General features: G+C 59.6%; 10 protein-coding genes across 21 annotated transcripts; 3 read left to right on the top strand and 7 right to left on the bottom strand.

The window, feature by feature from the left end:
* Positions 1 to 568: 568 nt before the first annotated feature.
* ESPL1 (extra spindle pole bodies like 1, separase) lies at positions 569 to 28,060 on the bottom strand. The gene is made up of 31 exons (XM_044994707.1): positions 27,929 to 28,060; positions 26,423 to 26,515; positions 24,867 to 25,982; positions 23,884 to 23,988; positions 22,676 to 22,796; positions 20,867 to 21,003; positions 20,321 to 20,514; positions 18,671 to 18,913; positions 17,755 to 17,899; positions 17,035 to 17,179; positions 16,414 to 16,553; positions 15,264 to 15,398; positions 14,502 to 14,621; positions 13,229 to 13,400; positions 12,300 to 12,428; positions 11,491 to 11,647; positions 11,039 to 11,148; positions 9,163 to 10,313; positions 7,631 to 8,057; positions 6,990 to 7,160; positions 6,247 to 6,460; positions 5,372 to 5,559; positions 4,735 to 4,862; positions 4,343 to 4,465; positions 3,950 to 4,105; positions 3,459 to 3,629; positions 3,267 to 3,371; positions 2,707 to 2,822; positions 2,420 to 2,503; positions 1,722 to 1,886; positions 569 to 1,207 (listed from the first exon to the last, which is right to left on the bottom strand). Exons 2-31 carry the CDS (start codon positions 26,501 to 26,503, stop codon positions 1,006 to 1,008), a joined length of 6,651 nt encoding a protein of 2,216 aa, XP_044850642.1. The 5' UTR covers positions 26,504 to 26,515; positions 27,929 to 28,060; the 3' UTR covers positions 569 to 1,005.
* A 3,027-nt stretch (positions 28,061 to 31,087) lies between these two features.
* On the bottom strand, positions 31,088 to 36,362 carry MFSD5 (major facilitator superfamily domain containing 5). Its single transcript, XM_044994860.1, has 2 exons — positions 36,185 to 36,362; positions 31,088 to 33,018 (listed from the first exon to the last, which is right to left on the bottom strand). The coding sequence occupies exon 2, from the start codon at positions 32,974 to 32,976 to the stop codon at positions 31,618 to 31,620; it is 1,359 nt and encodes a 452-aa protein (XP_044850795.1). The 5' UTR covers positions 32,977 to 33,018; positions 36,185 to 36,362; the 3' UTR covers positions 31,088 to 31,617.
* Positions 36,363 to 40,613: 4,251 nt separating this feature from the next.
* On the bottom strand, positions 40,614 to 68,820 carry LOC123353612 (nuclear receptor subfamily 1 group D member 1-like). The gene is made up of 8 exons (XM_044994859.1): positions 68,313 to 68,820; positions 50,842 to 51,132; positions 50,248 to 50,336; positions 49,870 to 50,014; positions 46,118 to 46,626; positions 44,203 to 44,388; positions 43,060 to 43,270; positions 40,614 to 42,391 (listed from the first exon to the last, which is right to left on the bottom strand). The coding sequence occupies exons 1-8, from the start codon at positions 68,326 to 68,328 to the stop codon at positions 42,195 to 42,197; spliced, it is 1,644 nt and encodes a 547-aa protein (XP_044850794.1). The 5' UTR covers positions 68,329 to 68,820; the 3' UTR covers positions 40,614 to 42,194.
* Positions 68,821 to 116,855: 48,035 nt separating this feature from the next.
* RARG (retinoic acid receptor gamma) lies at positions 116,856 to 181,562 on the top strand. 2 transcript variants are annotated; one of them, XM_044995655.1, is made up of 9 exons: positions 116,856 to 116,959; positions 133,434 to 133,883; positions 170,739 to 170,887; positions 172,660 to 172,801; positions 176,951 to 177,111; positions 177,699 to 177,875; positions 178,035 to 178,239; positions 178,510 to 178,668; positions 178,905 to 181,562. In XM_044995655.1, exons 2-9 carry the CDS (start codon positions 133,694 to 133,696, stop codon positions 179,084 to 179,086), a joined length of 1,365 nt encoding a protein of 454 aa, XP_044851590.1. In that variant the 5' UTR covers positions 116,856 to 116,959; positions 133,434 to 133,693; the 3' UTR covers positions 179,087 to 181,562. The 2 variants fall into 2 exon arrangements, with proteins under 2 accessions (XP_044851590.1, XP_044851591.1); XM_044995656.1 differs by lacking the exons at positions 116,856 to 116,959; positions 133,434 to 133,883 and adding an exon at positions 152,383 to 152,838.
* Positions 181,563 to 185,073: 3,511 nt separating this feature from the next.
* ITGB7 (integrin subunit beta 7) lies at positions 185,074 to 205,850 on the top strand. Its single transcript, XM_044995390.1, has 16 exons — positions 185,074 to 185,436; positions 190,910 to 190,988; positions 191,552 to 191,625; positions 194,518 to 194,719; positions 196,611 to 196,781; positions 197,443 to 197,684; positions 198,343 to 198,501; positions 199,619 to 199,714; positions 199,799 to 199,888; positions 200,337 to 200,480; positions 201,198 to 201,391; positions 203,004 to 203,221; positions 203,466 to 203,682; positions 203,985 to 204,193; positions 204,525 to 204,685; positions 205,156 to 205,850. The coding sequence occupies exons 2-16, from the start codon at positions 190,913 to 190,915 to the stop codon at positions 205,219 to 205,221; spliced, it is 2,319 nt and encodes a 772-aa protein (XP_044851325.1). The 5' UTR covers positions 185,074 to 185,436; positions 190,910 to 190,912; the 3' UTR covers positions 205,222 to 205,850.
* A 2,216-nt stretch (positions 205,851 to 208,066) lies between these two features.
* On the bottom strand, positions 208,067 to 222,041 carry ZNF740 (zinc finger protein 740). 5 transcript variants are annotated; one of them, XM_044995398.1, is made up of 7 exons: positions 221,827 to 222,041; positions 220,291 to 220,522; positions 219,541 to 219,672; positions 219,280 to 219,366; positions 218,292 to 218,415; positions 217,083 to 217,221; positions 208,067 to 214,718 (listed from the first exon to the last, which is right to left on the bottom strand). In XM_044995398.1, exons 2-7 carry the CDS (start codon positions 220,306 to 220,308, stop codon positions 214,520 to 214,522), a joined length of 699 nt encoding a protein of 232 aa, XP_044851333.1. In that variant the 5' UTR covers positions 220,309 to 220,522; positions 221,827 to 222,041; the 3' UTR covers positions 208,067 to 214,519. The 5 variants fall into 5 exon arrangements, with proteins under 5 accessions (XP_044851333.1, XP_044851335.1, XP_044851336.1 ...); XM_044995400.1 differs by having other exon boundaries at positions 220,151 to 220,522; positions 221,827 to 222,034; XM_044995401.1 differs by having other exon boundaries at positions 217,083 to 217,201; positions 221,827 to 222,027.
* A 746-nt stretch (positions 222,042 to 222,787) lies between these two features.
* CSAD (cysteine sulfinic acid decarboxylase) lies at positions 222,788 to 238,939 on the top strand. Of its 6 annotated transcripts, none has more exons than XM_044995395.1 (15): positions 222,788 to 222,860; positions 228,138 to 228,287; positions 229,831 to 229,957; positions 230,408 to 230,498; positions 230,987 to 231,093; positions 232,173 to 232,288; positions 233,301 to 233,380; positions 233,872 to 233,926; positions 234,039 to 234,155; positions 234,976 to 235,040; positions 235,463 to 235,544; positions 235,881 to 236,080; positions 236,206 to 236,257; positions 236,581 to 236,670; positions 237,930 to 238,939. In XM_044995395.1, exons 2-15 carry the CDS (start codon positions 228,165 to 228,167, stop codon positions 238,101 to 238,103), a joined length of 1,479 nt encoding a protein of 492 aa, XP_044851330.1. In that variant the 5' UTR covers positions 222,788 to 222,860; positions 228,138 to 228,164; the 3' UTR covers positions 238,104 to 238,939. The 6 variants fall into 6 exon arrangements, with proteins under 6 accessions (XP_044851330.1, XP_044851326.1, XP_044851331.1 ...); XM_044995391.1 differs by lacking the exon at positions 222,788 to 222,860 and adding an exon at positions 223,021 to 223,172; XM_044995396.1 differs by lacking the exon at positions 222,788 to 222,860 and adding an exon at positions 226,095 to 226,117.
* Positions 238,940 to 240,783: 1,844 nt separating this feature from the next.
* On the bottom strand, positions 240,784 to 245,207 carry LOC123353916. Of its 2 annotated transcripts, XM_044995404.1 has the most exons (3): positions 245,127 to 245,207; positions 243,523 to 243,879; positions 240,784 to 242,845 (listed from the first exon to the last, which is right to left on the bottom strand). In XM_044995404.1, the coding sequence occupies exons 2-3, from the start codon at positions 243,839 to 243,841 to the stop codon at positions 242,553 to 242,555; spliced, it is 612 nt and encodes a 203-aa protein (XP_044851339.1). In that variant the 5' UTR covers positions 243,842 to 243,879; positions 245,127 to 245,207; the 3' UTR covers positions 240,784 to 242,552. The 2 variants fall into 2 exon arrangements, with proteins under 2 accessions (XP_044851339.1, XP_044851338.1); XM_044995403.1 differs by lacking the exon at positions 245,127 to 245,207 and having other exon boundaries at positions 243,523 to 244,557.
* A 2,796-nt stretch (positions 245,208 to 248,003) lies between these two features.
* Positions 248,004 to 260,060, bottom strand: SOAT2 (sterol O-acyltransferase 2). Its single transcript, XM_044995127.1, has 15 exons — positions 259,899 to 260,060; positions 258,876 to 258,934; positions 258,366 to 258,493; positions 257,337 to 257,396; positions 256,469 to 256,576; positions 254,776 to 255,058; positions 254,214 to 254,289; positions 253,978 to 254,059; positions 253,737 to 253,782; positions 252,340 to 252,469; positions 251,774 to 251,871; positions 251,242 to 251,340; positions 250,608 to 250,743; positions 249,277 to 249,422; positions 248,004 to 248,887 (listed from the first exon to the last, which is right to left on the bottom strand). Exons 1-15 carry the CDS (start codon positions 259,990 to 259,992, stop codon positions 248,837 to 248,839), a joined length of 1,596 nt encoding a protein of 531 aa, XP_044851062.1. The 5' UTR covers positions 259,993 to 260,060; the 3' UTR covers positions 248,004 to 248,836.
* Positions 260,061 to 263,566: 3,506 nt separating this feature from the next.
* IGFBP6 (insulin like growth factor binding protein 6) lies at positions 263,567 to 269,545 on the bottom strand. Its single transcript, XM_044995145.1, has 4 exons — positions 269,116 to 269,545; positions 266,226 to 266,377; positions 265,489 to 265,608; positions 263,567 to 264,626 (listed from the first exon to the last, which is right to left on the bottom strand). Exons 1-4 carry the CDS (start codon positions 269,495 to 269,497, stop codon positions 264,504 to 264,506), a joined length of 777 nt encoding a protein of 258 aa, XP_044851080.1. The 5' UTR covers positions 269,498 to 269,545; the 3' UTR covers positions 263,567 to 264,503.
* Between the last annotated feature and the right edge of the window lie 4,929 nt (positions 269,546 to 274,474).

The raw sequence follows: 274,474 nt of genomic DNA, 5'->3' as shown, positions 1-274,474 counted from the left end.
AGGCAGCGCAGCCGCAGAGCCGCAGCCTGATCCAGTGCGGCGCGGTGGCGTGGCTGGTTCCAGCCGGGCAGCACGGCTGCCTCTCCTAGTGCTCCGGGTGGCGCGGCTGTAGTGCCGCCAGCCACCGGTGCTCCAGGCAGTGCGGTAAAGGAGCAGGGGGGTTGGATAAAGGGCGGGGGAGTTCAGGATGGTGGTCGGGGGCAGGGGTTCTGGTGCCATCAGGGGACGGCGGGGCTGGATGGGGCAGGGGTCCCAGGGGGTGAGAAGCGGGGGTTGGATGGGGGCCAGGCCACACTTGGCTGTTTGGGGAGGCGCAGCCTCCTCTAACTGGCCCTCCACACAATTTCAGAAACCCGATGTGGCCCTGAGGCCAAAAAAAAGTTTGCCCGCCCCTAGTCTAGAGAGTGGTTCAAGTTACACCCTCCAGCCTAGGCAACAGTCGGAGTGGCACTGCCCAAAAAGGAAAGCCTAGCAGAGCAGGTAACAGGGTTAGGAGTGGGGGAGTGGATTGTCCTCACCTCCAGGACCCAGGAAATCCATATGGTCCAAGTCTATGGCTCCACCAGCTTTATTGTAGTTGTACAAGCGTTACATATCCAGCAAGCATTTGCAATATAAAAAACTCAGATTTATTTTAATTAAAATAAGTTATATTCATAGAGATTTGACAATTTACATGTATACGATTCTTCCCCCGGACCAGCCACTCTGCAAGTCACTGCAGCTGTTTAAACATGCCACAGTGAAGCTTAAAAAAATAAATCCATCCCTGAGTCCTTATGGAGAAGCCACCCAGGGGCCTTCTGCTGAGAGTCAGACAGACAAGGCTGAAAGCAGCACCTGAGTGCAAGGCACTTTCAGAGAAGCTGTGATCCAGAGGAAAAAGTTTGGCTAGGAGGCAGTTTTCAGGTCAAGTGTTTCATACAAGAGCCTGGAGGGATGAGGTGCTGGATCCCTTTCATGATCCAAGTCCCATGACCCCTGGGAGTCCAGTGGGCAGGGGCCTCACTGCAGAAACACAGGTAGGCCATAGGCTATGGGGGCTGCGCCGATGAGGTATTTGAGTTTGGGGGCTTGCCGGGACTGGGCGACATGCTGGAGGAGAGGAGCGCCTGACCCTGCCTTCAGCCAGCTCTGGAGGAGCGCCTCCATATAGCGGTCGATGTCTCGGTCCGTCACGTCCCAGAGGTTTCCCAACACCAGGGGGCTGCAAAGGGAACAGACAGACACTTGTCTCCCCTCCAGCAGGGACAGGGCTCTAGCCAGTACCTTAACCCAGCACAGCCATGTCTGGATCAAGCCGAGCCTGAGCACAAGTGGTGGGGAGGTTCAGTCCCCCAACCCCCTCCCACTATTAAATTAGATCTGGTTGAGAAAGCGTGTATAGCTTGGACTGGCATCAGGCAAGAACCGGAGCCCTAGAGCTCTGCCTGGGTGGGCATCGGGCTTCCCCGCAGCAGAGCTGAATGCCGTGGCTGGGATTTGAGATGACGTGATTTATGGCCATTAGTGTTTGAAGCTCTATGGGCTAAGCCAGGGGTGACTAGACCTCATGCTTAAGGGCACAGAGCCTCTAAATGGGTCAGGAAGGAAACCTACAACCCTGGCATCTCCCTTCCTCTAAAGCAGAAGGGGTGGGGGGGAACGGCATGGGCCAGTGGGCTGATAGTAGCCAGAGCACAGATTTCCCATGGTCGAGATCTCGTCCCCGGCAGACTCACCATCCTGCCATGATGTACTTGAGGAGGATACCAGTTCCCTCCAGGTTGCCGCGGACAGCCAGGGCGGCGCTGCTGCAGCCAAAGAGCAGGGCCACAGCACGGCAGTCCAACTTCAGGATCGATGGTCCATCCAGGAAGCGGGCACCAGCTCCATGCCCGGCGTAGCTACGGCAGAGTTTGTGGGTGAGCTCACAGCACTGCAGGGGACTCGGTGGCTGCAGCTATCTTGGGGTCATTGCTCCCCCACTCAGCTCCCTGGCCTCCAATGAGACTGACTTACAGGGCAAATGCTCTGCGCTTCCATGGACTGATCCGATGCCCTGCCATTGTTCCCCCCAGCTCCCCAATGCTTGAATCTAGCTGCACTCCCATCCCTGAGCAGCGGAAACGTCTCTCCCCAGGATTGTTACGCGTTGGTCTTTAGCCACAGGAAAGAGCCACCTGCTATGGACCTGATGATTACTGAACTGTGCACTTAGCATCCCGTAGAGAGGGATCTCCTAGCAAGGCAGGTATCCTCACTGTACAGGAACAAGAAGGGGAGGTAGCTTGTCCAAGGTCACACCCCAAATTAGGCAGAGCGCTGGGAATAGAACCCAGGAGTCCGAGGTGCCCATCTTCTAGGGAGACATAGTCAGTCCTGCTCGCCAATGCCACCCACCCTCAGTCACTAGCTGGCTCATGCCGGCACCACTTACATATAGAGATCCCGCTGCGTGAGAGCCGACTGCATCTGCTCCTGGCTTGGGACTTCTCCCGTCACCCCCGTCCAGCCGTGTTCCCTGTGAGACGACACTGGGTGAGAACAGAGCGGAACACCCGCCACTCCCACAGTGAAGGGCAAACCCCCAACGGCATTGCTCAGCAACGCCCCCATGGCTCCAGGCAGGAGGCTGATTACAGCCAAGCCACGTAGGGTGACGGGCAACCATGCCCTGCAGACCCCCTCCTCATCGGGCATGAGGGGGCAGGGAGATGCACCCACCTCTCAAACCAGGCTCGGAAGCGCTCCTCCGTCCCAGGCAGATTGTCGTGTGGGTTGAGGACGTAGAAGGCGCTGCTGGGATTCACCCCGCAGGTGAGGATGGCCCCTCGCCGATACTGAAACGAGGACACAAGACATGTTGCTCCCACCCTTAAGTGCAGTATCCTGCAGAGCCACAATCACCCCCCCCCAGTCCAGCCATGTGAACTGAGAGTCCATGCTACAGCTAGGGAAGCCCCTGGCTGGTCTGTGGGATCATCCCACCTGCCCCATCGCACCCATTTGCCAGGCTAGGGGTGCTCAGAGCCCCTCCAGCTAGCAGGGAGAGGGGACAGCACTTGGTGGCTGACCCTTTCAAGCTCAGTGTCACTTGAGCGGGTCATGCAGGGGGAAGTGGGTTCTTCCCCCACCGAAGGAAGGGCCCAGCTGATCTGAGAGCATGGGAGCTACCTACCGGCCTAGCTCTCACACGGGCAGGGGAATCCTTCCCCAAGGCCCAGCAGAGCCATCCCAGGACAGTCGCCTCCTCCCGCCCTCCCCTTCCCCCCCCCCCAACTTACCCTCTGAGCGAGGGAGTAGCTGAGCAGGAAGCGCAGGGAGGGTAACCGGGTCACTGGCAGGGTTCTCAGGCAGGGGATGTTCTCCCAGGGGAGCTTCTGCAGGTGCTAGAGAGGAGAGGAGAGGAGGAGGAGTTATCTGGAGAGGCAGAGGCTAGGCTGGCAGGGGCACATTTCGAGGAGAGGACCACTAACCTTGTCCAGCACGAGAACCAGGTGACCGCTCGTCTGCCCCCCGCGGGATCTCTGCTTGTCCACCGCCTCCTGCAGGAAGGCCTGGGCGGCATCTGGCTGCGCTGGGCACAGCCCGGACGCCAGGCACTGCACATCTTGAGGGGTGAGGAGATGAGAGCTGTTCAACACGAGCTGAGGGAAGAGAGGAAGACTGAGGCACGCGTGACTGCACCAGTGTCCCCACGCAGGGGCCAGCAAGGTGATGGGCACAGCAAATCCCCATCCACGCCCCAGGAGAATGGCTTCACCTGAAACACCTCCCCCATGCGTGTACAAGGGACTTCCTAACCCCTTGAGAGCACGAGGGACCTGGCTCCCTTCCTACCACAGTCACAGCAACAGCTCAGCAGCTTAAAGCTAGACCAATCCACGTCTATCCCGCCCAGGCTCCGCAAAAAGCCCAGTCATGCTAGGGGCTTCTCAGCTGGTTCTCCCAGGACCACCCCTCTCACCTTCAGCAGTGCCGGATCTGAATTTTCCCAGCCGCACTCCCTGAGCTGTTCCTGCAGGCTGGAGGCCTCCTTGGCCACACCAGAGTCCTGGCTGGCCGGCAGCAAGGCCCCCTTCCAGCAGCTCAGCACCTCCTTCTCCAGGGTCTCGGTCAGGACCTGCAGAAAGGAAGAGGGAGTCTAAAGCCCCTGGGCACTGAAGAACTAGCCACCATGGGCAACCACTGGCCCCCTCGGTGGAAAGGCCAAGGGCTGGCCTGTGAGGATGGAGCTCCCCCTCTTGCACCTTAGGGCCAGGGGAGGCATGTCGGCAGAGTGGGGTGAAGGTGGGGGAAGCCAGAAAGCCCAAGTCTCCAGCTTGGCCGAGTCAGCAGCTGTTCCCGCGTCCCCACCCACCTTCATCCTCCTGTCCAGCTCCGTCCGGCCCAGCCACCAGTCCCTCTTGTCCGTGCAGCTGCTGAATTCCTTCTGCTCCTTCTGGATGGCGTCGAACTCGCCAAGCACTGAGCTCAGGGGCGCCTGCGAGAGAGACAGCGCCATGACCCCTGCCCTGAGCTCACATACTCTGCTACCTCGATAGAACGCCACTCGAGATAACACAAATTTGGATACAACGCGGTAAAGCAGTGCTGGGGGAGGATGCGCACTCCAGTTGATCAAAGCAAGTTCAATATAACACCGTTTCACCTATAACGTGGTAAGATTTTTTGGGCTCCCAAGGCCAGCGTTCTATCGAGGTAGAGGTGTAGTTGCCGCTGTCCAGGTGCCCCATCGACCCTGCCCCTCACCTTGCTCTGCGCAGTTGGGATGTGGATGGTCACCGGGGTGCTGGCCTTCTCCAGCCGCGTTAGCAGCAAGGTGTCCCCAAGGGTGCCAGGCTGAAGGCTCACCAGGGTCAGCAGGCATACGGTTACACCTGGGATGAGCACAGCAACGGAGCAGTTAGGGGATCAATCAATGAGCCGAACCCAGCTAAGAGCCCTTCTCTGGTGTCAGAGGATGCATTCTGAATCCACCCCAGTGGAAGAGAGCAGGCAGCCTGCAGGAGAGCCCCGCCTGTGCTGTGGCATGGACCGAGAACAGTGCAAGCCTCCTACATGCCAAAAGCCCCGCCCCTCCACGGGGGAGGAGGAGATTTTGGTTCCACAGGCCCATTCACTCCTTGTTTGGGCCTCAGGTTGCAAACAAGGTCCCCCAGCTGGGATGGCTGTTTGCCACAGGGACGCCTGCCCACTAGGAACTGGACCAAGGACAACTCATTTAGCAAAGGCTCTTTCTATGGCCATGTGGTGTAACATTCAGCCACCACAGACCCAGCTGGGTCCAGACCGGGCACCTAGCTGTGAGATGCCCTTTCCCAGAGGGAAAGCCAAAAGCCGCCCGCTACCACCAGCTGAAGGGGACCCTCCCCCTCCCAGCACATACCACTGGGGATTTTTTGCAGCTGCTCCCTGAAGCTCTCGGTCTCCCCCTGGCCCAGCCCTGCCGAGCTGAATTCAAACAAGCTCTGGAGCTGCAAGAGGTGCTGGAGCTGCAAATCGGCATCCCCTCCCTGCAGGGTGAGCTCCTGCAGCTGGTCAGCCACGTCGGCCGCTGACTTTTTCTTCATTTTGCTGGAGATGGAAGCAGCGTGCAGGGAGGGTCAGTACAGCAGAGACCCACAGGACCCAGAAAGGAGAGGGGCAGAGACGGGGGCCGGGTTCAGAAAGGCTGTTCTGAACCGAGGGTGATGGAACAGGCAAGTCCCCAGAGCAGCGAGCTGAGCGCCAGGCTGTGGAGGAGCGAGGCAGGAGGCTACAGGGCAGCAACAAAGGGAGCTAGAGCTCTGAGTGAGGAGCGTTTAAACTAGGACGAGTGTCCTGATAGTGCTTCTTCTAGTTCGATGTTACCACCCTCACAGTAGCTTCCATCTCAGGAGCTCCTGAGGATTATTAACCCCCACCCCCGCCCCCGAGCTAGGCATTATCCCCACGTTATAGATGGGGTGAGCAGCCTAAGGTCACACACTGGTCTTCTGGCAGCACCAGGAGTGGTGGGGCAGAGCTGGCTCCCAGCTCGGTCAATCAGCCACCAGCCCATCTTCCCTTCCCACCTCCAATTCAAGTTAATTTGCCTGGTCTCACTTTCGGAGGCTTTGTACAGCTCACGGACAGTTTTAACGCTGTCTCACCTTGTGGCAGTGGGTTCCACAGGCTTGTTATGCCCCATATAAGCAGAGGCTATAGAGGCAGCCTTTGCAGGATCTACAAGGGTTTCCCTTTACTGTATGAACCCGCCAGTCGAGGGCGGGCAGCTCTTACTAGAGTCTCCTGTGAACGTTGCTCATCAGTTGATGGCGGACAGTGATAGAGACAGACTCTGAAACCAGGTAGGCAGTAGTGATGGGGTCCCGACTGCCGATGCACAGTGCCAAGAGCCGGCAGAGCTGGCAGTAGAGGGTGCCGGGAGGGCAGTGGCTGATGGCCTGGAAGGCAGCTTTCAGGGAGTTGCTGACAGAGTCCAGAGAGGAGACACCTGGAATAGTCAGAGCAGATAACCCTGTGGTCAGACAGGGCGTGACAAGAGCGTCTTCATTCGGCCTTCCCTCCCGCCCCACGCGAAGGTGGAGATCAGAGCAGAGGGGAGCAGGTGGGGTGTGAAGGGCAGAGTGGATTGGAAGGGGGCTGGAGTGGCAGCGAGCATGTTTGCAGAGGAGTTGGCAGGTTTGGGGAGCTGGCAGGCGGGGTGGAGTGGGAGTGCCTCGGCTGTCCCAGGGAAGAGTGGAGGCAACCTCCAGCAGGCTTAGCTGCTGAAGTATCATAGCAGAGACAGGAGGACTGCCAGTGTCCGATCCAGGCCCACCACGCTGCTATTGTGGCTTGTTGGAACGACGGGGTTAAGGACAGACCAGGCAGAGTGCAACTATACCTTCGTTATACAACGGTCCCTGGATTCCCACAGGAGCTCAGCTCTCTGTCCCCTGCCACAAGGCCCTGATGTTTCAATGAGGAGGGGAAGCAACAAAGGGAGACCTAGATATTGTGGGGTTCCCCAGGGCACTTACTGACAGCGGCGGCCAGGGAGGAGGAGAGTGCCTGCAGGTTGAATGGGTCATGGCTGCCTTTCCTCTCTGCCACCAGGAAGTTCTCCTCCAGATCAGCACTGGCATCTCGCCGGAGAACCTCGTGCTCCCCTTCGACACCGCTCTGCCTGTAGGCCAAGAGCCTCTTCCTCCCTGCAGACAAAAGCAGACACTTCCCTCAGACCTCGCCAGGACACCAGGGCTCTGGCTTCCATCAGGGTCTGCTCAAGCCCAGGCTCTGCAGACAGGACTTGGAAAGGTACACTTCTGCGGGAGAAGTTGGATCCAGAACGTGGCAGGATTCAGTTGTCACAATGCTGAACAAGGGAGGAAAGCAGCAGCCTCAGATCCACACCCCCCCCCCCGCCCACTTCCTCAGCTCAGTTCTCCCCCTTGCCTCTGCCGTCTAACCCCCAGAGGCTTCCCTATCCATTTCAGGACCCAGCTCCACAGGCCTCCCCTTGTCTGCAAGGCCCTATATGTTTGAGACCTGCCTGGTTTCTACGCCCCTTGATCTAACATGATCCAGAATACAGCTTGCCCAAGACACGTTACACAGGACAAAGCTGTCTGGTAGTCAAGCCCTCCTTGCTGACTCCCCCACCCCAGAAAGCTAGGCCTACCTGTCGCTGGCTCTTCCTCATCAGATCCTCGCAAGACCTCAAAGCTGATCTCAAATCCCTCTTCCATCGCCTTCTCTTCCTTGATGGTTCTTAGGAGCTCCTCTTCCTCCTCCTGCCCCTGCCCAGAGGGGCCTCTCTGGGCTGCTTCCTCCTTTTCTCCTTGCCCAGCAGCTTTCCTGTTGCCTGCTCGTGTTCTCCGGGGCTTGGCTTTGCCGCTCTGGGGGCAGTTATCTGAAGAGCTGGCTTGGGCCCCCTCTGCGTCAGCAACCAAGGCCTTTGGCCGTGAAGCCTTCCTGCCATAGGCCGATGCCCGTGTTGTCTTGCGGCTGGCAGGCCCTGGCTCTTTGTGAGCAGCCAGCCCCTTGTTCTCTGGCCCCTGGGCTGCTGCAGCGGGATCCTCCACATCACTGTCATCGCTGAAAACCACCTGGGAACAGGGAGACACAATCAGTTTTCTCCAGGGTGGATTCCAGCTCCTTGCTCTCCAGTCTAGTCTAGTGCCCCCTCTGGACAGTGCCCAGAATGCATGTGGAGAGAGATTTATCAAGCTCTTCTTGGCACCAGGATGGGACTGCAGGGAACGGCCTTTTTTTAAGCAGGGGATCAGTAGCCCTGAAATCTTATGGCCCGAGTTTCTCTCCAACACCAGCAGCACCAACTTCAGCTTCTCCTCCACTCTAACCCAAGCTCTGGGCCTTGGCCAAGGGGAGTAGGAGCGAGAGGACAATTCCTGTGTGCAGTTGATGACATTCTCGGCTGAGAGGTCTAGGAGGACTGACATCCCCATTAAAACTGGCTTGTGTCGCTCAACTCTGCTCACAAGCCTGGCTCTTAGACACTAGTGATTTCCAGTCCTTACAGAACTGAGCCAACTAACCTAAAAGTGAAAGGCTCCGTGGATCTTGTGAGCCAACAGGAGTTTCAGGGGCATCTTACGCACCAGACGCGGAAGAGAACTAGCAATGGAAGGGTTAACAGCCTGCAAATCTGGATGAGTCTCCACCTGGCCTTGGGACAATTTCAGCTTTGGGGTACAATTAACCCTCTCAGTCCCTGCAAAGAGGTGGTAAGACCAGAGTTCTCATGAAGGGATCAGGTTCCTGGAGCAGAGGATGGCCAGTTACTTGTATTTAACTCATGTCACTAGCAGCAGAGGGGTGTAATAGAGCAAAGGGAGACCCAAGTTACGTTGGATTACTGAAGAATTCTGCAACAGTGAGCTGGGACAGGCTGCAGCCTGGTCTTCCCCAGGGAAGGAGTACAAGCCCCATCGCCAGGGACACGGCAGAACTAGCCAGGACAATGCCCTAGAGAGCAATCTGCACTGATCAGAGGAGTGCGAGAGGGGACAGATGGAGTGGACACCACCCAGTAGGCCATCTCCCTATCCCAAGGGATCAGAAGCTGTTCGGGTCTGACCAGCAGATGGTGCTCTGGAAGGTGCCCAGGCACAATGTCGTCCCGGGACCCCCAATATACCTTCCACCCCAAAGATACCATCCATCAATGAGCGCTGCACCCCCCGCACTTACCTTCAGGCGAGATCTGACTCTCTTGGAGGCTTTGGGAGCCTTCAGCAGCTGGGACTTCGACCCTGGAGGAGAGATCTCATTGAACACCATAAACGGAGCCTTGGGGCCAGGGGTTGGCTTAGTGTGTGAACGACCCTTGGTGGGAGGGAAGGATTTCTGCACTGGGGTGCAGGGATCCATCACAGGTCTAACAACGAACGGGGGCACCTCCCCATCTGAGTCACCCAGGGCAAAGACATCGCTGGACTTTATCAAAGGCAGAGGTTTGACTCCCTGGCCTCTCTTGGCTTTGGGTTTTGGGCCAGAGGCTGCCACTGGAATCTTCTTGCTTCTACTCTTCAAGGGCAGATTCTCCTCTCTCTTGATTGCCTTGGTCACTGCTGATCCTTTGGTCTCAGAGGAGGGAGTTGGGGGTTTCCAGGCCCAGGCGCTGGAGAAGATGTGGGCCATGCAGCTGTTGTGCTTGGACACCAGGCTATAGATGGTAGCCACGGCTTTGGTGAGCAGCAAGCTGGCTTTGTGGTACTCCAGACCTGGCAGGCAGGGCACTCTGGAAGACAGGAATGTCAGGCCAGCCTCCAGGAGCTCCCATAGCCTCTTCTCTGGCCGGTGCTCACCCATGCTTTGAGCCGCCACGGTGGCATAGATGTTGGCGACCAGATCGTCCAGCAGCCCAAGCACGGATCGGTCCCGAACAGCAGCCTTCTTGCCATTGTGCTGGGATGCCTCCTGCACCATGGTGGAGAAGCGTGAGGTCATGACCATACAGCGCTCCAGACTAGCCCGGAGGAGACCTAACCCTTCTGCTCTGTTCCCTGATGCCAGCTCCCACTGGGCATAGGAGACCGCCCAGTGGAGGCAGACAGCTGAAAGGGTCACGTCAGAGCAGAGGGAGCAGGAGCACAGGGCAGAGTGGCTCAGGAAGTTCAAACATCTCTTTTTCTTGGGTTTCAGCACTGGGGAGGTGGTAAGGACACTCTCCTTCTCCTGTCTGCTTACTGTGTCCACAAACTCAAGCAACGGGCCCTTCAGGAAGCCGTCCTCTTCCCCGGCAGGCTCGGCACTGGGGCCTTGGCACTTGCTACCCTTGGACCTGCCCTTCTTGGGTTTGATCTTCACTTCGCTTTTCTGCTTCTCCTTCGTTTCAAAGTCTGGAGGTGGAAGAGAGGGAGTGTGGTTACTTGACCGCAAGTGTCGCCACTTGCGGTCAACCATTGCTGTGCTATACTGAACACACAGTAGACTCAAGACAATCTATTATGACTGTTCTTTGTAGGAGGCCTTTTCCCCCGCAACAGGACAGAATGCTTCCCACCACCACCACCCCACCCTAGGAAGGAGAAAGTAGTTATGCAGCCTCAAGACAATACTGATCTTGGGTTGTAGAGCCAGACTTGTAACCATGGGACACCCCCCCCCACCCCCAAAAAAAATAAATCTAGTTTTATTCCTATATTAACATTTCCTCTTTCCAGGAAGCAGCTAAAAAAATAAGCTACTAGACACACTCCTTTCTTTACTGGCCAGTGGGAGTCGCTCTCAGCGAGCTCAACTGGATTTGGTTTGCAATTATGAGTGCCAAGTCTCAAGACCTCCCCCTTCCTCCAGCCCCTCTGGTTCATGGATTTCAGGGTGTCCTCAGTTGTGTCATTAAAACTACTGTAAGAGACACCCTGCAGAGAAGGAAAAGCAGAACCCTGGTGTCTGTAGAGCCTTCTCTATCCCTCACCATCTGCCTCTGAAGCGCGAGCTGTACGGCCACTGCCACCAATGGACAATGTCACGGGAAGAACTGGTCACATTTCCTTCTCAGGGGGCATAAAGTCCTCTTCCCCTCCCCGCTGCTCTCCTTTAAATCAGAAGGAAAAAACCTCACCAGTGCCAGATTCTAGCAGGAACAGGGCTTGTTGGAGGTCTGAGTGACACAGCTCCAGCTCACTTCGCTGCAGCTCCAGCTTGGCCTTCAAGACCAGAAACCCAGCACACCTAGAAAGAGAAACCCATCAACAACCTGGATCCCATGAGGTAAGATGGCAGCTTGATTAGCAGTCCATGAAGACCGAATTTTCTCTAGGGAAGGATCAGCAAACCCCACCGCCAATGCTGCTTCCTGCACTGGCAGCAGCTTGGACAAGACCCAACACCTGGCCTCCCCATCTGTGATGAGGAAGTTGTCCCCTAGGGCTGGCCTGAAAGCAGAGCTGAACAGCTCCCAGAAACATGGAGTTCCTTCACAGGCACTGAGACATGACACTGCCGGAGTTGCTTCACATTGAAATGGACATGTTGTGCCCCGTGACGGAGTCTTTCCCACCGAAAGCCCCTTACCCCCGAATGGCCTGCAGTTTCATGGTGAGTTTGAGGGCTTCCAAGCAGAAAGCTTTAGCTTCACACACCATCTCCACTTGGCTGAAGAGAGCAATGAGCTTCTCGGAGCAGACCAGCATGTCCGCTAGCACCTGCCATTTCTGCAGGAGATTCTCCCCTGCATGAGAAGAGAACAGGTGAATAGGGATCCTCTTTTGCACTGTACCTACAAAGTTAAGGGGAAGCCACTTGGTAATTAACGTCTACAAGACACTGCACTACTCCAGACCATTAACATCATCCAGCTCTTTACTGGAGAGGCTGGTCAGGGTAGGTCACACGGGAGTTTATGCTCCAATGGAAAGTCATTCTAGTTGATATTGAAGGACTGGATCAGCAGGCAGGCAGCCAGATACCATGGTGGCAGGCTCTGTATCCCTAGCACAACAGTTAGAATTCTCTCAACTCAGAGTTCACTGGTATTTTGCTCCCAGCCCCTTTAGTGCTCTCTGTGGACACCTGATCATGGAAGCTAGACTGTTGTATATGGAGGCTTAAGACTTTTCTAGTTCTATGAGGAGACACTAGGCCTGCTGACATCAAGGATGAAGTTAGATTAAAATAGGAAGATGCGTTTCCATCCACCCAAAAAAATCAGATCAGCCTGAAGTTTTCCATGTGGCAGCTAATCCCTGCGCAGACTTCAAAGAGCACAATTTGGAGAATCAGCCTCATTTCCTTCTGTGCACAAAAGCAAGATCCAGTTAAGACAACCAAGTCCTCTTAGTCAGGACTGTTAACGATACCGTCTATGCACAAATGCAGCTTACCGTGATCCACAAACTGAGTTTCTGTGACAGTTTTAGGAGAGGACAGAAAGTCACCGCCCATCAGGAGAAGGAGGATGCTGCGGAAGAGTTTGTGAGCATCAGCAAGAGCAGTCTCAGGGGTCTTCCATCCTGTAAAAGGGAGCGTATGAACATTAGCACCATCTGCCTACCCATGCAGACAGCAGTTAATTCCCCCAGTGCCATTAATAGCAGCGTGCTTGGCATGACTCCAGTTATTTGCAGAAACTCCAGCAGAACTTATAAAGCATGCAGATTCCAGCATTCACACTCTGCCCATCTCAATTGGAAGGGTGGTGTCACAAGACGGGGAGATCAAAGCAGGCAGCCCTCAGCCAACTGAGAGACATTTTTAGGAAGAGGAGCATCTGCAATGAAACTCAGAAGTTACTTGGACCACTGCCCTCCTATTCCAGGTCACATGCTGATCCCCAGCCTGGGTCAGGAAACAATCCCTCTCCCTGTCTAGCCTTATACAACAAAGTATGCTATGGGAGCTCTATACCACTAATAGATTTGGCACCAGTTGCCATTGCAGATGGACACAGAACTAGATCCACCACTGGTACATTAGAGTCCATGCTCTCAGAGCTCTAGAGGACAGCCCCAGATGGGTAAGCTGCTCTGCTTCTGCCCACACAGGAGGGGTGGAGAAAGGCATTTGCCACATTTGTGGTAAGAAAGGTAGAAGGTACCCAAGTTTAGCATGTCACTAACGTTGTGGGCCAGGTGGTCATCACTGGCAGGCCAAGAGAAAGCCAGATCTGTGAACTCCCAAGCCACCCCACAGTCTGCCAAGGTAGCATATGCCACCCAGTATATGCCCACAACCCCACTGCCATCAGAATATCTCCCATGCTGCTGAGACACTCTGGACTGCAGTCAGGGTTTTGCCATGTCGCCATGCTCACCTTGAGCCCAGAGCTGTTGCCTGAGCTCAGGCGAAAGGCTGGTTGAAGGAAGGTTGAGATAAACTGCCATCAACTGGAGGACATGGGCTCGGAGCAGGTACCAAACCTTTGAGATCTTCTGTAGGGCTGGGTGTTGGAGGACCTCTAGCAACAGAGTGAGGCCTTCTTCAAACTGTATGAGATAGAGATGAGGACTGAGGGTACAGTGACCTGGAAAACAGTTCTCCATATGAACCAAGACCTATCAATTCAGCGTTACAGCTTGATTCAAGTAGCTGTAGTCCATGGAACAGACTGGAGGGAAAGATTAGAAATACAAGGCAGACGTTTCAAGAACAACAAGGTCATTGAAACAATCACTTCTTTCACTCCTTTTGAGGAGGGGATTTCCTCCATGCAAGATCTGTTGACTGAGACACTGCAGAATGGGTTTAAGATCCTGCTAGTCAGGAACACTATGGAAAAACCTTAGATTGGCAGGGGGCAGTGTGCAAGGCATTTACACTGCCTCTGCTCACCCTTGCCTGGAGAGGGCAAATCCAGAAATCTCCACCTAGCACCTTCCCCCAGGAGAATGTAAGCTAACAGTCTGGCTTGAAGAGGACTCATTGCTTAAGTCCTCTCACAGCTGAGCAGAAAGGTTTCCATGCTGACATCCAATCTTCAAAGTTTCCTTTCCCACTGGTGCCAGGGTGGGCTTTGACTCAAATCCTAAACAAGGTGGATATTGGGCAAATCAAAAGTTTTCTATTAAACATGTAAGGGTTTCAACTAAATGGAGCTTTTCATAAAAGGAGTATCTGCATTCCATGGGGAGTTTTGCTTTTTTGTCAAAGACATTTTCTGCCTGAAAAAATGTCAATTCTGAAATGTCACTGAGGCACTTCATGCTTCTACTTTCTTCTATTGACCAGACTCCATCTTCTATGATGCTCCAGGGCCACGTGACTACCATGCACAGGAGGGATGGAGAGGGGAGGTGCATCGTGATGGTGCACTATGGGAGATGAGTCCAACCAAGGAGCCCAGTCTATAGGACAATGGGAACTCAAGGTACCCAGACTACATGTCCCATGAGGCACAGCAGCGTATTTCAGAATCAAACAATTACAGCCAAAAAAATGCAGAGTTTTCTGTGGGTGGGGAAAGCCCCATTTTCCAACTAGCTCTAGTAGATCCATATTTAAAGGTCACAATGATTTCTGCAGAGCTGAAGCTTGATAAACAAAGGGACTGGAAAGTCACAGGAGCTACATCTCAAAGGGCTGGTTACCTTATGGTTTGCACAGCACTGCTGGCTATGGAGTATAAGGCACGTTTGCTTCAGCAGCAGATAGGAGTCACTGCTGCAGTCAGCTTTTTGCAAGCAGGACTCTGCTTCTTCCAGAAAGATCTGAAAGGAGATAAGCCAAATGAAGCATGTGCAGTCCAGGGATTGCCACAGAGCGATAGCTGAATGCAGCTCAACCACGGTCATGGTAAAAGCTTAAGAGGCACAAAGCACCACAAAAGCTGGAAGATTAGGATCACATTAGAAACCAGCTCCTCCACTGAACTCCCACGTACTGGGCAGATTCTTCACCTCCCCATCACAATTCTAGAAGACAGCAACACTACACAGAAAATCTGAAAGACCTACCCAGGGTACGACGCTCCAGACTTGACAGTTCAGACCATGGAACTTAGGTCAAGCGTCCCCACCCTAGCAGAGAATGGCACCATCGGCCTGTGCGTCAGTGGCTCCCAGACTTCTTTCCGTCAACAACCCTTCTGGAATCTGCCCAATTGTCCCAAACCCCTTTTGTTTCCAGTAGTACTGGAAAAAACCCCACCAGCGTGACCCCTCACGCATGGTGTGTGAAGGACGCCATTGAGAACAAAATGCTGTCCTCCGTGCAGCAAGAGTGCTAGAATGCTCTTCTGGCCTGGCTCTGGCTCAAAGGACTGACCCTCACGTAAGCCCAGACAGACCCCACCTTGGGAACCACTGCTATAAAAGTCACCTTTTTACCATCACCCTACCCCTGATACTCACCTTGGCCTCACTGGGACTCTCCAGCAGGAACAGTAGTTTAGTCACTTGACACAAGGCACTGGCTGTCCCAAGCCAGTCACCAAGGGCACTGGAGAGGGTTCTGATCAGGAGATAGCTTTCCATGGACTGCAGCGGCTGTGGGACAAGGAAAACAAATACACCCCATCCTAGACAAGCCACACATACTTTAAAGCCATCACTTCACCCACCTCAGGATGAGGTATTGCAGCCATTTAATAGTTACATGACTCTTCAGGGCAGCAAGTGGAGGGGGGAGGGACGGGGACAGGACAAACACTCCTACAGCAATGAGGGCTGTGCAAGTACCCAAATAGAGAGGGGACCACAGGAAGCCACAGTGGAAGAGATTAGGACTGTTTAAAGAGGAGACACAAGAACTAGATACAAACAGGGATTGTTACAGAGGTCAACCAGGAGGCTCCTCTTGACCCTCACAATGAGATCAGAAAAGGCAACACAGGAAACTAACATATGATTAGCCTGGGAACTCCCTGCCTCAAGGTACCAAAGACAAGATTTTAATCTGCTTCACGAGGTGAATGTTTACATGAACACTGCCCACACACACACCCCTCTGTTACAGTAGATAAAAGTGTAAGGATATAAATCCTCATGCTTCAGGGCATAAACCAACTGCCAATGGCAAAGGGTCAGGAATGAAACCCCCATGGCCAAGTAGTGAAGAGATTTCCATAATGGTGTGACACCTTCCTCAGAAACATATGGAGCAGGCTACTGTTGAGACAGGATACCCAACTATACAGCCCAATAGGAAGTGCTGCTGTAGGTCAGGCTATGGTCCTAATCTAGGGAGGAAGAAGGATCAACAGAAGCTGATCACTGATCATGTCAGGGAGCACCAAGTGCTGGGGCTGCAGTGCCCACAAGCCACCCCTTAGCTAGAGCAGCACAGGCGCTTGACTAAAACGTGAAGGGTCACGTAAGACAACACACTGGCTCACTTTTAGCCACTGGGTCAGACACAGGTAACTTTAACATAGGTAGCTACAGAGATGACCTATGGTTAGTACTAGCCTGAAGCCCTCATGCACTTAGACAACCCTCTCAACGCCACAAGGCTATGACGAAGCCACCTCCCCAGCCCATCAGAGCCCAAGGCTCCCAATACCTTTGCCATCATTCTGTAGAGCGCTGCTATGATGTGCAGGGAGACCATGGTCTGCTCGACACTGCGCACTGCTGGGACGCCCTTCTTGGCCAGGAGCTTCTTCCACAAGGCACGGGCATCATCCAGGCACTTGGCCTGTGCTAAAAACCAAGGCATGTAGCTGTCACTGAGCCACCAGGGGTCTGATCCCTCTCCTCCAGGGCCAGAGCATCAGACATGGATAAAAGCCACCTCTAGAGCAGTGGTGACTGAACAGCTCTTGAGAGAAGGCAGAGGGAATGAGTCAATGACCCCCACCACATGCAAGCAGGGGTGTTGTAGGTTTGCAGGTGACAGTATCCAGACAGGACCAATGTGCTCAACGAAACGATGGAGAGACCACCAATCCCACCCCCACTGCAGCGGCAGAGTTCTGGGATACATTCCCCTTGCTCCCAATGGGAGCATTCCCCACCCCCTCGCACCCCTGGAAAACTGAATGGGAGACCATGTGCCTCACCCCCACCTCAGGGATTCTCTTTCCTGGGCCCAATGGGTCGGTTTAACCCAGACGAGAGGAGTTAGGCATTGCTCCAAGATACTGTTGGCATTTAATTGTCCCACCTCGAAGAGGGTCCTCACCAGAATCTGCCACCAGGTTGAAGGAAATGCCGTGGTACAGGAACTTGTCATCTTGGAGCTTGTCTTCATAGTTGAGGTCATTGGGTTCAAAATCCTCCAGGTTCTTCTGCCCCTCGTCTCCAGCTCTCTGGTCCCTCTCAATGCTCTGCAGCAGGTTGAGAGAAGCCAAGGCAGTTACAGCACATTGTTGATGGGACATCCCATGGGAGGAGAGTTTGTCTCTGCTCCATCACCATTGGGTTTTCACCCTTGGGGGAAGGCAGCCAGTCTGATGGGCCAGGCACAAGGAAGGCTCCCAAAGACAGCATCCCAGGCAACTGCATGGGCACTTCCCTGTCCTTCCTGCACAGCCATTTCACTGCTTCAGGTGATGGTGCTTTGCAGCCACTCTCTACAGGTGGGCCATTGACGTTCTACTAGAAAGACACCTGGTATATCCAGTTTAAACCAGGCATAGCTGGGCACACATGGTGCCCATCACCTCTCCTTGTGGCCATCAGGCAGCTGGAGAGCTTTTCATTGGCCCCATTGATACGGGGGGTGCCCCGGGAACAACTCCCCAAAGACAGCACCATGACTGTTGTGCCACAGCCTCTCACCTACCCCTGTCCTCACCCCACTACAATGCCGAGGTGGCTCCAGAGCTTAGACCTCCCATGGGGCAGGGAGGTATGATCGGAATCACCAGCACTGCATCACACTGCTGCTGCCACCACCTACCTCCTGCATTTTGGATTCGAGGGTGCAGATGTAGAGCCAGAGCAAGGCCTGTGCTTTGTCATCCAGGAGCTGCTCCTGGTTCTCAGCACTAACAGGTACAGAGTCCAACAGTCGCAGGGCCTCCCGCACGGAGTCCAAGGCGGAGCTGCAGGAGAGGAGACTGGTTATAAGCCAGACTAACAGCATCTCACTCCCAAGGATCTCACAGCACTTCTCTAAAATGGGGATGATATTTTCCCACCTTTTGTGAAGGGAAATGGGCAAAGGTCAGCAATTCAGTGACAGAGCTGGGTACAGAACCCAGGTGTCCCATATTCCAGTCCCTTTTCTCACCACTACCATCTCCATAAGGCATGTACTGTACTGTACAGAGGCCTTCAGTCCCCAGGGCTATCGTCTGGCACCATGAGATTCAAACCAGGGAAAAGGAGTCATGTGAGGCCAAACCCCCACGATAGTTCACACCAGGGGCAGCCCGACAGTCCTGGAGCCTTAGCACCTCTAGTCTTCTAGAGGAACTCCATGGAACGCCCCTGCAGGGCAGCGGAACATGAATCTCCCAGGTGGTAGGCACAATAGAAAAAGACATGGCCCCTTTTATTCAGTAGCTCTCCTATAGGGATCATTAGTGTAACAGACATCTCCTGCCCTGCACATGCCTGGAGCAATCCCCAGTGCTTACAGGGTGCCAGGTTGCAAGGGGCTGCTGAGCTGGAAACAACATTTGTAAGACACAAGCTGGGTCACTAAGGGGCCCCACGTTTTCAGTACTGCTGGGGAACCCCCACAACTGGCTGCTTTCCCCATGTGGCTGCCTCCTGGGGGAAGGGCGGCCAATCAGAACCACTGCAGCAAGCAGGTAGTAGAGGAACAGGCAGATGGGAGGGTGATGAGGCCCACCCCACCCGCCACTCACCAGGCCGTCTGCTCCGTGTAGTCGTGATAACACAGCACCTGGGCCAGCTCCACCAGGTTCACCGCCCGCTCGTGATCTCGGCCGCTCTCCTCTGAGCAGATCTCGAGCAGGTCGCAGATCACGTTGAAGCGCTCCTGCCCCGTGTCGGCCCGTGTAGCCTTGTAGGCTTTCAGTTCTTCAGAGAGCACAGACACCAGGGTCCCTACATCCAGGCCATGCCCCTCCAAGCCATCCTTCAGAGTCCTGCAGCAGACACGCCGGTCAGACAGGAGCAGCGCTTGGAGGTGGGCCACTCAAAATGGCTGCTAGGGCTCCTGATAGCCCCACCATAGCTGTGCACTACAGCACAGACCCAGCTTTCTAGCCAGGGTAGCATTTCTTCAGGCAAGCATCAGGTTAGTCTTTAGGTATTTCAGTAGCTGTGATCATTAGTAGAGCCCTACCAAATTCACGGCCATGAAAAGTGCGTCACAGACCATGAAATCTGGTCTTGTGCGTGCTTTTACCCTATACTATAGGGATTTCATTGGCAAGACCAGCGCTTCTCATATAGGGGGCCTGACCCAAAAGGGAATTGTAGGGGGCACAAGGTTATTTTGGGGGCTGGGGGGGGTCACAGTATTGCCACCCTTAGTTCTGCGCTGCCTTCGGAGCTGAGCGGCCAGAGAGCAGCAGATGTCGGCTGGGCACCCAGCTCTGAGGGCAGTACCACCAGCAGCGCAGAAGTAGGGTGGCATGGTGTGGTATTGCCACCCTTACTTCTGCGCTGCTGGTGGCGGCAGCTGAGTCTTCAGAGCTGGGCTCCTGGCCAGCAGCCACCGCTTTCCAGCTGCCCAGCTCTGAAGGCAGCGCTGCTGCCAGCAGCAGTGCAGAAGTAAGGGTAGCAGTACCACAATCCCCCTGCCCCCCCAATAACCTTGTGACCCCCACATCCGCCAACTCCTTTTTGGGTCAGGACCCCTAGTATTACAACTCCATGAAGTTTCAGATTTAAATAGCTGAAATCATGAAATTTGCAATTTTAAAAATCCTATGACCATGAAATTGACCAAAATGGACTGTGAATTTGGTAGGGCCCTAATAATTAGTTACACAGCTTTGTCTATGCCAGGGGTAGGCAACCTATGACACATGTGCCAAAGTCGGCGCGCGAGCTGATTTTCAGTGGCACTCACACACTGCCCAGGTCCTGGCCACTGTCCGGGGGGCTCTGCATTTTAATTTAATTTTAAATGAAGCTTCTTAAACATTTTAAAAACCTTATTTACTTTATATATTACAATAGTTTAGTTATATATTATAGACTTATAGAAAAAGACCTTCTAAAAACGTTAAAATGTATTACTGGCACACAAAACCTTAAATTAGAGTGAATAAATGAAGACTCGGCACACCACTTCTGAAAGGTTGCCAACCCCTGGTCTATACTATGATAGTGACCAGGTTGTGTGTGACAACAGATCTGTCTTGGGGTACTAGGAGAAATATCCATCCATTTTACAGATAGGGAAACTGAGGCAGAGAGCAGTCTGGCCACAGATGAGTGGCCAAACCAGGATAGACCCCAGGAATCTGACTCCCAGTCCCATGCTCCATGAAATGACAGGCCAAAAAAAATGCTCCCACCCCCGATTTCAGCCCCTTCCTTACTTTAGTCTCAAGTCTTCATCTCCATTTTTTGTTGCATCCATTTTGACTCTGACCCAGAGCAAGACTGGCTCTGCCATCTGCTCCGTGATCTTGCTATGCAGTGCGGCCAGCCAGAGTGACACAGACTCAAGGCCCTTCTCAAACCAGCACAGCTTCCTGTAGCTTTCCACCTGCAGCTTAAAGCATTTGTGCAACTGCAGAGAGACAGAGAGCGTGACTTGAAGGAGCGGTTTGGAATAGGATGAACGAGATTCACTTCCACCTAATCCCTGCAAAGAGGCACCATCGGCAAAAGCTTCCCTGTTTCCTGGGCCCTGAGGCCCCAGCCCCACGTTGCAGCCTCCATCCTGGTGGAGGGCCTGTCAGGACTCCACATCAGCTAGAGGCTGGAGAGGAAGTGCCTTACATCTCCTGACGCTCAGGGCCTGAGTATGCGGCCTGCATGGAAGTCTGGTTCCTACAGCCCAGGGACTCAAGCTCACGGCTCCCTTATACCAGACCCCTGAGTCCCCAGTGAGCTACCCGGAATCTTAGGCAGCTACTCACCCTTTCTGTGGACATCTCTGGATATTGACAGGACTCTGCCATCCCCAGCTTCCGGCAGAACACCTCAGTCACGGAGCTGGCCTCCACATACAGCTTCTGGCTGTAGAAGCCGTAGGCCAGCTTGAATGCACACGAGGCTGCCACAGCAAACAAAAGCATGACTATTAAAGGCTGCCTCGCTATGAGATTACAGTACTCTCACTCTCCGCTCCCCTATGGGGGATAGGGGCTACCGCCCTCATTCTGAAAGCCTTGTTACCAATACCCTTGCAAGAGAATCCGTTTCCATGAGCTGTGGGAGCAACGGCAAAGAGAGATGGATTTTCCAGTAGAGCATCAAGAATCTCACTGGCCTAGTGCCAGCCATGTGTAACCACTTAGACACTGTCCCCGATACTCCAGCAAGGAGAGCATGTCATGGAGGCACCATATTTGGTCTCAAAAGGAAGGGTTTGCCTTGAGCACTTTCTGTTCGAGAGCTACGGTTGCAAACTCCCCACAGCCATCCCATTGGACGAAAGCATCAGTCTACAGAGGAAGTGTAAACACGGACGGGAGGAGACCCACCAGTCAGTACCAAACTGGTGCATCCAAGTCTCGTCACTTACCCAGGTGCCACTCCACTGACTTCAGCTGAATTGCTGGAGATTTGCACAAGTGACAGGATCAGGCCCCAGGGGTTGAGTTAAGGTAGGAGACCATCCCCTCTAGACTGGAAGGGCTGTATAAAAGCCTCCAGCCTCACGTCACCACTCTGGGGCCCCTCTCCCCTCATTCCCGTTTGACCATCCCCCTAATCCTAGGACTTGTGATGTGCAAGGCTTGGCTATCGATTCCTCCAATGGATACTTGATACCAGCAACACCCCTGCCCCTTCAATCCCAGGCTGGGCTTTGTGAGGTCTCAAGCCCACACTCTCTGATCCTTCACCGCTCTTTGGGCCACAGGATGCTCGGTCATTTCCCTGCAGTGCAGATTTAAGGAAGAGGAAAGTGGGAAGAGTCAGATGCAGAAGCAAGACAAGCATTGCCTGGGACTGAGTCAGGGGGAAGATATAGTGACAGGTGATTTGACCAGAACAGTTGATCGTGATACTGAGGTGGGAGGAAACGAATGGCTCACGGGGTCTAGGAAGAACATTTTCTTTAGGGTCTCATCAGGAAAGACTGCAGTGGAGCCACTGCTCTCTAGTAGCAGTGATTACCAGGACAAACTGGAGCCAAGAAGCAGAACTTTGGAGGGGCTTAGGGCAAGAGACAGGAGTAGCAGCATCAATCATGATGCTCTTGTTCCGTTCACATGGGAGTCTTAGCACCATCAAGTGGCAAGACTTTGCAATACCACATTCCGTAGTTAGCTCCAGTCCATCAGCAGCAGCAGGTTACTTTGGGAAGGACTTTGTAATCCAAAGACCCAGGGCCATCTGGTCACAAGCCACGCCTGTTCCAGCTACTACAGGTTAGAGCTTTTGCAGGGTAGGGAGACAGAGGAGGAGCACCACAGCGACAGCAATGCTTCCCTGCCTGGAAGGGAAAGGTCTCAGTCAGACCTGGCAGAGGGATCTCAGTGGAGAAATCGGTCAGTTTCTCTCCCTGGCAGCCCAGTGGTGCTTAGCATATTTGTGGGGCATTAGTGAATGTTGCCACTTTTTTCACACCAAATTTGTTCTGCATTCAGGGTAACGGACCAGATCTTCTCGCAGAGCAGCACAGAGCAGTTAAATATTGGGGAGGCCATTCCCTGCCCACCGACAGCAGGCCTTGTAACCCACAATGGAGCGGGACCCTGCTCTGAGGCTCAGGGACTGACCTGTGACATCAAGGTATTCCAACTGGTCTTGTTCGGAGAGCCCCTCTAGTGCATCAAGCATCCAGGTAATGACACTTTGGCAAGAGCCCACCAGCTGCTCCAGTCCAGCCGCCCCTGCCACCTGTGGAAAGACAGAGGTTTGGGGAGCAAGGGAGATGCAGCAGGAGTGCTAGGACATTTGAGCAGTTGCACGGGAAAGAAATAATCAGGGATTAAGAGCATGAAGCAGCATTCTTCCACTGTTACACAGCCTTTATCTGCCAGCTATGCTCAGAACTAAGAGGGTCACCACCACACCTGGAGTGGCTATTGCTGGTTAGCGCTATCCAGTGGCGATTGTGGTAATTGACTTGCCTTTGCAAAGCAGCCTGACTTCCAGATGAAATACACCAAGTACTAGTCTCTCAAAATATTGGTTAAAAGTCTCACACCACATAGAAGATCACCACCACCTAGCTCTTGCAGAACACTTCTCGCTTATAGATCTCACAGCACTTTACAAAGGTAAATATCTCCATTTTGTAGCTTGAAAAACTAAAGCACGGGGAGGCAGAGTGACTTGCACAAGGTCACCCAGGAAAGCAGTGACAGTCAGGAATTGCACCCCGGTCTCCTGAGTCCCAGTCCACTGCCCTAGCCACTAGGCCACTCTGATGGTGCAGCCCAGAGTCACTGGCTGAGGGTTTACAGGGAGTCAAGGGAAGATTCAGGAACAGAATCCAGATTTCCCAACACTAACCACGTGACCACACTTCCTTCATTTGGGTGGGAGCAGAAAGCAACTGGCAAGAGGGAACCCTGGAGTAATAAATGTAGATTATGCTAATAGCAACCTGCAAGTACCATGGCTCCTAGAGGACATCTCCCGCTGACCTGCTGGCCATTCAGTGATGCTCTGTGGCACGTTCAGCCCAGTCTAATCGGAGACCTTCTAACAAAGGAAGGCTGCATAAGGCATCCATCATATTGTTCTGGGGTAGGCTGGATGAGACTGAGCAATTTCAGGGAGGGGGAGTGTTGTTGCCATTACAGCACTCGGAGCCCTGCTGAGCCAGGACCTCAGTGAACCATGGGAGCCCAGTGGCCTCAAACTGGGACCAGTCCAGCAATAAGAAGCTTAACTTTTTTTTGCACCTGTGCTTCTTGGAGATCTCCCTTGCCCACTCCCAGCTCCTAGGGGCATATGCTATTCCCTCCACTGCCAGTACCTGGGAACTCAGGAAGGCATCATATGCCACTGTGGTGTAGAGCTGCAGGCTGTGATAGTGTAGCTGTTTCACTGCTTGCTGCTGTTTCATGTTGTCAGGGGGAATCTGAAGAGGGAAAACAAAAATGCAATAGCCAGATCAGCAAGGAGAACTCACACTGGCATCCCCAAGGAGCATCCGTACCAGCTCAGCACACGTGGATCAGGCCCCATTGAAACAATACAAAAGGTTGCACTGTCATTTAATTGGCAGACAGATGAGGTACCAAATAGCAGCAGCAACTGGCTAGTATGTGGATGCAGGCTCACCCCACTCACCTGTGATGCATCCTTATTAGTCCTCAGCTAGCTCACGGAGAAGGGACGCTTGCATTTATCAGCAGAACCCCTTTATCAGGTGGAGACACACCTGTGCACCCTAGCACGTTAGATTTTGGAGGGCCACATGATTCCCAGACAGAGGAGACATCTACACTGCAACTGGAGGTGTAATTTCCATCTTGGGGAGACCGACACGCTAGCTTGGATCAAGCTAGCGCATTAAAAACAGCGTTGCTGCAGCATGGGCAGCAGCAGACATTAGCAGCTCACATACGTACTTCTTAGGGTCTCAGGTGGCTCGGCTGTGGCTACACAGCTATTTTTAGTGCACTAGTTCGATCAAAGCTAGTGCAGGTACGTCTACCTGAGCTCAAACTTAAACCTCCGGCTGCAGCGTAGACTTACCCAGAGAGCACGCTTCCCTTCTGCGGTGCAAAGCTGGTGTACTGCAGAAGTGGCACCTCAGCCACATGCAATCCCCAGCCTAATGCCAGCCTGGGCATTAGAGCCCTGGAGCTCGAAAGAGCCCAGCTGCCAATGGGCCTAATCCTTTGCTGCACCCCCAGGCTGTGTACAAAGCCCAGATGAAACCCTGGCACAACCCTGTGTGTCTCAGGCCCCACCCCACCTAGGGGAAGCCCCGAAATCACCAGCTTTACTCACGCTGTCCAGCAGCCTACGGAGAAGCCAGGAATAACCCTCCATGAAAGTGGAAAGGCCAAGGATGTCCTCCAGGCTGAACAGCCTCCGCTTGCTCTTCTTCATGTACCCATTTAGGGAGGAGACAATGAACTGGCAGCTTTCACCCAGCACCCTGGGCAGGGGCTCAGGGACTCCCGCCGCACCGCTCAGAGCTGCAGCAGCTTGGGAGAGGGGCAGCCCAGCCCGACTCTCACCCAGTGCTAACACCTGGTTCAGCTGGACTCCGGCACGAAGGAGACCCAGAGCAGCACCAAAGCCCCTCCTGATGCCACCAGCTCCTTCTAGGTAGCCCTGGGCTTGGTCTATCACGTCTTTGCCTTCCCCAAAGCAGCTGCTCTTGCAGAGCCACCGGCATCGCTCCAAGGTGAGCTCGAACAGGCATAGGGAGCGCTGCAGGGGCAAGGGCTCCACTGCACTCCTCCCATCCAGCAGGGCTGCGATCAGGTGGCTGGCAAGCTGCTTGCTGAAGAAGCAGGCATCTTCCTTGCTCAGGGGGGTCCTTTGGGCCTCAAACATCACAGCAGCAGCTGCAGCTTGACGAGCTACTTGGGAGGTAAAGAACGGGGGCTCCAGGGGCAGCTGGGCTGAGCAGTCTTCCTCCAGGAAGACCAGAAAGCGCACGGCCTGCAGCCGGCCTGAAAGCACCTCCCTGCTCTCCCTTGGTGCCTGGCCCGATTTAGCAAGGGCATCTGCACCCTTCCACAGCACGCTAAAGCTGCTCTTGGCAATGGCCTCAAAGTCTTCAGCAGGCACCTCTGGGGGCCGGCACCTTGCCAGGTTGGCATAGAGCAGACCAGCAAACCTTAAGCAGGCATCATAGGCTCCCTGGGTGGCAATGTTCCTCAGCAGGTGGTAGAGGATTTTCTCCAGGTAAAGGGGAACATGCTGGGGGCCGGCTGCTATATAACCCTGGCATGCCAGCTCAGCCAGGTCCAAGAGGCTTTCAAAGTGTGCCAGGCAATTCCTGCTTAGTCCCAGCCAGTGGATGCAAGCCCGCAGGATTTTATCACACGCCGTGCTCTGCCAGGAGAGCTTGCTTGTGCTGGCTGGGTCTTCTGGGGCACAGGCAAGGCTTTCCTGAAAGGAAACAAGATGGTTAGTGCAACTGATACGCACCTTTTATCGGAGGATCTCGGAGCATTTTCGTATTAGGCCTCCCAACCCCCGTCCCAGGACAATATTGGTCCTGTTCTTCAGATGGAGAGTCTGGGGCACAGAAAGAAAGCAGCCTCCATTGAGAAGTTACACTGAGTCAGCAGTGGAGCTGGGGATAGCACCCATGAATCCTGATCCCCAGTCCACTGCTGTGACCCCTAAGCACTCCTACAACAAGGGAGTATGGAACACGCCCCGTTCCTCTACTGTGCATCCATGTACAATGCCTCCTCTGTTTCTGGTAGTTAATGCCAAACTTTTTCCCTGCCCACACTTCTCACTAAGGGTCTGACCCAGAGAACAGCTAGATGTCCACTTCTCCCACAGAGAGAGGTTTCAGAGGTCTTCTCTTGCAGTCTCACCTTCAGTTCCAACAGCAGCATCCGCGTCTCCTCCCAATTGCTGATTCGTGCCATAAAATCGGTTCCTTTTAGGCGCTTCATCCTACTTCTGGCCTGCAGCAAGGAAGAATGAACCATAATACTGGAGTAATTGAATGACATTCTCTAAAGGATCTAGTCATGCTTTTTGGCCTTGAACTCTGTGAGCCACTTAATTCTGTAAATGCAAGTGTGTGTAAAGACCCATTGCACAGAGAGCCTCTCCAGGTCTCCTATGCTGGCCTAATGTGGGTGAAAACAACACATCCAACCCAGTTCTCTATACTCAGAGATTCTTTATCCCTCACTGCCCTCCCATCTTCCCACACCACAGTACACAGCAAGCTAGATCAGAACTTCTGTAGTGTTGAATGACGATGCTCGTCTCACCAGGGCGTTTCACTGACCCTGCCAAGTACCATCCTGCTCCCACCTCCCCATCATCACCCTAGTTCCCCTGAGACCCACTTACGAGTGGGCCCAGGGAGATCCTTCTCAACTAGCCCTCGTGACTGACCCTTGTTAACCCGCTAACAGCCTAGCTCAGGGGTTCTCAAACTTCATTGCACGGAGACCTCCTTCTGACAACAAAAATTACTGCACAAACCCCAGGAGGGAGGACCAAAGCCTAAGCCTGCCTGAGCCCTGCCGCCCGGGGGAGGGGGCAAAGCCTGGGCCTCACCACAAAAGCCAAAAGCCCCAGACAGGGAGCCTGAACCGGAGTCCTGACACCCAGGGCTGAAGCCCTCAGGCTTCAGCTTTGGCCCCAGGACGTCTAAGCCAGCCCTGGCGACTGCATTAAAATGGGATCCCGGCCCACTTTGAGAACTGCCAGAGCAAAATCCTGCCTGGGGGCTCTGTATTGCCTGCTGAGAGCCAGTGGGGTCTTCCTCACCCCACACCTTCTCCCAATACCCCCATACACTCAGACCCTCCCTCCCCCAGCCCCTTGAGATCCCCTCCTACACAGCTCCCTCCCAAAGCCCCCCCACATCCTTCCCCCCTCACCCAGACTCCAGCCCTGCCACCTACCTACCCCCAATCCCCCCTCACCTGACTCCAGCCCTGCCACCTACCTACCCAATACCCCACTACCCCCAGTCTCCAGCCCCCCTCCTACCCCCACTCCCACCCTTCCCCCAGTCTCCAGCCCCCCGCCTATCCCCACTCCCCCCAGTCTCCAACCCCCCGCCTATCCCCACTCCCCCCAGTCTCCAGCCCCCCTCCTACTCCCACTCCCCCCAGTCTCCAGCCCCCCTCCTACCCCCACTACCCCCCTTCCCCCAGTCTCCAGCCCCCCTCCTACCCCCACTCCCCCCAGTCTCCAGCCCCCTGCCCCCCTCCTACCCCCACTCCCCCCAGTCTCCAGCCCCCCGCCTACCCCCAGTCTCCAGCCAGCCCCCTGGTCCTTCCTTCCCTGCCACGGGGCTCCTCCCAGCGCCCGCTGCCCCCCCCCCTCGAGGGTCCCCGCCCACAGGCCCCACTCACAGCGAGCCGGGAGGGGTTGAGGATAAGAGCAACCGAAGCCGCAGCCTCTCTACCCCCCGCGCCCCGGGCCGGTTCAAATCTCCGCCCCAGCCAATCAGCAGCCCGCGGCGTCCCGTGCCCCGCCCCTTCCTGCCTCGCTGCATGCTGGGGATTGTAGTTCAGGGTCGCTCTGGCTGAGGGGCGGGGGGAACGTGTTGCGTTTTGCAATTAAACTCCTTCCAGTGCGTGCCCCGTGCAAAGCGCGGATCCTGCCAGCCCGAGTGCGCAAACTCATCGTGTGCACCAGCACCATCAGCCGGGCCCACCAGTGTGCGAACCTGAGTGTGCAATGTATCCCCTTCCCGCCAAATCTCCGCTATGCTTGGGATAGCGGAGCTGTAGGGAATGGTCCGTATTTAATACAGAGCACTAGAGGGGACACAGTTTGTCGCTCCTGCAAGCCGAGTTGATTGCACACACGGGGCGCCTTGCATCCCTCCCTCCGACCCCCATAAACTCCCTGCCCGCCAATCTCCCAACCCCTTCTACTTCAGGGAATCTCTCCACATTGTGCCCCGGGCTCTGCATGTCCCGCATTTCCCCTTTCCCCCATGCCAGGGGCTCTGTACAACTCCAAACCCTCCTCCCTGTGCCAGGGGCACTGTGATCCTTCCATTACCCCCATGCCAGAGGATCTGTGCACACACCCCGATTCCCTCCTCCACCAAATTCCCCCCTGTCCCTATCCCATTCTCCCCACTGTGACCGGGATGCCTGGGGCAGTCCTCACTGGAAATGCCAAGGTCAGGGCATACCCCATCATATGCCTTGAGTCATAAGGCGTAGCCTTTGCTTTCTCTCAATGGGTCAATTGTATAGCTCATGTCCTTAATGGGCCATCCAGCAGGCTAGGCAGTGCTGATGCCAAACTATCTGGGTGTGTCGCCCAGAAGAACAGCACAAGTTTTGTAATACAGACAGTTGACGGTTTGCTCCCCCTTTAGATGCCGCCTGATGTGCTGAGATACCACCGAGCCTGCCTGTTATGCCAATCTGGGCATCCTTTCCATGTGTCTTTAATGAGATTGAGGGGTCCCCTCACTTTTCTTCCATATAGAAGGTCAAAGGGAGAAAATTCCATGGACTCTTGGGGTACCTCCCTGTAAGCCTACAGCAGGAATGGCAACCACTCGTCACAACTTCGGCCTCTTTTCTTGGCATACATTCCCAGCATGGCTTTTAGGGTCCCATTGAACCTTTCCACCAACCCATTGGCCTGGAGGCGATAGGGGGCAGTGTTAAGTTGTTTCACGCCTCATACCTTCCATAACTGTGACATGTTTACACCCTGATCAGACAAAATCTCTTTAGGGAAGCCAACTCTGCTGACTATAGTGAGCGGGGTTCTTGCCACTGTCTCAGCTTCTATATCAGACAGAGCAGCTGCCTCAGAGTATCTAGTGGAAAAATCCACCACCGCTAAGATATACTTACACAGAGGTCAGCAAAGAGTCCTGTGGCACCTTATAGACTAACAGACGTTTTGCAGGGCCACAAAGACTTGCATCCGACGAAGTGGGCATTCATCCACGAAAGCTCATGCTGCAAAACGTCTGTTAGTCTATAAGGTGCCACAGGACTCTTTGCTGCTTTTACAGAACCAGACTAACACGGCTACCCCTCTGATACTTTACACAGAGGTGTTGAGGCCACATGGCCAATCCTTAAGGAAGAATGGGACTCCTTGGGGGTCTGGCCAACTGAAGGGGCTCCTCCAAGGGACTGTTTAAACACTGGGGCGTAGCACAGCTCCTGGGGAGCCAGGACACGTCCCAATCCCGGTGAGGCAGGGCAGGGCTCTTATCCCCATTTTACAGGCTGGCAACTGTGGAACAGAGAGACTAAGAGTTGCCCAAGGTCTCACAGGGAGTCTGTGGCATAGCAGGGAACTGAACTCAGGTCTCAAGTCCCAGGCTAGTGTCCTAACCACCCTTCCCCTTCATCCTACAGGGGTCGCCTTCAGAGGCAGGGGGGCACTGAAGAAGAGCGCGCGCTGAGGCATCCCGGTAGGGGGAGCTGCAATGGGAGTTTTAAATTAGCAAGAGTCGTTCTGTGCACAGCACTTCAGGGAGAAACAGAGCATTAACTTGTCATTCACCATGAAACAGGAAGGGGGCGCTCTCTGTAGGGGAAAGCAAGCTGCTGGAGCAAGGCTTCACTTTTTACTCTTGATAGACCCAAGACTACAGTGCCCCTTTAACTAAGATGGACCAGCACGCTGCACCCTTAAGGCTCTGAGTACAGTCATGTTTCTGTAATCAGTTCCTGACACTCCTCCAGTCCACTTACAAACATGGTTTAACTGGGGGTCCTGGCATCTTTCTCTCCCCACAACCCATGTCCCCAACACAACTTCAACCTTGTTTAAGTGGCCACACCTACCACCCTGCCAAAGCCTATTTGCATTAGCGCATCCTGGGAATACCTGGGGATCTATCCCAAACTAACGCAGAAGGGGGTAGAATTCCCAGAGGACGGGCAAAGAGCAGCACCAGCAACCCGTAGGGCAACGCACTCGGCCATGGAGGACTGGCCAAACTAGTTTAACCTGAAACTACTGAACTGGATACAGGAAGACAAGTATACGCCTGCATGACTGGCGAGGGCAACTTTGTCATCAGCTGCCTTGGCTCCTGACCAAGCATTAACCACATTTCGTGGGAACCCAGCCATGTTTAGAGACAACCATGCCACCACATATGTCATACTCTCTGTTCTAAGATGTAGCGTGCTCAGGACTCCAGATTGGGCTTGAGGTTGCAGTTGCTGAGAGTAACTGTCTCTTCAATATTCATGCTGTGGCAGAGAGCCAGATGCTTCCTGAACCAGGTACTCCGTGACAGCCAGCTGCATGCAGAGCTTAGGCATTGGCAAACTCAGTTCTCAATTCCTATCTAACAGGGTGTTGGGAAAGGGGGGTTAATATCTGCCTGAAGTAAAATCCTAATCAATAGCAGCCCCCCAGAGTCATCACCTGGCCCCAACAAATCCAAGTGAAGCGAAGGTGGATCTGCAGCCCTTGAACCAACAACCTTAAGAATAATTAAATTTCCATTCCATTCAGGACACAAAGGAATAAAATCACAGGAGAGTTTTTCTCCAAGGAAAGAGTTTTATTTCTTTTTTATTTAAAAAAAAATAGAATGAAGGAGTTTGGCTCATGCAGTAACTGGGGTCAATACCTCCAACACGTGAAGAGAGTCTCTTTCCTTGTTCTCCCACCAGCAAAAGCTAGGAGCCAAGCAGCTGTGACATGTGCTCCCACCTGGCCTCTCCCCGCCACCTCCAAACATGGCAGCTACAGAACAGAGGATGCAGGGGGCTCCCAGGGTTTGCAGGCCTGGGTTAGGAAGTTTTGGATGCAGGCACTCCAGGGTGGGAAGGAACAAACGATACTTGCTGGGGGCTCACCAGGCTGCTTGTGATTTATACAACTTTTGTTTGAAACAATAAGTTTTTCCCAAGTGAAAGTTAAAACAGAGGACCTCCCCCAATATCCAAAGACCAGTCCTGAGAGCAGCTGTCTTTTCCACAGTCTCTCTCTCACTTACAGAGTCCTCCCCTCTAGCCCAGAGTCATGATATTTGAAGTGTTAAGCTTTTGGAGACTGTACCGGGGGGGATAGGGGGGCAGTCGTGCCGGGCACGTGATCAGAGCTCTGGAGAGGACAGCTCATTCTGCCCCTGTGGGCTAGGCACCCTGAGCTCTGCGTTGTTCCGGACTACGGTGAAGAGGCTAACAACGGCCAGCAACGCCATCACCATCATCACGGAGCATATGGTGAACATGTTCCTGGTACCCGTCTTGTAGTCGCTGTCATGGAGGATGAGCATGCCAAGGCAAGCCAGCAGGTTCAGGGGGATGCGGAACCAGTTCATCACGCCCACCTGGTCCTTCTCTGGGATCACCTTCCGCCGGAGGAAGCCCATGGCAGGGAAATACAGCCCACAGGAGAGTTCAATCAGCAAAAAGGCCAGGAAGGACTCAGAAGGGTTTTCCTGCCCAGGGTTGGTGGAGAAAGTCAGCATGAAGAGGGAGAAGAATACCATCAAGACAGAGAGCGAGAGGATGTGCATGGGCTGGAGGTGGTACCTCTTGGAGGTGGCAATACGGTACAGCGATGACCCCACCATGCTGGCAGCCATGAAGCTGGAGAAGACAATGCCCAGAGGTGGGTTGTAGGGATCAAGGACGGGCGTCCAGAGGAAGATGAAGATGTAGATGACGCTTTCAAACAAGGCCTGGATAGTGCCCAAGAGCAGGACACGCCGGTCAGACAGGAGACACTTCAAACCATCGACGCAAGTCCTGGACAGTGCCCGCTTCTTGCCATAGTTCTCATCCCAGTTCTTCATGGCGAAGATGCCTGTCAGCATGAGGAAGGGGATGGAGACCATGAATGGGGCCACGGGGCCCAAGCCCAACCACTCAGCGAAGAAGTTGGCCGTCACCCCAGCACCGATCGCAATGACGTTGTTCCAGAAGGCAGCCCTCGAGAAGGTGGCCGGGATCCACTCTGCCGGGAAGTCATGCCGTTCCACATGCTCGTGCACGTACCACGCCTCGAAGGCGGAGAACAGCAGGGCTGTGGACAACCCCCCTAATATCCTCCCCACTACCAGCACAAAGTAATCCCAAGAGAGCTTGGTGAGGCAGCAGACCGAGTAGGTCAGGGAGAAGAGGATGCAGGATTTCTTGCGGCCCAGCCAGTCAACCAAGGAAGTGGAGACCAGTCCAAAGAGCACACTGGAGGCAAAGCCGCAGACATATATTATGGCGATCTGGCCTTCCAGGAAGTGATAGTGCTGGTAGAGTTTATAGAGGTAGGGGCCCTGTAGCCAGTCAGCCACCAGGGCCAGGAAATACACTTGGTAATAGTCCAGCTGGAACTGCAGGAAGGCAGGGTTGGTACAGGCGCTGCCAGTGAGCTTGGCACGGCAGGCAGAGAACTCCAAACCCATGCATATTGCCAGCAGGACAGCAAAGGCGACATATGCAGTGAATAGCATGGTGCCTCAAAACATCATGGGCATCCCCTGGGGTCTAAGCACCTGAAAGAAGAGAACAACATGTAGTGAGATAGATGGGAGAGCCACCTTTACTGGATTCATGACCGTCAGCAGGGGCAGGAGCCCTGAGCGTATAGCAGTTTGCGCTGCTGTCGAACAGGCTTTTCGCTTGGAGATTAACCTCAGGCTCCCATGCACATGGGAGGTGGTGTGGGGAAAGCATGCCCCATGGGATGCTCCCTCCTTCCTAGAGCGCTATGGCCCTTCTGTTCTCAGCTGGGCATGCGGCCTCCCTCTGAAACTTCCCACTTGACCCCCAAGTCCCACAGGGTAGATGAGGCATATGGTTGGAAGTGCAGCCAGGGAATGTTCATTCAGGGTGGCCCAAGGCGAGGGGAAGAGGTATATAATTAGGAGTCATGGGATGATGCTAAGCAAAGGGAAACTTGGGCTGAGAATTAGGGAAACCTTTCTGGGACTGCGATCTCTCAGGCTGTGGAAGAATCTCCCCAAGGGAAGTACTGGAAGCCTCATTGCTTAGGATGTTTAGAACTGGACAGGCTAAAACACCGGTGAATATATTGCAGGGAGCTATCCTGCATGAGCCAAGGACTGAGAGATATTGACTAGGTGATTTAGGCATTTAGACCATCCTACAGGGGTAATTCCTAGGATTCCCTCTGGCTGGTTCATCAGCCTCCCTTCATCCGCATATTTGCAAATATTCAAAATGTGAACCATCATCTGAACTTGCTGTATTCTGCCATCCCTCTCTCGATAAGGGCCCTCAAATCCCAACAGCAGTTCAGATCTCTTTGATGTAAGTTAAGTGACTTGCCCAAGGTCACACGAGAAGTCTGTGCCTGAGCTGGAATTGAAGACAGGTCTCCTGAATCCCAGGCCAGTGGCCTCATCACACATGACTAGATCCTCCTTCTTACCCTGTATGATAAAGACCTTCCCTCCATTGTACCCCGGGGATTTAATCTCATCTAGTAACAACACTGACTCCAACTTGTCCTTATCTATACTGATCACAAAATCATGGGACTTATGCTGTCAGCTAACTTGACTCTATGCAATTATGTAGTAACACAATAACATACGGTAGTGAAGACAAGGCCACAGATGGTACAATTGGTTTAATGATCTTTGATACTTCTTCACTGTGAATGGATGTAACGGTTTTGGTTCCAACAGACTGTTGGACAGAGTAGCTAATGCCACAAATCAATGCCAGGAAAAATCACATCCTGTTTCCTAGCCTCAAGTCATATGGGAGGATAACAGTTACAGTGAGGAAAAAAACAACAACATGTAATCTGCTGTGTGATATTTGTAGCTCTACGGCTGTGTTCCTGAAAGAAAGATCCACTGGAGACACTTAAATCAGAGATTTTAACCCTCAACTTGGCACATTTTTAAAGAAAAACTACAAAAACTGGCACCCTCACAGAGATTACCATAGAGTGGCTTCCTTTAGGTCTCCTGTATGTTACAAGATAGCCAGAAAGTGCCTGGAACCATCCACTCTTTAATCTGAGTATGGCATGATAAAGCCTCCCCTTGCATCTGCATTCCTTCACATTATTCTAAACCGTGCTTCAAATGCTCTCGTTGAGTTTCTTTGTAGCTCTTTAAAGAGACTTTGGGGGGGGGGGGGGAAGCAATGGTGAAAGGTGCCAGACTGAAAACTCTGGAGGCAAAAGTCCGGTTTAGTCATAGAGGAAGAACAGCGTAGGCTGGGGCAGAGTTTGCATCACCCACGTTCCCCTGCCCACATGCCTCCAACCTGACCTGAAGGGATTCTTCTGTTCAAGGAGTGAAAGAGCAGGTTAGCCTGCATACTTTGTTCAATTTTAAGCCTATGGGCTGAGACCTGCAACTTGTGATGATGACGTCTGTGCTCTGGTCTCAGAACCTCCTGCAGATTCATACAGGACATCAAAGCTTTCCTCTGACCAACGCTCTCCCACCTGAGCTCAAAGATAAGCCAGAGGACAGATCAAATGTGAAAGAGCTTGAGACTGCCCTTAGTACAGTTGCTAAGGGGCCAGTGTGTTCAGTTCATCACCACATTGACTCCTGTGCTCTGGAGGAACCCAGTAAAATGGAAACACAGTCTGCTGAAAACATGGTCAAAGTGGGAAGAGCAGCCCTGTTAGCATCAGGAAACGTCTGAACAGAGGAGAGCACTTTACAGCCGGGCTTGGGAAGGGGGAGGAGTTACCTCAGCATCTCCCCAAGCCACCCTGGAAAAAGGACAAAGCTGAGCCAGGGAACCATGTGGAGTTATGGCCTCAACCCCATCAAGAGCACTTGGGGGCCACAGCTCCGACTGGCAGGCAGCTCCGCCCAGCTCAGAGGGATCCCCAGAACTCCTCATAGCATATCCCTCCCTTTCCAACCCCTCCACTCACAGCCTCCCAGGCTCCCCCACAAGGACTCATCTCAGAACCCCCAACTAACTCTCCATTCCCACACAAAAAGTACACCCCAGCTCCGCTCCCTCTGAGTCCCCCTCTCCCCCCAAAGCCTCAGCCTCCCTCTTCCCTGAGAGCACCCACTCGAGCTTCCCCCTCCTCCACAGAGCTCCCTCCAGCCCGCCTCTCACTCCCCACAGATCCCACTCCAGCTCCCCACGCCTCCCAGTCTTCCCCTCCCCCGCCACTCCTCAGACCCTCTCCCTCCCCCAGAGCCCCCCCGCCAGGGCCTCACTCCTCCAGAGCCTCCCCCTCCTCACAGATCCTCCCCCCTGAGCCTCCCCCCCAAAACCTATTCCAGCCCCCCACTCCTCGTAGAGCCTCCCCCCAGAACCCCCTCCAGCCCCCCACTCCTCGCAGAGCCTCCCCCCAGAGCCCCCTCCAGCTCCCCACTCCTCGCAGAGCCCCCTCCAGCCCCCCACTCCTCGTAGAGCCCCTCCCAGAGCCCCCTCCAGCCCCCCACTCCTCGCAGAGCCTCCCCCCAGAACCCCCCCAAGTCCCCCACTCCTCGCAGAGCCTCCCCCCAGAGTCCCTCACTCCTTGCAGCCCCCCCAGAACCTCCTCCAGCCCCCCACTCCTCGCAGAGCCTCCCCCTAGAGCCCCCTCCAGCCCCCCACTCCTCAGAGCCTCCCCCCAGAGGCCCCACTCCCCCTCCTCTCCTCCCAGGGGCTCCGAGCCCCTCCCCACAGTCTCTCCTGCGTTCAGCTCCCCGCTCAGCCCCTCACCTGCCCCGGTCGCTCGGAGGGGGGGGAGGGGGCTCCTCGCCAGCGCCCGCCCGCCTCATTCACACGCGCCCCGCCCCGACCGACCCGCTTCCGCGACACCCCGCCGGCCTCCGTCCGAGGCAGCCCAGGGCGCCGCCATACTGGAGGGCGGTCACGTGATGGGGGAGAGGCTTTGGCTCCGCCCACAGGGCGAGCATTGCTGCTTCCGCCCGTGACCTTGCACCTCCTCCGTGACCCCTTCCCCAAGGAGCCCCGCCCCGCAGGGCCTGAGTGGCGGGTTGGGCCCATGAGGCTGGCCTAGCGTTGCCATGGTGCTGGTGCATGACGTTCTACCGTTGCCATGGTGATGGCTCATGACATCCTCGCGTCGCCGTGGTGACGGCGCACGACATCCTAGTGTCACCCTGGTGCTGCTGGCGCGGGACATCACCGCATGGCCCGGTCCAAACATGGCCACGGGACCCTGGGGGCGGGGGCAAAGCGGGGTGCAGATCTGGCACCACAGCTGTGGTCATGTGACACCGAAATGGGGTGTCCTGGCCTAGCGAGGACCCCGTCAAAATGTGGCCACGTGATGCAGCCCGGTGACGTGGCAGGGCCGGGAGGCCTTAAAATGCCCGTGTGTTGCATATAAGCGGCTGGGGGGCAAAGCACCACCTCCCATCGCAGCACGCAGCCTCCTGGAGTCATGGCGTCACCCCACTCATGCGTAGCAACAGGGCCAGCATTTTGTCAGCGGGAAGATCCTCCAGGGAGTGCGCCCCTTTTATCTGGCTGAGGTACTTCCATGGCTCCCATTCCGGCAGCCTTTGAGCACATCGCAATCATGAATGGATTTATCTTCACAACCACCTCGCCCCCTCCAAGAGGTTGAGACGTATTATTACCCCCATGTTAAAGATGGGACACTGAGGCACAGAGAGGCTAAAGACTAGAGATCTGTAGAGTTATACCTCAGCTTGCCGCGCAGTACGTGGTCATAGAGACAAGCTCTGTGTGAGTTGCCCAAGGTCACACAGGAAGCCAGCGAGCGACACATCCAGAACTTGAACCTGAATCACCAGGGCTAGTCCCATAATAACCACTGGACCTCGTCAATCATCCTTTTCCTTCCCTAGCCTACCACCAGGCCTGCCCCTTGCTCTTCCTGGGGCTGAAGGTATTTCCACAGTGCTCCCAGCCCCTGCTAGCCCAGTGCTGCAGAGATCAGGATCCCTGTATGACTCCAGGGCCTCACCCAGCACGTTTGTAAAGAAATAGATTTTAAAAATGTAGCTAAAATCGTGTCCCATCGATTCCTTTGCCCTGGGAGTAGCACAGACTCCTCAGATCCAAACAGCTCGGCCGTGATACAGACAGTGAACATCGAACCCAGTGGCCCACCATCCCTGCTCTGCTGTGCTGCTGGGCCATACAGTGTCTTTCCTCTTTGTTCTTCAGAAGCACCCAGCACAGCCCCATTTGGCTGCTGGGTGCTAGGGCGCTTGTCTCCAGCTCCATTGGGGCTGCCTGTCTCTTTGCCCTGGGGTCAAATGCTGCAACTCAAAGGGCGGGTGTGGCATCACGCTCCAGCCTTTGGAGCTAGGAAATGAGATGTCAATTAAGAATCACAAGAAATGGGAGAGAGCCACCCGTTTTAGTACGTGGGCAGCAGTGGCATGCAAAACTGGGCTATAACCTGCTAAAGAGATTAAGGGGCATGTTTTCAGGAAGCAGAGGCTCCTTGCATGCCTCATTGTGAGCCTGGGATTTGCCTAGTTAACCTAGATTTACACCAGTGTGAGAGCAGAATTTGGCTGTGTGTGTCAGTGGCTCCATTGCTGCTGTGTTTGTCTGCAAGGTGGGCTCCACCAGGGCTTACGAACTCTGACCAGATAATCACTTCCTGGGCAACATTCACAGCTGAGCAGATGTTCCCAAACCAGCTGGTTTTCCTCCTCAGCAGAATGATCCCTGACGCTACAGTAGGACAGTGAAGGTTTCAGGCTTTTGGAACGGAGGGTCCCAGACTGGGTGTTGGACAAAGAGACATTGCAGAGTGGGAGGGTTGGATCCTCTGCTGTGTGGCATGGGAGGTGCGGGCCTCGCAGTGGAGGGGTAACAAGGTGAATTTCACCACCCTTGTGCCTCCGGGATTTTAGCTTGCAAAGGAAAGCAGCCAACCCCAGTCCTAGATTGCGCCTGCACTGGGAGTATTCCCATCCTGGAACCAAAGCCACGAAGGTGAGGTCAGATGAAAGGATTGGAATTGGTACCTGCTCCCACAAAATTCAGAGAGATCCAGCTTTGAGGCTCTGGTTTTGACCCATCTCCGCTCCTGATTCTGTTCACACCAACACTGGTTTGACACTAGTGTAACTCCATTGACTTCATGGCAGTGTTACCAACTCTTGTGTTTTCTTAAAGTCCCAGCTCCTGAAGTCACGCGAATCTGAGAGAATCTCAGCCTTCATTAAAAAAAAAAAGTAAGTTTCTATCATCATAAATTCTGCATATATGTTAAAGGGTGTGAGGGACAAGATACACCCTTGTCTCACCCGCACCCGGTGGAAAACCTGCTGGTTGCACTTTGGCCTGTTGGTGGTAGAGACTTGCGATGAGTTCAATGAGAGGCTTTGGAATCCCCATGTCTGCCAGTGGCCTCCAAAGAGGGAGGTGTTGGACAATATCTCACACTTTTGGGGAGTCAATGAAACACATGATTAATGGATGACTGCACTCTGCATTTTTCAATGATGTGACAGATATTTGCGATTTGGTCACATGTGTCTCGGCCTTCTCTGGAACCAACTTGTTGGGGTGGTAGTTTTGCTCCTATCCTTCATTTCATGCGATGCTGGATTACACAGAGCTTTGCTCACATGCGATGCGAGGACGGTACGATAGTTACTACACTCGGTTATTTCTCCCTATGTTGGTAAAGGCAGAAAAAGTCCCTTCAGCCAGTCCTCTGGCCAATCGCTAGTCACCCCTACATCATTACAAATTTACCATGTAAGATCAATAACTGAGGATGGCTCGCTCAGCTGTGGCCTCCCTTAAGAAAGTATGGAAAAGCTGTTACATCTCGAAATGTGGGAAGGTGCAACTGACGAAAAGCCTAATTTTTTCAGAGCAATTTCTGGCTGTGAATCATGGGAAGTTAATTCTGCTGGCCAGATATGGTGACCAGATGTCTCTATTTTATAGGGCCAGTCCCGATATTTGGGTCTTTTTCTTATATAGGTGCCTATTACCCCCCAACCCCATCCCGATTTTTCACACTTGCTGTCTGATCACCCTATGGCCAGAAGACAATTGAAGCTTTTGAAATGTGGTGCTGGCAAAGACTTTTGCGTATGTCCTCGATGAAAAAAAAAAAGGAGGGCAAATGCCTACGTTGGAAATATTATTGGAGAGACGCAGACCCAGATGTCAGAAATCAACAGATGTAAACTTAGGTACTGTGGTCACCTGAGGCATAGAGATGGGAATAACCTTGAGAAAATTATTATGGAAAGAATGGTGGAAGGTCATTGTAGTAGAGGACGACCAGGAGGTGATGGATGGATGGCATGCAGAAGATCAGTGGAAGGTCAGCTACTGAGCACTCAAAGCTAGTGACGGATCGGGAAGGCTTTTAAAAATTCAATAAATGGATGTACTATCTTAGGTGTCTTTCCCTTGTGGCTGAGGAGAAAAGCTGGAAAACATGATCCCTGAAGGCTACAAAACCTGAAAGTAACTAAAGGATCCCCAAATTATTGTATTTTTAAAACCTCAGGAATTTCAAGCCAATTGCATGATTTTGGCAGGGCTGGACTCTTGATGCTTGAATGGTTGGGGTTGGCCACACTGACAGATTCACACACTGCTGCACAATCGATTGCCTTTTCTTAAAATGGGGTTCCCTCACTGCACTCTGTCCCCCTGGAACAGAGAGAGACTGAGCCCAAAAGTGAATAATTGATGTGCTTAGATATCATACCAGGGGCTAGATAGATAGGAGGGGGTGCATGAGGAGAGATCGATGGCCAGCCATCCAGCAGGTGGCTCTGTGGGCCAATCAGTAAGGGAATGAACAGAAGGGTGAAAAGAGAAATCACCCCTACAGGGTAAAATTGCACTCTAAGACACATGCTAATCTGAACGACCTCAGTGAATCTCTGGAGTGAGTCCAGATTTACACCTGTGTACGTGGGAACATAAATAATCAGGCCCTCGCCAGTAAGGCATTCAAACCCTTAGGAGGTCATATTTTCCCCAACCACGAGAGCTAGAAACTCTGAAAAATTGAAATGGTCATAGATTCCCATGACTCCAGGAGCTGGGGACTTGGGGCTACGGATGGACAGCACCTAGTGCAAGGGGGATCTGGTCTCGGCGAGGGGTGCACCTGGAATAGCAACAATACCAAACTGTAGACACTCAGCTCAACGTTAAGCAAGTCTTTATTTTATTTATTGCACTTCAATATTAGACCAAAAATAAACCATTTCTTTTCTTCCACTGCCAGGCACTAGGGCTTTTAGCAGCCGTGCCCCAGGGGGCATCCCTTTGCTGATATGCTCCGAGCTGGGATAGGGGATAGTTTATTTTTTTCTGTACATTTATATTTTTCAGAAAAGTGCAAAGTTTTGTTGCTCTTTTTAAAAAAAACAAAGACCAGAGCGGCGGGGCCAGGAGCCGAGGCGCGGCCCGGCTCCCCCTCGTCCTGCAGATGGTGTGAGCTCGGCAAAGAACCAAACACAAGCTATAAAGTGCTCCCTTCTGATGTGCTGGTTCCCTCTCCCCGTGGACCTTCAGGATCTGATCTGTATCGAAATGCAAAGCCGGGGAGCTTTGGCCCCACTTTTGGTCCCCGGACTTGTCCCCATCTTGTAACAGTCTAAAGTGCCACCTCTCCCACAAAACCAGAGCCATTCTCTTCTGCAGTGGGGGAGTTGTCTAGTGGCTGGGATGGGGGGAATGGGATTTAGGACATTTGGGTTGTAACTGTGGCTCTGGGAGGGGAGTGGGGTCTACTGGTTAGACCATGTGGGGTGAGGAATGGGAGCCAGTATTCCTGGCTTGGGGATGGGGTCTAGTGGTTAGAGCAGGGCAGGGCTGAATGGGAGCAGAACAAAACGGAGCCATTTGTTTCTTTAATGGAAGTGTGCTTGCACTCAAGATCTGCCTCCTTCAACCTCTCCCCTCTGAGAGACAGCGCCCCTCGCCCCCTCCAGGTAGCACATCCCACCCCTGCCCGGCCGAGCCTCTTCCAAAAACTCCCTGGAAGCCCTGATGGCGTGAGACATTTTTAAAAAAATACCAGCCAGGAAAAAGCACAGCATTGACTTTAGTGAGTCTCTCCTGATTTACACCATCCTCCGTCTGGCCTCAGGTCAGGATTTGGGGACCGGACGAGTGCTCCTACCATCCCTGACAAAAAGGCTCCTTGCATATCACTTCCTGATCCAGTCTATCTTATGCCATCCACAGAGCGCAGCTCCACAAGCCATCGGTGCTGTTTTCTCCATAGGAGAGGGCTGGTACGGCTGGAGGGTGGAGGCGGAGAGGAACGGGATAAAGCAGCATGCACCCTAAGAAGGAACCAGGTCGTCAAATGAAACATGAGTGGGGTGAGCCGTGCCCCCGAGATCTACCGACGCGCTGTATGTACAACATATCCAGGTTCTTATATACAGACTAGAAGCTCAGCACAATACAGAGAGAGAGTTCTATACACATATATACAATGTCTTTGTTGGTGTGGTCAGTTCAGATGCATGTTCGCTTCGCTCTCCAGGCCTTGCTGTGCTGCACAGAGCGCCGTGCGGGAGGTGTGAACTCTCCTCCTGAACCCGCTCGCCCCGGGTCGGGGGACGTGCGCTGGCAGAGCCCGGCTCCGACAGGCCACGTGCTGCCCGGCAGCGCCAGAGCCCTCCTTCCTCGTCTTCGAAAGAGCTAAATGCCGCCCAAGGCGCTGGGTCCGGTGACTGTTCTTGATCCTTCTCCCCCTAGGCTCGGAGGGCGGGCGTCTCCGGTGGGCTTAAGGATCGATCCGGAAGGCCAGGAGCTTCTCCGAGTGCTGGTTGTTGAGGGTCCGCAGGTCAGGAAGGCGCAGGAGGAGTTTGGGGAAGAGGGTGGAGTCGTCGGGGTGCTTCTTTGTCACCAGAGTCCGCAGGGCCCGGATGAGGGTCTCCTGAAGGATTTCCACGGCATCCACGTCTGAGATGCCAGAGCGATCTATGAACCAGATGAGCCACGACATTAATACCCAATCTGCTCCCAAAAAAAGAAACCGGTCCCCCCTGCAGGGGAATCTCCCTCCATGATAGCGGTATAGGGCATATGACACACACACACAACTGCTCACAAACTGCGAGGGGAAGCTTCCTAATGCCCAGATCTCAGCCTGGGGAAGAGTCTCCAGAGGGAAGGGATGGGGCATTTAAAACCAGGCTGGACAAAGTGGTGCCCAGTTTGGTCTTTCCCCACCTCTAACACCCACAGGCGGTGAAACACTAGGAGAAGGCTCCCCGGTAAAGCTCTAGCCCAGGGAGCTGCCACGGTCAGTTCTGTTCACTGGGGGGGGTCTGGAAGGTCCCAGGCAGGCTGAGCTCCATGTGCATCAGCATGCTGCATGCGCTGGGGCGTGGGATCCCCGAGGCGCATGGGGGACTCCCGCTCTGTCACTGTCCTTGAGAACAGGCAGCAGAGCATTTAGCAGCAGCGGCCCAGCCTGCCTAGTGCAGAACACCTGGCCCGAAACACCGGGGATGGGCTTTGCAGGGGGATTGTAGCTGATGTGGCTCCCGGCTGTGGCTGGGCCGGCCTTCTCCCCACCGTGGTCTGCAGAGAGAGAGAGAGACGGCCTCAGAGACCCCCCCGCTGGCCCCGGAGCACGCACCCACCTGCCGAGACAAGGACGACGGCCATGAAGAGCGCCATCTCCTGGGCATCCAGCCCGAGGGAGCTGAGCTTCTCGCTGAACTCGAACATGGCGTCCAGCAGGCAGCCCATGCCCATGGAGCGCAGGCTGCAGAGCGAGTAGGTCTCGCCGCTCAGGAACGTCACCACCTTCTCCTTGGGGTTGAAGAGGGAGGAGAACCGCACCATCAGCACCTGCGGGAGGGGAGGAGGTCAGAGCTGAGCCTGAGTGCTCAGCATGTCATGGCCACTTAGACAGCAGGGGCAGAACCTGGCTGAATCCTCCTGCTGCAAAAGCCCTGAGCTAGAGGAGACTCCCCCATGACTGTTAGCAGTATGGGGACTATGACACACAGGTCAATAGTTCTGATTCTAGACAGTAGAGGGCGCACACACACAAAATGAGGGCTTTCTCCCTCCAGCAGAGAGCAGCAGGGACACACACATAGATTCCAAGGCCAGAAGGGACCATTGTGATCATCTAGTCTGACCTCCTGGATAATCCAGGCCAGAGAACTTCCCCCAAATAATTCCTAGGGGGCAGATCTTTTAGAGAAACATCCAGTCTTGATTTTAAAATTGCCAGTGATGGAGAATCCACCACGATCCTTGGGAGATTGTTCCAATGGTTAATTACTCTCACTGTTAAAAATTTACACCTGATTTCCAGCTTAAATTTGTCTAGCTTCAACTTCCAGCCATTGGCCGGTGTCAGACCTTTCTCTGCTAGACTGAAGCGCCCACTACAAAATATTTGCTCCCCATGTCGGGACTTATTGACTGTAAAAGTGGTGCCGATGGTTAACTACACTCACATAATCTGGGCTTTATTTCAAGTCTTAAATTGTCTAGTTTAGGTCACAGTTTCTGGGTAACTGAGCCTGTGTTTCTCCTCTGGGGTCCCTCCCCACTTTCTGGCTCCCAGACACCACCAGTCTTGGGTGGACCTGCGTTCCTCTCCCGGTGGGTTTTGTGGCCGCCCAGCTCCCTCTGATATCCCCAGCAAGTCAGCGTGTGTCAGCTCAGGGTGAAGGGAACAGACCAGACCCGACACCACAGGGTGCAAGCCGAGGCCACGCGCCAGGCAGGAGGGGCCCAGATTCAGGCTGGCAGGACATCTGACTGACCTGGAAGGTGCCCGCCTTGAGGAGCATGACTTGGTCCTGCTGGCAGAGCGACTGGAAGCCCGGGATGCTCTTGGCGAACTCCACCACCTCCTTGACGGCGGGCGTGAAGCACTGGGAGAACTCCTCCCACACCTGCTGGCTGCTCTTCCCGTTGCTGCAGTAGGGGCTGGCGTTCAGCGGGCACGCCTGGGGGGGGGGGGGAGGAGAGCGAGGCGGGTCACCAACGCAGGGAGGGGCGAGAGGAGCACCAGCCTCCTAACCTGGGCAGGGTGGGCCTGGATTGGGACCCCGGAATGGAAACACCCTGAAAACGTTGGGGATGGGGCAATCAGATCCAGATTCGGGGGGGGGGGGGGGGCTCAGAGCCAGATCGGGGGGGGCAGGAGAATCAGACCGAAATTTGGGGGAGCGGGAGGAATGAGATCCAGATTTGGAAGGGGGTCCACATTTGGGGGGGCTCAGTGACTCTGGATTGCCGCTGGCTGGATCTGGCCTCTCAGATTGTTGGGGGGCGGGGAGTCTCCCCAAAGGAGATTGTAAGGGAGCCACAGACCCGCCCTGGAATGCAGCCCTGAGGGTGCTGCAGCGTCGCTGCTGCCCAGCAGGGGGAGCCAACCCTTAAGAACCAAGTTGCTTCTTGGTGTCAATCCAGCCGCAGGTCTGGGGCTCTGGGGCCCAATCCAGAGGGGTGCAGAGCACCCGTCACTCCCACTGGGAACCCGAATGCACTCCGGGGCAGGGAGAGGTGGAGGGATTGGAATACAATCAGATGGCAACAGCTTAGGAATTAGAGAGAGCCAGGACTCCTGGGTTCTGCTCCTGGCTAGGGGAGGGGAGAGGGGTCTAATGGTTAGAGTGTGTGTGTGGGGGGGTGTCTGGGAGTCAGGACTCCTGGGTTCTATTCCTGGCTCTGGGAGGGGAGAGCAGGGGAGGGGGGTCTAATGGTTAGAGTGTTTGTTTGTTTGTGTGTGGGGGGGGGGGGTCTGGGAGTCAGGACTCCTGGGTTCTGCTCCTGGCTAGGGGAGGGGAGAGGGGTCTAATGGTTAGAGTGTGTGGGGGGGTGTCGGGGAGTCAGGACTCCTGTGTTCTATTCCTGGCGGGGGAGGGGTCTGGGAGTCAGGACTCCTGGGTTCTATTCCTGGCTAGGGGAGGGGGGGGTCTAATGGTTAGAGTGTGTGTGTGTGAGGGGGGGTCTGGGAATCAAGACTCCTGGGTTCTATTCCTGGCTCTGGGAGGGGAGGGGGCTCTGGGAGGCAGAACTCCTGGGTTCTATTCCTGGCTCTGGGAGGGGAGGGGGGTCTGGGAGGTAGGACTCCTGGGTTCTATTCCTGGTCCTTTGTGGGGGCTAGTGTCACGTAGGCACAAACAGGACCCCACAGCCAGGTCCTTCTGGGGGGCAGGGAGATTAAACCTCAAACTTGGGGGCTCCCTCCTCTTTTCCAGCCCACTCCAAAGTGAAACCCCCTCCAGCCGTCTCCCCCAGCCTCCCCCCAGCTCCTCCCCCAACCTTGTCAGGTACATCCCCTGCTCTCCCATCCCCCATGCAGATAGTCCCAGTAAAACTAGAGCCATTCCCAGGTCAGTCCGCCCTGCTCCCTACTGTGTCACAGTAGGGTCTAGTGGTTAGTGCAGGGGCAGGGGGATGCGGGTGTCAGGACTCGTTGGTTCCATTCCCAGCTCTGGGAAGGGAGTGGGGTCTAGTAGTTAGGGCGGGGTGAGACGACTGGGATCCAGGACTCCTGGGTTCCCATCCCGACTCTGACTCGGCTGAGTGAGCCTGGGCCAGTCACTCCCCGTCTCTAGGCCTCAATTTCCCCTCTGGACACCCAGCTGAGCCAGTCCTGCTTCCCCCCAGGTGAGGGCCCGTGCCCTTCCCCCTAACCCCTGCCATCGGGGGTCCTGCCTGGCTACTTACAATGCCTCTGCTGGTGGTGGAGCGCCAGGGGCACGCCCTCTGGGGGCTGCCCTCCGAGTAGCCGTACTCGAAGGCGGGGTAGTGCCCGCCGTTGGCCAGGTACCCGGCCTGCTGGGCCTGGTAAATGTCGTTGCCGAAGCGGCGGGGCCCGTTGTCCACGTAGCCGGGGGCCTCCTGGGGGCAGGCGCCGTAGCCGGGGAGGGGCAGGCCGGCCGAGTCGTACTGCCCGTAGGCGTAGCCGTTGTTGAGCTGCTGGTCGGCGTAGCTGAGCGAGGGGTAGGGCTCGGCCCGCTTGCCCAGCCGGTCCTGCCCGCTGACAAAGATGTCGTGATAGGCCCGCGAGATGGCGCCGATGGCCTCCTCCTCCTGGGCGTCGGGGCTGGGGGGCGCCTCCCCCTCGGGCCCCAGCCCCACGTCCATGGGGGCCTCGTTGAGGCTGTTCATGTAACTCTGCATCTCGTCCAGCAGGCGCTGCTTCTCCCGCTTGGGGATGCGCCCGAAGCGCACCGCTGCGGGGGCAGGAGAGAGAGCATGAGCTGGGCAGGCACTAGGGGTGCACTCGTGAGCACCCCCGAACCGAGCCCCCCAGAGCCAGGCGGGAGGAGGTGGCACGAGGGCTTGGCACCACCCACAGTTCCTGTTGTGGCACATGCAGCAGGGCCCCACTCGCGGCAGGTAGCAACAGTAATGGCCTGTTCTACATGGCCGCGCTGGCTGCTGCGCTCCACCCCAGAGCACGCTGCATTGCAGCGCTGCCTCCCACGATGCAGCTGTTTCCCTGTGTGTCTGTGTCTAGACTGGCACGGCTCTGCTAGCTCCCTTTGCACGCCACACCCCCTACATAACCCCCCATGCGCCCCTCCCACACCACTGGCTGATGTCTCCCTCTCCCCCCCAGTGGCCCCACCTTTGCCTACCCCCCTTCCCCCGCCCAGATCACCCCCTGCCTGGCACGTCTCTGCTCCACTTCTCTCCGTAACTAGGTCAGTGGGTCAGCAGCACCAAGGCCCATGGGAGACGCACAGAGGGGCTGGGGCGGGGCCAATCTACTGCTGCCTTGCCGAGGCTGAGACGGGGGGCGGCGGCAGGGCAGTATGAGATTTTATCAAGGCCGCTTGAGACAGACAGACCCCGTGGCTCCCTCTGCTCCTGCCCACAGGTCTCACCACCCAGGGGTTCCCCCGAGTCCCGACCGGAGGCCAGACGTAGGCTGGTGTAAATCAGGAGAGACTCACTAAAGTCAATGTGGCTGCGCTGGTGTCAGATCAGATCTCTGGCCCTGGGTTCTATTCCTGGGTGGAGGAGGGTAGCGGGGTGGTGGTTAGAGCAGTGGGGGCTGGGAGGCAGGACTCCTGGGTTCTAGCCTCAGCTCTGAGAGCGGAGCAGGACTAGAGGGTTAGAGCAGGGGGAAGGGAAGTCAGGACTCCTGGGTTCTATTCCCAACCCTAAGAAGTGAGGATCTAGTGGTTGGGGGCAGGGAAGGGAACCAGGACTCCTGGGTTCTCATACCAACTCCGATTTGCTATGCAAGACACTTGCTTGCTCTGTGCCTCAGTTTCCCCATCCGTTACGTTGGGGAGGGGGAGAGTGATACTGCTCCACCTTTGCCAAGTGCTTGGAGACCTCGGCGCTGATGATAACAAGTATCTTCCTTCTCCTCAGCCTCCGGTTCCTCCTCCGCCCGTCCCACTGAGGCCCGACAGCAGAATAACTCTGACCCAACCAGAGCCTTTCCCGGGAGTGGATTTCCAGCCCTGGCTGTGCTGGGTGGGGAAGGGGTGTATCACAGGGGAGGGGGAGGAGCATCCCCAGGGATGCCCCGCTCCCCACACTGCGCCCCCGGCGGGTGTAGCACGGAGGGGCCCGATCCTGCACGGTAACATGGCAACAGAAGCAGGCTCGCGACCCAGTGCTGCAGCCTCATGCGAGGGGACACGTGTGGGAGGCGAATGAGCCCCGTGCTGGGCAGGACGGAGCCTGGTTCTCACGCCCACCCGGGGCTGTGTGGGGAGCGGCGTGCGGGCTGGGGGAGGGGGCAAGAGTCTGGAGGCTGACGCCTGCTCTGGGAGCTGCTGCCATAACCTGAGCTGGAGCGGGGGCTGCACATGGCAGCCGTGACCTAGAAACCTCCTTTCCCGCACACAGGAGCCCGCTGCCCCCGCAAAACCCCAGACAGGCCTGGAACTGGCAGGGCTTGTGGGGGGCGAGGGCGCCCTGGGATTCCTCCCTCCCCCCCATCCTTCTCCTGTACCCCCAACTCCCCATCCCTGTCCCTTTCCTCCCCCACTCTATACCACATCTCTCCCTATTCCCCCCCCGCCCCGTCCCGCTCTGCACCCCACCCCACCCCTGTTAACACAGCAGCTGTGGGCCTGGATAATGCCCGTGGGCCTTTCCTGCCCTACAGCCCCGGGCAGCTGGGGCTTTGGGGAGCCCTTGCTCAGTCCTGGGGTTTAGTTCCCTTCCTGATTCCCCCCACCTGCCCGTGAGGATCCGGCCCGAGGGAGGCGAGATCCCCGGGCTGTTTGCTCACCCTTAGGATCTACTTTGCCTTTGGGTGTCCCTCCGCCCTGCACTCTGGGCCAGTGAGCGAGCTTTACCCGGCACGACGCGACAGGCGGGACCCAGGAGCCTGGCCCCTGCTGCCCCCACCCCCTGGCTCGTGGTTGGATGGGTGTGCGGGACCCATGGGCGTCAATGGTGCTGAGATCCAAGGAGCTGGTTCTCACACGTCCCTGGCCCAAACCAGCAAAGAGCCAGAACCATCGGGGCAGGGAGGAGGGAAGCCAGGGGAGCCAAGAGTCCCAGGGAAGAGGTCCAGGTGGGGCACCTCTGGTCCCAGCCCCAGTCCACCCCCCTGGTTCTGATTCTGGTCCCAGTCCCGACCCATCTCCATGGCTCAAGTTCCAGCCCTAATCACGGTCCGGCCCATCTCTGCCGTTCTGGTGCCGATCCAAGCCCACCTCCACGGATCTGGGTGTGGTCCCAGCCCCAATCCTGATCCTTCTCCATGGTTCTGGTGCTGATCCAAGCCCACCTCCACGGATCTGGGTCCGGTCTCAGCCCATCTCCAGATCTCTCTGCCACCCCCTCACACCGCACCCCTCCCCCCTCCCGGCCATTCTTAGCACGTTAATGCTGACGAGCCATTTCAAAGTCTAACAAATCCATCATGAGCGGATGGGAGAAGCTCCAGCAGTTCATCACAGCCTGGCCCTGGCATCCCCCCACACCATTGCCCCTCCCATCCATGCTCAGAGCCATAAATCAGCCCCCAGCACCGAGCTCCCATTTATCAGCTGGGGCAGCTGCTGACTGGGCAGAGCAGGAGGGCCTCAGGGGATGTGGGGTCGCGTCGCAGGGAGGCAGGGCACCGGCCTTTCGCCCCAAGCCGCCTCCCTCATCCCCAGCTAAATTCCTATGTGGGTCTCCTGGTGGCAGATCAGAAACAGTCAGCACAGTTCAGACAGTCTGCACAAGAGAGAACCAGGGCTGGGATAGAAGGGCGGGGGGCTGTGGGTCAGGATTGAGGGGCACTGGCAGAGGGGGTGTGTGGGGGGAGCCCAGGGCTGGGACAGCAGCTGGGGCTGTGGGTCGGGATTGAGGGGCACCGGCAGAGCTGTAGGGGAGCCTAGGGCTGGAACAGCAGGTGGAGCTGCGGGTCGGGATTGAGGCTGGTGGCAGACCCAGGGGCAGACCAGGCCAGGGGAGGAGTGGGGGTGGGGCCGGGGGGCCGGGATCCCTGCGCTCACCGTCGCGGGACATGCCGACGGCCAGGCACTTCTTGAAGCGGCAGTGCTGGCAGCGGTTGCGGTTCATGCGCATGATCATGCAGTTCTCGTTCTTCACGCACATCTTGTAGTTGATGTTCTGCTGGATGCTGCGCCGGAAGAAGCCCTGGAGGGGGCCAACGGGGCGAGGAGTCAGCGCCAGGCAAACCCTGCCCCATCTGTGCCCCCCGGCCTGCCCCGCCCTGCCCGCCAGCCCCCTGCTGTTTGTGCTGGCAATGAGCTCCCATCGGAGCTGGGTCGCCCCGGGAAACGGCGCCATGGTGACGCCGCGGCTTGCGAGGAGGCTCCACACCTCAGTTCGGTCCCCCCAAAGCCCCACCCTTGGCCCCACCTCCTCACCTTGCAGCCCTCGCAGGCGTGGACGCCGTAGTGGAAGCCGGAGGCGATGTCCCCGCACACCTTGCACAGCAGCACCATCCCGCCCGTCTCTGCAAGGAGGGGGTGGGGGGGTGAGCATCACACTCGTTCGGTCCCCTCCTGCCCACCCCACTACAGCCTCCCCAATGCAGAGGGAGGGGCCGACCGATGGGAGTGCCACCCCCTCCCTCCAACCGTCTGTCCAGCCCCAGGGTCCCACCTGGCCCCCTAAGACGCATCCCCCTCCCCACTGCTGCCCAGACTCACTAACTAGCCTCTCGGAGACGCCCCTGTTTCCAGCCAGACTAGGTTGCCAGCCCCACAGGACTGGGGACCCCCCAAAGAGGGGGTGCATGGTCCCAGCTGTGAGTCAGGTTGGCCCCTTGTGGCTTCATGTGAGAGTACCCTACCCCTCAATATTCCTGTTGCTTTGGGTGGTCTAGCGGTTAGAGCAAGGGGGCTGGGAGTCAGGACTCCTGGGTTCTATTGCTGAGTTGCTGTCCTTTCCTCTCTCCGTGCCTCAGTTTCCCCAGCTGGAGCAGGAGGAGGATGACAGGGGGAGGATGATTCACTTACTAGTGAAGGTGCCGGTCACGCCATTCTGCTTGGCCGTGGCAACTCTGCTCTGGGTGGGGGGCGACTGGCCCTTGCTGGGGTACCTGACCCCTTCAGGGAACTGGAAGGCCACCTTAGGCGAGGATGGCGAGCTGGAGCCCTGCGGCTTGATGGCCCCGATCTCGGTCAGCGTCAGCTCCTCCAGCGACGAGGGCAGGGAGTGCTGTGGGGAGGGCACCAGGTAGCCGCCAGGTGGGCTGCCCGGGGTGGGGCTGGAGCCGGCCGTGGAGCCCACGTAGAGGATCACGCCGCCTGCGGGAGAGAGCAGTGGGAGAGGAGGTCAGATGGGGATCTTGGCTTGAATCCTGCTGCAGGAAACAGCTGGAAGCAACAGCTGGGATAGAGGGTGCTCAGGGTCTGCAGCCTCCTGTAGGGGGCAGGGGAGCTGCGTATGGGGGACCCAGGCTGGCATCCATCCCCCACGGCTCTGGCCTGCCAGGCTTTAATTCGATCTGGGCAGGGTTGGATGTTTGGGATGGAGATGGGGGAGTGATCTTGGGGGGCACACGGGTGCAGGGCAAAGGAAAGGGGAGGCTGAACATTGAAAGACATGGAGACACAGGGCAGGGCAAAATCTGTGCAACCGACGAACCCCATCACCCGTGGCAGGGCAGATGCAGCCTCCGAACCCAGGGTCTGCCCTTCCCCTGGCCACAGACAGCTGGAGGGGACGGGACCAGGGAGCGGCTACAGCCCACCTGGCTGGGAGCCGGGGCGATCGGAGTCCCTGGAGCTATCCCAGTGTCTCACGTGGAGCTGCAGCGTGGGGGAGGAACACAGTGTCAGCCTGCGTAGGCGCGTGCACACACACACACGCACGCTCGCACACACACACACACTCACATGTACACACACAGCCGCCGGGCAGCCCTGAGACGAGGCTGCGGGGAATGTGGGGCAGTGAGGCACGTGCTGCGGAAAGTAGGGCAAACAAACAGAGGACAAAATGCCCAACCCGGGTCATCCCGCTGGAAGCCGGCCCAGGGGTCCGAGGGTGCGGCAGGGGTCGTGCCAGGATTCCCAGGGACACCTGGCGTGCGGAGCTGCCCTGGCTGGGGGGGAAGGGGGGGCGCCAGCTGCCTAGATCCCATGTCCCCGCAGGCCCCGTTCTGAGCGAGAGCTTTGAGCCAAATCCAGGTCGTACACTCAGCCTCTGCCCATGCCCCTCAGTCCCGCCCCCGCAAGCCCCCTCCTGCCATCCCAGTTCTGCCTTTTCCCTTAGCAGAGGCCCCTCTGCGAACTGCGTGAAGATTTGGTGGCGGGAGCCCACAGAGGCGGGGAGGAGACTCGCCCCCTTGTGCACGTGGGCCCCCACACGCGCGCACGTTCCTGGTGACCTATATCAGGAAGGGAGCTGCTCTTCTGACTCAGAGATCTTAGCTCATTATTATTACCTGCAAACGGCAGGAACCGGTTCTTCCGCCGTCGGAACTGGCCTACGTTCCCCTCCGCGATAGCCCAGGGCGTTTAAACCCAGCAGCACCCCAAATAAGCACTTCCCTCCCTTGGGATTTTCTGGAGTTGCGCCTGTGATTTTAAGGAGGCCCGATCCGGCCTTTTAACCCGGCAGGCGCTGCCCGGACTCAACCCCCGCCGCCCAAATTCCAGCTCAGAGCAAATACTTGTAGCCGAGCCCCGCTCCTGCTGTCTGCACCCTGAAAATGATGGGGTGAAATCAGATGTGGGATGGGAGGAGGCGCTAGGCTAAGCCATCTAGGGATTTGCCCCTTTCCTGCCATCAGCTCCACTCGGCCTGGGGGGCAGAGAGAGATCGGGCTGCAGTCGGGGTCTGCTCCCACCATGCCCCCTAGCGCCCCAGGGAACACAGCCCTGGGGCCTATGTGCATAACAGCCACACGCCAGCCTCTTTCTCTCCCCCAGCTCAGCCCGCCAATGCCCACCACTGCAAAACAAGACTCCAGCCCAGTGCTTTTGGTAGCCACTGCTGGGTGCTGTCTGGGTACCAGACCCGGGGGTAGATCCTGCCCCCCAGGGCCGCCCAGAGGAGTCAGGGGGCCTGGGGCAAAGCGGGGGAGCTGCGGCGCTTGTACCCCCCCGGTGGCGGTCCGGGTCTTTGGCGGCGGGGGGCCCCCAATTTGCCCCACTTGCCCCCTCCTCTGGGCGGCCCAGCTGCCCCAGGAGCGGTGCCAGGGTTTTTGGCATCCTAGGCGGGGGTCCTTCCACGCTGCCGGTCGCTGGCGGCAATTCTGCGGTGGGGGGGGGTCCTTCCGCGCTGCCGGTCGCTGGCGGCAATTCTGCGGTGGGGGGGGGGTCCTTCCGCGCTCCCGGTCGTTGGTGGCAATTCTGCGGTAGGGGGGGCGGGTCCATCGGACATAGGCAGCGGATCCCGGAGCAAGTGAAGGACCCGCCGCAGAATTGCCACCGAAGACCCGGAGCGCGGAAGGACCCCCCGCTGCCGAATTGCCGCCCCCCCAAATCCTGGTGCCCCAGGCGACCGCCTAGGTTGCCTAAATGGAAGCGCCGGCCCTGTGCTGCCCCCTAAATGAGCCCCCTGCCCTTGGCGAGGAATCCTGCCCCATGCCCTCTCCGTGCAAGAGCCCCCCTGCATCCCATTGTGGCCTGCCCCCACCTAAGCACAGGTGCCCGCCCAGCCGCCTCTCCACCCAGCCCTGTTCCTAGCCAGTTCCCCAGAGCAAAGGCTCCTCTCCACCCTCCTGCCCCACCCCTGGGTTCCCCAGCTCCCAGGGCAGGAGAGTCCCAACAAATTCTCTGCCCGCAGGGCTCAGTGTGGGAATAGTTATCTCCTAGCCTGACACCCACAGCGCCCCCTGCTGGGAGGGGCTGGGACCGGAGTACCTGGGAGCTCCCCCCAGCCAGCGCTCCTGCCCCACTGCCCACAGCGCCCCCTGCTGGGAGGGGCTGGGACCGGAGTAGCTGGGAGCTCCCCCCCACCCAGCCTGCGCTCCTGCCCCTGCTCCCCACAGCGCCCCCTGCTGGGAGGGGCTGGGACTGGAGTAGCTGGGAGCTCCCCCCCCAGCCAGTGCTCCTGCCCCTGCTCCCCACAGCGCCCCCTGCTGGGAGGGGCTGGGACTGGAGTAGCCAGGAGCTCCCCCCCAGCCAGCGCTCCTGCCCCTGCTCCCCACAGTGCTCCCCGCTGGGAGGGGCTGGGACTGGAGTAGCTGGGAGCACCCCCCCAGCCAGCGCTCCTGCCCTGCTCCCTACAGCGCTGGGGGTAGGAAAGGGCACAACGGGGGTCGGGGGCACAAGGGGGGCAGAGGGGGCACAGGGGAGGGGTGGGGCAGGAGAGGGCACATCGGGGGGGAGGGGGCACAAGGGAGGGTTGGGGCAGGAGAGGGCACGCCGGGGGGGGGGGGCACAAGGGCGGGTAGGGGCAGGAGAGGGCACGCCGGGGGGAGGGGGCACAAGGGAGGGATGGGGCAGGAGAGGGCAACACGGGGGGAGGGTGCCCACGGGAGGGTTGGGGCAGGAGAGGGCACACTGGGGGATGGGAGGGGCACAAGAGAGGGCACAATGGGAGGCAGGGGACACAAGGGGGGCAGGGGCAGGAGAGGCCACACCGGGGGCGAGGGGGCAGGGGGACAGAAGGGAGAGGCAGGAGAGGGCACGCCGGGGGGCGGGGGGGCACAAGGGAGGGGTGGGGCAGGAGAGGGCATGCCGGGGGGCGGGGGGGCACAAGGGAGGGGTGGGGCAGGAGAGGGCACGCCGGGGGGGGAGGGGGCATGGGGCAGGGGGACACAAGGGAGGGGGAGGGGCAGGGGCAGGAGACGGCACGCCGGGGGGGAGGGTGCAGGGGGACACAAGGGAGGGGAGGGGCAGGAGAGGGCACGCCGGGGGGGGAGGGGGAATGGGGCAGAGCGCCCCAAGGGAGGCCGAGGCGCAGGGGCAGGAGAGGGCACGCCGGGGGGGAGGGTGCAGGGGGACACAAGGGAGGGGAGGGGCAGGAGAGGGCACGCCGGGGTACGCCGGGGCACGAGAGGGCACAGTGGGAGGTAGGGGGCACATGGGGGGGCAGGGGCAGGAGAGGGCACGCCGGGGGGACACAAGGGAGGGGGGGGGCAGGAGAGGGCACGCCGGGGGGGAGGGGGCATGGGGCAGGGGGACACAAGGGAGGGGGAGGGGCAGGAGAGGGCACGCCGGGGGGACACAAGGGAGGGGAGGGGCAGGAGAGGGCACGCCGGGGGGGAGGGTGCAGGGGGACACAAGGGAGGGGAGGGGCAGGAGAGGGCACGCCGGGGGGGAGGGTGCAGGGGGACACAAGGGAGGGGAGGGGCAGGAGAGGGTACGCCGAGGGACGGGGGGGCACGAGAGGGCACAGTGGGAGGGGGCACATGGGGGGGCAGGGGCACATGGGGGGGCAGGGACAGGAGAGGGCACGCCGGGGGGGAGGGGGCAGCAGACGATGCGGCCATAGGGGCAGGAGAGGACACGGCTGCGCCCCCCCCCGCCGCGCCACCCACAATCAGGTCACGGCGCGCACGTGTCCGCCCGGGGCGCGGAGCCGGGAACAGCAGCGGGCGCCGCGCCAGCCCCGGGGACACCTGACCGGCTGCTCACGTGGCTGCGGCGGGCGGCCCGGGGCGATCGCTTCGGCGCGGTGCAGCGCGATGGGGGGGGGCACCCAAAGCTGCTTCCTTCAGACGCCCGCGTGCGAAGGGGATGGACGGACCCACCCACCCATGGGGGCTGCATCTCAAAGCTACCCGCCCTCGCCCTCCCCTTGTGCCCAGAAGGGGAAGGGACTAGAACCCAGGAGTCCCAGCTGCCAGCCCCTCCCCCAACCACTAGACCCAACTCTGGAGCTCTGAACTGAACCCTGGAGTCCTGGCTGCCCTTTGTCTGCCCTAACCACTACCCCTACTCCCAGAACCGTGAACAGAACCCAGGAGTCCTGGCTCCCAGACCCTCCCCCCACCCCCCGCTAACCACTAGTCCCCACTCCCCTCCCAGTTCTGGGACCAGAACCCAGATGTCCATTCCCAGACAGGAGGGAGAAATTAACAGCGCTTAAAATAAATAAATAAAACCCTTTAGGCTTTCTAGTGGCACTAATGCAAACAGTTGGGGGTGGGGGGCAGGTCTGCCCCCGCACCGCAGTGCCAGGGGTTAACCATTACCATGCTGGGGGTTTGCAGCCAGGCAGATGCGCCTGCCCATGCCTGGCCCTGACATTCATCCAAAATCTTGAAAACGCTTTAAACATTTATTTTTGCGCAAGGTGTAAATTCCCCTGCTCCCCTTCGGCTCGGGTCTGTCGGCCGCTTGGTGCCAAGGCCGGGCAGTGGGTCCAGTTTATGTCTGGGCGAGGGACAGGAGCTGGGACCGTCAGCCTGCTGGAGTTAACTCCTTCTGCAAAGCTGGGCGGTGGGTTTCTTACATCTTAAGGCCAATGCTGGGTTTGGCTCCAGATCCACCTGCTGGGGTTCAGCGTCGGATCTGGAACCAGAACCAGCTGTCGGGTTCTGAGTTTGGCTCTGGATCCAGGTTGGGATGCAGATGTTGGGTTCTGGGATTAGATCTGGACCCAGCGGTTCTGTTCAGGGTTCCATGCTGCCCCGAGGACTCTCCCCAGGGCTTTTTCTAAGGCCCTGCTCTCCCAACAGTGGAGCTGCTGGTGGGTGCCAGGGTTTGGAAGTGTTAATGGACTGCTGGGGGGAGAGGGGGGACTGCTGGGGCCCTCGGTCCCATGGCCCATTGGCTGCTGGGTACCCTGGACTCGTCTGATGGCCTTTAACAGGACGGGGCCATCCCACTGCGGGGGCACCCCCCCCCCCATACAGGGCCTTGGTGTTGCAGCCGGCAGATCAGCAAATAGCCCCAGGCCGGGTGCTTCCCGCTTCCCTATCATGGCCCCTTCCAAAGAGAGTTAGAGCCCCACAATGCAGAAGCAGCCTAGAATTCAGCTCTCTCCTCTCGGGGCCAAAACTTGCCCCCTGGCTCTGGATCCCCTCAAAGGTTAGGTCTGGATTCGACAACCCTGGATCTGAACTAGCCCCAGTGGTTTGGGTTCGAGGTCCGATACAGACAGGGGCCTGCTTTCCTGTTCCGATGCTGCTGGCATCTTACAGGAACGGTGGCTGGGCAGGGGATGTTGGGGGATCGGGATCCCCGAAGGGCAGATAGCCCACAGCCCTGGCCCCATCCAACTGCAGGACCTTACACTGCGGGATCCCAAACCAGACACTGACCCAGTCCTGCAACCCACAACTCCTGTGGATTTCAAGCGCTGGGAATGCAAGGGGAGCCCCTAATGGCACATTCCCCCTTCAGATTTAGGGCCATTTCCCCTTAGACTCCTCAGTCAATTTCTCCTTGATAAATGAGCCACTGTTCACAGTAGCATAGCAGTGGAGATCAGGGCCCTATTGTGCTGGGCGCTGCACAGACAGAGTGAGGGGCTCCCTGCCCCCCAAAGTGCCCCATCTAAATAGACAAAGGGTGGCAGAGGAAACAGATGCCAAGAGAGAGGAAGTGACTTGGCCAAGGTCACCCAGGTGGGCAGTGGCAGAGCTGAAGAAGAGCCCAGCTATCCTGAGCCCTAGTTCAGTTCTCTAGCCATGGACACCAGGGCCTCTGAGTTTCCCCGGCTCTGTTTTGCTGCAGCCATTTGCAGCCCGGTTGGCACCTGCCGCCCCAGAGCGGCGATTAACACAATGGCGCCGTCCCAGCCCTGCTGACTTGACAATCTGACATGGGGACCCGCTGCTTTCGGAAAAGGGGTGTCGGGGAAAATACATTTAAAAAACCCCCATCACTACCAGGGGACTGATTTCAGTGGCGCTACCGGAGCTGGGAAGGCAGCAGAGGTTAAGACGCCGCAGTGTGTGTTTCACCGGCACTGGGGAGGCGGGGGAGAGCGGGGAAATCAATCATAAAGACACCTTCTCCTCAGCGCTAGGCTGGAGGCAGCTGCTGCCTCCTGTACCTGGTGACCTGAATTCTCCTGACAAAGGCAGATCCCACTGCGCACTCAAACATATTTATAAGGCATGTCACACTCCGCAGCCCGGCAGCTGGGGGAGTCCTTGTAACATTTCACAGCCTGGGCCGGCTCGCCGCCATCCGTTTGCAGCATTTAAAGCCCATTATCCTCTCTCGCCAGACGCGGGAAGCACATTCGTGTGTGTGTGTGTGTGTGTGTGTGTGTGTGCGTGTGTGTGTGTGTGCCTGGCTTTCGGAGTTATTTAGAGGCTGATTCCAAGCTGGCCTTTGCAGTCCCACACGTGTCTCTTAAACTCTCCCCGCCTCCCCCTGCAATCTGTCCAGAACTGCAGCCAAATACCCAAAAAAACCAACCAAACAAACAAAACAAAAAAAAAACCCTCAGAAACAAATTTAGGTTCATGGGTAAACAAAGGTCGGGGGGAAGGTCATGCTGACCCCTTTCTGATCCTGGCTTCGCTGACTCCGGGTACCCCAATGTTGCAGACTGCCTAAGATTTTAGAGGTGCTGAAGACCCCACAATTCCAGCCGAAGTCAAGGGGGTGGGCAGCCCTGAAAATCAGACCCCCCCTAGCCCCCTGCAGCGTCCCTTCTGCCTGTGTGTTTTCCACGCTGGGGAAGCCTTGGACTGCTGGCCTATTCTTCATGCCAGCGTGTGGGGGTTTCACGCACATACCCGCGACTCTGCGAGATCTTGAAATCTGTCACTGATTTGGAGCAAGAAAGTGGGTCAGTTTCACCCACAGTAAAATACCTTGTCGCATCGGGCGACTGGAGGTCAGATCTCAGGTTCCCGGCTCGGGACTCCTCGCTGGAGCAAGATGGGACATTTGGAGCTGTATCTCCAGTGCCCTGGAGTTCGTTGGGGGCGTGGGTTGGATCTGGGGTTCCTGACCCCCAGCAGAAGCCAAGATACAACCTGGTTCTTCAGTCCAATCTGTCCCTCCCCCCACTCCTTCCCATGTCACATAGGTGATGCAGGGGGTTGGGATGAAGGTGATTTCCCTCCGCCCCTCCAGACAGGCTGCTGCAGCCTGGGTTACACAAAGGGTGTTAACTTCCTTGGCTTGTAGAGCTCCTCACTAATGTTGTTTAACCTTTCCACTGGGACAGTGCCCAGAAGCCTTTGCCAATTCAGGCCCCATCGTACTGGGCCCAGACCCTGAATTTCAGTATCAGAGGGGTAGCCACGGATTTTGCCACCTTAGGCAACAGCGCTCCTCCTCCTCGGAGCATTCGGCGGCGGGGGTCCTTCCGCTCCGCGTCTTCGGGGCACTTCGGCGGCGGGTCCTTCACTCGCTTCGGGACCCGCCGCCGAATTTCCGCCGAAGACCCGGAGCGGAAGGCCTCCCCGCTGCCGAATTTCCGCCAAGGGCGGCAAAATGCCGCCCCCCAAATCCTGCCACCCTAGGTCCTGTGGCACCTCATAGACTAACAGACGTATTGGAGCATGAGCTTTCGTGGGTGAATACCCACTTCGTCAGACGCATTTCAGGGCATTGAAAATCCAGCTCCAAATTTCTTGCCCGGCACAAATCTCCATTTGCAACCAGCTCAGGTACCTGAGCTCTAAGCAACTTCCTGCAAAAAGAGGACAAGCTGGGCCCCCCCGGGGGGCGGGGAACAGCCCCCCCACCCCCGCAAGATGGGATGCTGTGTCCCTGCATATGGCAAAGTGTAAATAAATGAGATTACCCAGAAAGGGAACACGCGTCTAGCTACGCTGCCAGGAGACACTAGCTACTCGTGCAGGGTTTAATCTTCCAGCACGTTCCTTCACCAGTGGAGCGAGGGGCGGGGGGAGGAAGCTGCCTCGCGCTTTTTTTGGCTTAAGTAGGTTAAGCAAATCAGAGTGCATCTGCAGGCTGGCTGGAGCTTCCGAACAGGCGCGAGTCTGGGAACAGAGACAGCAGGGCAAGCGAGCCCCGCAGAGCTCGAGTGTCCGGCGTCAGGGGACAAGGGCAGGCAGCCAGGATCGCCAGCTCTCAGGGGCTGGGGCTGGCTTAGATCTGGGCGAGAGAATCAGCGGCCATGCCCCAGCCCAGAGGTGGCTGCATCTTAGCAGTGGGGGAGCGATGTTCGCTTGATACGGGGTCCTGCTCTGTGCCTGGGACTCTTGGGCACATCTGCACTACAATAACGAATAATAATAATCAGGAGCATGGTATTTCAATGACTCCCCCCGCCCCCTCCCCAGTCTAACTACTTCCACAGTCCCATCACCAAAATCTCCAACCATCTAGGGCTGGAGTTTCTAAGACAGCCCAAGGCCAGGGTTCCCATGGTCTCAGTTCGCACAGGGGCACTGATTTTTTTTCCAGAGAGCCCCGCACCCAGCAGCTCACACTGGGACAAAATCAGGGCCAGATTCTCCAGCATCCAATGCACCTGAGTTGCAGCTACTTGCATCAGTGCCTACATCGGAGCTGAAATTATGGCCTCCTGGCCTCTGGTTTGCTTGATGCGGGGGGGGGGGGGCTTCCCCTCCCCACAGCGTACAGATCCAGGAGTCTTGGGCAAAGCCCCAAAGCAGCCTGCATCCTCTCGCTCCCGGCTGAGCCGCAGGTGGATTTTAACCAGTCAATTTCTTGCTTTTGGGGAGACTTTCCTTCCAAGACAGATGAGTGGAAAACCAAGGGGGGAAGCAGCAAAACCCAGCAGCTGAGCTGATCGCCCTGCCTTGGCTTCGAGGACCCCCTCCCATGTTCGGCAGCCCCCTGCCACAAAAGGAAAGGCCCCTTTCCTTTGAGCAACTGGGGAGCCCACGCTGTAGGGGTGCCTGACTGTGATGGATTTACAAGGGGGCAGGAGAGGTTGGCGTGTGGGAGAGGTGGGGCAGGGACAGGATGCGGGGGTGTCTGGAGAGTTGAGTGGGGAGTCACCATACAGAGCGACCCCCTTGCACATGAGCAGAGGGGGGTAATGAGAAATGGGGGAGCAGAGTTCCCCATTTTGGACCCAGATCTGCGGTCTGGTTCTGCCTGTCATGAAAGTCAGGATGGGGGATCCCTTCCAAGCAGAGACGGGTCTGGTCCCCTTCCCTCCACCACTACTCCCACCCCACACTTTGGGGAAGGGGCTGCAAACACAGTCCGATCCGGGGCCCTCAAAGGTCCCCAGGTGAGTAGCCTTATCCCTGCTTTTATGGAGAGGGAAACTGAGGCACAGATAGAGCCACTAGCAAAGCTGGCAAGAGGAGCCAGCATCCCAGTCCAGTGCTCTGTGCAATGGGCCCTGATGCTCCCAATTTTGGCTCTAGATTTTTGTGGTTCGCGGCCATAGCAACGAAAGAAAAAGCTGTTCGGAGGGGCTGTTTTACAGCCTGCTGGGCCCACAGGGGAAGGCACAGAAGTAACAGAGAACCAGGCAGCTCCCCCTGGAGAGACAGAGTCCCTCAGTCTCTGGTATCTGTTCTCCAGCAAAAGCTCTTTTCAGAGGTGCAGATTTTGAGGCCAGAAGGCGCCACTTCGATAAGCTAATCTGATCCCCTGTGTAGTCCAACCCAGAGACTGTCCAGCCACCCCTGCATGGCCCGGGCAAGAGACCCCCTCCCAAGGCTCCCTGCATGGCCCAGGCCAGAGACCCTCCCTTGGTGATCCCTGTGTCCAGTCCATATCTTGCGGCTGAGCTTGGTCATATGTTCTGATGCCCAGGCCAGAGCCAGGTGCGTCTCCTTGGCCAGCAGGAACCAGGCAAGAGGCAACCCCTCCCCTTCGCCTTGGAGACAAGAGGGCTGTTCCAGTTGCCATGCAAACGAGACAGCCTAACCAACTGCGACCCCCCCCCTCCCTTTTCTCGCAGGCCAGCTTCCCTGCCCACCGCAATTCATTTTCAAGCCGCTTTCAGCCTCCCCGGCACCTGGGTGTCCCGCTGACGCCTGCAGACAAGCAGCAGAGAGAGCAACTTAGGTCAATGTCACCGTGATGGTGGAAGAGATATATGAGGTGACGCAGCCTCTGGATCAGGGACTGGGGGGTGTGGGGCAGCCCAGAATTAACCCCCCAGCCTTGTGCATACACCCCCGCACGTCCCCACTAGCTGGATAGCTCCAGGAGGGGAGACAAGCCCCGCACACTCCGGCGGCACAATGAAAAAGCCCTGAAACAAAGAGTGTGCAGAAATCCCGGCCGCGATAACAATCAAGCCATCTGCTTTCCTCCGGCCCCAGCTCACCCCGCCGCCCAGGCAACATTCAGTGCCCCCCTGGAGATATTTGTTTCGAGCACTGGCTCCCACTCCTCCCACCCCCCCTTTTCCCCTAATTAACGTGCTGGTTAGTGAACGAGGAGAACGTTCTGGGTGCTTCAAGGGAGAACTGCCAAGCTACCCCGGTTCTTTTTCGGTGCCTGGGAGGATAAGGCCTCCTCCATTCAGCTATGAGCAGGGACAGCCCTGTGTGTCTACAACCCCGGGTGATTGGTATGCAGGAGGCAAAGGGATTGGGCTGGTGGCCGCCGGTGTTCAATGCATCAGCGCCAAGGGGAGCACGTGGATCTAGGGCCTCGCTGGGACCTAGGAGACCTGGCTTCTAGTCCCAGCTTTGCCACGGCCTTTCTCCGTGCCTCAGTTTCCCCGCCGTCTCTTTGTCTATGTAGATCTGGGGCAGGGGCTTTTCGTCTTGCTTAGAGTGCGTCAGGTACGGACAGGCCTGCCAGTAGATTTCAGATCCCGTCCTCCGTGAGCTTCCACCGCCAGCGAGAGAATGGGCATCTCCCACCTTCTCTAGGTGCTGGACAAAGACCAAAGCCACTAACCTGGGGAGCTGCCTGTAATAATGCAGAGCTGAGCAGAGAGCACACCCTGGGGACATAAACGCCTGGCTATTGGGGAACAGAAATGGGTCTTTTTGGATCACACCCGAGGATGCATCTGGCACCGATAAAGGCCCTGATCCTGCAAGCTGGCCCTATTCAGCCCATGTGCCTCACGTGTGCTTAAGTCCCACTGGATGTAGGAGCCTAACTCCCTTAGGCACTTCTAAGAATCCCAGCCCAGGCCTCCCAGCAGCATCAGAAGACTGTATTGGATGGATAACCCAGAAGCTGTCGCTCCCCCAACCCCCAGAAATACCCCCCTCACTGTCATGTGATGTCCCATGACAGGCTGCAGCAGCCTCATCCCAGGGAGAGGAGCACTGTCAAGCCAAATAATCAAAGCCCCGGGATTAACCCTCAGCTGTGCCCTGTAAGAATCCCAAATCCAGATTCTGGGCGAGGAATAGGCTGTGTGGGCACCCCTGCCTGCAGGGAGATGGACAATGTCTGGGAACTGGGCATGTCCACTCCCCTCTGAATTGTCAGAGGCCCGGTGCGATCCTTCCTTAAAACCCCAGGGGCTGCTCGCCTGCGAGGCACCGTGCGTGTAGGTCCCGGAAGGGAGATGCAGAGCGGAGACAGAGAGCAAGAGGTGCTGCAGCACACGGAGATTTGGACCGAGAGGCAGCAGACGGCGAGGTTTGCAGCTAACCTCCAGCCTGCCATTTTTCATGCAGGACACAGGGAGGGCAGTGCTGTCCAATGAGCTCACCTTGCACTAAGCGGTGCTATAATGAGGACTGCCACTAGGGGGCACTCAGAACACTGGGCGGGGTACCTGCTGCTCCCAGTTTGCACCTGTGAGGGATGCAGTCACCCCGGTAATGAGCACGGCCCTGGGACTTTACTTAGCGGCGTAGAGCAGTGCCCATCACCAAGGCATCTGGTGCCACTATAAACCAGCTGTCTTGACCCACCACAAACCAGCTGCCTTGGTAAACAATCCCTATTAGGAAGGGCCAATCACAAGTCTGGTCTTACTGTAACACAGAGCAGGTCCTGCCCTGGGTAAGTCACTGCCTTTCTCTGTGCCTCAGTTTCCCCTCCCACTCTTTGTCTATTTAGATTTGAGGCAGGGTCTCTCTGTCTTGTTTAGAGTGCGCCAGGTACGGACAGGTACGGACAGTAGCTTTCAGCCAGCGGGTGAATGGGCATCTCCCACCTTCTCTAGGTCCCCATCACTGAACTGTCCCCACTGTACTGTCTGAGCACTTTACAATCCTTAATGGATTTAAGGCCCCCCACAAAGAAGGGCTGGGCCATCCCCGTTCTACAGATGGGGGGAAACTGAGGCACGGGGGAGCATTAAGTGCCACGCCCAAGGTCATGCGGAAAATCGGTGGCAGAGCTGTGCATAGCGCCCCGACCAACTCTCCCAAGTGCCACTCCAAGAGCCCTGACCATCCTATCTCTTGCCCACCCCTGGCAAGCGGAGCCTCCTGGGACAACAGTGAGTGTGACCTCGGCGGGCGCAGCAGCTGTGACCGGTTGGATAAGCACTTCCCTGGCTGCTGTGGAATGTGTCCAACACCTTGAACTTCACGTGACCCCAAGGAGAAGATTGAGGCCCTGAGCCTCCTAAATGAGATCCGCCTAAGACAGGCTGGCGAGTTCAACACTCACGTTCCAGCTCGCCAAGGTCTAATGACCTGGCTGGGGGCTGGGTGCGCACACACTCACACCCGCCCTCCTGCATGAGTCACCGGCAATCTTCCCCTCCGCGTGATTTACCGGGGAAGCCTCGGGCACGTACAGCTCGGCTGGAGTGAATGACAGTCAGAAGACACAGCCCTGACCGCCGGGGGGAAGGGGGCAGGAGGCAAGAATAGGGCACGGGCATGTTTGGGAGCTGCCCCGTGGCCCAGGGGGCCACTGGAGAGCAGGGGCGCTGAGAGCCATTGAACCAAACTGTAAACCCTGGACAGGAGGGAAACCACTTCAAGCCATTGCCCTGGGATGGGCTGGACAGACAGACAGAGCCACGCGTGGACAGCAAAAGGAGACAGCTAGGATCCTATGGGACACAGAGGGTGCCTCAGAGATAGATAGATAGATAGATAGATGGGAGAGAGGGGGATGGATAAGGGGATGGATATGGGCAGGGAGGGGGGATGGATGGACAGGTAGATATGGGCAGGGAGGGGGATAGATAAGGGGATGGATATGGGCAGGGAGGGGGGAATGGATCGGCAGGTAGATATGGGCAGGGAGGGGGATGGATAAGGGGATGGATATGGGCAGGGAGGGGGGATGGATCGGCAGGTAGATATGGGCAGGGAGGGGGATGGATAAGGGGATGGATATGGGCAGGGAGGGGGGATGGATGGACAGGTAGATATGGGCAGGGAGGGGGATAGATAAGGGGATGGATATGGGCAGGGAGGGGGGATGGATAAGGGGATGGATATGGGCAGGGAGGGGGATGGATAAGGGGATGGATATGGGCAGGGAGGGGGATGGATGGACAGGTAGATATGGGCAGGGAGGGGGATGGATAAGGGGATGGATATGGGCAGGGAGGGGGATGGATGGACAGGTAGATATGGGCAGGGAGGGGGATGGATATGGGGATGGATATGGGCAGGGAGGGGGATGGATAAGGGGATGGATATGGGCAGGGAGGGGGATGGATAAGGGGATGGATATGGGCAGGGAGGGGGATGGATGGACAGGTAGATATGGGCAGGGAGGGGGATGGATGGACAGGTAGATATGGGCAGGGAGGGGGATGGATAAGGGGATGGATATGGGCAGGGAGGGGGGATGGATGGACAGGTAGATATGGGCAGGGAGGGGGATGGATAAGGGGATGGATATGGGCAGGGAGGGGGGATGGATCGGCAGGTAGATATGGGCAGGGAGGGGGATGGATAAGGGGATGGATATGGGCAGGGAGGGGGATGGATGGACAGGTAGATATGGGCAGGGAGGGGGATGGATGGACAGGTAGATATGGGCAGGGAGGGGGATGGATAAGGGGATGGATATGGGCAGGGAGGGGGATGGATGGACAGGTAGATATGGGCAGGGAGGGGGATGGATAAGGGGATGGATATGGGCAGGGAGGGGGGATGGATCGGCAGGTAGATATGGGCAGGGAGGGGGATGGATAAGGGGATGGATATGGGCAGGGAGGGGGGATGGATGGACAGATAGATATGGGCAGGGAGGGGGATAGATAAGGGGATGGATATGGGCAGGGAGGGGGGATGGATGGACAGGTAGATATGGGCAGGGAGGGGGATAGATAAGGGGATGGATATGGGCAGGGAGGGGGATGGATGGACAGGTAGATATGGGCAGGGAGGGGGATGGATAAGGGGATGGATATGGGCAGGGAGGGGGGATGGATCGGCAGGTAGATATGGGCAGGGAGGGGGATGGATAAGGGGATGGATATGGGCAGGGAGGGGGGATGGATGGACAGGTAGATATGGGCAGGGAGGGGGATGGATAAGGGGATGGATATGGGCAGGGAGGGGGGATGGATTGGCAGGTAGATATGGGCAGGGAGGGGGGATGGATCGGCAGGTAGATATGGGCAGGGAGGGGGATGGATAAGGGGATGGATATGGGCAGGGAGGGGGGATGGATCGGCAGGTAGATATGGGCAGGGAGGGGGACAGATAAGGGGATGGATATGGGCAGGGAGGGGGGATGGATGGACAGATAGATATGGGGAGGGGCCGGAGAAAATTGTGATTTTTGGGGGGAAAATTCACGGCCGCATTCCTTCACATGCATCTGCTGCCGCATCCCCCTGCGCTGCTTCGATTTACTCCGGTGGCTGCAGACTTTCCCCTCCCTTTCTCCCACTTGGTGCCCAACTGCCACCGACTCAGTCGCTGGATGTGTGCAGGTCCCTGCAGACCCCTATTTGACAGCCACAAGGGGCCTTCGGTACGACAGGATGTTACTAAGGTGACGTCAAAACGCAAACCAACCCAGCGTGATGTCACCACATGGCACAGTGACCTCAAAGGACCAACGTGACCCAAATGTGACATCATGACAAGCACTGGCGTGACATCATCAAGATGCCAACGTGAGCTGGTGTGTTGTCACCCGTGGCACAGTGGTCTCAAAGCACTGCCTCGAAACACCGACACGGCCCGAGTGTGACATCACTGGGCAGCACGGTGACATCCTCAAGATGCCAACACACCCTGGCGTGACATCAAGACACCAGTGTGACCCACCGTGATATCGCCACACCGCACGGTGACGTCGCAAGAGGCCACAATGGCATAATGTCCAAATGCCATCGTGTGGATCCCCCTCAGCCCACTGAAGCAATGCCAAGACCCGCAAAGGCTGCGGCTCTAGGCACCAACAAACCAAGCACGCGCTTGGGGCGGCACAATTTCAGGGGTGGCATTCCGGACACTTCGGCAGTTGCGCACTCGGAGGTTTTTGTTTTTTTTTGCTTGGGGCAGCAAAAAACCTAGAGCCAGCCCTGGGCGATCCCAGAATAAGCATGAGGTGCCCGCGACTGGTACCATGGCATCTGGCGTGGGGGCCTTTATGGGAGAGATTTTGATATTTCAGAGGGGCCCATTATACCTTAATGACCTCAATCGCTTCCCTCGTCTCCCCCACCCCCACCCCTAGTGCTGCAAGCTGCTTAGAAGCGATTTACGCCGGAGGATCAAACACAGGAAGAGGGGTTCCCTGTCCCAGAGGGGAGGGGGTTCCTGTGCCCCTGGCACACAGGGAGAGGAGCCCCCATGTGAACTCTGGTTACAAGCCACAGGGCAGCAGCTTTTGCCAAGGGGCTAGTGGTGGGGCGGGGGTAGAACTGCATTGTATTATCCCCACTTCCCATGGGCATATCCTGCCCTCGATCAGTGCCAGTGCCAATCCGGAGTCGCGCCACCCACATCAGTCGTGGAAATGAGAGTGGTGACAGCCCCTCCCCCCACTATCTCAAGCACCCGCTTGAAATCCCAACCGGAACCTCAGTCGACCCCAAACTCCCCATTAGTAGGTCAGTGCCATTCCTCCCACGTCACTCACCCAATCCCCAGCTAGCCAGCTCCTCTTGCCACCCTCCCGAGAGCCGGGCCATGTCTGGAGGGACCTGGTGTCACACACCTTGGCTTGTGCCGATCCCATGGTGGGAAATCACTGGAGGAGGATTGCAGGCGCTCTCCCATCAAACAGAATGCACCGCCGATCCGCATCCTCCCTCTGCCTCCATCCATCTACGGAACCATTCACCCCCCCCACATCCCCAGGCTCAGCACCTCCCCTGGAACCCACCCCCAGGACCCCCCCAAACGAAGCCTCCCCTCCCAGGTTTAACCTTTTGTGCTTTTCAGCCGTGCAAAAGAAAAAAAAAATATTGCGAGTTTACAAATTCCAGCCTCTGAAAACTCCACCTGCCTCTCCCCCCCCCCGCAAGTGGGTTTTGTGGAGAGAAGGGAAATAAAGCAAAGGGGGGGGGGATTCTGATTTATTTGTCTGTCCTGTTCCTCACCCCTGGGCTGCAGCCGAGATAAAGTAGCTTATTTGTCAGCTAGCCCATTCTGGAAGCTGCAAGAGAATCCTTGAAATAAATACAGCACCGATGAGCTCCCCAGGTGCGTCAGCTATTTGTCTCCAACACCCCCCCACTCCCCCCCCAACGCCAAACAAATCCCGGCTCCCTGCCCGTAATGCTTAAGAGTTTGCAGATCAGAAAGCTGTTCTCTTACCAGGACTGTTATCCATGGTGATCTCTGTCTTGCTTGTCCTTAATTTCACCCGGGCCCCTTTCGGAGAGGCAGGCAGGAGTGTCAGGGGGCCGTGTGTGTGTGTGGGGGGGGGGTTGTCTTTGGCCACCCAGCTTTCTCCTCCGCTGCTCCTTCGGGTGTATTCACTCCTGAGCCGCCAGCTGCCCGAATGCCTTTAGATTCCAGAAGGCAGCCTCGGCTGACGATTGCCGCTTCCACGTGCTTCTAACTGGGGCGGCTAAGGTTGGCGATTTCTCTGTATCTATGTGGGTGAGGGTTGCTGGTTCACTCCGGGATTAGCAAGCGCTGGTTTCCTAGCCAGGAGGGGAGCGGAGGAGTCGGGCGCTGGCATGCCTTCGCAGACGGCTCATGTGTTGACGGCATGTGACACAGCCCGAGCCATGCCCCACTGACACACATTTCAGACAAGGAGAAAGGGGTGAGCTCAGCTCTGCGGAGCACATGGGTAAGGGGAGGAGCTGGGGGCGAGTAAACATGTCTCTCCGGAGCGCGGAGTGAGCTCACACTGCAGCACACCCCGCGCCAGGCTCGCGGGCCGGCCTTGTTGGCACAGGCCCAGCTGGGGCGCGGAGAGGCGGCCTTTCCCCAGCCTGGGTCGCCTCCCATGTCCCCGGCTTCCCCCTCCCGGGGCAGGTCTGGCAGGGGAAGCCAGGGGTGGCCAGATTTCGAAGGGAAGGATCGGCTGAGCCTGGCACAGGCTGGGGAGGGGTCCCCGGCCAGCCCTGCCTCCGGCCCAGAACTTCTGGGTGAGCCGGAGGGAAAACTTGACTGAAGGACACCACGGGAGGGCGAATCTTCGCCACCCCCGGGTGAACCGAATCCCGCCCCGCCGGCCAGGCCGCTCCTGGCCCGTGGCTAATTACCCGCCCCGGGAAAAGCCGGCCGATCGGAAGCGATGATGGCTGGGGGAGGGGATTACCCCCACCCCGCTCCCCCATCTCTGCCAGGCTCCCATTTGTGTGTCTACAGGCTACACCCCCTCACCATCCTCCCACCGGCCCAGCCCCAAAGCTGGCAACTAGCCAGCGAGGGGACCCCCCACCGATTCGCCCCTCCCCCCAATTCATCCCCCTCCCCCTGTTCTTCCCCTCCCCCACCCATTCACTCTGCCCCCCAGTTCATCTCCCTCCCCTGCCAATTCACCCCAGTTCATCCCCCTCCCCTGCTGATTCACCCCTCCCCTTCTTCCCTCTCCCCCACCTATTCACACTGCTCCCCAGTTCATCCCCTCCCCTGCTGATTCACCCCTACCCGTTCTTCCCTCTCCCCCCACCTATTCACCCCTTCCCCTGCTCTCCCCCTCCCCCCAGTTCATCCCCCTCCCCTGCTGATTCACCCCTCCCCCTTCTTCCCTCTCCCCCACCTATTCACCCCTTCCCCTGCTCTCCCCCTCCCCCCAGTTCATCCCCTCCCCTGCTGATTCACCCCTCCCCTTTCTTCCCTCTCCCCCACCTATTCACCCCTCCCCTCAATTCATTCCCCCTCCCCCATCAATTCACCACTCCCCTGCCAAGTCACCCCCTCCCTAGCAGATTGACTCCCTCCCCCGAACTATTCACCCCTCCCCCCAATTATCACCCTCGCCCACTGATTCACCCCCTTCCTCCATGATCCCCTCTCCCCAGCTATTCACTGATCCCCAATTCATTTCCCCTCCCCCACCGATTCACCCCTCCCCCCCATGCTCCCCGCTCCCTCCTCGTATTTACCTCTCCCCTCTCCTCCCTTGGCATCTCACCCAGGCGTTTCCCAAAGGGGGCAGGAGTGTCCTGTGCCAAGCACCCCCCGAGGGTGGGGTGGGGAGAGGGGAAGAAAGAGGGGATGGAGAGAAGGAAGGAGAAATGGAGGGAGGCAGAAATGGAGCCCGTGTGTTGGGGGAATGGAAGAGGAGGACCCGAGGGTGGGGAGGGTTAGAAATGGGGGGGAGGGGAGGGATGGGGGGGTGGGGAAGGGGCTACTGAATGTGAGAAGGGGGCAATCAGAAAAGAGACAGGCTGCGGGGAAGGGGGGACATTTCTGAAGTGTGGGGAATTGGGAACCTGATGGAACGAGAAGCGGGAGCGGAACCCGGAATGAATCGGGGGGGTGGGTGCCAGGGGCAAGGATGTGGGGGGGGGAGCGTCTCTTCTCTGTCGCCCCCTGGCCTCGGCGAGGGGATAAACACCTGAGCAAAGACAGGGGCGGGGCTTAGAGACCCCCAATGAAGATGGGTCATGAGGGGCGGGGCCTACAGACCCCAACAAAGGGACATGAGGGGCGGGGCTTAGAGACCCCCAATGAAGTTGGATCACAGGGGGTGGGGCTTAGAGACCCCGACAAAGACTGGACACAAGGGGCGGGGCTTAGAGACCCCGACAAAGATGGGCCACGGAGGCGGGGCTTAGAGACCCCAACAGATAGGACAGGAGAGGGAGGCTCAGGGACTCCAATGAGCCCCATGCCCTGGCCAGAGCACTGCCCCTCACTGGGCCAACACCACGATTGTAAAGTAGCCTCAGGTTGCGGGTGCCCAAATGGACCCAACCAGAGCCTGACTTGAACCCAGGACCTTATGCAGCACCGAAGCCTTTGAGCTGAAGGAGCAGCCGCCCCCACGCCGGCTAGCAAAGGGAGCTCTGTGGCTGGAGGGGGGGCTGCATAGGAGCAGAGGATTACCCCAGAGTTCAGAGTGGGGAGGGAACCCTGACACCATCTGTTTAAAAAAAAAAAAAAGCTGGGATGGTAGAAATTCCCTCACGTGCAACTGCGAGGGGTCCCCAAGATTTGGGGCCCACGTCTTCGGCTCCCCAGCACAGACCCCCTGGGCAAGACACACACCTTGCCAGCGGGTTACCCAGCTCTGCACTAGGCAGCACTAGAATGTGAGGTCTCATCTCTGCCTCTAGGAGGGGAGTGTGGGCTAGTGGCTACAGACAGGCCCGCTGCAGAAATCTGGCCCGTCTCTCCGCAAAGGCAGCGTGGCTGCTGTCTTGTATTAGAGACCGGGGCTTTATTTAAGCGATCTCGGTTACCAGATCTGTAGCAAGGAGCGGGTAGAATTGAATTATACTTGCTTGGGCCCGATGTTGGGGGGTCTGAGATCTTGCTTTGTGGGAAGCGCTTTGGGGCACACAGATATAGCCAGCACTGAGTGGAAGCCGAGAGCTTAGACCTCATCAGCACCGGGTTCCCAGCTCAGTGCACATTCCCCACGCTACAGGGTAACTCAGGAGGTGGGGCTGGGCTCTGCCCGGTGAAAGTCCCCCCTGGCATTGCAATGCTGTGGCACAGTTTGGGGAGGGGGGGGTCTGCTGAGTGGCTTCCTCCCCTCTCCCCGTTCAACCTGCTTTAACCCCTGCCTGTCCAGCGTTGCAGCAATAAGACAGTGATGCTGAGGGCTGTGAGCTCCTCGGGAAGGGGGGCAGGGTGTGGGGCTGAGTCAATTAGGGTTACGTCCTGCAGGGCTCTCAATGCTCGGGGGTGGGGAATTCCTCCCCCTAACGCTGCATGGAACCAGCAGAGACACTGCGGCTACTGCCCTCCAAGCCACAGTAGCCCTGGGGGCTCCCCTTCTGGGCAAAGAACAGCTGGCGATCTTGCAACTGATCCTCTCGCACTGTGCCGCCCTGAACCCAGCCAGTGGGACAGCGAGCCCCCCATAGAGATGTGATCCTTGGCACATGAGGTCAAAGTGGGGGTATCCCCACAATCCAGATCCCTCCCCCTACACAGTGGAACCCCCTGAATCCCACCAGGGCAAAGTGACCCCCACAAAGATGTGATTTTTGGCACACAGGGGCTAAGGGGGGGTCCCCACAATCCAGATCCCTGTCCCCCTACACAGTGGAACCCCCCAAACCCTGCCCAGAGCACAGGAGGGAGGCAACTGGGGGATTCCCCAGCTCCATAGCTCTCCCAGGCCAGTCGAGAAAAATTTGGGGCGCTGGTACGTCTCGTTCACTGGGGCCCCACCTATTTCGCCTCAGTCACAGACATTATGGGAGACCCCATGCGCTCGGGACCCCAGAGCCCCCTTCTCATCAGCCCTGTCCCTTCCCCCCCTCACACACGCAGCAGAACCCCTCAGCCGCCCGAGCCACAGATCCATCGAGTATTGTTAAAGATCAGTATCAAATATATGTGACCCGGGCAACAGATGGGTGCCTGGTGCCCCCCCCCTTCCCAGTGGGGTGAGGGGGTCACCCAGCAGGTGCTGATCCGATCCATCCTGGAAGATCCATCTCTAATCGCCCTTGGCAGTCTGGGTGCTCCGCTCCCGCCGGCCCACGCTGACCCAGATTCCAGCCCCGATCTGTTACACCGCAGGCTGCCTGCCAACCCTGTCCCTGCAGGTGAGTGGGAGACGTGGGGGTTGCACACAGGGCCCTTCTCCCCAAGGTCAGGTCCATGCCCGCCCCATGGAGGCCCCAACACAGGACTGAACTGCACTTTGGGGGCTCAGCGTCGCACAGGGGGGCCCGATTCACCCTCCGTCGCTGCCCGAATCGACCTCCCGCGCCCTTAGGAGCGTCACGTGAAGCGCGCCGGAGCCCCAGCTGCCCGGCCTCCTCGTGGGATCGCCCGGCCCAGCGACAGGAGCCGGGTGCCAGCTGTTCCGGCCCCTCGGGACAACCCCGGCCCCCGCTAATTCCTGGAGGCCCTGGCACGGTTCTGTGAGGCGAAGATTAATGCGATTAAGGCATGTGCGGAGGGGGAGGGACACAGCGTGACTTCCTGGTAGCACATGGGCCGGGACAATGTGAGTATGGCTCACCCCAGATAAAGGGGGGGCAGCGGGGGTGTGGCTAGGGGGTAAGTGGGGAAACACACGGCCCAGCTGTAAAGCACCCCCAAGACATCCCACAGTGCGGGGGTGGGGAGTATGAGCTAATCTGGGGACCTCCCCCCCGCAGTTCAGCCATCCATGTTCCCACACTCCCCTGAGCCGTATCGCTACTTCAGTGCAAGCGTAACGCTGACAGATGCTGGTCGTCAGGATCGAACCGGGGACCCATGAGACTTAGTGCAAGAGCCTCTGCTGCATGAGCTAAAAGCCACGCGGCTCTTAGCCAAAGCTGCAGCAGACGCCTCAACCGCTGGATGGTCGAAGTGCCACTGTAGCCAGACAGCGCCACACCAGGCAGGCGTGGGTTACGTGAGCCCCTGTGCAAGCTGCCCCTCTGCTTGTGCAACTACCCCAGCCCCCGTGTAACTACCCCGTGCTCATGCAATTGACTTTGCCTTTGTGCAACTACCTGTATGCTTGTGCAAATGCCCCAGCCCACGTGCAGCTACCCCTGTGGTCATGAAAATACCCCCCCACACTTGTGCAAATACCCATGTGCGTGTGCAGATACCCCTGTGCTCAAGAATGTGCCTATTCCTCCAGGCAAATACCCCTCCACGTGCGCAAATATCCCACCCTGTGCAACCACCCTGGTGCTCAAGAATATGCCTCTGTCCCTGTGCAACTACTCCAACACCCATGCAACTACCCCTGTGCTTGTGCAAATACCCAGCACCCGTGCAAATACCCCTGTGCTCGTGCAAATACCTCTGCCACTATGCTGGTCCGCCGCCTCAGGTAAGGGCCACGGCCCATTGGGATTCTCTCTGTCTCTGCACAAACGGCTCGCTCCCTTACCTCCTGCAGGACTCTGTCTCAGGGGCTCCCCCACCGTCCTCTGAGTGTCCCTGGAGTGGTTGGGTTATCACCTGCCCTCAGAGAGCCGGGGGAGCCAATGCCCAGAGTCTCGCCTCGTCGCTGCTTCCTGGGAGCCAGCCCCAGCACGTACACACTGCGCCCCCGGCCCTGATTCAGCTCCCTGCTCCCCGTCCTGCCTCCTTCGCTGCCTTGCTGCCATCGTTGGGGCAGCCCCCAGCCCAGGCTCCTGTTTGGGAGGCTTGAGCAGCAGCAAGCCGGGGCCCCAGGTCCTTACTCCAGCACTTAGCGGCTCTGGGTGTCTGCGTGACGGGGGCTGGGACCCCGGGGCTCAGTTCCCACGATGGCCCCTGTAGAATCGGAATCCTGGTGCTGGGCCAGCGTACAAGGGCTGGGTGATGGGGCCAAGCTGGGGAAAGAGCCCAGAACTGGACCCCCAGGTCTGTGCTCTAACCATTAGACGTTACCACTCTCCTCATTCAAGAGGCAGCTAGGGGATATAGCGCCTACTGAAGCCTTGGGGACCAGCTGGAACTCCACGGGTTGTGTCAGGCTGACAGCAATGCCCCAGTGCGGCACTGCTGCGGGGAAGCTCACAGCGTCGGCATCCCAGCTGGGCACTGCTGCGGGGAAGCTCACAGCGCTGGTGTCCCGGCTGGGCACTGCTGCGAGGAAGCACACAGCGCTGGAGTCCCGGCTGGGCACTGCTGCGGGGAAGCTCACAGCGCTGGAGTCCCGGCTGGGCACTGCTGCGGGGAAGCTCACAGCGCTGGTGTCCTGGCTGGGCACTGCTGCGAGGAAGCTCACAGCGCTGATGTCCTGGCTGGGCACTGCTGCGGGGAAGCTCACAGCGCTGGTGTCCTGGCTGGGCACTGCTGCGGGGAAGCTCACAGCGCTGGTGTCCCGGCTGGGCACTGCTGCGGGGAAGCTCACAGCGCTGGTGTCCTGGCTGGGCACTGCTGCGGGGAAGCTCACAGCGCTGGTGTCCTGGCTGGGCACTGCTGCGGGGAAGCTCACAGCGCTGGTGTCCTGGCTGGGCACTGCTGCGGGGAAGCTCACAGCATTGGCTACTAGTCCGGCAAACGGGCCCCACTGCAGAGCTTCGGGGATTTCTGGGGACACAGCTCCCTCACTTTCCCTTGTCCCAGGCCTTGGTGTGAGCCCCTGTGGTCTCCGACCCTCCCGGGGAACGTTCCCCAGCTCCGTGGGCGCATCAGCTGCTGGGAGCAGGGCGAGAGGCCAGCCAGGCTGCAGGGACGTGTCCAAGGTGCCGGTGGCCTGGCCTGCACGGTCTCGTCGGCCCTGCCCGTGGCAGGTAAGTCACGGTGCGGGGGGGACCCCGGTAACTTACCGCAGCAGAGCCGCGGTTGCAGCAGAGATGGGGCGGTCCCCCCGGGCCTGCGGAGCCGGCAGCATCTGGAGAGACCCGAGCGCTGGTCACTTGGTGGTGAGCCGGGTTCCAGGCCTCCGGCAAGTGGAGCAGGAAGGGGGGTGGCACCCGTGGCAGGGAGGGGGGCAACAGGCCAGGCACCCGCAGGGGGGGCGAGGGTGGCAGCAGGGGGGGTGGGGAGGGTGGCAACAGCCCACACAACAGGGGGCGCGGCAGCAGGCGGGGCAGGGAGAAGGGCAGCAGGGGCGGCAGCAAGGGGGCGGGTAACAGGTGGGGCAGCGGTAACAGGCGGGGCAATACATAGGGCAAGGAGGGGGGCAGCAGGCAGAGCTGCACATGGGGGAAGAGGGGGCACAGAGCACCTGGGGTAATTGCAGGGGAGGGAGACAGCCGAGATCCTGGGGACGATGCTCCCGGGCTGCCCAGCCACGCTCTGCAGCCGGAGAGCTGCACCCGGCAAGAAAGCCCCGTGGTTCACGGGCCCTGCCCCCTCTCACCATATTCCAGGTCACGGGTCCTGCCGCAAAGTGGCCTTGGCTGTATTTATAGCTCCATAAGGCCAAGCAGGCTTGGCTCCTAAAGCCAGCTGAGCCCTGCACGGGGCCCGGGCTCACCAGGCTGCTCTGTGCCCACACTCAGCCTCCCAGGAACCCAGCGGCGGGGCAGGGGAAAGCCCCCCACCCCCTGCAAGGCAGACCCCGGCCCGAGGGAGCGGCACGTAGCCCCCCGCCCCCCATGGGAGCTTGGAAATTGATTTCCAGGAGCAGGATGGCAGCCTGGGAGCTGGAGACTTTGAAAGGCCATAGGTCAGCCTGGTGCTGGAAAGGGAGTTTGGACCGGTGGTTAGAGCGGGGGGGTGGTGGAGAAGACAGTATTCTTCTATTGCCAGCTCTGGGAAGAGGGTGGGGTAGTGGGTTACATTACAGGGACAAGGAGCTAGCTAGGACTCCTGGGTTCGATGGAGTTCGGTTACAGATTTGCTGGGTGACCCTGAGCAAGTCAGGGCCCTGCTCCGTGCCTCAGTTTCCCCTTCCGTAAGATGAGGACGGTGGTACCCACTTCCATTTACAGTGGGCTTTGAGGTCCCTGGAGGCGGAGTGCTAGATCTGTGCTCGGAGCCCGCTCGCGCCAGGCCATTTTCCAGTCACGGCTCTGAGCAGGGCGGGTGGAGACCTCCGGGATCCACAGAGCCCCCACAGCATGGGACAGGTCCCAGCACTCACTGCTCCATCGGCTCAGAATGCAGAGCTGTGAGGGCCCCAGGGGACTGGGAATTAAATGGGGGGCCATTAAAAAGGCTGGGTCTACACTAGGAGGGGTTCTCCAGCACAGCTATCCCAGCAAGCCCTCCTAGTGTGGACACGGCTTATACCGGCTTCCCAAGTGGAATAAGTTACCCCAGCAAGAGCACTGCTTTGCCGGCGTAGCCGCGTCTACATTAGAGCTTTGGCCAGTATAGAGATGCCCCAGAAATAATCATCCCCTAACTGCCCCACGGGCAAACATGACCGGGGGGGACCCGGCCTGAGATTCCTGCTGGCACCCTCCGTAGGTGAGCTGCAAAGGTTGGCACGCCAGAGAGCTCCGCACAGAGTCCACCGGGCCAATCTGCCCCCACAATGCCCCGCTCAAGACAGCCACAGCGAGCAGACCCCACAACCCTAGAATCAAACGTCACACACACACACACACACACACACACACACACACACACACAAAACCTTGGCCACAGCTCTGAAGCATCGTAAAATCAATGCTGACGGGGATTTATTACGGCTCCAGTTCCCGGGGTGTCAGCATTTTCCAGCGTGTTAACATAGAATCAAGACGATTAGGATTGGAAGAGACCTCAGGAGGCATCTAGTGACCCAACCCCCTGCTCAAAGCAGGACCAACCCCCACTAAATATGGCCAGGCTGGAGATTGTGCCGAGATTGTGGGGACATCAAGAACTCTGGCCATGACTGCGGATTTGTTTTTTTAAAAGTCACCGTTTAGTTCCACATGTCCCATCTCACCTTTGGGCTGTTTTTTGGGCCGGCTCCTTTTCCTTCCTCAGCAGCTCATAAATCACATGAGCTGTCTCATATGGGCCCGGGGATGGGGGGGGGATATTTAAAGACATATGATAATATTCACTCCCATCACACACTAGCCCCATCTACACACCACCACTATCCCCAAGCGCTTTAGCAGCACGACTGGCTTAAGCCTCAAACTCCCTTCTCCTGCCAGATGTGAGTTAGGGAAGTGTTGGAATGGGCGCGCGCGCGCGTGCGTGCGTGTGTGCGTGCGTGCGTGTGTGTGTGTGTGTCCTGCTGGAGGAGACAACATACTCAGAGTATGTGCATGTGTGTATCCCAGGACTGCCCTCTTGGGTGTGTGTCCCTGCTACCCTCAGATGGAGGGGATGAGCCCTGCTCTGTGTGTGCGTCCCAGCCCCACCCGCTGTGAATGGCAGCTCAGCTGTGTGTCATGGCCCCTCTACTGCCCAAAGCTGTTGGAGGTTTAGCTCAAGTGGACGGCGGGGCTGGGCTTTTGGAGCCGAAAGCTCTGAAGTCCAGCCCCGCGGCTGCCCGCACTGTTAACTGCGGGTGGCTGACCCAGCACCTAGGGGAACTCCTGGCAGTGACTTTGCCCATCTCTAGAACCTGCCATCCAAGGATCTCAAGCACTTTACAAACCTGAATGAATTAAACCTTCACCCCTCCCAAGGAAACTGAGGCAAGGAGAAACCAATGTGCCGAAGGTCACAGGGCGAGTGTGCAACAGGGCAAGGAATAGGGCGAGGTCACAGGGCGAGGTCACAGGGCGAGTGTGCAACAGGGCAAGGAATAGAACCCAAGGATAGAATAGAATTCTATCTCCCCAGCCTCCTGCTCTAACCACTAGACCCCACTCCCTTCGCAGAGATGAGAATAGAACCCAGGAGTCCGCAGCCCCCTGCTCTAGCCCATTCTCTGTCCCTCTCGAGCAGGAACTGCAGCACGTGGGGTAAAAGCTGCTGAGAGCAGCCCTAGGACAAGCCTGACCTATAAGACAGTCTTCAAATGTAGCTCTCTGCTCTGGGTGAGATGCTAAGGGCCATGTGTGTGTGGGGGGGGGACCAACAACAGGTGATTCGCACCCACCAATCAAGGCTTCAGGACAGACCAGCTCTCAGGCTCCTGTGATGGGGAGGTTGGGGGAGGGTTCTCTGGGCTGGCGTGCAAACACATTGCACTAGTGCAAAATGGTGCTTGCACCATTGTGACTCACCCAGGCGGGCTACCCCCGCCCATATTACACCATCGCACGCCCTGCATTGCACCAGCCGGGTGCATCTCCACTAGGGACTTTATGCCAGCATGGCTCCATCTGCCCCCCGGGACACAGCACAGAGCTGGTGGCGTGTGGGGGACCCCTGCCGAGGGCACCACGGGAGCCTGGGCTTTGGCACGTGCATCACGTCGCCGCACTCCGCTGGAGGAGTCTAAATATATCTGGGGCAGAGCATGAATCTGGGTCAGGCAGGAGCAGCAGAGGCGGCGGCAAAGCAGGCTGTGGTGGGAACCTAACCCCTTCCTGCCTTGTCTGACATGAGCTGCGCCTCGAGGGACCCAGCCAGCCGCCATCCAGCTCTGGAAGCAGTGCCGCCCGGGCCCACCTGCCCCCTGCCAGCGGGTCCACTCCTGCTCTGGCGGGGGCAGAGAGGCGTGCACAGCCTGTCTGCCGAGTGCTGACACGGGGTGGAAGCTTTGTAAACAACCCCAACCCCTAGGACATAGGTTGAGACACCCCCCAACTCATCTCACCCAACAGGCTGCAGAGACCGGCCTGCCTGCTCCCCTTGGCCGGTTCTGGGCAAAGGCAGGAGCTGCTCCCCCCCTAACGTTGTGTGGCACAGGATTCCTCACGGGGGCAGAAAGCTCCTGGATCCCTCCCCCACCACTCAGCCAGCCCCATCTTCATCAGTATCTGTGTCACAGCAGCATCCCACAGGGCTCCAGCACGCCGGGCGCTGCCCAGACACACAGGGACAGCCAGCCTCTGCCCTGAAAAAAGCACATAAAGGGTAGGAGGGGAAACTGAGGCACAGAGGCCAAGGTCGCACAGCTGGGCCAGGGCCAGAACCCAGGCGTCCTGATGCCCAGGCCAGCGCTCTATCCACTAGACCACACAGCCCTAGCTCCTGCTTTCCAGCGGCTCTCCCTGCAGGGTGGGGCAGCATTCAGGGCCAGGCGCTGGGAGTGGAGGAGGTGGAATCCCCGGCGTCCGGAGAACGCGCCTTCCCCCAAACCCCGGCAGAGCCGCTGCTGGGCGAGGGGTTCCCGTCCAGGAGCAGAGAGCGCTGCTGGGGGGGCTGGGCACCGCAGGGGAGCGGGTGGGAGCCCATTGTGCATGGATGGGGTTTAAGCTAATCCCACCTTCTAGGGCACCCGTGGGCCCAGGGCTGGGTTAAGGAGATGCACCGGAGGGGCTGAGCCGGTGGCTTCCTGCTGCCACCTAGTGCTGAGCAATGAGATGGCATCTTCAGACCCATTCGGCTGCCAGCGAGCTGAGGCCCAGCCAGCTCATTGCTCACCAGCGAGATGCCAACAGCGTCTGTCGCCCAGGATCAAGTGCCTTGTCCCGCCGTGTCGTCTTACCAGCTCCGCTGTGAACAGCTCATCCTTCCCCAGGGCTGGGAGGGAAAGCAGCTGCCTTCCCCCCCGGCAACGGGCTGGGACTGAGACCCCCAGCGCCCCTTGCCGCAGCCCCTCGGTCCCTTTGCAAAGCCAGCGGGCGTGTCTGAGGGGTGCTCTGCTGGGGGGTTAAAACGAGGCGCCCGGGTACAAAGTCCGCGCAGTATTTGTATTGCTGTCACAGTCAGGAACCCCAGGCGTGGCCCCGGCCCCCACTGTGCCGGGAGCTGTACAGACACACACCAAACCGGCAGCCCCGGCCCCCAGGAACGCACAGAAACGTTCGGCGTTTGCTCTCCCGGCAGGACAAATACAGACGTTCACCGGGGGGCTGGAGGCGAGCGACGGATGCCGCGATGGGCACAGGGCCAGCGCACCCAACGCTCGGAGGCAGCCACCGATTCTGGCTACCCCACCTGCCCGGCTGAGCAAGCTCTGAGGCCCTGCAGTTCCTGCTGACTCCAGCTGGGGGCACTCAGCGCCTCTGAAACTGGAAGCCTTGGGGTGTTTTGCAAATACCAGGCCCTGGGGTGACACACTGAGCACCTTAAATCCAGGGCTACTCTCACCTGTATCGACGGCCCGTTCCCTTGGGATGTGGCCTGGTGGGGAGCTGTGTATTCATGCCCTATGGTTTAAATAGAAGGAACCGGGTGGGAACCCTCAGCACCAGGTGGGGTGGACTGAAGGACAGATATGGCCCCCCCCTTTACTCGCCGTAACGTTATGAGATCAGCAATCCATGCCTGCTCCAGCCTGGGATTGCCAGCAGGGGGCACTCCTCCCCTTTCCAACCGGCTCTGGGCCGCTATGGGGCTAGATATGGCATGATTTGCTCATTGTAGGAGCTGGTAGCCCATGAGCTGCCCGCTGTGGGGCAGGAGATCTGACCTGACCCACGGCATCAACCCCTCGGCAGTTGAGTCTAGAATGGCTTGTATCTCTGGCCCCCAGAGAGATGTGGTGGCTGGGCACTCGAGGTAGGGTGGACCCCAGCATCGCTCACCCCCTCTGCTGTCACCCCCTCCTCCATCAAAGAGAGCCCATGCAGTGGGGGTGACCATTCGCCCTCTGGGGTCGAAGGTGGGCCCCCATCAAGCCAAGAAGAGCCATCTGGATGTTGGACAATGAGCCATATTGCCATCAAAGGAAAGGGCCCTGGCTAGAACCCAGAACCACCTGGTCTGGAGCCCCCAGAGCCAAAAGAGAATCCCCAGTAGCATTGTAGGTGAGAGGCGCTGAGGTCTAGTCTAGCAGAGCCGTTTGCTTGGCTAATAACCTGTGGCAGTGAGTTCCACAGGTTAACGCTGCATTTGAGCCGCATCGCCATTTGGCGCGCCCCAGACCTGGATCGGATTCACGCTGAGGCCCCTGTGCACCGCTCTAGCAGCGCAAAGGGGCCTCGAGGTGATATTCGCCCCCACGTCGATGGCCCTAGGTACAGCCAGGGTGATGCAAACGGGCCATATTGCCCTGAGAATCAGGCACCCCTGCCTTTTTGTGTCACGGGGTGCCCTTTGCCATTATACTATAGCATGGCAGGGATTCGACCTAACGTCCTAACCCTTCATATGCTCATTGAAAGCACTTGCCAGTGCCTGGCTGAGAAACTGAGTGATACAGGAGTACAGCGGGTACAGCGCTGGAGGGTGGGGAACACGGGGATAGGGCCAGGGCTGGAGCAGCGGGTGGGGTGGGTATCTTGGGCAGTATGGGAGATGGCTGTGAGAAATGGGCCATGATTTCTGGGAAATGTTTATCTTGAGAGAGTGGGATCTAGTGGTTAGTGCAGAGAAAGCCTGGGAGTTGGGACTCCTGGGTTGTATTCCTGGCTCTGGGAGGGGAGTGAGTCCTAGTGGTTAGCGCAAGGAAGGGCTGGAGGCCAGGAATCCTGGGCTGTATTATGGACTCTGTGTCTATGCCCCTCTTCGTGCCTCAGTTTCCCTGCCTGTAAAACGGGGATCATGTCCGGGTGTATGTGGCAGCCAGGGGAGGAAAGCTGCACTGGGATCTGGGCCCACGTGTCTCAGGCCCCTCTCGCCTTTAGAGCCAGCAGCCCCATCAGTGCCTCCCCGAGCCGCACAGGCCCAGGTCAGGGGCTCCGCTCCCGGTGCCAGCCCCCAGCTGTCTCTGCCAGCAGAGTGGCAGGGGGAGGAGATGGAGCAGGCCCCCTCCCCCACTCTGGCGATGGCTGCCCTGGCGTGGGCCACCCTCTCTGGGGGGCAGCAGGGGAGGGACAGCGTTGCAGGGCTCATGTAGCTCTTCGGCGCCGCGGCCGCTGGCTGCATCATCCCTGGTGAATTACATCAGTGCAGGGCTCGTCACACGCCAGGGGGTTGCTGTGGCAACTAGGGGCACATTGAAAATATAGACACACACAGAGAGAGACATGCAGAGACAGGCAGACATAGACACAAACACACAGACACAGAGACATGCAGAGACAGGCAGACATAGACACACAGAGACATGCCGATGTAGACACAGAGACAGGCGGACATGGACATACAGACACACACAGAGACATGCAGAGACAGGCAGACAGAGATACAAACACACAGACACGCAGAGACAGGCAGACATAGACACACAAAGACATGCAGAGACAGGCAGATGTGGACACAAGGACAGGCAGACATGGACACAGAGACACACACAGAGACAGGCAGACATGGACACACACATGTAGACATGCACAGATGCAGTGACACACACAGACACAGATAGAGACAGGCGGTCATAGACACATGTAGACATGCACAGATGCAGTGACACACACAGACACAGATAGAGACAGGCAGTCATAGACACATGTAGACATGCAGACACACATAGACATGCAGAGACAATCAGACACAGAGACAGGCAGACATACCTGCACACACACAGAGATATGCATATGCGTGCACGCGCGCACACACCCCGACACCTGCCCAGTAACAGAGTGAGGAACAGCCACACGGGGGGACGAAGTCACACGGCAACAGACATATAGACACTCCCCTGGTCACAGGGACCCAGACGGACTCGCAGAGACTGACACGTGGACAGGCCATGGTGGGGAGATGGGCAGGGCTGGTTCTCACTCTAATGGGTGCCAGCTCCCTAGGTGTCTCCCTGAGGTGGTGCCCAGAGCCCATGGGTCTCTGCCCCCCGTGGGGAGGGCGATGCGAACATGGGGTCACCTTCAGGTTGGTGCTTAGAGAGACCCCTCCTGGTGACAGCAGGCCGTGCAGGCTGGGAGCTGGCAAACCCCATGGTCCTGTCTGTGCCCTGCACCCTCAGTAGAGTCCCTTGGCCACCCAGCATGACCTGATTCTCCTCTGCCCCCCAGGGGGCGCTGTGGGCAGGAGGGGCGCCATGGCTCACTCCAAACCCAGCCGCCCCTGAGTTCAGCTTCAAGCACAGAAGGGACACATGGAAACCCCTTCGGTGCTGCCACCATCCCCCGCCCCCCACCCCGTTAAGGCCATTCTCCTCCCCCGCGTGCTGGCATCAGGCCTGGAGACACCCCCGGCGGGTTACCCCGGGGGCTGAAAAGCACCACAAGGGAGGGACCCAGCTCAGCTAAACGTACTCCCGACCCGAGAGCTGGGGGGTCACCCGAGAGCCCTGGGGACTCACCAACCACGGGATGGGGGGGACATGAGATGCCATCGCCGCCCCCAGTGTGGCCAGGGCTGAAACTTGGGGGGAGGTCAAGGGGAGACAGACTGAGCGAGGGTTCATGGGTGTGTGCCCTGTCCATCCGTCCACCCATCCCTCTGTCCATCCATCCATCCGTCCACCCATCCGTCCATCCACCCATCCATCCCTCTGTCCATCCATCCGTCCATCCCTCTGTCCATCCATCCATCCATCCATCCGTCCATCCATCCATTCATCCATCCATCCGTCCACCCATCCCTCTGTCCATCCATCCATCCATCCATCCATCCCTCTGTCCATCCATCCATCCATCCCTCTGTCCATCCATCCACCCATCCATCCATCCATCCATCCCTCTGTCCATCCATCCATCCATCCATCCATCCACCCATCCATCCATCCATCCACCCATCCATCCCTCTGTCCGTCCATCCATCCGTCCATCCATCCCTCTGTCCATCCATCCATCCGTCCATCCCTCTGTCCATCCATCCATTCACCCATCCATCCATCCATCCATCCCTCTGTCCATCCATCCATTCGCCCATCCATCCCTCTGTCCATCCGTCCATCCATCCCTCTGTCCATCCATCCATCCCTCTGTCCACCCGTCCATCCATCCATCCATCCGTCCATCCATCCATCCCTCTGTCCATCCATCCATCCGTCCATCCATCCCTCTGTCCATCCATTCACCCGTCCATCCCTCTGTCCATCCGTCCACCCATCCCTCTGTCCATCCAGCCCTCTGTCCATCCATCCATCCGTCCACCCATCCGTCCATCCATCCATCCATCCACCCATCCATCCCTCTGTCCATCCATCCGTCCATCCCTCTGTCCATCCATCCATCCATCCGTCCATCCATCCATTCATCCATCCATCCGTCCACCCATCCCTCTGTCCATCCATCCATCCATCCATCCCTCTGTCCATCCATCAGCCCATCCATCCATCCATCCATCCATCCGTCCACCCATCCATCCATCCATCCGTCCACCCATCCATCCATCCGTCCATCCATCCATCCCTCTGTCCGTCCATCCATCCCTCTGTCCATCCATCCATCCGTCCATCCCTCTGTCCATCCATCCATTCACCCATCCATCCATCCATCCATCCCTCTGTCCATCCATCCATTCACCCATCCATCCCTCTGTCCATCCATCCATTCACCCATCCATCCCTCTGTCCATCCGTCCATCCATCCCTCTGTCCATCCATCCATCCCTCTGTCCATCCGTCCATCCATCCATCCATCCCTGTCCATCCATCCGTCCATCCATCCATCCATTCCTCCCTCTGTCCATCCGTCCATCCATCCCTCTGTCCATCCATCCATCCCTCTGTCCACCCGTCCATCCATCCCTCTGTCCATCCATCCATCCATCTCTCTGTCCATCCATCCATCCATCCACCCATCCCTCTGTCCATCCATCCATCCATCCATCCATCCCTCTGTCCATCCATCCACCCATCCGTCCATCCATCCATCTGTCCACCCATCCATCCATCCATCCCTCTGTCCATCCATCCATCCATCCATCCATCCCTCTGTCCATCCATCCATCCCTCTGTCCATCCGTCCATCCATCCATCCCTCTGTCCATCCATCCGTCCATCCATCCATCCATCCCTCTGTCCATCCATCCCTCTGTCCATCCGTCCATCCATCCATCCCTCTGTCCATCCATCCGTCCATCCATCCATTCATCCCTCTGTCCATCCATCCCTCTGTCCATCCATCCATCCCTCTGTCCATCCATCCATCCACCCATCCATCCCTCTGTCCATCCGTCCATCCATCTCCCCTTTGCATCTAATCTTATCTCTCTATCCCCAGACATATCCCATCTATCTATCTATCCTCCTATGCCCTCCCACCCCCATATATCTCCCCCCTTCTATCTGCTACACTGGCTTTCTCCCTTCGCCCCCCCCCCATCTCTCTTTCCTCCACCCGTACCCCGCACCCATCCAGCGCTTGGCAGGAAGGCCAGGGGGCTTTGCCCTGGAGCGGGGCTGACGGGCCTTTGTCCCCCAGAGGCTGAATGAAACAGAGGGTGTTGAGGCTGGCTCTGCCATGGCCTCTGCCCTGCTGGGGGGGGGTCTCTTGGTTCTGGAGGGGGGAGTTATCTACAGTCCCCAGCCGCCATGCTTGGGGGTTCCTCTGCATCCCAGAAGGATCTAGAACAACCCCCCCACCCTGCCCTGTTGGCTGGGAGGCACCATCTTGTTGTCCTTCCCTGACGGCCTAGCTGGGACCCATTTCAGTGCCTTGGCTGGAGGGGCTGCTGCTGAGCAAGGTGGGGGGGCTTCCTTCTGTCCCCAGTGGGGGCGCTGCTTGATCCTCTTCCCCCGCCTCGGCCCAGCGCCCGGCCCCCGCTGCCGCGAGAGGGCGAGAGGCAGCTGCTGGCAGGAAACGCTGTTGCTGGGGCGAGGGTATTTTAAGCCGTCGGAAGCTTGCTGGTCTGCGGCTGCCATCCCCGAGGCCTAGAGACAGGAAATCTCTGCTCCCCACACGTAAGGTGCTCGCAGCATCCCCGTGCGCCGAGCTTGCAGAAACACTGGCCTCCCTCCTACCACACAGAGGTGGCTGGACATGGGCTCTCGGCTCTGCCCACAAGAAACGCGGAGCTCAAGGGGCTTTACAGGGCGCAGGTTTCCTCCTCTCGCTGGCACGCCTGGGCCATCCATGCGTCTCTGAGCATTTGCCAAATTTGGCCCTTGTCCTCTTTTCGCAAATGGGGAAACTGAGGCAGAGGCACAGGCTGTGACTTGCTGAACATCAAACAGGGTGTCAACAGAACCCAGGAGCCCTGATCCCCAGTCCCTGGGCTAACCACCAAGCCGCACTCCTGACTAGATCAGGGAGTAGCACCCAGGAGTCCTGACTCCCAGACACTTGCTTAAGGCTAAAAGTCAGATCCCAATTGCTCCAAAAGCCCCAGGCTGCTGTATCTCTCATAGAGAAATTGAGCTGGCTTCACCCAGCAATGCAGAGCAGCCACCTCTGGTGCAGAACACAGCCGTGCTTTAACAGCTGCACAGCCGGGAGACGACTTGAAGCATAAAGTCCCTCGGTTGGCAGAATGCAGGCCCCGAAATGACTAGTTATGCTGCAACTGTGCCGAGAGGCACCGTCGGAGGTCAGGGCCCCATTGGGCCAGGCACTGCACAGACCCAGAGCGAGAAAGCCCAATTGGAATAGACCAGGGGCAGGAGGGGAAACTGAGGCCCGGAGATGGGAAGTGACATGCCCAAGGTCACCCAGCCAGGGTGGCAGTAGAACCCTGGTGTCCTGAGTACCGGCCATACCCACTAGAGGACACTACCTCTCCAAGACAGCCCTGATCCAGTTAGACCTGCATCTGGGGCCTGACCACACAGCTGAGAGCTCCGAGCGATGGTAGCGCTGCTGTTTACCCTACGCTCCATTAGAAGCTGCCCCATGTCTCCATAAGAAACTGGGGTTTCACGCCAGTCCCTGGAGCTCTTCGTCGGGGAAGGTGGGGCTGCATCCCGCGGCCTCCTGCTTCTCTGGGGCTGGGGAGTTGCCGGGAGCAGCGCTGGCCACTCAGGCCCTCTCTGCTTGCCTGTGCGGGGGATGCGCTGCCTTGCAGTGAGGTGCAGTCACTGGGGCTTGGGACTCCAGGGGAACCTTGGGCCCTTCTCTAGCTCCGTCCTCCAGGGACCTCGAAGGGCTGTCAGGATGGAGCCTCCCCCCCTGCAGGCCCCGCTTTGGGCAAGGCGAATGTCATCCCTGTGGTACAGACGGGGGAAACTGAGGCACAAAGAGGGGCAGTGACTTGCCCAACATCCTGGGGTGCAGAGTTCCTGAACCCAGGCGTCCTGATTCTCTGCTCCAACTGCTGGCCAGCTTCCCCCTCTCAGAGTTAGGAACAGAACCCAAGAGTCCTGATCCCCAGCCCATCTGCTTTAACCCACCAGACCCCACTCCCGCCCCGAGCCAGGGACAGAACCCAGGTGTTCTGTCTCCCACATCCTGCTCAAACCACTAGTAGTGCTGAATTACACTAGGCTACACGCAGGTGGCAAGAGAACCCCGGGGGTCCCGACTACTAATCTTCCTGCTCTAATGCCCGGATCACCGTCTTGGGGCTAGGCAGAGAACCCAGGAGTCCTGATCCCCAATCTTCTCTCCCTTTTCAATGCTTCAGCCCAGATCCAAGCCACTGGCCTGGGGACTCCCCCTCCCCACCACCCGGTTGGTAACACTTGGCTGGGACCCTGGAGTCTGCTGCAGAGATGTGAGTGGGGGAACAACAGAGCTGGGGCGGGAGTGGGAGAAGGGAGGCAGGAGCTGGTGATAAACAACCCCATGCTGGAGCCGAACAGTGAAGGGGGCTGTTGGGACCCCTCAGGCAGGAGAAGCCTTTCGCATCCTCATGGGCCAGGGCGGGAGGGAGAGACACTCCCCAGACTCACTCGCTTTATGCCGCACAAGAATGGAGGCACCGGTTTGCACTGGCAGACCAGCTGTCCCAGGGCGCCTGGCTCCAGTCAACCCCTGAGTAGCCCAGGTAAACCAGGGAGGGGGACTGATGGCCCATCTGGGCTTCTCGGGCTTACTTGCTAAAGGAGCCCGTGCTGAACGGGAGGCTAGTGAACGTCCGCGGGGGCTGGCCCGGGGATGAGCCGCGGGGAAGGAAGATTTGCAGGCCTGGGCTACCCGGGAGGTCAGACGAGATGATCACAACGGTCCCTTGGCCTTGGAATCGACACAAGAAGATTCTGTGTTAACTCAGGGCCGGGAGCGGCCCAGAGGCCGGAGAGAAAGGACCCGCTGGTGAACACAGGGGGCGCTCTCCAGCTACAGCGCCACAACTCACCACAAGGGGCCAGTAGTGAGCGGGGGTGGGGGTGGGGGGGCAAACTCCATTACGCCATCCCTTAGGCTGGAAGGTCGTGGGGAGGGGGAAACGCAGGGCTGCCCCCTCTGCACAGCGCCCTGGGTGGGGGGTGGGGAACAAGCCGGCCTGAGGTCAGGGCACCCCTCGCAAATTTCCCAAGAGGGGGCGTCCCGGTGGGCACGGCAGACCAGCTCCGGTTCATTCCAGCCCCGGCCTCCTCCACCAGCCGCCATCGCTCCCTGCAGGGCTCTGCGTCAGACCCCCCCCGTTCCCCTCCAAATCTCTATATTGGGAGAGCTTGCTGGGAAACAGCCTGGGGGAACCACCTCTCCCCTCAATGCCCCCCTTGTTCCCGCACCGCCCGGAGTGGCGGCCGCGGCCCCTCAGACCTGTGCGCGCCTTTCCAGCCCCTGCCACTGACGGCAACAAATCAACCCTGGTGTTTGACTTGAGCCGTGGCCAAGAGAGCAGCACAAGGCCCGGATTGTAGTCGGCTCCGGAGTAGGTAGCCAGGCGCTGCTGCTTGAGGAGCAGTGGTCTCCGGAGGGAGGGGCGCGGGGTGGAGGCAGGAGGTGCCTTTCCCCTGGATGCTGGACTTAGGGGGGCCCCCAGCCAGCTGACCTCATTCCCCAGCAACCCCCTTGCTACTTGAAAGAGGGAGCTTGTGCTTAGAGAGGGCGGGGGCTGGACATGAGTCAGGGCTCCTGAGAGGGGTGTGGGGTCTAGTGGTTAGAGCAAGGGGGGGGCTGGGAATCAGGGCTCCTGGGTTCTATTCCCAGCTCGGGGAGGGGTGTGGGGGTCTAGTGGTTAGAGCGTGGGGGGGCTGGGAATCAGGGCTCCTGGGTTCTATTCCCAGCTCGGGGAGGGGTGTGGGGGTCTAGTGGTTAGAGCGTGGGGGGGCTGGGAATCAGGGCTCCTGGGTTCTATTCCCAGCTCGGGGAAGGGTGTGGGGGTCTAGTGGTTAGAGCGTGGGGGGGGGCTGGGAATCAGGGCTCCTGGGTTCTATTCCCAGCTCAGGGAGGGTTGTGGGGTCTAGTGGTTAGAGCAAGGGGGGGCTGGGAATCAGGGCTCCTGGGTTCTATTCCCGGCTCGGGGAGGGGTGTGGGGGTCTAGTGGTTAGAGCGGGGAGGTAGGGTTGGGAGTCAGGACTCCTGGGTTCTGTGCCCAGCTCTGTGGGTTAGAGTGTGTGTGTGTCTGTTGTGTGTTGCAACACATTGCAAAGCAGCGCTGCCCACAAACTCCCTTGGCATCAAACCACTGGGCCCAATGGGGAGGATTGGTGGCTCCGGAGCTCCCCCCACGAACCAGCCCAGCGGGAGCCAGGCTCTCCCCCGGTTCCTCTCTGAACCTGCCCTAAACAGAGAGACCCAGAGCCACGCACCGTGCGACATGCCGGCTTTCGGTGGGAGTGAAGCTGCTGCAATGGCTGGGCCCATGGGGCAGTGTCAGCAGACCCAGGCGGGGGCAGGTGTCTCCGGAGCTAGAGGATGCGGGTTCTAGTCCTGCTTCTCCACATTGGCACGTGCCTGCGGGATCTGGCACACACAGCTGGGCCGGCAGAATCATGGGGGGCAGTTTCACCCTGGCACATGTCCCTGGCAGGGTGACCAGACAGCAAGTGTGAAAAATCGGGACGGGGGTTGGGGGTAGTAGGAGCCTATATAAGAAAAAGCCCCAAATATCGGGACTGTCCCTATAAAATCGGGACATCTGGTCACCCTAGTCCCTGGGCATCTGGAACTGGGGGTTCCCTGCATCAGGCCTATTCCCATGGGATGGGGGATCGCAATCAGCAATCAGCTAGGCCCTATGTCCATCACAGCTTCTCTAGAGGGTATGTGCTGCCAGGGAATGAAGGAGAGACCCCTGGAGAGCGGGGGGAATCTGGGGGAGATCCCCCCCAAAATTGGTTTGTAAATGTTCCCCTTATCCAAAACTCCCCTCTGGGGGGCAGTGAGGCAGGGGGGTGGCCCTGAGTCTCAGAGCTTTGGCCCCACGCCTGGACCTACTGGATGTTTGCCCAGGTCGTGAAACCTGAATAGTTGGTGGGGAGGGGGAGCCCAGGGCTAGGATAGCAGGGGGCTGCGGGTTGGGATTGAGGGGCACCCCTGGCAGAGCTGCGCTGGGGAACTTGGCCAGAGTGCACAGACTCATGAGCCCCTGGGGCTGCCAGCCCAGCCGGCACTCGGGGTGCATGGGCCAAGCTGGGTTTGCCCTGGGCACGTACAAGCTCTTGCTCTAAAAAGAGCCCAGACAAATTTCTTGCAGGGTGCAGACTGGGCCCCCCCGACTCCATCGCACCCCCCCAGGGCCTTCTGCTGGCATGGTCCTGTGTCCTGTGTCAACACAGCAACAGCTCTGGGCTGGGGCTGCTTCAAGGCACCTCGCCCAGCAGGGAGCTGCGGAAAGTCGAGTTGGTTCCTGTGTGTGTGTGTGTGTATCTGCAGGCAGGTATTTGTGTGTACGTACGTGTGGATATGTGTGAGGTTTGTGTGTGTGGATGCGTGTGCATTTGTGCGCATTCATGTGCATTCACGCGTGCGTGCGCAGGCCCTCCTGGGCTTCCATGTGGGCACGTCACCACTGCCCTCTCCAGGCCTGAATGAGAAGTGCTCCTCTGTGTGTCCTAGTCTCCACATGGCTAACAGCTCATGGAGATTCCCCGGCTAATGCCGGTTCAATTCACAGGTCTGATTCCTCAGCCATCAGCTGCCCCGGGCTCAGGACTCTGTGCCAGACGCCCCCCCCCCTCCTTGTGGGGGCACCAATCTGACTTTACTCCCCCCCCATCCTCCCAGAGCTGGGCTGGCAGTGGGGGAGGGGGTCCCTATGCTAGCACAGGAGGAGCCGCTCATGCTTCCGCGAAAAGAGAAGTTAATTAAAATGGAAAGTCCCAGGGAGGGTGCCAGGGCCGGGAATGCTGAGTGTTAACCCCTGCCTGCCCAGGGCCTGCTCTGCCCCAGGCCAGGGGTGGGCTGGAGGTGCCATTGGCCCGGCCCCCTAGGGGAGACTGCGATAGGGGAGCTGGGCTGGTGGGTGGGGCGTCATCTGTCCTGCCCTGACACGTACACCCCTTTAACACACCTAGTCTTGCACGGCCATTCGTGCACACACATCTCGCACCGTCATGTGCACCTCCCCCCCCCTCTCCTTGCACTTTCCTGCACCTTGTCTGCACACACAGCCAATCCCATCCCCCTCGCTCACAGCAGTGTCTGGGCACCCCCAACCGCCTCACAGCCATGCTGCCTCCAACACAGACACACACACACACACACACAGATACAGAAACACACACGCACAGACACACAAACACACACACACATGCACAGACACACATACATGTGCACAGACGCAGACAGATACAGACACGTACACAGACGTGCATGGACACACACACATGCACAAGCACAAGCGTGCACAGACACACACACTCTCACACACACACATTGGGCAGGGGCTGGACTCTGATCTCCCTGGTGTAAATGAGGACACTGCTCAGTGGAGTGACTCCAGATTGACACCACTGTGAGTGCGGAATCCACTCCCCAGGCTCTCAGTCCCCCCCCCCCCCCCCGTGCTGTCCTGCTGGCTGTCACAGGTCAGCCCCTCTGCACGCTCACCCCCCCCCACACACTAGTGCTCACTCTCTCCTCCCCTCCCCCACCCCCCACATGTGGCCCAAACATGCCGCAGCCCCCTCCCCCGCGTGGTTTGCTGTCATTAGCCCCCAGCCGTGGCTGGGCACGCCAGGCCCAGCCCTCCGAAAGGGCAGCACAAAGCCTGGGTTTCATTCCATGGACCCCCCCCGCCCCCCCGCCCCCCGCCACGGCTCTGAAGTGGTTATTTCAGCCCAGAGGCAGCTGGGCTGGGCTCCAGGGCTGGGGGCGGGGGGGGGGAGGCAGAAAAATATTGACTCACTCCTAGCAAAGGGGAGACATTAATGGGGCCGTTTGTTTCCTCCCCCCTCATCCCAGAGAGACCCCAGCCCCCCCACCCCGGGCTAACAGGGGCTGGGCCAGCAGTACCCCTCCTTCTGCCCCTCCATCGGCTCTGCTTGCACCATCCCTCTCTTGTCCCCTCCATCAGCTTCCCCCTCCTTCTGCCCCTCCATCGGCTCTGCTTGCACCATCCCTCTCTTGTCCCCTCCATCGGCTCTGCTTTCACCATCCCTCTCTCCAGCCCCTCCATCGGCTCCGCTTTCACCATCCCTCTCTCCAGCCCCTCCATCGGCTCCGCTTTCACCATCCCTCTCTTGTCCCCTCCGTCGGCTCTGCTTTCACCATCCCTCTCTCCAGCCCCTCCGTCGGCTCCCCCCTCCTTCTGCCCCTCCGTCGGCTCCGCTTTCACCGTCCCTCTCTCCTGCCGGGCACCCAGTTGGGGGCGCTGTGCCAGGGTAGGGATGAGCTGGGCTTTGGAGTCTGCAGGTCCCTAGGCCTCCTCCCAGCCCCTTGGTTCACTGGCCTTTGGGACATGGTGGGGCGACCAGGAGCAGAGCAGGGAGTCCCTGAGCTCTAGGGTGCCCCCCAGTGGAGTGGCCCCAAGTTCCCTTCTCAGGGGCGTGGGGAGAGTTGGCAGGTCTCAGCCTGCTCCCTAGCAAGAAGGGAGTTCCCCCTCCCCTGCAACTGAATGCCCCTCTCTGCCTCAGACGGCGGCTGCCCAGGGCAGGGCTGGGGCATGGGGAGCTTGGGGGGGGGCTTGCCTCCCTGCCCTTGGGTGTGAGCTCCCCGAGAACCCCACTTCTGCACCCCACAAACCACCTCCCCTGGGAAGAATGGGGCATGTCTCCCCATCCGGCCCCAAAGGGCATCTGGGACCTAGATGTACAGGTGGGGAGTGGGGGAAGGGACTCATCCATGGTCAGCATCAGAGCTGGGGAAAGAACCCAGGAGTCCTGACACCCTGGCTGCCCGCTCTAACCACCAGAGCCCACTCCCCTCCTCATGCTGGACATGGAACCCAGGCGCCCGGGCTGTGGCACACAGAGAGGATGGAAATCGAGACCTTGCTCTCTGCAGCCAGCAATCCCCAGACTTTCCTTCGCTCCCGAAACACAGGCCTCCCGAAGGACGCTGGGTGGCGTAGTTACCCAGGGCTACCACCAGGGGGCGCCCAATGCCCCACGTCAGCGCCTGAGCCCATTGCGCCAACCTGGCGCTCTACCCCTGCTGCTCTCCGTCCCCCTCTAGTGGCTGCACCGCGTCTGAGCCTGCTATAGCCTCTGAGCTAAGCAGTCAGGGGTTCAATTCCAGCCACCCCCAGGGCTCCCCCCCACCCTGCCGACAGGAAACAGAAACCACCTGGAAGCGGAGCCGGGAGAGGGGACCTGGCCGGGCCGGAGGGAGGTGGGGATCTACTGCAAAGCTCTGAGCGGGGTCCTCTCCCGGGCTGCTTCGCCCCTCGCGTGGCTGGGCAGAACCCGGGGGTCTCCGCCCGGGTTCGGCTGAGGACATCGACCAAAGGACCCCGGCATCCGGGCGCCCAGGGGAGAGACTCCGGCTGCCCTGGCGAAGGGAGGAGCCGAGGTGCGAGAATCCTGGCGCCCTGGGGTGGGGATCCCGGTGAGCACGGGAGGGCTGGGGCCTGTAGCTGGGGCCAGCGTCCCAGTTTTCCCAGGCTGGGGGTCTGGCCGAGGCCGGTGGTTATTTTCCAGCGGGGGGCGTGACATCACTGCGCTGCCTGGCGCCCGGGCAGGGTGTCTGTGCCACCCGGGTGCCAGGCCTGTGCCACAGGGGGCCTGGCTAGGCCTGCCGTGAATCAAAGCGCCGGGCGCTCGGCCAGCCGGGAGGAAGTCCCCGTGCGGGGAACGTGCCCGGGTCGCTCCCTCCCCCGCCCGGGCGCTGACAGGGAGAATCAGGCCGCGGGACACGGACCCAGCTCCCCCCGGAGAGCTCTGTTTGCTTAACATCTTGGAAGCCCGTGGCTGTGGATGGGAAGGGGGGGCCCGGAGGGGAAGGGGGGAGCCTGCCTGCCAGGGCCGCACAGATCCTCTTTTCACTCTAAACCGATTGCAGATGTGCCGGGGAGCTCAGCGTCTGCTGCGGCTGGATGGCGACGGGGCAGGGAGCCCGACTGGAGCGGGGGCCCCCTCGTGTTGAGCAGGAAACCGCCCCCCCTTCTCCTCCCTCGCTGGCCTGCAGCCCCCTCCCACTATCGCAGCCTTGGGCTTCCTCCCCATCGTACAGACACAGCTCTGCCGGTGCCCCTCACTCCCGACCCGCAGCCCCCTGCGCTCCCAGCCCTGGGCTCCCCCCCAAGCTCTGCTGGTGCCCCTCACTCCCGACCTGCAGCCCCCTGCTCTTGCAACCCTGGGCTCCCCCCACCGAGTTCTGCCGGTGCCCCTCACTCTCGACCACAGCCCCCTGCTCTCCCAGCCCCTGGCTCCCCACAGCCCCTCTGGCAGTGCCCCTCACTCCCAACCCGCAGCCCCCTGCTCTCCCAGCCCCCGGCTCTGCCGGTGCCCCTCAATCCCAACCACAGCCCCCTGCTCTCCCAGCCCCTGGCTCCCCACAGCCCCTCTGGCAGTGCCCCTCACTCCCAACCCGCAGCCCCCTGCTCTCCCAGCCCCGTGCTCTGCCGGTGCCCCTCAATCCCAACCACAGCCCCCTGCTCTCCCAGCCCCTGGCTCCCCACAGCCCCTCTGGCAGTGCCCCTCACTCCCAACCCGCAGCCCCCTGCTCTCCCAGCCCCCGGCTCCCCACACCAGCCCTGCCGGTGCCCCTCAATCCCAACCACAGCCCCCTGCTATCCCAGCTCTGAGCTTCCCCAACCCCAGCTCTGCCGGTGCCCCTCACTCCCAACCCACAGCCCTCTGCTCTCGCAGCTCCCAGTTCCCCATAGCCCCTCTCCCAGTGCCCCTCAATCCCAACCACAGCCCCCTGCTATCCCAGTAGTTCTCTCTTAGGGGTCTGAGTGGGGTCCGTGCAGCACCTGGCACAACACGGCTCCGATCTCGGTGCTACCACACTATAAAGAGCGAAGTGTGTACTCGACCGTTCCCGTTCCTCTTTGCGGGGGACCCCCTCCTCGGGGTGACAGCCAGGGAGATCGGGGGCAGACCCCTAGTGCACACAGCAGCAGTCCCTGGTGCAGAGAGCTTCTCCTGGCGCTTCGCCCGCTTCCAGGGTTCTGGTCTCCTGCCCAGCCTGGGTCCTGGCCAGCTAAAATCCACTGAAAAGCGTCACCCTGCATCTACACCGGGGAAAGGGAGCGGGGCAAGAGGCAGGACTCCTGGGTTCTATCCCCAGCTCTGGGAGGGGAGTGGGGTCTAGTGCATTAAGGGGGCAGGGGTTGCTGGGAGCCAGGACTCTGGGGTTCTAGCCCTGCTCCTTCGCTGACAAGGGAGCTGACGCTTTCCTGCTCCCTGCCTCGGTTTCCCCAGAGGCCAATCAGGGATAAGGCTCCGGAGAGCTCCCTGGGGGCGGAGGGGGGGTGTCAATGGGCTCATGCCAGCAAAGCGTGGAGAGGGGGAGCCTCCTCCTTGAGGGTGGGGCTGAGGAGGCCACGTTCCTGGCGCTGGCTCCAGCTTGCTGGGGCTCATCTCATCTCCCCATCCCATGACAGGGCAGCTGACTGCTCCAGACAGAGCCCTGGCCCAGCTTGCAGGGCTGGCGCTGGGCAGCCAAGGCCAGGGAGAGATGGGCCCCCCAGGGGCGTGCGAGGTGACAGGGGACGGGGCTTCCCAGGGGCATGTCGCCTCGCCATAGGAGGACGGGACAGACCGACAGACCTGGATAGATCTAAGCCAGGGGATCCAGAGAGTTGTAAGGAGAAAACTGGACCCGGCGTCTTCCCTTTCTTCGGGTGAGTCGACCCTGCGCCCCCAGGGCCTCCTTGATCATGGCACCGCTGAGCTGGGGATGGGAGCCAGGAGTCCTGGCAGCCTGACCTCACTTTAGCGATAAGACTACACGACCCAGCAGACCCAGACATAGAACACAGGCGTCCTAGTGCCCTGGCCAGGAGTCCTGACTCCCCGTCGTAACCACTACACCCCACCGCACCCCAGGGCTGCAAATGGAACCCAGGAGTCCTGACTGCAAGTCCCTCCTTGACCACTAGACCACCCGCCCCCTGCCCGGTTTTTCCCACCTCCCAGCCCCTCTCTGCCCCGCCTGTGCGTGCCTAGCCCGGCTGGCTGCTTATTGGGGTGGGGAGTTTTTCCTTAGGATCAGATCTTTCCCCTTCGTGCCAGCCCTCACCCGCAGGGATGCCACCTCCTTGGGGCTGATGCCGAGCGCAGCAATGCAGCAGCCTGAGGGACTTTAGGGCACCGACAAGACATGGGCCATACCCAGCTAAACGGCAACTAGGCAGAGGCAGCATTGTCTCATGGGTACAACATTGGGCTGGGCAGCAGGACACCTGGGTTCTATTCCTGCCTTGGCTGCTGGGTGACCTCAGGCGAGTTCCCTTGCCTCTTCCTGCCTCAGTTTCCCCTCCTACTTGCTGGCTAACTTGGGGGACACAGTGGATGCAGCCAGCATGGTGGGAGCAGGGGGTTGCTCCTACACCCTTGAAGTGGGCCTGGTGGCACTGCCACACTGGGGGCAGGATCAGGCCTTGGGTGACAAGTTTCCAGCCACCCTGCTCTGTGGCCAGGCCTGGGCACTGCAGACAAAGATGCTCCGAGCCTCCTTCCCCACCCCAGAGCACCCCCCCCGCCCCCCCGACACACACATTCAGCCGCCTGTCGGAGGATTTATACGCTAATCCGTCAGGTGCGCCGAGGCCGCGAGGCGATTGTCCCGGCCGTAATGTGTCTGCCGGGAACCGGCCTGGCTAGTTCTCGCGCCCGATATTGGCCTATAGATCTCCATCCAGCCGACAGCCCCAGCCGCCCCGCGGGCCATGGGGCCGGCTAATGAAATCAGGAGGCGGCCCAATGACTTCACACGCGCCTGAAATAAATTCAATTGGGAGAAATGAAGAAAGTCGGAAGGGAGCTCTGCCTGGCGGTGGAGAGGCTGGCTGGCTTCTGGGAAAGGGGGGGCAGCCGGTTACCGATGGGGCGGGGTGTTAGCCTGAGCAGTGTCTCCAATTCCTCTCGCGCACCCTGGGGTAAATCCACAGTAAGGCCCTCAGAGCCATGGGGGCCAAACCCCTCTCCAGACTTCAGCCAGGCGAGGAGCTAGGCCAGCCCAGGGGAACCCCAGGCTCCTCTCACCCAACGCCCCAGATAAATACCTCCCCTCTAGCTGCACCATGCCCGGGCGCTGCTCCGACTCCGCCTGGGGGGCGCTGTGCCAGGAATCCCTTTGGCAAAGGGACCCTGCTGGTTATAGAAGGCTAAACTCTGGGTCCAAGCCCCAGGCCATCTCCCATGATGCTGATGCTCGTGTCCAGCTCAGGGGCATCAGCAGGGGGCGCTCAGGACCCTGGCAGGGATTCAGACTCATGCAGCCACCGCACCAAAAGCCCAGCTGCTCCTGCCTCCACAGCTAGAGGAGAATCCCCCTTAGTGCTCAGCAGTAGGGGGGATAGGACACATAGCCACTCTGATTCTCAGACAGCAGCAGGCCTGTTGCCCCCCCAATCCTCCCCACCTTGCCAGCACAGCTCACCCCTCATCCCCTTTGCCCTTCCATGACCCACCCCACTTCTGTCAGCTTGGTGGGAGGGTCAGTCATTGTGGGGGGACCAGGCCAAGAATTATAAAGCCCTAGACACAATTCCCTCCACCTGAATCAGGCAGGGACTGTGATTCCCCTTTCGCCTACAGAGGGCAGCTGACTCCCCCCAGCCCGCTCCCTGCCGGAGACCCCTTCCCCTGTGAAGCGCTGCATTGATTGGGTGAGGCTTGGGCCCGTGACCCCAGGGTGACCTGAACGCTGGAGCTAATGGAGATCAATAGGCAGGTGCCTCCCCCAGGAACGGCCAGGTAATGCTATTACCCATTACCTGGGAGGGCTCGGGGCCTCACGCAGCACAGGCAGCAGCCGGGCGATCAATCCCTCCCTGCCACAGGCACCGTACAGCAGCAGGGGGCAGGCAGCTCCCCAGCACAGGGCTGGCTGGGGGGGCTTCACCCATCATTAACCCAGTCGTGCTTTAAGGAGACATCACCAGGCATCAGGGTGCCCTCACGGCACCCCAGGAAACCTCCCAGCAGCCCAGCCGCTAATACAGCACTTCAGTGGCAGCTCAGCCAGAGGGTCTGGGCCTATGATGGGGGTATGGGGGGCATGGAGGCTTGGTGGCCTGCCCATGCAGAACATCAGACTGGATGATTGTGATGGTCCCAACCAGCCTTCAAGTCTCTGAGCAGGTGCCCAGGTGCCAACCTGAGTGCCAGCCTGGCTGCAATAACTGCCAGGAACTCAACAAGTAGGGGTGGGGAGCATGTGTGACCCATGCAAAGCATCCCCCCCTTTTTCTAATCACCCATCCCTGCCCCCCTCCTCAATTCCTTGCCCTGCTTGGTCTCCTGAAAAACCCCTCACTGAACCAGGCTCAAAATCAACCCTCTCCCCCGCTTTTCACTAAACCTACCCAACACAATTTGTCTCCTGAAAGCAGCTTCAGAAAAAGCTTCCCACCACCCCAGGAACACACCCTGCATCCCCAGCCACAGCAGCAGCCGCAGCCGCAGCCGCAGCTGCAGCAGCACCTCCTCCCACCCTACCTGCAGGCAAAGAGGTGAGCCAATGTGGAGTGGGTCTTTTTATACCGTCTCTCCAGGAGTGGGCGGGATCTGAGCGGTGCCCAAGCTCCGCCTCCCTCTATATAAACCAGCGGCCCCCTTGCTCCTAAGGGGAAAAGGGTTGTGCAGAATTTGGAAGCTGTAGTGTTGCACCCTAGCAAGTGTCTCTGCTGAGGTAAGCATGGGGATTTGGGTGGGTCCTATTGTAATAATATCAGCAACGCTGGCTGGTCAGAAGTTATGGGTTCCTCCAAAAATCTGTGAGGTTTAAACAAACAAACCAACCAACCACTGTTGGGTTCTGTTTTCTTTCTCTTCTGGTTTGGGAGCTGGTAGGGTGCATCTGGGTCATGGTTTTTTCCAGTTCTCTGCAGACATAATGGATGCTTAGGTTCTCGGAGAGTCCCAGGGCAAACACTGAGCATCCCCTGACTGACACTGCTGCTTGATGCAATGGTTAGTGTGTTTGTGTCCTAGTTCTCCGTGATTGCCTAGTGTGGGTAAGAGTGACACTGGGTTGGCCCTAGAGCAGTGAGGGGGTGATGTGGGGGGACAGGGAGGTGGATTGATACAGGCTGGATTTTCCATATTGCTCAGCATATGGGGTCTGTGACTACTTTAGCCTCATATCTGGGGCCTTTCCCCGCCCCCCATAAACCAGCCTTGCTTTCCACACACATCCTGGTCTTGCTGATGCAATGACCCCCAGGCCCCTCTGCAGCAGGATTGGGACTTGGGGCATTCAGCCCTGCAGCACACATCTCTACCCCTTCCAGCTAAAGGAGCAGCTCCACCAGCTGGTAGCTATAGTAGGATGTTTGCCACTAGTGAGCTGGTTGCTAGACGGTGGGGGGGAGCGGCACGTGTTTTATGGTTGGAGGGCTCCATGATAGTAGCTAGACCTGGTGCAGCACTGGCACAGACCCCAGCAGGGGGCTAATTCTGAATGCCAGAGTAGTGGGAGAGGGTTGGTTAGATCGAAGCCTCCTGCTTAACCCCTTCTCCCCCTCGGGTGACTGGGTCTCTCCCCCCTGTGTCAAGGGTTAAGTATCCCATGAGGCCAGCTATTGTGGTAGGCCATGCGGCTGAAGGGGAAGCTCTGGGCTGCGTGTGAGGAGCATTAACGCACGTGCCAAGGTCCCAGCACAGAGCTCTTGTGCAATGTGTGGGGTGGGGGGTCCTGTCTCGCTGTGCAGACTCTGCCCTGGCCCTGGCTGTAGCGTCCCCTAGCAGCAGGGAGCAGCTGCAGTGAATACCAAGGGGGTTCTGCGCTGGTGGACACCGGGGACCCCAGGGTGGTTCCCTCTGGCTCCCCAGCTCCCCCTGCTGGGCTGCCTCATGTCATTGCGTAGCGTCCGCACACATGGAAGGGGGGTGCACTGCAGGGGTTGGAGGCCTGCCTCTGGGGTGGGGGCTCGGGGTCCCGTTGTACTATTAAGACCCTCCTGCGTGGCCCAGGTGCCAGGGACCAGCATCAGGGTTCACGTGCCTGGCCCACCAGGAGCCACGCACCAGGCACTAGCACCAGGATTCGCACTCAGGATCCTCCAGCCCCTTGGCGTGGGGGTGGGGTCTCAAAGCTTTCCTAGGAGGCAGCTGCCTACCACTGTACAGACCCTGGGGGAAACTGAGGCACACAGCAAGGCACGGAGTCAGCGGCAGAGCCCAGAGCTGCCAGCTCCGAGTCCCATGCTCTCACCACCGGAGCCTCTGCCCTTCCTGGCATGGCTGCAGACCAGCATGCTCGGGTCAGCTGCTGGGCCGTGGCGAATCAGGAATCACGCCTGAGGCCAGGGAGCACTGGCTTCCATGTCTGAGGCAGCGTGGGCTAGTGGGGCAAGCAGGGGGAGCCCTCCAATCCCAGCCGGCTGCCTGGCCTTAGCAGATCACTCAGGGCTGGGGGTTAGCAGGGGCCCAGCAGCTCCATTGCTCTCAGCCACTGCAGCAGGCAGGATACCGGGCTAGATGGGCCCACGGGGCCGATCCAGACTGGCCTTTGCCTGTGTGTCACCCCCCCCCTCAGCCCATCCAAGGCCCCCAGCGCATCCAGCATCCCCCTTCCCACAGGCTCTGGGCTCACCGGGGCTTTCCTGGTCGCCGGCCCCACGCAGGGCGGGACAGCGGCCCTGCCGGTGAGATGGAGTGTCAAGGGTTAAAGGTGGCGGCCGTGTTTGTCTTTCCGTGGGGGGCGGCCGTGTGCCTGTGACAGCCCCGCGATTTATGACGCCCCATTAAAGGCAGGGAGATCCCAGCCCTGATGGAGATGGATGGCTGGTTAAAAGGCCTGGCCTTTGGGCAAGGGTCTCGCTCCCGGCCCTTCTCGGGAGTGCTCTGTTCCCCCCGCCCCTCTCCACGCCACCTGCAGTGGCAATTTGTGTTTCCATAGCAACCCCACTTCACAGCAGAAGAGTCATCTCCCCCGGGGCTGAGATGCAGCCACCTCTGGGGTGGGGTGGGGTGGGGGGGATGGTTGTACAGGGATCCCTCAGTTGGTGCTGAGATGCAACCACCTCTGGGGTGGGGTGCAGCAGGGATTTATACAGAGCTCCTTCACGTAGCAGTGAGATGCGGCTGCCTCTGGGGTGGGGGCTGTTTATGCAGGGATTCTTCACCCGGCACAGCTGCCTTCTCAAATACGTGTATCAGACCTGCAGCCAGCTGGGAGCTTCGTCGCTATCGCAGCAGCAGCTGGTCTAGAACAGTGACCCTCCTACCCTCCCAAGTGAGCCAACAGAGACTCCTCCTTTGCTCTGAGCAGCGCAGGGTCTAGTGCACGCAGCTGAGCCATTCTGAGTGCCTCCAGCAGAGGGCAGTGACATCCCCCTCCTCACCCCAACAGCCCCACGTGCTGCCTGCTGGCACCTTTCCTCCCAGCGTCCTTAATATTCAGGCTCGCCCCCTGCTCCCCCCCCCCACCCCGCTCAGTGCTTTTATCTCCCATGGTACAGAGGTGGCTGGGGGAGGAAGTGGTTGCCCGGAGGCCACACAGCGAGTCAGGGGCAGAACCCAGGGCTCCGAGGGGCCGCGCCCGTCCCTTGTAACATCCGGGAGGGGGCGGGGGGGGGGTGGTTTGCGTGTTGCACAATCTCACCCTGCTGTCTTCCCATCGGCTTTTATTTGTTGCAGCTGGGCCTCCCCCCTCCATCTTGACTACAAAGCCCAGCCTGGGTGGGTGGGGTGGGGGGAACCCATTCCCCACTCCCCGCCCCCCCAGGTGTGCAGCGAGCAGCCACCCAGCTGTTTCCTGTTGCCGTGGGGGAGAGCCTGGCAGGCAGGGCCCCTGCTTAGCATGGAGCACCCCAGTGCGCTGCCTATTCCGGGGGGGAGGGGCAGAGCTGGGGCTAGAACCCAGGCGTCCTGGTGCCCAGGCCCCATCGGCGAGGCCATGCTGCCCCTCAAGGGGGCTGCTGACAGCCCCACACGCTCCCCATTCCTCTGCGGGGCCAGCTCCAAGGTTCCATTGAGGAAGCACGGGGGCTCGGTCTCCCGTCCCTGCAAAGCAGATCGAGAGCCGTCTCCCCTGCAGCTCCTGCCGCCCGGAGCAGCCTCCGCGCGTCTCTCGTGAGCGGTTGGCCAAACCTGGGTCTCTCCATGTCCCCGTTCGAGTCGCGCGCTCTGTGATCTAGCTCTGAGGATTGGGGGAGATTGAAACAGCGGGGACCAGAACCCAGGAGTCCTGCCTTCATCCCTGAGCCTGCTCCAGCTACCAGCCAAGCCGAGCCAAAGGTCACACTGGGAAGCTAGGGCTAAAATCCAGGAGTCCTGACTCCCAGCCCGCCCTGGAAATCCTCTAGGCTTTGGAGGGTTGCTCTGATGTGGGCCTGTCCCGTCTGCCACTGGTGGAGGGGCTGGGAAAAGGGGCGGTGTGCTGGTGTCAGAGAAGAGATCACACCTTTGCCCAAGTGTCGGCGGGGAGGGCTGTGGTGAGGTGTGAACCCGGGACCTGAGCAACCTGGGTGCCATTTCCAGCGCAGCCTCCGCCTGTGACCTCAAGCCAGTCAGGGGCCCGCCCCGTGCCTCAGTTTCTCCACGTCCCAGCCGAGGGGCAGCGGTTTGGGGCAGGAGCTGCGTGTTTGCGCAGGGGCTGAGCGAAGGCTGCGGTGACGGGCAGGGAGCCGCAGCGCTGATGCGACGGGGACGCTCTGGGCGGCGTTGGGCTGCAGAAAGGGGAACTTCTCTGGGCCGGGAGGGGAGAGATAGCGGAGGGGGTGGGAGAGACCCGCCTTGCCGTGGGCGAGGGGCTCCTCAGCTGTGCACCGGAGGAGAACCCTGCTAGACTGTGGTTTTGGTGGGCTGGGCGAGTGGTTGGAGAGATGCACAGAGACGCTCTGCAGGCACATTTGAGCTTTTTCTAGTGAGAAAAGCCCCCCTCCCCCATGCCACCCTTTGCTCACTGCATGGGGTGGGTGTAGCTTTGCCCGGCTCCCCCTGCAGCCCCCCCCATGCTGTGCAGCACTAGCTAGCTGGGATCTTCAGCTGGGTCCAGGTACCATCGCATTGGGGAGCATCCAGCTTCACCCAGTGGCTCATTCCCTGTTTCAATAGGATTCATCACTCCCAGACTGGAACCTGGATCCTGGGGCGAGGTGGGGTCAAAATTGGACTGAGAACTTTGCAGCTCAGCTCATCTGTAACTGGAGCTGGTCAGTGGAGCAGGTCCCATCCCACTAGGCTCAGATCCCAGTAGATCAGAGGGTCTCCCTTTCCCTCCTGTGGTTCCCATGGATTCCCTGTTGGCACAGGGTCCTTCCCAGGCAGAGATACCGGGGTACTGGGGTGTCTCCTCTGGGCGCCACGTGGAGGGACAGCTGCTCCGCTCTCCTCCCACGTGGCACCAGGGAGATCTTGGCACGTGCCAGGGGATTGGCGCTGTCCAGCCGGACGCTCCACCTGTCCCACGGCTGGGCTGCGGCTCGCGTCCAAGTCCTGATGGGGGATGCCCAGCACCCGCTGAGCAGCGGAGGCACCAGCTTCTGCCCCTTTCCATCCCCCTTCACTGGCCCAGCCCAGGCCATCTGCACAGCTGCGAAGCTTCAGAACCGAACCGGGAGGCTGGCACCGGTTTCCCAAGAGCTCTCGTCACCCTCCTTTCCAGCCGACCCCAGAAGGGTAGGAAGCCTGGGGGGGGGAAGGGGCTGAATGGGGCAGCCCTGATTTCTCTTCTCTCCCCTCCTCCATGGGCCCGCGCTGGGATGATGCAGAGACCCACACGTGCCACTTCCACCGAGACGGTGCAATGTTTGTCCATGGGGCTGCCGTGGGGCATAGGGACCATCACGTGGAAGAGCGCCAGGGAAGGGGGTTGGGGAGGAGAGGGGGACGCTGCGGAAGCCGACCCCAGGGGGCGAGCACATCCACCGTGGCACCGAGCAGGGAGGGGCAGCCGATGCCCAGAATAGAGCACCGAGGCGGGGAGGGGACTCTCTCACGCAGCATTTCGCTTTCAGGGCAAACCACAACTGTGGCTTGTCTGAGTCACCAGGTCACGTGGCTGCCTGGTCCGCTGGGTATGTTTTTTCTTTTAGCCTGACCTGGATGGAGCAATCAGTTCGGGGGGGGCCCACGGGTCTGAACTGAGCTGGATCGAAGAGCAGCAAGGCGTGAAAGCCCGTTCCCTCGCCTTCCCGCCGTGTGCCCTGCTCACGAGTGAAACGTTGCAGGGGGGTTGTGGTTTGTGACACCTAAACCTCCTGGATGTTTTTCAAGTGTAGTTTCATTCTGATGCCCTTGATCTTGTAACGCCCCTGTGTCCATGCTCCCTGGTAATGGTTGGAATCAGAACCTCTTGTCCGTGTGTCATGAGCCCTATATTGCTCTCAGCTCATGGGGATTCCCCTCTTTCGCTCAGGCTTCCTGCACAGGGCAGGGGCCCCATCCTGATCCCGTTCGGGTGGGCCTGATTCTGCACCGCTTTCAGCAGCGGTGCAAAAGCGGCGTAGGGTGCGGCGCAATGGGGAATCGGGTCAGAGGGAGCAGGAGCAGGAGCAGGCCCTGAGGAGGGGAAGTGCTGCTAGAGGCTGGCAGTGGGGCAAGTCTGCCCCTGTGTGGGGGGGGATTCACAACCACTTTGACAGTCCTGTGGTTCCTCCTCCCTGGGACCCCATGACTGCCCTGAGTGGGGGACAGGGCTCCGTGATCCCCTGGATCCTCGCTGCCCTGCAGAGACAGCCTGCAAAAAGGGGTGCAATGGGTAAGGCCCCCTCCAACCCCCATCCTCCCCTACCCTCCCAACAGGGCTGGATTCAGCCTGGCAGGGGGGGCCCCCTGAGTGGCCCCTTCCATAAACGGGGGCCCGAGCCACCCTGCAACATAAACAAGCCTTGGTGAGATCCCGCCTCCGGAACGAATTGCCTCCCCGCTGTGTCATTTCTTGCTCGCGGGCGTAACAGACTCCGTTCCCAGGCCCTTGGCCTCACCACTTCCTCCCGCCTCATGCCAACCTGCCACCCGCCCAGAGCCTGGCGCGCTCCAGTAATGACGGGGCCCGGCCTGCTGAGACAGATCAGCCAGGGGCTTGGTAATAGTGAGACTGGGGCTCTGGTTTTCTCTGTATGACGCATTCCCCCCCCCCCGGCCTCCCCCCCAAAACCACTTGGCAGAGATGGGGTGGGAGGATGCACAAGAAGAGAGAGCGATGGAGGGGATGGGAAAGGGTCAAGCTGGAAAGAGATCCAGCAGCTGCAGCACCCAGAGAAGAGAGGGAGAAAGGGACAGAGCCGGCAGGAGGGAAACTGAGTCAAGGAGCCGTTGGCCGGGAGGGGGCTGTCCCCCTCGCTCGTGTGATGAGCTGTGATGGTCATGAGCAGGCAGGGGCAAGACTGGAAAAAGGGGGGTGTCTCCCACTCCCCTGCCCCACGTCTGGCTGGCCCCACAATCCCCAGCCCAGCAGGGCTCTAGGGGAGGCTGTGAGAAGCTGTGGGTGGGGAGAGGCCCTCCGCCATGGGGTTGCCATGCAAGTGAGGTGGGGTGGGGCTTGGAGGAGGGGGGTTGGCACCTGGTACCAGACCAGGGGGGTGAGGTGGGGCAGCCTGACGCAGTGGGCAGCAGAGCCTTGGCTCGCTCACCGTGGCGGATGGAGGCCGGTTACGTGCTGCGATGTGACCCGCTGGACCCTCCCCCGGCATGGGCCATGCCAGCGACCCTCCGCCAGGGAGAGAGAGCGAGATGGGTATTGCCCGGCTCTCCCTGGTCAGTGCCCCACCCCAGCCCCACGACACCCCTGCAGCTCCCCCCACAGGCAGCACCCAGCCCCACACAGAGCAGATGACCCCCCATGTACCCTCCTGCGACACACAGCACAGGTCTCTCCCCCCTCCACACACACACAGAGCACCCCATGCCTTAATCTGACAGTGACACACCCCCAACTCCACCCAGGGACACTCTCTCTCTCTCCCTCTCTCTCTCCTGTGCCCGTAGAGGCCTTGACAAATCACGCTGTCTCTTTAAACTAACACGGTCCATCACCATTACGTCCCGCGCCATCCCCCTGCGCAGCCTAAGGGTGATTTCTCTGGTTGCTCCCGGCTTTGCTGACCCCGGATCTCGCTGTCCTGTCGCCGACCCACCCACCTCACTACCAGGGGCTCAGCTGCATTAACCCCATTGCACGTGGTGGTGGTGGTGGGGAACTGAGGCACAGAATGTGTGTGTGCGGGGACCATGGGGGACTTGCCTGGGATGACACAGCAAAGCACTGGCAGAGCTGGGTAGAGAACCCAGGTGTCCTGACTCCCAGCAAGCCCCCTGCCCCCTTGGCAGCTCAGCGGCTGGGTGCCTAACGACATTGGGAGTGTTAGGACCTTCCCTAAGGTGTGCTGGGGGCTGGCCTTGCCCCATGGGGCGGGGGAGAGGCCATCTCTAGGACGACGGTTCCAGCTGCAATGGCTGCTCTGCCCACGGGGGCCGCTCACCCCGGACTGCCCTTACGCGCTGACCCTTGCCGGGGGGCACAGAGCCAAACTCCCGCATGGGATAGGGGCCCCCGTGCTGCAGCCTGGCTGGCTCCAGGGAGTCTTCAGGCAGCAGGGGCAGGTCCCAGCCTGCACTGGGGTGTGGCCCGCTATCCTGGCATGGTGCCCCCTGGCCCAGCCCGGCACCACCAGGGGGCAGGCTCCTACCGCGGGCCAGGTTGCCTGAAATGCCCCACAGCAGGAGCCCGTGGCCAGCACATCAGCCCCTGCTATAAGAAGCCACTGACTGTGACTGACGTCCCCCTATCACCTGTGGGCAGGCTGGGATCAGTGGCCGAAGGACCCTGGGCAGGTGAACGCTGCCGTTTCCGTCATGGGGGGAGCAGCCAGGGGAAGACACCCCCCCCCTCATTGTTAATCATGGATGCAGCGTTCAGGGTCTGACAGCTGCTTGCTGGGAGGTCTGAGCCCGGCCTTTGAAATTGCATCTGGCCGTGACTGCGCCAGCAGCTGCACGGGGCGTGGCTGGGAGGGGGCCCGTTTGTTCTCTGCACTGGGGGGAGTTTGGGCTTGTTTAAAACATTTTTTTAACCCCCGCCGCCCCCATCTCCCCTTCCACGATGCCTCCAGGCAGGTGAGGCTGCAAACTCCCCTGCAACTACAGGGAGCGAACCCAGGTCTTGTCCCTGGGCCAGTGGGGGGCTCCCCAGAGAGGGGCTGGGCCGGCACAAGGATGCTGAGGTCACCGTGAGTTGATAACCTGAAGGATCCTACTGGTCTCTTGGGGCTGCAAGTGGATGTGTGTGGGGGGGGTCACGTCCCGGACGGATCCAGGGGAACGCGAGGGGGTCGCCGTTACTGGCAGCCCTGGGTTGTCCCAGGGGCTGAGCCCCCCAGGGGCTGACCCACTGGGCGATCTGACCATTTTGACCCCCCCCCAACTGATCAAAATCTTTATTGTTTTGGGTGTTCATTTGTGCCTCGGCCCCTCCCGGCATCGCCAGGTCTGACCGGCTGCCTTGATCACGTGGGTTGGAGCTTCCCGCAGTGAGGAGGGAAGAATGTATTTCTATGTGTCGTTTAAATTCACCATCCTGTATAGAAAGGAGGACAAGCTTGGGGGGTTTTGTGGGGGTGGGGGGCGGGAGAGAGTGAAAACCCCTGTGATTCCCACCAGTGCAGGGTCGGGTTTTATTTGTTACCAGCTGTGCCGCTCTCAGCACAGCGCATCGGCCATGCTGGCCCAGGGGGGATGGAGGGTTCGTGGTGAGTAGAGATCAGCTTGTGCTGTGAGTCCTGATTCCCCCTCAACACAGATCTCTGCTGGTGCCCCTCAGTCCTGACCCGCAGCCCCCTGCTCTCCCAGCCCTGGGCTTCCCCCACAGCTCTGCCGGTGCCCCTCCATCCCGACCCGCAGCCCCTGCTCTCCCAGCCCTGGGCTCCCCACAGCTCTGCCGGTGCCCCTCCATCCCGACCCGCAGCCCCCTGCTCTCCCAGCCCTGGGCTCCCCCCAGCTCTCCTGATGCCCCTCGATCCTGACCCATAGCCCCGTCTTGCCACTCAGGCTCCCCAGGGCACTCGGCTCTGCCAGTCCCAGGCTGCCGCCGTCCGCCCTGTCCCACTTGCTCTTCCCCTCCCAGACTCCCACGCAGCTGGGGTTGCCAGTCACCCAGGGAGGAGGTGGTTTCACAATGAATGGGGATGCAGCGGGCTCATGCAGTTATGATTCAGACGAGCTGGGGAGCCAGCAACCTCCCAGCCAGGCCTCAGCTTGCTCCTGCTGCAAGGCCCGTCCTTCCGACGGGGCACCCAGCTCCGGGTTTTACCGTGGCCATGAGCAATCCAGCCTCGGGTTTTACACCCCTCCCGGTCCTTTTACATGTGCAAATCTCCCCCCCCACACACACACACACTTGGGAAATGCATCACCAGGTTTTTGCACCAGAAGGTGGATTGGTGCCAACACCCCTGGAGCAAGTATCCTGAGGACCCTCGACTCCCCCCTACTCCAGGAGTGGCACCCCCGGCTCCGGCTCCTCTGCTCCCTCACCCCATGGTGTGTTTTTCTCAGCAGAGTTGTTCCTCGCGGCCACTCCCTGGGCTGGGCCCAGTTATTTGGTGCCAGTTAAACCTGTTTGCAATTATGGCCTCTCCCAGCGCTTACCAGTCCCCGTGCAAACGCCAGGGAGCGGAGAGAGGGAGAAACGGACCCTCTCGCCCGTGGGGCGGGCCCGATTCTGGTCTGACTCCCGCAGCGTCCGACGGGAAGTCAAGGGAGCGTTCCAACTGGGTCCAACCCCTCTGATCTCCCTGCCAGCGGCCCTGGAGTTATTCCTGCCTTACACCGGAGTGAGTGGGAGCATAATCCGGCCCCTTGGCTCTGCCCTCCTTCCTGATTCCATGGGCTGCCCTGGAGTTACCCCTGATTTACACCACTGGGGGGGGGGTGCATCCGTGCAGGGAGGGGCATATTGCTAGTCGCTGTGGGTCTCCCCAGTTGATTATTTTTCTAAATGACTTTTGACACCATCCTTTTGTGGAGAAGGCCGAGAACCCCCTGCGTGTCACCTCCCCACTGCCCCCTGGCTCTGCTCCCCCAGGCTGCCTCCCTGTGGCCCTGGGTGCTGCCCCGACCTGGCGTTTAGCAGCAAACAGCTGGCGAGGGAGGGGGAAATGGAGGGGGTGAGTGGGCACTCGGGAGGATCCAGTCCTGGTTTTCATTGAGTGCTCTCTTGTTATCCAGCTGGGTGCCCACGGGCACAGTCAGGGGTGTGGCATCAGAGCCTAGCGAGGATGGGATCAGACCCACCGAGGAGGGGTAGCAGTGGGGCAGGCCCATACACACACGCCCTGTCCTGGGTGGGGCTCTGGAAACAGGGTCTCTCCTCACCCTCCTGTTCTGAACCCCCTGGATTTTGGAAGCGGGGTGGGGGTGGGTTTCTGAACACAGAGCCCCAACGTGGAGGCTGGGGCCTGATCTCTTTAACAGCCCCCCCTTCCCCTCCAGCCTTTGGCTGCGTCTCTCCCGGTGCCCGCCCGCCAGCCCTGGGAGCTCCGGGAAATTTCGCCTCATTGGGAAACTATGTCGTTTAAGAGAGCCCTCCCCCCCCCCCCCGTAGCCCACCATGTCGGGGGGGGGTGGTAAATTAGGGAGCGCGTTTCCCATCCCAGAATCCCATCGCTTGGGTTAAATATCTTGGCTAAGTCCCGGCCCGCAGCTTTGCCTTGCTGATTTTAACTGAAAACATGTGTCTCTGCCGAGGATTTCCTCTGCCTCCTTGCGCAGCGCCTGCAACAGAACCAGCCCCACGTGGGCCCCGCGCTGAGTAGGGCCCGGCCCGGCCAGAAGCCCCAGGAGGGGAAGATGCAAAGCGATGGAAGGCGACAGGAGGAGGCGCTCTCCCCTCTGAGGCTGCGCAGAAGCTAGTGCGGTCCTAGGAGCCGCTGAGCTGCAGGGAGCGGGATGGGGGGGCTCGGTAGGGAGCATTCTCCCCTGCAGTCAGAGCTTGCCCCACCACTAGGGGGCGCTGTGCTGCACAGGGTGGGATGGGGGGGGGTCTGGAAGGGTCGCTTCCCCCTCCCAGTCAGTGCTTGACCCGGCACTAGGGGGTGCTGTGCTGCTGCTGCCACCCACAGGAAAGCCAGGCGGGCGGGTGGAGCGGTGCAAGCCTCCGTGCTCTGAGCCTGCTCCCTGACAGGCGCACCGGGGGAGAGCGGGGGGGACTGCAGGCAGAAAGGGTGGGGAAGGGCCCCCACTTGCTCTGGTCCAGGGCCCCACAAAGCCCTAATCTGCCCCTGGTACTAGGGGTCACTCGGCTGCAGAGAATGGGGTGGGGGCTGCTTCCCCCATGTTGTGTTAGGGGGGCTGCCATTCAGATGAGACATAAACCCTGGGGTGTTTCTCCACGTCAAGCCGCGATCCTGGCCCAGCCCTCTCAGGGGACGCTGCCGATGGCCTCCCTGAACGGCCGCATCTCCGCCGCCCCTCGCAGTAACGCCACGGCCACCCTCCACCCCAGAGCTGGCTGCAGCGCGGGGCCGGGTGGAGCTGAGCATCGTCCTGAAAATGGGTCCAGAACCAATGATTCCGGCCGGGACCTTTTCGGGCCCCGGCTTCTGGCATTTCTGCTGCCCGCGGGAAGTGAGAAACGTGGCGGAAGCAGAAATGAGATGGGCCCAAGCTGCTCCCAGGCCAGGCAGGAATAGAAGCCTGGTGTCCTGGCTCCCCACCCCCTGCTCTCACCCACTGCCCAGGAGTCCTGGCTTCCAGCCCCCATTGCCCTCCAAGGTGGGGGGTAGAACCCAGGAGTCCTGGCTCTCTGCTCCTGCTCTAGCCATTAACCCACAGCTAGGCCTAGGGAGATGTTATGGGGCTGACCCCCCGGCTCAGGCTCCCAGCTCACCTTCCCTGTGTCAGGAGGGCCCGGAGCGGCGTGGCTTTTGGGGAGGGTGCTTGGCCGGGTACCAGGCTGGGCGCCCGGCTGCCAGGCGGCTGATTTACTGCGTCAATGCCCCTTTTGTTGCCGTGGAGCTTGGCCTGGGGGGCCCGGCCGATCTCAGCCTGGGCTCATGTGGGGTCCCATTGTCAGGCCCTTCTCTGACGCACAGGGGCTCCCGGGAGGCAGGATCAGCATTAACCCTTTGCTGGGTTGGGGGGGGACAACACTGCCTCCCCCTCCCTCGCCCCCGTGGAGCTGTCCCCTCCATGCCAGTGCACCAAGGGCCCTGGCTCTTTCCATGGCCACCAGCCCTGGATACAAAGCCAGCCAGGGTCGAATAAACACGGGGCCAGCCTGGCTGAGCCGGCCGGGCCATCTAGCCCAGGGTCCCAGCCCCAGCTGCTGCAGCGGAAGGTGTGACAGCCCTAGGGGGGCAGTGATGGGCCCCCTCTACCCCCCAAGTGTGAGGTTGGCTCATGCTGAAGCTGGAGGGTTCGATCCCTACACAGATTCTGCAGTATCTGGCCGAAATCCCCCCATCTGCCCAGTGCTGGCTCTCTCCTCCCTTCTTCCCCTCCGCGGTCCCTCAGAGCCTCACTTCTCCAGCGTGGCAAATAAATCTGCTAGTCGCTGGGGTCCTGCCAGCACCAGGCAGGGTGTGGCACCAGTCGAGCTCAGGCAGTAGGAAGGGGCTCCCGGAAACTGATGGGGGGGGCCACCAAGCAGATTCCAGCTCCCTCCCCCCTGGCACCCTGCGAGCCGTTTTCTCAGCGGTAGATGGTCCCGTGACCCAACCTGACAGTTTCACGTGGGTCCAAGTTTTTCAGTGTCCTTCTGTCCAGTGCTCAAGGAGAAAGGCTAACGCCAGTGAGACGGGTCCCAGCCAAGCCCGGGTTCCATATCTTCTCTCTGCCGGGGCGGCCCCCGGTGAGCCCTTGAGCTGCCGAGGGACCTCCATTCTGGAGTAGCCAAGTCCGTGGTTTGGGGAGCATCAACCCCCCTCCCTGAGGCCGCTGGAGCCGTCAGCTCTGGGGGTGTTGTCTCGTAGCTCAAGGTGCCTTGGCTCCAGGTTCGATCCCCGCTGCGGGTAGTTAGAGCAGCGTGTTCGGACTAGGGAGGAGAATGGATGGGGATGAGGTGGCTGGGTGTGAGGGACTGATTGGGGGCCAGGCACCCCCCTGTGCCTGCTCAGTGCTCCCAAGGCGGGGGGGGGGCGGGAGCTCCCCAGCCCCAGAGGGGATGTGTCCAGTAGAAGCCGGGTGAAGAGCAGTGCCCCCTGTGGAGGAGGAGCGGGTTAGTCCCAGCAGCGGTGGGGCTGCCCAGGCAGTGAGGCCATGTGGGTGAGTGACCCACCGAGGAGGGGCAGGGTTGCCTGAGCTGGTCTGCTTGGAGCTGTGGGGGAGCAGGACTCCTGGGTTCTATTCCCACCTCTCAGGCTGACTCGCCCTGTGAGCATAGGGATGTCGCTGGAGAAGGGGGCCCGGAGCAAACTCGGTGTCTGGTTGTCCCGTGGGAATGTGATCAGCTAGAGAAACAGCAACCCCAGCAGGCAGTGCCGGCTCCTCTCCCAAGGAGCTGCTGCGGGCCCAGGGAGCTCCAAACGGCAGGGCACCGGCGCCAGTGGCGTGGGCACCTCCCTTGCCTCTTTCTTTCTCCCCTTGTGTTACGTTCTTTCTTCTTTGCCCTGCCCCGTCTCGCTCCTTCATTCGTTCCTTCTCCGCGTTCTGTCTCTCCCTCCCCACTTGTGGTTCAGTTAGGCTTTTCCTTTCCTTCTCTTGTTCCTTCCTTCTTTCTCGGGAAAGAAAAGGGGGCCAAGGAAACACACTCCCCCCCCCCACACACACACCCCGCCGCCGCCCCCGATCCAAACGCCAAACAAACCATTTCCAAATGGCTCCCTAGGAGAGACTGGCGCCCACAAAGCCAGCGAGTTCAAAGTGAAGCCGGCACGTTCCGGCACAGCTGGAGGTACAGCTGCAGGTCATTAGGCTGCCGCCGCGGGGACAGGCGCTCTCCCCAGGCACCCGCGCCCTGGAAGGGCTCAGCAGGGCCAGGGGCACCTCCCTTGTGGCCTCCAGCACCCACGGGGCACGCAAGGAGGGGCTGCCTGCCCACCACGGTGCTCGAGTCGGCGCCTTGTGCCCACCGTTCCCAACGGGGCCTTGCGGGAAGGGAGAGGATGGGCCTGCACTGTCACCCATGGGCACCCTTGGTTACCAGTAGGAGGTGCTCTCCCCTCTAACGTCAATGCAGCACCCAGGGGCCCTGTACTGCAGGGAGTGGGGCAGGGGGGGCGCTCTCCCCTCACAGTCAGTGCTGGCCCCAGTGCCCCGCTTGGGTGCTGTGGGAGAGAGTGTTGTCTGGGTGACAGGATGGTCCATGGAGGAAGCATGACCTGGGGGGGTGAAGGAGAGGTGGGGACCAGGACTCCTGGGTTCTATGCCAGGATCTGGGAGGGGACGAGGCTGCTACAATCCCGAAAAGCCCTCTGGAGGGGCAGTCATGGTTGTATTGGGTGAGTGAAAGTCAGACTCACTCCGCGCCTACGCCAGACGCCTCTGAGGCCAGGGGCAGCAGGATCGGGCCCGGCGACTGGCTGTGTGCAGGTTAACCCGCCGGAAGTAGAGGCGGGCGTTTGAACTGCTTTCGTTAATCCAGAGCCAGGGGCCATGTGTGGACGCACCTGCTCCAGTTCACATCAGGCTGGCGTGGGTTTCGTTCCAGTCAATCAGGAGCAGGGGGAAGCGAAAGTGAAACGTGTCAGATTTGAACTGGAATCAGGGGGTCCTGGCGGGGGTTTAAACTAATCCGGTTTAGTCACTCTGGTGCAGGCTTGTGTGTACATGGGATCTAGGCTCAGCCAAACCCCCTGAATAACCAGTAACAGGGACCAAGCAGGACTCAGCCCAGAGGCCTGTGGGGGCTGAGTTTTGAAAATGTCAGTTCAGTTCCAGAGCAAGGGACAGCCTGGAGGTGGATGCGGGCACTGCCAGATATGGGGTGGCCTAGATTTGACCAGGGAAATGTGAAATTCACAGCCTGCACCGTGTACCCTGCTTCCTGGTGGAAAGGCTCCCACAGGGCTTGGGACGAAGGAGTTCTACTGGCCTCCAGGGGTCTGTGGGTCCGGACCCAGAGGAGACAGCTCCCGGTGAGGGCTTGATTGGCCAGCTCAGTGCTTTGGCGTCATTATCAGCTCTGGCTGGCGGTGTCTTGGGTTGTCCTTCTCAAAGCCTGGCATGCTGCCCCGTGGCTGGGCATGCTCTGTATTGGCACGAATGGTGGTTGCATAAGCCATAGCTGGCAGTTCTGTGGTCGGTATATTCAGGGGCTCCATAGTTTTCAGGACTTGGCGTGCTCTGCAGCTGGCATGACCGGTAGTTGCATAAGCAATAGCTGGCAGCCGCAGGGTTGGCACAGTCTGTGGTTGGCACAACCCTCATTTTCATGTTCAGGGGCTGGCATGTTCTGGAGCCATTTTGCTCTGCGCTGGGCATGAATTTTAGCATGGTACTTGGTACGACCCAGTGCTTGGCAGGATCACTGGCTCTGGAGTTACCCCGGTCAGTGGCTGGCATGTTCCACGGTTGGCATACCTGCGATTTTTTCAGTGGCCAGCAGGAGTCACGGCTCTGGGGTGTGTCAGGGTCTCACATGCTCCTGCAACTGACACAATCAGTGCTTGGCCTGAACAGCGGCTGTCGCTGGCCTGGGGGAGGCCAGGGCTTAGCACAAGCGATGGCTCTGCAGTCCCCACGATCCGCGGTTAGCGTGCCCACCGTTTGCACGATCGACGCTGGGCACAAGTGGCAGCGGTGCGGTTTGCACGAGCCATGACTGTCAGCCCCCCGCTGCTTGCTGTTCTTCTGCAGCCGGCGTGTCTCGCGGCGCACTCACGGACAGCGGCTGGGGCTGAGAAGCCAGATGTCCCAGCCAGTAACTCACAGGCAGGGAGGATGGTGGCGCCTCCCTTTGAGAGAGAGAGAGGGGGGGGGCTGTGGCTGACCCCACTCAGGGACCCAGCGCCAGGAGGAGTGGGAATAACTCCCCGGTTTCCAATCTGGATCCTCCCGGGGCCCTGAACAGCGACAGTAAAACCTCAGTGCATGTGTGATATTAGCTCTGGGGTGCGTGTGTGTCAGTCATATTAGACGTGTGTCCGTGTGCAATATTAGATTGGGGGTGTCAGTCATTAGATTGGGGGTGTGATATTAGATTTGGGGGGTGTCTGTGTCAGTCATATTAGATCTGTGTGTGTGTGCGATATTAGATCAGGGAGGTGTCAGTCACATTAGTTTGTGTGTGTGTGTGTACATGATATCAGATCTGGTGTGTGTCTGTGTGATATTAGATCTGTGGGGTGCAATGTTAGATCTGGGGTGTGTCTGAGTCAGTCATATTAGATCAGTGTGTGTGTGCGATATTAGATTGGGGAGGTGTCAGTTATATCAGATTGGTGTGTGTGTGTGCACGATATTAGATTTGGGGTGTGTGGGTGTTTGTGTGATATTAGATCTTGGGGGTATGTGTCAGTCAGATTGGGGTGTGCGTGTGATATTAGATTGAGGTGTGGCGGGTGTCAATATTAGGAGTGTGTGTGTTAGAGTCATGCAATCATGTGTGTGTCAGTCAGAATAGCTCTGGGCTATGAGCGTGTGCAAATATTAGATTGGGGGGATGTCGGATCTGGGGCATGTGTGAAAGAGAGAGATTAGGTGTGGGGAGTGTGTGTGTGTGTTCATTGGAACTGGGGTGTGAATGTGCATGTGTGTGAGAGATTGGATTGGGGGTATGATATTGGATTGTGGGAGGTGCATGCATCCATCAGTCATTAGATCTGCTGGGTGTGAGAGACTAGATCTGGTGTGTGTGTGTGTGTGTGTGTGTGTGTGTGTGTGAGTCATTAGATCCAGGGTGTGTGTGCTGTTGGACTGGGGGGGGTGTGATTGTGTGTGGATCAGTCATTAGATCCAGGGGGTGTGTGCTATTGGATCGTGTGTGTGTATGTGTCACACTGAACACGGTGTATGCATGTCCGAGTGTGAGCACGTGTGCACAGCCCGGGGAGCGGTGCCACTGGCAGGGCAGCGCAGCGGCAGCAGGAGAAGGAGGGGGAACGCAGTGAAAATATTTTCCGTGTCTTTGCCTGAAGTCATTCTGTGGTTTCTGAAAAAATGTGCTGTATATTTTCAGGGCTGCGTCACATGACCGGCCGGGGTTATGAATAGCCGAGGATAATGATTTCTTAGTGAATGTTAGAAAAAACACACACATACACACACGCACAACCGAGGCGAAGGGAGAGACGGAGCCACACGCGCCCGGGGACGGACGGACGCAGCCAGTTTGGAAACTTTCCTCCGCTCCAGGTGTGACCCCCCGACCCGCGGCTCCCAGGTGCGACCGGCTCAGGCGTTGGGGCTCGCGGCCGGGCGGGGGGAAGGCTGGGCGCTGTGATTTGTGGCTGGTGGTGGCGTCCCCGTCCCTGCCGGAGCGCGCGGGCTCTTTGGGGCGTCTGTGCCCGGCTCGGGGAAGGACTTAGGTGGGGTGGGCGGGAGGGGGAGGCAGAGTGGGGCCAAGTGACGGGGCGTCCGCAGGCATGTTTGGAGTGTGGGGCTGGGGCTGGGAGTTGGGGAAGGGGGGCTGGGGTGGGGGTGGGGGGGCGTGGATGTGTGTGCGGACGGGACACACGTGTCTCACCCCAGACAGGCTCAGGCGAAATCTCACAGCTGCTCTCTGCCATCACACCCCGTCCCCCCACCCAGACCCCATTGCGACTCCAGGTCCCCACCCATCTTCCTTTCCCCGTCTATGGTCATTTTTGTGGGGGGGTGCTGGCTCCTCGCCTCGAAAGCTGCGGCCCCCCGGCTCTGGGGAGGTGCCAGCCCTGCCCCCCCATCTCCCCCACCTACTGCTCAGGGGGCTACTTGCAGAGCTGATGGGGAGAGCCGGGTTTGTGCCCCCTGAATGGGGGTGGGTCGTTCAGGAAAGGTCTGTGCTACTGGATGGGGCAGGGGGGCTGCCGGACAAGTGTGTGTGGTGGTGGTGGGGGGAGTTGTTCCTTGACCCCGGTCTGCTAGATCAGAGCTGGGGGGGGGCCAGGCTGGAGGGGTTGGGAGGTGCTGTGGGTGGGGAAGAAGGGGGATTTCCCATCCTCCCTCCCAACATAGAAAGGGGGAGATTTGGTGGGTGCTTTTGAGGAGGGTCCCTCCTTACGGACCCGCCCCCTGGCCTATTTCCGCAGGGCCCTCACAGGGGCACATGGGGCGGCGGGGCTGCGCCATGGGGCTCGGTAGCAGCGCCTCAGAGCCGAGGTGTTTCGGTCGGGCGCAGGGGTGGCACATGGCTCCCGCGGGGGAGGGGGAACAGGGCCCCGGGGGTAGGGCCGGTTCGGGGAAGGCCTCCGTTCTGCCTCAGTCCCATTCCGACCCCCGGGGGTCTAGGTGACTCTGCCTGGTGCAGGGGGCTGGGAGCGTTGGGCCTCCTAGAAGCAGCGGGGAGGGGGCGCTGTGGAGCGGGGCCTGCCCCTCTTACTGTGCCCTTGGCGCTGCTCACCCCACCCTTAGCCCCTCCAGGGAATGGGGGGGCTGAGGGCGGGCCATGCCCCATTAACCCCCAATATCCAGGGTGAGAAGGGGGTCTGTCTATCTGTCCATCCATCCCCCTACACATCTCTCTCTCGGTGCATTTCTTTCTATCTACTATCCTGTGTATTACGGTAGCAGGCTGAGGCCCTGGTCCTGACGGGCTCCCCGCTGTGCAAGGTGCTGTACGTGCGTCTCTGCTCTCCGCCTCTCCTGTCCCTCCGCTCTCCCATGCACGCCTGGCCTTCGGGCCCTAGGAACCTCTCGCAATCTCGGGCCAATTTCCAGCGGGTACCAATGGGCGTCGCCCCACTGAACCCAGCCAGGGGGCAAGGCTGAGTTACAGCGGCTGGGGGTCTGGCCCAGGGAGGGGGCCCGGCGGAGGTGCGGTGCACGTAAAGGCACAGACAGGAGCTCATCTGCCTCGGCTCACCCTCCGGTGATGCTGTGCCAGAGATAGAGGCCAAGACCCTGCAGGTGGGTCCCGCTCGGCAAGCTGCATTAGGGACGTAGCTGTGGGAACAGAGCCGGCCGCCTTGGGAGCTGGCTGAGCTTGCCAGGCTGACTAGGGGATTTAGACACTCTGCTCTAGTTAGCTTTCGGTCCCTCCTGTTGCCCTGGAAACTCAGCCCCAGATTTGGTGGCTCGGAGGAGCAGGCAGAGTCCGGAGCCCCTGGGTCTCTGCTGGTCGGTCCATCGTTCAAGGGTCTGGCATTGTCCAGCAGAACCCGGCGTGGTCCTGGAGGATAGAGCAGGTCGGGCCTGGCATCAGGGCGCCTGGAGTCTCTCCCCAGCTATGGCAGCGTGTGTGGTCAGAACACAGATATGGGCATCAGGACTCCTGGGTTCCATTCTCAGCGAGGGGAGGGTGCGTGGGCAGAGCAGAGGGGTATCAGGACGCCTGGGTTCTATCCCCAGCTCTGGGAGGGAGTGGAATCCTAGAGGCTGGACTGGGAGGCAGGACATCTGGGTTCTCTTTGTGGCTCTGCCCCTGACTCAGTGCATGACTGTGGCCCAAGGCCCTACATGCCTCAGTTTCCCCATTTGTACTATAGCTCCTGAGAGAGGGCATGAGGCTCAATCCAGCCATTTGCAAAGTCGCTTTGGTGTCTGTGAATGATGTTTGGGGTGAGGGGAGGGCTGTGGGGGAGAGAAGAAATTGCTAGTTCCAGGCTGTCCCCGTAATGGCCCCAACAGTGGCTCTTGCCAAGTCCAGGCGGCAGCTCCCCACTTTCCATCCACTCCCCTGAACTCTGGCCTCTAACCTTGGCTCCCAGTGGAAGGGGCTGTGTCTCCCTGGGCTCTGTGTTGCTCCGGGACCCTATCCCCAGCATACCTGCTTCCTTGCTGGCCAGGGTCCATTTGGAAAAATCTTCCCGCCTGCTAGCTCTGGCCCAGTGATAGCGAGTGAGCTGGAGTCCAGCCTGGCTCCTGCATTGGCAGCAGATCCCGGAGCCAGGTCCCCGCTGCAGCATCTTTCTTACTGGGGCTGGGGCACAAGCAGGAAATACCCAGCTTGACTCTCAGATCCCAAGGCAGAGTCTGAGGCGCTGGTAGTCACAGGCTGAGCTGAGCAGCGTCCCAGAGAACACTGAACACCATGGGGCTGTTTCTGCAGAGTCCTCTTCTGCGAAAGGATCTGTACCCCACCCTCACTCCCCCCGAAACAAACGGCAGGTGTTTTCTCATCGGTTTGCTTGGATCAGGGCAACATTTGGTATCACTGGGACATTCCGCAGAGGGGCTGGAACGTAGATGATAGCTCAATCCCCGCTGCATTTCTCAGGTTGGGGGTATTTATTAAAGGCAAAGTATTCTAGGAAGTGGAATTGTGGTTAGAACAAGGGGAAACTGGACTCCTGGGTTCTATCCCCGGCTCTGGGAGGGAGTTTTGCCTAGTGGTTAGAGCAGGGGCGCCTAGAACCAGGACTCCTGGGTTCCGTCCCCAGCTATGGGAGGAGAGGGGAGTGGGGTCTGGTAGATTGGAACTGGGAGGCAGGAGTCACTGGTTTTGTTCCCAGCTCTGGGAGTGGTTAGAGCTGGAGGATCAGGACTCAGGACACCTGGCTTCTGTCCCCAGCTCCACCAATGACCTGCTGGATGACCTTATCCCTCTGTGCCTCAGTTTTACCCCTCTGTAAAATGGGGTGATAGCATGTACCCAGCTGGGAGGCCAAAGAGGCTGCTTGGGAAGCTCCCTGCCAGGCTGTAGAAGCAACACGCTGTTATTACTGGGGACGGCATGGGATCCAGCATCAATTATCTAAACCACCCTCCCTCCCCCGGCTCACAGCATAAGATCCCTGCAGTCAGGGTGAGCCCCATCCCCAGGCTGGATGCTGGAGCGGCTGTTCAGCTGATACCATGCTTGATCTGACCCAAGCCTGCTAGACTCTGCGTGGGCCCCACACCTTCTGCACCCCGCTGTCCTCCCCGTTTTTTTCACCACGCAGTGAGCCTCGCTCATTGATGTGGAATGCCCCAGGGGATCCCAACAGGTTTGGGGGAGCCGGAATCGCACCAGCCATGGAGATGCAGCCACCTCTGGGGTGGGGCATGGCAGCGGTTTAACGCTGCAGGAGGATTTAGGAGAGGGAGTGAAGGAGACTCCTGAATCTGACTGAAATGACAAGGGAAATTTAGGGAGGCAGAACAGACTCACCCAAGGGGAATTTGGCCAGGGGGCTGGAGTGGGCCTAAGGACCAGCTCTATTTCTTAGCCGAGAGACCCAGTGAAAGTACACAGAAAGGAGGGTGTGGCCGTGAGTTGTATGTGTGAGCACGAGCACCCGTGCACACTCCCCATTGCCCTCTACTGGCTGAAATCACAGTGGGCCGACTATGTGTCATAGCCCCTATACTGTTAAGAGCTGAGGGAGATTCCCCCTTAACTCCGGTGGCCGTGGGAGCAGAAGGCTGTGCGTTCGAGCCCAGCTGTCGCTAGCAGGGTCAGAGCAGCCCCTGGGAAGGGAGGTCCCTATGGACAGATCGCAGCACGGTTAGGCACACGTGCTAGCGTCCAGCACTGTGGGTCTTATCAGTTCCGTGGTGCCCAAATCAAGATGCCGCTGGGGTGCAAGGGGTTTGGAAGCAGGACGCTGGGGAAAGGCAGCTCGTGGGCCGGGGGACCGTGGCCTGAGGTCCCATCTCTCCCAACAGCCAACTGTTCTGGGCTCTGGATAACGCACCGTTCCAGCTGCAGGGCCTCTCCTGCTGGGGATGGCGTTTGAGCAGGCAGACTCGGCCCAGCTCTCAGCCCCCAGGGCAGAGTCTGAGGTGCTGGCACTAAACATCGTGCCAGGGCTACATGGGCATCGTTCGGTTTACCAATGGGTGAACTCCTGACTCACATCCTGAATACACACGTTGTCCTCTCACTAGACTCCCCCCGAAGGGCCCGAGTAGCATTCAGAGGCAGTGTGGTCTAGTGGGTAGAACATCGCCCAAGCACTCAGGAGACACCGTCCCAGCTCTGCTCCTGGGGGACTTCCCCTTCCCCCCGTCTGTCTGGATTGTGAGGGATGGGGGCTGTCTCTGACCCTGTCGAGGCAGCACCCGGCATAATGGGACCCTGCTCTCGAAGCGCTCGGCACTGCAGCGGGTTTCAAGCTGCGCCCGAGGACTCAGAGCATCGTCTGAGCTGAGGGGGAACAAGTCACCTCTTTGGAGGCCTTCACTGCTCCTTTCTGCTCTATCCCAGGTATCACCAGGGCACCTGCATGCCCCACAATCCCCCCGGCAGGCAGGACTATCCCCATTCTATAGTGAGGCACAGAGAGGCTAAGTGACATGACCAAGGGCATGCAGGAGTCCATGGGAAAGCAGGAATTGAACCTGACTCTCTCAAGAGCCAGGCTAGGGGTGTCAGCACTGGGCCATCTCTGCCAGCTGGGGCTTGGGGCCTGGGCTGTGGTAGGCCTGGTCGACAGAGGAAACGTTTTATTCAGTGCACGCCAAGGTGTGAATGCAAACTGACCTAGATCTCCTGCTCCCACTTCCCCCCCGTGGGGACATTCTCCTCCCAGCATAACTCCGCCTGCATAGTCCCCCCCGGGGGCACCAAGGCCAACGGCCCTGCGCTGTCTCCCGCGCTGCTATGACCCACCCCAGGGCAGATCCGCTGCCCTTGCTCCCCATCCTTTATCCTCCAGCCCCGTTCACATCTCCCAGAGACGCCAGGCGCTGCACGGACACCCGGCGAGAGCCGCTTCCTGCCCCAGGGAACCCCCAGGGATGGGACGCAGCAGCAAAGTGAGGGGTCACAGGTCTGAGTCTGCTGCTCAACCCACTCACCGGGTGCTCTAACAGGGAAGGGCGCCGGCCTAGCAGCCGGGAGACCTGGGTTCTATTCCTGACTCTGCCGCTGACTCACTGACCTTGGGCGAGCTGCCCACTTCCCCTTCTTTGTGCCTCAGTTTCCCTGTCTGTAACCCTGGGATAATGACACCTTGAGGGAAGAGCCCATTCCTCCCAATGCCAGGTGTTCTTGTTGCACAAGGCAGTTGCGGCCTCACCTCTCTCTGGCTGCCCACGCCCAGGGAGCTGCTGCCCCATTCCCACGCCAACTCACAGTTCCCGCCCCGCCCGGCGTTCTGGCTCCGGCTAATCTCTCGCCATACTGGGCCCTCTGGCTGGCTACAGGAGAGAGAGGTGGGCGTGCCCAGTGGGGGTGTTAAACCCCACCCCAGTGGTGGCTCTGCAGGGGCATGGAGGCCAAGATCAGAGAGGCTGTGACCCAGCAGGGGGCAGAGCGAGCCCCCCTCCCGCTTACGTTCTATTTCTAGCTCAGAAAGGGGAGTGGTGGGGGTGGGAGCCAGGACTCCTGGGTTCTTTTCCCAGCTCTGCTCCGATTTGCTGTGGGAATTGCTTCCTTTCTGTGTGCCTCAGTTTCCCACTGACCCCTTCCCAAGGAGGGCTGTGAAGCTCTATAAGTGTCGGGCAGGTGCTTTGAGATCTCAGGGCCGGCACTGCCACTGTCCCAGTGAGCCCAGGGCAGGGAGGTGCCGGCAGCTCTGGGGTTCCCTGGTGCTTGGAGGCCTGTGGCTGGGACCTTCCCTGGGCCGTGGTGTTGCCGTGCCCTGCTCGCAGCACCTTGGGAAGTGCCCTGGGCACCAGCACTGCTGGGGGAGGCCATGGGCTGGGCCGGGAGGCGAGGGATGCGTCTCTCCCGTCTGCCGCTGCAGCGCCCTCCTGACTCAGCCACCTCTGGTCTTGGCCAAGCTCCCTGGGCAGTGGCTGAGTCACACCCGAAACTGCGGCACTGCGGGCAACAGGCTGGGAGCTGCCAAGGCCGGGCAGTAGCCTCCCCCCAGAGCCTGGTATCAGCCCAGGATCCATTCCCCAGCCAGAACCGCCAGCACCAGGGTTCACGCGTCCAGCCCCTGACAGCAGCTGGGTCTGCCCGCTGGGCCACCAGCGCCAGCCCCTCACCTGGCCCCGCATGCCAGGAACAAGCCCGTTCCAGCCCCCCATCGCCCGCCCACCGGGGCTGCCGAAGCCAGATGTCGGTGCTAAAATTACTCCCGGCTCGGGCGGGGAGCTGGGGGTGGGGAGCTGCGCTCAGCCGTCCCTGCCCGGCTGGCTGGGAGACAGGCCCCGGCTTGCTGGCTGGGGTTTTTTTTTTATTTTTTTATTTTTTTTAAAGGAGCTAATTCGGTCATGGAAAAAGGTTTGGGTGGAAATACCTTCCCCAGACGTGTGAGCGGAGGCAGTAAATGGGAGCTTTGTTCGGCGGCTGGGCTGGGAGGCGCGGCAGGGAGAGGAGCTCGGAGGCCAATCCCAGTCCCCCCCCCCCGTTCTTAAAGCCCCTCCACGGTCAGAACCCCCAACATGGAGCCAGAGTCCTTGGGGGAGCTGAATCTCCTCCCCCCCTCCCCCCCCGGCGCGGGGAAGTCCGGCTGGCTCCACAGAACCAGGCGGCAGTGGGTACTTGTGTGGCGTCAGGCTCCCGGCTGTTTGGCACTCAGGCCTAGCTTGAGGCAGTGAGGTCTAGTGGCTAGAGCACTGGGTTGGGACTCAGCGGACCCGGGCTTGGCTCTGCTCTTGGCCTTCGGCCCGTTCCTTTCTCCTCTCTCTCTAGTTAGGCGCTGAGCTGCCCGGGGCCGGGGCCGGGTCTCACTCTGTGGCCGTGCAGCATCCGGCCCTGAGTTCGGGTGGGGTCTCTGCTACCTGATAATCATCTGGGTTTTGGGGCAGCCCCCCTCCCTCCTTGGCTGGGGTCAGTTACCCTGGGCTGATTCTGCTGGTCCTGGATCACCTAGTGAGTTTGGGGAGGGGGTGCTCAGCGTGGGCCGGGGGGGCTCTGTGCAAATGCGAACAGCATGTTTAGCCGAGTCGAGCACCTCCTGTCTGAGGGGCTCCCGGGCATCTCTGACCCTCTCTCATTTCCCCAAATGTCTCTCCGGGGTGAGAATCATCCTCGTTTTCCAGACAGGGACAAAGAGGCAACAGGAGTGATGTCTCGTGGTGAGAGCAGAGGAGTGGGCGTCTCAGCTCCTGGGGTTCTGTGCTCAGCGTGGGAAGGGAAGTGTTCTCTAGTGGTTAGAGCGTGGGGAGGGGCAGGGGGGCCTGAGACTCCTCAGTTCTATCTTGGGGAGGGGACTGTGGTCTAGTGGTTAGAGTGATGCCATCCGGAAGCCAGGACTCCTGGGCTCTATTTCCAGCTTCCTCCTGACTCACTCCGTGACCTCAGATAAATCACTTCCTCTCTCTTGCTCTCTCGCTCTAACTCAGTTTCTCCACCTGCAGCCCAGGAATGACTCTCACTCGTCACCCTGAGGGCTGTGGGATTTAGGCCAGGCCGCATACGGCTTTAAGGACAGTCTTTTAGAAATCAGTGCAGTGAAAGTGGACCAGCCCCTTTGTGTGGATGCAGGTCTAAGCACCTCCAGGTTTCAGAGGCAGGGGGAAGGGCAAATGACTTCCTAATGAACATTTGTGGTACGTCCCCACTGCAGTGTAAACCTGTGGCTGGGGGGATCTGGGCTCGTGCACTCGCTGTTTCCAACCCCTCACGTGAGCGTCCGCACTGCATTGTAAACCTGGGTTCACAGTCGCAGAACCCGGCTCTCTCAGCCGCGTTAACGCGGCCACGCCGCGCAGACCCTCCGACTCGCGGCTGCGGCTTGACCTTCGTCCGCACTGCAGCACGACTTGCCTCCCGGCTTCCGGTTCGAGCCCTCGGAGCTTGGCGTGGGCCCGTGCGGACGGTGGGGGATCGGTCTGCTGTGGGGATGAGCAGGAAAAGAAACAGCCCCTGCTTGGTCATTGCCACGGCCCAATGCCGCCCTCTGCCCCTGCAGCCAAGGAGCTCCAGCCGAGCCCCAGAAATGCTGGCAGTTGCCGGGGGCTGGCTGCTACCTTCTCTGGCTGGGTTTCCCATCAGCCCGGCCCGCTGACGGTTCAAGCCCCAGATCCTTCCAGAGGTGGCAGTTCAGGCCCCACTGTCCCAGCGCCCTGTTTGTAGAAACGGGGCCCAGTCCAGAGCTCCACTGGATTTCGGGCTGGGCTGGCTGGCTCTGATTCGGGGTGAGGGCCGGGATCCCTGGTGGGGCGGAAGGGGTTAGTGCTGTGGCTGCGCTCAGGAATGCGGTGCTGCGAGTCGGGGAAGAACCTGCATGCGCCCAGGTGCTCGGCCCAGGAAACTCCACGGGGCTGAGTTTGTTTTTGTTGCCTAAGCCTGTGGGTTTGGTTCCCACTGGGCACGGGAGAGCAGGTTCTGGCTCTCACCCCCCATGTGCTTGGGACCAGCCACACCCACTGGAATAAGGGCCTGGGGTGGCAGCTGCAGGCATGGAGAAAAGAGATATAGCCCCCCCTCCCCCCAGCTACACACACACAGCTCAACACAGACCCACTCCAACACCCCCAGCAAACACACACAGCTCAACACAGACACACTCCAACACCCCCAGCAAACACACACAGCTCAACACAGACACACTCCAACACCCCCAGCAAACACACACAGCTCAACACAGACACACTCCAACACCCCCAGCAAACACACACAGCTCAACACAGACATACTCCAACACCCCCAGCAAACACACACACATGTAACTGTGTGGGTTACACATGAGCATACACACACGGCTCAACACAGACCCACTCCAACTCCCCCAGCAAACACACACACACACACACACACGGCTCAACACAGACCCACTCCAACTCCCCCAGCAAACACACACACACACCCAGCTCAACATAGACACACTCCAACACCCCCCAATCAACACAACACCCCAACTGTCCCAACACACACACATATCACACACACACCAACCTCAGCACAGATTCATCAACAAACACACCAACCCCAACAAAACCGCACAGATCGACACACACGTACATACCAGCCCCACAGACACACACAGTGATTCATCTACACACAACTAGGGTGACCAGATGTCCTGATTTTATAGGGACAGTCCCGATTTTTGGAGCTTTTTCTTACATAGGCTCCTATCACCCCCCACCCCCTGTCCTGATTTTTCACACTTGCTGTCTGGTCACCCTAACACGCACCCCAACCCCAACACACCCTCCCCGACATACACACTCCGACAACCCTGCCCCTTGCAGAATCAGGCACCGAACCCAGGAGTCCGGGCTCCCAGACCCCCACCCCCTCTCTAAGGGCCCTGCTGGTGCTAAGAGCTCCCTGCCACAGGCTGACTTTTCGGAAAATCCAGCTCTTCTCCGGAGCCTAAGCAGGAGCTGAGCCTCTCTGGAAATCCGGCTTCTGCAGTGCCACTTCCCTGGGTGGCAATTCCCATCTCTCCCTTACAAATACTTTTCCCCGCAGCCCTAACCTGCTGCCTCCCTGACCGCCACCCACAGCCCCCATTACAGTCTAATTATTGTCTCCCTTGCCAGGAACAGCTTGTGAGGAAAGTGGAAAATCTGTATTTATTTTCCCACCTTCAAGTAGCTTTTTTTAAAAAAAAAACACAAAAAAAACACAAAAAACACAAAAAAACACAAAAAAATCTGTATTTATTTTCCCACCTTCAAGTAGCTTTTTAAAAAAAAAAACACAAAAAAACCCCACAAAAAAACACAAACCCAAAGCAGGCCCAGCTCAGTGAATTCAACCCGGCCTCCCCTCCCCACCTCCCGAAAATCCCCCACCCCACCCCACCCCACCCTGCAAGCTGGAACGGCTTGCAAACCCCAGAGGGGAAATATTTCTGGAGGATGCTGTGGCAAGGGGGTTAGGCTGGAATGTGCCGCACTCCACCTCCGCTAGCGGCGCTGCCAGCGTCCTGACAGGGAGGGTGTGGAGCGGGCGGCGGTGGGTCACAGGGGCAAATTGAAATTGCTGTCAGCAGTCCTGTGGGGTTCAACAGGGTCAGGTGCTGGCCTAGAGCAGAGAGGAAAGACGGACACTAGGCCGAGCCCTGGCTTCAAGGTATTTAGGCTCCACTGAGGATCTGCTGCTCTGAGCCTCAGTTTTCCCATCTGCACAATGGGCGCCCTGCCCTGCCTCACAGGCGGGGTTGGGAGGAGAAATCCTTTAGAGACTGAGAGGTATTCGGGCACCACAGTATAAGGGGAGGGTCCTAGACAGACTGGAAACCCAAGATCAGCTGCATGGCCTAGTGGCTGGGGCCTTAGATTAGGATGTTCCTGGCCTGTGTGTGTGCGTGGCACCCTGAGCTCCGTTCGGGTCTGGAGGGGGGCCAGCAGAATGGCACCTTCCAGTGCCAGGCCCTGGCCCCGGTGGAGAGTGGCTGTGTCCGGCTCTCAGCGGGATATACACCTGCCTCCGCGCACGGCTCGGCCCCGGTCTTTGTGTCTGTCAGCCCACCCCCACCCGGCATTAGCCCCATGGCTTAAGCAGCAGCATGGAGTGACAGTCCGTGCTGAGCCCGGCTGTGCCAGGGAGCACTGGGACCTCGCCGGACTCCGCTGCCCAGCGGCCAGAGCCACCCGTTCCCACGCACGTGGCTCAGAGCTAGCAGCTTGTCCGCTCCAGAGAAACGTCCCTGCCGAGGGCTCTGGGACGCCGTGGCAGGTGGGGCTGGAGGGGGGACGTTTGCGTCAAATCCCTTGGGAGCGAGGCGGGCGGAAAATCCATGTCTCTCTTTTTCCGTTACCAAAAAATACAGCCCCTGGGTTTGAGCAGGGCTCCGGCTGCAGGCTGCTCGGCCTCCCCAGCTGGACATCACAGCCCAGGCTACTCTGACGGACCAGACACCAAAGGCCGAACTGGGCAGATCAGGCCAGGGCAGACCTGGGTTTTACCTCTCTGGCCAGTCACTTCCCCGCCTGCCCGTGCTTGGGTCCTCGGATCGTCTCCTCCCCACTCTGTGGCTGGGAAGCGCCTGGCATAGCTTTGCTCTGGCCTGGGTGAGGGCCTCTGGGCACTCCCGCAATACAGAAAATGGTCCTAGCAGAGATGAGATTCCCTCCAGTCTGGGCCGTGGCCACGCCAAGGAGGTTACAGTCAAAGGCCAGGTCGGCCCTACAGCCAGAAGAGGGGTGATCCGTGGCTGGCGTCGCTGCGTTGGCAGAAGCCCCTGGTGCAGCGGATGCTGGAGGCTGGAATAAGCGACACCCAGTGCACGGTGCGGCTTTGCCGGGCGAAGCTACGTCCACCCTTGGGGTCCTTTGCCGGGACAGCCGTACTGGCGAGCACGTGTTGTGAGGCCTGCCCAGACAGCCTGGGTTTGCTGCAAGCATCGACTCCCCTCGGACACACGGCGCGAAACCTTCTCCAGGCTTTTCCAAGGCTGGGCCGAGGGCCTCGTCTGCACCGCGCCGAGGGTGGGAGAAGCCAGCGCCGTCGAGTGTGACCTCACCGTGTTCCGGCTGAGAACGGCAAACTCATGATGTTTCGGAGGCCGCCTCTGCATGGATGTAACCTGCGATCCCCAAAGTGGTTGGAAAGCAGCACCACAGCTGATCCCCCCCCATCCCCCCCAGCCCAGCCCAGGGTCTGGAGAGAAAGCAGGGGGCCCTCCCTCTGCAGAGGGGTATCTGTGAGCTGGTTCTCTCGCTGGTTTCCATGGGCTGGACACCTCGGCCTGACAGCACGTTTATTTTTGGAACACGGGCTCCGAGAGGCCCTCACATATGGAAAAGCTTACGGAAACGAAGCCCTTACGTGAGTGGCTCACTTGAAATCTCATGGCTTTCACTGCACAGGCCGCTTGGCAGGGTCCTCCGCAGCAGGGGGAACAGAGCTGTGGGCCAGCGAGCTCTTGGATTTTTAAAGGCACCCAACACCATCCTCCCGCCCCAGTAGGATGTGTGCACAGACCAGTTCAGAGAGACGACCGGCTCTAGGGACCTTTGTGCAGCTGGGCTGTTCCCTGGAGCTGCTGTGCTGGGTGCCTGCCAGAGTCATGTCAGGGCACTGCTGCGGGGAAGCTCACAGTGCTGGCGTCCTGGCTGGGCACTGCTGCGAGGAAGCTCACAGCACTGGCGTCCTGGCTGGGCACTGCTGCGGGGAAGCTCACAGCACTGGCGTCCCCGCTGGGCACTGCTGCGGGGAAGCTCACAGCGCTGGCGTCCCAGCAGGGCACTGCTGCGGGGAAGCTCACAGCGCTGGCGTCCCAGCAGGGCACTGCTGCGGGGAAGCTCACAGCGCTGGCGTCCTGGCTGGGCACTGCTGTGGGGAAGCTCACACATGAAGCTTGTGGGCAGCGGGTGCTTTCCATGTGTCAGTGCCCCCAGAGAGGGGATCCCAGCCAGCGTGCAACGATCGTCCCCGCCGTATTGCGCCAGCATGACGCACATTAGCATCCTCCTTAGGGGACGCTAATTTCCTCCCATTTATGTCCTCCAGTCTCCTGCCCGGCTCAACACTCCAGCTTCCCACGCTCACCAGTGGGGGGCACCACATGGCAGGTCATCTCTAGGGACAGCTTGGACCCTCAGCGCCCTGGGCCTGTAGGACAGAGCTGCGGGGTGCAGCCCCCTGCCTGCTCCGTGGGGATCCGCAGGGGGATGGGGCCACATTTACCCCCTGGCTGCACTGTGGGCCTGGATCTGACCCGTGGGGCTCAAAGCAAGGAAGCCCCCGGCAAACTGCGACCCCAGATCAGAAGGGGAAGAAGCAGCTTTCCCCACTGGGTGACTACAGTCCCCCACCACTGGGGTGAGCATCAGGGCCTCTCTTCTCTGCAGCAAGACGAGGTAGCCCCCCCGCCCCAATGCAAGCACAGCCTCCCCCGTCCCGTCCCCCCCCTGAGACCGAGCACCTGGGCCTCTCCCTCGCCTGTGGCCATTTCTCCTCTGCCAGTCATTCTTCTGCCATTCGCTCTCTGTGCTATTCCCCATCCTTGTGCCAGTCGCTGTTACCGTGCTGGGGAGCTCAATCTTCATGGTACCCCCCGCCAGCATGCCAACCCCTCTGCCACCTCCCTTCCGTGGGCCAGCCCGGCTCTGCTGTGCACCGTGACCGTGCCAGCCACTGCCCCTCCGCTCCCCGCCCAGGCACGATGCCAGCAAACCCCTTTCACCCATTTCCCACGGCTGCCACGCTACCCGCCACCTCCCTGCAAGATCACCCCGGGGAGCGAGTGCGGGAGCCCGAACAAAGCGGGGGGGAGGGGGGGGACGGATGACAGAAAACAAGCAGCAGAGGCGGAGGGGGGGAGCTGGGCGTGGGGGGAGCGGGAGCCGCAGAGGCGGCTGTTGTGAATTAGGGCTGTGGTGTAGTGTTCCATGTGGAAGATGTGACGCGCTCGCATTCTGCCCCCGGGGTGGTACAGGCCGCGCCGATGCAGGGCGAGCCAAGCCCAGACGAGCGCTGGCATCGAGAACATAAGCTCCATTTATCTGGGAACCTGAAATGACTCTTGATTTAAATCATATGGTAAAAGCACCAAAAAAATCGCCTGCCTTTGGCCCCGGTTCAAAAGGAAAAACACACAGACACACGCGGGCCCTTGTGCGGAGCCGCTTAAAGGGCCAGCGCCACGCGGGGACAAGTCGGGGCCTTGTCCAGACATGGCGGGAGGCCGGGGGAGAGGGCCCGGGTTGGGGTCCGATGGCGCCGTCGGGTGGCCCGGGGCTGGACCCCGGATTTCTCCACTAGGGTGCGGAGGCTGCCATCAAAATATAGATCTGGATGGGGATTTTCAATGCGCACCCTGGGTCCGGGTGTGTGTGTGTGTGTGTGTGTGTGTGTGTGTGTGTGTGTGTGTGCGCATGTGAGTTGTGTGTGTGTGTGCGTGTGTGTGTTTGTGAGTAAGGGGGTGGGGGGGTCGTTTGGACCCTGTGTCTAGGTCTCTCCTGTTCACGCATTTCTGAGCCAGGGGGCGTTCAAACCCACTTGGCTGCAATAAAACTACTCGGCTCCCAGGGCAGCAGGGTAGGGTTGCCAATTTTGGTTGGCCATATTCCTGGAGGTTTCATCACATGACATCATCTTTAATTCCTGGAGACTCCAGGACAATCCTGGAGGGCTGGCAACCCTACCTGAGCCGTGAGTTAGGGCACAGGATTGTCTGGGGAGGGGGCAGGTCTCCTGGGTTCTATTCTCAGCTCTGCTGGGTGACCTCAGGTGAGTCCCTCCCCCTCGCTGGGCCTCAATCTCCCCATCTGTTGCAAAGCACTTGAGACGTATGGACTGAGGTGTGGGGGGGTGTCAGGCAGATGCTAATGAGCCTATCAAAGCCAGTTTGAACCTTCACCACCCCAACCCCAGTCCTCTGGGGTTAGCCGGCAATGAGCAGGAGAGACCAGGCAGGCGTCCCGACTGTCGAACCAAACAGTGGCATGTTCCCTCCCCTTGGGTGGGGCTGGATATTTGGGGTATGGCCCCTGCACCGTGGGTCACAGGCTACTGGACTGGCCTCCAGATCACCCTTCCCATGGGCCTGCAGAGCCATCCAGCCCTCCGTAATCGGGGCGGGATCGGCTTCCATGGGTACCCGAAGCCCTGCACGCCACACGCCCCGGCAGAGAGCATGCTGGGACAGCTGTGTTCCCAGCAAGCTCTCTGCTCTGCACATCTGGAAGTGCCCCCTCCAGCCGAGCCCCGCTGCTCTCCCTTGATGCACTAGGGGCTAACAGGGAGGCCCATGGGGGCAGTGCTCTCTCTGGTCTGCCATCGTGCACTGGGGGCTCACATAGGGACCGTCCTGATATTTAGGTGCTTGTCCCGCGTCCCGACCGATCTTTGTCCTGATATTTCGCTCCGCCGGCAGCACTCGGCTTTTTTTTTTTTTTTTTTTGCTTTGCCGGCGGACCACCCCCACCCCCCACCCCAATGTGTCCCTATACTTTCTCCCTCTCATCTGGTCACCCTAGGCTCACGGGATGGCCCATGGAGGGAAGGGGAGGGGGCTGGACAGCTTTCACCAAGGGAGGGGGGTTTGCTGGGTTTCTGCTCCATCCCCAGCCAGCCCGCAGCCCCCTTTTAGCCTGGGGAGCCTGGCCGCCCAGGGGCATGAGGCTTGGCACAAGCCTATGGGGGGGATGACACTCGGGGGCAGCGTCAGGCCAGATCCCTGGAGTATTAACGGCACCTCCCATCCTCACTGCACCCTGGAAACTCCAGGACAATCCTGGAGGGTTGGCAACTCTACCCCCTCCCCGCCCTCCAGCAGGGGCTGGGCTGGGATCAGGGCTGTTACACATGGGGTAGGGTGGGGAGTTGGGAGCTGAGAGACACAGAGCCTGTGCGGGGGAGGGAAGGGGGGGGGCCTGCTTTCCCTGTGCCTGTGCTGCGTGCACAGGCCTGCGTGAGTGTGTACATGCCTGTACTGGGTGTGTGCGTGTTTATGTGTGTGCTCTGAGCTCCTGGGCTATCCCCACCTCCCTCGCAGGGTCAGGAGTGCCCTGACCAAGCTGGCGCTGTCCCAGAGCCCCGGGCTTCCTGGGGCCAGCGTCCTGGGTGCAAATCTAGCTCGCAAGGCCCAGCGGGAGCTGCTGGCTGCAGGGCCCTGTGGAAAACTCGGCCCTGGAGCCCTGCCGTGCCGGGACCTGGAGCGGCTCGGAGGGTTGCAGCTGCTCTTCCTCCATCAGGGCAGCCTGGCACCAACCCTCCGGGCCAGGCCCTGCCCCCGGCCCCCAGTTTCCTGCCCACCCTCTCCCCCATTGCAGGGGTCCCTGCGGGGGGCAGGGCTTTGGGACTCTGGGCACTGGCAGTGCCCATGCAGTGCAGCCAGGCTCCAGGGGGCCGAGGCCCCTGGCTGGCTCATCGGCTCTCGCCCTGCCCTGGCATCTGTGCCAAGCGGCAGCGTGGTGCTGAGCTCCGCCGCCGGGCAGGGAGGGGCTGGCCGGCAGTTTCACCGGCACCGTCTCATTCTGTCTTTCTTCTCCCGCAGCCAGGAAGGCCCAGTGGATGCCCCGGATCCTCCGAAGGCAGGAGGCAGGAACGCCGGCGGTGTGGGGGGATAAATCCTGGTGGAGGACACCCCAACCCCACTACCCCCTGCGTCTTTCAAGGGAGATGCCCGGGGGCCATGGCCTGCTCGCCGCGGGGGGCGACTGATGCCACCAGGATCTTCGGCCGGTGCTGAAAACGGGTCGGGGCCGGGCGTCGCTCCATAGCAGACGGTCCCCCACCCGCTGGCCCTCCCCCGCCATGGCAGCGAACAAGGAGAGGGTCTGCCCCAGCGGGACCCCACTGGGCCACATGAATGGTTTCCGCCCCACCGTTTACCCCTTCGCCTTCTCCAGCAGCCTCCGGGGCTCACCCCCTTTCGAGGTGCTCACCAGTGCAGGCTACTTCCGGGGCTTCCCCACCGACCTGCCCAAGGAGATGGCGTCTCTGTGTAAGTAGCCTGGGCTTGGGGGGCCGCGCTGAGGGAGCGCGGGGGGGGGGGTTCGTCGTTGTTTAGGGGAACCATGAGAAGCTGTGAGGCTGTGATGTTGCATGGTGGCAGGGCTGGCAATAGCCCGCAGTGAGCTGATGGCGGGTTGGCGTGGGATCGAGGCCGAGAGGGGATTGATGCTGGGACGTGTGGTGCCACGTTGTAGTGAGTGGGGCTGGCTCCGGATGCGAAGGGGCTAATGGCCAGGTGCGGTGGGGCTGGTGCCGGATGTGACCAGGCTAATGGCCGGGTGCAGTGGGGCTGGCACTGGATATGAAGGGGTTAATGGCGGGGTGCAGTGGGGTTGGCTCCAGATGCGAAGGGGTTAATGGTGGGGTGCGGTGGGGCTGGTGCCGGATGTGACCAGGCTAATGGCCGGGTGCAGTGGGGCTGGCCCCGGATGCGAAGGGGCTTATGGCCGGGTGCAGTGGGGCTGGCCCCGGATGCGAAGGGGCGAATGGCCGGGTGCAGTGGGGCTGGCCCCGGATGCGAAGGGGCGAATGGCCGGGTGCAGTGGGGCTGGCCCCGGATGTGAAGGGGCGAATGGCCGGGTGCAGTGGGGCTGGCCCCGGATGCGAAGGGGTTAATGGCGGGGTGCAGTGGGGCTGGCCCCGGATGCGAAGGGGTTAATGGCGGGGTGCAGTGGGGCTGGCCCCGGATGCGAAGGGGCTAATGGCGGGGTGCAGTGGGGCTGGCTCCGGATGCGAAGGGGTTAATGGCAGGGTGCAGTGGGGCTGGCTCCGGATGTGAAGGGGCTAATGGCCGGGTGCAGTGGGGCTGGCTCCGGATGCGAAGGGGCTGATGGCCGGGTGCAGTGGGGCTGGCTCCGGATGCGAAGGGGTTAATGGCGGGGTGCAGTGGGGCTGGCTCCGGATGTGAAGGGGCTGATGGCTGGGTGCAGTGGGGCTGGCCCCGGATGCGAAGGGGCTAACGACGGGCTCCAGTCTCTTTATTCCGGGAGCAGCTGGAGGTCCCATCCCAGACCAGGGCCGCATTGTGCTGGCTGCTGCGGGAGGGGGTTGCCGCAGGGGTGTAGGAGGGTGGGCGCCAGGGTGCGGTAGGACAATTTGGGGTTTGTCGTCGGGGCATGGCAGGATTGGTGCCTGTAGATGGCTGAGCTGCTGCCAGGATGCGGCCGTGTCAGTGCCAGGGCGTGGCAGGGTCCGTGCTGGGAAGGGACGGGATTGGTGCCTTCACATGGCGTGGCTGGCATCAGGGTGTGGCGGGCGTGGCGCTGGGATATTTTTAGGTTTGGCCCTGGGATGTGGCTGGGTCATTGCCCGGACGTGGTGGGGTTGGCGCTAGGCCGCACTTGGGTTTGCCGTCAGGCCGTGGCAGGGTCAGCGCTGGGCCGTGGGGAGCTGGTGCTGGGACTTTTCGGGGATGCCACGGTGACCCGCTGCCATGACCTGCTGTGATGGGCGATGCTCTGATGGGACCTCCCGGTGGTCCAAGGGGGACAGGGGTTGCTGGCTCTGGTCTCCCATGGTGCCCTGGGAGCTCACCGTCCTGCCCCTGGCGGAGATGGGTCTCTAGGGGGAAGAGTCTCCCAGCAGCCCCTGCTGCCCTCTAGTGCCAGGGGTGGGTCAGGCCCCCCACCCTGTCCCCGGGGAACATTTTGGCGGGGCTGGTGGCTCAGTGCCAGGGCTTCAGGGCTCCGTGGGGCTCAGCCCCCTCCTGCCTGCTGGGACAGGCCTGGAACCCAGCCTGGTCTCCCGTGTGCGGATCCCAACATGCCGGAGCCGCGTCCCCACGCCGCCCCGGCTGTCAGTCACGGGCCTCACGTGTCTGCGCCGCACGCGGGGCTGGGCTTATCCCTGTGGGCGTCAGGGTCCTCCCCTGTATGGGGAGCTCCTGACAGGGGAGTCATGCCCCCTCTCCTTGGGTCCTGCCCCCCAGCTCTGCCCCCCCTGAGCTCTGCTGACGCCCCTCTGTCCTGGCCAACAACCCCCTGTGACCACCCCCAGCTCTGCTGATGCCTCGTAATCCCAACCTGCAGCCCCTCCTCCCCACACTGCCTTCCTGCCCGCTAGAGGGGCTGCCACGTCGTTCCTTTCCCCCCGGCTGGATCTGAAGGCGGCGTGGGGTGGGTAGCATGACCCATCCCGCCCTGGCCACGAGACCTTTGGGTTGCTCCCTGGAACGCTGCCCGGCCCTGTGCCACACCTGGTGAGGGCCCTGCTTGGCGTGACCTGGCCAGCATCCTGTGCAACGTTGGCCCTGGGATGGGGAGCCCAGGGGCGTGCCCGCGTGGGTGTGGGAGCCTGCCTGGGCTTTTTGACAGTGGAATCCCAGGCAGCTGCAGGTGGTGCGTGCCCCGGGGCCCGGCGGAGCGGCAAGTCCATTGCGTGGGAGGGGCAGGAACGCTGGCGTCTCGGGGGACGGAGCAGCTGGGCAAGACGGTGCCTGCTGCGATCCCCCACCGCCTGGGGAGGGCGTGTGTGGGCGAAGCCTTGCTCCGCCTAGGGCAGGGCCTTAGCTGACGGGCGCAGTGCCCCCTGCTGCTCCGAGAGCCCCCGAGGTCTGGAGTGGTGCTGTGAGGTGGAGCTGCCATTCGTGATGGGGGGACAAGTGGGGGGCCCATGGGGCACAGCAGGGGTGCGGATGTGGGGCTCAGCAGGTCTGGCTGCAGCTTGGGGGGAGTTTTCAGGCCAGGTGGCGTTTGTGACCACGGAACTGCCTCCTCGTGTTTTGGGATACAGGAAAGGGGTACGATTTTGGCAGAGGAATCTGCCCCCCGGACTGCCCCCGGCCCAGCCCCCTTGTTCCCCCCCCACAGCCCAGCCCCCTTGGCTCCCCCAGCCCCCCTTTGCCAAACTCCACGCGAGCAGCAAGCTGGCTTCTGTGCTGCTCACACTGGCTTTTCCGCGGGCCCGGCTCTCGCTCGGCCGACGGAGGGTGACGGCTTTAATCAGTGCCTGATGGACAGGCACTGGCAGCGCCGCTGGAAAGAATTATTTCATCTGGCTCCAGATGAGAGCTGCCGAGCGGGGCCCGAGTGAAAAGGGCTCTGTGCGCTCCCCTCGCCAGCCCCTCGCAGGCAGCGGGCGGGCGGCTTTTCCCACCCAGCCCTTCGGCTCTCCATCGCGGGAGCAAAGCGGGCTGGGCTCAGGGCACCTCACTCGCTTGCTTTCTCCCTTCTGCAGGGCTTCTCGGACTTCACTAGCCCATCCCAGCGCTCGCTGGGCCCATTGCACTGGGCCGCACCTGGGGTTTAGCTGCTGGAGAGCGGCAGGGCAAGCCTGGTACAGCAACCCCCTCTCTGCTCCCTGCCAGGGGCGTCGCCCGCCCTGCAGAGCAGATCTGGCGGGCGCCTGGGATTACGGGCTGGGTGACTAATTTGGGGAGAGCGGGGGAGCTGGATGTGCAAAGGGGATGAGTGGCTTAGAGCGGGGGCGGGAGGGCGGGTGGGGCTGGGAGTCAGGACTCCTGGGTTCTCTTCTTGGCTCTGGGAGAGGAGTGAGGTCTAGCGGTTAGAGCTGGGGGGAAGGGGGGTGGGAGCCAGGACTCCTGGGTTCTATCCCAGAGTCTGGTGGAGGAGCAGGGTCTAGTGTGTTGGAGCGGGGTGGGAACGGGTGTCAGGACTCCTGGGTTGCTTCCTCACCTCTGATACTGCCTTGGTGAGATGGGCAGCGCTCCGATGTGGGCAGGGGGCTGTGAGGGCATCGCCCTCCAGCTGCTGGGGTTGCTAATGGGACCCAGATCCATCCCCCTCCCAGGGACCAGCCCTGCACCAGCCTGGTGAGAGCTCAGGGCAGGGTCCCACCCAGGTGAGCTCGCAGAGGCAGGTGTCTAGTGCGTGAAGCTGGGACGTTCTCCCGCTGCCCCTGGAGGACAGTGCAGGAGGTGCCTTGCCCTGTGCGTCTTGTAGCTACCAGCCTCCAGGGCTATCGACCCAGCACCAGATTCACCTTGAGCTTCCCCGGCCTCTACGCCGGCTCTGCACCCCGCAGAGCCCTGGGGCTCCCTTGTCATGCTCCCCGCAAAGCCCAGTCTCCTACGTCCTGGCCCCCGCTCCTGTGCCCTGTTCAGTTAGATCCCGGACTGTAAATGGGCATCCCCCAGCCCGGGCGCTGTGAGCTTCCCCACAGCAGTGCCCAGCTGGGACTCCAGTGCTGTGAGCTTCCCCGCAGCAGTGCCCAGCCGGGACTCCAGCGCTGTGAGCTTCCTGGAGTATAAATGGGCATATTCCCTGCCCCTGGCGAGATGGAGCTGCATGCCCACTGGGACGGTCCCAGCTCAGTAGCCCGGCCTCCTTTGTTCAGCTAGGCAGGTGGACTTAGTGCATCGCATGGTGTGGATACGTCTTTGCTTTGACACTTCACCCTCAGGGGTGGCTCTCCACACCCCAGAAGCAGCTGCCTTCCGCCGCTCTGTGGCCGCCGGGAGCCCCAGACAGCCCGGAGAAGTGGCACTTCCAAAACGTGGCGTCTGTGTGAGCCACAAGAAGTCCGCCTCCTGCCCCCACGCAGGGGGAGCAGAGTTGGTAAAGCGCCTCTCCCTGCCCCCGTTATGCAAATGGGGAAACTGAGGCGTGTAACGAGGGGGACGCAGTGCAGCAGAAATAGAACCCAGGCGACCTGGCTTCCAGGCCCACGCTCAGCCTGCCAGCGGGGCTCCCCCTCTCCTGGGTTTGGGATCGTCCTTCCAGGGGTGGGGAGTGGGATATCCAGGGAAGAGGAACTCCCCACCCCCATCCCTTGGCCTGGAGCAAGGGGAAAGCGCCTCCCGCAGGTTCTGTAGCAAAGTGGACACCCAGGCTGGGGTACTGGGGAGGGCTGGGACTCTGGGGGGCAGGGGCGGGGTTCAGGGGGACCCAGTCGGGTGATTACCCAGTTGGATGTGACATGGGGTTCCCTGATCTGCAGCATCCCCGGGAGCTGGGCAGAGGGAGCAGGGGGGGTGAAATGTGGGGCTGTCCCGTCCCGAGCGCGCAGTGAGCCCATGGGTCTCCAGGGGGAGCCAGGAGCATCCCTGCTCCAAGCATACTGGCCTCTCAGTGAACCCCGCCGGGGGTACGAGGGGGGAGGCCAGCCGGGGCGGGGGTGGGTGTAGCTGGCGGCCGCCTATACCCTGTGGTTTGTTTTCTTTAGTGTTAACTTTCAGCGTCTTTCAGGCCCGCTTATGCCGTAGTGGCTGGAGTAGAGGTGCCCCCAGAAACGCCAGGCCCCCTGGCAGCACGTGGGCTCCCCTATCCTCATCTCTGATCGCTTTTAGGGGAGCCAGTGAGCCCCAGTGCCACCAGCTGAGGTTCTCCAAGCACCATATGGACACGAACTAATTCAGCCCTGCAGCCCTCCGCAGGAGAGGGAGAGGGACATCCCAGCTTTGCAGATGGGGGACAGGGACGCACTCTGCCGGTGATAAGGCTGGCAGAAACACCCAGGAGTCCTGGGTCCCAGACCCTGCCCTGCTGTAACCATTAGACCCCCCACTCCCTTCCCAGAGTAGGGATAGAACCCAGGAGTCCAGACAGCCAATCCTGGTTTCTCTAGCCACTAGACCCCACTCCCCTTCTAGAGCTGGAGATAGAACCTAGGAGTCCTGGGCGCTGGGTCTCCTGTTCTAACCCCTTGCCCTCTGCCCAGGGGTACAGGCATCGCTGCTGGGCACAGCGAACCTGCTATCTCAGCACTTGCAGGAGGGGCTGGGCGAGCCAGCAGGGGCCTCAGGCCTGCAGGGATGGTCCCGGGGAAGCACCCTTAGGAGCAGCACCCTGAGGTCCCCGATGAGATCAGGACCCCGTTGCATCGGGGTGAGAGACAGCCCTTGCCTCCAAGAGCCCACAGTCGAAACAGACCTAGAGTGGGAGGGGAAACTGAGGCACATGGCAGGGCAGTGATTTACCCATGCTCAGTGGCAGGAGTCAGGGATAGGACCCAGGTATCCTGACTCCCAGCCCCGTGCTCTAGCCACTAGACAGCTCAGCCTCAGGCTTCCCACTTGCTGCTCCGTTGCGCTGGTCTGTGCCCTCCCCCTCCAGGTTCTGGGCTGTCCACCCACCCGGAGCAGAACCAGCATTCGGCCCTCCTCCCCACTCGAGCGAACCCGAATGCCCCCAGGAGAGGCACCAGGTGCTGGCGGCTGGGAGGGAGAGAGTGACTCCCCCAGCTCTGGGAGTGCTGAGCGCCCCTTATCTCTATCTCCTCCTGGCTTAATGCTGCTGCTCTTCCTCCTCTGCCCACAGGCTCCTCCGCTCGGGCTGGCTACTGGTGTTAGAGAGACAAGGGCTGGGGGCTGCCAACACAGACCTCCCTCCAGCTGCATTGCTGCCCTGCCTTGCCAGTGCTCAGCTGGGACTCCAGAGCTGTGAGCTTCCCCGCAGCAGTGCCCAGCCAGGACTCCAGCGCTGTGAGCTTCCCCGCAGCAGTGCCCAGCCGGGACTCCAGCGCTGTGAGCTTCCCCGCAGCAGTGCCCAGCCGGGACTCCAGCGCTGTGAGCTTCCCCGCAGCAGTGCCCAGCCGGGACTCCAGCGCTGTGAGCTTCCCCGCAGCAGTGCCCAGCCGGGACTCCAGCGCTGTGAGCTTCCTCTCAGCAGTGCCCAGCTGGCACGTCAGCGCTGTGTGCTTCCCCGCAGCAGTGCCCAGCCGGGATTCCAGCGCTGTGAGCTTTCCCGCAGCAGTGCCCAGCCGGGACTCCAGCGCTGTGAGCTTCCCCGCAGCAGTGCCCAGCCGGGACTCCAGCGCTGTGAGCTTCCCCGCAGCAGTGCCCAGCTGGGACTCCAGCGCTGTGAGCTTCCCCGCAGCAGTGCCCAGCCGGGACTCCAGCGCTGTGAGCTTCCCCGCAGCAGTGCCCAGCCGGGACTCCAGCGCTGTGAGCTTCCCCGCAGCAGTGCCCAGCCGGGACTCCAGCGCTGTGAGCTTCCCCGCAGCAGTGCCCAGCCGGGACTCCAGCGCTGTGAGCTTCCCCGCAGCAGTGCCCAGCCGGGACTCCAGCGCTGTGAGCTTCCCCGCAGCAGTGCCCAGCCGGGACTCCAGCGCTGTGAGCTTTCCCGCAGCAGTGCCCAGCCGGGACTCCAGCGCTGTGAGCTTCCCCGCAGCAGTGCCCAGCCGGGACACCAGCGCTGTGAGCTTCCCCGCAGCAGTGCCCAGCCGGGACTCCAGCGCTGTGAGCTTCCCCGCAGCAGTGCCCAGCCGGGACTCCAGCGCTGTGAGCTTCCCCGCAGCAGTGCCCAGCCGGGACTCCAGCGCTGTGAGCTTCCCCGCAGCAGTGCCCAGCCGGGACTCCAGTGCTGTGAGCTTTCCTGCAGCAGTGCCCAGCCGGGACTCCAGCGCTGTGAGCTTCCCCGCAGCAGTGCCCAGCCGGGACTCCAGTGCTGTGAGCTTCCTCTCAGCAGTGCCCAGCTGGCACGTCAGCGCTGTGAGCTTCCCCGCAGCAGTGCCCAGCCGGGACTCCAGCGCTGTGAGCTTCCCCGCAGCAGTGCCCAGCCGGGACTCCAGCGCTGTGAGCTTCCCCGCAGCAGTGCCCAGCCGGGACTCCAGCGCTGTGAGCTTCCCCTCAGCAGTGCTCTGCCTCTCATGATATTGCTTTACAAACCTGCAGGGGGTAAAATAGACCCCAGGAGCCCTAGCTCCCAGTGTCCTGCTCTAACCACTAGACCTGCCTTTCTCTACTTTTCAGGGAGAATAAATCCCTGCCTGTTAGGGTGCCCAGCATGGCTGAGCGGCTCTGCGGGAATTACCTCCCCCACAGGTGGTTCTAGGAAGGGGAATCAAGTTTGCACCGCTCCAACCCCCCGCAGCTCTGAAACCCCCAGATCCCCTGCTCCCCCATCCACAAATAACCGACCCTCTCCCACTGCTTCCCCCAGCCAGCCTCTCCCCTGGCACCGCTCAGCTGACGTCCCCTCCCCATCCCCCATTGCAGGGTCCCTGATTGAAGTCCAGAGCGGGGAACACACGCAGGGAGCAAACAGAGGGTGAATCTGTGAATCCAAAATTGGGGGGGGGCTGCCCCCCATCCCGATCCTGGATCCACAGCAGGAGTTGGATCGCCCCTGCCAAATGCCCCTTCCCCCAGTTTCCTGCCCCTGCTGCTCAGCTTGTATATCTCCCACCCCTGGCAGCCGGGTCTGTTCCCCCTTTCTGGACTAAACCAGTGGGCCCAGCATCCATCAGACACGTTTATGGCCCCTGTCAAAGGGCTGCGCTCCCAGCTTTCTGGGAGGGGTCGGGAGAGCTGACTGCCCTGCCCACCCGCTGATGTGCAGGTGGCCAGGTGTTTATGGGCGCCCTCGCCTTTAACGAGATGGGGGACGGCTGGAGGCCGGGATGCTAATTGAGCCCTACAGCCCCAGCGCAAGGCCCCGGCTGGCTCCACTGGCCCAGGAGGGTGGTTGTGTCCCGAGTGTTGAGTGTTACCCAACCCCACCCTTAGGGGTGCTGTGACCATTTCAAGCAGCCTGTGGTCATGGACCATCTGCGAGCCTGTCAGCTGTGGAGCTAAGCAGCGGTGGGTGTGTTCAGGAGTGGGGAGGGAGACCTCCTCCTGGAACCAGTGGGGTGGGTGACTCAGTGGGGAGCACTCTCCACTCACAGTCAGGCCTGATCCCAATGCCCCACTGTGGTTCTAGGGGGCGCTAGAGTGGAGCTCTGCAGGGAGTGCTCTTCCTTCAGCCAGCGCTGACTCCCTGGCTGAGCTTGGGGGCGCTGTGCTGCAGGGAGCGGGGTGGAGGGTCAGTAGGGGGGCGCTGTGCTGCAGGGAGCTGGGTGGAGGGTCAGTAGGGGGCGCTGTGCTGCAGGGAGCTGTGTGAGTAGGCACTAGGGGGCGCTGTGCTGCAGGGAGCGGGGTGGAGGGTCAGTAGGGGGCGCTGTGCTGCAGGGAGCTGGGTGGAGGGTCAGTAGGGGGTGCTGTGCTGCAGGGAGCGGGGTGGAGGGTCAGTAGGGGGCGCTGTGCTGCAGGGAGTTGGGTGGAGGGTCAGTAGGGGGCGCTGTGCTGCAGGGAGCTGTGTGAAGAGGCACTAGGGGGCGCTGTGCTGCAGGGAGCGGGGTGGAGGGTCAGTAGGGGGCGCTGTGCTGCAGGGAGCGGGGTGGAGGGTCAGTAGGGGACACTATGCTGCAGGGAGCTGTGTGAGGAGGCACTAGGGGGCACTGTGCTGCAGGGAGCAGGGTGGAGGGTCAGTAGGGGACACTATGCTATAGGGAGCTGTGTGAGGAGGCACTAGGGGGCGCTGTGCTGCAGGGAGCGGGGTGGAGGGTCAGTAGGGGGCACTATGCTGCAGGGAGCTGTGTGAGGAGGCACTAGGGGGCACTGTGCTGCAGGGAGCGGGGTGGAGGGTCAGTAGGGGACACTATGCTATAGGGAGCTGTGTGAGGAGGCACTAGGGGGCGCTGTGCTGCAGGGAGCGGGGTGGAGGGTCAGTAGGGGGCGCTGTGCTGCAGGGAGCTGTGTGAGGAGGCACTAGGGGGTGCTGTGCTGCAGGGAGCTGGGTGGAGGGTCAGTAGGGGGCACTGTGCTGCAGGGAGCTGGGTGGAGGGTCAGTAGGGGGCACTGTGCTGCAGGGAGCTGGGTGGAGGGTCAGTAGGGGGCTGTGCTGCAGGGAGCGGGGTGGAGGGTCAGTAGGGGGCGCTGTGCTGCAGGGAGCGGGGTGGAGGGTCAGTAGGGGGCGCTGTGCTGCAGGGAGCTGTGTGAGGAGGCACTAGGGGGCGCTGTGCTGCAGGGAGCTGGGTGGAGGGTCAGTAGGGGGCGCTGTGCTGCAGGGAGCGGGGTGGAGGGTCAGTAGGGGGCGCTGTGCTGCAGGGAGCTGTGTGTTGTGGCACTAGGGGGCGCTGTGCTGCAGGGAGCTGGGTGGAGGGTCAGTAGGGGGCTGTGCTGCAGGGAGCGGGGTGGAGGGTCAGTAGGGGGCGCTGTGCTGCAGGGAGCTGTGTGAGGAGGCACTAGGGGGCGCTGTGCTGCAGGTAGCTGGGTGGAGGGTCAGTAGGGGGCGCTGTGCTGCAGGGAGCGGGGTGGAGGGTCAGTAGGGGGCGCTGTGCTGCAGGGAGCGGGGTGGAGGGTCAGTAGGGGGCGCTGTGCTGCAGGGAGCTGTGTGAGGAGGCACTAGGGGGCGCTGTGCTGCAGGGAGCTGGGTGGAGGGTCAGTAGGGGGCTGTGCTGCAGGGAGCAAGGTGGGGGCCTCAAGAATGTGAGACATGATTATTACTAACCCCCCCCCCGCCTCGGGGCTGCCCGGCCCCACCCATGGTGCTGGTGCTGCCCCTCCCCCTCTGTTCTCACCATATGGATCATGAATGTTGCAGTGTTTATGGCATCAGTGGGGCTGGAATGTGGGAAGGAGCCTTGGGGCTGTTGCTGGCTCCAGAGAGGGACTGGCCCCTGGGCGAGCCTTCCCTTCACTGCCGCAATGAGATCCCCTCACTGGGGCATGCACCAGAGAGAGCCAGATCAGACCCATGGCCCCATCCATCCAGGTGCCCCCCCCCAAACAGAATCAATGGCCCGTGTGCCCAGTACCCCATCTCCTCCACCCTCACACTATAGCAGGGGTGATGTCTTCCTGACCCCTAGTGAGGGACCCTTTCACAACGTGAAGGAGGGGGCGGGGGCCAATCTACAGCCTGTGTCTTTAGTGAACCCAGACGTTGAGCACCACCGAAATGCAGCCACCTCTGAGGTGGAGCTTGGCAGCTGTTTCACAGTGGGAATGGGGTATCTTAGCCAAAGATAGGTAGCCCCTGCACTTGGGTAGTGCGGCCTAGCAGACTGAGCAGTGGATAGGGAACTGGGAAGCCCCAGGTTCTAATCTCGAGGGCTGACTCACTCTGTGGCCTGCCACCAGTCCCATCCCGTGCTTCAGTTTCCCCCATGTGAGCTGAGCGGGTCAGGCGGTCTCAGGCCGCTGGGGTGGTAGTGCCCCTATGGGGTTTGCATTGCCTGTGCAGAATTGCTTGGGCCTGGTGTGAAAAACCCCTACGTGGCCTGCAGGCAGCTGTGCTGGGAAAGTGGCTGGTTAAAGCATGGTGCTGAGATGTCTCTGTGCGTGTGCATGTGAGATATGGTGTGTGTGTGTGTGTGTGAGAGAGAGAGAGAGAGAGAGAGATGAGGAAGGGGATCTGCCCAAGATGCCGGGGGGTGGCTGATGGAGAGGGAGATTTTTCGCTGTGGATTTGAGGGTCACTGAGGAACCCACTGGAAGGTCTCTGACACTAGTGGTGGCGCGACGGTGAATGAGTCAGGGCACGAATGAGAGAGACCGACGTGTGACTGTCTGCCTGTTGGTGTGCGGCTGTGACCGTGAGCACTTGCGATAGCGATCGAGTGACCGATGAGCCAGTGTGTGGGAAGGGCGCAGTAGTGCTGAGCGTGAGTTGCATCTGAGAGCGTGCGGGAGTGACACCAGCGCCGTGCATGTGCCGCTGTGAATAAACGTGAACATGACGGTGCATCGTTCGTCTGTCCGTCCTGGTGGGGAAGGGGAGGAGATGGAGGGAGGCCAGGGACAACCCAGCTGTGTTCCGTTTGCTGACAGTGTCTTGGGTTCCTCTTCCCAGACAGTGAGTGCGTCACTGCCAGCAGCTGGTTCCCTGGTGGGGCATGGCACGCAGGGCTGGACGGTGGAAGGGCCTGGCACCGGGCCATGTGGCCAGTGCAGGAAGTAGTCAGAGCGCCACAACAGGAAGTGGAAATGCCAGCCTCACCCTCTGCTAGGAACCCAGACGGTTGCAGCATCTGCTGCTTCCTGGAACCACTGCGGCTGGCCAAGCGGGGGTGTCACCTGGAGCTGTCCAGCGGGGCTGGGTGGCAGATGGTAGGATGCACCGAGCCCCAGGAACAGGCCTGGCAGGTCTGGCCTGGCCCCTGATTGGGCTCTGGGCAGAGATGATGTCATTTCAGTCACACTGTTGCACAAGGCTGCTGGAGTGACTCTGCTTCTCAGAAACATACATCAATGCCAGGGAAGAGGGCAGGAGGGCTGCCCATGTGGGGAGCTCCCGGCTACTGCAGCCCAGCCTCTTCCAGCAGGGGTCGCTGTGGGGAGCGGGGCAGGAGGGCTGGCCGTGGTGGGAGCTCCCGGCAGAAGTGCTATTGCTAATGGAACAAAGGTTCACGTCCATGCTTTGCAAGTACGAGGTGGGCGGGGTGTCTATAATATCATTAAACACAGGTCATTTTTTTTGGGTGGGGGGTGTCCTTTCTGTTGCCCACCCTCTGCATCTCAGTGCCAGTGCGTGGGGGCTTGCTCCTTCCCCTCCCCCTGGGGATCAATCTCTCCTGGAGCTGACAGGCTGTGGGGGTTTCAGACATAATAAGAGAAAAGTTTCCCCGGAGGCAGAGGGAGGGATATGGTAGGTGGGGGGAGGGCAGCAGAGGTTTAGCCCCGGGGCAGCTGGGCACATGGGGGCCAGCCACCGGCAAGATGAGGGATTCATTTCTGGCATGGGTCAGCTTAACCGGGGGGGGGAGGGGGCGCAAAGGGGGGAGACGTGGGGAGGCCTCAAGGAAAGAAGAAGGAAAGTGTGCGCGTCACTGCAAAACAAACAGGGCTTTATTCCGACAGGAAGCCCCAGTGGCTGGGCAGGCGGGCGAGAGGCCAGGGCCTGTACCCTCCCAGCGGCATCCCGTCCCCTCCCTGTGCCCCCTCAGCCAGCTCATGGGGGTTGAGGTGGAAGGTGACCCTGTACCCCCAGGTACATGGTAAAGCCAGGCTGCCACCCCACCCCACTGGCTGACTGGGGGTAGGTGACACTGATGTCCCCTGACGTGAGTGACGCAGGTGACATTGTGACCCAGAAAATGTTGCCCCCTCAGTGCGGGTGCCGGGGCAGTGAGTGACAGTGGCGCCCTCAGGTGCGGGTGACAGGGGGAGCAGGTGACACCGTAACTCCGAGGGTGCTGCCTGCTGATGCAACCAGCCCCATTTAACCCACTGGGGTGGCCCCACAGGAGTCCTACACCATAGTCCACAGCTGCCCTCTTTGATGGGAGCGGCCCGGGGAGACTACAGCTCCCAGCATGCACCGGTCCCAGTGGCCTGCCTAGGATGAGGGCATTGTAAGTTGGGACTTGTAGTCAGTCTCTCTGGGGCACCTGGCAACAGGCCAGACTGCATCCCTTTGTGCCGCTGAGTGGCGGCTCTCGGGGGGGCTCCTGGCCTGTTGGCAGAAGGCTGCAGGGGTCCCTGGTGTTGGCATCTCGCTAGCCTGCCGCGTGCCCCACCCCCACAAAGGCTAGCCCAGGCACATCTGGTTCTCGTGAAACATTAGAAGGCTAATAGTTTTAATTGCCACAGTTGGGGGCAGGGGGTTCTGGTCCCTGGGCTGCCTGCAGCTGGGGCGGGGCGGGGGGGTGGAAAAGGGGGAAGGCTTCTTGTAGGCCTCTGCCCTCCCCCCAGCCCAGCTCGCCTCCATCTTTCAGAGTCGCTAGGGTTGTTACTAGGCAGCCCTGGCCCTTCCTATCGGGGGCTCTGCATGGAGCAGTCAAGAAGCACAGGGGTTGGGGGGGGTCTCAGTTCATTGGCAGCGGTTGGGTGGGGAGTGACTAGCAGAGGGGGATGAGGCTGAGCAGTCGGGGGGTGGGGGTTTGAGTCGAGGGATGTCACCTGACCTTATGCAGGGGCTGTCGGGGTGGGGTGTGAGCGGGCCTGGGGGCTCCAGAATTGAGCCATGAAACTGTAGGGGCCTGAATGGAAGCAGGAGCTAGAGTCTTTGCTGCCCCAGAAACACAAGCTCGACCCCTCCCCCCCAAACCAGACATCACACACACGGCTGCACACACCACACGCACGCACCACAAGGGTGTGCACAGCTATTGCACGCAACCACATGCCACAGACATCACATGCACTTGCACATCCCACACATGCGACGGCGTGACACGCACACATGTGGGCCTGCATGCGGACATGGCGCCTAGCCCCGCATACACGCACTAGGCTGAGAGGAACATATGTGTTTCTGCAGCCCAAACACATGCACAGCACATGGGCCCACACGTCACACATGCCTATGCATGCCAGCCCAAGGCAAGCACGTACCATGGTGATGTAAGCATGAAGGCAATGACACACGTGTTGAACAGATGGGTGCACTCAGAAGAGCCATGGCAACAGCAGCACACCCACGTGGACACTGACAGAAGTACACAGCAGTAGGACACGCGTGTCACACTGTACCGAACATGCACACACAGACACGATCCTATCACACCCACACAAGCATGGACAGATGGACACAAAGACATGCAGACATCGCACATGTCTGCATACGTCATACACATGCACAGACATGTGTCTCCATGTGCCACACTGACATGACATACACATGTGCGTTGCATTGACAGAAGCCCGTACGTGATGAAGCCACATGCAAACACGTGTGCAGTGATACAAGCGTCACACCCGGGCATCATGTTGACTCAAGAACACATGCACCAACATGAACATGCAGACACACGCACCACACCAACATGCGTGTGCTACACTGACACACGCTCCATGTGATGCCACACTGACACAAGTGTGAATATAGTGAACAATGGAGCAAAAAATCTCCCTGAGCATGTGTTAGGATGATTAAACCAAAATGCTTCCCGCTCATTCCCTTCCTGCTGATGCTGGAGCCTCTGGAATAACAGTGACTCGTGCAATCGCACGGCCCAGTGCGCCCCGTGACACTCACAAGTAAGCAACGTGAATGACAGAAACCCACAGGCCCATACAGCCATGGGGCAAAATTTTCTAGATTCCGTGCAAATTATTCACTCCGTTCCATTCCCATCAGCCCCCACTGAGGGCCCATCTCAGTCTGAGGACTCCTTCCAACCCACCCCCTCAATGTTAGCTGGCACAGGCCCCCTTGATGTGGGGCTGCTTCGAGAGTTTGAACGGGTGAGTTCTGCGCCCAGGGAGTGAGGGAATGTCTGCGAGGCTTAATCGAGTCTGTGTGAGTCTGGGAGAGGAGCGGGAGCCCGCGCCTCCACGCTCAGGCCTTCCACAGAGCCAGGGTTTGTGCCGAGCGGCTTCTGGTTTTAATTACCGGGCAGGCGGGTCAGGCTAATTGGGACCTTTTGGATTTCAGCAAACGCATGCGAAAGGGAAGAAGGAAAGAAAAACCCTTTCGGGCCCTGCAGCACGTCGGTCCCGACGTGGCATGCCCCACCCAGGGGTCCGCCGTGGCACGGGTCAGTGTGTGTGTACCTATATCCCCCCCCACACACACACCACCTCTCTCCAGCCGCAATGCGTGCGTCACTTTATACATCATTTGCCAGTTCAGGGTGCATTGAGGATTTAAAGCTGGGGGCGGGGGTGGGGGTGAATACTGCCCCTCCATTCAGACTTGCCCTGCTGCCAACTGGAGTTGTGGGTGCTCTGCCATGGGTGATCTGATGTGGGGAGTACAGGATTCCCCCCAGGAGATCTCGAGGGAGAGGAGTTGATGCTCTGATGTGGGGCAGTTTTGGAGGGGCAGAGAGTACTAATGCTCCCATGGAGCGGGGAGTGGGACGCCTGATCCCAAATCTCCCAGCAGTTTCTGCTCTAGGAGATCCACAGGATGTGTAGAGCAGATCTGCCCCCCTTGGCCCCCCGCACACACACATGGTCACCCCCTGGCAGGAGGCACTGGGCTCTGGCCCCTGCTTCTGGCTCAGTGGCCAGCTCCCAGGGCGGGTCCGTCTCTCGCTCTCGCTGACGGTTTATTTTTTCCAGGCAACTATAAATTGCTGAAGCTGCCTGTGGAGCCACGTGGCTGCCCCTCCAGAGGCTCGTGGCCGCAGCCCCCCCACAACCGCTGTGAATCCTCCTTTCCCCTCTTTGCAGGGGGCAGCAGGGGTATTGGGGCCCAGCCATTTCATGTTGAAACCCCCAGCGCCCTGACTAGGTCTTGGCTGAAAACTGTGTTTCAAACCAGCTCCGCCAACATAGTCCACCCCCCCCAGGGACCCGGGGCCTCAAGCTACGAAGCTGGAGCTAACCCTCAGCTCCAGACACCCCTGAGTCCCGCATCCCGAACTGGCCCCTCCAGATGGGAGACGTGGCTGGGGCAGGGGCGTGTGGGGTGGGAAGGTCGCCCCTGTCCTGGGTCAGGGGGTAACAGTGGCAGAGGCCTGGGGGGCAGGGTGGGGGGGCTCGGGAGGAGCGGGCGGGAGCCCGCTGTGTCCTGGCGGCTCCTCATCGGATCTGTGCCGTGCGCTGCAGGCAGGGAAGGGAAGGGTTGACATGGAGCTGGGTCAGTTGAAGGTTACTGTACCCAAAGGGGGTTCTCGGAGAGTTCAAGCAGAGCTCGCTGCTCTGCCTCTGCGCTGGAAGGAAAGGGAGGGGAGCTGCGGGGGGGGGGGGGGCGGGCTGGCCCAGCCAGTGAGTGAGCGGGGAGCCAGGCTGGCCCAGCCAGCGAAGGGGGAAGCTGGGGGGGGGGGGGGAAGCCAGCCCAGCCAGGGAGGGGGAAGACTGGGGGAGGGGCCAGCCCAGCCAGTGGGGCCAGTGTGAGCCAGTGTGAGGGGAGATGGGGGGAGGGCAGGCCAGCCAGTGGAGGGGAGGGGAGGTGGGGGCTTCAGCCCAGCCAGTGGAGAGGGGGCAGCCCAGCCAGTGGGGAGGAGGCTGGGGGGGGAAAGCCGCCCTAGCCGGGGGGGGGGGAGAGCAGCCCAGCCAGTGGGGAGGAGGCTGGGGGGCCAGCGTAGCCAGTGAGGAAGGAGGCTGGGGGGGAAGCCGCCCTAGCGGGGGGGGGAGGGGCAGCCCAGCCAGTGGGGAGGAGGCTGGGGGGCCAGCGTAGCCAGTGAGGGAGGAGGCTGGGGGGAAGCCGCCCTAGCGGGGGGGGGGGGGGGGAGGGGCAGCCCAGCCAGTGGGGAGGATGCAGTGAGGGAGGAGGGCAGCCCAGCCAGCATGAGGGGAGATAGGGGGAGGGCAGCCCAGCCAGTGGGGAGGAGGTTGGGGGGGAAGCCGCCCTAGCTGGGGGGGGCAGCCCAGCCAGTGAGGGAGGAGGCTGGGGGGGGGCAGTGTAGCCAGTGAGGGAGGAGGCTGGGGGGGGGCAGTGTAGCCAGTGAGGGAGGAGGGCAGCCCAGCCAGCATGAGGGGAGATGGGGGAAGGGCAGCCCAGCCAGTGGGGGGGACACCGAGGGGGAAACCAGCCCAGGCAGCCTGGGAGGAGACCGGCCCAGCTAGTGGAGGGAGAAGCCTGGGGGGAGCTGGGATGGTCCAGGTAGTAGAGTAGGGAAGGCTGGTGAGAGCCAGGTCAGAGCTGAATGGGGGGGGAGGAGGCCAGGCCAGGTAACAGAGGGGGGAGGCTGGGTCTGCCCAGGCAGGGGAGATGGGAGGTTGGGGGGAGGCAGTGGAGCAGGAGGCTGGGCCCAGGCAGCCTGCACAGCATCGAGCAGAGGAGGGGAGGCTGGGCCAGCCCAGGAAGCAGAGGAGGGGAGGCCAGGCAGCAGAGGGAGGGGCTGGAAGAGGAGGATGGCTCGGCTTGGCCTTGCTTAGGCTGTGGAGGGGGAAGGCCAGGCCTGCCCAGGCAGCAGAGGGGGGAGGAGGGAGGCTGGGCCAGCCCAGGCAGGGTGTGTGTGTGGGGGGGGGGGGGCTGGGTGAGGGCGGATCTTATTTTTACTGAGAGGCATCTGAGATTGAAAGGAAATGGAGACTTTCAAGCCACAGGAATGTATCACTGCGCCCTACCCAAGGGTGGGGGTGGGGGCGAGATGGGGCTGTGCGGGCAGCTTGTGGGGGCGGGCAGGTTGGCACAAGGAGATGTGCAAATGCATCCCTGGTGTCAAGGCTTTGCCACCCACCGCCCCTGTTGCCCACGAGCAGTGGAGAGGGTGTGTATGGAAACAAACACGCTACGTGTGGATGGGTGTCGGGGTGTCTATGAGACTGTGCACATGTGAGACAGTGTGTGCAAGCCTGTGAGACTTGGTGTGAGACTGTGAGTGTGAGAGAGACGGTGTGAGACTGTGTGTACACGACAGTGAGACTGTGTGTGTGAGAGACTGTGAGACAGCGTGACATTGTGTGAGCCTGCCTGACACCGAGACAGTGAGACTGTTTGCGTGTGACACTGCGTGAGAACACGAACCTGTGCGTGACACCGAGACACTGCGCATGTGAGACTGCCAGACCGTGTGTGCATATGACACAGACTGTGTGTGTGTGTGAGACACTGACACTGAAACTGCGTATGACAAACTGAGGCTGCGTGTGACACTGACACTGTGTAGGAGATTGTGTGTGCATGTGACACTGCGAAACACTTTGTGTGTCAGACTGTGTGTGCCGTTGTGTGTGACTGACTATATGTGTGTGTTTTAGACCTTGTGGGAGGGTGGAAGGAGGTGAGAGACTGTGTGTGTGTGTGTGTGTGTGTGTGTCCCTATGGTGTGCATTTGTGACATTGTGTGTGTGAGCCCTTTTCTGAGTGGCAGTAAGAATGTGTGACTGTGTGTATGTGTGTGTGAGAGAGAGAGAGACTTGTGGGTGTGTGTGGGGCTGCAGCTTGTGCACGTGTGTGTGTCCGAAAGCCCGTGTGTGGGTGTAGGTGTGCCCTCCACTTTATAGCCCCGCCCACTCTGTCCCAAGCCCCGCCCCCAGCTCCGAGGCGTTTGCTTTTCCAATAGGTACCCAGCACTAGCCGCTGGGACTCACCCAAGGCGCGTCCAGCGCCGCACCACAAGCCAGTGCCGGGCGTGTTTTTGGGGAGGTCTCAGTTGACCCGGCGCCCCCCCCCCAACCCGCCCTCCCGCCGAAGTGTGGCTCTCTCCCCCTGTGGTTTTGTGGGGGAGGGGGCGCAGCAGGGATTCCCTCCCCCCACCCCCGCTGAACCCCCAAATCACCCCCCTCCCCGCCGCGATGTACGACTGCATGGAGGCGTTCGCTGTGGCTCCGCGGCAGCTCTTCGATGTCACCAACCAAGGCTCCTGCATGCTGCGCAAGGCGAGCATCAGCCCCTGTTTCGGGGCGCTGGATCCGTTCGGCTGGCCCCAGCCGGCCAGCCTGCAATGTAGGTGGACCCCGGTTCCTCCGCGGGGAAGGGAGGGGTTGGGGGGGTGGCCCGCGGCTTGACTGATGTGGTGCCGGGGATGGATGGGTTGCCACGCGTGGGGCTGGGCCGTGGGTGGGTGTTTCCATGGGGAAGGGGCGCACGCCCGGTGGCTGAGCGCTTCGCTGTGCCAGTGTGGCGGGGGTCGTGTGCCACCCCCTGCCCGGGGCAGGGAGGGGGGTTATACATGCGCGTGTGCGTGGGTTGTTACGCGAGTGGGGGGGAAGCAGAAACCCCACTTCGCGCCCGCGGTCTGGCCCCGGCTCTTCGCTTCGCTCGTTTCCTGCTTTAGAACTTTACGCGGGGGGAAGTTTGGTGAGAAGTGTTTTTGGAGGGGGGCGGGGGTTCACCCCCCACCCTCATCCTCCATCCGTGGCCTCTCTCCGCTTTACCCTGCTCGTGGGGTGGGGTGCAGTGGGAGGGGGACAACGTGGCTCAGTTTCAGGGGCCCTGGGGTCCTCCGTCTTGTTTGGCTGGGGTTGGGGGGCGCGTGCCCCTTTCCAGTCCCCCTTTGTCTTTAGCGCGTTACTGAAAAGCCCCGGAGGGCAGGAAAATGAGGACCAGATGAGGGTGCGCTTTGAAGCCAATCCCAGGGGACCTCGAGCAGGGGGTGGGGAGCTCAGTAAGGTGCGGAGGGGGGCGGCGAGCAGGGCAGGAGGGGTCATTTCTTCCAGCCTCACTGGCCAGAGCCAGGGAATTTTTTTTTGTTTCTTTCTTTTAAATATGGAAATTTGGCGGCGATCCACCGAGCCGTGCAAACAGGATGAGGGATTGGAGAAGTGCTGGGAGAGGAGCCCTGTGGCCGGAGGTGTAGGGGGCACAGCATTGCGTCTAGCACCCCACCTGTAAACCCCCCCCCCCACACACACACCGGCAGAGCCAGGAGCAGGGAAGGGGGGTGGAACCAGTAAATGGGGGGGGGGGAGGAATCTTCCATCCCCGGGACCCCCTGGTTGCTCTCAGCCTACAGGCTCCCTTTGAGTGGCAGCCAAATCTCTCCGCCTTTGGCAGCCACCACTTCTGTTTACAAGTTGAGGAACAGGCTGTTTTCAGCAGCCGGTTGTAGGGCAGGGAGAACGCCCCGTCGCAGCCCTGGGCACCTAGCGGGGCAGAGATGGGCATAGGGATGAGATGGGGCATCCCCCCAAGTCAATCTGACCTTTTCTCTCCTCCATCTCAGCCCCCCGCCCCCCTTTCCAATGGTTTAATTTCAGAGCTGTCCCCACCCCACTGCCAAGCTTTTCCCTGCCAAGGCTGCTCCTGTCTCGCTAACTCGGAACCCTTCCTTAGCACCCTGGGCCTGGGAAGCAGGTCGAGGCCTGGACGGATCCCTAACACGCCACCCCCCCCAAAGTTCCCATCCAGGTGGGTTTTTGTAGACTAGGAATCCATTGCAAAGCCAGGACCTGTCTGGCATTCAGAGCCAGGTGCTAAAGACACCCCAAAGCACTGGGGGGGGGGGGGGATGTGCATGCGTGGGGGGAGCAGGGTGACTGGTTTTCCTTTCTCTCCTTCATTTGCTCCCGGATCCTAGCCTGACTTGCTCCTCTCTTCAGCCTCAGTTTTCCACAGGGTACCCATCCCCCTGGAGTTCTTAGCTTGGGCAAGACCCCACTTCTCCCAGGTGTAGTGTAGACTTGGGCTGTGCCGATTGGCTATAAGGCCTGAGCCGGGGGGTCTTCAGTTGTAACTGGAACCTTTAGCTGCAGGTGAATGGGAAACCACACCTGCTGCCAGCTTGGGGTCTCCTCCCCACGCTGTGGCAGGAGGGTGGGAAATGACCCAGCAGTCCCTGCTCCCAGGAGCCGTGCTGGGCTGGCCCTGCCATCTGCCTTCACCACGGTGGGAATCAGGGATCGGGGACCCGGAACATGCATGTTCCTGTGGTTGTTTAGAATAGTAACAGCTAGACGCCTTGGCTGAAATCAGGGCCCCTTTGTGCCGGGTGCTGCAAGAGAGCCAGTCCCTGCCCCAAAGAGCTCACAGTCTGCATAGACGAAGGGAAACTGAAGCAAAGGGACTTGACCAGGGTCACACACCAGGTCACTGGCAGAGCTAGGAACAGAACCTAGGTCTCCCCATCCTTGGTGTAATGAGTCGCTCCTTGGCACTGGCTGCATGTGACACATAAAACATTCACTTCATTTGCCTGGAATGAGCACCCCCCCTTGCATTAACACCCCTCCCTCTACCCCAGCAACCTCTCTGCCCCTGTGCTCCGGCTGGCAACCCAATGTCAGAATCCCCCATCTCCTTGCCCCAGGTTTCACATGAGGCTGACCCAGCCTCGGCCGACCCCCAGGTAGTTCGGAGAAGCAACACCCGGACTGCAGGTTGGGCTGGACTGGCCTCTGGACCGAACCTATCTTTGCTCGTCCCTCCTCTTCCTGAGCGAGGACACACCTCTGTCTGTCCTCATCTCTGGGCTGGCAACTCCTCTGGCTCAGGGCCTAGCTGCTAATCCCCCAATGGAGCCTGGCCAGCCGGGTTGTCCCCACCCTGGAGCTGGCATCCCCACCTGGGAAGGAGGGGCTCAGGGCACTGCCAGACAAGAATTCCCACTCTGCTTGGCTGCAGTCACCCCACAAGGGGCATAGCAGGGGCAATCAGGCCGGGTAGAGGGGTGGCCCCTGCTCTGTGCACATTGGGGGAGCAGGGGCCACCCCCACCCCTCAGGCAGCAGGGTACACAAGGCTCGTGGGTGTAGGTCTTAAATCAGCGTGGCCCCATTGAGATCAGTGACTGGGCCCCAGGGCCCCTATTCAGACCCGAGGGGGAAGATTCCTATTTCCTGCCATCCAGCCCCCATCCCTCCCCCCCACCCCCGGCGCCTTGGCAGCAATCTTCCTGAGGGCAACTTATGGGGTAGTTCTCCTCAACTCCCCTGTTCCGCTGACCCAGATGTTGTGGAAACCACAGTGAGCGAGGTCACCAGGGTGGCCCCGGGGCGGCTGTTGTCGAAGGGAGCAGGAGGCAATTTGGGGCTGGGCTGGCAAAAGCAATGGCTACTGAGCTTCCCAGCCTGGTAGCCTGTGGCACCTCCCGGACAAGGAAGAGCTGCTGTAGTGATTGATCAGGGGTGTGGGTGTGGGTGAGTGTGTGTCTCCTAGACAGCAGAGGAGCATGCATTTGTTTGTGTGTGTTTGTGTCGGTTTGTATGGGTGTGCCCGGGCATGGGGTGGGGGTGCGGTTCTGGGTGAGCCCTGCCCCGGGCTGGGCTGTGTGTCTTTGCTTGAGGCTGCTTGAGGCTGCGGGCATGTGTGGGTGTTTGGCTGTGGTGTGCGTCTGAGTGTGCAGGGGGGAGAGGGGGGCCGTGTGTGGATTACTCCCTTTGTAAAGTGTCAGGAATGCAGTTACTGAGACAAATGGCTTATATAGCGACCCAGCTGCAAACATTTTACGGCCGGTTATAAATGGCCTGTTTGAAGCTGTGCGAAGCTCGGGCAGGAATTTCCTCAATTTCAGCAATTTAGGCTTTTAAAAAAAAAAAAAAGCTCAGCCACCACCAAACTTCCTGCCCCAGGTCAGGCAGCGGGAGAACTGGGAGTAGGAACCTTGGATGGGCCCAGCAAGAACAAGTGGGCTGGGCTGGGCCCTCAGAACCAGGCCTGCGGGAGAGCTGACCCCGTGACAGCTCCCTCAGAAGGCTGCCCAGGGACCGTGTATTAAAGGATTCAGTGGGGCCGTGGGTTGCCGCTGATGCTGGCGTGGTTGTGCCAGGACATCAGGGAACCGGGCTGCAGATGCCAGTCAGAGCTTTGCAGCCTCCTGCAAGCATGGAGTGTATTGGGTGAAAGGTACAGCTGGGGGGGGCCACAAATGAGCCCAGATAAGAGAACTGGTTGCCAGTGGTGTGTGCCCCTAAATGTTCCCTTGCTGGAGGGCAAGACCACCCCTGCCCTTGTGCCCGTCATGCCCCCAGCTAGTCCAGGAGCGGGATAGGCAGCCGCCCTGTGCTGGCATCGCTGGTGGGAATCCAGAAGCGAGGGTTGGTGTCCTGTGAAAGACAAACTTTGCAAGGGGAGTCACAGCCCAGATCTGAGCACACATCCTGGGCTACCAACACCACCATAGCGACTGGCATTAAGCAGCCCCGCTGGTGGGCAGAGAGGCCAAGGACTGAACAGGTCGGGCAGCCCAAATTCCCATCCGACCCTCTGTGGTGGCCCCCGAAGGATTCCCCCTAATAACTGAGAACCGAATGAGGATGCTGGGGCTAATGCCCGTTGGCAAGGGGTGAGTGTGACAATGAGCCTCTGGCCAGTGATGCAGGGCAGGTGCCGCGCAAGCAGGGTGGCTGGAAAAGCCATGGCGGGGTGGAGGGGGGCTGCTCAGTAAAGGGGGGGATTCTATGCAGGGCCGGCTCCAGGGTTTTTGCCGCCCCAAGCAGCGGGGGCGGAAAGCCGTGATCGCGATCAGCTCTACCACTGCCGCTTCAGTCTTCGGCAGCAATTCGGCGGCTGGTCCTTCACTCCGAGAGGGACCGAGGGACTTGCCGCCGAAGAGCCGGACGTGCCGCCCCTCTCCATTGGCCGCCCCAAGCACCTGCTTGCTGGGCTGGTGCCTGGAGCCAATCAGGGCCGTGTCGCTGGCTGCTCCTCCCAGGATGGGAAAGCAGCGCAGGGCTGAAGGAAGAGGGGAGCTGGGTTGCAGCATGGGAGGAGGGGTTGCTGCAGGGCTGAGCTGGGGTGCAGCAAAGGGGAGAAGGGGGAGCAGAGACATGGCAGGGCTGAGCTGGGCACAGCACCTGTCGTCCTGCCCCCTCCGGCCCAGCTGGGGCCTGCGCCGGCTGCAGAGCGCAGCCCGTTAGCTCAGCAGCTGCCCCTTCTGTGCGGAGCGTTTCCTGCCGGTGGCTGGCTCTCCTGCCCACACCCTCCGGCTGGTGCCCGCTCTGAAGCGGGCATGCGGCGGCGGGCAGGATGCCATTGGCTAGCGAGGGACCCTGCCCTGGGTGACGCCGCCCCCGGCCCCTCTCTGATTGGCTGCGTGGTGGGTGGTGGAGGGGCACCTGCTGCGTTGAGAGGAAATGACCCAGCATTATGGGAACAGGCTGGCAGTGGGGCCATGGCAGCGGGGTGTGTGTGGTGGGGGGGGGAAGGGGTGCGCCGTGCGTCAGGTGCCCACGTGGCTTTGGCGGAGAGACGATTGCAAGCCCGAGCTGGTGCCAGGGGGAAGGAGATTGAGTCACAGGAGCCCGTTGGCGCCTGTAAAACAGCCTGGGGCCGCAGCGGCTCTGAGTGCTACGCCCCAGGATGCGCGCGGGCCTGGGCCCTTCCTGGCTCCCGGCGCTGGGTCTGCAGGTGGGGCTGTCGGATCGCTGGGGAATGGGGTGACAGGCTCCACGGATCCGTCCCTTCGGCTGTGTGTCCCTCCATCCCAGACGCATCCCCAGGGGAGCGGAGCCTCCAGCGTTCTCCCTCTGGGGTTGAGGATTTAGGGGAGCAGGTGGGGTGGTTCAAGCCACCCCTTCCCCAAAGTAACCCCCCCCCCCAAGTCCCCACCCCAGGGCTCCTGGGAGGGTTGGCGGGTTGTGTACAGAAGCTATTAGGAAGGGATTAAGTTAGGGTTGTAATGTGATTCTCTCCAGGAAATGACAGGCCCGATAGCTGGTGGCCTCAGAGGGCCAGGAGCCTGTCCCAGCCTCTTGTAAAGTTACCAGCAGGCTCCAGATCTGATAAGAAGCCAGGAGCTGGGCCCCTTTTTCTCTCTCACCCAATGGATGGGGAGGAAGGGGTGGGGGAGAGGCAGGAAGGCTGATGGGGGTGGGGGGAGAAATGTAGCACTCTGCCCTGGATCCTGGGGCCAAAGGGAGGGACATGCAATGAGGGGGGCTGGATGCGTGGGGTAGGCGGCGGGACGGGGGGTGAATGCCAAGGGGCAGAGGGATGCGTTACAGGAGGTGGAATTAGGAAAAGTGGAGAAACGTTGTGGCAGGGGGGTTGATCCAGCCAGAGAACGACACTCCCCTAGGGGAAAGGCGGGGAGCCCCATTTCGATGTGACAGGCACGTCGTTCCCCCCAGGGGGAAGGGCGGGGAGCCCCATCACTCCACAGCAGGAAGCTGGATCTGGCTGGCTCCTTGTCCCCCTAGGGGAAGGGCCAGGAGCCCAGGTGCTTTAGGTCATAGCGATGTAGTAGGGACCCACCCTGCCCTGGCTGGGAGGGCTGCACTAGACAGGACCAAGGGCTCTTCTCCGCTTCCAGATCCCAAAGTCCTCACTCCCCGCTAAGGGGAAACGAAGCCCCTGGCCGTGCTAGGTCAGTTACCGACCTTGGGACTTGGCCGCCTGGTCTCTAGGGTAGGGCAGGGCAGTTTAGTGACGGAGTCCGGACACTAGGATTCTATTCCCAGCTCTGCCACTCACCTTGGGCAAGTCTCCGTGCCTCAGTTTCCCCCACCACCCTCCGTCGAGACTGTGAACTCTTTGGGGGCAAGGGCTGGCTCTCACTCTGTGTCTGTGCAGCGCCTGGCACAAGGGCACCAGTCTCAGTAATATCAACAATAAGGTTGGGGAGGGGCCAGCTGATCCGTAGGGTGAGGAGGTGCAATTGGGAGACTGCTGTCTGGGTGCCCATGCCATTGCTGAGCCCCTTGCAGTGCCAGGGGGAGGGACCACAAAGGGCCCCAGAGCTGAGCCTGTGTGTGGGGAAAGGGGTTGAAATATAATGGGGTGTATGGGACAGGATTGCCCCTCTCCCCTTTGCTATCCATGTATTGGGAGCTGGTAGGGTGCAGGGGGCACCCCTTGGTCACCCACCCTGCTGCTTGGGCCAAATCCAGGGCTGGCGCTTTGATCATCCAGAGTAGAATAAACAGATTTTAAATTGTTTCACAAAGGAGATCAGTATATTATCCCCATTGCATAGCTGTGGAAACTGAGGCACAGGGAAGTGACTTACTCAAGGTCACACAGCAGAGCTGGGACTAGAACCTAGGTCCATCCTGACTCCCAGTCTAGTGCTATAGCCATTAGGCCATACTACCCCATTGTTTTACCCCCTGGCTTTGCCTGGCCTAAGCTTTTGCCTGGATCTGGTTTCTGCATCTGAACATGAGGCTGGTCGGTGGAGCACTGAGCTCCACTAGAACCACCATGAACACTCCCCTTTGGCAGAGGAATTGGTCTTTCCCCTCCTGGCCCAGTGAGCACAGACATTGGGAGGCAGGGGACTGGGTTCCCTCCCCAGCTCTGGGAGGTTTGATATCAGTGGATAGAGCAGGGGAAGGGAGTCAGGCCTCCTGGATTCTATTCTCAGCTTTGGGTGCTGTGTGATCTTTGGGATTACAGATGGGCACTGGGAATCAGGACTCCTGGGTTCTCTTCCCGGCTGCTGCATATATTAGCTGTGTGATTTTAAGCCAGTCACTTCCCTGCGCTGCGCCTCAGTTTCCTCCTCTAGCAAACCCCCGCTCTGCCTCCCTGAGGCTTAATTAACAAGTGTCCGCGGAGCGCTTTCAGATCAAAGGGCAAAGGATCAGTGTTATTAATCACTCTGGCAGGTTGCTGCTCGCTGCACCTGCTGGCATGCGGCAGCCACCTGACGGGAATGCAAAGCCCCTGCGCCACGCTTTGACTCCCTGGCCCTGCTTTAACCACCGCCACGGTGTTTGAACAGCAACCCAGGCCTTTTATCCAGCTGCTGCAGAGACACAGGAACGATCCTGGGCGGGGGGGGGATGAGAGCATCTTCCATCATGTACCAGGGAGACCATGCGGTGCCACGGAGCAGCCCAGGGCCAGCTCTGACCGAAAACCTTTGCTGGTGCAGCAGCGTTGGAGATGGGGGGTGATTTTTAATGACATTTCTTAAGCCCCAGTGTAGACACGCTTATACTGGTGTCAGAGTGCTTAGGTAGGGGTAGCTTAGGCCAGAGTGCACTACAGACTTCTGACAGTGCAACTGTAGGCTGCCTCCACATATAAGTGCATAGGTATTCCTGTACCGGGAAAGCACCGCATGGCTTCATTTTGCCTTATTATTCCTATACCGGCAAAAGCATGTTTCGGGGCTGCCCAGAGGATTCAGGGGGCCTGGGGTCTTCGGCGGCAGGGGTCCTTCCAGGCGGCCCTGGCATGTTTTGGCCAGCAGAAGCTGCATGCTAGGAGAGCCCAGGCTGAGAGGTAGCGAGCCAGAGGCCTGGTCAACCCAGCTAGCGACATTGCTCAGGACTGTGAAGAATTTCATGGCCTAAGTTCTGTAGTTCAGTCAACCTAACAACGTAGGAGGTGTCTACATCACAGAGCTTCGGTGGCACATTTGTAGCGGCGTAGCTGTGCGGCTATAGCAGCTGCCGTGTAGACAGACCCAGAGAGAACCCCGGGGTCCTATCTGTGTCCAGCCGCCTCAGTACAAAATCCCCTTTATACTCCTCACAGCAGGGCCCCATCTAGGACTGATGCCCTAAAAGGTATCCAGGCAGATGCCCCTGGAACGGAGCACGAGTCCCATTGTGGTCCCCATTACACCTCACTGGGCTGGGTCATTCATAAGCACATAAGAACGGCCATACTGGGTCAGACCAATGGTCCGTCTAACCTAGTATCCACAGCAGCCAGAGCCGGATGCTTCAGAGAGACTGAACAGCACAGGACATGATCAAATGATCCATCCTCTGTTGTCCAGTCCCAGCATCTGGCCAACAGAGATTTAGGGACACCCAGATCATGGGATTGTGAGCCTGACCCTCTTGGCTAATAGCTGTTGATGGACCTGTCCTCCATCCACTTAGCTAATTCTTTTTTGAACCCCGTTATACTTTTGGCCTCCACAATATCCCCTGGCAATGAGTTCCACAGGTTAACTGCATTGTGTGAAGAAGTGCTTCTTTATGTTTGTCTGCAACCTGCTGCCTGTTAATTTTATCGGCTGAGCCCTGTTTTCTGTGTTATGTGAAGGGTAAATACCACTTCCTTATTCACTTTCTCCACACCGTTCCTGATTTTATAGCCCTTTATCACATCCCCCCTCAGTCATCTCTTTTTCCAAGTTGAACACTCCCAAGTTTTTTAAATCTCTCCTCAGATAGAAGCTGTTCCATCCCCCTAATCATTTTTGTTGGCCTTCTCTGTACTTTTCCCAATTCTAATTTACCTTTTTTGAGATGTGGTGACCAGCACTGCACACAGTAGTCAAGATGTGGGTGCACCACGGATTTATATAGTGGCATTATGATATTTTCTCTATCTCTTTCCTAATGGTTCCTGACTACTGCTGCACATTGGATATTTTCAGAGAACTATCCATGAGCACTACCCCATCTCTTTCTTAAGTGGTAACAGCTAATTTAATTCAGATCAGGATCCCTCTCCCCTCCAACAGCTGATTGTCTCATACTGCTTCTGGGGGCTGAGGAGGTGATAAAGAACTGAGGGGCTGCTGAGAGTCTCCATAGAAATGCAAAGTGCTGTTGTCTGTCAGGGAAGCAGGAGCTAGCATCTATTTGGAAGCCCTAGAGAAGGAGAGACACTGCTACTAGATTTTTGTTTATTCCCCATCAAGGAGCGAACTGTTTGGGGAAATTTCCTTCACCGAAGTTATACTCAATCATCATCCTGAGATAAAGGGCTCTGGCTACCCCAGTTTAACCCCCTATGTGGACGCTCTTAGGCATGGTCTACCTTTGAAATATAGATCAACCTAGCTACATCGCTCGGTGTGGAAACCTTCACCCCCTCCCCCGGAGCCTGTAGTTAAGTCAACCTAGTCCCTGGTGGCTAGGAGAATTCTCCTGACCTAGCCACCGCAGCGCAGGGAGCTTAGGGTTGCCAATCTTGGTTGGACGAATTCCTGGAGGTTTCATCTCATGACATAATCTTTAAATGAAAGATTCACGTTTAATTCCTGGAGACTCCCGGACAGTCCTGGGGGGTTGGCAGCCCACCATCGTTCAGGGAAGCAGGTCCCTCCCTCAACAGATGCACCCCTTCTGTCGATGTGGGTGGGGCTACAGCAGCATCACTGCAGCTGGGCCACTGGACTGCCCATAGTGTAGACGTAGCCTGTGGCTTTTCTCTGACTCAGTTTAAATCACTTCCAAAGTGACATCAGCTATATCGGGTGTTAGACTGGGATAATCCCCCCATCCCTTAGCTTATCTCATAACTTCCCAAGTTTTTGGTTTTGAACCTATTTAAGCTAAACCGCAGTAAACTGCTCTTAATATGAGACCTTGTCTACACAGGAAAGATAGACCAGCTATATGAAATCAGTCTGACCGGCTGGGCGGATGCCTGCTCGGTGCACCGTGTTTGTACCCGTATAACTGTGTTGGTTGGAGGGCTGATTTTTTACTGACAGTGATACCAGTACAACCCCTCGGGCGGATGCAGTTATGCTGGTATATATTCCCCTTCCCAGCTGGGAATGAGCCCATTTGTACTGGGATCATTGTGCCGGCTCAGGGTGTGGGTGTGGGTGTGTGGTTATACTGCTTTAACTAGACCGGTAGGATTCAACCACTACAACTTCCTAGTGTGGATCAAGGCCAAGAGTTCCTCGGGGGTGGGGTTTGGGGTGCTAGACCAGGGTAGCGTTACCGGTGCTTTCAGTCATACTGAGAAAATCTCTTTTGTGTAGACAAAGCCTAAATCGGTTTCAATTTACGTCTTTTAATCGGGTGCTGTTTTGCCCTGTAGACAAGGCCTTGGATTTGACATTAACACAACGGCAACTGTATGGGCTCAGACCGCTGCTCGCAAGTTTATCTATCTATCTATCTATCTATCTATCTATCTATCTATCTGACACACCCAACTTTACGTACCTCTCTTCCCCTCCTGGACTTTTCCCCATTTATGTCAGTGGAACAGGATCCCTGGGGCTTTCTTCATAGACCAAAGTTGACTTTGGTAAATAGCAATAAATAGCTGAAGGAAATACCCCCCCACACACACCACCACCAGCCGGCGTGTTGGGTTTGGTGGTGCCGGCTGCAGGAAGAGCTGCTCCTTTTCTAGCACCGCGAGGTATAACATACACACGGGTCAGAGTGAGTCTCCCAGCTTACGTCTGGGCATTGCTCATTAAAATCTCCCCTGTGCCCTGCCCCTGAGAGGAAGGGTCTTAATCCAAGGGCTTGGTGACCAGATCCCCGCTTGGGCAATCACTCCAATGAGAAGAGATTCTCCTGCACGGTCCCTCACTAAAATCATCACACAGCACTGCTGGTAACCAGCTACTGTGTTCCTCCCCAGAGGTGGCTGCATCTAAGGCTTGCTTGTGGTTGTAACAGGTCCTCTCGGAGGAATGTCTTGTGGAATCAGAGATGGTCCCTGCTCCCAGCATTGGGGGGAGGGGAGGCATGTGTTTGGATCAGTGGATGTAGTTTTGACTCTGTCTAATAACAGACACTGGCAGAGAACTTCATGTTCATCGTATTATACTTCGGGGATGTAGTGGTTTGCCTAGGATCACACAGAGTCAGTGACAGCTGGAAATAGAGTGAGTCAGGACTCCTGGGTTCTTTAACCACCCTACTCCCTCCGAGAGATCAGACTAGAGCCTGGAAGTCCTTATTCCCTGGCCCCTGCTTTACCTAGCAGACGCACTTGCCTAGATTCACAAGTCCCAACTGTGTTCTCCCATTGCCACACGGCTCACCCAAATCTGGGATCAGAACCCAGGAGGCCTGGAGCCCAGCCTTGTGCTCCACACACTAGGTAGGCCGTGCTCTCCCCCGAGATCTTTGGTTAGAATCCAGGAATCCACTAGGCCATACTCCCCACCCAAGTCCGGGATTAGAACCCAGCAGCCAGGACTCCACCTGCTGCTTCTCGGTGCCGTGAGTCTGGTGGGCTGGAAGTCCTCCGAGCAATGGGGATCCTGCCCCCCATCTCTAGCCCCGGGCCTGAGATGAGCTAGCCCTGTTAGCTGGCAGCCCTATTCCCCCTGCTTGGAGGCAGAGTGGCCCCCAGCAAGGGCCGGGAACGTGTGTGGGTTTGTTCGAGCTGTGATGAAAGGCGCGGAGCATCAGACGGCTGGCGGTGCAGGGGGGATTTATGGCCCGCCCGGCTCTTCCCCTCTCCGCAGAGGTGGGAGGCCCTGGGCACAGCGCAAACTGTCCTGACGCTGGATTTATTTCCTCCCCTCTGCTCCCACCTGTTGCAGGGCTCCGGGTTTATCTCTGCTCATCATGCTGTAGCCTTGTCAGCCTGGCTTCGGGGGGCTGCAGCCACAGGGCGGCTGGGGGGCCCTGGCCGTGGCTGTGGGGTTTGAGCATCACCCTGGTTTAGGAGGGCTCCCCCGAGCAATCAGTTGGAAAGCCATCTCCCTCTCTCTCCACCTTTCTTTCTTTCTTTCTTTCTTTCTTTCTTTCTTTCTTTCTTTCTTTCTCACACACCCTCTCCCACCACTCTACCACTCTGCTGCTCCAGGCAGGAAGGAAGGAGGCTGTAAAATGCAATCAGGAGGCCAGGAATTTTGTGGCTCAGTCAGTTGTTGATGAAATGGGTGAGCCGGTTCTGCCAAGCCTGCGGGGGGAGGGGTTTATTTTGTCTGGGGCGGGGGGGGGGGGGCGTGGAGATATCTGGGAGGAGCAGAGCTGTGTTGGGGGACGGTATTTTGGGGGGACTGGGGGTGTCACTGGGGGGTGATCTCTGGGAGGAGCAGTAGCTAGGGGAGCTGTGTCAGGGGATGGTATTTGGGGAGACCGGTATGCGGGGGACGGTACTGGGGAGTGATATCTGGGAGGAACATGATTGAGGGGAGCTGGGTCGGGGGACAGTATTTTGGGGGGACTGGTGTGCAGGGGAGCGGTACTGGGGAAAGGGATTAGGGAGCTCCTAGACTGGATTTCCATAGGGGTGCCCCTCCCTAGGGACCAGCCCTCTCTGTTGCCCACGGCCAGGCCTGGGTATCTCTGCCAGCTCTGATGGCTCATGGGATTGGGCAGACTAGGCTGATCCTGGTTGGTTTGTGGGAATGGATTTGGGGGCAAGGACGGGATTGGACCCCTTAGAATCCAGCCGTGTCCCTGGGGAACGGGGCCCTTCCCCAGCACCTTTCAGCAGGACCCTGTCACAGAGCACTGGGCCCCTGCTTCCCGGAGACCTGCTTCCCGGTGCTGGTGTCTCAGCCAGAAGACAGGGGGCCAGGGTGACACTACAGTGGCTTTGAACCCATCCCTGGGGTGGGGGGCCAGGCCTCGTCCACACACTTCAAGGGCTGGGGCGGGGGATTGTAATGATCACTAGGAGTCCAGCCCCACACCCTGCTCTTGCCTGCTGAGCAAGAGATGGCAGCTGGGGGCAGGAGGACTCTGATCTGTGCATTGGTGACCCCTGTCTGCAGCTCAGCCTTGGACCCACTGGAAGCCACGTGGCCAGTGCAGTCCAAGCTCTCAGTCCCCAGTCTTCATAGCAAGACCAAGAGGAGGAGGCGGGGGGGGGGGGGCTCACCCAGGCCTCCATGGGGCGAGATCCAGTTCACATTGGATTTCCCCACTCCCTTTGCCCCCCATGTAGCCTGGGAACTGCTGTCTAACCCCACCCAGACCCCAAGGCATCTGCCCTCTAGCACTCTAATTCCTGGGGTCAGCTGAGCACTGTCCCTGCCCCAGGGGCCTGCGGGTGGCTTCTGGACTATTGCATGGGTTGGGTTTCTAGGCAGGAGTTGGGTCCCGTGGGTCAGATGTTGGTGAAGGAGGGGCCTTCCCTGTCCCATGGAGACAGATCTCTGGGGGCTGGGGCTGCTGGTGGGGAAGAGGGAGATTTGAGGGGGGCGAGCTGTGCACACCCAGAATCAAATTGAGACGTGCTCACCTGGGACTATGCACCCAGAATTAAAGCCAAACATTCTCACCGGGGGGGCTGTGCACACGCACACTCAATCAAGCACACACACGCTGTCCCATTTCTGCACCCACACAAACATGATCCACACAGACACACTCTCTTGCAGACTCACAATCAACTCCACTGATGTAGAGATACACATGCACATTCCCATGCCTTTCAAAGGCGCCTCCCTGTGTGTTTATGGGTTACTTTCAGGTAAATAAAAGGCTGCAATTGAGATATAATCACCTTACCCTCCCCTCCTTTGTCTCTCTGCTGATCTCCCAGGCAGGAGGGGAGTCACAGGGTGAGGTCTCAAATCCCCTATTGTCTTATTGTAAAGCAGGGAAAAAATGCAGAGGGTTAAAATTCATGAGCCTCTAATCGTCCACTTGGCCTGTCTGTCATGGAGATGAGATTGTCTCCCTTGGGGGGAAGGGACAGGGATGCTGGAGTCAGGAGCTCCCCCATGCATCAGCCAGGGCAAAAGGCTGCTCCCCCCAGGTGAGATCAAGGGGTGCGGGAGAGGGGCATGGAGTGTGGGACCCCGAGTGTTTTCAGGCAATTAGATGTAGGGACATTGGTTTGGTCCATGGGGCCAGCCGCCAGCTTTGCCCCTAGATCTGAACCCCCATGGATCTTGGGGGCCCAGAGCTGAGGTTTTGGCGGGAGGCCCTAGTTCTGTTTGGCAGAAGCTAGGGCAGAAAGAAACTGAGGCCTATTCCTTATTGCTGTTCCAGTGGGAGTCACCAGGTGGTGCTGTTGCATAGATGTGCTAGTTCTTAGCCTGTGGGCAGTGCTCCGCCTTGGAAGAGACACCCTATTGTTTAGTTTTTGGGGGGGATGTACATGCACCCATCAGGGAGCTGTTGCAAGCAGCAAGAGACAGTTTGCACCCAGGGTGCATGGGGGCTGCCCCCTGGCCACAGATGGCAGAGGCAGCACCCTGCAGCTGGGTCTGCTCTCTGTGCTATTCCAGGCTTAGCCGTGCCCAGGGATGGCAGAACTGGGGTGGTGTTGAGGGCTAGTGCTCCCGACAATGGAAATATTGTATGTGTGTGTGGGTGCTGATGTTTCTGCCTCCATGTGTCATTCCCTGTGAACTGTGCACATGCATGGGGGGCAGGAGAGGGGCTGGGGTGGCCACCATGACGTCCGGGAGCCCATGAAAACCCTCAATCTAGGCCCCTCCTTAGTAAACTTTGGCTGCGGCCCAGTTTGCTCCCTGCCCTAATTTCTCTAACCAGGGTTAATTATTCTTGAGGCAGACTTGCTCCCTGGGAACTGGGCTTTGGGGTTGGGGCTGAGATTTATTACAGAGGGGATTGCTTGTCTGCCGTTTGTGACCGCCTCTGTTCCAGGCCTGGCGAAGGGAGCATATGCAAGTTGCACCAAGTAAAGTACCCAGTTCTCTGTGTTACTGCTTTCTCCCACAATGGGAAGCTAATCAACGAGGCCCTGAGATCCACACCCCAGTATTATAGCTGGTGCTACCGTCATGCCATGATCGGGGCCCTGGTGTGCAAGGTGCTGCGCACGCTGCACAGGGTCACCAATGCTAGTGGTGGTGTTGGAGTGTCGCTTTGCCATCTCCGGTTCCTGGCCGCTGAGGATTTCTGCTTGAGCTTGCAAAGGTTTCTGTGCAGCAAGTGCCAGCAGAGGACGCTGCTCCCCTGCCCATGCCATCTGTGCCCTGCATGGGACCAGCACAGTCCATGGCAGCAGGGCCCAGCTCGGGGGCAGCTCTGCCTTCCTGGCAGCACTAAGTGGGGCTGGGAGAAGTGAGGCCCCTTGTGGTGCCCCTTGTGGTGCACCCTGCTGAGGGTGGTGGCGAGAGAAGAGGGGATCCCAGGAGTGTATGTGCCACCTACGGCATCTCTACCCCGGCTGTACGCTCCCAGCGCTGGGCAAGGACGGGGTGTTGGGTGAGGAGCTGGGGAAAAGCCATAGCCAGCATCCTGGGAGCAAGAGGAATTAGACAGGTGGTAGATGCGGAGCTGATATCCAGGGAGGGGAAAAGGATCTGCATAGGGGGCTGGAGCCAAGGAAGGCAGCCGGAGAGGCTGCAGAGTGGAAGTAGGGTAGTGCCCATTGGCGGGGCAGGGCACCGAGGAGGGAGCCTGGGGAAGGGGGTGAGGGTGGGGGAAGGGTCCTATCTGTCAGCCAGAAGCAAAGGGCTGGGGTGTGTATCTCTGTGTGTTTCAGGATGAGACTGGAAAGATGCATGGACACCAGGTCAGCAGCAGAACCAAGGTGTCCTGGGGCCCAGTCTTCTGCTTGCCCACCAGCTCATGTGGATGCTTCCCCGAGTCTCATCCTTTTCCTGGGTGGGCTGAACAGTGCCCAGTGGAAAACCCTTCTCTCTAGTGGGTTCACCGTCTAGCCTGATTTATCACTAAAGACCTCATGGAGACAGTGCAGCAGCAGGGAAGGAACCTAATCCTGTTCTAGTATAACGTTGGCTTCTACTGCTTGAGCTATAGGAGCATCCCCCTCAGCCAATAACAGTACAGGGCCTATGGCACACAGCTGGGCAGTTCTGACTGTGTCCAGTAGAGAGCAGCATTGCACACATCGACAGCTCTGCTCCTCGCCCGGTAATATATAGAAAGTTCCTGGTTTTCATGTATCCTGTGGGATGCTGCTGAACTCTGGGAGTTGCCTGGAAACTCTGCACTTGTGGTATTTCTCAGGCTGTTTCATCATTAAGTTCCAGAGTTAATATCACATCAAAAGGGAGCCGTTGGAGTTACTGCTTTTGGCCGGCTGGCTGCAGACTCAGGCAGCGGCTTGTGGTCGTGTTTGGAAGGTTATCGATATAACGTGAAGGGCTGGCAACTTGAACTTTAATTCTGTAGAAACAGCCTCCCTCCCCCTTTTCCCCCAAAACCCAGAGGGAAGACAGATCGCTTGGAAGTTGCATACGCTGGTTTGTTGTCGTTGTGAGTGCTGGAGCTGGGTGTACTAGTGTGTTGCTGTAGGGTTGCTTCTTAGCACCAGTCTGTACACACGGATTTGTTATTTTAGAGCTGCTCGGGCCTACAGGGCTCCACACGCTGGGGTGTTATTGTAGGGTTGCTCAGAGGCCCAACGTTGTGGGGTTGCTATTTTCCCTTTTTAAAGAAAAACGAACCCGAGATGCACCCCCATGCTGGCCCCCCGCCCCCTGGCTTTGCAAACAGGGGAAGCTGAGGCTTTGGAGACTGTGAAACCTAGGCAGCCCCCTCCCCCTTCCATCGTCGGGGTCCACCTGGACTGACGGGGGTTTTGGGACTCCGCTGCTCGGAGTTCAGCCTTGCCCGGGGGTAGGGGGGGGATAAAGCAGGCAAGAGGCGGGACACACAATGCCAGGCCCTCTGTGGGGGGATACGTGGGGTATGGGTGTGCCCCCTCCATCCCCCTGCCCCCCCCATCCCCGCCACGGGCCTGGGGGAAGGGGGATTAGGTTACACGGCTCTGGTAACAATTCCAACCTGTTTGGACTGGAATGTGGCATTCAGAGCCCAGCTACAGGAAATTCGCTCTGCGCTGAAAGATAGAATTGAAAACAGTTTGCAGCCCGGCCTGGGGGCGCCTGGCTGGCTGGGGGAGCAGGGGATGGGGGTCTGCCTCTGGCCCGGGGCGGAGGGCAGGGGGATGGGGGGCTCGCTCTGGCCTGCAGGGAGCAGCGAGATTTTGGGGGCTGGTTCTGGCAAGGGGGAAAGTAGGGGATGGGTTGGCTGGCTCTGGCTGGGCAGGGCAGAGGATTGGGGGGCTGGCTCTGGCATTGGGACAGGTTGTGGAGAACCCGCTTTTCCCCTCTGGTTATTTTGGCCGGTGCTACATTCCTAGAAAGTGGCCCTGGCTGCCCCAGGCTGGAGGGATCCCACAGCAGCATGTTCCTTGGGGCCCATCCTGACCCCCCAGGACGGGGAAGCCTCCAACCCCAGGACTCAGAGAAGGCTCCTGACAGAAGTTGGGGGGATTTTACCCGCCCCCCGCCCCACACACGCTGGCAGGGCTGTCCCTGATCACCTGGGTCCTGCGGCCCTTGGGGTTTACCCGGACGCTGGCTCCTGATGCCCCTGCCGTTCCCTCTCTCTTCAGCCGTGGAGACCCAGAGCACCAGTTCGGAGGAGATGGTGCCCAGCTCGCCCTCGCCGCCCCCGCCCCCCCGCGTCTACAAGCCCTGCTTCGTCTGCAACGACAAGTCCTCTGGCTACCACTACGGCGTCAGCTCCTGCGAAGGCTGCAAGGTAACGGGGACCCCTGCCCTTGGGGCCCGCCGCACGGCTTGGGGCTCTGCCAGCTTCTTGCTTTGCCCCGCTGGAGCCTGGCTCTCCGTTGGGCACCCCTCGGGGCAGCCAGAATCGCCTGCTGCCCAGGGTCTTTGCTGGTCACACGGGGGCTTCTTCCCCAGCTGCCGGGCGGGTAGGTCTTGCTCGGGGTCCCAGATTCGGGGTTGGGCAGGAATTTACCCCCAGGTCAGACTGGCAGGGACCATGGAGGTTTCCACCTTCCTCTGCAGCATGGGGGATGGCTCGCCGGCTGGAATCATCCAGGCACATGACCCCTAATCAGTTCCCTGCCGTTGCCGGGGCCTCGGGCACCTCGGTCTCTCCTGCTCTCTGCCGGCGGCACGCACCAGTTCAGTCTCCAGGGGAAATGCTGCCGTCTAGCTCAAGAGACTCGGTGTCCAGGGGGTTCGGCGTGAAATGGAATGGCCCGTGCTGTCCAGGTGGTCAGACTAGAGGAGCTGAGGGTCCCTTCTGACCTGCACTGAGAGGTCTTAAACTAACACCTGCCGCTTGGGGAAAAAGACCTGGGTACCAGGGAGCAGACGATGGGGAGAGCTTGTGGTATGGTTGCTATGACAAGATGGGCTCCTGTTGTGCCAGGCGCTGCACAGACCCCAGCTGAGATCAGGGCCCCGTTGTGCCAGGGACAGTCCCTGCCCCAAAGGGCTCACAATGCAAACAGAGGGGAACAGAGTTTTGGAAGGGCAGTCATTATTTTGCAGGAAAAGTGGCTTTTAGTCCAGAATAGAGTGTCCAGGGGGGTCACTATTCTGGAATAGCAGCATAGTCTGAGCACCTGAGTGCTGGGTTAGGGCTTGGGACCCCTAGGTTCTAGTCGTGGCTCTGTTGGGTGACCAGTCACTGCCTCTCTTTGTGTCTCAGTTTTCCCACCTGTAAAATGGGGCTAGTCATAGGTACCCCCTTTTTAAAGTGCTTTGAGGTTTGCTGATGAAGCGAGCTAGGTGTCATTATTATTCCCGTCAATTTCCCCATGTAGACAAGCCCTAAGAGAATGACCAGGATAGAGACAATTTGTGGGGCGTGGAGGCCCAGGGGGACACCTGGCCCCTTTAAAACTGATCCCAGGGAAGAGCATTTTCAAAATGATGGCCCTGTGGAACTCACCACCACTGGATGTTCTTATGCAATAGGATCTGTCAGGGATAGCTTAGATATATGTGCTGCCTCAGTGCAGGGAGAGGGATTGGGTGACCTCTCGAGGTCCCTTCCAGCCCTACACCTCTACGATTCAATAGGATTTAGAGAATGGCAAGGCAGTTACATGAATAGTGAATTGCATTGGATGTGCACAGGGGCCCAAGGGGGTTGGGCGCATTGCGTTTGGGCACCCCACTCCCTTTGCAAATCCCAGCCAGAGGCCTACACAAGCCAGCTCCTAAATGCCAGAGGTCAGGCGGGCACATGCCCTACGGGCGGATCAGTCTACGATTGCCTGTGAGAAGGGGGTTGACTCTCCAGCGTCCCCAGTGTTGGAGCCGGAGCACCGGGCTGGATGCAGTGACTGGTGCTCCAGCATGCCAGGCAAGGGGGGTGCTGGTGTGGGGGGCTCCGTTTGTGTTTTGGGGTGCAGCTTTCCCAAGGCACCTGCTCGGAGCTGCAGGGAGCATGGGGTAACCCCTTCCCCACCTCTTCTTCCCCACCCCCCACATCCCTACCTCTGACCCCCCCCCCATCACCTGCATGTCCCTGTCTCTCCCGCCCACCCCCAGGGATTCTTTCGCCGAAGCATCCAGAAAAACATGGTGTACACGTGCCACCGTGACAAGAACTGCCAGATCAACAAGGTGACCCGCAACCGCTGCCAGTACTGTCGGCTCCAGAAATGCTTCGAGGTCGGCATGTCTAAAGAAGGTGAGGGGCCAGGAGCAGCGGGAGGGTGGGGGCAACGGAGATGGGGGCCAGGGGCGTGGGAGGAATCCACCTGCAGCAGGATCGGATGGAAGATTGGATCCAGCTGGGCCAATGCCCCGTGCAGAGAGACGGGCCCACATGCACCTGTTCCCCCCCCCCCAAGCCCTCTGCCCCTGCAGGGCCCTGCCCCACTGCACTGCTGTGCCACAAGACTGGAAAGTCCCTGGGGCAGGGGTGTGGGAGCGGGAAGCTCCCAGACCCACGTGTGTGTGGGGAAGGGAACATGCTGCGCAGAGCCCCATAGTGTTTGGTGAGTCTTTGCCCGAGTCTGGTGCACTCAGGGGCTAGTTTGACCAGCTGTCCTGGGGCTAGGACCTAGCATCCAGGCTTGGCTTCGAATCATTTGGATCCAGGGTTCGAGTTTGGCCCAGTTCAGATCTGTGGCGGGCGTGGTTGGGGGAGGTTGGATCCAGGCCTGTCTCATGCAAGGCTGGCGCCCATGATGAGCACACACTAGGACATGCTTCCTACACAGGTATTTCTTGGGCCAGGGTAGCCGGAACCAGGTGGGAACAGGACACGGGGGCCAGAATTGGATCCGAATCTCACGGGGGTTCAAATCCTTGGTTCTGGCCCCTTGGCAAAGAGGGCTTTGAGGCCCAGCGGCTGGAGCCATGGTTCACAGGCGCCACTGTAACCGTGCCCCCGTGGTGGTGATCTCTCGCACACGCCCCCGCCGCCCGCGTTGCTGAGTCACATGGGAGCTGGAGGAAGGCTTGGAAGAGGGCGGCTGCCCCTTTAAGAGTGCTGTCAGCCGGATGGTCCATCTGGAGACAGAGTGCTTCTCCGCGGCTGTTGCTTTTACTCCTGACTGCTAAGGCATGTCCTCACGAGCCGGCCGGGGTGGGGCCCCCATTAATCACTGTCTCTTTAAGAGCCCGTCATTAGGAATGTCTGTCTCAGCCCTGGCCATTGACTTCCAGGCCCCTGTCGCTTTAAGGGCGGAGGGATTTTGGGGGGTGAGGGAGGGATGTCTGGAAGGAGACAGGAAGTGGGTGGTCTGTGGGAATTGGGCCAGGATTGGGCAGGGGCGGGTATCCTTGGCATCCCTCCCACCCCCGGCGCTGGCCCAGCGAGAACTGAATGGGCTCCAGGATCCCCCGAAAAGAGATCAAGGGGGTCCCCCCCCCCCGACAGCTGGTGGGCATGTGAACAGCACTGCATGGGAAGACTGGCACAGGTCCCAGACGTGGGGGACCTGCCGCCTCTCTGAACTGCCCTTCCCTGCTACCCCCCCGCCTGCACCCCCCACTGTCTTCGGCTGTCTCACCTGATTCTTCAAACACCCCCCCCCCTGCCCGCCACGCCTCACCCTGGCTTTCGATGGGCTGAAGGTGCCAGTAGATGGGGTGGGGGGGCTAAGCAGCTCCCCCCTCCCCCATGCCATGGCAGCTCGGGCTGTTTATCGGGGGGGATGGGGCTGGATCCCCAAGGCAGTGGGGTGTCTGGGCGGGGGGCGGGGGGCAGCTCTGCTGGCAGCCCCTCCCTGCCGGCATTGTGCTGGCCGAGGCTATAAGTGGATATCCTGCCGGCTCGCGTATCCTGTTGCCAGATTCCCCCTGGCGCTCCGTGCTGGGGTGAGCAGGAAGTGCAGCCTGGAAACGTGCGGCCACAGGGCGGGCCGGGAGAATGCACACGCAACGGGAACGCTGCCACCCGAGCGGGCTCGCCGGGCCTCCGGACTGCTGGTGCCCTGGTTCGGGGATGGCAGGGATGAACCAACCCCCCCAGGCACGGGGCTGTCTCCGTCCCCCTGGCTGCAGCCCTAGTTCGTCTCCCTGCTTCCCCCTGCCACCCGGAGGCCAAGCCGGGCGGTCAAGTGAGGGGTCAGGGCTGAAAGTACTTTGCAACGGGCCCACCTAGACAGGTGCAGCAAGAGGCCGGGCAAGCCCAGGGCTCCCCGGGGAGCGGGGTCGGGGGGGGGCGGAGTGGGGCAGAGGGAGAACCGGGAGCCCCATCCGTCACAGGAGACACTGGGCAGCCAATCGGGTGCAGCCACGTCAGGCACTGACCCGTGTGCTAAGCAAGGTGGCCAGTCCGAGTCCATTGGTGCTGGACACCAACACGTGGTCGAAGCTGGACAGCCAACCAGAATCCATTTCCATTGGGCTTTAGCCTGCAATCGAAGCCAAGTGGCCAGCCGGGATCCATTGCCATTGGTTATTAACCCACATTAGGATCCGGGTAGCCGATCAGACTGGGCTCCCAGTTGCCCGTTGCCAATGGTAGAAGCTGGAGGGCCAATCAGATTCCAGCCTCCCCCCAGGACACATGTCACAGGGGTCTAGCCAGCTGGGGCACTGTGAAGGCAGGGGGGGGGCTATTGGGGTGCCAGGCAGGCCCGAGGGGGGCAGCTGGCACGAGCCAGCAGCCATCAGGCTTTGGCGTGATGGGCTCCCGGGCTCCCTGGGCATATGCTGTGGGCGAAGGGGGAGAGTCTGGGGGGGGGAGCCAATGCCATGTCACCCCCCCCACTCTCGTTTATCCGAGTACCCCCCGTGCTTTATCCGGCCTCCCTGTCTGCTGCTGCTTCCTGTTTTCCTTGGGCTGAGCACAGGCCTCGGTGTTTCCCAAGTGAAGGCTGGGAGGGCAGAGCTGCGTCCAGGGGGCAGGATGGGCGAGGGATGCAGAACCTGCAAAGGGGAGGGGGGGGGCCATGAGGCCACCGGCCCAGTGCAGCCTGGCTCGGAGGAGGCGACACCCAGACCAGACCAGCTCCGACCCCTGTGGGCCCAGTGTGAGCGGCCAGGCGGTGGGCCTAGGTCCCAGCCGAGTGGCAGAGGCAGTGCTTTTGACACGGGGGGGTTGTAACGGCACCTCCTGCCTCTAACCCGCTGCCCGGAGCCTCGCCTCGGTGGCTCTGCGTCCGTGCCACGCAAGCCATCGCCTCGCTGGCTGCCCCCAGGGCCGCGGATGGGAATGCACCTCAAGGGGCCCCCGGCGCTAGGGCAAGGGGCTGGCGGGTTGCTGTGGGCACATGCTTGCTGGGCCATCCCAGCTGGCTCTGCTTTTCGCCCCTGCCGAATAACCCCACTCCGGGCCAGTGGCTCTGCTGCTGGAAGCGGCTTTCTGGAGCTCACCTGGCAAAAATAACCCCCTGGGTGGGGCTCGAACCCGGAACCACTGGATGTAAAAGGCTGGGGCTCTGCTGGCTGAACTGAGGACTGTGCCAATCGTGAGCATTAACCGCTGGGAGCGGGGACAGAGCCCCACAGTGTAGAAACGTAGGTTACCAGCGTCCCCAGGGCTGGGGGAATGTTTCCCTCTGCAGAGACAGGATTCGCTCCCCCTGCCCAGGGGCTGGGGCATGCACCAAATGCTCCCTCACCACGGCAATGCAAGAAATCCCCCCGTCTCACAGAGTGCACTGTTTAATAGAGCGCATGGGGAAACTGAGGCACACAGACACGGTCAACCAGCAGAGCCAAGAATAGAACCCAGGTCTACTGTGGGCCCCCACTGCTGCCCCGGCCACCAGCCCACGCTGCCTCGGTACAGCTGGGCCCAGAGGGAATGGCCAAAGCATGTGAGCCGACAAGCGACCAGCAACGATGGATGCGGCCCTTCCAGCCCCATCCCCAGTGTCGCTGCGTTGGAGTCAGTGGGGTCAGATCCCTGTATGGTGTAAATGGGTGTCGCTGCATTGGAGTCAGGGGGGCCAGATCCCCGTATGGTGTAAACGGGCATCGCTGGGTTGAAGTCGGGGGGGGCAGATCCCCGTATGGTGTAAATAGGCATCGCTGGGTTGAAGTCGGGGGGCCAGATCCCCGTATGGTGTAGGTGGGCATATCTCCATTGGAGCCAGGCCAGAGCCCCGCCTGGTACAGATCAGCCTCGCCCCACTGAAGTGGGTGGCACCACGCCAGTTTACACCAGCCAGGAATCGGGCCCACGGGGTTCATTGGTGAGCTCTGTTTTAAAGAGGAGTGTCCCAACGGTGGGGGGTGTTTGGGCTGGGTCAGACCCCCAGGGCCAAATGCCCCCCCGACCGTGCGGGGTCCCACACACGCTCCCAGCCCCGGACTCTGAGCCGGGGTCAGGACCGGTCACACGGGGCCGGGTCCTGACCAACACCCCCCTCTCCGGCAGCCGTGCGGAACGACCGGAACAAGAAGAAGAAGGACGTGAAGGAGGAGGTGGTGGTGGACAGCTATGAAATGACGCCCGAGCTGGAGGAGCTGATCCAGAAAGTCAGCAAGGCCCACCAGGAGACCTTCCCCTCGCTGTGCCAGCTGGGCAAATACACCACGGTGAGCCCCCTGCCCGTGGCACTGCCCGTCCCACCCCGGGAACCCCCTGCTGCCTCCCCTGCTGCCGTCACCGGCCTCGGGGTCCCAGGGCTCAGCCTGCGGGAATAACAGAGCCGCCGTCTACCCCCCTTGGCTGCCCACCGCTGTCACTGCTGTTCTCAGCCAGGCGGGGTGGCACCCCAAGGAGTGCAGAGCTGGGGTGCTGCACATTGGCCACCAGGTGGCACCAGTGCCCCTTAACCAACCAGGTTCTGTGCCTGGCTCTGGCGGGGAAAGGGCGTCCGGGGACCAAGGTTCCGTGCCCGGCCCCGGCAGGGAGAGGGGGTCGGGGCACCCAGGTTCTGTGGCTGGGACCGGCAGGGAGAGGGGGTCGGGGCACCCAGGTTCTGTGGCTGGGACCGGCAGGGAGAGGGGGTCGGGGCACCCAGGTTCCGTGCCCGGCCCCGGCAGGGAGAGGGGGTTGGGGCACCGGTTTCCGTGCCTGGCCCCAGCTGGATAATCTTCCTGTGGCTCTTAGTCCCCCCTGTAGGGGATGATCCTCGCCTAGGCCCCGCGGTGCAGCACTAACCCCCCATTCCCTCCCCCAGAACTCCAGTGCCGATCACCGGGTGCAGCTGGACCTGGGGCTGTGGGACAAGTTCAGCGAACTGGCCACCAAGTGCATCATCAAGATTGTGGAGTTTGCCAAGCGCCTGCCGGGTTTCACCACCCTCAGCATCGCCGACCAGATCACCCTGCTCAAGGCAGCCTGCCTGGACATCCTGGTGAGGAGCAGCCTGGGGGTTTAGTGGGGGACTGGCTGCCTAGAGCCTCTTCTCTCTTCCTCGGGCTGTGGCTCGGTGAGACCCTGGGCTTTGCCCGCTGTGTGGGGAGGGGCTGGCCCAGCGGGTCCCGGCGCTCACCCCACATCCCGTCCCCGGCAGATGCTGCGGATCTGCACACGCTACACGCCGGAGCAGGACACCATGACCTTCTCGGACGGGCTGACCCTGAACCGCACCCAGATGCACAACGCCGGCTTCGGGCCCCTCACCGACCTGGTGTTCGCCTTCGCCGGGCAGCTGCTGCCCCTGGAGATGGATGACACCGAGACCGGGCTGCTCAGCGCCATCTGCCTCATCTGCGGAGGTACCGGCCGGCCCCGGCCACCGCCGCCTCCCCCGGGACCCAGGAACAGGGGCTGGGCACACCGACGCCCTCACAGCTGCTGCAGCCCTGGCCTCTCCCAGCAGGGGGCGCTGTAGGGGGTGGGGCAGGAGCACTGGCCATGGGAGGAGCTCCCAGCTATGCCAGCCTGGCCTCTCCCAGCAGGGGGCGCTGTGGGGAGTGCTGGCTAGGGGGGCTCGAGGGGGCTGGGTTTGGGGCTGTGACAACGAACATGTGTGTCGTCCCCCCCAGATCGGATGGACCTGGAGGAGCCAGAGAAGGTGGACAAGCTTCAGGAGCCCTTGCTGGAAGCTTTGAAAATCTACGCCCGCCGCCGCAGACCCAACAAGCCGTACATGTTCCCCCGCATGCTGATGAAAATCACTGATCTGCGAGGCATCAGCACCAAAGGTGTGGGCTGTCAACGGGGCACTGCTGGGCGGGGAGCTCACAGCGTTGGTGCCTCCTAGCACTGCTGGGGTGGAGGCTTATGGCACCAGTGTTGCTTGGGGTACTGATAGGGCACTGCTGGGGGGAAGCTCACAGCACCGGTCTCCTGTCTGGTACTGACAGGGCACTGCTGCGGGGAAGCTCACAGCCTCCCGCAGCGCCGGCTCACGGCTCCTTTCTCCCCACTCCTATCGCAGGCGCGGAGCGAGCCATCACCCTGAAGATGGAGATCCCTGGCCCCATGCCCCCCCTCATCCGGGAGATGCTGGAAAACCCCGAAATGTTCGAGGATGACTCGTCGCAGCCGCCCCCGTCGGCAGAGCCCCCCAGCTCCGAGGAGAGCCCAGCCGAGAGCAAGAGCCCCGAGGAGACCCCCTAGCACCCTGGGGAGTGGGGGGTGAGGACTGGGAGAAGCCCCTTCCTCAGGCACCCCACCCCCCCGTCCAACACCCAGCTGGTTCGAACAAGCCACAGCTGCCTTCACTCTTCCCCCACATTGCTGGGGGGCGGGCAGGGGCTGGGGGGGCAGCTAATGGAGATTGTCTGTGGGCTGCCTCAGAGGTGTAGCTCTTGCCTTAAGCTTCTCTCTGGGGGGAGCAGTCTGGAGCCTCCCCCCACCCCCATCCCCAAGCTTTTCTGTTTGCCAAAGTCTGACTCCAAGCCAAAAATCCAGGGGGGGCAAGGCCGGGCCAGGGAGCTCCCTGCTTGGGGTGGGGGTGCAGATCCCTGGAAATGGACCTGTAGGGGTTCAGCGGAGCCCCCCACTCTGCCCCAGCAGTGCAGTTGCCCATCCAGCAGGGGGTGCCCTGGAGCCAGAGAGAAAGAGACTTGGAAGTGAGCCTGGGCTGGGATGTTGGGGTGCCCCCCCCCACTCTGCATCCCCAACGCTGCTGCCTCCGGATTCCTGACTCAAGATCAGTCAAGGCCCTGCCTCCTAAACTGATGTTCGCCGCTGGAACCCAGGCATCCCGGACTACTGATGCAGATCTCTGGAGCTGGGGATTGCTGGGCGAGAGGCGGGGGACGGAGCCCCCCTCCCCAGCCCATGGAAAGCCCAGGACCCCTGGGCGTGTTGGGAAAGGCGGCGGAGCGGGAGGGAGGGGGGGACTTTGCCCCAGAATGGATGCTGCTCCCCACTCAGCGTCCTGCAGGTTTCGGGGGACGCGGATCTCGGGCTGCGGGGACGAGGTCCAAGTTTGGGAGGTATATTTTATTTTAGGTTTTTGTTGTATAACGTGCTAATGGTTTGGGATCACTCCTCGGCGGTGGGGGGATGAGGGGGCCCGGTCCCGTCTCCTGGGGGCTCTGCTGGGATGGGGGGGCCCCCAGAGGCAGGGGGCGGGGCTGCAGGGCTGTATCTGGTTTTGCTTTTGATGCTGTTCAGGTTTGGTGTAGTTGGGGCGTCTTTTGCTCTTGATCCCCCCTCCCGTAACCTCCAGTTCCAACCCTGCCCCCATGACCCCCCCTCCTCATTCCCTACCCATAACCCCCGACGCTGACTAACCCATCTCCCCATAACCCTCCCCCTCAATCCTGACCCCGCCCCCACAAGCCCCCTCCCCAGCCTCACCCCTTGGTGCTGATGATTTTGGGAACACACAACACTAGAGACCAAAGATGGGGGGTGGGGATCGGAGGGCAGGAGCTGGTGGGGTCACGTGGGGACAGAGGGAGCTGCCACCCTCCCAGGGGCTCAATCCCCCCTCCCCCAACAAGGCTGCTCTATGATGTATCCATGGGGAACCTCCCCCAATCCCTGGGCACTGCCAGCTGGGACCCTGCTCCCTGCCGGGGGTGAGGGGAGCCCCCTTTGCACAGCAGCTTGGGATGCTCCCCCCAGGGGGTGGCACTGGGGGGGGGGCTCTTTGCACAGCACCCCCTATGGACCAAAGCAGACAGCACCTCAGCTCTGACCCCTCCCATTTGGTGTCCTCCCCCCAGATGTCCCCCAGGGCCAGTGTTGTCCCCCAAAACCTCCACTCCAGTCCTTGCCTGGGAGAAAATATTGTCCCCCGTCCCCCCCACATGCAGTGTCGTCCTCCACCAGCCTGGGGGGAGGAGTGGTGGGGGTTGAATCTGCCCTCCCCCCCAATGCACACAGTCCCTGTAGGTTCACCCTCCCCTCAGCACCCCCCAGATGTGGGGGAAGGAGCCCTGCAGGGACCCTGATCTGTTACACTACAAGATGGGGGCGGGGGGGGAATCTCCCTCTTAAGGCCCCCATCGGTGCTGGGGCTGCAGTTCCAAACTCCTGCAGCAGGGGGCACTGCCACCCTCACAAGGAAGCTAGTTCTGCATCATGGGGGTGTTGGTCTCATAGCGGGGGGGGGGCAGGGGTAGGTGCCCAGACTTCGCCACCTCTGCCAGGCGTCCCATGCCTATGACCCTGGGGGGGGGGCGCAGGGGAGCTGTAGCCACGTGCTGCCCCCTGCAGGCCAGCACAGCCTCTGCGGCCCCCAGCCTGGCAGCACTTTCCCTGTTATTTATTGGCCTGTTTTCACCCTGGGAAATGGACCCAATTGCCCCCTCCCCCACCAGAGAGTGGGGCAGGGGGAGACCCAGGGGACCCGCCCTGGCATGAGACACCCCCCTTCCGCCCCCCAATCCCTGCTGCTCCCTGATCCTGTTGAGCTGCCAAAAAGAAACACCCCAGACCTTAAACCAAAGCCAAGGACCCTGTTACGGGGGGAGCCGGGAGGGGGGCTTTGCACCCCCCCGCCCCTCACTCATGTTTACAGCCAAGCTTTACATGGTATTTTAAAAGAAAAGCCCCTTTCCCGTTGCCCGCCCCCTTGGCGCCCAGCTCTATCGCACAGGGGACTTTTCTATTTTTGCAAAATAAAGAAATGGAAACAGCCCAGCCGGCTCCTGCTTGGGTGTGTGGGGCGCCCCCACCTGGCCGTCCCAGCCTGTCGGCACCCCCCGCCCGCGGCCTGACGGGAGGGGTGGGGCTGGCCTCGCGCCTCGCGCCCCACCTGGAAATGGGGCACTGGGAGGCACCAGACTGTCTCCTGGAGGAATGGTGGGGATGGTGCAGCTGCCTTTGGGGTGGGGCATGGGCGCTGTTTCTACAGGGTTCCCTTGCCCGGTGCTGAGATGCAGCTGCCTCTGGGGTGAGTTCTGGCAAGTCTTTAACAGCCTACAGAGTAACGCTGTGCAAATCCTGCCTCAAAACAACCTTCTGGGAGCTGCAGGCGGAGGGAAGTCTTCACAGAGGCTGGACCTGGAGTTCACATCCACCGGGGGCACCCTCCAGCCCCGCCAGGATTTGGCATTGCCACAAGCAAGGAGCCCCCCTCCCGGGTCCTAGCGCTGCCTGAGCCTGGCCATTAGCATTGGGGTAAGACATGGAGGTGCCAGCTCAGGACCCCGGTGTTCCAGGCGCTGCCCAGAGCAAGAGATGCTCCCTGCCCGCTGGAGCCCAGGATCTAACTAGACAAAGGGAGCGAGGGGAAACTGAGGCAGAGCAGGAAAGTGACGGCAGAGGCAGGAATAGAACCCAGGTGTCCTGCCAGTGCCCTATCTTCCTGAATGCTGATGGTTCTGGAGATACCCCTCGCCCACCCCGGGTCTCCTAGTCATGCTCTATCGCCCCTCACTGGAGAGCTCCCTGGCGGGGGCTGGGCCCAACCACGCCCCAGGCCCTGCTGCAGACCAGCCCCAGTTTTGGTCTGTCAATATGCCCCCCCACAGGTCTGCCAGGGCCCCCAAATCCTAAGAGCAGCCGCCCGCCGCCTGGATCCCAACCCCCTCCGCAGCTCTGCTGGTGCCCCTCACTCCTGACCCATAGCCTCCTGCTCTCCCAGCCCTGCCACCCCACCCCCAGCTCTGCTGGTGCCCCTCTCTCCTGACCCACAGCCCCCTGCTCTCCCAGCCCCGCCCCCCACCCTCAGCTCTGCTGGTGCCCCTCACTCCTGACCCACAGCCTCCTGCTCTCCCAGCCCCGCCCCCCACCCCCAGCTCTGCTGGTGCCCCTCACTCCTGACCCGCAGCCCCCTGCTCTCCCAGCCCTGGGCTCCCCTGCGGCCAGCTCGGCCCGCGCGGCCAGGGCCCTCTCTAGCTGGCAGTGGGTCCCGCTGGATCGTGCTGCTGATGCTTGAGGCCTCGGGTCTCCTAGCTAATAAACGCCATGGGGCTAAAGCTGCTGCCCCGGCCAACCCAGCGCAGCCACCAGACCCCGGCTGGAAGCGGGACGGGGGGACCCCGGTGATATCGCTCCCCGGTCCGGGTCAGATCTCAGCTGCTGCCATTTCTGGTCTTGCAGTGACCCCTGCCGGCCACTGGGGGTCGCCATTCCCCAGCTTTCTGCGGCCCTGTCGCTTTTACTTCACTCCCTCCCCCATGCGCCCACCTGCCTGGGCCAGCAGGGGGCAGCAGAGGGTCGGTGGGGGGGGGAGAACCTCCGTCCATCTGTAGTGGTGGAAGGGGTGGAGACAGCCCCCTTGCAGCACAGCGCCCCCTAGTGAGCCCCCTTGCAGCACAGCGCCCCCTGCTGAGCCTGCCCCTCCCCCGCTCCCTGCATCATGGCGCCCCCCCGCCGCAGCCCAGCACCCCAGAGCGCTGTGCTGGGGCATTGGGGGGAGGAGGGGGGCAGCACGAATTGCGAGGGGACAGCGCCCCCTGCTGAGCCCCTCCCCTGGGGTTTCCATGTCCTGACCAGGCCCCACCCTGCCTGGCCTGTGTGCGGTGCCAGATCTTAGTGGGGGGGGGGTGCCGAGCAGGACACAGTTAAAGCTGGAAATACCCGCTGGGGCCGCAGGGGCGGGGAGATTTCTAAGAGCCAGAAACCAGCCCCACCAATGCCCCTCAGTCCTGCCCCACAGCTCCCCCCACTGTCCAGCCCGGGGCTCCCCTCCCAGCCCTGCCAACGCCCCTCAGCCCTGCCCCACAGCCCCCACCCACTGTCCAGCCCCGGGCTCCCCTCCCAGCCCTGCCAGTGCCCCTCAGTCCTGCCCCACAGCCCCCCCCCCACTGTCCAGCCCCAGGCTCCCCTCTCAGCCCCGCCAACGCCCCTCAGTCCTGCCCCACCGCCCCCCCCCCCTGTCCAGCCCCAGGCTCCCCTCCCAGCCCTGCCAGTGCCCCTCAGTCCTGCCCCACAGCCCCCCCCCACTGTCCAGCACGGGGCTCCCCTCCCAGCCCTGCCAATGCCCCTCAGTCCTGCCCCACAGCCCCCCCCCCCCCACTGTCCAGCCCTGGGCTCCCCTCTCAGCCCTGCCAATGCCCCTCAGTCCTGCCCCACAGCCCCCCACTGTCCAGCCCTGGGCTCCCCTCCCAGCCCTGCCAATGCCCCTCAGTCCTGCCCCACAGCCCCCCCCCCACTGTCCAGCCCTGGGCTCCCCTCCCAGCCCTGCCAGTGCCTCTCAGTCCTGCCCCACAGCCCCCCACTGTCCAGCCCGGGGCTCCCCTCCCAGCCCCGCCAATGCCTCTCAGTCCTGCCCCACAGCCCCCCCCCCCACTGTCCAGCCCTGGGCTCCCCTCCCAGCCCTGCCAATGCCCCTCAGTCCTGCCCCACCGCCCCCCCCCCCACTGTCCAGCCCTGGGCTCCCCTCCCAGCCCTGGTAATGCCCCTCAGTCCTGCCCCACAGCCCCCACTGTCCAGCCCTGGGCTCCCCTCCCAGAGTCCTGCCCCACAGCCCCCCCCCCCACTGTCCAGCCCTGGGCTCCCCTCCCAGCCCTGGCAACGCCCCTCAATCCTGCCCCACAGCCCCCCACTGTCCAGCCCTGGGCTCCCCTCCCAGCCCCACCAACACCCCTCAGTCCTGCCCCACAGCCCCCCCCCACTGTCCAGCCCGGGGCTCCCCTCCCAGCCCTGCCAACGCCCCTCAATCCTGCCCCACAGCCCCCCCCACTGTCCAGCCTGGGGCTCCCCTCTCACCCCTGCCACCGCCCCTCAGCCCTCCCCCACAGCGCCCCCCCCCCCACTGTCCAGCCCTGGGCTCCCCTTCCAGCCCCGCCAATGCACCTCAGTCCTGCCCCACAGCCCCCCCCCCACTGTCCAGCCTGGGGCTCCCCTCCCAGCCCTGCCAATGCACCTCAGTCCTGCCCCACAGCCCCCCACTGTCCAGCCCTGGGCTCCCCTCCCAGCCCCGCCAATGCACCTCAGCCCTGCCCCACAGCCCCCCACTGTCCAGCCCTGGGCTCCCCTCCCAGCCCCGCCAATGCACCTCAGTCCTGCCCCACAGCCCCCCCCCACTGTCCAGCCTGGGGCTCCCCTCCCAGCCCTGCCAATGCACCTCAGTCCTGCCCCACAGCCCCCCACTGTCCAGCCCGGGGCTCCCCCCCCAGCCCCGCCAATGCACCTCAGTCCTGCCCCACAGCCCCCCCCACTGTCCAGCCCGGGGCTCCCCTCCCAGCCCCGCCAATGCACCTCAGTCCTGCCCCACAGCCCCCCACTGTCCAGCCCCGGTCTCGCCTCCCAGCCCTGCCAATGCCCCTGTATCTCCTTTCAATCTTCACATCTCTCTTCCCTTCTCTCCACCAGCCCCCTGTGCTTCCCCACCCAACCCCCACGGCACCCTCCCCCTTGGTCCCCCCCCCCCCCTCCACCTTAAACCATTTCCACTGCTCGGCTTTGGTTTCCTATCACAAAAGATTCATGCAAATAGCAGCCGGCGCAGAGCTGCCTCTGAAGGAGGAAGGACTCGGGCTAGCGCAGCTGCACGGCTCCCCAGGCCTGGCTGGTCTCCAGGACATTGGGATCCCCCGGTCCCAGGGGCTTCATTCAAGCCGGTGAGTGGCCTTGTTTGCTATCCCACTGCTGGAACCAACGGCCCGGGCGCCGGGGGCTCTGAGCTGTGAGTGCTGACTCAGGCAGCTGTCCCGGGCTGGGGGCGGCAGCGGGGTGGGGGCGGCGTGAGGCTGATCCGTGTCATGGCCCAGATCTGACAGCCTGGCTCAGGGAGAATGTAGGGAAACTGCTGGACCCAGCAGCTAGACGTCCCCAATGGGACTTTTACCTGACCCCTCAGGTAGCGGCTTCTCCTGCCCTGAGCAAGGTGGGTTCTGAACCCCGGCACTTTCCATCCCGCCTAGTGTCACGGTGCATGTTCCCCGTACAGACAAAATTCCCCCATTTGCAAACATTCTGCCTTTTACGTTTTGTTGAATGTTCCCTCACTCTTATACTGTGAGAGCATGAAAGGCGAACGGCCGATCCACAGCCTCTTTCTTTCAGAGAAAGAATCTAGCGTTCTCTTTTTGGATCTTCCATCTCTTTCTACCTTTCTTTCTCTATCAATCCATCCCAATATGCACCCATTTCGTTTTCTTTCTTTCTTTCTTTCTTTCTTTCTTTCTTTCTTTCTTTCTTTCTTTCTTTCTTTCTTTCATGCATTCATCTCCTTAGTATCCAGAGCCCCTCCTGTGCTGCTTTGCAAGCACAGCTGGGAACACACACGCACACAGACACACAGAGCCAGGGAGGGGTGTGTCACACACACACACAACCACAGAGCCAGGGAGGGGTGTGTCTCCCAGCACTTGTTCACGGGGCAGGGGTCTCCACACAGCTTTGTGCTCTGCGACCGGAGTCGGCCGTCGCACTTGGCATCAGAAAGTAGCGAGGCTGGGACCCGCTGCAGCTGGTTTGGCCGCCCCTGAGGTCTGGGAGCTGAATCCCCACGGGACGAAGGTTGAGCCGTAGAGTCCATGGCCCGTTGAGACGGACTAGCCTGACTCCTTAGCACAGGCCTGGGATGTCCCGCCAGCCAGCCCTGCATCAGCTAGAGCCAGGGCTGTAGAGGGTTGGACCAAAATCTGCCTCAACTCCTGCGCAGTCTGAGCCTGTTAAATCCTCTCTGGTTTGCCCCAGGTGGTGGGGTGATATTTCCCCACTGGGGGAGAGGAGCTCAGATTTGCCTCCCAGCCAGCTCCATTCTCTGTCCATTCATGTCACTGCACCAGGGAAAACTCTCAGCGTGCAGGCGTTGCACTAGTGGAATGTGGGGTTTGCACATGGGTGTGCACTGCTGTGCCGAGCCCTGTCTTACCCAGGTGTGGCGCACGATGCTGGGAGGTCCCAGGGCCGACAGATCCCCATGCAATCCGGATACAGAACCTCCTCTAAGAACCTGTGTGATCCAAAGACTTTGATCCACCCCACGCCGGCACTGCCATGCTGTGAGGCCCATAAAAAGGGCTTTTAGCTTCTTGATATTGAATGTGCAAGATCTGGGGAGGGGCTGTGAGAGGCAGAACTGGCCTTGCTGTTCGTTTTCATGTTAGAAAATTCAATGTTTTTCTCCCCTGGGAAACACTAAGGAAGACTAGGCAGCTGGTGGACAGATGGGCTCAGACACTTGCAGCAAATGCTGAGAGGGGGAGAGCTTTGTATTCAGTCTGTTTAAAACCCGTAGCTGTCTTTTCGCCCCTATGAAACTCCAACACCCAATGAACTCGGTGGAGAAAAGCGCTCTTTGTTAAATTTGAGGTTTCTCAGCCTTCGGTTCCCAGCCGAGCCAATTCACACCCCAGAGACCTCCGGCCCCAGGAGGGGACAGCTGTGACGCTCATTTGCAGCAGGTCTGGTGTAAATTCAACGCGATTCTCTTATTTCCAGGCTAGTCTGGGTGGGAAGGCCTGTACCTGAACCGACCTGAGCTGAGGTCAGGAACAAACTGCCTGTCACTCCACCAACTTTAGCTGCCCTGATTCCGAAGGGGAGCACCCACGCCCCGAAACGGCAGAGTCGCTTTGAATTCACCCCTTTTGCTGCCGAGCCTGTGTGGGGATCGGCCCAGAAGCTTAAAACCCAGGGGGAGTCAATTCAAACCTTTATTCTTTCATGGAAAAATGTGGACGATGTCCCACGTTGGTGTATGCTCATGCGGACGTCTGGCAGAGGGCTGGGCATTTGTGTCATGCCCTAGGGTAAGGTTTGGGTGTTGTACCCCCCTGGGGAGTGTGATATCCGACCCGCTGCCCGAGCCGCAGATGAGTTGTTGCAGCCTCTAACCAGTGAGTTTTGGGTTTTTCACTCCCTCTGGAGCATCTTGTCTTTTAGCTCTGGTTGTGCCCGGTTCAGTGCCCAGTGGGTTGGGCCAGGGGCTCTCAGCAGGGTTGGAAATTCGTTCCCTTGAAGCCAGGGGCCCTTTCCCACGGCGTTGCTGGCCTCCTGTCACGCTGTGGGCTGGAGCCTCGAGGTTGTTGTTTCTCACTGAGTTTTTGTTATTTCCGATTTGTAGACTTACAGGAGCCCTGGCTCCCAACTTCCCCCCTCCCTCCCCTGCTCTTACCAATTGGACCCCACCCCCACCCAGAGCCTGGGATGGAACCCAGGAGTCCTGACTCCCAGCTCTAACTCCCTACACCCCACTCTCCTCCCCAAGCTGGGGAAGGAACCCAGGAGTCCTGACTCCCAGCCCCTCGCTCTATCCACTAGACCCCACTCCCCTTCCATCCCCGCCGGGAAGTTTAGTCCCCATGGCAGCAGGATCAGCCCCAGGGGCCGGCTGGTTGTAGAGCAGAAGTGTCACTCTGCAGCCGAGCTAAACGGTGCCGTGAGAGCTTTGCTGGGGACGAAAGGCTGGCAGGGGAGTCAATACCGGGCTGGACGGCGGCTGTCGTGGCCTGGTTAAATGCTCCTGGTGCAACCACACGTCCTTTAACCCAGGCAAATGCCAGGCAAGGTGAGCGCCGGGTGCCCAGGTGAATGCCTCCAGGCCGGGGGCTCTGTCTGGGGAGCTGTGCCCCCCCTGAAGGATTTAGGGGCCATTGTAGATAAATGCTCCAGTGTGAGCTCCCAGCACAATGCCGTGGCAAAAAGGGTCGGTGCAGTCCCGGGGCGTCGAAGGGGACTGGCAGGCAGACATAGGGAACGTGCTCGCACCTCCGCGCACGGTGCTGTATCCACAGCTACTGGAATCCTGCAGCCGGTGCCGGGCACCACACTGCACGGGGTGGAGAGAGGTCAAAACACTGATCTGGGGGCTGGCAAAGAAGTCTTTTGATGAGGGGCTGAATAGGAGAGAAGGCCGAGAGGGAGCTGAGCTGTGTGTCTGGTACTGAGACGCCACAGAGAGGGCTGAGGGCTGGAGGCTTCGCTCCACCTTGCTGCCATAAGGATGCTGCCTTTTAAAACCAGGCTGGGGCATGTTCTTTTAAGAGATCGGCTCTCGGAGTGAGCTGGGGGCAGTTCTCTGGCCCAGGCTACCGGCGCTCAGATTAGTGGATCGCTGAATCTGTAAGATCCAGTGGCTAGCAGCTGCAGTTGCAATAAGATGCAATTTCCTAGCTGGGAGGGTAGAACAGGGCGGGACTGGATGTCAGGACTCCTGGGTTCTATTTTCAGCTCTGGGAGGGGAGTGGTGTCCGGTGGTCAGAGCACCAAGGGGGAGGGCTGAGTGTCAGGACTCCTGGGTTCTACTCCCGGCTTGGCCACGGCCACATTCTGCGTCTGCAAAACCAGTCACCTTCCTGTTCCTCGCCCCCTGCGTCCCAGGAAGGGGGAGGGAGGCTGGATTCATTCATGTCGAGCTCCAAATCCCCACAGGACAGGGAGGGAAACCGAGGCACAGAGCAGGGCCGTGCCCGGTGAGTCAGCAGCGGAGTTGGGGACAGAACCCAGGAGTCCTGGGTCCAGTCATGTGCTTTGACCACCTGCTTCCGCTCTGCCATGATCTCATGTGGAGGGAAAGTTGGGTGAAACCTGCGCGCTAACCACAGCTCCTGCCTCTGACAGGCACCTGACGTGCTAGGGAACGAGGGGGGGGGAGGCTGGGGGAAGGGCAGTGCCTGCAGTCCGACTCTGGGCCGCCTCTGCTCATATCCCTCAGGTGGGAGGGAAGCGTCAAACCCCCGGGGGCGCGGGGGTGGGGGGGGCTGCGCTGATGTGGTCACAGATTGCATGAGGAGAGGACGTGTGCGGGAATCTCCGGGGCGGGGTGTAGCTGGGCAGGCGGGGGCATGGGTTTGAGCCTGTGTCTTCACTGCAGCAATAGCGGCGGGGTTTGTGCATGGTCGGCCCATGTCCCCGCAGCCCCCCAGGTGACCCCAACCAGCTCCATGGAGGTGAAAGCCCCTGGGCCCCGTCTGCAGTGGGACGGCTCCCTCCCTGGCCAAACGCCACAGCTACTGCTGCAGGGTCGCCAGAGAGTGTCTGTGTGTGAAAGGTGGGTGTGTGAGGGGCCTGGCTGCACATGCAGTGTGTGTGTGTGTGTGTGTATATGTCTCTGTGTGTGAGTGAGTGTCTACAGAGAGGGTGTGTAAGGGGCCTGGGTACACATGTAGCATATGGGTGGGTGGATGTGTTTTGTCTGGGTGTGTGCAGGGCGGGTGTGTGAGGGACCTGGCTGCGCATGCTGTGTGTGTGTGTGTGTGTGTGTGTCTGTGTGTGTGTGTGTGTGTCTACTGGGAGGGTCTGTAAGGGGCCTGGGTACACATGTAGCGTGTGTGTGTGTTTTGCCGGGGTGTGTGCAGGGCGGGCGTGTGGTGTGAGGGACCTGGCTGCGCATGCTATGTGTGTGTGTGTGTGTATGTGTGCATCTGGGTGTGTACAGGGAGGGTGTGTAAGGGGCCTGGGTACACGTGTAGCGTGTGTGTGTGTAGTCATGTGTGAGTGTGTGTTTTGTCTGGGTGTGTACAGGGAGGGTGTGTGAGGGGCCTGCGTACACGTGTGTAATGTGTGTGTGTGTGCATGTGTCCCGCTGTCTGCTGGGCGTGTGCGTGAGGGGCCTGGGTGCGTGTGGGCGTGTCTGGGCGTGTTGTGTGGGTGCGTAGGGAGGAGGCCAGTTTACTACACTGCATCCTGTGTCCCTCCCTCCATCTGCACCAAGTCAGGGTTGGGAGAGATTTTCCATTGTTCCTGGGGCAGCGGGGTGGGGTGGGGGTTCTCCAGTATTCCCAGTGTGTGTGTGTGTGTGGGGGGGGTTCTCTGTTGTTCCCTGTGGGAGCTGCCCAGAGCTGAGCCCCTCCATGGAATGGGCCCCATCCTGGAGCCGCCTGGCTGCAGGGAGCGGTTCTAGGAATCCAGATGTGGGGCGGAGGGTGGGGGGAAGAAGTGAAACTCCCCAGGCCAGGGTGGGGCCAGGCCGTGTCCCCCCCACCCCGCCCCACTCAGCACTTTCACTTCCCCACGGCCGCAAGGGGAGAGTTCAGTGCCTGGCCTTGGGCAGGAGACACCTCTCCCTGCAGCGGGCGGGGAGGGTGGGCGGGGGTTGGCGGGACAGCTGCCCCCACCCCTAACCATCTCCCCTCTCCCTGCCAGGCCATGAAGGGCACCGGGCTGGTGGTGGGGCTGGGCATCCTGCTGGCGGTGGGGCAGGGAGAGAAGGCGCTGGAGGCAGGTAAGGAGAGGAAACGGGGGTGTCGGGGGGCAGGGGGTGGGGGTGGGGCGGCAGGAGCCTTCTCTCTGGTTTCTCTGGGCCCTGCAGCGGGTGAGACGCCCGTGGGTGCTGGGGGGGGGCACTTCATCCAGGGGCAGCTGGGCCTGTGTCCATTGTGGGGCCCCATCGGTGAGGTTGGGGGAGAAGCCTCTGGCTGAGGGGAACCCACCCACTGCCCCCCCTGGGGCATCACAGCAGGGCCTGCCCAGCCCCCCAATCCGTCCTGTCCCCCCAGCCCCACCCTTTATCCCAGCCTGCCCCCGAGCCTCCCCCCAGCCCTGCCCTGCTCCCCCACTCTCCCCCCCCCCCCCCAGCGTCACCCAGTCCAACCTGGCCTCACTCCTAGTCAAGGGTTGGCTCCTGGGTGCCCGGCTGCAGGGCGATGCATGTCTGGGGAATGGGAGTGATGGGGGGGGCGGCTGCGCAGTGGGGGGCTGAGTGGTGGGGAGAGGGTCTCCACACTGGGGGGCTGTGCTATACCTTGCGGTCAGGGTCACTCCAATGGTCTCCCCGGTTCCCTGCAGGCTCCTGCCGGCCCCGCGCCTCCTGCCGCGACTGCATCCGCTCCCAGCCCAGCTGCGCCTGGTGCAAAGCGCTGGTAAGTGCCCGTGGGTGCTGGGGGTGGGGGGAACGCAAGTGAGGGGATCCCCCCCAGCTGAGAGCAGAGCCAGCTGACTGAGCAGCCCCACGGCCACCCCCGCCCCAGGGGAGCCCGGCTGGAGCCAGGGGCTGGGCCAGGGTAGGAGGGATCCCGCTGCCCTTGGGGGGCCTGGGATGTTCTGAGCTGGGGTTGGGGGAGTCTCCTGCTCTCCTCCCACGGCACCTCCTCTCTGGGGGGCTCCTCTCCCCTCCCCTGCTCCCAGCCCTAAGGATCCCACCTCCCAGCCAGCCCCATTCTGAGCCCCAGGCCCACTCCCCCTTGACCCGAGGTCCACTCACACCACAACAGGGAGCCCAGGATGCTGCCAGCCCCACTCGTCTGCCCCAGCCGGACGCCACCACCCCCTGGGCCTGGAGAACAGCTCCCAGCTCCACCCGTGCCCCTCAGCCACGGACCCCAGCCCTGGGATCCCCCCGCACCTAGTTCCACCAGTGCCCCTCAGCCACGGACCCCAGCCCTGGGATCCCCCCGCACCTAGCTCCACCAGTGCCCCTCAATCCCGACCCGCCGCACCCTGCTGTCCCAGCCCTGGGCTCCCCCACAACTCTGCCAGTGCCCCTCAATCCCAACCTGCAGCCCCACCTGCTGTCCCAGCCCTGGGCTCCCCCCCATGACCCCTCTGCCAGTCCCCTAATCCCGACCCGCCGCACTCTGCTGTCCCAGCCCTGGGCTCCCCCACACCCCCTCTGCCAGTGCCCCTCAATCCCGACCCGCTGTGCCCTGCTGTCCCAGCCCTGGGCTCCCCCTGGCTCTGCTGATGCCCCTCAGCCAGGCTTTCAGACAGAAGACACTTCTCATCCCAGCCGTGGCCTCTGATTCACCCTCGACCTTTTCCTGTTCTTCCCCTGGCTTCTCACGAACCTGGGGTTTGTGAAAATAACAAGCTGAGTCACGCAGACTCAGCTCTCCCCCACCCCCAGCTCTGCCGGTGCCCCTCAATCCCAGCCCACAGCCCCACCTGCTCTCCCAGCCCAGGCCCAGGCACCCCATAGCACTGTGGGGTTTGGGGGTTGTACAGGGGGCCTGGAGATGAATCCCCAACGTGCCCCTCTCTGGGCGCCCGCCCCCCGCGGTCAGAACCCGTGCAGCCAGCGCATTACCCCGAATGCCAGGGACCCATGCAATCTGTGTCCAGCTGGGCCCTCCCCGACGCGATAGGTAGGGGCCCCCATGCGGAAATCCTCTCTGGTGCGTTATCCCAGCTGGGGGGGTCCCAGGCGGCATGTGACAGCAGCTCACCACATCCTGCCACCCAGCAGGGCAGGAAGCCCTGGGGGGCGGGGGGAATCTCAGAGCACGAGGGGGTCGTGTAACTTAACCGCACCATCCCCGTCTCTCGCCCCTTCTGGCTGAGGGGCTCCTGGTGCAGCGTAGACAGCAGAGCCAGGCACCCAGGGGGAGAGTGTGTGTGTGTGTGGGGAAACTGAGGCACGGGGGGGGTGACTTGGCAAGACCCACACAGTGACAGTGGCAGAACTGGGAAAAGAGCCCAGGAGTCCTGCCTCCCAGCTCCTCCACTCCACCAGACCCATTCCCCTCCCTGAGCTGGGGATAGAAGCCAGGCGTCCTGCCTCTCAACCCCTGTCTGCTAACCCACTAGAACCTCCCTCATGCCAGGGACAGAAGCCTGGAGTCCTGGGTCCCAGCCCCTCCTGCTCTAACCCACCAGACCCATTCCCCTCCCTGAGCTGGGGATGGAACCCAGGTGTCCTACCCTCCCAAGCCCCTACTGTGGTGGTTCGGTTTGGTGCTGCTCTGTCCTGCAGTGAAACCTTTGCCCTCTTGAGAGCTCGTGCCATGGGGTCGGGCCAGCTGGTGCAGGGCGGCGGGGGGTGGGATTCCTGGCTGTCTGTGCAGCCTGGGTTGTGTGCCCATGGAGCACAGATCCCTGTGGGTCCTTCTGCCTCCTGGCACAGACAATCATGGCCAAGCAGACCAAGCCTTTCCCTCCCCCCCGGGCATGGCTGGGCCGAGTGGAGGAGCTGCTGGCGAGGATGGGAACGGGGGACTGTCCCCTGCCTTGGCCACCAGCTTCCCTTGCAGGGGGCCACACACCCATGCAGGATTAAGGCTCCTATTTGCCAGACTTGAGAGGGGGCAGCATGAAACCCCAGTGGCCCCTCCCTGGGTGGAGTGGCAGGAATGGCTCTCAGTCGTCGTCCCCCCCGCCCGCTACACCCATGCCTCCTAGCCATGCAGCTGAGCTGTGCACCCGCGTAACTGCTTGGAGAGAGGGGTCAGAGCAACAGAGAGGATAAAAGACCTACTACCAGTGCTGGCTGGGGGAGCGCTCCCATAGCTCAGAGGGATGAGGAATGTGCATTGGGAGCGAAGGGATGGGGGGACCCAGTCCAGCTGTGTCTGTGGGGACTGTTTGCAAAGGGCTTGGGGGGGGGCGCAATGGTGAAAGCCCCCCAGCCCCGAGACGTCCCATCCCCCCTGCTCACGCTGCGGTTTGTCACCTACTGCAACAGGAAACCATCAATGAGAAACAGACGAGATAATCGACGCCAGCAGCACGTCTTGCACGTCCCGGAGGGGGAGGGGGGAGTGGCCAGCAGCGGGGCAGGGGGTGTCTCCTGATAGCACCCCGTCCCCGGGGGCTTGGGACTGACCCTGGGGAGCACCCCCTGCTGGAGCAAAGCATCAGGCAGGTGCCCCCTGCTGCTCTGCCAGTGGGCCCCAGAGTGGGCAGGTGCCCTGGGTGGTGTTGGCCCACGGGGATGGGAAGGGATCTCGGGAGGGCCAGCATGTTGTGGGGAACGGAATTGGGGGGAGGTGCCCCCCGGCTGCTCAGGCTCGTGGGCTGAATCCCCCTCCCCCCTCCAGAACTTCACCAAGGCGGGCGAGTCGGACGCCACGCGCTGTGCCACGCGGGAGGAGCTGCTCCGGCGCGGCTGCGCCCTGGAGGAGGTGGTTGAGCCCCGGGGCCGGCACCAAGTCCTGGAGGACGCGCCCCTGAGCGACAGCGCCGAGCAGGGGACGGTGACCCAGCTGGCACCCCAAAAGATCGCCCTGTGGCTCCGACCCGGTGGGTCCCACTGGAGGGGGGAGGTTTGTGGTTGGAACCGGGCCCCATGCCAGGCTGGGGGGGGAAGCGTGGTCCTGGGGCCCAGCTGGGGAGCTGGGTCTTCTCCAGCTTCCCGAATCCCCTGCCTGAGGTTCCTGATGCCCGGCTCGCTGGCCCAACGTGCTGGTCATGTGTCCTTGCCAGTGCCACGGATCAGCCCTTTGTGGGGGTCCAAGGGCTTTGTGCACCCAGACCATGAGGTGCTTCTGAGAGACAGAGGGTGTGTGCCTAGAAATACAAGCGCTGGGGAGATAGGGAGAGACAGAGGGATGTGGAGGGGATGGATGGACAGGAATGTATGGGGGTGGGTGGGGAGACAGGGGGGGTATGTATGGGGGTGGGTGGATGAGTGGGTAAGGGGTTGAAGGGGGCTGGGTGCGTGACTAGAGAGGTGGGTGGGTAGATGGGTTGGTGGATGGGAATGGAGGATACATGGCTGGTTAGAGGGGGATGGATGGGGCTGGATAGATGGGTGGATAGAGGGGTGGTGGATGGATGGAAGGATGGATGAAGGGGGGTGATGTGTAGGTAGAGGGGTGGGGCAGATGGATGGGTGGAGGAGTGGAGCAGATGGATAGATGGATGGAGCAGTGGGGTGGGTGGATGGATGGATGGGAAGAGGGGGAGGAGGTGGGAGGTAGGTGGATGGGAGGATGGGGAGGAGGTGGGAGGTAGGTGGATGGCTGGGGGGATGGATAGGGAGGGGGTAGGAGGTAGAAGGATGAGTGGATGAAGGGGTGGGAGATGGAGGGATGGATGGGTATGTGGAGGGATGGGCGGGAGGATGGGGAGGAGGTGGTAGGGAGGTGGATGGTTGGATGGAGGTGGATGAAGGGGTGGGGGATGGATGGGTGGGAGGATGGGGAGGGGGTGGATAGGTGGCGGGATGGGGGGATGAAGGGATGGGGGATGGAGGGATGGATGGGTACGTGGATGGATGGGCGGGAGGATGGGGAGGAGGTGGGAGGTAGGTGGATGGCTGGGGGGATGGATAGGGAGGGGGTAGGAGGTAGAAGGATGAGTGGATGAAGGGGTGGGAGATGGATGGGTGGGTGGGAGGATGGGGAGGGGGTGGATAGGTGGCGGGATGGGGGGATGAAGAGGTGGGGGATGGAGGGATGGATGGGTATGTGGATGGATGGGCGGGAGGATGGGGAGGAGGTGGTAGGGAGGTGGATGGTTGGATGGAAGTGGATGAAGGGGTGGGAGATGGATGGATGGATGGGTAGGAGGATGGGGAGGGGGTGGATAGGTGGCGGGATGGGGGGATGAAGGGATGGGGGATGGAGGGATGGATGGGTACGTGGATGGATGGGCGGGAGGATGGGGAGGAGGTGGTAGGGAGGTGGATGGTTGGATGGAAGTGGATGAAGGGGTGGGAGATGGATGGATGGGTGGGTGGGAGGATGGGGAGGGGGTGGATAGGTGGCGGGATGGGGGGATGAAGGGATGGGGGATGGAGGGATGGATGGGTACGTGGATGGATGGGCGGGAGGATGGGGAGGAGGTGGTAGGTAGGTGGATGGCTGGATGGAGGTGATTGAAGGGGTGGGGGATGGATGGAGGGCGGATGAAGGGGTGGGGGATGGATGGGTGGGAGGATGGGAAGGGGGTGGATAGGTGGCGGGATGGGGGGATGAAGAGGTGGGGGATGGAGGGATGGATGGGTACGTGGATGGATGGGCGGGAGGATGGGGAGGAGGTGGTAGGTAGGTGGATGGCTGGATGGAGGTGATTGAAGGGGTGGGGGATGGATGGAGGGCGGATGAAGGGTCTCCCCCCAAGCTCCCTGGCCTTGCAGCATGATTCCCTGCTGAGCCAGGTCCTTGGCTCCCCCCCCGGCACCCCCTAGGAGAGCAGCACAGCTTCTCGGTGCGGTTCAAGCGGGCCGAGGGCTACCCCGTGGACGTCTACTACCTGATGGACCTGTCCTACTCCATGAAGGACGACCTGGAGAACATCAAGAAGCTCGGCAATGACCTGCTGGCCGCACTCAGGGACATCACCAAGTCAGTGAAGATTGGTACGAGGCAGCACCCCCCAGTGGGGCGATGCCCCCCGGGCTCTCCTTGTGCTCCAGTCCCCCATGGGGTGATGCCCCCCCTTTCTCCTCATGCTCCACCCCTCAACCCCTTGAGGGGCAATGCCCTCCCCCATTCCTCGTGCTCTGCCCCCGCCCCCCATGGGGTGAAGCCCCCCTCCTCATGCTTTGCCCCCCATGGGGTGATGTCACCCTGCTCTCCTCTGACTCTGCTCCCCCCCCCGTGGGGTGATATTCCCCCCCCCTTCCTTTCGCTTTGCTCCCCCCATGGAGCGCAGATGGAGTCACGAGCTGTGGGAACCTGGCCCCATAGTCAGAGCTCCATGGGGCTGGGGGGCAGCAGTGGGCGAAGGCAGGGCAGAGGGTACAGGGTGGGGTATGGTGGGTCTAATGTTTAGAGCAGAGGGGGCTGGGAGCCCAGACTCCTGGGTTTCTTTCCTGGTTCTGAGAGGGGAGTCTAGTGGTTAGAGCAGGTAGGGGCTGGGAGCCTGGACTCCTGGGTTCCATATCTCAGCCTAGAAGGGGAGGAGGATGAGGGCTTCAGGGGAGGGAGGGGGCCTGGGGTCCATCCGGCACGGGTGGGGTCCCCCTGTGGCGACTGTGGGGCTGGCGCCCGAACCGAGCACCGCCTCTGCCCCGTCAGGCTTCGGCTCCTTCGTGGACAAGACGGTCCTGCCCTACGTCAGCACGGTGCCCGCCAAGCTGCGGAACCCCTGCCCCGACCGCTACGAGCAGTGTGACTCGCCCGTCAGCTTCCGCCACGTGCTGCCGCTCACCGACAACGCCAGCGAGTTCGAGAGCCGCGTGAGCCAGCAGCGCATCTCGGGCAACCTGGACTCGCCCGAGGGCGGCTTCGACGCCATCATGCAGGCGGCCGTGTGTGAGGTGAGCCGCCGGGGGCGCTGGGTGTAGGTGGGGGCAGTAGCCACAGGCTCTGGGGGGTGGTGGTGGGGGGTGCATGTTGGGGAGGGGGTGTCCGGCTGTTGGGCATTCCCTGCCTTTTCGTTGGCTCCCAGTATGTGCACGGCTGCGTGAGTGCACAAGTGTGCAAAGGGGTGTGTACATGCACATCGCTACCAGGGGGTGTGCATGACTCTGAGTGTGCGCAAATGGGTGGGAACATGCACCTCACTGCCAGGGAGTGTGTGTGTCTGTCTCTGGGTGTGCACACACACACACACGTGTGTACGTGTGCATTGATGCCAGGGTGTGCATTAGTGTCGGTGTGCGCCTGGCTGGGTGTGAGCACACACGTGTGATTGGCTTTGTGCACATGTGTGCTCAAAGGGTGTGACTGTGCACATGGGGGATGTGCACGCACGGGTTCTGTGAGCACAAGTGCACCTAGGAGAGAGGGCAGGCGCTCACACGTCTGTGCACGCCCACGTGGGTGTGTATGTGCACATTGCTGCAAGGGATGTGTGAGCAAAAGTGCCCGCGTGTGCCCACGGGTCTGGGTGGTTGCCGGGGGCGGGCAGGCTGGAGGGACCAGTGGGTGGCCCCTGAACCTGCTCACCCCCACCCCCATTCCCCGCCCCACCAGGAGCAGATTGGCTGGCGGAACGTGACACGCCTGCTGGTCTTCACGTCAGATGACGTCTTCCACACGGCAGGGGATGGCAAGCTGGGTGGCATCTACCTCCCGAATGACAACCAGTGCCACCTCGACACGGACGGCCTCTACAGCAAGAGCCACATCTACGTAGGTCCCCCCCCCGACCCCCGTTCGGGGCCCCTCGGGAGGCAATCGGGACGGTCCCTGCAGCACCCTGCACCCAGCTGGGGGAGGCTGGGAGGAGGACGGGGGTGCAATCGGAGCCCAGGAACGGCTGCCCGGATGCCAGGGTTCTATGCCTGGCTCTGGGAAGGGAGCGTCGCCTAGTGGTTTCAGCAGTGGGAACTAGGGTGCCTCTTACTACACCCAGAATGATCTTAGCCTTTTTGGCAGCTGACTCGTATTGAGTTTGTGATCCCTGCAAACCCCCACATGATTTGTCAGCAGTGACTCCCGACCCGGTTCGGAGTCACGCATTTGATTTTCCCTTCCTAAGCAAAGCACTTTGCGCTTGTCTTTACTGAATTTCCTCTTGCTGATTTCAGACCCAGCCTCCCATTTGAATTCTCATCCTGGCCTCCAAAGTGCTTGCAACCCCTCCCAGCTTGGCGTCAGCTGCAAATCTCATACGCCGCCGCTCCGCTCCCTTAGCCAAGGCACTAGTGAAAATATTGAGACCCAGAACTTACCCCCGCAGCTCTACCCTCCCTGTTTGACAGCGAACCAGCCGTAGCTGCTGTTGGAGGCCAGGCTTTCAACCAGTTGTACACGGAGCCCGCCGTCTCCCTGGTGTGCATGCGAGACTGTGTGAGAAGCCGTATGAAAACCGAGCGACGGCGTGTTCACAGCTTCCCCCATCCGTCAAAGAAGGAAATGGGGGTGGATTTGTTCTTGACAGATCCGGGCTGGCTATTCCTCAGCATCCTAGTATCCCCTCGCCGCTCACAAATCACCCGTTTCGTAATTGAGGCCAGCTGCTTTCCAAGGGTCCAAGTTAGGCTGACTGGTCTGTAATTCCCCCGGGGGGCCTCTGTTCCCGTTTAAAGCCTACGGCCCTTCTCCAGGTACCTCACTCGGCCTCCGTGGCCTCGCGGAGTTAATCGCGATGGGGTCTGAGTGCGTCAGCTGATTCCTCAGGCCCGGCCGCCCCTGGGTTCCGTTCCGGGCGGGAGGAGGGGTCAGAGCCCGGACTCCTGGGTTCCACTCCGGCTTGGACGCTGGCAGTGCTGCGTGGTGACAGGGGGGGTGCTGCCTCTCATTGCAGGATTACCCCTCGGTCGGGCACCTGGCCCAGGTGCTCTCAGCCTCTAACATCCAGCCCATCTTCGCTGTCACTGGCTCCACGCTGCCCGTGTACCAGGTGAGGGCGGGGGCAGGCTGGGGGCGGAGCTGGGGGGGACGCAGGGGGGGCTCACTCATTCACTCAGCCTCTGCCCCCCTCCAGGAGCTGAGCAAGCTGATCCCCAAGTCGGTGGTGGGGGAGCTGAAGGAGGATTCCAGCAACGTGGTGCAGCTCATATCTGATGCCTACAATGTGAGAGGGAGGGGCAGCTGGGGGAGGGGGATGATGGCATGTAATGGGGTTGGGGCTGAAGGTTTTGAGGGATCCTTGCTGAGCCCCCCTCCCCAGTACCCCCTAGCACCTCCCCAATAACCAGCATATCCGTGCAGGGCCCCCTCTGGCCTGAGCACCCCATGCAGGGTCTCCTTGACACCTGGGGGGGAGGTGGAGGGTGTGGGTGGGGGTGTGGCCTAGTGGTCAGAGCAGTGGGGCCTGGGAACCAGGAGGGCGGGTGGAAGGGCTGACTACCCGGCCAGCTGGGGGCTTGGAGGGGCTGGGTGGGTGGTAGGAGCCGGGCAGGGCGTGGGCTGGCTGGAAGCTGCAGGGGCAGGCGGGGTGGGTAGCCAAGGAGGGTCCCTGCACCCCAAGGCCTCGCACCCCTGCGGCTCCTGGACGGCTCCCTGTGCCCCTCTCCCCCCAGAGCCTGTCGTCCACGGTGAACCTGGAGCACTTCCAGCTCCCGCCCGGCGTGAGCGTGACCTACGAGTCGCACTGCGAGGACGCTGCCACCCGCTCCCTCGGGGGCCACGGTGGGGTCTGCTCCGGCGTCCGCATCAACCAGCTGGTGAGTCCCCCCCCCGCACCCCCCCCGGGCCCTGCCGGGCTCTGGGGATCCCCGGCTGAGCAGCCCCCATGGCCTGGCTCCCCCTCCCTGGCACCCCGGGGTGGGGGAGGGCAACCCAGCCCAATCCCTCAGTTGGGCTGCCAGGCTTGGCGGCCAGGGTTGTCCTGGGCAGTGTGAGGACAGCCTGACCCACTGTGGGGGGCGGGGTGGGGAGGGGAGAGAGGACAGGCCAGCTCAATGGGGGGAGGGGGGCTAGGGGAGGCCAGGGAGTGGAGGGGGCTGGGGGGACCAGTGAGGGGAGAGGCCAGGCTGGCTCGGGGGGGGGGGGCGGGGAGTGGAGCTGGGGAGCCCAGGATGGGAGGGGGCAGGCTGGCTAGGGGATGGGGGAGTCGGGGGGGGCGGGGAGTGGAGCTGGGGGGCCGGGTGAGGGGAGGGGGCAGGCTGGCTAGGGGATGGGGGAGTCGGGCTGGGGAACCCGGTGGGGGGGAGGGGAGAGGGGCTGGGGAGCTGGGGGAGGGGAGGGGGCAGGCTGGTTAGGGGATGGGGGAGTCGGGCTGGGGGAGGGGAGGGGGCAGGCTGGCTCAGTGGGGGGAGGGGGGCTGGGGACAGGCCAGCTCAGTGGGCTGTGAGTGGGTGTCTTTGCTCTGGGCCTCGTGGCCGGAGCAGGCTTGGGGCTGGGGGGTGTTTACCGCTGCCCCATGTGCCCGTCTCCCCCAGGTGAGTTTCACGGTGACGGTGCAGGCCGCCGCCTGCCTGGAGGGGCCGCACAGCTTCGCGCTGCGGGTGCTGGGCTTCACCGAGGAGGTGCGCGTGGAGCTGCACACGCTGTGCGAGTGCCCCTGCGACCAGCCTGAGCCCCACGCCCCCCACTGCAGCGGGGGCCACGGTAACCTCACCTGCGGGGTCTGCAGGTAAAGCCCTGCCCAGACGCTGGGGGGCGGGGGGGACAGGATGGGGGCAGACCGCACAGGGCAATGGGGGCAGGGGGACAGACCAGCACAGGGCGATGGGGGCAGGGGGATGGGGGGCAGACCGGCACAGGGGGATGGGGGCAGGTGGATGGGGGGCAGACCGGCCCAGGGCGATGGGGGCAGGGGGACAGACCGGCACAGGGCGATGGGGGCAGGGGGATGGGGGGCAGACCGGCCCAGGGCGATGGGGGCAGGGGGGCCGACCGGCCCAGGGCGATGGGGGCAGGGGGGCAGACCGGCACAGGGGGATGGGGGCAGGGGGATAGGGGGCAGACCGGCCCAGGGCGATGGGGGCAGGGGGATGGGGGGCAGACCGGCCCAGGGCGATGGGGGCAGGGGGATGGGGGGGGCAGACGGGGGCAGGGGATGGAGGCAGACCGATGCAGGGGGATGGGGGCAGGGGGGCAGACTGGCCCAGGGCGATGGGGGCAGGGGGATAGGGGGCAGACCGGCCCAGGGCGATGGGGGCAGGGGGATGGGGGGCAGACCGGCACAGGGGGATGGGGGCAGGTGGATGGGGGGCAGACCGGCACAGGGCGATGGGGGCAGGGGGGCAGACCGGCCCAGGGCGATCGGGGCAGGGGGGCAGACCTGCCCAGGGCGATGGGGGCAGGGGGATGGGGGGCAGAGCGGCACAGGGGGATGGGGGCAGGGGGATGGGGGGCAGACCGGCACAGGGCGATGGGGGCAGGGGGGCAGACCGGCACAGGGGGATGGGGGCAGGGGGCAGGGGGGCAGACCGGCACAGGGGGATGGGGGCAGGGGGCAGGGGGGCAGACCGGCACAGGGGGATGGGGGCAGGGGGGCAGACCGGCACAGGGCGATGGGGGCAGGGGGATGGGGGGCAGACCGATGCAGGGGGATGGGGGGCAGACGGGGGCGGGGGATGGAGGCAGACGGATGGGGGGGGCAGACCGGGGCGGGGGATGGGGGGCAGACCGATGCAGGGGGATGGGGGGCAGACGGGGGCGGGGGATGGAGGCAGACCGATGCAGGGGGATGGGGGCATCAGAAGCGGTGCCAGTGTTTTTGCTGCCCTAGGCGGCAGCGCTCCCCCTCCTCGGAGCATTCGGCGGCAGGGGGTCCTTCCGCTCCGCGTCTTCGGGGCACTTTGGCGGCGGGTCCCGGAGCGAGTGAAGGACCCGCTGCCGAATTTCCGCCAAGGGCGGCAAAATGCCACCCCGCAAATCCTGCTGCCCTAGGCAACTGCCTAGGGTCGCCTAGTGGACGTGCCGGCCCTGGGGGGCATACCGGGGCAGGGGGATGGGGCAGACGGATGGGGGGGCAGACGGATGGGGGCAGAGCGGGGCAGGGGGGACAGACTGCTCAGCAGGATGGGGTGGGGAGGGCTGGGCTGCAGGGAGTTGTGGGCATCCCAGCTGAGTGGGGAGGGGCACTGGGGGCAGGCCAGAAGAGGAGGGGGTGGGAGTGGGGAGCTAGGATATGTGCGTGTGTGTTGGTGGGGCTGCAGGCATCTTGGCCCAGTGGCTGGCGGGGGGAGGGGGGAAGAGGCCCCCCACTCATGTTCCTCTGCCCCCCACCCTGCTTGCAGCTGCAGCCCCGGCCGCGTGGGCAAGCTGTGTGAGTGCGAGCTGGCGGAGGCCACGGACCTGGAGGCGGAGTGCCGGGGCGGCAACGGCACGGGCCCCATGTGCAGCGGGAAGGGGCAGTGCGTGTGCGGGCAGTGCCAGTGCAAGAGCAACGTGCGAGGGCAGCACTGCGAGTGCGACGACACCAGCTGCGAGCGGCACAACGGGCAGCTCTGCGCAGGTGAGGGGGGCACGGGTAGGCTGGGGGGGGAGGGGGCTGGATTGCAAAATTACGAGCTTTGATAGCTCCTGCCTTGCCCCATGGGACAATGGAGGGAGGAAAGGGTGGAGGGTGGCTGCCAGGCATTTGCAAGGCGAAGGCAGGATAGAGAGAGGGGACGGGGTCAGGGGGCCAGGTTGGCTCCCAGACAGGAGCAGGTGCTCGCCCAGGCTGAGGGCACCCTGTCCCCCTCCCCCCACCGCAGGCCAGGGTCGGTGCCAGTGTGGGACTTGCTTCTGCAATGAGGGCTACACAGGCAGCGCCTGCGACTGCAGCCTGGACACCCGCGCGTGCCTGCAGGACGGCGTGGAGTGCAGCGGGCACGGGAGCTGCATCTGCAACAAGTGCCAGTGCCAGCCGGGCTACTTCGACCGGCTCTGCAGCCGGTGCCCGAGCTGCCAGACCCCCTGCGAGGAGCACCGGTGAGCAGCGGGCAAAGGGCAGCGCTCGGGATGGAAGCTAAGCCCTGGGTGGCAGCCTGTCAATGCCCTAAGGCCAGGGGAGAGGCCAGGTGGGGTGGGTTGGGCTGGCAGAAGGTGGCAGGTTAGGGGGGCAGCAGGGAGTAGTGGCAGGGGCTGGGGGCAGACAGGGTGGCTCAGGACAGTGTGTGTATGGGGGTGGGGGGGATGGACAGTGGGAGGGGCCAGCTTGGGTTGGCGGACAGGGCAGTGCAGGCAAGGGGGACCCCGGAGGGGCCAGCTGACTGCAGCCGTCTCGCCGGCAGGGACTGCGCCGACTGCCAGGCCTTCGGGATGGGCCCGCTGAGCCAGAACTGCAGCGTCGCCTGCAACCACACCGTGGCCACGCTGGTGCCCGAGGCCACCGTGAACGAGCAGTGGTGCAAGGAGAAGACGGACGACGGGCGGATCCTGATCTTCCTGATCGAGGGCACGGAGGGGGGCAGAGTTCCCCTGAAGGTGAAAGACAAGGACGGTGAGCGCTTGGGGGTGGGGGGGGGAGAGCCAGGGACGATGAGCACCAGTTGGGGTTGGGGCTTGGGTAGAGGGGGTGAGATGGGGCAGGCTAGGGGCTGGGCACTACGCCCCAGGAAGGGCAGGCAGCAGGGAGAGGGGCCCAGTGTGGGCCAGAAAGGGGGAGGCCAACCAGTCAGCTGGGGCAGGGGCGGGGGGGGGGAAGGAGGCAGTGAGACCAGGGAGGGGGAGTTAACCTCCCCTGAACCCTGAGACGAATCCCCAGGGCTGCTGGGGTGGGGATGCTGCTGCAGGCTTCACTCAGGCCCGTGTTCTTCCTCCCCTCCGCGTAGCCGTCACTGACCGGACCTCCATGATCGTGCTGGGCGTGGTCCTGGGCATCGTGCTCATCGGGCTGCTGATCATCATCGGCTACCGCATCTCGGTGGAGGTCCTGGACCGGCGGGAGTACATGCGCTTCGAGAAGGAGCGGGAGCGGGCCAAGGGGAACGAGGTCAGGGCCCCCCCCTGCTGGCCGCTCCCCCCACGGGCAGCCCCTTCCCCTTGCCTGGGCCATTCAGCCCTTGGCCGCTGCGTTACTGACGCAGGGCCGGTTGGAGGAAGTGGGCTGAGGCTTGGGACCAGATGGGAGCCAGCGAGCTCCCTCACGCCGCGGCCATCCAGTCCCAGCCCCCGGGGCGGCTTCCCCGGGCCCGAAGGCTCCCTACCTCCTTCCCCGTGTGCTGCAGCCCGTCTTCCCTGCGTCACAAAACCCGCTGGGTGAGGACGTTCCAGTTCGGTGCTGGCTGAGACCAGGCTGGAGCGGGACAGTCGTCTCCTCTCTGGGCCAGGCCCCCAGCAGGATCCGGCTCATCAGCCCCAGATCCAGCGTCTTGTCCTAGGCCAGCGGGAACAGACCCCAGGTTCCCTGAGCCCCCCCCCACCCGGCCTCCCCTTTGATTCCAGCAACCTCTCTGCCCTCAGGTCAACAACCCGCTCTTCCAGAGTGCCACCACCACCGTCATCAACCCCAGGTACAACGAGGACTGAGGCAGCAGCGATGGCTGCACCGGCGCCAGCCCAGCTCCCTCCGGCATGGGCCCCCAGCTGCCACGCTCTCTATGGCAGCCCCCCCCCGCGCTTGAACTGGAAGGGAAGGTGCAGGCCGAGGGCCCGCTGCTCGGCAGAATCTCACACCGCTACCCGCTGCCAAACAGGCCCACGGGGACGTGCCTGCTTGTGCTGCCACTTGTTACCGGAGGAGCAGGATGCAGCCCAAGGCCTCCCTGCTTAAGTAGCCCCACCCTGTCCCCCCCCCCTCTCCTGGCAGGCCCTGCCCAGAGCCTGCTGCTACTCTGCCCCCCGCAGCACGTCCGTCAGGGACCCCGAGTGCCAGGAGAGCACGACCTGCTGCCCATGCCCAGCAGAAGAGCTCTAGGCTAGCAGGAAGGGCCGGGCTACGGAGCACCCAAGCCCTGCTTTTGGGGGCTTTGCTCCAGGCCACAAGGGGAGCACCGTAGGGCAGAGCAGATCCAGGGGAAACTCATGGCCAACCACGGGGGCAGGGAGGTAATTGGAGCAGGGCCCTTCAGCCAGGGGCGGCTCTGTGTATTTGGCTGCCCCAAGCACGGCAGTCAGGCGGCTTTCGGCGGCGGGCCTGCGGGAGATCCACCAGTCGTGCGCCGAATTACTGCCGAAACCGCGGGACCCCCCGCAGAAACGCCGCCGAAGGCAGCCTGACTGCCACCCTCACGGCAACCAGCAGGCCGCCCCCCGGGGCACGCTTGGTGCGCTGGTGCCGCCCCTGCCTTCAGCACCAGAAGAGAAGCAGCAGGCGTAGTCCCTCCTGCCAGCCGGGATCAGAAGCACAAAGCCAGTGAAACCCCACCGTGAACCGTGCTGGGAGCCTCTCCTCTATCTCCTCCAGCACCCTCGAGGCTGTCAAATAATCCGCCCCCCCCCCCCGCGCCAAGGCACTGCCTCCCCCCCATTGCTGGGTGAATACAGAGAGGAATAAAGGGCTGAGGCAGCAGCCAGCTCAGCTCTTGCGTGATGTTTTATTGTGCGCTGCCACGGACGCATCGTTTCCTCGCAGACCCAGGGGCCAGGAAGGTACAATGAAGGGAGCAAAATACAGACAGGCTGGGGGAAATTCGCCAGGATGCATTTGGCCCAGGTGCAAAGCAGGTCAAGCCTCTCGCTCTCCCCCCTAAACCACTAACCAAAACCAGGGTTTTGACACAAAAACAGTCCGGGCAAGGTGGGGGTGGGGGTGGGCAGGAGGAATACTTGCTCCCTTCCTCCCTAATTAGCTGTTTGTTAGTGGGGGGGTCCACACCTGAGAATCAGTTGCTCCCACCCTTACACCCCATGTGTACGAGGCAACCAGCCTGCCTCTCCCCAGGCCCCTGCCCGGTGCTCTCACCGGCTGTCCTTGAGGAGGGTACCTGGGGCTACTCCACCTCTCCTGCCCCTGAGCGCAGGGACTGAACCCAGCCCTAGTGACTCGCAGCAGGAGCCTTTATGCTTGAAGCTAAAGGTTCAGGCCCCCTGGCTTAAGGGCAGTAGGAGGAAAACCTCTCCCCCCGGGCTAGGAGGGGGGAGCTGGGTTAGCGCCAGGAAAACTGGTACCTGGATGTAGCTAGTAGGGCCCTAGGGTTGAAATGACGAGGTGTGGGATTGTTCCCAGCCCCAGAGGGGGGCCCATATGGGGGCTGGTGATAAGAGAAAGTCTGGAAGGAGGCTGTGAGCATTTCCTCATTTCGGCAGCTTCCCATGCTCAAAAGCAGAACCTCCCTGCAACCGCGGCTGCTCTCCTGCCACCAACAAGCGTCAGCTCCCACAAACGGGGAGGTGTGAGGGGGAAAAAACCCACACAGCGCCAGGAGAGCCAGCCCCAGGTGCAGGCTGCTGCTCCGCAGCCCATGGGAGAGCGAAGGGCCCAGCTCAGAAGCCCCGGCAGCAGCGGGGCAGGGAGGGCCCCCGGGACAGAGGCTGCAGTGGGGAAAGTCAGGGAGCAAAACTTTCCCCTTGCAGAGCTTGCAGTCAGAGAGACTCAACGGGCAACGCCACCCAGTCACAAACAGCACCTACGGCCACATCCTGTTCCACCGCTGACAAACGCAGTGACGATTAAACCCAGAAATTGCAACAGCGCGTCCCACCAGTGCTCCTGCCTGACAGTGATTACGGCCCCAGGAGGCCATGCCAGACCCTCTCACATAACTCGTCAACGACATGCCAAAGAACCAGCAACTGTCTTCTAATCCCCAGCCACGCACCCTATGTCCGAACCCCCGAGGAGGGCTGGGACCCACCAACAGTCCTAGCTCCTGGAACCACATTAACTGACCCCGACCCTTTTTAAAAGGAAGCTAAAAATCCTCCGCCGTATCTTGTGGCAGAAAGTTCCATAGGTTAATTAAAATCCATAGGTACCTCGGTGACAGCAGATGTTTGACCCTTTAGCTGCTTGGGAGTTCTTGGTGTGCTGAAGCTCAGAGGCCAAGATTGTGTAATTTGTTGGCTGTCTTGTGGTCACACCGAGGAGCCCTTTGTGCTACATTTTCTAGCATGACTAGTGATTGCAGGCATCCAACCCTGGACCCTTTTAACGGGGTCTGATGTCCAGAACATGGAGCATTTGCTCTCTCAAAGCAAGAGCCTCGAAAGAGCCAAAGTTCCCCAAAACCACGACTCCCCTTTTTCATAACCCTCGACTGTCTGCTATTCGGGCATCTTTTTTTTTTTTTTTTGGCTGCACTGCTGCTCAGACCAGGATCCGAGGCCTCTAGAGTGAACCAAGATAAGAAGCAGAATAGAGTTTAGAAAAGAAAAAAACCACAAGATTTTATTTAAATACTCTAAATAGGTCACAAAGGAACAGACACCACACTAATGGTAAAAAGATACAAGTTTATAACATCTTATAAAAACTACAGTTTAAAAGTGATTCTCATTGATCTCATCAGTAACACGCGCTCCCCCCAGCCCACCCCCGTCGCAAAATAAGTATATTTAAAAAAAAAAAAAAAAAGACAAGTAAGCCAGCCATGGGACTTTCCAGATATCGCTCAGCTCGGATTCACTAACACAGGAGAGTTCTTGGTCCATCTGTCAAAACAGTAGTTCTGGGACGACCGGGGGCCACTCCCCCCCTGCGTCCAGGGCTCAGTGTCACGCCACAGTGAGACTGCGTTTGTTCTGCCTGTGAAAGGCACCCGGGCAGCCATCCCCTTCTTGTTCACACACTCCTTGACTCAAGGGCAGGCGTGCGCGTGTGTGTGTATTTGTGTGTGGAATCTCTAACACTTAGCCGGCAGCATGGTTTCCAATCCCTGGCCTTTGGGGGCTCATGCCAGAAAACACCCCTAGCTGCAGCCGGGCGTGTGGTTTTCTGTCTGGGTGTTTTTTAACGCTCACGCAGTGGAGAAGGAAATCACTCTGGCTGGAGATCAAGGTCTAATGATGCACATGAACACAGTTCTACAGCTGGCCTCTTCCCTGGGCTGTTCCCGATCCAGGCCTCACCTGAGAAGACAGCTGAATACAAGCTCAGCAGACTGTGCACACTAGAGAGCAGGGTCCCGTCTCTGAAACACAGACACTGTCACCCCCCCGCGGGCTCATGTGGATACGGATGCTACAGGAAAAATTAGCTTTACATGGGTGCACAAAGAGATGCAGTGCCCGTTGGCACCCCCCGCTCCAGAGAACCAGCCAGCCTGACACCCATGGCGCTGCAACTCATCTGCTTTTCAGCCCCAGCGGGGCTGGGGATAGCTGCATTACTGTGAATGCACCCTGCTGTGACAGTAAGGGGCTTGCAAGAGCCTGGTTTACCCTAGCTTGAAAGCAGGGGAAGCCCCGCATTGCACCGGAATAATATATTTACACTGGAGGGTTGCATTGTTTTAACTTGCACTCTCCAGCACAGAGGAGGTGCTGACACGCCTCTTTGCTACAGTAAGTTAACAGCCAATTTTAAACATCGCCTTGTGCGTGTCACTAGAACTGACACGTTTTCAGCAGATTTATTTTGGAGCGCTGGTGCTAGCCAGGCTGCCCTTTTGCACTCAGCTCAGACAGGGAAACTTTTGTTTCGAGTCAGTTTCGGTTGTGTTCCTTGTCAGCTTCGCTGCCCCCACCTTTCTCATGCTATTTCGGCTGCAAAGCAGCTAGGAAGAATAAACTCACAGTCACGAAACATCTCTGTCAATATCACTCTTTATCCCCGGGTATAGCGCGGGGACGCTAAGGAAAATTAATCCTAATTAAAAGGTCTGATTTATAGTGAATTAGTTAAACTGCATTAAATCCCTGTGTGAATGCTCTTATTCAGAACGAAAGTGGTCTTAATTCGATTTATCTTAATTCACTTTGAATTGTCATGACAGGTTACTTCTAAGGGCATTTAAAAATAAAAAAAAAATATGTTCAAATCATCATAAGTCACTAATTTATGGATATAAAATTGAAAACACTTTCCATGCATCAGCTGAGGGGGTTTGCAGAGCACGAGCCGTATGCGAACCCAATAAGCCTCTTAGCCCCAGACCTGTACTTATTACTGGGAATTGAAATACCTCTGCCGAGACAGTTTAGAAAAAGGCAGCTGAGACCTTCAGGCTTCAAAACAGCTGCAGTTTCTATAGTGCACTGCCAACCTGCAGCATCAGCTAGACAGATGAACCCTTTCTATAGCACACAGTGTGCACGCATCAGCTACTCAAAGGACTATCTGTAGCAGCAGTGACGCCAGTAGCTCTGCAGGTCAAAAAACAGCTTTTGAGAAAATCCCCAGCCACACACACCAAAACTCTGCAATGCTGAACGCAGGCAGCTTCAGGCCCTCAGATGTTCTGAGCAGCAAGGTTCCCACCCATCATTTAGGGGTCTCTGCCCCAGACCACAGGTGTTCCATCCGCTATGAAAGTTCAAAACCAAGAGTGAGTTAATTTGTCCTCTAAACCAGCATCTGGTTTAACCGAACTAACTGTTTGCCAACACCCTTTTGCCAGTAGTCCTACAGGATAGCTTGTACTGCCCCCTTGTGCTGGGCAGAAGTACTGCCAGATTGTAACAGGCGCCCAACCAATGTTCACGTCACAGCCAACACCCCAAGATCCACTGTCAGCAGTTTTACACAGAAGATTTGTGCTCCAAGAGTAAAACTTCATACTTCTCTCTGCAAAAGTGAGTCAGTACAATTAGCGCAGGGAGAACACAGATACTGAGCAGTCCTTTGCCCAAGGTCGGCGTCAGAGCTGGGACTAGAACCCACGACATTCTGACTTCCCGTCGATTGCCTTACTCGTTGGGTAGGAACAGGAGAATAGTGACACCAAACACACAACGGGACATCCCATTTCAGCCATTATTGCCACAGAGCACAAGGAGCCAGGGCTGAACAGCAGATCACGCCTGTTCGGAAGAGAATCTTAAATCTAGGATTAAAGGCTTTTCTGGTGACATTCTCCAGGCCAAGATATTTCACCACTTCCAGGCGTTCAGTGTTAACCCCACCCATGAAACCCAGTTCCAGACGTGAGACACAGTCAACGAGGTAGCTTTTAAAAAGCCAGGATTTCTGGGGGCCCGACAGAACGACAGGCCAACTCTCCGCAGGAGCCAGATACTAGTCCCACAGCTGTGCTGATGATCAGTGATGCTGATGTTTTGACACAATAAGGGTCTAGGTAAAGCTGCATGCCACTGCTGGTTTCGGCTCCCTTCACCACAACATGGGGGCGTGGGTGGCTGGGAATCACCTTTTACCAAATAAAGAGGGTAAAAAGGTGGAAAGAGTCTTAGCTTCTCTGAGGGGCAGGAAAAGTTGAGTTTTCCTTTAAATTCCATCATCGGTGAAAGAGAGAGAGCAGGGAAAGACTCGCGCAAAAGTGACTCGTCTCTCCTTCTCAATTGGCTTTGACCCGACGGGGTCATCACCAGTGGTTTGCCGGGAAGCTGCTTCCATATGACACTCCCTCGACCTTGCGCCCCACTGCCAGGTTGCAAGGCCCAGCTCCGTTCAAACAGCCGTCCCCTCTCCTGTCCAGGACAGCTTAGGCCATGAGCCTGTGGTGGAAGCGTCCTGAACGTCTCCTTCCCTGCTATGCCAACCCAGGTGCTGGCAATGTGGAACTCCCAGCTGAGAAGCTAGCCAGTCACCCATCCCATTGCTCCCCACAACAGAGCCAGACACTTTGCCTAGTGTGATTCTGAGTGACAGAATCAACAGGGCTTTCAGCACTTCCTTGACGAGACTATGCCGCAGTCTAACAGCCCTCCCAGGCGCCAGCAGCCTATGCTTCTATTCCAGACACCACCCAGAAGCGCCAGACGTACAACAGAGTGTGATTTTCTCGGGTAGGGAGACTGAAAAGGAACAATTCTAAGCCGAGGCGGCAGGGGCCTGGCAGAGAATCACGCAAATGGCACCGAAAATGAACCATTCTGAAATGGTCTCAAAGGGGAGCCTTGGCCTCTAACAGGCAGCAGGAACTGATCACGTAACGTCGTTAACTAACACTCCGCACTTCCATCCTGTGCGGTTACAAGCGGCACCTGCGTTTGTCTGACGGCGTGGGCAAGCCAAGAGGCGGAGGATGCCCATTTAACCTCTTCCAACTCTCTACGACAACAAAGCATGTTAGATGCAAGCAGGAAGTTGGACCATTGTGATTTCAGGGTTTAAGTCGCTCAGGTGCCCTGAACTCACAGCGCCAGATGGACTCAGCAGGAAGGGTAGTGTTTGACACCTGGGAAAGACAACTCAGGCTACCAGGTTCCACTCTAGCCGTTCCCCAAAGGAGACCGCAGTGCATATACAGATGTGGTACTCCGCTGGGGAGAGATCTGGATGAAGTACAGCATTCATACTGGTATATCCGGCATGCAGGTGCAGGGAGCATGCCGCTGGCGAAATTCTACAAAAGAACCAACCAAGGCTGCGTCAGGCCAAGCCAGGCTGCCCTGTCCTGTGCGGGGCCTGTGGAAGAGACACAGAACTCTGTTCTCTTTGGAAACTGGCTTTCAGTCCCCTCTTTGAGAGCCGGGGGAAAGCAGAGCAGAATCTGGCAGCAGGATGCATTGCAAATCTCCCCTGGCAGAGTGTCTCACAGAGATATATGGCTGAAGGGGGAGGAATGGCGGGGGAAATCCAAGATAGAAACACATTCCTATCTCTCTCTTTTTTGGGGGGGTGAGAAGAAGAGAAGAGGAGGAGGAGGAGCACCCGTGGGGGAAGGGAGTCTGAAGGGACCTGGAGACCCAAAGGAATGGCGCAGTGAGATAAAGAGACAGACGGTCGACTTCTAACATGAGCAGCGTCCCCGCTGGCCTAAGCTAAACTTGGGCAGTATCTACCTTCGCCGGACAAGGCCAGGCTGCACCGGTGCAGAGTGCGCTCTGCTGCTGGGAGAGGCTGCTACAGAGAGGATTTTATTTCGGAACGTAGCTAGCTACATGGAGGGCAATGGGGGGTGGGGGGCACATGATTTGAACTAAGTGACAGAGCCACTGACATTTTAAAGAGCATTTGGGTCATTTCCCCAAGGGCGCTTTGCTCCAGTGTCACTGATGCTCAGAAAGCCGAGTCCAGACTCTGGCTGTCCCATGTGCCCTGCTCCCCCCCGCCCCAGAACAATTCCCAGGACACCGAGTGACATCTTGGGGCAGAACCAGGAGATCCTGAGCTGCGGCGATGCCAGCTGCTGTGCCCAGACACCAAGCTTAGCTAGACCTAGGCTATGCAACCAGGGACATCGGGGTGAGGCTCCCAGCAGAGCCCTGAGCAGGAAGTAGCCAATATACTGCTGTCACTGCAGGGAGAGTGGGAGCCAATGCGCAGCCATGAACAGCCTCCCCCTTCCCCACACACGTGTTCCCCGCCGGGAACGGACGGATCTTTAGCCGACACGAGCTGGGCCTGAGCTTTCAGAGGCAGGGCACCAACGTGCGTTGGGAGCCAAGAGGGGAATTTGGGGAGGCAGAGTCGACACTTTGGTAACAGGCTTTTTCTGGCCTGCAACAATCAGGGTTCCTGAGAGCGGCTGCGGAGCCTGGCTCCCTCCCTCATGCTCATGGTTTCTGTTTCTTCCACAGGAGGAAGTTTAACTGCCTTTCCCTGCAGGTCCCTTCAGCTGTTTCTAGCTCCCCCTGAACTGTGAGTTGCTCCTGGCCCACTGGAGAGTTGCCAGAGAGAAGATCACGGTTTATTTAAGCGGTGTCCACCCCCAAGTGGACAGGGCACCGATTTAATGAAAGTGAAATCCGAGAGTGGGTTAAATTCCCCCCCCAAATCCACACCAGACACTGCAAAGATCCATTCCTGGCCAGCCCTCGGGGTCAAACAAAGAGGTGGATCTTCTCCCGAACTGCAAAGCAACTGAAAGCCTTCACGAGCGTGAGCCGATCCCGGCAGCGTTTGAGGCTAGAGCATTTCTGAGAAAGCCAGATTATGGGCTGCTGCCATGAACCAGACTAGGATCTGAATTCCAGGGGGAACAGGGACGTGTGGTCATGTGATCACCCCAAGCATCCTCACATACACACACACTGGGGCCAAGGAAGGAGGGCAGCCTCTGGCAGGAGCCGTCCCCCACAGCCATGGGCTGTATGCCCCGAAGCACTGCCTGTCATCAGGGGTTTGGGTGTTGCTAAGGGATATGTTCAGACAATGCCATGCGGGTTCACCCAGGCCACGTATCCAGCAGCAGCTCACACACCACCATTTCCTAGGACACTGATCGCACCAGCTGCTGGGTGTCACAAGAGTTTCAACCGCTACCCTCCCCCCCTCCAACAGTGCACTCTCCTCCCTCCCCCTCCAACTTCCCCGCTCGTTTCTTGAGGTGGAAAGAGCAGGAGGAAACTCGGTTACAAAATCAGACGCCCTAGAAATAAAAGCTCCGCAGACCTCATAACCAAGCTCTCGGCTGAGATGAGCTCCTGCATTTCACGCCTGAACCAAAATCCTCCACAGCTGCCTCTTATAATCCACTGCTTTGTTGGTCTCTTCCGGTGAGACTGGTTAAAAAAAGAGTCAAAAGAACAACATGGTTGATTTCCACCCCGCTGTATTTCATACCTGTGAGCTCTACCTGGGCGTGAGCTGGTCGGTCAGGTGATGGCAAGTGTTAAGAGTTTGAGGTGAGTGTCGCTAGCTTTGCCCTGTTGTCCCCCGAAGCCTTTCCTGAGAGGCAAATGGTGATACTTCAAAAACAAACCAATGGAAAAGAAGGTTTATACACAGCTGCCCGTGGCTTCTGCTGGTTGGGTAGAGATTCCAGATCATCCTCGTCTTATTTACAGTGTCAGGACCCCATCTGAGAGTCTAGGAGAGTCCTCAGCGCTGTCCCCACCTTGACCGGGGGAGCAGGAGCAGGCAAAAACCAGACACAGAAAACTGAAAATCCTGTCCACTTCCGAGCTTCTCCGATGCATCGCCCTGGCTCCTAAAGCAGCAGCTGCGAGTCGGGGGTTTTGGTCTGGCAGCCCTGGCACATTCGTTTGTGTCTAAGCAGCCGATCTGTCCTGGAGAAGCTCTGCGAGAGATGGAGGAGAGAGAAGGGCGTTATTGCAACATCCAATCCAGCCAATAAGAAAAGCACCAACGCAGGGCAGCGTGTGCTGCAGGAGTCTGTTATGGGAATGGCGGGCTCGCTCTTTGGAGCTAGGAAAGACTCCTAGAGCAGCAAGGCAGGGCTAGGTTCTCCGCTCAGCACAGGGAGCCGGAGTCAGGGGTGCTGTGTGCTGACCCCAGCCCGTTATAGTAGTCCGAGGGCTGCTCTTGCTTACACAACTGGCCTAGGGTCACTTAGACCATTGGTTTAGACCATGGGTCGCGGCGGCTCTCGTCAGCACCGCCGATCGGGCCGTTAGAAGTCCTGGTAGCGGTGCTGCCCAGCTAAGGCAGGCTAGTCCCTACCTGCTCTGACACCGTGCTGCACCCCAGAAGCGGCTAGCAGCAGGTCCATCTCCTAGGTGGGGGGTGAGGGGAGCCCATTGGGTTCTGCCCCCACCCTGAGCACCGGCTCCACACACCCACAGACCGGGAACTGGCCAATGGGAGCTGTGGGGGTGGTGGTGCCTGCGGGTAAGAGCCATTTGCACACCTCAGCCTAGGAGCTGGACCTGCTGCTGGCTGCTTCTGGGGTGCAGCGCGGTCTGTGGTGCCAGGCAGGTGGGAAGCCTGCCTTAGCACCCCCACTGCGCCACTGACTGGAAGCTGCCAGAGGTAAGCCTGTGCCCCAACCCCATCCCAGCCCTGAGTGCCCCCCCAACCCAGAGCCCCTTTCTGCACCCCAAACCCATCATCCCCAGCCCCACCCCAGAGCCTGCACCTCCAGCCCAGAGCCCTGACCCCCTCATGCACCCTAATCCCCTGCCACAGCCCAGAGACTGCCCCCCCAAACCCAGAGCCCCTTCCTGCACCCCAACCCCATCATCCAGCCCCACCCCAGAGCCTGCACCTCCAGCCCAGAGCCCTGACCCCCTCATGCACCCTAATCCCCTGCCACAGCCCAGAGACTGCCCCCCCAAACCCAGAGCCCCTTCCTGCACCCCAACCCCATCATCCCCAGCCCCACCCCAGAGCCTGCACCTCCAGCCCAGAACCCTGACCCCCTCATGCACCCCAACCCCCTGCCACAGCCCAGAGCCCCTTCCTGCACCCCAACCCCATCATCCCCAGCCCCACCCCAGCACCTGCACCCCCAGCCCAAAGCCCTGACCCCCTCATGCACCCCAACCCCCTGCCACAGCCCAGAGCATCCTCCCATACTCTGAACCCCTCATTTCCAACCCCACTCTGCAGCCCTCACCTCCCCTACCCCAACCATCTGCCCCAGCCCTGAGCCACCCCCCCACCCAAGCTCCATTGGGTTGCAGGCATCAATTTTCTCCAACTGGGTCACCAGAAAAAAAAAAAAAAGTTTGAAAACCACTGACTTAGGCAATGGAGAATTAGCACGGCCATGTCCCATCGCCACTCCCGACACCAACTTTTAATTCCCACAGGGTGGGTCCCTAACTTCTGTCATGGGAATTCCCCACTGGCTGTTTTCAGCCAGAATCCAACCTCTTTTGCACTGTTTGAGCAGCACAAGGGGCTGGACCATAACCAAGAACCCGGCCCAGCGCCCAACCACGCTGCTCAGCTGACCAAGTCGGTGTCTAGAGAGAAGACACGGCCCCACGTGGCTGAGCAGCTGGCTGTTCTGCACTGCTCTGCTGGGTGGGAGCCCGGAGTCTAACCCAGCTCGGACACCAACTCTGCAAGACAGCTGGGCCGTTTTCCATGCGTGGCTACCGATGGGGGGGGGGGTGCCTCTGTTTTGGGGGAGCCATCCCGGGCCACGTTTGGCCTGATATTTTAAGAGCTGCTGAGCACCTGCAATCCCAGCAGAAGTCCAGGAGAGCTGGGGGCGCTCACAGCTCATGTCTCAGGTCATGGATAATGGAGGCACCCTAAAAGGTAGCGATTTCTGACCTTAAACCCTTCGCAATCCCCTACTTCCCGGGGGAGCAGGGGGAGCATTTGCTCATGTCTCTGCAGAGCTAGGAAGATGAGCCGTGTTCTGTAGACCCTAGGCAGAGATCTGCATTGCTAGGCACAGACCAAAAGCAGCACCAAGCAGATTTGACCGGGCCAGATCGAACCAGGAACAAATTCCTGGCAAGCTCTCGTCCAGGCTGTCCGTAGGAGGATGGTGGTTCTGATAGGAAGGAAGCAGCGTCCCACACTGTGTGTGCACAGATCTGAGTGCGCTAGCTCCCTGTGATAATCCCGCTGTCCTGCTCTGAGAAACCACTGAGCCTAGCAGCCTCCCTAGCACAGAGCCTGGGCTGATGCAGCAAAGCGACTCCACCCCTCGCTCTGCGGCATGCCTGGCCAGGGTGGGGGTTACCTGCATGCAGTGCTCGCACTGGTAGGGCTTTTCGCCGCTGTGCACGCGCTTGTGGCGCTCCAGGTGGTACTTCTGGATGAAGCGCATGTCACACAGATCACACTCAAACGGCTTCTCACCTGGGAAAGAGCAGAAGGGGCTGTGATAGGGAGGCTTGTACTGCCTTCTCCCCCCCCCCCCCACTCCCCGTCCACCCCAGTGGTGGGCACAGAGCCTCGTGCCACCGCCTGGCTCTGAATCCCCGCTGCCCTGCACGACCCAACCTTGCCATAGTCCCCCACACCAGTCAGTCTGGCTTGCACCTCCGCCCTCGTCTCCTACTGTGCCCCCACACTTACCCGATCAATAATGCCACTTCGAACCACCTCTCCTCTTCATTTCCCTTTCCTAGTCTGTCTCAGCACCTTCCTGTGAGCAGCCTCTTAATCCATCTGCAAAGCCGCTGCCCCCTCCCCATTCAGCGCTGCCCCCAGTCAGAAAGATCATTCGCCAGACTGGTCGGCATTAACTGATCAGTGGGTGCATGCCCCACAGCTGAGTAACCATCTGATCTTGTGGCGGCGGCGCTTCATCGCTGCACCACATGTGAGTTTTGCTTGAAAACTCACCAGGGCAGGGACAGATTTAATCCTGCATGCCATCCCCTCTGCACAGCCTGTTTGGTCCCCCGCCCCCTTTTCTCTGACGTCACAGCCCCACCCTATTCTAGAGCTCACAGCTCTCTCCCCCTCGCTGCAAGGTTCGGGGCAAAGCAGCAGAAAAGCAAAGAGAGAGGCAGGGGCACAGGAACAGAAAAGCGAGGATCTTCCATCATCACGATCCAAGCTCTCAGCAAGGAGCGGCTCACACAGCAACACCAGCTTCCTCCTCATCAGATGCAGTGGTAGCAGCTAGAACGCAATGCGGTGAACGCACCACCTTTAAAGGCAGCGTTCGCGAACTCTGCACCCGAGACCTAATATCCAGGCAGGTACATGTTCTGATTTAAACATCGCTAGGACCCTAGTGCCCTCTTGCAACCTTTCTGCTTAAAGAGCCGAGCTGTTTGATCAAAAGAGCCCCTGTCCCCACTGGAGCACAGTTCAAGTTACAGATGCAGCTGGAGTTACGGATCAGCCTCTCAACGCTTCACCCCCTGTTCTGCTTCTGATCCAGAAGGCCCACAGCAACCATCGGCAGAGCAAGACCCTCGCTCTCCTGGCTCTTTACCAGTATGGATGAGGATGTGTCTCTTGAGATGGTAGCTGCTCCGAAAGGCTCCGTAGCAGTGCTCGCAAATAAAGTTCTTGGGGATTCTCAGCTGGAAGGAGCCGTTCTGCTCAATCACCATCACCTGCGAAGCACAGACAGACCCTCACCATTCCTGCGCATGGCACAGCGAGCACGTAACACTGCTCTAGGGTCAGGTGCTGCCAAACTATTCGCCCCTCCCTACCCCCTTCCATTTGGGGACGGCCAAGCACTCTTGTGAACGCTTCAGGGCAGGGCTCATTTTTGTCGTGTCTGTGCAGTGCCTAGCACAACAGGACTCCGGGGCCCCTAGGTACTGCATTAAAGATTGTGACGCACTTTGAGATCTCCTGATGAAAAGCTCTACATAAGAGACAGGTACCATTATTAATGCTACAATCTCAATAGTCTAGCCTCCCAATCCTCCTAGAAGGTAAGACAGAAGATGAAGACACCGAGATGTTAAAGGACAGGTTTGTGGCCATGCAGCAAGCCTATGGCAGGTCCCAGGACAGAACTCAGGAGTTCTGATTCCAAGTCCCATTGCTTTATTCACAAGAGCACTCTTCCCATTTTAGCAGAGATTCTTCTTGCAGGTGAGACGGGCTCAGTACTGCAGGGAGAACTAGTATCTGCCACAGGACGTCAGTTCACATTTTGGCTGGGGGGGGGGGTATCGTGTTCCCCCCCACCTTTACCCCAGTGTCACTCTTGGAGCCTGTGAATCCATTTCTTGGCTGGAAGGTGCTGGGCCCTCAAGGCTGAGCAGTGCAACGGCGAGGAGCCGGATGCCCGAGCTGTGAGAGTGTTTGGAGACAAACACCTGAAATCCTCGGCTGTCTGAGATACAGGCAGCAATGCCAACAGCTCACTCAGGAAGAAGGGTTGGCCCTGAGCATGGTGAGACTTCATAACGCAGCCCCGTCTGCCCTGCTCCTCCCTGACCATACGACGGACGATTACCTGCCTTTTTAATGGTCTTTTTTGGCTGTGATGCTTCTGCCGGCTCTTCCTCTTTACGGCTGCGAGATTTCTCGCTCTCCTGGCGGAGACCCTTAAGGAGAGAAAACAGGGGTCAGTTCTTTCCCGGTGTGCATTTCTAGAGCCCCTTGCCCCCAGAACCCTCTGGAGATGCCCTGCGCCGTTACATTTAGAGACCCCTTTCTAGTCACGTCAATTACAGTAAGTCTGGGGATGGGGCAGGATCAGGGTAGAGCTCCCCCCATACCAGCATGTTCGGGCTGTTCCCTCTCTCTCCATTCTCTGTCTGCTTGGAGCTCTGTTTTGGCATCATCTTCTTGCTGGCAACAGTTGGCACGAGGCACACCCCAGAGAGGCCCTCGCAGGCCAGGAGACTCGCCTAAAAGACGAGACAAACAATCATGAAAGATGCAGGGTTCAGCTGAGCTTAGCCAGCCATAACCTAACCAGCCGCTGCCCAAACATGCCAGTGCCCTCTAACAGAATGAATGGGATATATTCAGCCACATGTGCAACTACACCACCCTCTGGCGGCTGGAGGTCTACAAAGAGGGTCTATGAATTAATACTACCGGTAGCTAACGGGAGAGTTCCCTTGAGCTTAAAAAGTGCAGTGTTTTGGGAGCAAGCATTCCAGTTTCGTGGTGGGGTGTGCGCAACCGTGTTGGTTGCATATGCTTAGCCTCCTTAATTCAACCGATACTTTGGTTGATCAGAACTACATCGTTTGCATTAAGTATCGACTTCTACCCGTTATCACTGCGGGTCACCAAGGGCTCTGCAGCCCATTCAGTTTGACAGTAACCTCCCTGTGACGTTGCATTCCTGTTACAGATGGGAAAATTGGGGCTCATTACCTGAGCCATCTTGTCTGTCTGTCCTCAACAAACGGATTGTAACAATTCTTTAGCCTTAATTCTCTCCCGGGAAAGAATTTTACGATTAGAAAGATTTTTTTTTTTTCAGTTAATCATTTTTTGCCGGTCTTGTCCAGTACCCTCCACTTGGCCGACATCTTTCTGGATTCTGAGAGCCTGGAATCGTGTGTGGCGTTCTAAGGGAGTCTTCCCCAAGCACTGCCGCGAGCTGGAGAAGCTAGATGGGAAGGTAACTGACTGCACCGCTTTTACAGATGAGTCATTCCAACCCTAGCCCTGCTTCTGGATGGATGCTGGATAAAGGGGGTTGATCTCCGTGCCTCGATATCGCTGCAGACACTTCTCTGGAGCCTGCGAGTTTAAAAAAAAAAAAAAAAAGCATAACTGAACCAATTGACAAGGGATGGCTAGAGAAAAACTTCTTTATCAGCGTGTCAAAGCACCTTCATTCAAAGAGAACCCAGGCAAAATTTATTGCTTAATATTAGCAGAGGTTTTGCTGGAAGGTGAGGAGAAGAGACATAACACTCTCTACTGTTTACGAGCTTTTCTAAGCCCTGTGCAAAGTTAGCCTTGACAACATTTTGCAGACGGGGAGACAGACAGAGAGGTAAAGTGACTGGCCCCAGGTCACACAGTCAGAACCGAGAGTAGAATCCAGGAGTTCTGACTCTCAGCGATCTGCCCTAATCTCTAGGCCACGCTCCCATCCCAAAGCTGGGAAGAGAACCCAGGAATCCTGACTGCCACCTTGTGTTCAAACACACCCCTTCATTCCTCGAATACCGACATGTACAGAAAGGCTGCACTGGGTGCTCTCCGACATTATTATTTCACAGTTCAGGAGAAAGTGTTTAGAAGTCATAACTTTCTATTCTTAGAAACAGGAAGCATAAAATCTGTCACACTGTAGTGCCATCTGTCTGCTCCGCGATGCTGCATGGAAGTACAGCGAGACTGCGAACGAGCAAGCAGTAATGAGCACAACTGTGGATTGTCATTCCTGTCCACGCATGCACAAGTGGAGTGAGCGAGCAAGTTTGTGGTGATTTGCCAGAAGATCAACACCCACCTTGGTGTGAACTACTATGAGCGTGGAGACACAGTGCAGCACAAGTGAGGTCTGGTGTATGAATCGGAGGAAGCAGGCACCACAATAGGTGCTCAGTGTAGCAGCCCAGAGTGCACACAGAGTAAGTATGCAAAGGACCCAGGTTGTTGCAAGGGAGCCCAGCTAAATTCAAGTGCCTCTGTAACATGCTCATGTGCAACAGCCCCAGCTGTGGACAAGCGCGCAAAGCCACAGCATGGGTGTGCAAACACGCAGCTAGTACAAGGCTGTGACCCAAGAGGGCAACGTTGCAACCTGTATTTGTGTCTGAGCGTGCAAGGCCTGAGCACGCGTGTGCACACGAGCGTGGGGGGCGGGCAAGGCCCAGCGCCCACAAGTGTGCAAGCCGCGCCCCCGAGCGTGCAAGCGACCGCGCACGCGGGTGGGTATAAGTGTGCAAGCCGCAGCCCCCGAGCGTGCAAGCGCATGCGCGCAAGGCCGAGGCGCGGGGGGTGCCAGGCCGAGCCGGCCCCGGCCCCGGCCCCTGAGGGGTGCGGCCCGTTGGGCCCCAGGGCCCGCTACCCACCGGCTGTGGGCTCCGTACCTGGCTCGGCCGCTGCGGGCTCCAGGCTCCGCCGTCGCCTCCGTGCGCTCCCCCGGGAGACAAGTTTACAAACAGCGGCCCGAACCCGCTCGGCCCCCGCCGCTACCCCGGAACCGGAAGCGCATGACACAGGGGTCACGTCCAGTCCGCCCGAGCGGGCGGGGCCGGCGCGTGCGCGCGACCGCTCCTGAGGCCGCCCCGGCCGCCATCTTGGTGCAGGGTAAGTGAGGGGCAGAGGGAGGGGGCTGTTACCAGGGTAACCATGAGTAGAGGGCGGGAGATCCTGTGGCCTCTGGGAGTAGGCTCTCCTTGGCCCCAATATAAACCCTTGGGGGAGCGGCTCTTCCTGGCCCCACCCAATATACACCCCCAGGGGGGAGTGGGTTCTCCCTGGCCCCATCCCAATATACACCCCCAGTGGGAGGGGCTGTCCCTGGCCCCACCCCAATATACACTCCCCAGTGGGAGGGGCTGTCCCTGGTCCCACCCCAATATACACTCCCCAGTGGGAGGGGCTGTCCCTGGCCCCACCGCAATATACACCCCCCAGTGGGAGGGGCTGTCCCTGGCCCCACCTCAATACACCCCCCCGGTGGGAGGGGCTCTCCCTGGCCCCACCCCAATATACACACCTGGGTTGTGAGGAAAGGGGAATAAACATGGGAAAATAGTTGTACTTCGTGTAATGACCCACCCACTCCCAGTCTTTATTTAAGCCTAATTTAATGGTGTCCAGTTTGCAAATTAATTCCAGTTCAGTCACCTCTCGTTGGAGTCTGTTTTTGAAGGTTTTTTTTTTTATAATATTGTGACTTTTAGGTCTGTGATGGAGTGAGCAGGGAGACTGACGTGGTCTCTGACTGGTTTTTAGCCTGCTATGACTCCCTGACCTGCAGAGCCCTCGTAACAATGGACCAGCCCCACCTCACTAACAGTTGTTCCAGAAGCAATGGGGACCCTCAGTGGCCGCTGCAACCTTCATGGCTGCTACCATCACGTGACTTTTCACAGCTTGCAGATCTGGGATCTCACCGGTGAGAAATCCCCGCTGGCTTAAAATAAAGTGTGCCTTGTTGTTGAAATCCCTTTTTGCTCTCCATAAAAGTCTGGCAAGGATCTGTCCCTTGTTGGTGCCGGCCAGACCCGTGATGATACCATGTGGACTAACACCTGTAGTTAATTTCCCATTTGGAGCCGTAGGCCAGGGTGCAGGAATTGATCCTGATATGGTGTGCTGCCTGCGCTGCTCCCACAGAGTTCCTTTCCCCGCCCCACCTTCCCCTTCTTTAGGGGGATACACAGGCAGAAAGCAGGCAGCAGGCTGTTGGGCAAAGCGCATTTGGACGGTAGGTGGATTCTCATGAATTAGGGGTGGTTACCTAGAGTGGAGTGGGTCTGTAAAAGGGTGATGTTCATTCTTGCAAGGAAATGAGATTACTGTGGAATAATAAGGGTGGGTTCAAAAGTTGAAGGTTTAATGATTTACAGTGAAAGGCCTTGTCTTACCCAGGGATTGTGATTATAACATATTGCTGTGACTCAGTTCTCTCTCTGCCTTCCAGTCGCTTTTGAGTACTTGTAGGTTTCGTGCTCCTTACTATTCTCAGCCTGATCATAAACAAGAGTAGAGTTTATTTTAATAAATGCAGGAGAAGATTTTCCCCAGGGCCCCATGAACACAAGTGGCATAGAAAAATCACTGGGGTTTGTGCTCTGAAATCCCTTAGGTACCTTTGAAAAGATCCCCCTCAACCAGTCAGCAGTGCTGCCAACTCTGATGATTTTATCACAAGTCTGACAATATCTGGTGCCTCAAAACCCCAGGTCCTGGAGTCCTGTGATTAGAAGAGCATCTCAGCTATCTTTTTTTTTTTTTAAACTAAGTTTTTAACCCTCATGGTTGCAGAGAAGAATGTGAGAATGTGAAGCCAATGTGATCTACAGGCTCAGAAACCAGTACGCAAAGAAAAAGAAGCCCATTTTTATTTTATTTGGCTTAAAATCGTGATTTTTTTTTTAAATCTCATGATTTTGGGGACCTCACTCCTGATTTTAGAAAGCTTGGGGTTAAAGATACGGAATCAACAGGAGAGAAGTTTGGCTCAAGAAGCAAATTAAAACCCTGACCCAGGAGAGTAACAGCTTGTGGGAGTTAAGCACACGTTTAATGTCCTTTCCTCCATTGAGGTCAAAGTAACGTGCTCTTTGGGAATGAGCGCTCTCCAGTGGTGCCGGAAGGACCAGAAAGTTGGGGGGGGCCAAGCAGCAACCCAAAGAGGGGAGCAGTTGGGGGATGCCCAGGGGAACAGGGAGTGACTCCCTGCAGAGCCCGTCCTGTTCCTGCCTTCCCCACTACCTATGCTTGGGTCCTGCTCCCCCTGCGGGGGACTCTGCTGTCCAGGTGACCCTGGTACCCAACTCCCAACATCCTCCAGCTCCATCCCGGGCTCCCGGAAGCTCTGGCTTCTGTGCTCCCCTGCCTGCAGCTTCCTGACTCCCCCTGTGCTGACCTGCTACCAAGCACCTATATGCTCAGAAGGGCAGCGGCGACCTGGGGAGGCCCAGGGGTGACTCCCTGCATGGCCTGTCTGGTCACCGCCTCCCCCTACCTGTGCTCAGCTCCTGCTCCTCACTGGTGAGTCCATTGTGCTGGCGGCTCTGGTTTCTGGCATCTCCTACCCTTGCCCTCCACTGCCTGGTCTTAGCTGCAGCATCCCAGGTTACCTCCATGCTGACCTGTTGCCGGGTGCCTATGTTCTCAAAGCGGGGGGCCTGGGTCCCCTGTTTAAAAAGTGGGGAGGCAATTGCCCTTTTCCCACCCCCACTGCCAAGCCCTGGCTCTCACACCTATGATGCTCTTGCAAGAGCAGGCTTTCCTCTCTCCTTGTTCTCTCAATCTCTCCTTGGTCGCTCCTCCTTTAGTAGTGTGGCATCCATCCTTTCGAGAAGGAAAGCTCTTCAGGGCAGGGACCTTGACTTCCTTTGTGTCTGTGGTGCTGCCAGCTGTAAATAATATGTTCTAAGAACCAGCGGAGATGGGCCCTGCAGGTTCCAAACACTCTAGATTTTGGGGGAAGATTTGGATCTGAGTGAGCAAAATACTGGGCCAAATGAAATGGATCAGACTGAACAGGCCAGATCTCAGCAACCCTGAAGGTGGTTTTCAGGTCCAAGCTTTGCATTTCTGGTGCATAAACTAAGACCTGGCGTGTGCAAACAGGGTTCGGGGGCACGCCCAGCCGCCCTATCTTTAAGGCTAGATGGGAGAAGAGGCCCGAAACCTCTGCCTCTTGTAACTTGGAGACTCAGCATGGGAAAGGTGGAGAATCAAAGAGGTAAGAAGACCGTAGCCTGCCCTTGAGTTGAGTTCTGTATGCGTTACACTAGGAACCTCCTAAAAATTGTTGGAATTTCCATTCCTGAAATGAACGGTTGCTAAATTAAATCCCCAATAAATGGAAACAAGTCTTCAGGCAGCACTTAATCACCCTGCGCACTTCCCCGGGAGCACGGCTGTGGCTGGATTGGAAGAAGGCGTGGATGGTTTTTATATCCAGTAATAACATTTATAGCTTGGCAGGCTCAGATAGGAGTAAGTACCTCTCATGCTGTAATGTGAGCTGAAAGCCTGAGTGGGATTGGAACACAATTTTTTGTTACCACCTCTGTACATCATTGCACAATCGGCCAGGTGCATGGTGGGATTATATTAACTTTTCTTTGAAGTAGCAGTTGTTGGCAGGATTCGTGAGGCCGCACTGGATGAATCAGTCATTCGATCCGGTGTGGCAAATCCTCTACAAGGTCTGTTTTGTTCCATTTCTGCACGGGGAGTTGCAAGGTTTGCTTTAGCTGGAGGATGCACCGAGCAGGAGGCAGACAGAAATCAGCACAACAATTCCATTACATCAGGTGTAAGAAAAATTGGTGAAAACGGGGAAGTAACACTCACCTGGTACTCAGTGACCAAGTGTGACTTGCACTGAGTGAGTATTTAGCAGAGAATTAGCTGGTGGAGCTAAATTGGGGAAGGTATTTATCAATTGTATTAAAGGCTCCCACTCAGGATAGGTGCCCCATTACACTAAGCACTGTATAAATGCACGGTGATTGATATCCCTGTCCAAAGAGCGTGCAGTCTAAATAGACACGGGTAGGAGAAAGGAAGCTTTATCATCTGCATTTTACAGGGAGGAAACTGAGGCATGCTCCGATTCGTGTAATTTGCCCCCACTCACACAGGGAATCTGTGGTAGCACCAAGAACTGAACCCAGCTCTCCTAAATCCCAGGTCAGTCTCTTAATCACAAGACCAGCCTTTGTCTCACACATATTGGGATGTTGAGGGCATAAGTTAATGTTTAGGGCAGAGGATGCTCTCTCTTGCACCCCTGGGTAGTTGCTTTTCCTGCTGCATACAAGTGAACCTTGTATTGCACATCCATGGCTTGCTAAAGCAGTCTCCACTCTCTGCGCTGCCTCTTGACTTAAGTTGGTGCACTGCATGCCGGGGCTTGTCATTGCTACTTGTTGCACCTCCTCTGGCGGTGGGATGGGGTGCCGCACCCCGGGACGTGTAGTCCTTGCTAGCCACGCCTCTGCAGAGAACATGAGGGCAGGGCTCTGTGGACTGCACTGGGGCCAACAGAGTGCACTTTGGCCAGAGCTGCCTAGTTCATTTCCCCTCTGGGAGCTGACAGGTAAGGAGCTGCTGCCTCTCCACTGCGCCTGAACCACAGGAAGGGGGGAATGAGAGAGACGGGCTGGAGGGAAAGAAGAAAGGTGTTCAGAAAGCTCCCATCGGTGGCCGGGCACCCTGCCCGCTTCCTTGAGCACCGGATGAGCTGTAACGATCACTTTTCCCAAAGGAGTTTGTAATGTCTCAGCATCGCTCTGGCCTGGGCTGCCCCTGGCATTTCTGTGGCAAACAGCATTTAGCACATAGAGGTACAGTATCTCGGAGCCAGGCTGTTTGGACTGAGCCCAGCAGGGGCCTATGTGAATTTGACTCTTACGTGTGTCTGACAAATAGAAAATCTCCTGGAAGCAGCAAGGGATGCCTTTAAGAGCTGCTGTGTGGACTGATTTGTCAGTAACAGATTGTTTCCTTTGTACTTTGTCCCTGTGATCTGGGCACAGATCTCACAGGGCTGGACAGGTAACAGGACACTGGGGGGCTTTTTCCCAGAGTGGTTGTTTGGGGGGTGCGTGGGCTCCAATGGGGGAGAGCTCAGCACAGTTATTTGTCGTGGGCGGAGAGCGTTCTCAGCCCGGCATAAAGCTGCAAGGAAGAATCAGACTGTGGCCCGAGGGCTGACCGTCGGGATCGGACACGGGCAGTGCTGCTGAGATGCAGAGGGGTGACCCCGTGGTACAGAGGTTATGGACTAGGGATTATCACTGAAGAGCACTCACAGTAGAAGGGGGGGGGGTTTAGGAAGGGTTTCACAGCAGGGATGGGGGTTGCATGGCGCAGAAGGAAAGGAGACGACGTCCTAGGCAGGCAGCCGGGGTGCTGAGATCGCTGCCTACCAGGCTGACCATTATTGTCCCACTGTCTCCTGGTCGTCCTCCCTCTGTGTGGCGGAATCCACGGGTCGTCTCATGTCTTGTACTTGGATAGGGAGCTCTTTGGGGCAGGGGATGTCATGTTGCTCTGTACAGCACCTAGCACAGCGGGGTCCTGGGCCATGACTAGATGCTCCCACAGTTCAATGTTTTCAATTATTAGCCAAGTGTGGGGGCGGGGGTCTGGAGGAGAGAGGGAGGATACTGGCTTAGGAGGTGCACAGGCAGCAGGAGGAGGAAGAAAGGGAAGCTGTAGGGGCAGGGCCTTACAGAGGACTTTGAAGCTCTGGGAGGAGGGGAATGACCCTTAGTTCCAAGCTCTTTGTGCTCATGCTCCTTGGCCTATAACCCACCAGGAGTGTGTGGCCCCTGATCTGCGGAGGAATGTCCTCCCCCATGTGACGAGGAAGGCTGCAGCCAGACGTGCCTGGCCTCTGGGCTGGCCACGTTGCCTGGACGTGAATGGTCAGCGCTGGGTGGTGTCTCCAGATGACCAAGTCCTACAGCAAGGGCTGGTCATCCTAGAGGGGTCCATATCACCCACCCCTTTGGCGATCATGCTGCAGGTAGGATTTTCTGTGACTCCCACTGCCCTAGGGAAGGTGCCGGAGCAGGCTGCGAATAGGGAAGGCTCCTGTACTGCAGGTATGGTGTCCAGACCTCCCCAGGCTTCACGCTTCTCTCCCAGGAAAGTGTAGGTCTCCACAGAGATTCACAGATGTCATGTGTGTTCTGATGTACAGGGGCATGCTCGGGGGAAACGGCTAACCATGGCAGAAGACCCCCTGTCCCACCCCGCTCTGGATAAGGCAGCGGGCGAAGAGTTCCTGCGGGAAGCTTTCCAGATCATCCTGGAGGAAGCCGTCAGGAAAGGGACAGATGTCACAGAAAAGGTGAGGCTCCTGGGGGGGGGGGCGGGGGGCGGCTGAGCAGCCCAAGAGGCTGGAGTGTAGCCCCACCCCTTCCATGGGGTAGCCTGTGGCTGGCCCCTCTTCAGCGTGGGCACGGGAGGGAGTTTTCCCTCTTACCACAAAGGTGTTTTGCAAAGGGCTTCTGTCTGTTTCTAAGCCGAGTTGCTGCCAGTGGTGATCATTGGCTCTCTGACTGTCTCCAGGTGTCCTTTGCCCAGAGCGGTGGTGATCACCGGCTTTTCCAATCCATTGGCAGGAACATGGCACCACCGGAGCAGTGACCCAGCTGGCCTTAACCCGTGCCACAGGCCACCCCCTGCAGTCCAGGCACAGACCGCCAAGTTGCCCCCTACTGCCTGGGCACAGACTGCCCCACCACCCTGGCACAGATTGCCTGGTCACCCCCTATAATATAGGCACAGACCACATGGCCACTTCCTGCCACCAAGGCACAGACTGTCTGGCTACCCCCTGCCGGTCGGGCACAGACTGCCCAGCTTCTCCCTGCAGCCTGGCACAGACCACCTGGCCAAGGGCCGCACCGGCAGCGGATCAGGAGCCCTATGGCCCACCTCATGCGTACAAAACAGCGCCGATCGCACCCTCGGCTTTAATATTAAAGGGGCGCAGGCCTGGCCACTCAGCTCAAGGGGCATGGTACATCTTTATGGGCTGCACCATTGCCTAGAGAGGAGAGCGGCCACAGGCTGCACGCCAGCGCCCATGCACACCGTACCGTGCCCGCTCATGCCTTAGATCGCAAGCAGAGGAGTGACTTTGCTCGGCACGTGCTGTCTGTTCCCCTGACTGCTGCTGGCGCTGTGCTCCGCTGTCCCCTCTCCCAGGGGAGGATCTCCAAGAGCTCTGGACACGCCGGGGCACTGAGCTTGGAGGCCTCGCTCTGGGACGCAGGCCGGCATCGTCGCACTTTGCAGAGGGGAAAACACGAGGCCCCGTGGTGTGAAAGAGCCTGGGGAAGGGCTCTGTGTGTTGTCAAGGGTCCTGTGGAGCCCGGGGAGGGAGAAGTTCTGGGATTGCGGCCGCAGGGAAAGCCTCTCTCTGATGTGCTGCTTGGACCCCGTTCCCCTCCCGTCCTTTCCTGTTTATGGGCTCAGTCCAGGAGAAATACATCCCTGGGCACGGAGCAAAGGCTGGACGGCTACCCGGGGGGAGGGGGGGGTGACCATTCCAGACTCCTCCGTTGCCAGGGATGGTGAGAGGAAGTCCCGGAGCTAACGGTGGGGAGGAGAGTGCATAGAACTGAGCTGCCCCCTGCTACTGCTTAGACAGGACCCGACTCCTTTCCCCCAGCCTGGAGTAACCCCCCTCACACATGTGCACAGGCCCCTGAGGTCACGAGCTGGGCATCTGCTACCAGCCTTGCCCCCAGTTGTGGGGGGCTCCCTGCTGAGGTGGGCCCTGCTTGCCCTGTGCCCCCTGGCGAAGGGAGCATCCAGGGAAGGGCTGTTTTCCCAGCTCAGCAGGACCGGAGCAGGCTGCTGACGGATTGTCTCTGTCCCTTCAGGTCTGTGACTGGAGGGAGCCCCAAGACCTGCAGAAAATCCTGGACCTGGAGCTGAGGAGCAGTGGGGAGCCCCGGCAGAGGGTGCTGGAGCACTGCCGGGACGTCATCCGCTACAGCGTGAAAACATGTAGGTGCTGAGAGGCTCCGACGACGGCTGGGCCTGGTGCTGCCCTCGGAGGGGGTCCCCCTTCCCGCTGGCTGTGCGTCAGAGGGAGGACAAGGCTCGCCCTCCACTGAGCAGGGCCTGCGTGCTAGGTCAGAACTACGCCCGTAAGGGATATCAGCACAGCTGTGCCGTACCAACTAGGGTGTCTGCATCCCTGGAGCCCAGCCAGGTGAAGGTGGCTATCGCCCTCTAGCGGCCGCAGCCCGAAGAGGGTAACGGCTTTGAAACTGCTACAACTCAGAGATTCTCCTTTAGCTCAAATGTATTTATGGGCTCATGGGTCCTGGGGGCTGCCCGGTGTAGGGCTGAGCTGGTGACTGATGTCGGATCTAGCCCAGGTTTAATGAGGACGCAAGCTCTGTTTCCTGCTCTTTCCCTGTGTTAAAGGTTCTCTCCCTCCCTCCCCCACAGGTCATCCTCGTTTCTTTAACCAGCTGTTTTCGGGGCTGGATCCCCATGCCCTGGTGGGACGGATGATCACAGAGACGCTCAACACCAGCCAGTACGTCCTTGCCCTGTCTCTGAGCACCCTTTGCCTGGAGCTGCCCAGGGAGGCAGCGCATCTAGCTGGGGGTGGGGAACAAGGACAGTTAAGGACACAGGAAAGTGAGAATGCCGGGGCTGTTTGCTGCCAAAAGACAGGGAGGGGTGGGTGGAATTCACAAGGGGGGGAAGTTCTGGGGCCTCATTTTTGCCCCAAGGATCCTGGAGGCTGCAGTGTCTCCTCTTTAGATGTAGAGGGTGTGTGGCTCCCCACACAGCTCTGCTAATGCCCCTCAATCCCGACCCACAGCCCCCACTGCTGCCCCACGCCCAGGTGCTCTTGAATCAGAGCTCCCATCGCTGCCCAGCTGGTCTGCAATCTGCAATATGGACCAGCGCCCTGCAGGTTGCACTCCCCTCCTGGACTACCCATCTCCTGTGCAGCTCCAGGTACGCCCCCTCCCCCAATGGCCGGGTGCCTCGCTGAGGTGTGTCTGTGTGGCCCAGGTACACCTACGAGATCGCCCCGGTGTTTGTGCTCATGGAGGAGGTGGTGCTGAAGAAGCTGCGGGAGCTGATTGGCTGGGGGAGTGGAGACGGGATATTCTGCCCAGGTGCGTGAGGCTGATATACTGCCAGAGGGAGGGTCAAGCCAGGGGCACCCAGGGCATCACTGCCCTTTCATGAACCGGGTTTCCTGCTGGGTCCCTCCTGCCCCATTGCCGGTCTGACAGCCCCCCCCCCCACAAATCCAAAGTGAAGGTGCAGGACTAGACCCTCAGCTGGGGTCAATCGTGGTAGCTCCATTGACACTGATTGAGCTGCACCAGTTTCCCCAGGATCTGGCTCCTATACCATACAGCTCAGAACTGCCGGAGTCCTGCAGGGCTAGGAGATCCCTGAAAGAAGTGTGTGAGCAGGGTTAGCAGCTGGCATCCCTGGCTGACATAGGGGGCAGGGGGCAGACTCGGCCCTCTCTGGCACACACATGGGGCAAGAGCCAGACTCAGCCCTCCCTGCAGTTTGCCTTTACGGTTCACTTAAAAAGCAACAACAGAACATAACCTATGGCCAAAGCTTTCTCCTGAGCTTGGCTCTTCCTAGGGTGCTTCTCTGCAGGACTCCCCCGATCTCTACCTTTAGTTCCCTCTGCCTCAGAGAGACCCTCCAGCTCCTTTTATGTCATGGCTTGGACCGGATAGGACCTCCCTTACAGAAGGAGGCAGCAGAAGTACTTCTGTCTCTCTCTGCAGGGTTCTGGCACCAGGCACTAAGGTGAGTCAGCAAAAAAGCTCTGCTTTCTTATGCAGAGTCCTAGAACCTGACACTCTTACGGTGATATACCAGTGCCACCTGGCCCTTCCTCCCAGCAGTGCTCGGTTAGTGTGAGCGTCCTCCCAGCAGTGCCCTGCCAATACCAACCTCCTTCCACCAGTGTGAGCTTCCTCTCAACAGTGCCCTGCTGATGCCAGCTTCTTCACCTCAGCAGCGTGAGCATCCTCCCATGCCCTGCTGGTGGTAGTGGGGACTCCACCAGGGCAAGTTTCTTCTTGGTGCGGTGATTGAATCCTGCTCAGGGAACCCTCCTTCCTCTTCTCCAAAGCTGCCCTTGTTCCTGCCCTGGCCTGTCCCGCAGCACATGGGGAGTGGGCGGCAGGCTTGCACTGATCTCTGTGGGTTTGTTTCCCTGCAGGAGGCTCCCTCTCCAATATATACGCCATGAACGTGGCACGGTATCATCGCTTCCCGGACATCAAACAGAAGGGCATCTGGGCACTGCCGAGGCTGGCGGTGTTCACGTCGCAAGAGGTGCCAACCTGGGGCTTCCTCTTCGCTAAGCATGACAGGAGCATGAGAAGAGGGGGGTGGGCTTGGTCTTCCCTGAGGGATGGGGTGCTGCAGTGTCACCCCATCAGAGCTGTGGATCAGCAGGGCCCAGAGCATGACCCACTTCTACCCTCAGCGTCTGTGCCATTTGGCTTAACTCAGGCCACCTACAGTTCCCCCTCCCCAGTTTGCCCAGCGTGCCATACACACAGCCCGGCACAGGGACCGGGGTCTTTCGGGGGTCCTTTTCAAACAGGAAGCATTGCGTTGTGGGATGGAGGTAGGCCAAGTGGGTGAACCAGAGGGTTAAGGGTTGCAATGCCTGAGGGTCGCTAGCCGCCCCGGGAAGGATGCCCAGGGCCTGGATTCAGCCAGCTCTCAGAGCCGCGGTCCGTCCCGCACTTGTAAGTGCCTGAGAGGTGTTGTGGGAGGAGGAGAGGAATGCGACGGAGGCTGCAATTCGTGGAACTTCAACCCCCGGCTTCTTGCTGTAGCATTTTTCTGCTAATTTGGACAAGGCCAAAAATCCCATAAACGTCGACATCTGTAATCTGGCCAAGCCCTTCAAACAGGCCTCTTACCACAGTACCAGGGGCCCTGTCGGAGAATTAAGGCACATCAGTTTTCCATCCACTCCGTGCAGTGGCCCCCCCAAGGGCATAACGCAGCAGGGCTAAAGTATCACAGAATACATGATACAGCAGAGGTGCTGGAACTAGGGGTACAGGGGGGTGCTGCAGCACCCCGTCACTTGAAGTGGTTTCCATCCTATCCAGGGTTTAATTTGGTTCAACGGCTCACCCCCCCCCCCATACAAATTGTTCCAGCCCTCCTGCAACACAGGCCAAAATGGTACATTCAGTTAAAGCAGCCCTGACTCCCAGGGATCCTGCAGCTCTCACCTCTAAATGACACTTCCTGCCCTGTGATTTCTTTGGGATTGGACCCTGGCAGGAGTCTGTGCTGATTCCCTCCCTTCTGCCTTCCCCCACAGTGCCACTACTCCATGCAGAAGGGGGCAGCTTTCCTGGGCATTGGCACAGACAACATCTACCTGGTGGGAGTGGATGAGAGGTGAGAGCTCACACTGGGAATGCTTGTGGCCTTTATCCAGACCTGGCACTGGTTCCATTCGGCTGCGCCTCCTTCCCTTCCTACAGCACCCCCTGCTGGGAGAGGCTGGTACGACAGCCGCTGGAAGCACCCCAGTGCCCAGGACTTTTGCCCTGCTCCCTACAGCTCCCCTTTCTGGGAGCTGGGTAGTTGGAAGCGCCCCAGCAATCAGCACCCCCTCCTGGGAGAGGCTGACACTGGAGTAGCTCAAGGCTCCCCAACACCCGGGGCACATGCCCCATTTCTTTCAGGCTCTGTAGGAGGCTGGGACCTCCCACAAGCCATCACTCCTCCATGAGTCCCATCAGTGACTCTTGCTGGCCCGAGCAGGGTAGCTAACCGCTCCCACAGATGCTTCCCTTCAGCCACCTGGATGGACTTGGGCAGAAGAATCCATCTCTGCTCCCTGCACAGAGTCTGCCTCCAGGGATAACTTGTGCTCTCATCCTCAGGGGGAAAATGATCCCTGCAGACCTGGAGAAACAGATCAACAAGGCAAAATCTGAGGTGAGTTTGGGGTGGGGTGAGGGGATCTGGTCTGTGGGGCAGGGAGCAGCCTGCTAGGAACACTTCCGCCCTGTAACGCCGCACCCCACCCACTGCCCCTCTTCCCTTCCAGGGCGCGTGTCCTTTCTTTGTCAACGCCACCTGTGGCACCACTGTGCTGGGAGCCTTCGACCCCCTGGCGGACGTGGCAGATGTGTGCGAGCGCCACGGGGCCTGGTTTCACGTGGATGTGAGTCCCCCCCAAGGAGGGTGGGGCAGGGAGATGTGCCCTCGGGCGCTAGAGATTTAGGAAGGGCTCCGTCCCTGGGCGCGTGCGATGTCTGTCCGGGAAGGGAGGTGAGCTAGGCTAGGGGAGCGGATGAGGAGGTCACTGGGAACCTTTGGTTCCCACAGTTTGGCTGAACAGACCCAGCATTGCTGGTAATTGACAAGCCCTATCCCTAACCCCCACACGGCTCGTCTCCACGGCAGAGTTCACTCCTGTTGGAGTGTGAAGGATCCTGTGAACTCTCCCCCATCCACACACACAAGCCATCACCCCTGTTCTGCGATGCTACTAACACACACCGAAGTGAGCACAACGGGTCTGCTGCTATCACTCCGCAGCGAGAATGCACTGCTTGGGGGCCGCTAGTCCTCCGGTGCCTTCCCATCATCCCCTTGGGCCACTTGGACAGTAGCTTTTTATTCTGCCATCTCTCATGCACCCAGACTGGAAGTCACTTGCCAGTTTGGTGCTGGAACCGATGGCTGCATTCCTCCAGCTCTAGCGTCCTCTCTCCACGTGCACTGGGCCTCTTGCAGAACCCAGGCAGGAGGCTTTAGAGTCAGGCTCTCCCCTTAGAGCAGCCAAAAGGCAGGGGATCGTAGATGTCACAGTGAGAGAAGAGGCCCTAGGCTGGGCTAGAAGGGACCATCTTGAAACAGGGTTCCCCTTGGCTGAGGGTGCAGCATGCCCCAGTCTCAGCGGGTTTAGCCACTTGTAGCTCCCCCACTGGCTGCTGACTGAACTCAAAGCGCTGCTGTCTCTCCCTGTTCCTCCTTGGCAGGCCGCCTGGGGTGGGAGTGCCCTGCTCTCTAGAAGACACAGACATCTCCTGCGTGGGATAGAGAGGTGGGTACTGTCCCCAAACCGGGGGACAGGGTTAGCGGTCGCACTTGCAGCTTCATGGGAGTAGTGGAGGTCAGAGCCGTTGAGATCAGGCGAGGGGCTGGTTACGCAGGAGTTTACATCAGGGTGAAGAACTTCCAGGACACACGGAGAACAGTAATTGAGCCAGAGCGGGAGATGATCCCTCCCTGCATCATGTGATCCTGTCCGATCCAGCCTGTGCCTGGAAGACCCTGAAATTAGCACATTGTGGCATCAATGTGAGTGTGTGCAGCTCTGCTCCTGCTGGTGAATATCCCATTCCATACACCTCTTGTAGCTGGCCATCCGCTGCCCAGTGCGCCCCCAGCCGGCCCTGTGCCCCCCAGCCCGTTCCCTGGCCCAGCTGATGTTAATGTCTCACTGAGTCTCCCTTTCCCTTGCAGGGCGGATTCGGTGGCTTGGAACCCCCACAAGATGCTGATGACGGGTTTGCAGTGCTCTGCCTTCCTGCTTCGAGAGAGCTCCGTAGGTCTTCGCCGCCGTTCCCTCCCCTGCAGAGGCAGGCAGTTGTAACCCTGCTGTGACGAATGCAGCTTATGTGCTGTTCCCTACAGTGCCTCCTGCTGGAAGAGGCTGCAAATGAAGTGACAGGGAGCTCCCCCATAGCCAATAGCCCTGCCCCATTCCCTACAGCGCCCCCTGCTGGGTGTTGTTGGAAGTGGCGTTTCTGTGCACATGTAGAGCCCATCCAGCTCCCTCAGTGCTCCCTTGCTGGCCTGCCTAGCGCATGCCTTGTCCCTGCCGTCCCATGTGACCGTGGTCGGGACATGCTGATGTGTTTGCTGGACCCTCCCATTTCAGGGCCTGCTGCAGCGGTGCCACTGCGCCAACGCCACCTACCTCTTCCAGACTGACAAGTTCTACGACGTGGCCTACGACACGGGAGACAAGACCATCCAGTGTGGCCGCAAGGTGGACTGCCTCAAGCTGTGGCTGATGTGGAAGGCCAATGGGACCGAGGGGCTGGAGAAGCGAGTGGACAGGGCCTTCGAGTTCACTAGGTGAGGGGTGGGGGGATACAGGTGTTCCCCTAACCCCAAGAGGTGCTCTAGTGATGTCCCCTGATCCTTACACACGTCTCTATGCCCACCACAAAGATCAACGATGTTCTCTTCATCCTCTCTAGGTACCTGGCTGAGGAGATCAAGAAAAGGGAAGGTTTCCAGCTGGTGATAGAGGTATGGGCCACCTGGAGCCATTGCTACACCACGGCTCATCGGGAGCTTGTTGTTTTCCAAGGGATCGGGGAGAGTTTATCATGAATTCCCAAAGCCCTTATTGATGGGTGGGCGGGCAGCAGCTATTTAACCTTGTTACGTGAGTTGACCAGCAATGAAATCCAACCCCCTTGGGTGTTCCTAGCGCCATAAGCGAGGGGGGAGCAGGCTTGGGCCCTGTCGTCTCCAGAGGCTGCACCTCCATTAGCTGAGGTTTCAGGGTGCTCGGGTTGTTTACTTACAGAGATCCCTGCTGGTGACCCCTTCTCCTTTACCTCTCCCAGCCCGAGTTCATCAATCTGTGTTTCTGGTTTGTGCCGCCCAGCCTCCGGGGCAAGGAGGGCTGTGCCGATTACTGGGAGAGACTGGGAAAGGTGAGTGCAGGGAATGCTGGGAGTGGGGTGGGGGGAGAGCCCCTGTTTTCTGATGGATAGATAGTAAACTCCAGTACGCCCACCCAGACTCGTGGGGAGAGAGAGAGAATGTCTGTCTGTCTGTCCTGTCCCACTGCCAACCCCCAGGCTGTGGCACCCCAGCTGTCTCTCCGCTAGCTTACTATGTACTAAGACTTCACTGTTTCTTTGTATCCAAGGCCCTAGGTCTGTGTCCCACTGGTCCCACTTAGACACCAGGGTTCCAGGCATTATCTGTGAGAGGGATTTTCAAAGCCGCCTGGCAGAGTTGGACATCCAGCACCCAGGGAGTCCCGCACCCAAATCCCATTGATACCTTTCAAAATCCAAGCTGTTATATGGTGACCCCTGCTGGGGGTGCCTTCCGGCATCAACCCACAGCACAACAGGTGCATCCAGCCTCAGTTTCCCTTTTCCTTGGAAGGAATGTAGTCCGTCTGCCTCGGGGCACAATGTCTTCACGTACACCCATGCTGTGATTTCCCCCACAGCCTTGCAGTGAAACCTTTCGCCAGTGAACACATATAGTCATTTTCCCCTCCCCCAGTCGAGGGCCTCACCCACCGGAGAATCAGTAGCAGTACTGTGCTCCCACGTCCTTTGGAGCCTGCTTCAGGTCTCCCTTCCCGGGAATGACCACCCTTCCCACAGCCCCTCCCTCAAGGCTTTGCCCAAAGAGCTCCCCAGCTGTTCCCTAGGAGTCCCACACCTGCTTGGGGGGGATCCCACCCTCTTGTTTCTGGGCTCAGCTCCCGCTAACTAAGCTAGATCTTCCCCTTTTGCCTTGGGGCCACTTTCCGGGCCTTCCACCCATCAGGGTCCCCACTAACAGTCCTGTTCCTGCCCCCTCCCCAACTCCACTTTCTCCACTGGGACACCTGAAGCTCTCTCCCAAGCAACTCCTCCTAGCCCATCACTGCTCCTCTCTCCTCGGGGGCTCCTCCACACCTCCAGTGTGATTCCCCTCCCGGCTCATGGGCTCTCTCTTAAGCCTAACTGGAAGGTGGCTGACATGTCACAGGTGCACTGGACCCTGCTCCTTCTTAAAGGGGACAGTCCCCACACAAGCCTAAAACCCTGAGCTAGCTAGATGGGTTGGCCATTGGCGGGGTCTACACTATAGCCCAGGAGAAGGGTTTACAGGTTCATATCACAGCTAGCTAACTGGGTGGCCACATGCTCCACTGACTGATGCTGATGTTACGTGCTGCTCCGCCTAGGTGGCTCCAGCTATCAAGGAGCGGATGATGAAGAAAGGGTCCATGATGGTGGGCTACCAACCCCTTGGCAGCAAGGTCAACTTCTTCCGCCAGGTTGTCACAAATCCCGTGGTCACCAAGCAGGACTTGGACTTCTTCCTGGATGAGATTGAGAAACTGGGCACAGATTTGTAGGGATCCCAGGCCCTCCTCCTCACCATCAGCTCCTGGCAGGTCTCTCAGTGATGGTGGGACATCGCACCCACTCCTGCCTTTCTCCACAGCGTCCAGCAAGCACTACAACGATAAGACAGTTCACCAGACTCCAGGTATTTATACCCCTAGTAAGGTGTTCAGATACCAGCCTCTCTCACATGTCCTCCATACACATTACACCAGAGAGGAACTCAGCGTTTGTGCTTCTCTCTAGCAACTCCCTCTCTTCCTCTCCTGGGTCCTTTTGAGAGAAGGGACATTGCCAAGGCCCAGACAAGGGTAGCACCTGAGGTTACTGAAAAGATGGTAGCATTCTTCTTGAGAACATCAGCTAGCACATGATTCCATAGAGCTTTCCTTTGGCTGTGACCTGAGGCAGCTCCAGTAAGACTCTTGGTACGTCTTGGACAAGCTGGAAGAGGATGCTTATCTTGGATTCTGGAGGTGAACATTTCAGCACCAGCCTGTGGTCAAGTAGAACATCAACATCTGGTGCAACAGGCCAGGGTCTGGGATGTACGCTCAGACACAGCTGATCCCGTAGGAGGAATGGCGGTCGTGGGGCAGTCCACACGTGCCGTGGAGCTGCACCGAGCTGTGTGGAACTGACACAAAGCTCCACCTGGGTTGCCTCCAAACCACCTTTTCAAGTCAAACGAAACTGCCGAATTCCGCTTCTCAAGCGGCTACCGAGCGATCGTGGTGCTCCTTTGTCGTTCCTCCCCTGCCCTTAGCAGCACTCTGGCCTAGGTATTTGTGATTCATTTAATGAAGCGCATGATGTCAGTTCTTAATAAATGCGTGGTAAATGCTTCCCCCCTGCTCTCCCCGCAGCATTTCATAAGCAGCACAGCAGTAAACGTTGGCTTTTGGTCTTAAAGCCAAACCACTGCTAGGTTTGTTAAATCGCCATACCAGCCCAGGGGCAAATTCTGCTTCCCCCTCCTCCTAGCTAAAATGACTTACCTTAAAATGAGCTTAGAGACCACCAGGCTTATGGTAAGCATAGAAGTTCACTGCTGCAAGAAGTCTTGCGACATTGCCTACAGCTCCAGAGAATCGGTAACACAACTTATAGCTGGAGAGCCAGCACGGCCCAGTGGTTAGAACACTGCCCTGGGCCTCTATTCCCAGCTCGCGCTCTTTCTGTGGCTGCGAATGAGTCACTTCCCCTCCCCGAGCTTCGGTTTCCTCGGCTGTGAAATGAGGACAGTGATTCTGACCTGCTCTGGGATCTGTGTATGCATTCTCAGCATTGTCTGAGAGCTCATAAGAACGGCCATACTGGGTCACACCAGTGGTCCATCTAGCCTGGTATCCTGTCTTCTGCCAGCAGCCGGTGCTAGATGCTTCAGAAGGAATGAGCAGGGCCATTGCTGAGTGATCCAGTCCCAGCTTGTGGCCATTAGAGGTTCAGGGACACCCAAAGCATGGGTTGCGTCCCTGACCATCTCGGCTGATAAGTTAATGGAGGATAGGTCCATTAATGGCTCTCATTCTTTTTGGACCAGTTATCCTTTTGGCCTTCTCAACAGCCTCATCTTTTTGCCCCAGCTCCCAGCCTGCTTGTTACCTGTCCTCCCCTCTGCAGCCAGGCTGGGGTCCTGGGGGGGAGGGTGCAGACCCCCTGCTGGCTGGATGTGACACTGGCTCGTGCCCACACTCAGCTGAGAGCCAGCGGATTCCTACTGGCACTCTAACATGTTGGGGTGGGGGAACCGCGGCTTTAACTGGGCTCGAGGTCTCATCACTACTGGGCGTTTAGAACATGCTGAGAAACCAGCATCTGCTAGCGCCCCCCGCCCCCCTTGGAGCCCAGCTCAGACAAGGCCACTGGGGCTGCTTGCTTGGACAGGGGCCTGGAGCTGCTCATGTCCCTGCTTTGGTATTGGGCCCGGAGGCAGCGAACAGACCCGCACCACTCCCACCACAGGGCCCGGCCCGGCCTCTGCTGGCCTGGTGAAGCTGCTTTGCTGCAGCAATGCTTGTGCAAACTGGCTGCAAATCAGTAGGACCTCCCCAGCATCCCACCAGCACACAGTGCCTTCCCACAGGCACAGAGCTGGCTCTGCCCCCCAACCCCCCCATGACATAATATATGGAGCTAAACCTATCTCAGAGAACTGGAAGGGACCCCGAAAGGTCATCGAGCCCAGCCCCCTGCCTTCACTAGCAGGACCAAGTACTGATTTTGCCCCAGATCCCCAAGTGGCCCCCTCAAGGACTGAACTCACAACCCTGAGTTTAGCAGGCAGGGGGACGTCCCAATAGTGGGTGTGGCCACAGTAGCTCAGCCCCCTGGCTATTCCCCAGCTGCCATAAGGCCAATACGGACTATATACAGCATATGCTGAACGGCGCAGTATTTTTAAAATCCCCTCCCGCATTGTTTCTTGCATTTTTATCCTGCTCCCGCCCACAAAAACGTTCAGTCCCACAAATCCCACAATAGAGAGAGAGACTCCCCCAGCCTACTAACAAAACACAACAGTCGGCTAAAATATTATATAAAAATGGAATTCAGACAATTTTTACCACTAAAAGAATAAAACAAATCTTGCTTAAACCATGTAAAAAAATACTTTAAGTCCTATAATAGACATCAAATCTCTTTCTAGCCCTCGCTTAAATTTAAGTATTAAAACCTTTATTTTTTTTGTAAAAAAAAAAACCAAACTTGCTTTACGTTGCTGAAATTCTATTTATGACAAACTGCTGTCGTGTATATCACATAGAAGGTCAAAACAGATTACACCATCATTTTGCCTTAAAAGATGCAGATTTTTTTTTAATGATTATAAAAAGTTGTTTAAAAACCTGGAATGTTTTAAACGGCTTAAGCACTGTTTTTAGAAAGCTGAAACAAACCATTCGAGTTACTTATAGGTCAGAATTACTCTTGCTGTCTGAAAAATATTTAGCGGCAAAACTGCTCACCGCTGTAGGTTTTTGATAGAAAGAAATGTTAAAAAGAGGCTCAAGCTCAGTGACTGATAAGGTCAATTTAAATAGCAGGTGCAGCTAAACTTGCATTTTGTTTTCCCGCAAATTACCAGAGTCTGGTTTTTTGCCACCCAATTCCGTCCGCAACAAGGTACATTTTCCCTGCTCCCGCTGTGCTGACAGTGGGTCCTGCGGGATCCCAGTCCCGCTGCAGGGCTCTAACTATTATTAGTCTGCCCTGGCCAGTAGTGGAGACAAGTAGCCCCAGAGCAAGGCAGCTTCCTGCCCCTCTCGCAGGGCTCTGCACCGGGGCTGGGATGAAATCCAACCACGTGGGGTCGTACTGTGATGATAATCAGTGAGAAGCAGGGCCTGAGCTGCGCTGGCTTTGAGGACATTTATTTCTTTGCAAGTACAAAAAGGCTTCAATTGTGCTTCTTGGTAAAAACAGTCTTTAAAAAAGAGCTGCCTAGACGAGACCCCAAGGAGAGATTGGGGGAGTGGATCCCCCAGGGAGAGAAGATCCCCAGGTTCTTTGTGGAGTGATGTCCCTGTGAGTGGGGAAGAGCCCAGCCCAGCCTCCACAGGGTCTCCCACTTTATAGCTGCCCTAGATCACAGGTGTCTCCTCCCGCCCCGATCCATTCCCTGGGGCTGTCCTGGCCCCCTGCTTGGACTGACCCACCCCAGCTAGCAAGTGGCGGTAGGCTGGACGGGGGAAGCAGCCAGACACAGATCTGGGGCCTGACTCAGTGGCACTTGAGGCTGCTGGCAGTGAAAGTGGCTTTAAACGAAGTACATCCGGCCCCCTGAGCAACTCCTCTCCTCCCCACCAGCCCCGTGCAAGTAATGGGAGCTGCTGGACACTGAGCTCTTTGGAGAATCTGGCCATGTCTTCCCCATTGCGCATGTAGGTAAACTGAGGCACATGACAGAGACCAGCATTTTCCAAAGTGGCTAGTGATTCCTGGCTGCCACCCATGGCCTGGTTTCCGAGCACCCTCCACTCCAGCTAAGATCACTGGGAGCAGTGGGTGCTCGGCTCCTCTGCAAGCCAGGCCCTGTGGGGGTCTTAAATCAGACACCCCAAAACTAAAGCACCACTGGGAACTGAATCAAGGTCCCCAGAATACCGTGCTAGTCCTTTAATCAGAAGGCCACGCCATCCCCTGGATCCGGGGTTCTCAACTTTTTTTCTTTCTAAGCACCATTCTCTCCCCACCCTCCCCCACAATGCTATAAAAACTCCTTGGCCCACCAATGCCACAACAACTATTTTTCCGCATATACAAGCCTAGGCTAGCGTTAGAGGCTAGGAAGCAGGGGAACTTCCCGGGGTCCCACGCCAACCTACATTGCTTCAGCCCCAGAGGCAGGGCTCAGGGCCCCAGGCTTCAGCCCTGCACAGCAGGTCTTCGGCTTCCTGCCCTGGGCCACAGACCCTTGGTTGAGACCCGCTGCCCTGGACTACGCCCCCCAGATCTCCTTAGGCCCCGCCTGTGTCCCGGAGGCAGTCGAGGGCCTCGGGCTGGAGGGGCACCCCGTCCTGGGAGAGGATGGAGCAAAGGTGGATGGCGGTGGCGTCCTGCTTCGCTCGTTTCTTCCACTCCAAGAGCATGTGGAAAGCTCGCAGTTTGGTGTTGCCAGGATTGTTCTCCTCGATCTGCTCCAGAAAGTGATTCTCCAGGCCCAGGAACTCGATGCCGATCTGCCTCCAGGTCTTGCCCATATTCCCTGCCAGCTTCATCAGCTGCTGCTCTGAAACCAGAATCTTCCTCTCTGGGAAAGAGGGGAGAAGAGTCAGCCAGGAGACTGGCCATGCTGCCACATGGGAAGCTCCAGTCTTCCTGGCACTTGCTGCCAGCACTCCTGCCCCACTTCCCACAGCATCCCCTGCTGGTGAGGCTGGGACTGGCATAGCTGGGAACACCCCCAAAAACAGTGCTCCTGCTCTGCTCTCTACAGGGTCCCTTCTGGGTGAGGCTGGGATTGGAGCAGCCAGGAGCTCTCCTCCCAGCCATCTTCCTGCCCCACTCCCCACAGCGCTCCCTGCTGGAAGAGGCTGGGACTGGAGTAACCAGGAGCTTCCTTGACAGCCAATGCTCCTGCCTCACTCCCTAGAGCACCCCCTGCTGGGAGGCACCAGGGCTGGAGTAGCCAGCTGTGTCACCCACAGCCAGTGCTCAAATTACAGGGGTTTTCAGAGGGGACTGGGCCCCCTTACTAATTTAAAGGGCTGCCTCACTGCTGTCTTATGGACCCCTTAGTTCTCACTACTATTTAAATTAAAGCAAGCCACTCGGTATTCAGGGCCTCTCCTATTTTCCCCATCATTAGAGCTCCGGCTGCTGCCTTCCCCCTACAGCATCCACTGCTGGGAGAGGCTGGGAACAGAGAAGCTGGGAGCTCTCCATTCCTGTCACTGAACCGCCCTGCTCTGTGGCTGTGCTCCTTACCGTGGGCCTGCGGCTTCCTTGCCCCGGTGCGATCTGCATTGTTGCCGCTGTTCCCAGTTTCTCCTCCTGCCTGGAGCTGGCCACCCTGGACCAGATCCAGCCTTGGGATCTTGTGCAGCACCTGGTTGGTGATGTCTAGCGCTTCCTGGGGGTACGTCTGCATCAGCAGCTCAGCCACCTGGATGCGGGAGGCGCCGTCCAGCTTCCCGCGGCGTATGTGGGGAGCCGTGCCCTCATGGGGCAGGTAAAACTTGAACTTCTCGAACTCCTTCTCTCTCAGATCCTCCAGGAAGTGCAGCACCTGCTCGCCCATCGCCATCCTGGCACCTCACCCCAGAGGCCCCCCGAAAGGCAGATCTGCAAGGCCCCAAAACAAACCAGCCAGGTGATTTGGGGTGACTGGGTGGAAAAGCCCCTGTTCAGCCTCTCCAGGGGACCTGCTCTCTGAATGCCCCCTCCCCACTCCATCCCTTAGACTGTGGGGTCCCCCCCTTTCAAAATTCCTTTGATCTCCAGGGTTTGTTGTCTGTTGAACCACAGAACCCAAGCGTTGCTGAGGGGAGGCCCCAGTGCCCAGGCCGCTGGGCTGAGCAGGGAAGAGTCACCTGACAGCACAGGGGGTTTCCCCAGCCCACCCTGAAAGGTCCCTGCCATCTCAGCAGCACGGCCACCCTGTGGCCCCTGGCTGCTCCCGCAGCTGGTGACATCTGCAGGTTTCAGCGACTGACACCCTTATCTCTACAGAACAGCACCAGCGTCTTGCACACTCAGACAGCCCGGCTGGGTCCCAGGACACCTGGGTTCTATTCCCAGCTCTGCTGGTGACCTTGAGCGAGTCACATTGCCTGCTCTGTGCCTCAGTTTCCCTTCCCCACCTTTTGTATATTTAGACTGCAAGCTCTTTGGGGCAGGGCCTGTCTGTGCAGCGCCCGGCATGGTGGGGCCCTGGGGTGTCTGGAAGATTGTTTAGCATGGAAATACTGAGCCGCCTGGTTTTGCCTGGGTGCATTCATGCATCTGCTCTCAGCGGTAACATGACTGGGGGGCGGGGGAATGGGTATTTCGGGGGTGGAAGGAGCTAGTGTGACAGGGCTAAAGGCCGCTCTCAATGGGGCAAGACCGGTAGCAGAGCCCTGCCTGTCCACACACACACACACGCAGACACTCCCACCAATGTGCTGCACCCCAGAGCCAGGAGCTCCAGCCCTCCCACCTCGCTCCCATTCAGCCCAGGCCTCCCCAGCTGGAAAGCCAGCAAGGGGCCCAGTTCGCCCCACTTTGTGGCGGGGACACTGTCCTGCGCCCCCCGAGACATGGCACCCAGAGGTGCTGGAGCCGGGGGGGGGCTGCCCCACCGCCCCGGGCAGGAAGTGGGTCCCGCCCTATCCGGGGTTTACAGATTGCACGGGGGGGGGAGGGGGGCTCTCCCAGCGCCCGGCTGGCACCTCCCCCTCCCCGAAATGCGGCTCCTCCCGGCCCCTCCCGGAACCACCCCGCGCTCCGGTCCGCGTCCGGTTCCGGACCCGCCCGGCTGGGGAGCCCCGCGGGCCGGTAGCTGGGGGGGGGGGAGGGGGAGGGGCGGACGCAGCCCGGTCCCGACCCACCTCGGAGCCCCCCGCTGGGGCGGATCCCGCCGCCACGCCCGGGCTCCGCTCCGCGCCTTCCGTAGAGCCAGCCCCGATGACGTCATCCTCACCGCCGCGCAGCCGCAGCACGCGCGCTCGGGCGGCCTCCTCCTCACTGCGCACGCGCAGGGGCGAACCTTTCCCACGGGCCGGGGGCGCCGCGCGCGCGGCGGCAGGAAACGAATAAATAAATAAATGAACGAGGGAGCGGACGAAGCCCCCAGACCCGCCTCCCAGGGCGCGAACCCCGGATCCGCCCCCCCCCCGCGCCGCGCTGAGCGGGATGGGGGCGGGGCAGCCCCCCCCCACCGGATCCCAGCCCTGGGGGTGGCGCTGGGTTGCGCCCCCGTCCCGGGCACCGGGCGCTGGGCCGCCCCGCAGTGGGTGGGGCAGCTGGAGGCTGGTACTCTGGCGATGTCCCGGGGGCTCCCGGGCAACCGGCCCTTGGTCCCCAGGCCTCCCCCTGCGGGGCCTTTGAACTAGATTATCCCCCTCGCCGAGCTCGAATTAATCCTTCCCGCACCCACCAGCGGTCAGGCAGTTGTGTGAACCCTCTGTGCTACAGATGGGGAAACTGAGGCACGGTTCAAACCCATCAGACTGTCCCGACTCTTCCACCAGCGCTGGGCAGGGACAGTCCATTGGGACCTGCTGCCTGCCAGATAACCTATCTAAGACAATTTACAAAAATGCTGCGGAAGATATACATGTACCTGCAGAAGAGCTCTGTGGAGCTCAAAAGCTTGTCTCTTCTACCAACAGAAGTTGGTCCAGTAAAAGATATTGCTTCACCCATCTTGTCCAGTGGTTCTCAGACCTTTTGCACTGGTGACCCCTTTCCCACAGCAAGTCTCTGAGTGCGACCCCTCCTTATACATTAAAAACACTTTTTTGTATATTTAACACCATTATAAATGCTGGAGGCAAAGCAGGGTTTGGGGTGGAGGCTGACAGTTCACGACCCCCCATGTAATAACCTCGCAACCCCTTGACGGATCCCAACCCCCAGTTTGAGAACCCCTGATCTTATCTCTCCTATATTCTGGGACCAACATGGCTACAACAACCCTGCAAAGATGCTGTAATAACGTTCTGCTTTTAATTCATTTCACGTCGCTCCCTTTATGGGGGAATTCTTTATACAGGGATGAGGCATCTGGTTTGCTAGACTGGCGGAAATTTACCCCACAGAAACGCTATCTTTCAAATAGAAACCACACCCTTTGTTAGGGCTGGTCGCCAATCGCTGAGCCTTTCCTGCGAGAAATTCAGAAGGAAATGAAACATTTTTTGCACTTTGTTTCAAAATATGTTGTGGAAACATTGGATTTTTGCAATGAAACACATGTTTAGTGTTCTTTCCCCCTCTGTTCTCTCTAAAAGGAAGGAAGTGGGGGTTGGGAAAGAGAGAGAAAGTGGGAGAGAGAGAGAATAGGAAGGAGAGAAACCAAAAAATTATTTCAAATAGATGAAAGACTGAAAAATTTAGAACCACACACAGTAAAATGTCCACCAAAATTGTTTGCATGGTTCAAAAAGCCACTTCTCATTGAAAATGCTTTAATGGAAACAATTTGGTCAGTTCTGCTATCAATATTAATACGATTGACACACACGCTCTCTCTCCCCCTACCCACCCCATTCATCAACAACTTGTCTTTGTTGACACGCAAAAGTTGTACCGTTTCAGCTATACCTATATAGTTAAAGCAGCAGAGGCTACCTACCTGGTGTGGATGCAGTTATATCAGCATAACAATGCCTATAATAATATCCAGCTTTTATAGAGCACTTTTCATCAGTAGTTCTTCAAGTGCTTTGCAAAGGAGAACACTATCATTATCCCTGTTTTACAGGTGGGGAAACTGAGGCACAGGAAGGCTAAGTGACTTGCTCAAGGTCACCCAATAGCAGAGCTGGGAATCAGAACCTAAGTCTTCTGAGGCCTAGGTCAACCCTCAATCCACTCGGCCACACTGCAAGGGGAGGTAGCGATGCTGGTAAAAGGCACCTTTATACCAATAAAGGAGTCCACACTAATGGTTTTATTGGTAACAAAATCACACTCCTACTGGACACAGTTCTACTGGGACAGTGTCCCTGGAGCAGTATGAACATAAGAATGGCCGTACTGGGTCAGACCAAAGGTCCATCCAGCCCAGTGTCCTTCCTGTCTATCAACAGTGACCAATGCCAGGTGTCCCAGAGGGAGTGAACCTAACAGGTAGTGATCACGTGATCTCTCTCCTGCCATCCATCTCCATCCTCTGACAAACAGAGGCTAGGGACACCATTCTTACCCATCCTGGCTAATAGCCATTAATGGACTTAACCTCCATGAATTTATCCAGTTCTCTTTTAAACCCTGTTATAGTCCTGGCCTTCACAACCTCCTCAGGCAAGGAATTCCACAAGTTGACTGTGCGCTGTGTGAAGAAGAACTTCCTTTTATTTGTTTTAAACCTGCTACCTATTAATTTCATTTGGTGGCCCCTAGTTCTTATATTATGGGAACAAGTAAATAACTTTTCCTTATTCACTTTTGCCACACCACTCATGATTTTATGTACCTCTGTCATATCCCCCTTAGTCTCCTCTTTTCCAAGCTGAAAAGTCCCAGCCTCTTCAATCTCTCCTCATATGGGACCCGTTCCAAACCCCTAATCATTTTAGTTGCCCTTCTCTGAACCTTTTCTAATGCCAGTAAATCTTTTTTGAGATGAGGAGACCACATCTGTGTGCAGAATTCAAGATGTGGGCGCACCATGGATTTATAAGGGCAATAAGATCTTCTCAGTCTTATTCTCTATCCCTTTTTGAATGATTCCTAACATCCTGTTTGCTTTTCTGACCGCCGCTGCACACTGCGTGGACGTCTTCAGAGCACTATCCACGATGACTCCAAGATCTCTTTCCTGACTCGTTGTAGCTAAATTAGCCCCCATCGTATTGTGTGTATAGTTGGGGTTTCGGGGGCAGGGTGGAACCATCACTTGCTTCCGGCCCCCTCCATCTACGCAGCCCTGTCGGTGAACCTGCTGGCCTAGAGGATCGTGTCCATTGCCTAGGGAGGGTGCAGGGAGTGTGAATGGAGGAACCGTGCCTGGTGTCAGGCTCGACACCCGATGATTTGTAGGGTGAGACAATGCCAGAGTCCGGGTCTTATCCAGAGGTGGAGCAGGATCCTGTTGAACCAGGCACGTTTGTGTGTGTGCAGAATTCTCTCGTGTGGCCTTTCCCACCCATGGGAGTGGATGGAAAGGACAGCCCAGCTGCAGGGCTTGAACCCGGGGCTGAGGCATGGGATGGCCCCTGCTGTTGCTCTGGCCCGTCCACCCAGCTGTCTCAGTGCAAGAATGTCCAGCGTAGCTCTCTGGTGCACGGTTGGGGTGGCAGCTGCTCCCCACCCCAGGTCTCTCCAGAGAGCCAGACCCACCGGCAATGCCCTCTTGCCCACAGCCTCCCTGGGGAAGTGACCGAAGGCCCAGGCTCGCGGGGGAAACGTGGTCCAGCCTGATCCGCTTTGGCCACGCTGAGCAAGAAAGGAGCCAAAGGAGCGGAGAAGGACATGTGCCGCTCCTCCATGCATCCTGGCAGCAGGAGCTCTTGGTAGCTGGGATGTCTGGTGGGCCTGGGCGTAGCTGAGCGTCCTCCTGGTGCGATGGGGAAGGCGGCACCCAGAGGGGCTCCTAGCTGCGGCAGGACCAGGAGCGCGGCGTCACCAGCCCCCAGAACGTCTTCTGTTGAGAATCCACCCAGAAATCCAGTTAGTGACAGAACCGGGCCCTTGCTGCCCTGGGGCGTGTGATGGACTCAGGGCCAGGCCAGAGGGAGGGGGATGCAACCAACTGACTGAGCCAGAGGGAGAGGCCTGCGGCGTGGGCACAGCCTAGCAGGGAGGGCCAACACCCCTCGCTAGAGTGTTAGGCCCGTGGCCATGGCCTCGAAGTGAGAGCCATGGCTACTGGGGGAGAGGGACAGGCTCTGACCCAGGGGCCTAGACGAGATGGCTACCCTAGTACTCTAGGGAGATAAGTGACCCGCGATGAGGCCGGGGGTGTCTGGCGTGACAGCCGGGGGAGATCTGCCCCCCGTGACTGAGACCAGCCTCCGGCCCAGGTGCCCTCACCTGCTCGAGCGGGCAGTGGATCTGGGCGTACCACTCCTGGCAGTACAGGCACACCTGGATGCCCTGGCCGATGAAGAGGCAAGTCCACATGATGATGTTCCAGATCGGGCCCTTCCGCTTGTCGTTCAGCAGGAAGTTGAAGATCACTGAGGGGAGAGCCAAGGGGGAGGCTGGGCAGCGACTGCCCCATCTCACGCGCCTCCTGTCCCCACGCCACTGGGGTTCCCCCATCTCTGCCGAGTGACCCTGTAGCCGTGTGAACTGGGCCGAGACCCACCCAATCCTCTCCCATCTATGAGGCCGGTGCTTCACCAGCCACTACCGGGGGCTGGCGTGGGGCTGGCTAAGGTGCTCTCCCTTTGCCCCTGTCATGAATAGTTAGTAAAGGGTTAAAAATAGTACCTGGTAGGCACCTGACCTGAGGACCAATCAGGGAAGAGAATTTGGAATTTCTAGGATGGAACTTTTTCCCTCTGATCCTGTGTGTTTTGTCTTTAGCCATCTGGAGTTACAAGAGTCCAGATGTTTTAATCAAGTCTACAAGTTTCCACCTTTCTGAACTAATTTCTTCTAGCCAAGATAGTGAGTATTAGAAAGATACTTTGTGTCATTATCTAATAATCCTATGTTTGCAATTCTGTGTGTTTGTTATTGATTATTCTTAATTCTGCTTGTACTGGTTGTACTGAGAAAGAGAGAGGATTCTCTCCAGAACTTAGCAAGGTTATACCCTATGAGTGTCCAGCTTGGACTCATAGAGATTCTGTATTTTCTTGTTTTTCTTTTAATAAATTCTTTCTATAAAGATTTGATTAAATCCCTTCTACTGTGGATAGGGGAAGGGGCTAAGACCCACTCTCTCAGTGGTGAGACAGCTTATCTCCGGGCAGAGAGGGGATGGGGAAGAGAGAATTTCTCCTGGGTTTGATTCAAGCAGTTTGAATCAGGTATCTCTTTCCAGTGGCTAGCAGAGAGGGAGGGGGGAAGTGGGCTGCTTCCCTGTGTGTGGGAGATTCAAGGAGTTTGAATCAAGGTATCTCTCTCTCCGGAGCAGGCTGGAGAGAGGGAAGAGAGGGGAAAGGTTCCTCCTCTGTGAGTTGATCTGTGTTCCCCAGGGAGTGTCTTTGAAGGGAGACAGGGGGAAAACAGGGTGTCCCGGCCCACATATTGACCGCGGTGGTGGCAGCAAAGGGGACCTACCCTAGGATTTTGGGGTGGGGGAAGACATGCGGGTCCTCACTTTGAAACCCCCCAGTTTCAAGTGAGGGTAGACTCTGACAGCCCCCTTTTTGCCCTGGGGGCCGAGGAGCCGGGCACTAGGCGGCGCTCACCTCCGAAGATGGCAAAGAGGGTGAACATGACGGGGTAGAAGAAGCCAAAGCAGAGGGTGATGACGTATTCGTGGACGATGGCGGACATGATGAAGACAGACAGCATGGCTGCGACTCGGGACCTCCCTCTGAAGAGCTGGGAGGCAGGGAGAAGGCACTGAACCAAGGAGCCACAAGGAGCAGGGTCCCAGACCCCAGCTCCCACCAGGCCGATGGCCCATCCCATTATTAACCCTCGCCCTGCCAGGAATGTGTCTTGTGCCATGCCACCCTTATGGTGAGACCCCCTCCTTGTCCTTCCCCCAGCTCGGCACCATCACGGCATAGATCCCTTCCGCTGCACGAGACCACCCCGCAGCAGGCAGCTGGATCCAGAGGAGGGAGCCCCACTGTGTCCCCTCCCGGCATCTACCTCCCCAGCCCAGGACCATCTCTGGCTGCTCGCCTGGCACCCTGAGCTAGACAGAGAGCAGCGAGGATCCTTTCAGAGCCACCTTGCATCATCAGCAGTTAACGTTTCATTGAGTCCAAGGGCACCATCCTCACCACCTGGGCCGGCGACCAAGGCTCCAAGCACCACCCCCACCCCTGCCAGGTTCGTCCGCAACGTCCGACCGGCGCCAGGGCCACGTACCCAGAACAGGTCCTGGTAGACGTAGTAGTAGAGCCAGTCGTGAACCACCACGTTCCACGTCCGGTAGTAGGTGGCGAAGGACGTGGAGTTCCACCAGTCCTGGGCGCGCAGAGGGACGAGGGAGAGACGGGAGTGAGCCCGGGCCGAGCGTGCCGCAGTGCCCCCCCCCCCCGGTGTGTGCACGCCCATCTGCAGCACTCATGGTGCCCACCTGGCGCTCTGGTGTCCCCCACTCCCCGCCCCTGCAGCTCCGCTCCAAAGGCCGTGGCCCCTGCCCATCTTGTAGCTCCCAGACAGAGCTGCCACCCCTTCCCCTCCCAGCTCCGTGGCACAGGGGAGCCCAGCTGGGCCTGGGCCCTGCAATCAGCTCAGGGGCTCCCAGCAGAGGGCAGGCAGAGCCCTGGCACAGGGCACCTGGCTGAGATTTCAGGGGTGTGGGGAGGTGAGGCCCTCGGGCTTTCCATGGGTCCCAACCCAAGTCAGGGTGGGTGGGGGCAGGGTTGGCCCCTGAGTGCCCCCCACCCTCGCTCACCTTGTAGAAGGTCCGGTCGGCAAAGCGCAGCATCTCGGCGAAGGCGTTGAGCCAGCAGTGCAGGAAGGCGAAGAACGACAGCAGCAGCAGGAAGGTCCCTGCCGCGGCGAGAGGGGAGAGGCCTGGATTGGGCTGGACGGCTCCATGCTGGGGCAGGCGAGCCTAGTCTCTGCCCCCCGCCCCTGTGCAGTCTGTCACCCCCGGGGCCTCCTCCTCCCCCCCCCACGCCCTGGGACCGCCTGCCAATTCCCATCGCCGCAGCCTTGCCAGCCTCCACGCCCGCTGTGCCACAGGACGATCGCCCCGATCCTTAGGGGGCACTGCCACCCAGCCCAGCTACCTTTGCCCGCTGGTTAGTTACAGCAATTATCACCCCCCCCAGTCCCATACAACCCCTCCCCCCCACAGCCACCCCACAGCCCACACCACGCACCCAGCTCCAACCACCTCCTCCCCACACAGCCCCTCCATGCACCCGGCCCCACATGGCCCCTCCCAGCTCTGCACAGCTCCGCCCCCCTCTCCCCAGCCCCCACCCCAGGAGGGGAGCGGCGGGGGGCGGGTACCTGGCAGGGTGGCGTTGAAGATGGACAGCACCAGCGTCTTGATGCTGAAGGGCTGCTTGCTCATGTTGGTGAAGACGGGGATGCAGAGGCGCTCCAGGATGAAATAGCTATAGAACAGGCAGCCCAGGAACTGCCGGGGGGCGACCCAGTCAGGGATGCTGTTCCCCCCGCACCTCGCAAAGGGCCCCTGGACGGAGCACGCTCTGCTGGGGTGCAGGGTAAGATCTGGGGACACTCCCCACTCCAGCTCCTCCCAGAAGCCTCCCTCAGTGAGACTGAAATGCTTGTCACTGAGCATCGGAGTTGAGAGGCCCGGAGCAGTTCACACCTCCCCGAGCGATTGCCTCAGGCTCTCTGCAGACTCAGGCAGCTGTCTCGGCGCCGCTCACGCTCAGGCCACGTGGACTTTTTGCAACCACAAGGGCTAGAGGCTGGATTTTTTTTCCCCAGGGTCCAATTTCAGTCTTTCGTTGGAAATTTGAAAATTGACAATTTTTTGCCAAAACATTTCCGCTTTCGGGCATTTTTTGACACACCCCGCCCCAAGTCAAAACTCTCCGCAGGAAGCAGATGCGTCTGCCGGAAAACGTTTTTTCAATCTCCCTCCCCCACCCCCGATTTTCCAGCAAAAAAACAGGGAAACGCCGATCATCCTCATTTTACAGATGGGAAACTGAGGCACCAAGGGACTGAGTGACTCGCCTGGGGTCACAGGGGAGTGTGTCACAGGGCAGGAGGGGATTGAAACCACAGAGCCATCCTTCCCCTCTGCCAGCTGGCATTGCACATGGCCCTCTCAGAAAAGGGCTGAGCGAAGGTTCTCCTCTCTGTAGATTCCTGGCTGGTGGGAAGGCCGGGTCTACTCTTAAAACTCAGCAGTATAGCGCCTCGCTACAGCGCTTCAGGTAGCCACGTGGTGAACCTACTGCCTCGGTGAACGGAAGAATTCGTCCGTCCACCTAGTGCTGTCTACAATGAGGGTTAGCCTAGGATAGCTGGGCCTCTCCGGGGTGTGGATTTGATCCCTGAGACGTAGCTCTGCTGATGTCAGCGTAGATCAACCCTCACATGCTCAGGATCTAATTGATCGATGGATCAGGGCTGGGAAGGACCTTAGGGGTTTTTTTCGACTTTCTCTGCAGCATGGGGACCTGCTGGGAACGTCTGGGTACGTCTCACCTAATCAATTCCCTATCACTGGGGGCCTCGGGCGTTGGTGGCACCACGGTCTCTCCTGTTCTTTGCCAGTGGCACACACCAGTTCAGCTCCCCCCGAGGACTGAAATGCGGGTGAAATGCAATGGCCTGGGTTGGACAGGGGGTCAGACTGGAAGGTCAGGGCCCCTTCTGGCCTCGAATGCTATGAAAAGGTTTCAGAGGAAAGCAGCCGTTCTCACCTTGGCGAAGTTCTGAGCGACGTATTTCCACCGGACGTAGGGAGTCCTGGGGGAAGGGAGTGGGTCAGTGGCTGGAGCTTCAGACTATGCCCTCCCCCATCCCGCTCCCTTGCTCACAGACCCCTCATGCTCATGGGAAGCAGGTCATGCCTGGGAGGAGTGGGGCTGCCCCCATGTGTGGATCTCTCTGCCCTCAGCACAGCCCCCCCACCCCCCCGGCCGTGGGATGCAGCAGGTTCACCTGGGGTAGGTCTCCCTGTAGATCAGTGTGGGGCAGAACAGAAAATACAAGTACGTTGACAATGCAGGCAGCTTCACCTCCCCTAGAAGGAGAAAAACAAACGTGTGGCTAGGAAATGTCTGTAGGGAGTGCCGGGGGAGAGGCAGACGGGCACCGGCTGGCCCTGGGCCCTGGCAGAGAGCAGCCCTGGCTGGCACTGGGTACCGGCAGAGAGAGGCCCTGTGATCAGTACTCACCGTCCGGTGGCTTGGCATGGATGATGCCGGGCACGGCCTCCCGCAGGAACGAATGGCTTTTCATCAGGAACCGGATCTGGAGAGGAGGGAACAGGGAACTTTGCAGAACCCGGCTCATGCGCCTGACCCGGCCGGTCCCCAGAGAGCCATACCTCCACCCCCAACCCAGCCAGAGCTGCAGCAGGGCTGGGGGAGTCCCCGGTTCCCTGGAAGACGGTGATGCATGGACACCGTGCAAAGAATCCGGCTAGCTCCCGTCACAGCTCCAACCTTCCCCCTTCTACCTGCATCCCATGTGGACCCTCCAGTCGAAGCTGGGCCCCCATCCCGGAAGGTAGGATGACCCTAGCTTTGTGGGGCCATGTACGGAGCCAGATGCTCAAGGAGACTCCAGGAACTTGCCCAGAGAAACATCTGGTTGAGGACATCTAGAGTGCGGCCAGCAGGAGTACGGGACAGCTGGACGGTGACTACAGGACAACAGGCCCTGCTGAGCCATGGAGACCTCCTGCCCTGCCTGTGCCTGATCCTTCCCCTCCGTGCCCTGCCCCATGGCACTCACCTGCTCGAGGATGACGATGAACCTGGATGCGGGTGGGAGCTGGTGCTGTATCACCGTGTAGATGGGGTAGAAGCCAAGCACAGCGGCATGGCAGGCCAGCAGCGCCCCCCAGAGGATGGCAGTGAAGAGGCGGGGGAAGCGCATGGTGTGGTAGGAGCCAGCCCACAGCTGCAGGGCTTTGTAGGGGACCAGCAGGGTGTAGAGGAACATGACTAGCCAGGTGGCCAGCACCATGGGCAGATGCCCGAAAGCAAAGATGAAGAGGTCAAAGTCCAGGACTAAGCTGCAGGGGGAGAGGAGGGCGACGCAGGACTCAGAGCTGCACCATGGACCTTCCATGTATCATGGGCCCTAGGGACACTCATGGCCCTACGCACCCTCAGCGCCCAATAGCATTCCACTGGGGTGTTCATGGCCCTACGCACCCTCAGCGCCCTATAGCATTCCACTGGGGTGTTCATGGCCCTACAGACCCTCAGGGCCCTATGGCATTCCACTGGGGTGTTCATGGCCCTACGCACCCTCAGCGCCCTATGGCATTACACTGGGGTGTTCATGGCCCTACAGACCCTCAGGGCCCTATGGCATTCCACTGGGGTGTTTGTGGCCCTACAGACCTTCAGGGCCCTATAGCATTCCAGTAGGGGTGTTCATGGCCCTATGGACCCTCAGGGCCCTATGGCATTCCACTAGGGGTGTTTGTGGCCCTACGAACCCTCAGGGCCCTATGGCATTACACTGGGGTGTTCATGGCTCCATGAACCTTCACTAGGGATCTTCGTGTTCCTAAAGCCCTCCTATGAACCTTCACTGCCCTATGGCAAACACTACGGACCTTCCCGACCCTACAGACACTGGCGAAGGCTGCCCCAGGCTTCCTGCCAGCGCTCCCTTGGGAAGCCCTCGGGCCACGTATTCTCACCGCGTAGGGCAGGGGTGGCCAACCTGAGCCTGAGAAGAAGCCAGAATTTACCGATGTAATTGCCAAAGAGCCACAGGAATACGTCAGCAGCCCCCCATCAGCTCCCCCACCCGCTCCCAGCGCCTCCCACCCACCGGCAGCCCTGCCAATCAGCACCTCCCCTTCCCTCCCTGCACCTCCCGATCAGCTGTTTCGAGGTGTGCAGGAGGCTCGGGGTGGGGAGGAGAGGGCACTGCAGGCTCAGGGGAGAGGGCAGGAAGGGGTGCAGTGGGGGCAGGGCCTGTGGCAGTGAGCCCCCCACCCCCGGCACATTGGAAAGTTGGCGCCTGTCGCTCCAGCCCCGGAGTCGGTGCCTGTACAAGGTGCCGCATATTAAGTCCTGAAGAGCCACATGTGGTGTAGGGGGAGGGGCCCGACTCATGTTCTCGTGGTTAAAGCCCCCTCCCCCACACCCCGCTGGTATCATCGCTGGATGGGCAGCGAGGAAGGGGGCGACCCCAGAAGGAGTCTCCCCGGAGCAGGGAGAGGGACGGGCTGGAGAAAATGCCCCTTCCTCCTCGTCAGTGCAGGCTGTGGTCTCTCAGGCTGGGCTGTGGAGCCCTGGGGATCTGCCACATCCCCAGGCATACAAGGCTGTGATTGGTTGGGGGTGGGAATCCTCCTGCCACCCCAGAACACTGTGCTCTGATTGGTCAGGTCAGGGATCCCCCAGGCCACACCCCCAGGCACAAAAGACCGTGATTGGTCGAGGCGGGGATCCTCCTGCCATACCTCCCTTGGTCGATGAAGTCCACCGCCACGGTGCTGACGATGAAGACACAGAGCATGGCGATGAATATGTGGTAGATGGTTCGGAAGTGCTCCACCTCCAGCAGCTCGCTGGAAAAGAGCCAGGCAGGGAGGTCATGCTACCCACCCAGGACGAGGGGAAGGGCAGGGACTGACCCACCCTCCTTGAGTCCCTGTGTTGGTGGGGGGGAATCCACCTCCAACTTTCAATAACAAAGCTGCTGGCAGATCATCATCCCCATTTTACAAGTGGGTAAACTGAGGCACAGAGCGGCAAAGAGACTCATCTGAGATTGTGAGAATGGAACCCCGGAGTCCTGACTCCCAGCCCCACCTCTCTAACCAGTAGATCCTATTCCCCTCCCGCAGCCAGGCAGAGAACCCAGGTGTCCTGACTAAATGACCCAACTCATGGAAGCACCAGCACAAGGCCCCCCCCTAGGGGCGCACACAGCTCCCCCCCCGCTCTGTCTCCCCCACCTCCCATTCTGTAAGATCTGACAGCAGAGGGGCCATTCCAGGGCATGTCGGGGGGGGGCAGTTCTGGATGTGGGAGGGGAAGTCCCTCACCCCAGCTACTCCTTGGCTGCCTCTAGGGTCGCTGAGCAGCCCTCCAGTCTCCCCTAAGCAGCCCCAGGATAGCTTCTTACTGCAATGAGCCCATCCTGTCAGGTGCCCTGTGCTAGGGCATCCAGGGCTGGGCATCCAGGAAGGGTATTGGGTCCATCCCAGTGGGATGTGTTGCAATGTCAGGCCCTGCCCCCTTACCACCCTGCATCAGGCTGGCACACATGGGCAGCACGGTGCCGCTCCCTGCCCCTGCACCCGTACCAAGCCAGGCCGTACTCACTCGAGCAGCGACTGCCGGTCGACGAACACCTTCCGCTTCTCCAGCAGGGAGCCTCTCCCCCTAAAGGATTCCAGCAGGGATTGGGGTTAGACCCGGGGGAGAAACTCCCACCCCCGAATCGGCACTGCTTTCCTAGTGCATCTCCCATCCCAGGGCACTGGCCACCCCTTTCTAATGAGCTGGTGCATGCTCACTGCTGCTGGCTACCAGAAGAGCTCAGCTGTGTTTCACAGGCCCTACACTGCTAATGGTTAACGGGGATTCTCCTGCAGCTCAAGCCGCAGGGGACTGGGCTTCTGGAGTAACCAGGTTCATGTCCACTGGCACCACGAAGTTCCAAGCAGTAACCGCAGACCAGGGAAGGGGCTTTCACATCCACTTCCCCACACCCACTGCACTTCTAGAATAGAGCAGCCAGTCACTATCCCCACCAGCTGCAAGGTGGATAGGTGGAAGGTGTCCCCCCAGGGGGATCAGCACATGGGGGTCTCCAGTCTGATGCTTAGAGCGCTGGTTAACAGAGCAGTAGATGCTGGCGTTCCAGCTGCCTTTCGGACCCTGTGACGCCGAACCAGCCTGTATCCTAATGGGCTCACAGGCAAAGTGGACAAGGGGTAGGAGGGGAAACCGAGGCACGGGGGGGGGTAGTGACTTGCCCACGGTCATGCAGCAGGAATGGGACTAGAACCCAGGTGTCCTGAGTCCCAGCCCAGCACTCTCACTACCGGACCAGGCTGTGGGTGACTCTACCTACTCAGCAGGGGGGCCTGGGTGGGGTCTGGGCAGGAGGGGGTGGGGCACCGGTTTTCAGCACCGCTGCCGTGTCAGTGCCCCCAGCACCCGTGTCACACCCCAGACACCCCCGTCTGGGTTAGGTGGGAGAATCCCTGGTTGGCTGGCGGCCAGGAAGGGGATCCCCAAAGCAGGGGACTCCCCAGGGAGGTGCCGTGTGGGGGCAGGGGAGGAGCCCCGGAGCTGGAGGGAGGAGTGGGGCGCTGGGTGGGCGGATCCCCCATCCCCTGCTCTCACCTATCCTCTCTCTCCAGCCGGGCCTTCCTGTGGGGCTGCGGGTAGGACCCCGCAGCCTCCTCCACGGCCTTGTCCAGCAGGTCTCCGAGCTGCGCCTGCACCTGCTCCAGCAGCTCCAACTTCACCACCTGCCCCGAGGGGGAACGAGGGGGTGACTGGTCTCCCCAGAGAGTATCCCAGCATGCACCTGGGAGGTGCTTCCCCCCTCCCCTCGATTTCTCACACCCTCATCCCAGCTGCCTTCCTCCAGCCCCCCAACCAGCTCTGCCAGCTGGTGCCAGGGCCTCGGGGGAGCTGCTCCTCCCAGTGCCCTGCTCCGGAGCCATCAGCATCCTCCCCTGGCCCCGATCCTCCACCACCTGCCTGGGAGACAAGCTGCCTGGGGGGAAGGTCTCTCCCATGGGACCCCCCCTATTGCGCCTTCCCCAGCAACCATCCACGTAGCCCCCAATGCCCACCCCAGCCCATCCCCCGGCCCTCCCCAGACCCAGGTGGGTGGAGGTGCCTTACCTCCATGTGTCTCCTCCATTGGATGAGGCTGGTGACACTGTCCAGTTGCTTGATGTTCCCTGGTGGGGGCGGGGGGGAGAAGGGGGCAGCGAGTCAGTCACGTGTCACCCGCTGGGTGGTGCCCCCTTGAAGGGAGGTGCTGAATAGCGCAGCTCCTGTCAGAGCCAAGAGTGCATCGGGAGCCCCTCATTTCCACGCCAGAGGGGTCGGCAGCTCTCGGAGGGCCTGATGCCCTGGAAACTCAACACCACCAGCACCGCAACATGGCCACGTGGCAGGGCCGGAAAGATCCCCATTTGCCTGGAGGTTTGGGGATCCCCCCCACACCCCATTTCCGCCACGGCTTGGTGCCATCTCGTACTGTGACAGAGGCGAATTGGAGTGGGATGGGCCCATGGAAACCAGCCCACCGAGCCTGCATCGGGGGCACGGCTGCAGGAGGGGTTGGGTGCCAGCCTGGCCTGCTGGCTCACAGGGACTGGTGGGGCATTGACGGGCCAGCCCCAGTGCAGGCTGGAGCCACCCCCTGAGCCTGGAGCTCCCAGGACTGCAGCTGCTGGGTCTGAAAAGGATGAGGGGAAACGCCTGAGCTGCCAGCCCCACCTGGCAAGCTCCCTACCTGTCCACCCCAGCTGGGTAATACACAGACCCCCCCCCCACCTCTGCTACCTGGGCATGGACACATGGGTCTGAAATGCCACATGCTCACCACAATGTACATGGCAACCCACATGGCTGTAACATGCCACAACCAGGCACCCACACACGGCTGTGACCTGGCACATGCCGCTCGGGCACACGCTGCTCCAGCCTCAGGTACCAGGGACATGGCCCAGGCTGCTCTGTCCCCAACACTTGCATGCTGGGCAGTCGCTGCTCTGGACCCAGGCACCGTCCCCCCCAGCTCTGATGCCCTGGCAGGTCCCGTCTATACGTGGGCACCCGCCCAGAGCTCCTGAAATGCTGCACCCCACCTCCCCTTCCTTCCTATCCCCCTGCCCCCGCTCTGCCCCTGCTCCTCACCGTCCAGCCCCTGAGTCTCCTCCTCTTCCTCCTGCCTTCGCCCCTCTCTCTTCCTCTGCCTGGCTCTGCCAGGGGCCCTCTGACCTTGCTCCATGTCGGCCCCGGAGGGAATGGGACTGGGTCAGAGCGGCCGCCCCAGAGCTACCATCCTCTTCCTCCCAGGGGCTGCCTCCCTCCCAGCGCTGGGCCCTGCCCGGTCAGCTGATTGGCAAGGGGGGGGTAAAGTCCTTGGAGGAGTTTCTCCACTCTGGGATCCAGGCTGGAGATGGGAGCCTTGAACCCTCCTCCAGGGGTGATAAGATAAAGCCCTTATCAGGGCAGAGATAGCAGGGCCTGTGGCTCCAACCTCTGCCCCCAGCCGGGGTCACCCCCCCTACACACACACTTTAAAACTTTGCCTTTGGCACAGAATCATCATGGGATGGGCCTTGGCAGAGGCACAGTGGGCACCTAGACTAGTACCTTTGCTCCCCTACTGGCCGGTGTGGAGCCACTCGGAGCCACGTCCCTGTCTCTTGCTGCTTGTGGGTACCGCTGGCTCTCGGATATTCCCAGCATGCTTTGCGCCAGGGGGTTGCAGTATCCTCTCCTGATATGCCCGGGGCGACCCATGTGTGTGGGTCATTGGGAGAGAAGAAAGAGCAGGATGGGTGCCAGGCTGGGCTCCTGGTTACCCCCTCTCCTGCTGATCTCATTGGGGCACGGCGCTCATCTCTACTCCCTGCTCTACACCGTGACTGAACAGCTGCTACGCTCTGCCCCAGAGCTGGCTGCATCTCAGTCGGGGAAGGGAAAGGGGTCAGCATTAAGTGTCCGGGAGCTCCCGGGAGGGGAGAGGGTGTCACACCTGCTTACACCAGTGAGTCATTTGGCCCGCAGCCTCGCAAAGTTCCAGCGTGACGGTTCAAACATCTTCTTGCTCAGGGACCACCACCCTTCCCCCGCCCTCTGCCCCCCCTCAGACTCCCCTCACGAGGGGCTGTCTCTGCCCCACACCATGGGGCCCCTCTTTGCAGGGGCAGCTCCAGGCACCAGCGCACCAAGCGCGTGCCTGGGACAGCAAGCCACGGGGAGCGGCCTGGCGGTCGCTGTGAGGACTGGCTGGTCCTGCGGCTTCGGCGGCAATTTGGCGGCGGGTACGCCGAAGGGGCGGGACTGGCGGACCTCCTGCGGGCACGCCGCCGAAAGCCGCCAGACTGCCGTGCTTGGGGCGGCAAAATACATAGAGCCGCCCCTGCCTCTTTGTTCCCTTCATGGCCCAGAACAACCCACCCCCCCTCCATGAAGAAGCATCTCTGCCCCCAGCCCCCACTTTCTCCCACTCTGCAGTGGGGGGGTGGGGAAGGGGGGGGAAGCCAAACAGACCCATTGTACAAGGCAGCACCCTGCTGGCATTCAGCCTGTCTGGCAGCCTTGGACTTCCCAGCAGGGCTAAGGCCTCTTGGGGCGGCGAGGGGAACTTTGAGCCAACCGTCCCCGGCTCTTATCGGCAAATGATGAAGGGTTACCGAGGCGATACCTCTGCAGGGCTGAGCTCTCAGGCCCTCCAGCCGCGGGGCTGGGGCTGGCGTGGCAGAAGCTACATTTTACGGCCCTGCCCGCACTGAAAGAAATCTTTGAACTCAATTTTGTGCTGATGCCAGATCCCCAGTTGGCAGCCCCCTAGGCAGAGGCCTCCAGCCAACTCTGGGGCAGGGCCAAACCTGGGAACTCCCCCCCACCACCACCCCCCATCTGCCCCTGGAGGGATCCCCCAAGGGGGGAGGGGGGACAGAGATCTCATCCGGGCTGGTTGAAAATTATCTGTTGAACTTGTTTCCTGATGGAACATTAGGTTTTTCCACTAAGTAAATCTAGTCATGGTCCGGCCTTGCTCCTGCAGGTATGGGGGATTTTTTTGGTAAAACAAGTGAACATGTGAAAGCCAACGAAATGTTCTTTGCGGTGCTGCCATGGGGCCTCATGAGAGTTGTAGTTCAGGTGCCTCATTCCCTCACTCTCTTCTACAGGCCAGACGCCTCGGCTGAACTCTATCGCCCATGAGGCACTGCCTCCTCTCGCCAAGAGGGGAACCATGGTGCACCATGGGAGATGTGGTGCAGCCCAGGAACCCAGGCTATAAAAGATACTTGGTTTTTTTTTAAACGCACTGGGGCTCAAGCGATGGCTCTGATTCTCTTCCAACTGGCCTCAGCCACTCCGGGCGGATCTCATCCGCGTTGTCAATAGCATTCATTAAACAGAGGGCCGCTGACAGACTCCAGGAAGCGGGTCAGGCCACGTAAGGGTGACGGATGCTCCTTCCACCAATGGAACTGAGTGCGACCAAAGAAAAGCGAGTAGCTGCTACTCTCATCAGTACCAACCTGAGCAAAGGGATGGCTGAGCATCACGACACGCGGCCTGAAGAGAGGGACCTGTTCCAAAGACAGGTGGAGGGTCAACACTGCCATAGGCCAGGTCTGCGGGACAAAGGCGTGGTGACGTTCCCCTATCCAGCATTGCTGTGCCAGCCAAAGAACCCACCTAGATGCTGTCTGTCATTTGTCAGGGTGGCACAACTGTGTTTCTACCAGGGGTTACGCTGGCAGAGCCTGGCCGTAGCGTGGACTGGCCATAGGCGCCGGGACATCTAACTAGACTAAGGGCATGTTAGTTATTCTGGTACAGCCAGTGGTGAGCTGCAGCCGGTTCGCACCGGTTCACAAGAGCTGGTTGTTAAATTTAGAAGCTGGTGTAGAACCGGTTATTAAAGGGGTCAGTGGGTGGGCAAACTCTGGTCTGCGGGCCACATCCAACCCGTGGGACCGTCCTGTCTGCCCACCTGAGCTCCTAGCTGGAGAGGCTCCCTTGGCCCCTTCCCCACTCCCCCCATCTCGCAGAGCCCCAGTGCGCCGTGCTGCCGGTGCCAGCACTCTGGGCAGCTCTGCAGCTCTGCCGCTTTGAGCAGCATGGTAAGGGGGCCGGGCCGGGGCTGGGAGGAGGGGTTGGATAAGGGGAAGGGAGCGGTTGGAGGGGGCGGAGGTTCTGGGGAGGCGGTCAGGGGATGGGGAAGGGGGGGGTTGGGTAGGCGTGGGAGTTCCGGGGGTCTTTCGGGGTGGTGGTGGATGGGGTCGGGGCAGTCAGGGGACAGGGAGTGGGGTAAGTTGAGTAGGGGGTGGTGTCCTGGGGGCAGTTAGGATGGGGGTCTCCGGAGGGGGTGGTCAGGGGACAAGGAGCGGGGGGAGGGGTTGATGGGTTGTGGGTTCTGAGGGGGGCAGTCGGGGGCAGGACGTGGGTTGGGGCCGGATGTGGGGGAGACAGGCCACCTGGGGCTTGTGCTCACCGCGCAGTTCCCTACCGGGTCTTCAGCGCTGGGGGGGGTCTTCACTCGCTCCAGGTAAAGGACCCGCCGCCGAAATGCCGCCCAAACCCCGGAGCGAGTGAAGACACACACACCCCACCGCTGCCGCCGAAGACCCGGTAGGGAACCGGGTCTTAGGATTTTGGGAGCTCATCACTGGGTACAGCCTATTTCCCCAGCTAGACAAGCTCTCAGGTGGGGTCTGGAGGGCACCAGGAGGGCGGCATGGCAGAAAGAAGGCGAGCGCCAGGCCCTCCAAAAACCAAACTCAGCTTTATTTAAAATAAAAATCTCCCAGAAGCATCCAACAATCCTCAGGAGAGCGCACTAGGGTAAAGGAGCTGCAGGCCAGGTGACAGCAAAAGCAGAGCTGGGGGACGGGGGCGGGGACGGCAGGCCGGCCCTGACTCCTGCTCCAGCTGCCTCTGCCCCAGTGCCCCCCACATCCGGTTGCAGGGGGCGGACGTTCAGGAGGAAGGTCAGAAAGTGACAGGTTGCTTGTCCCACATCCGACCCCCCCCATCCCTTTCTCCCCTCCCGTTCCCCCTGCCCCTCTCCCAGCTTCTTAATTGGTGTCCCACTGCAGCTCAGGGTGTGTGGACGGGTGGGGGTGGGGCTCCTGAGATTTGGGGGTGCAGGGGTGAGCTCTTGCTGGCTGTTTCCAGCCTGTCCCCGTAAAGCCATGCTGCCCTTCCCAGAGTACCCCCCCCCCCCGCCAAGATCCAACATTAATAGCACTCTTCCAATACCAGCCGTCATTGTTCCCCACCCAGAAAAGCAGTCCGTCCCCCCCCAGTCCAAGGGGGAAACTCCCCATTGCAGGAAATGCAGCTGTGGGTGGGGGGTTGGGAGCACCAGGGGATACTGCAGACCCCCCCGCCCCCCACTCCCAATAGCTTATTGAACAAACACCTGCACTAGCAGACCCCCAAAGCGGCGGTATGGGTCCCAGGCTGCTACCCTAGAGCCATGGGGTGGAGGGAGCCCTGCTAGCCCAGCCCCACCACTCCCCAGGGTCCGGGTGCAGGGCTATTCCCTGCCACCTGTGCCCAGCCAGTCCTGGGTGTGAATGGGGCAGGTGGGAGAGGCCGATCCCCAGGGAGGGCAGCGCCCCCAAGCTGCCTTCAGGCCAGCTCCTCCCAACAGCCACGGGGCCAGGTAATAAATTAAAGGCAAATGCTTCTGCGTCCTCGGGCTCTTCTTCCCGCAGTGTCCATCAGTCTGAGCCTCCTCCAGCCCCGCTCGAGCCCAGCCCACCCCTCTCAGTCACTCCCGTTGGGCAGGCAATGGGGGTTGCCCTCCAGCCCCCCCGAGCCGGCCAGCGGGTGGCCCTTCTTATCCACACACCAGCACTGGCCTCGCCTCTGTCCTTTGGATGCCCGGCACTGGAAGAGGAAAAGACAAAGGGGAGGGAGGCTGTGAGAGAGGACATACCAATCGGGTGATTGACAGTCTTGTAATCTAAGGCATTTCCACCACCACTACCCCGCAATGAAGCCCCAGCTCCCGGAGTCATGGGACCATTAAATGAAAGCTGAGATCCTTCCCAGAGACTGGGAGTATGTTTCTAACCCTCATGGCTCCAGAGAAGACCTAGAGATTGGTATCTTCTAGCTTTTCTTCTAGCACTTGGCACCCCTCCATCGCCAAGTGCTTTACATATGGATGGGGAAACTGAGGCACAGGGAAGGGCAGCAACAGTATTGTATCCACTAGGCTGTGCTGTCCCATAAAGGATGAGAACCCAGGTAGGCAAAAAGAGCCCAGCTCAGGAGTTGGGGGGACCTGGTTTAAAATCTCTGGCTGTTTGGAGCTGGTGGTGCCTGATCTGGGGTAACAGCCAGGTGGCCCCAGGCACTAGCCCGGGATGGCAGGGGGGCGGTAGAAGACACATGCACTGATCTGCTAGGGCAGCTAACAGGACATAGGTCTGGCTGGGCTGGTGGCTGGACACAGAGGTCGGTGTAGGGTGACCAGACAGCAAGTGTGAAAATTCGGGACAGGGGGTGGGGGGTAATAGGCACCTATATAAGACAAAGCCCCCCGAAATTGGGACTGTCCCTATAAAATCGGGACATCTGGTCACCCTAGGTCGGTGCCCCACTGGGCTGATCACCAGTCCAATGCTGTGTCTGGGCAGCCGCTCGCTGGCTCCCCGCCAATGCCCTGGAGGGCTCCCGGCTCTGACTCCATCCAGCACTCATGGTGCCCCAGGCCAGGGGAACCCGCCCCAGCCCTGGCCCCTACCTGTTTTTTCCTGTAGAAGCCTTTGGTGTCGCAGTTGGGAATGAAGATGTCCTCTCCACTCAGGTACAGCGGGGCCTTGAGCTCCAGCATGACGGCTGCCAGGTGCATGCGGCACGGAGCCTGCCAGGGGACAGGACAGATTGCAAGCTCAGGAGGGACGGGACTCGCTGGGCTTCCTCCCCCCGCCTCCCCCCCAGCTCTCACAGCTGCCTCTTCTCCACCCGCCCACCCCCATGCCCCAGCCAGCCTATACATTGGCCTCTGCCTATAGGGGCAACCCGCATGCCAGGGAGTTCATCTCCCTGCAGCAGGAGCACGCCAGCCCAGTGACTGCAGAGCCCAGGACAGCTGTTTGTAGGCTACAAACTCAATCCCAGCCTCTGCCAGCAGGGGGCACTGTAGGGAGCAGGGCAGGGGTGCTGGCTGGGAGGGACGCTCCCAGCTACTGCAGTCCCAGCCTCTCCCAGCAGGGGGCACTGTAGGGAGCAGGGCAGGGGTGCTGGCTGGGAGGGACGCTCCCAGCTACTGCAGTCCCAGCCTCTCCCAGCAAGGGGCGCTGTGGGGTGCAGGGCAGCAGCTCCCAGCTGCTCCGTTGCCAGCCGGAAGTGCTGCAGGAGCGCTGCCAGGGGAACCCAGGTGTTTCCTCTCCCGGCGCTGGGTGCCTGTGCAGGAGATGCCTCGCATCAGACTTCCACGGGCACGTGCTTGCCCTGTCCCTGCCCCCTCCTGCAACGCACCGTCTCCAAGTCCGGCTTGCCGTCGCTGTTCAGCGAGATCTGGTGCAGCCGGTCCTTGCCTCTGTTCGCCTCTGTCAGGGGACCATGGTGCTGGGGGGCCAGAGGCTGCAGCGTGGGGTGGCTCGCCCTGCGACTCTCCTTCCGGCTCTCCCCTGTGGAGGAAAGGGAGACAGAGCGTGGTGCTTAGGCCTCAGCCTGCCATGCACCCTCCCCTGCCTTTCCCCCACCCCAGTCTGCAGCCAGAGTGTCCTGTGCAGCACAGGGCCCTGCGGCTTCTGCTGGGGTCAGGCCCCTCAAGCCTGCAAACGGGCCACCTGAGCTGCACCAACCTGGTCGCTTGGGTGAAGTGAGTTTGCTGCATCCTTACCTATTGCCAGGTGCTCATGGCAGATGCAGCGTCCCCTGGCTGAGCGAGGGTGCAGCTAGGCCATTGCATGCAGGAGCTACCACTAACTCTGGGTGTCACAGTCCCCTTGGAGACACCCAGGACCCAGCGCCACGGAGCACCTGCAGCTCCATGCACCCAGGAGCTGGGTGGACCTCAGCCCTTTGGGGCCTGGTGCCCAGAACCCCGCAGCAGTGCCCAGGTTCACCGAAAGTTGTGCAGGCTGGGTGCTGAGTGCTTGAAAATCCAGCCCTGAACTCTCCCTGGGGAGGGGAGGGAATCTTGCCCCAAATTACTGTTGGCCAACCGCCCCAACAAAGTTGTTCTCACAGTGCCCAATATCAAGCGTCCCATCCTGCACTCCCATATTCCGACACAGGGGGGAGCCAGCGCTCCTTGGATTGGTGAGCAGGACAGAGGAACCCACAGATGGGCCTGAAGAACCCCCTCCAGATCTAGCTGCCCTCCCCCAAAGAGATGGGGTCCCGCAATACAGCAGCTGCTACAGGCTGGGTGGCACATGCCAGGAAGCAGCTTTGGCTGTCACAGAGTCATTGAATGGCCGTGGACATCCCCTCCCACCACCACTTCTGCATCTGCAGCAGCCTCCCGACTGCCTTAGCCCTGGGTGGAATTGCTCAAGGCATCTCTGCTCTGCGGGAGAGAAGCCTTTGCTTTATAGCGGGGTGGAGCAAACAGCCGGATTCTGCAGCCGCACCATGGCCAGGTCTCACCCCTCTCGCCCTCCCAGCCTGGATTATTAAACATTTTTGTACAGCCCCTAGCACCACGGGGCCTGGCTCTATGACTAAGGCTCCCAGGTGCTAAGACACGGTCAGTTTAAGGTAGGCTCAAGATTTAGAATGGGGGGTGGGATTTTTTACTGGATCCATTATTATGGAAGAGCCCAACATGAAGTTTGGGGGGTGGGGGGTGCAAGCAGCAGGGGAGAATTTAGGCTGCACTGGGGGCTCGGACACAATAGCACAGACCCCAGCACTGTTCTTGAAAGGGGTTGGGGGGGAAGAGGTTGAGGTTTCTCTGAATACCCCCTCTGGGTGGGAGGGATTTGCCCCTCTGCTTCATGTCATTGCTCAGATGGGTGGCTCAGATCTGCCCCAGGACCCCCGCCCCCATCCCTGATACACAGCCATCTCCCACTGGGTGGAGTTTGTTACAAGGCAATGACGTTCCTCCCCATTGCGTTCCTCCAAGCTCCCCCAGCCGGTGTGGGGGTCTGCGAGACTCGACTCCCCCCCCCACAGCAGTATCCTGAACCCTGATGGAGGATTAGCTCTGGGTAGCTCCCTGCAGCCTGTCTGTTGCCATCCGACACCCCCCCCCCTCCGGCCAAGCACAGGGGGTTCGCCCCCGGACCGGTGCCTGCTGAGAACGCTGAGCTTTGAGCCAGGCACCTAGGGGGGAGTTCAGTCCCAGGCTCCCATGCAATGGTGCTGCCCTCTGTCTAGCTGCCTTTGGCCCTCAGAGACCAACCTCTGCTGGCAAATTGTAGCTACTGCCGGCTGGGGGCTGGCCTGCTGGTAGCTGGACTGGGGGGCAGGGGCTGTCTGTGTTTGTACCACCCTGGCCCATCTCCCACCCTCATAGCTCAGGGGAGGGCCTGTCCCCCTTCCCAAGCCATGTATCCGCCCACATGCCCCTTCTCCCATGCAGGGAGCCAAGAGGCTGAGCCCGCTTCATAAGCACAGAAATGTGCAGGTGGGAGGGGAGGATCAGGATGGATCAGGGCACCTGGCAGGGACACCTCCTTGGGCAGGGGGGGTGGAGGTGATACTGCTGGGAGCGTCCATGGGCCATTGGCACATGCAGGTGCTGAGGCAGGGGTGAGCATGGCTGGTAGAGACAGCTGGGTAGAGACAGCTCAGGGGAGAGAATCCCCCCCACACACACACTTCTCAGGCAGCTCCCAGCCCCCTCTTCTACCAGACACCCCCGCACCCACACACCTAGCATCAAGCCAACCCCGGGCCACCGGGACCCGACCCACTTGGAGCCTCTCCACCCTCCTTTCCAAATTGCGCTGGGTGATAGACAAGGAGCCACCCAGCCTCCCCATCGCCCCCAGGTCTCCTGCCGCAGCACCCCGGGGTCGGCGAACCCTCCCCACCCCTGAGCCGGAGAGTGGAAATGCCCAGCCACTCCCGTGGGGGTGCTCCCCCTGGCCAGGGAACCCCACTATGGCAACCCCCAAGTGGAAGGACCCATCTTCTCCTGCCCCTCCAGGGGGAGGAAAGAGACTCAGGTCCGGGGAGAGAAAGCTGCAGCCTTTGCCTTTAGAAACCAGGGAGCTGCCCCCCCAACTCCTGGGGGGGCTGCTAAGTGGCACCAGGGATCCCCCCGATCTGGGCTCAGCACCTCGGCAAGGGCTGCCCTGTGCCCTCACCCCGAAGCTCAGCTGGGGGGGTCTCCAAGGATCCCCCCCAGATCTGGACTCAGCCCCGAACCCCAGCCGCGGCCGCTCCCCCCAGCCCGCCCCGCACTCACCTGCCGGGGGCTCGGGCTCCGTGTGGTTGCGGCTGCCCTTCCTGCCTCCCACGGCCCGGCACACCCCCTTGCCGTGCAGCAGGGCGTGCAGGGGGGTCCGCTCGCCGGCCCGGGGGATGCAGCGCAGTCCCCGGGCGCAGCTGGGCGTGTAGACCCCGCACGGCTCCCCCAGCGCCCGGGCGCAGCCCTTCTCCCCGCAGGCTTCCCGGGGCGCCTTGGCGCTGTCGGGGGGCGCCGCCGCTGCCTTCTCGGGGGCCCGGCAGCCGGCTCGGGGGGCGCAGGCCGCGGGGTCCCCGTCCTCGCAGCTGGGGCACTGGCCCAGGGCGCCCCAGGAGCCCGGAGCCAGCAGCAGCGCAGACACCAGCCAGCAGCCCGGGAGCATCTTGGCCGGCTGGGCAGGGGAGGAGCCGGACCGTGCTGCGCCCCGACTGCTCTGGGCTCCCTCCCCACGGCCTCAGCCCTTAAATACCCTGCCCAGCCCACAACCTGCCTCCAGCGCTGGCCCCGGAGCGCCAGGTGCCTGCAGCCCTGGCACCCCCCAAGCGGGGGGGGGGGGGGCTGAGCGCTGCCCGGCTCCGCTCCCGCCCCAGCTGCGCTCCGGCTCCCCCCTTTGCCTCCCCCAAAACTCTCTCCTCAGGCTCCCCCCGGCTCCTCCCCCCTGGCCACGCTCTGTTCTCACCCCCACCCCTCCCGTCTTCCCCCACCCATGTTCAGTTCCAAATTCAATTCTCCCCTTCTCGCCATCTCGGACATTCCTGGGATTCTGGGGGCGGGGGGGGGGGTCGCTCGAGCCCCTCTGAGCTGCAGCGGCTGAGAGAGGAAATAAGACAGGCGGGGGGAGGTGGAAAGGAAACATGCTCCCCCCCCCTTCCCCCCGACGCACGGTCCCAAGAGGGAGCTCCCGGCCTTACTCCCCTTCCCAAGGGCTCCCCAGTTCCAATCCTGAACCCCCCCTCCCAAGAGGTAGCTCCCTCCTATCCTATCGGATTTAGTTGGGGTTGGTTCTGCTTGGAGCCGGGGGTTGGACTAGATGATCTCCTGAGGTCTCTTCCAGCCCTAATCTTCTATTATTCTATCCCTCCATTCCCAAGGGAGCAGCTCCCATATCCAGGCCCCCATTCCCAAGTGGGAGAGCCCATCTACACTCCCCCATTCCCAAGGGGTCAGATCCCACCTTCACCCCCCCATTCCCAAGTGGGAGAGCCCATCTCCACCCCCACCCCATTTCCAAGGGATCAGATCCCATCTCCATCCTCCCCATTCCCAAGGGGGCAGCTGGCTCCCACCTTCACCCGCCCCATTCCAAAGTGGGAGAGCCCATCTCCATCCCCCCCCCCATTTCCAAGGGATCAGCTCCCATCTCCATCCCCCCCAGTCCCAAAGGATCAGCTCCCATCTCCTCCCCCCCCCTCCCCTCCAGCAATTTCTCTTCCAGTGATTTGGGTCTAATTCTCTGAGCATCTGTTTTGAAAAACCAAACAACGCACCCCCCCCAACCAAACAGAAATCGCTTTCATTTAACCCAACCCCAAAGAAGTGAAGAGCAAACAATTTCCTGGTGCCCAACCCCTGATTTCCCCTCCTTTCCCTGGGGGCGCTGGGCTCAGATCATGGGGTTTTCCCCCCCCTCTCTTTTTCCCTCAAAAGTACATTTTTTTTCAGGATCTGAATGAATATTGTTGCCTTTGCATGGAGCCTAAATGCCTGGAATATTTCATGCTTCCAGCCCATCTCTGTTGTGTAATCCAATCTCTGAGCTATTTCCCTTCCCCTGTCTAATTCTTTCCTAAAACATAACACATCATTTTTACTGCTGGCCTTTGTGTGGGCAGAGCTGAGTCTTAAAACAATGTGCTTATTTGGCAGGCTGGGTCTACTGATTAGAGCGGAGCATGGGAGTCAGGCCTCCTGGGCTCTTGACTAGCGGTTAGAGCAGGGCCCTAGGGAGGGTCAGGTCCCTTGGATGTCTTGCTCTGGAAGGGGGTGCGTTATAGTGGCGGCAGCAGAGGGCTGAGGGTCAGGACTCTCAGCTTGAGTTCTTGGCTCTGGGGGCAAGTGTTGTCTAGTGGTTAGAACAGGAGGAACTAGGAGTCAGGACTCCTGGGTTCCATTTTCCGCTCTGGAGAGTGCGGTTTAGAGGTTACAGGAGAGGAATGGGAGTCAGGATACCAGAGTTTTGTTCCTGGCTCAGGGAGGGAGTGTAGTCTAGTGGCTAGAGCAGGGGAACTGGGAATTAGGACTCCTGGGTTCTATGAACAGCCCTGCCACTGACTGTGTGACCTTGGCCAAGTCACTTTCCTTGCCTGTGCCTCTGTTTCCATGTCTGGAGAGTGCAGATGATATTACTTTCCTATCTCTCTCATGGGGCTTTATTAACATCAGTAAAGATCTTCAGATGTTGTTAGTATTTCTTGGAAATTTTAACTGCTCACCTCCAGGGTTTCTGTTCTGGCTACTTCCCCCATTGCTTCCAGCATTTTGATTTCCTTGGTTCTCGTTTTCAATAATCAGCTTTTCTTACATGTTTTAAATAACAAAATTCAGTTGTGTGTTGGATTCTGCTCCTGCAAATCCTTATAGATTCCAAGAGCATGGGGGTAAGAGTGTTACCCAGCTTTCCCACCCAGTGCTGTCCAGCCAAATCCCTTTACAACTGGCAGCCAGTTAATCCTCAAAACCCTCCTGGGATGTAGGCAGGTCAGTCTTATATGCTCTGTTTTACATATGGGGAAACTGAGGCACGGAGCCCTTAAAGGGACTCACCCAAGGTCACAAGTCTGGGCTAGAGCAAGGTGCCGAACTCAGCATCACCCTCAGCAAAGCACTGTGCCTTTAGCAAAGGGTTGTCCCTGGAGCCTGGATGGAGAGGTGCTTGAGAGTATTGCATGCTTCATTTTCCTTTACAGCAGTAGCAGTCCACACCCCCCCCCCCTGAAGATGCACTGGGCCTAGTGGATCGAGCACTGGGCTGGGACCCCGGTTCTAGTCCCAGCTGCTTAGTGATCTTGGGCGAGTCACTCAACCTGCCGGTGTCTCCGTTTATCCACTGGGGAAAAGGGGGATCGTGACCCTCCTTTGTAAAAGTCGATGCCTGAGAAGAGTGAAGTGTCGTCATTAAGCAGCTCCACTTGTAGGGGCTCCAGTCTCCCAAAGGGCCGTGGAAAGAGGTGCAGTTAATTAACCGTCCAAGTAGCTGTTGAACTTGAATTTGTACCAATCATAACCCAGGGGCAGGACCTCTCCCTGGTAAGAAGCGACTGTTGCAGATGCTTGCCACTGGATGGCGCCCCTTAACCCTTCGCTTTCGGAGGACTAACTGGGTGCAGGGCAGCAGAACCACCTTTGAAATGCAACCCACAGCTGCAAGCAAAGCTGGGCTAGCGATGGACCGGCCTCTCTGCTTTCTCCGGCCTGGACCTGTGGGGACAGAGGGGGGACCCCCCTCGCTCAGGGTAGGGGGCTCTGATATTGTTCCAGGCCATCCAAGAGGTGATGATTTCTGAGCAGGACTCCCAAGTGCAGCTCCGTCCTCTGGCACACAATCAAGCAGCCCTGGGAGGCAGCCACAGTCCATTTCCCATAAACAAGGCGTTCTTCGGCCCTGAGCGGAACATGCCTCTTGCTTTTCCTGAGATCCACCCCCCTCACCCTCTTTGCATTTCCCCAGTTTTCACCCAGGATGCCCCTGCGCGCTGCCCCAGGGCAGGATGTTAACCCCTAGGGCCTGATCTCTGTTTATGTTTGTCCATGATGTTCCAACAGGAAAAAAGAGGCAGATTTGTAGCCGGGAGTGAAATCAGCCATGGGAACAGCTTCCCAAGGGATGTGGCAAAGGCTCCATCCTTTGGAGTCTATGAACCAAGCCTGGATAGCTTCCCAAAGGGTAGCCCCTGACTCAGCCATGCGCTTTTGGGCTCAATGGAGGAATTGGCAGGTGATTTACATGGTGTGTGCTATGCTGAAGGTCCGACTGTCTGTCTTTGGCACTTACAGCACCTGATTACCATATATCTGAGTGCTTCCTACTCTTTAATGGATTTAGCTTCACACGACCCCTTGGATAGGACCCGAGGGGGAGGGATGTGATCCAGGGGTTAGGGGAACTGGCGCCAGAACCCTCAGGTGCTGTTCTTGGCTGTGTGTTTGAGGGGTTAGAACAACAAAGTGGGAGCTGGGATTCTTGGGTTTTATTGCCAGCTCTTCCACAGGATTCAGGAAGTCATTCAGCAAGTCATTTCGCCTCCACTCACTGGGTGGCTGTGCACCACTGCCCCCTGCTGGATGGGAATCAGAGCTACTCCACTGTGTGTCATAGGCCCTCTGCTGCCGATGGAGATTCTCCTTTAACTCCAAGGGCTGAGGTGTTGGAGGGGTGCATCCGAGTTCTGTCCCTGCTAACGCTGGGAATCTCTGGATGCCTTCTGTGTGTGAGGCAGCAACAACCACAGAGCCCTAGACTGGGGGCAATAATTTAGTAACGGGTGATGCAACCCACAGAAAAACAGCGATTCTCCTAGCTGGGGTGCAGGGAATTTGCATTTCCCTTGCTAGCCAGATTTCCCCCCCCCCCCCCCCATGCTGCCTAGCAATGAGGAGGTCCTGGCTCAGAGCAGCGTTGGGGGTGGTGTGTGTGTGTGTATCAGAGGCCCTGGTTTTACATCATCCTCGCCAGTAGCTATTGCAGGCCATCAGGTGACCCGCCTGCTCTTGCCAATGCAGAGGGTTTTTCGCTTGGGTGCCCCAGCTGCTCCTCAGCCCAGAGGACTCACCGCAGTGCTCTGAAGGACATGAGGCCGCTCCAGCAATCTGGACACCGTCCCCTTCATCCTGCGGCAGAGCCAGTGACTGGATGGGCACTGCTCACTGGAGGGCTAGGCTGGACGTCAGCCAAGCAACGCTTGAGCTAACGGGGGAAGGGAACATGCGCGGAGCCAAGAGCCATGGATCAGAGGAGAGAGGGGCCTCAGGCCCAGCCCGGCGGGGTGGGAGTTACTCCAGGAAAGAATTTGGCCCATGGTGTAAAACAGAAGAAGGTGGAGTTCAAATGCAGACATGTCTAGGATGACAAATAGAGGCAGCTCCCTCCCAGGGTGGGGCAGAGGGAGCTCTGCTATGGGGGGGGGCGGGGGGGGACCAAGATGACCCCTCCCAGCATGAGGCAGGGGGGATTTGGGGTTAGAGGGGCAGAGATGGCCCTGTTCAGGGTGGGATGGGGGGCTGTGGGCGTGAGAGGGGCAGAGACCACCCCTCACAAGGCAGGGTGAGAGGGTTCTGGGGTTGAGCAGGGCAGAGATTGTCCCACCTGGGTGGAGCAGAGGGGCTCTGGGGCTGAGAGGGGCAGAGATAGCCCCTTCTGGGG

Source organism: Mauremys mutica, chromosome 20 (assembly GCF_020497125.1).
Source record: "Mauremys mutica isolate MM-2020 ecotype Southern chromosome 20, ASM2049712v1, whole genome shotgun sequence".
Classification (NCBI taxonomy): Eukaryota; Metazoa; Chordata; order Testudines; family Geoemydidae; genus Mauremys; species Mauremys mutica.
The sequence above is the reverse complement of the archived record's forward strand: the minus strand, read 5'-3'. Positions and strand labels throughout refer to the sequence as shown.

What these genes read in the sequence shown, in the direction of transcription:
- SOAT2 (XM_044995127.1), bottom strand. Translation starts at nt 259,992, where the DNA reads ATGGAGCAAGGTCAGAGGGCCCCTGGCAGAGCCAGGCAGAGGAAGAGA. An exon ending in TCGCTCAGAACTTCGCCAAG is followed by an intron (nt 252,470 to 253,736) that starts GTGAGAACGGCT and finishes GCCCCCCGGCAG; the next exon opens with TTCCTGGGCTGCCTGTTCTA. An exon ending in TCTACCAGGACCTGTTCTGG is followed by an intron (nt 250,744 to 251,241) that starts GTACGTGGCCCT and finishes CCTGCCTCCCAG; the next exon opens with CTCTTCAGAGGGAGGTCCCG.
- ZNF740 (XM_044995398.1), bottom strand. An exon ending in GGAACAGCCCGAACATGCTG is followed by an intron (nt 219,367 to 219,540) that starts GTATGGGGGGAG and finishes TCTCTCCTTAAG; the next exon opens with GGTCTCCGCCAGGAGAGCGA. An exon ending in ACACATCCTCATCCATACTG is followed by an intron (nt 217,222 to 218,291) that starts GTAAAGAGCCAG and finishes TCCCTATCACAG; the next exon opens with CCCCTTCTGCTCTTTCCCAG.
- RARG (XM_044995655.1), top strand. Translation starts at nt 133,694, where the DNA reads ATGGCAGCGAACAAGGAGAGGGTCTGCCCCAGCGGGACCCCACTGGGC. An exon ending in GCTCCTGCGAAGGCTGCAAG is followed by an intron (nt 170,888 to 172,659) that starts GTAACGGGGACC and finishes GCCCACCCCCAG; the next exon opens with GGATTCTTTCGCCGAAGCAT. An exon ending in AGCTGGGCAAATACACCACG is followed by an intron (nt 177,112 to 177,698) that starts GTGAGCCCCCTG and finishes TCCCTCCCCCAG; the next exon opens with AACTCCAGTGCCGATCACCG.
- ITGB7 (XM_044995390.1), top strand. Translation starts at nt 190,913, where the DNA reads ATGAAGGGCACCGGGCTGGTGGTGGGGCTGGGCATCCTGCTGGCGGTG. An exon ending in AGAGAAGGCGCTGGAGGCAG is followed by an intron (nt 190,989 to 191,551) that starts GTAAGGAGAGGA and finishes GGTTCCCTGCAG; the next exon opens with GCTCCTGCCGGCCCCGCGCC. An exon ending in AGCGGGCCAAGGGGAACGAG is followed by an intron (nt 204,686 to 205,155) that starts GTCAGGGCCCCC and finishes CTCTGCCCTCAG; the next exon opens with GTCAACAACCCGCTCTTCCA.
- IGFBP6 (XM_044995145.1), bottom strand. Translation starts at nt 269,497, where the DNA reads ATGCTCCCGGGCTGCTGGCTGGTGTCTGCGCTGCTGCTGGCTCCGGGC. An exon ending in GCAAGCCGGACTTGGAGACG is followed by an intron (nt 265,609 to 266,225) that starts GTGCGTTGCAGG and finishes GTCCCCTGGCAG; the next exon opens with GCTCCGTGCCGCATGCACCT. An exon ending in GCTTCTACAGGAAAAAACAG is followed by an intron (nt 264,627 to 265,488) that starts GTAGGGGCCAGG and finishes TTCCTCTTCCAG; the next exon opens with TGCCGGGCATCCAAAGGACA.
- CSAD (XM_044995391.1), top strand. Translation starts at nt 223,053, where the DNA reads ATGGTGTGCTGCCTGCGCTGCTCCCACAGAGTTCCTTTCCCCGCCCCA. An exon ending in CTGGTGGGAGTGGATGAGAG is followed by an intron (nt 233,381 to 233,871) that starts GTGAGAGCTCAC and finishes TCTCATCCTCAG; the next exon opens with GGGGAAAATGATCCCTGCAG. An exon ending in GTTTCCAGCTGGTGATAGAG is followed by an intron (nt 236,258 to 236,580) that starts GTATGGGCCACC and finishes TACCTCTCCCAG; the next exon opens with CCCGAGTTCATCAATCTGTG.
- LOC123353612 (XM_044994859.1), bottom strand. An exon ending in ACGCCTGCGAGGGCTGCAAG is followed by an intron (nt 50,015 to 50,247) that starts GTGAGGAGGTGG and finishes GGCCCCCTCCAG; the next exon opens with GGCTTCTTCCGGCGCAGCAT. An exon ending in CGTCGGCATGTCCCGCGACG is followed by an intron (nt 46,627 to 49,869) that starts GTGAGCGCAGGG and finishes CTGCCCCCGCAG; the next exon opens with CGGTGCGCTTCGGGCGCATC.
- ESPL1 (XM_044994707.1), bottom strand. Translation starts at nt 26,503, where the DNA reads ATGAAGCGCCTAAAAGGAACCGATTTTATGGCACGAATCAGCAATTGG. An exon ending in TGCTGCTGTTGGAACTGAAG is followed by an intron (nt 25,983 to 26,422) that starts GTGAGACTGCAA and finishes GTTTCCTTTCAG; the next exon opens with GAAAGCCTTGCCTGTGCCCC. An exon ending in CAACCTGGTGGCAGATTCTG is followed by an intron (nt 16,554 to 17,034) that starts GTGAGGACCCTC and finishes CTTGGTTTTTAG; the next exon opens with CACAGGCCAAGTGCCTGGAT.
- LOC123353916 (XM_044995404.1), bottom strand. Translation starts at nt 243,841, where the DNA reads ATGGCGATGGGCGAGCAGGTGCTGCACTTCCTGGAGGATCTGAGAGAG. An exon ending in AAGGAAGCCGCAGGCCCACG is followed by an intron (nt 242,846 to 243,522) that starts GTAAGGAGCACA and finishes CCTCTTTCCCAG; the next exon opens with AGAGGAAGATTCTGGTTTCA.
- MFSD5 (XM_044994860.1), bottom strand. Translation starts at nt 32,976, where the DNA reads ATGCTATTCACTGCATATGTCGCCTTTGCTGTCCTGCTGGCAATATGC.